The 219,036-nt window shown below is 40.3% G+C and overlaps 2 protein-coding genes and 3 pseudogenes across 9 annotated transcripts; 4 read left to right on the top strand and 1 right to left on the bottom strand.

The window, feature by feature from the left end:
- Positions 1–9,222: 9,222 nt before the first annotated feature.
- On the bottom strand, positions 9,223–208,991 carry LOC111169240 (RE1-silencing transcription factor). 7 transcript variants are annotated; one of them, XM_089911979.1, is made up of 8 exons: positions 208,321–208,991; positions 189,577–189,648; positions 179,332–179,435; positions 179,016–179,203; positions 50,476–50,634; positions 28,234–29,137; positions 21,845–21,928; positions 9,223–14,782 (listed from the first exon to the last, which is right to left on the bottom strand). In XM_089911979.1, the coding sequence occupies exons 6-8, from the start codon at positions 29,126–29,128 to the stop codon at positions 12,831–12,833; spliced, it is 2,931 nt and encodes a 976-aa protein (XP_089768105.1). In that variant the 5' UTR covers positions 29,129–29,137; positions 50,476–50,634; positions 179,016–179,203; positions 179,332–179,435; positions 189,577–189,648; positions 208,321–208,991; the 3' UTR covers positions 9,223–12,830. The 7 variants fall into 7 exon arrangements, with proteins under 7 accessions (XP_089768105.1, XP_089768104.1, XP_089768106.1 ...); XM_089911978.1 differs by lacking the exon at positions 208,321–208,991 and adding an exon at positions 204,006–206,830; XM_089911980.1 differs by lacking the exon at positions 208,321–208,991 and adding an exon at positions 203,463–203,980.
- Positions 119,927–127,342, top strand: LOC149749158 (serine protease inhibitor Kazal-type 2-like). The gene is made up of 3 exons (XM_089911974.1): positions 119,927–120,062; positions 121,688–121,731; positions 126,848–127,342. The coding sequence occupies exons 1-3, from the start codon at positions 120,005–120,007 to the stop codon at positions 126,959–126,961; spliced, it is 216 nt and encodes a 71-aa protein (XP_089768100.1). The 5' UTR covers positions 119,927–120,004; the 3' UTR covers positions 126,962–127,342.
- Positions 133,442–135,398, top strand: LOC149749157 (ragulator complex protein LAMTOR2 pseudogene; annotated as a pseudogene).
- Positions 182,326–184,983, top strand: LOC111169266 (polyadenylate-binding protein 4-like pseudogene; annotated as a pseudogene).
- LOC111169269 (nitric oxide-associated protein 1 pseudogene) lies at positions 203,177–208,991 on the top strand (annotated as a pseudogene). Its single transcript, XR_016393162.1, has 3 exons — positions 203,177–203,622; positions 204,038–205,286; positions 206,004–208,991. The product of XR_016393162.1 is annotated as a nitric oxide-associated protein 1 pseudogene (transcript).
- Positions 208,992–219,036: the final 10,045 nt, after the last annotated feature.

The following is a 219,036-nucleotide window of genomic DNA, read 5'->3' as shown; positions in this document are numbered from 1 at the left end:
GAATACAGAACCCCAAAACTGATGCTGTATTTACCCTGAAAACTTATAATGTATTTTAGAGAGCAGAACATTTCTCCCTCCTTATCTTCTCTCTAGGCTTTTACACCTCTCTACCAGCAAAGATTCCATTTGTAAATGTTCATAACTTATATTCTCAGGTTTCTCTTACCTCTAAAATTCAATGGTTACGTTTTGACCGAGGCGTATCTAAAAAATGTTCCAATGTACCTTGCTAGCAGTTTCAAACAGTACAATTTACTAAGTAAGTTTCAGTTTCCCTGGTTATATCAGTCTCTTTGGGTCATCATTTTCTCATCTATAAAATGAGGGAATTACACTATATATTTCTCAGTCCTAACCTTTTATGATTCTCAGCAAAAACAGGCAGGAAAGCCAGGAAAGAGTGGTTACAATACCTCAGACAGAAAAAAGAAAAGGCCCTCAGCATAAGACAGTGAACTGCTGCTAGAATCTGCTATTAATTTACATTCTGCCAACCTAATGCAGCCCAGGATCACTGCTGGTCTATCCAACTGATCCACAGCGGATTTGCTATAAGAAAGTTCTCTTACTGTGTTGGTTTCTAAGTCAGCTTACTGATACTTTTTTTTTCTTTTTTTTTTGCGGTACGCAGGCCTCTCACTGTTGTGGCCTCTCCCGTTGCGGAGCACAGGCTCCGGACGCGCAGGCTCAGCGGCCATGGCTCACGGGCCCAGCCGCTCCGCGGCACATGGGACCTTCCCGGACCGGGGCACGAACCCGTGTCCCCTGCATCGGCAGGCGGACTCTCAACCACTGCGCCACCAGGGAAGCCCAGCTTACTGACACTTATTAATCCATTGATCTAAGTGCGAAGACTGCCCTTCCATCACTAATCATTTACACTGTGGCAGCATGCAAGAATTAGTAAAGGGTAGAAATTAATGGCAAGGTGTCAGGACAGCCCCCTCCTGTCCACAGGACAGAGGCTGAAGTACCTCCATCTCTCTTCCCACCACCCCTGCCGTCACCTTTAAAACAGCAGCATTTTCTTCAAAGTTACAAAGTGAAGCTTAACACATTTTGTATTTTTTTAATTACCATAAACAGCAAGCCCTACCAATCATCAGGGCTTTACTGTGTAGTTCCCCAGAGTCTAAATGTGTTTATGATACTTGGGACACTTCCCATGACAACCAAGAAGTGGAGCACAAGATGCAATCCTGTGTGCTTGTGTTTCTTGATCACTCAGATGCTTTTTGCAAAATGGAAATCAAGGCTAGTTTCCTGCAGATGACTAACTTGGAGCTCCACCTGTGCCAGACATGGCAGAGCTGTTAATCACTGAGTAGGCACCCAGCACTGAAGCTGAGGCGAGCTGTTTTGTCGATGGCCTCTGACCATTTACCCTGGCTTCCCTCCCACTTGGCTCTGTCTTGTGGAGCAATAGAATCATTTCCATTCTTTCTCAGAATGTTCCATTTTCTCTTGGCGGCTCTCCTCCTCCCCGGGGGATTGTTTTCTTTCAACTGTCAAAGAGTAGTGCTTAAAAAATAAAAAGAAAACTTCAGACTCACGTGAATCCAATAGATAGCACCTCTGCCTGCTCTTAATGTCTCTGTCATGTTGTCTGCCCCACTGATGCCCTGTAGTGGGTGGGAATGGCTAAAGATTAACATTTTAGGGGCTTCCCTGGTGGCGCAGTGGTTGGGAGTCCGCCTGCCAATGCAGGGGACGCGGGTTCGTGCCCCGGTCTGGGAGGATCCCACATGCCACGGAGCGGCCGGGCCCGTGAGCCATGGCCAATGAGCCTGCGCGTCCAGAGCCTGTGCTCCACAATGGGAGAGGCCACAGCATGAGGGGCCCGCATACCGCAAAAAAAAAAAAAAAAAAATTAACGTTTTAACATATAGGAATGATGCCTCACTTTTCCCCTTCATGTCAAAGACCATCGATATTCTCTCATTTAGTACAGGAGTTTCATGATCTGAATATACCTAAGAGCATACTTAATATACCCATGGCTTGGAGCCCCAGGTTCCTGTTTTGCAGAAGCTTCCTTTTGCTTCTCAAACAATTCTCAGAATTTACCTTCTGGCTAATCAACCTCGTGGAAGAATTTGGTCATAATATTCTCACTGGTAGATGCAACAGGTATGATGCTTAATCACAGTCAGTACCTCTGGCTGGGAGCATTGGTAAACCTGAGAAAACTGAGGCCACACAGAGACACATGTGCTAGAGAACACATCATCAGGTAATTTTGGACATGAGAGACTGCCAAGATCCTCTCTAACTTTTCAGTAATTCCCTGGAAAACAGCCAACATTCAGTGCAGGAATGAATGAATTAGAACGAGAGGACTTTTCTATTTGGGGTGTTGTTTTTTGCCTTCCCTGAAAAATAGCAATAGAGCAGACTTAAATTTGCTTAGTAGCACTGACACTTTTCTAGGGTTTCTTCCCGTCCTGCCTAAATGCAATACCTTAAGATAGCTGTATTTGAGACTATTCCTAGCTGCTATGATCACATGATAGCCCATATAGCTTCTTTTAATTCCTTACATTCTTATAATAATACTAGTGGCTAGCCCTTATTTAGCACATACAATGAGCCCGGCACTGTTTTAAGCATTTTATATAGGTTAACTGTATCCTTAGAAAAACCCCATGTAGGAGGTATATACTATTATTACCTGTATTTAGAGATGAAGCTGAGGTAAAAGTAATTGCCCAGGGTCACACAACTAATGAGTGACAGAGCCGTGATTCAAACACAAGCTCCAGTACCCTGTGGGTTTGTTTAATTATACAGTAAAAATGACTTTTTTTTCCCCCTTTCAATGTACAGTTCTATGGATTTTTAATATACATATAGGTTCATTTAACAACCATCATAATCAGGACAGAAAAGTTCCAACAGCACCCAGGTTTTTAACCACCCAACAATACTTCCTGTATTTACTAGAATCCATTACAAATCTAAAAGCGAGAACTTTTCAACCTTAGGAGGGAAATGTGTTATCTTAGAAAAGAAAACCACTTTGAAGACCTCCAAAGAAGGTAATGACACAATTTTCTTGTAAACTCTGTGTTACTGACCCTTCCTAATTTCCTTTGAATCCTCCCATATACAATTCCAGCCTGAGAAGAATATTCCTAAAAACAATTCCTCAGAGTTGGGGTGTGTGTGTGTGTGTGTGTGTGTGTGTGTGTGTGTGCGCGCGCGCGCGCGCGGTGTGCTGCACCCTTGCTGTCTTACTTCAGCAATGCTGCCCAAACCTAAACAAGTGTCCCACTGTGATTTCCATGCTGTCTTACCATCTCAGGCAGCTTTAAAACGAAAGTGCTTTCATAGCTGGCTGGGAATCTTTTCACATTGCTAGTGAGCTTTGCCAAGTACCACGGACAGATCACAGCATGAGTGGAGATCCTAACCCACAATCCTGATTAAGAAAATAGGAGGGCTTCCCTGGTGGTGCAGTGGTTGAGAGTCCACCTGCCGATGCAGGGGATACGAGTTCGTGCCCCGGTCCGGGAAGATCCCACATGCCGCAGAGCGGCTGGGCCCGTGAGCCATGGCCGCTGAGCCTGCGCGTCTGGAGCCTGTGCTCCGCAACGGGAGAGGCCACAACAGTGAGGCCCGCGTACCGCAAAAAAAAAAGAAAAGAAAATAGGAAATTACATACACAGGAAATTTGGAATGCAAACATCCAAAGAATTAGATCACTAAACTATCCTAAAATAGAAACCTATTTAAAATCCTGATCCTATTAGTGACATAGGAGAACTGGTGGTCCATATTTATTCACAAAACCAATAGCTTCAAAAACAAAATTTGGCCCTGAACTTAAGTGGCCTTGTCTTTTGTACTTGTGTAGCACTCATCCTGTTTCCTGTTCCTTTTCACATCTTACTTTCACTAAAAGGGGATCCTGGTTGCCCACTTAAAGGCTTTTTATTAATCTCCAGTTTTCCTCAGCATTTAACATCTGGCCTAAAAAGATTTTTTTCCTTTGACTTTAAACTATGGTTAAATATTCAACAGGAAGGAAAATTAGAAAAATGGGGACGACTGTCCCTTAAAATATCAGATGAAAGATGTATTTTATTGAAGCACTAGCTAAAGAAAATGTGTTTTTCACTGGACAACTAAGGCTATTACATAAAGTAATTCTGAGGAATGTGTTGAAGATCTGCAACACAGGGACTTGGCTAAGACTGTTCAATAAAAGAAAACAATGCTTAGCAGTCCCACTAACCCACCAACTCTACCATTCAGCGTGGCTTCAGTAACTTCTAGGTACAGTTACTCATTTGTCAATTAGAAACGCTTCTTTTTTAACCAGATTGAGGGCATAATTAGGTTTGTATCCACATATGTTGCTGAGCAGCTAACCACCCCAAAACTTAGTGACTTGAAACAGCTTCTATTTGTCTCTTTAGTTGGGCAGTTTAATCTGGGCTCTGCTCAGTGTTTCTTCTGCTCTATGGGGACATGCATTTACAGACCTCAGTCCATGTCAGAAGCTTCAGCTGCGATGGCTGTAATAGGTGAGAAACCTGGACCTTTTTCCATGGGTCCCTCTCTCTACCTAGAATATCATCCTAAAGTAGGCCAGTTCAGGCTTGTTCACAAGGTCATCATGTTCAGAAAAAGCATGAGAGTAGAAGCTGCAAGGCCTCTGGAGGCTGAAACTCAGAAATCACGCAATGTCACTCTTCTGCATTCTACTGGTCAAAGCAAGTCGCAATGGCAGCGCAGACTCAAGCTGATAGGAAGGGCTGCAAAGAATCTGTGGCCACTTTCATCCACCACAAGTTTAAAGCATGTTCATCCCCTTGAGGAAAATGCAGTATAACATGCTATATATTCTAACCTAGGTGAAGAGAATCCACTGTAAATTTATCAAATAAGGAATTTGATGCTAACTTAAATTTACCTCAGGAGTCTGATACATAGAGCAGCTACGTGACTGAGAAAAGGAGGGAACACAAGGCTGTAGGATTTTGATTTCATCATAAATCTTTTAGGAATAGTTTGTTTTTTTAAACTGGGGGTGTATTACTTTCCTAAATTTAAGATGACCAAAAACTCCATTCAGATGCAAATCTAGGCTATCTCCACTCCCTTACCACATCAATGATGAATGTTAAATGAACACGTTATCCATCATTTTGTTATTATAAGCAACACTAAATTAAACATCCTGAATATATACATCTTCTGTGTTAAAACAAACAAAAAAAAACTTGAACGTCAAGAGTGCAAGACATGATTACTATTAGCAAATCTGAAAGTTCTACCTTTTTTTTTTAATTTATTTTTGGCTGCATTGGTTCTTCGTTGCTTGCACACAGGCTTTTTAGTTGCAGCAAGTGGGCATTATTCTTCTTTGCAGTGCGCAGGCCTATCATTGCAGTGGCTTCTCTTGTTGCGGAGCATGGGCTCTAGGCGTGTGGGTTTCAGTAGCTGTGGCTCATGGGCTCTAGAACGCAGGCTCAGTAGTTGTGGCACACGGGCTTAGTTGCTCCGGGGCACGTGGGATCTTCCTGGACCAGGGCTCGAACCCGTGTCCCCCGCAATGGCAGGCGGATTCTTAACCACTGCTCCACCAGGGAAGCCCTGAAAGAAGTTCTATCTTAAGAACACAAGTATAAACATAACTTGTAAGGCTGTAAGATATTATGGGTTCCCTGAATCACTCACTTCACATGGCGTCCACTCTCAAAGTACTTCCAGAGTGTCAACCAATTTTGGCAATAATTAAAGTGATAAAACCAGATATATCCATACAATAAAACATGATGCGATAGTTGTAGAGAATGAAAATAGTCCTAAATACTGACTAAAGATCTCCAAATTCTACGCATTGCAGAGTATCAATAATCTCAGTTATGTAAAATGCATAGAAATCAAGCATTTAACATGCATACACATATGGAGGTAAAGAGTTAATATTAACCATTAATAGTTAATTCTTAAGAAACAAATGAGAGTAAGAAGACTAGTAGGAAGAGAGCTAGTCAAGATAGATTTTAACGTGTTTTGAGTTTTATAAGTATGCAGTTGTACGTGCATTATGTGATCTTTAAAAAGTAATTAGAGCACAAAAAAAAAATGAAATGAAAAGTGTGGTATTTCAAAATCAATATAAGAATTAGGATTCTGTTCTCTAAAATTGCCCCTTCTGGTGGTAGAATCTTGACCACTGGTAAATTTCCACAACTTAATCCTTAAGGCGTTCCATCAAGCTTTCATAAATTTTATAGCACTGTTACAAGATAAGCAGAGAGAAATGTGATAAATCTGAGTTTCAGTCGTTCGTTCAGTGTAATAGTCTCATGAGAGTCTCATTTAGGGAGCCTGAAAGGGCACCCTCCCCCAACCCCACAGGATGAATGGGGGTAAACAAATGACTGTGAGATGACACAGAAACAAGAACCTGGGTCTATGGGGAAAGGGGAAAGAAAGCTCTTTTTGATAGAGAATATCAGTTACCATAAAAGATATAATTGACTCAAGCAAAAAATCAATATACGCTAAAATCACTGGGTTTGTTGAAGATAATTTCACTATATCATCCCACAGAATGTTAATTACAAAGGGAAATAAATAATAACTTAGTGGAGAAATCTGGTAGACAACACATTAACCAAATAGTAAAAATTAACACAACCAATAACGGCATCATGTGCCTTCTGATTTAATACACCAGTACTTACTATTCCTGCCAAGATGCATAACCTGAATTGAGGCATGAAGAAGCAATCAGAATAATCCAAATTAAGGAGCATTCTTTAAACAGCTTCCAACTCTTCATGCTGTGAAGGACGAATGCTAAGGAGTTATTCCAAATTAAAGGAAACTGAAGAGATGTGACAACTAAATACAATGAGGGATTAGGAACAGGGAGATTGTTAAAGATTAGTATTAAGCGATTTGGCACAATTAAAGTCCTGAATTTGATTTTTACAGTATGATTGTACAAGAGAATGCCCTTATCCTTAGGAGATACAAACTGAAGTATTCAGAGATGAAGGGGTATGCCTACAACTTAATTTCTGGGGGTCCACCACATAAGACACACATAATATACAGAAGGCAAAATGTGAGTGGTGGATCCAAATAATGGGTACACAAGATTTCAGGGTACCACTCCTCCAACTTCTCTGTAAGTTTAAACATTTCTGTTTCTTAAAGTCGCTTTCTCAAGACTTGCTATTTCCTGCTACTTGGGTGAACTCTCCTCCTTGCCTTGCTAATGCATCCAGACAATACCGAAGTCTATGAACCAAGATTTCTGTATTACCAGAATTTTTAAGTTACAGTAAAACGATCATTGTATATTAATTAGTTCAAATTAAGGAGAAGCACACCCACAGAAAAACACCACAAACACAGTCCTTGGCCTGGGCAATCAACTATCTGCCCTTCTAAGGGCCAGATATTGTTTTAGGTACTTGAGTAAAGCAGTGAATACAAAAGCATTCTGACTCTAGTGGAGATTACAGTACCATCTGACACAAAAACCCACATACTACCTTAACATTAAAAGCTATTCTGCAAGACATGGAAGAGAAGCAGGTGGCTTATACAACTTAATCGATGCCAAATAGAGGAAGCACTTTATATATTTAAGGATACTTACTTGCTTTGTTATCTAGTGGAAAAGGTCTTAATACTAAAACTATATGCCAAGCACTAGGCTAAGTGCTTAATAAGCACTTAACACTCGGGAATTCCCTGGCGGTCCAGTGGTTCGCACTCGGTGCTTCCAATGCCATTGCCCAGGTTCAATCTCTGATCGGGGAACTAAGATCCCGTAAGCCATGCAGCAGAGACAAAAAAAATATTTAAAAAACCAACAAAAGCATTTAACACTCAAAAGCCACTCTATGGATAGAAGTACCATATGCCCCCATTTTCTGGATGAAGAAACAGGTTCAGTAAAGTTAAAAATGATTTGCCCAATTACAGTAGTAAGAGGCCCATCGTGAACCAGCTCTAACTGCAAGGCCAACCAAGCACTTAGTACAGCAAGCATCAAAATCCTTTAAAAAGGCATTTTGTGACACTGAAACTTCCCGATTACCAGAGATCAGTACATTATCCTTAGCATCTTCACCAACCTGCCCTTATGGAGCTGAGGACGAGGCCTCTGAAGTACTCTTGGAGGGGAGCTCATACTACCGTACCGTTAACTCTGCCTACAAACTAGGGTCAAGCCCTTAGTGAGACATGAGCAGAATACAAGCATGGCCAAAGGGTAAATGTAAAATGGATGACTGAGAAAGGAGTAGCAAAGGACTGGAGAAACACACTTGTAACCAAACACACTTGTAACTTGAGGGTAACAAACCAAGTCACACATCAATAACATTTATATATTCGTGATAAATTCCCCATATATCCTTAGTTAGGCAGAAATTTTCACACTTCTTGTTATCAATTCCACCATGCCAATAAAATAAATGGTGGAAATTCATTTTGCTTTTTGCTGATAAAGTCTTGCTGGAGGGGAAAGAGGGTGAATCACTCATCAATTCAACAAAAAATATGCGTTCTTTCCTGACTCACGATCTTCTAGGTCACCTGCTGCATCAGGACAGAATGCAATCCAGTTGTTCTGATGTTTCTCCAACTCACTCTCCCTTTTCTCTCAAGTCCACAAATACCTAAGCCTTCAACATAAAGCACAACTGTTTATTTCCATTAACAAAGGAAGAACCTTACTACAATATGGCTTATCACTTTCCCTTGGATTTCACTTTCGTCTCAGACTTCCACTAGTAGAGTAAAATCCTTAAAATACTGCCCTAGCATTCAGTGAACATTCAATGTAACTTAATCTTATTTTCCCTTCAACGCATCTTTTTCCAATTACGCGTGAAAATTTACTGATACCAGGCCTGCTACTGAGAATGGACATGTATATTACAACTGTTAAGGGGACCTGTGGTTTGAAAAATATTACCACACAAAACTTCCTATAAAATTGTCTTCAGGTTGTTTCTCCCCTACCTCCACATCCACTTCCCAGAATGCAGATTATAGGAAGAGAGGATTTGGACTACTACCCACTGGATTGTTTACCCCAAATAAAGACTTCCACAACCTTTCTACTTACCTAGGTTATCAGGGGGAAAATATTTTGAGAATTATTAATACACTTGCAGTTCCGGCCAAATAAATTTGGCTTCCTTGACATTTGATGTACCAAAAATAAACAAAGGCATAAAATGCTTTTTAAAACTTTATTTCAACATAACTATGCATACAGAAATACACTCATATGGGTTAATAGAATGCAATTTAACTTATCCTACACAATTTGGACCAAAAACCTGGTACATGGTTTTGCTTCAAAAAAAAAGGATTTGCAATCTGGTTTATTTTTCATCTATTACAAATGTATATATATATAAAAAAGATACTCCATCAAATGCTGCTAAAGCAAACAGCAAGATCCTTGAGAAATTAACCTTTGGTTTGTCTCTGAAAAGTAACAGGTATTGCACTGTAAAACTTTACAAAACTGGTGCAACAAAACATTGTTGTAATGTTTCAATGCCAGTTCACAAAGTTCAATAACTAATGGATGTTGATGAGGGTGAGGAGAGCCTATGTATACATGTGAAAATATAAAAGGTATCCGATCTAGTTAATATTGCATGTAGATCCCGAATCAACTCAAACCAAGATTCAGATAATTTCTTAAATCTGAATTAACACTATCAGTCCAGTTCATCTGCTGAGGTCAAAAGGAAACTCTGCACAGTAGCTGTTTTCCTGATTTGTGCAAAAAAGAAAATTAAGTTTCTTCCCCAGCATTTTAGTCCAGAACTACAGCAAAGTATTTCATCCATTGTCAACATTCATGGGGTGAGAGGCAATGAGGTTACTTAGGCTTAAATCTGAATTAGCACTCAGATGCAAGAGTCCCCAAAGTTAAGGACCACATGACTTTAGAAGTGACTCTAAAAAATAAAATGGCCCTTCCTGGAAGACTAGAGCAAAACATCTAGCAATAGTTATAAGAAGTCTTATCAATAACATGTAGCCCTTTGTGAATTACACCTCAATTTAAAAAAAAAAAAGAGCCCCAAAGCAGCAGCTCTGAAAAGAGGAAAAAAATATAACTTAAAATATCTTGAAAAGCAATGTGAATATAGGTGAAGATAGTTAAAAGAGATCTATTTTTACAAGGCTACCTAGCATTAGGCTTATAATGTATTCTAAGTATTTCAACTTTCACTCTAATACTAAACATCAATTTATAAACAAGATGTTCACTTTTTATTCTGTTATCAAAAGGGAAAAGTCTAGCTTCAATCCTATCCAGTGGAGGGGAAACTGAGAAAACAAAAAGATTCAAACAGTCTCATGCAAATAGCACATTTTTCAAATGGAAGAACTCCCAACTAGACCAGAAGTTCATATTACTAATATACTTTTCAATGAAACAATTTTTAATAAGAACAAATACATGGCATTAAGGTTCAGAACCTAATATAGGCCTGACAATCAAGTCCTTGTTTTCTGGAGGAAAGGCCTCAAGTTCATTCAATTTCCAGTAACAATGTTTTCACAGATCACTTTAATAATAAGAGGTTTTAATTTCCTTCACATTTTTGTTTTTGGAATTCTAGTTTTAAATCTAAATAAGAAAATTAGTCCAATTCCCCAGAAGTCATATTTTTTTCTTTTGAAGTGTCAAAGAATCCACAAAACCTCTTCCCCAAACTGATTCCCAATCTCCAATTTGAACTTAACACAAATATTTTCATATGTACTGTAAAAGGTAACTTTTTAACATAAAATGTATCCATGAATATTAAATCTAGTTGTTAGAAAGGTTTAACTAACTTTATAATTTAAGTTTTAAAACATAAATATTTGCAGATTGATCTGTTTGACAATGATTGTCAGAGCTGAGAATTCACCTACAATTCAACAAAACACACACCAGTAACAAACAACTTACTCATGTCTTGAGAAAATCTTCTGCTTCTTTAAATCTTTGGCCTCCCAGCCAATTCCAAGGTTCAAATGTCTTTTACCTTAAATTTCACTCTCAGGTTAATAAGTTTTCTACCCACACTTTAATACTTTTCCTAATCTTTCATGTTGCATTGCCAAACTCTGAAACCTGCCTCAGAGATCACCAGACAAAAGAAAATAAATGAAATATAAAGTGGTTACTTCAGAATAGAACATGGGAGGATCGGAATCAAAGTTCCCTACTGGGATCATATTTTATTTTACTGTAATGAATAACTTATCAGCAAGGAAAAAAACCTATGTTAGAGTCTTTCATATTCTTTGGTGACTGGCCAAAGAACCTACTAACAAATATGGGGTACATACTCTTTGCCATACAAAGTGGTCCTGTAGGAACACCAGAATAGCTTCTATTCATTTGAGGCCTCACCTGTAGAAAAAGGCTGTCCCGGGAACAGCCAGGACATCCCTGAGAAAGTATGATTTTTTAATCTGGACTGAACTTAACTTTCACCAGGCCTTTTTCATTGAATTCACAGGAAGTAGCAGCTGGTCTACCAGCACTCATACTACCCTTTCTCATCCTAGGTTTTCCACATAATTGCTATGGCTTTGGAATCTCACAAACTGATAATCCTGTATAACTTGAAGGAGTAACTATGCCTCCTAATTCCAGATTTGCAGCTTCCAGATAAAAATTACAGTTCTTTATTCAGCGAGTAGCCATAAAAACACCAACCATCTATGAGAAGAGGTTTTCCTCTAAGATATGATTTAACACCATACATTTAGGAAGTAAATCTACTAAAACAGGCCAAAAGTTTACTTACGGTTGGTACTTGAGATAAAAATCCATTCAGTATGCAGCCTAGTGGTTTATTTATTGTAAAGTTCAAACTGAGAGCTGTGATTCACCACATCAATTTAAAATAAATAACTTATATGAAATACAGATTCTGGCATAGATATAAGATGTTAAAATCAAAATCAATGGACTGAACCGGCATCTTTCATTTGCTCACAAATTTGAACAGACTAATATTCTGCAAAAAAGACAATTGCAGCAGGGGAAAAGAAAACTGCTCTTTTGCAAACAAGACTTAAGCATCCCTCCAAAGAGGTCAAAATAAACATGCATATATAGATATAAAGTGTTACAACACAAATGCTATTTCTAGAAAAAATTTAACTGCATAGGTTAAAAACAACAATGTGCAACATCTTAAGGCATTAAAGCACCGAAAAAAAAAAAAAACCCCACCAAAACCACTTTTTATGACGATTGACATACACAAAACACATATACTGATCAAAACTCAGGAAGTAAATACCTGGACTGATATAACGTCCATTGTTGGGAGAATTTCTCTTCAATTTAAATGTCTCTTCTCATCTCTAAAACAATTTTAAAGTGCTAACTTTATATAAAGCAGGCAAATTCTTCAAGTAATTTGCTATTTAAGTATGCTAATTTTTACAGAGCTAAACAAGGAATTAAGAATAAACTAACGTGAAACAGGAAGATAGACATGAGGAAAAAACTCACAAGTTATAGCTGAACAAATCGATAGAATGCTCTAATACCACCTTGGCCTTCTGGGTTCAATTAAAAGCAAAAGCTAACAGATTTAGATGTCTGCTGGTTTATTACACTAACTCCCTTGGCTTTGCTAAAATGTGTACATCAATAGGTACACGGATTCCTAAGGAAAAGAATGCCACTTAAAAATCAAGATTGGATACTAATTAAAGCAATTTTAAAAACAAAAGGTTGTCTACTACTACAAATGAATACAAAATGTCACAGACCTTACAAACTAAGAACTGAAGCCTTGCCCAAAGTTTATTTACTCCTGCCCTTGAGCTGCCTCTTCAAGGAAGTATACATTAACCAAATGGCGATTGAGGTGTTTGCTGTAATCTTTTTCCTTTCTAAAAGAACGATCACAGAAGATACAAACAAAATCTCCCTCGGCCACTTTGACTGCCAAGGCTTCCTTTCCATTTTTTCTACTAGTCTCTTGTGGAACTGGCCGAGCCCCATTCAATCCAGAGTCATCACTGTCCTCTGACATGTTGTCACTTAGGTCACTTCCATCGTGACTGTGGATGCCTTCGTCTTCATCCATTTCCTGAGACTCATTTACTGCCACGGTGACAGGAGGTGATTCCACAGTAGCTGTGGACACTGCTTCACATTTTTCTAGCGGTAGAGGAAGAAGTGGTGGTGAAGCTGGTTCTTCAACCGCCGAGTCTCTGCCGGGGAGATTCTCTGTTTTCTTCTCATCAGCGTCCATCTTCATTTCACAAAGCATAGCGTCAGCCTGATGTTTACCATCTGAAGTTTCACCCTCTGGCATATTCAAGTTTTGTTCAGAGGATGAAATACTGGCAGATGCCTTGGTAACAGCAGCAAGACCAGCTAGACTCTTATCTGCCTCTTTTGCTTCCACTTTTTGAAGAGGAGCTTCTTTATGTCCTTCCCCTGCAGGGACTAATTTTTGGTCTTCTGACTCTTCCTCTTTTAAGTCTTCCTTTGGCAGAGGTGGTGATGGTGGTAAGAGATCCTGTGCACCGGCACTTTCCTTTAGAAGCTGCCTGTCTTTAACAGGCACTAAGCCAACTTCAATAAGGACTTGCTCCTTCTGCACCATTTCACTCTGCATGTTGGACTTTTCCTTGCCATTATCTTTGTGAGGAGACCTTTTGGGGATCGGCTCCACGGGAGGAGGAGGCTCCGCATGAACAGGCCCCTTCTGAACAACCTCGACCTCAGCATGCCCCCCGGGGGGAAGAGGTGGAGGAGGAGATGGGGGGGGAGGTGGGGGAGGAGGCGGCCGCTCCGTCTGAACCACCTCGACCTCAGCATGCCGCTCGGGGGCAAGGGGAGGAGGAGGAGATGGGGGGGTGGCAGGAGGAGGCTCCGTCTGAACAGGCCCCCCCTCAGCAGACTCCATGGGAGGAGGAGGCTCTATCTGAGTGGGCCTCCTCTGAGCAGGTTTGCCGCTTTTTTTACATGATTTACTTCTCAGAGTTTTCTTCTTTGCACTGTTTTTCATGCAAATACTTTGCTTTTTATTCTCCTCTACTTTGCTGTCACCCTTCGGCACTTCCTGACTATTTCTGGATTTGCTTTCTGCCTTCTTTTTCTTTTTTGTCACAGGTTCCTCATCATTCACAGGTTCTTGTAAGGAACGGGCTTCAGCTTCTGTCTTCCTTTTGCTTTTCTTGCTTTTACAGCTTTTTTCTGCATTATTTCCTGGGTGCACATCCATCTCTTTAGCTTCCAGTGCCGATTTGCGAGTTCTGGTAGTCACTTGGCTTGAGGCATTACTACAAGGCTTTTTCTCTTTTGAAACATTATCTTTTTTCTCCACTTTTACAGACCTCTCGTTTTTCTTCCCAGTCACATCCCCCTTCATTTTTGTCTGCTCTGTTTCTGTTTTCTCATTGGTGATTTTGTTATCAGGCAAGTCAGCCTCTCGCTTTTTGGTTTTCTTTAGCTTCACTTTTGAGACATCCATGGTCTTATTAGGACAAGTAGGATGCTTAGACTTGAAATGATACTGCAGATTACACTTCTTGGAAGCTGCGTAGTCGCATACAGGGCAGTTGAACTGCCGTGGATTAACATGTAGCTCCACGTGTTTTTTGAAGTTACTTCTATCTGCTGTTTTGTAGTCACAGTGTGGGCAGTTAAGAGGTTTAGGCCCATTGTGAACCTGTCTTGCGTGACGGGTTACTTCATGTTGATTAGAGGCCACGTAACTGCACTGGTCACACTTAAAAGGCTTCTCACCTGAAGGTAAGCAAGAGACGTTGCAGAAGGCATACATTAAGAAATGAATTCAAGATTTACTCAAGCATACTTACAAGGAATTGGATATATGTAAAAAAGCAAACAAAAAACCACCAAAACTATTTCTTGAATACTTTATCATGCAAATTACATTTACCATATTTATTTGTATATCCTTCCTCTATCTCTTGACATTGATTCTCATAACAAATGGGAGAATAATTATATCAGTTAATCACCATCTTCAAAAAAGTTCATCAAGCTAGGGCTCTCGAGCACTAATAAAGGACACAGATTCATCAAGAAATACACAATTACTGGAAAAGTGACTTGGGCTCTTGATGTTAATTTTGGGACAAGGGCACTCAAAGAGATAAGATAATTTTAAAGTTTTTATGTTTAGTTAAAACAAATGTATAATGGAATAGAACATAAAAATCCCATACAGTTCAGATAAACCTTGAGTCTTCAAAAGAAATATTATACACTCTAGGCTACACTCCCAGACCTTCCGTGTGAAAGTTTTAAAAGAATGCTTTGGCTTCAGGGAGCAAAAGGATTTTTCTTTAAATTTAACCCTTTTGTGCATCGTGGCAAGAGCTGAGTCAAGTTTCACTTAGCAAACTTTTTCACTGCTGGGGTTTCTATTCTGCAGCAAAAATATAACAAGTCAGAAATCTTTTCTTGATTTTCTCCCACCTTCTTCTAAAGAATGGGCAAAGAAACTAGGTAAATGAAAAGGGGCATACAAATATATATGGTATATAAAATTAGCAAAGAAAGTAATCACACGTACATACAAGACTAGAAGCCCACCCCCAACCCCCAAATTAAAGGCATTAAGATTAACTCATTCTATCTGAATACATACCCATCTAGATCACACTCTAGCAAATATTAGCAAATGGTATCCATACCCCACTGGTCCAATGGAATGCATAGCAGAAAAATGGAAATTGACATTTATGAAAATTCATCTCTCAAACATTCTCAAATTTACATCAAATATTATTTTTTTCATAAAGCAAAACTACTCAGACATGAAGTAAAACCATGTAGATGGTGAGTTTTACATGATTAAAAAATGTCTGATGATAGAATACTCGATCACAAAACAAAAACTTATCCGCCCATGTCAGATTGTAAATGCAGCTAACTGGACAACTCTTTTCCATATTAGTCCACTAACAGATTCATAAATAGAGGTTTCTAACAATACGCTACATTACTCTATACTTCGCCCTATCTTGTCCTCTCCATTGAATGACTTGAATGGAGACATTTACTTAACATATATAGATACAGAATGGGGAAAAGGTATGTGACATAACAGTTAAGAACTTGTCCTACAGTAAAAATACGTGCGGAGATCAAATATGGGCTCTGCAACTTGCTGTGAAGTCTTGAGCAAGATACTGAAAACTCTCTAAGGCTCAATTTCCTCATCTGTAAAGTATTCTTAAGTGTTGTGAACTATAAGTAATCTAATCCACATAGAGCTCTTAGCACAGCACAGATAGCCAAGCAGTCAATACACATTACCTGTAAGTCATCACTTTTGGAATGAACTGGTAAGTTTTAGAATAGGTAAACAAAAGGGAAGATTTCATGTGCCTATCCTGCCTTAGTACATAAATCCTACTTTTGAGTAAACAAACAGCTGATAAATGGAGTTTATCTCTTCAGGAAAATAGTTGTTCTCTTAAAAGAATTATAAAGAAAATGTCATCACTTTATAAGCCCTAATGAATGAGAGTATTTTCACAGCCAGCATCAAACAAGATGCAAGCCCCCACCTGTGAAACGGTCAGAGAATGGGAGTTCCTAGGAGTCTGTATAAAACTGTGACATCATTTATTTGATTCATTCACCCCACCCCCATTTTTGCTTTATTGCCATCAAATCTTTCTTGTATTGGAAAATCAATTCATCAAGTTTAGCTTATTAATACCTAGTTGAATGAAAATTCTTTTGCCCTGTACCAACAGTTTTAACTTAATTCCCTTTTCCAGTTCTGGTAAAATTTACCTGCTTTTCATCTTTATAAATGTCAGATGTCTGTTTAATTCTTCCCAAATGAATTTATAGATGTAAGGCAAATTCAAAAAGGGAGTTTTATAAGCTTTACACATGCTTATCAAGAAGAGCCCAGAAAGAGTAACAAGGGAAATTTTAATTAGTGAGTAACAGGGGCATACTATTCAGCAATAAATTTAGAGTTGGGAAAATACAGCATGAAATCTATCTCAAAAATATTTTACAGAAAGATGTTACATTTTTTAACATAAGTCAGAGTATCAGTTGAGGGGGGACTATGGGAGTACTGACTAGAAAGGGTAAGGAGGGAACTTTTCTGAAGGTGGTAAAACATTTCATGTCTCCACCTAGATGGTGTAGTCAAACAAGAGAAAACATAAAGTCACTGCCCCATATACCTAAGATGCGTGCATTTTCGTATGTGTAAATTAAACCTTAATAAAAATTATTAAAAAATTATTCTAGGGACTTCCCTGGCAGTCCAGTGGTTAAGACTCTGAGCTCCCAATGCAAGGGGCACGGGTTCGATCACTGGTGGAGGAACTAAGATCTTACATGCTGCCTGGAGTGGCCAAAAAAAAAAAAAAACTAAAATTCATAAAAAAGACTCTCAAACCATAAAATGTGTCAAATGACCCAGCTATTAAACAGTGCCTCCACGGAATTCCCTGGTGGTCCAGCAGTTAGGACTCTGCGCTTCCACTGCAGGGGGTACAGGTTCAATCCCTGGTCGGGGAACTAAGATCCTGAAAGATGTGCAGCCAAAAAAAGAAAAGTGCCTCCATAGTAACCATCAAGTATTTGGTGAGAGGAAAATAATTTTTGCTTAAGAAAATATTTTTTTAATCTTAAAAGGAGTAGTCCTGAGAAGATAAATGATAAACCATTAGCCAGACTCATCAAGAAAAAAAGGGAAAAGAATCAAATCAATAGAATTAGAAATGAAAAAGTAACAACTGACACTGCAGAAATACAAAGGATCATGAGAGATTACTACAAGCAACTATATGCCAATAAAATGGACCATCTGGAAGAAACGGACAAATTCTTAGAAAAGCACAACCTTCCAAGACTGAACCAGGAAGAAATAAAAACTATAAACAGACCAATCACAAGCACTGAAATTGAGACTGGGATTAAAAATCTTCCAACAAACAAAGCCCAGGACCAGATGGCTTCACAGGCAAATTCTGTCAAACATTTAGAGAAGAGCTAACACCTATCCTTCTCAAACCCTTCCAAAATATAGCAGAGGGAGGAACACTCCCAAACTCATTCTACAAGGGCACCATCACCCTGATACCAAAACCAGACAAAGATGTCAAAAAGAAAGAAAACTACGTGACAATAGCACTGATGAACAGAGTTGCAAAAATCCTCAACAAAATACTAGCAAACAGAATCCAACAGCATATTAAAAGGATCATACACCATGATCAAGTGGAGTTTATCCCAGGAATGCAAGGATTCTTCAATATACCCAAATTAATCAATGTGATACACTATATTAACAAACTGAAGGAGAAAAACCATATGATCATCTCAATAGATGCAGAAAAACCTTTCGACAAAATTCAACACCCATTTATGATAAAAACCCTCCAGAAAGTAGGCACAGAGGGAACTTACCTCAACATAATAAAGGCTATATATGACAAACCCACAGCCAACATCATTCTCAATGGTGAAAAAATGAAACCATTTCCTCTAACATCAGGAACAAGACAAGGTTCTCCACTCTCACCAGTATTATTCAACATAGTTTTGGAAGTTTCAGCCACAGCAAGCAGAGAAGAAAAAGAAATAAAAGGAATCCAAATTGGAAAAGAAGAAGTAAAGCTGTCATTGTTTGCAGATGACATGATACCACACATAGAGAATCCTAAAGATGCTACCAGAAAACTACTAGAGCTAATCAACGAATTTAGTAAAGTAGCAGGATACAAAATTAATGCACAGAAATCTCTGGCATTCCTATACACTAATGATGAAAAATCTGAAAGAGAAATGAAGGAAACACTCCATTTACCATTGCAACAACAAAAAAATAATACCTAGGAATAAACCTGCCTAAGGAGACAAAAGACCTGTATGCACAAAGCAATAAGACACTGATGAAAGAAATTAAAGAGGATACAAACAGATGGAGAGATATACCATGTTCTTGGATTGTAAGAATCAACACTGTGAAAATGACTATACTACCCAAAGCAATCTACAGATTCAATGCAATCCCTATCAAACTACCACTGGCATTTTTCACAGAACTAGAACAAAAAATTTCACAATTTGTATGGAAACACAAAAGACCCCGAATAGCCAAAGCAATCCTGAGAAAGAAAAACACAGCTGGAGGAATCAGGCTCCCTGACTTCAGACTATACTACAAAGCTACAGTAATCAAGATAGTATGGTACTGGCACAAAAACAGAAATATAGATCAATGCAACAGGATAGAAAGCCCAGAGATAAACCCAAGCACATGTGGTTACCTTATTTTTGATAAAAGAGGCAAGAATATACAATGAAGAAAAGACAGCCTCTTCAATAAGAGGTGCTGGGAAAACTGACAGCTACATGTAAAAGAATGAAATTAGAACACTCCCTAACACCATACTCAAAAATAAACTCAAAATGGATTAAAAACCTAAATGTAAGACCAGACACTATAAAACTCTTATAGGAAAACAGGCAGAACGCCCTATGACATAAATCACAGCAAGATCCTTTTTGACCCACCTCCTAGAGGAATGGAAATAAAAACAAAAATAAACAAATGGGACCTAATGAAACTTAAAAGCTTTTGCATAGCAAAGGAAACCATAAACAAGACCAAAAGACAACCCTCAGAATGGGAGAAAATATTTGCAAACGAAGCAACTGACAAAGGATTAATCGCCAAAATTTACAAGCAGTTCATGCAGCTCAACATCAAAAAAACAAACAAACACCCCAAACCAAAAATGGACAGAAGACCTAAACAGACATTTCTCCAAAGAAGATATACAGATCACCAACAAACATGAAAGGATGCTCAACATCACTAATCCTTAGAGAAATGCAAATCAAAACTACAATTTGGTATCACCTCACAGAATGGCCATCATCAAAAAATCTACAAACGATAAATGCTGGAGAGGGTGTGGAGAAAATGGAACCCTCTTGCACTGTTGGTGGGAATGTAAATTGATACAGCCACTATGGAGAACAGTATGGAGATTCCTTAAAAAACTAAAAATAGGGCTTCCCTGGTGGTGCAGTGGTTAAGAATCTGCCTGCCAATGCAGGGGACAAGGGTTCGAGTCCTGGTCCGGGAAGATCCCACATGCCGCAGAGCAACTAAGTGTGTGCTCCAGAACTACTGAGCCTGCGCTCTAAAGCCCGCAAGCCACAACTACTGAAGCCCGTGTGCCTAGAGCCCATGCTCCACAACAAGGAAGCCACTGCAATGAGAAGCCTGCTCACCGCAACGAAGAGTAACCCCTGCTCACCGCAACTAGAGAAAGCCCACACGCAGCAACAAAGACCCAATGCAGCCAAAAATAAATAAATAAAACAAATAAATTTTTTTTTTAAAAAGTTAAAAAAAAACTAAAAATAAAACTACCATACGACCCAGCAATCCCACTACCGGGAATATACCATGAGAAAACCATAATTCAAAAAGAGTCATGTACCACAATGTTCACTGCAGCTCTATTTACAACAGACAGGACATGGAAGCAACCTAAGTGTCTATCGACAGATGAATGGATAGAGAAGATGTGGCACATACATACAATGGAATATTATTCAGCCACAGAAAGAAATGAAATTGAGTTATTTGTAGTGAGGTGGATGGACCTACAGTCTGTCATACAGAGTGAAATAAGTCAGAAAGAGAATAACAAATACCGTATGCTAACACATATATATGGAATCTAAAAAAAAAAAAAGTTCTGAAGAACCTAGGGGCAGGACAGGAATAAAGACGCAGACATAGAGAATGGACTTGAGGACATGGGGAGGAGGAAGGGTAAGCTGAGACGAAGTGAGAGTGGCATGTTCATATATAGACTACCAAATGTAAAATCAATAGCTAGTGGGAAGCAGCCACATAGCATAGGGAAATCAGCTCAGTGCTTTGTGACCACCTAGAGGGGTGGGATAGGGAGGGTGGGAGGGAGACACAAGACGGAGGAGATATGGGGATATATGTATATGTATGGCTGACTCACTTTGTTATAAAGCAGAAACTAACACACTGTTGTAGAGCAATTACACTCCAATAAAGATGTTAAAAAAAAAAGAGTAGTCTGTGAAAAAACTTAGTAAGATGTCAATTCCCTTTAACAAACATTCACTGTGCTCACAATGGGAAATGAATTCCTATGTTAGCAGGATGGGGGAACTATCCAGTGTGATACCTACAAAAATATTACAAAGGCAAATACAAACTGGATGTATTTCCTCCAGTATGAAATATTTCATGCAAGATGAAATGGTAACATATCTACTGAGAAAAGGAAAGGAAGTTGTGGATCATGTCAATATCTCTAGGATCACCCAAGGGTCAGTGTAGCCAAAATGAAATAATTATCCATTCAAGACCACCTATGCTAATATTGGCTTTTTAACTTTGCCATCTATATACCTTCATAATGGGGACCAATTCTGGATGGTGACAATGATTATTTCAGTTCTAGAGTGGATAAATCTCTCACTTGTTATAGTCCTGTATTTTATTTATTATAGGTTAATAAATTGGGATCCTGGATTATCAATCATTCCTTAAAGTTTGGCTTTTGTTAATCAATCCTCAGAAACCTTATCAACTCTCAAGAGCACAAATCCAAATTTCAGGAAAGCAGCTAAGTAAGAATCCCTGGAACCCAGCAGCCACACACTGAAATTATTAAAAGTATATAAATATCCAAATTATATTAAAAATAAATCATAAATAATGACCCAGTTCCAGGTCTAGAAGAACTTCCTTATAATGGTAGTTTACTAAAAATGATAGAAAAATTCCGATTTCTTACCAACCTGAATGAGTACGCATATGTCTGGTTAGATGAGTTTTCTGAGAACTTGAATAAGGACAAAGCTCACATTTATACGGACGTTCTCCTACAAAAATATAATGATTAATGTTCAAATAATAAAATAAGGCAAATACAATTCTCACTAACAATACATACATTATTCAATACTGAGCAAAAATTTTTTAACCAAGAATTTTTTCTCCCTATTATTGGCAAAATGGCCAGTTTTTATCATTTATTGAAACAGTAAATGATTTAATTCAGAATACACATAACTACATTATTTCTGCTTTGCTGAAGAAAAAGTATCATTGGCTTTCTGAATTACAGCCCTTTTAATTTTCACAGTAATGCTACATGTGTAATAGCAAATATTAAGAACTGAAAAATTATCTTGATCAGGTATCAATCAACTTCTGAAAATCAGAATTATCCTTAAAAAAACCATGTACCCAAATTTTCTGATGCTATGGCTTGGGTAATTTTTTGGATCCTTGTAAATGATAAATCTACCATTTTAAATTGTTAGCTTAAAGCAATAACATTTTTGAGTGGGGAGGCTGTTGTTTTAAGCTAAAAATTTCAAGTGATACTTAGAAGTTTTATAGAAGACTCAGGTCAGTTGTTTTTTTTTTCTTTTTCAAATTTATGTATTTTTTGGCTGCGTTGGGTCTTCGTTGCTGCGTGCGGGCTTTCTCTAGTTGCGGCAAGCAGGAGCTACTACTCTTTGTTGTGGTGCACGGGCTTCTCATTACGGTGGCTTCTCTTGTTGCGGAGCACTGGCTCTAGGCACGCGGGCTTCAGTAGCTGTGGCTCACGGGCTCTAGCACACAGGCTCAGTAGTTGTGGCGCACAGGCTAGTTGCTCTGCGGCATGTGGGATCTTCCCGGACCAGGGCTCATACCCATGTCCCTTGTATTGGCAGGTGGATTCTTAACCACTGCGCCACCAGGGAAGTCCCAGACTCAGGTCAGTTTTAAATTATACTCATAAAGCCACAGGGACAGCGACCAGCTGACAATAACAGACCAGTGATTTACTACTAAAGAATTTAAGATTCAAAGGCAGAACATGTGTGTTTTTTGGACACGGGTTGTCAACCACAAAATATACTGAAAAAAACACCTTGACAATTTGTTTTTGTCTATTTTTTGGCCACAAGATAATAAGTATGACTTCAGGCAAGCCTCCTCATCTATAACAGTAACACTACCTTCATTTTCTAGAATTGTGAGAATTTAAGATAATACCTGTAGAGCATTCAACCCCTGTGCCTGGCACATAAACACCAGTTATTATTTTGTCTATATTATACATTACAGTAATAGATGTATTTAATAACATGAGACAAGGAAAGGAATAGACAGAGTGAAAAATAAAAAGAATGTGGTGATAAGTGTGAAATGTGTTCCTAATAACTGTTCAGCTGTTATTAGCTGGTACTATAGATTAGACATAAATAGCTCATGGTAACAGAATGCCTACTTTAGCCTGGATGAATTTTAAGATAGCTTAAAAAATGTTGAATGTGGGCTTTCCCTGGTGGCGCAGTGGTTGAGAGTCCGCCTGCTGATGCAGGGGACACGGGCTCATGCCCCAGTCTGGGAAGATCCCACATGCCACGGAGCGGCTGGGCCTGTGAGCCATGGCCGCTGAGCCTGTGTGTCCGGAGCCTGTGCTCCGCAACAGGAGAGGCCCATATGCCGCAAAAAAAAAAAAAAAAAAGTTGAATGTATTTTTGTAAAAAAAGATACATAATTGGCCAATAATCACATGAAAAGATGCATAGTATCATTAGCCACGAGAGAAATTAAAACAAAACCACAGTGAGATGAAGATTTCACACCCACCAACATGGCTATAATCAAAAGTAACAGATGTTAACATTTATTTGTTAGGTTGTGGAGAATTTGGAACCCTGATACAGTGCTTGTGAGACTGTAAAACAGTGCAGCCACTCTGGAAAACAGTTTGCCGTTCCCTCAAATGATTAAACACAATTACCATATGGCCTAGCAATTCCACTCCTAGGTGTATATTTACCCAAGAGAAATAAAAACGTATGTCTACACAAAAACTTGTATAAGAATGGTCACAGCAACATTACTCATAATATCCAAAAAGTGGAAATAATCCAAAAATCCATTAACTGATGAACAGATAAACAAAATGTTGCTTATCCATACAAGAGAGTATTATTTGGCAGTAAAAGGAAAACAAGTACTGTACATAGGACATGGATGAACCTTGAAGACATTATACTAAGTGAAAGAAGGTAGCCACTGAGTGCCACATATTATATGATTCCATTGATATGAAATGTTCAGAACAGGCCAATCTACATTGAATTGTATGGTACATCAATTGTGTATCAGTCAAGCTGTTACCAAAAAAAGTTAACAGAAGAAAAATTTGATACCCTTACAGATTAACATGAAGGATCAACTAAGGATAATTTACTTTTAAATTCTTCGTAACGAAACAAATTGCTTCTGCCTGTGCAACTCACCAAAATAGGCGTAAATACTCTAGAAGCGCTAGTAATTTTTCAGTCACACATATAGGCAAAAACATCATCTTTTAAAGTAGAATTTGTGAGGACTTCCCTGGTGGCGCAGTGGTTAAGAATCCACCTGCCAATGCAGGGGACACGGGTTTGAGCCCTGGTCCAGGAAGATCCCACATGCAGCGGAGCAACTAAGCCCGTGCATAACTGCTGAGCCTGCGCTCTAGAGCCCGAGAACCACAACTACTGAAGCCCGCGCGACTAGAGCCCGTGCTCCACAACGAGAAGCCACCACAATGAGAAGCCGACACACCACAACAAAGAGTAGCCCCCACTCGCTGCAACTAGAGAAAGCCAGCACACAGCAACGAACACCCAATGCAGCCAAAATATAAATAAATAAATACATTAAGAAAAAAATGAACGCACTAAAGTAAAATTTGTGAACTGGTTAGATATCAAAACCACAAAATGAAAACTCTTTTGATTGAAGGCTCAAATGGAAATCCTCAGCCCCCTACCATGATGATTACCTATAAAATGAGATTCAGAAGTTTGAATCTTAGTTGTATGTGACCATGGGCACATCACTTTAGGCTATCAAGCCTGAAGTTCTCCCTCAGTAAACACCGTCTTCCTCAGTAAATTGTTCTGAAGATTAGCAGAGAGTAGAAGAAAGCACCTAACACTGAGCACTCAATACAGGAACATAAGACACCCACTAAGTGAACCTGAAAAGTAGGCCACCTAAGGGAGAAATAAGAAACAAGTGATTCCTGTTGATGATCGCTTCTTATCTCCTCTGCTCTTCAGCACTAGATGAATTAATTTTTCCATAAATATCATTTTCAGACCCATGCATTTAATACCACTGATACTCTCAGAATTTACATAATAAATACTATCCTTCTATTTATACACCAACAAATTGTTTTGAAATTTTTTTCTTTTAAAAAACCACAAATTAGGTAATACTGGGGGGAAAAGCTTTTAAAAAGTATTAAGGCAGGGACTTCCCTGGTGGTCCAGTGGTTAAGAATCCACCTTCCAATGCAGGGGACGTGGGTTCGATCCCTGGTCCGGGAACTAAGACCCCACATACCACTGGGCAACTGAGCCTGAGCTCCACCAACTAATGAGCCCGTGTACCACAACTGCAGAGCCCACGCAATCTGAGCCCCACCAACTAAGGAGCCCATGTACCACAACTGCAGAGACCACGCGCTCTGGAGCCCCTGCACCACAACTAGAGAGAAGCCCACACACCGCAACGAAAGATCCCACATGCCACAACTAAGACCCAACACAGCCAAAAATAAAATAAACATTTTTTTAAAAAATGTATTAAGACCAGGACTCCCCTGGTGGTGCAGTGGTTAAGAATCCGGCTGCCAATGCAGGGGATACAGGTTCGATACCTGGTCCAGGAAGATCCCATATGCCATGGAGCAACTGAGCCCGTGCGCCACAAATACTGAGTCTGCGCTCTAGAGCCCGCGAGCCACAACTACTGAGCCCACGTGCTGCAACTACTGAAGTCCGCGCGCCTAGAGCCTGTGCTCCGCAACAAGATAAGCCACCGCAATGAGAAGCCCGCGCACCGCAGTGAAGAGTAGCCCCCGCTCACCGCGACTAAAGAAAGCCCGTGTGCAGCAACCAAGACCCAACGTAGCCAAAAAATTTAATTAATTTAAAAAACACATAAATAAAAAAATTTTTTTAAATAAAAAATGTATTAAGACCAAATAAGTTTAACACTAAAATGAAATATGTACAACCAATGTTAGCTATGTAAGTCATAACCTTATTGTGGAAATAGCAACTTTAATGTGGAGAAAAAGTTAAGTAATGAATGATGACATATATAAAATACAGCCATTAAAACTAGTCACCTAGACAGTAATTAAGTGAAAAGAAACCACTGTAAAATTAAGAAATGGCAAAAAGTAGAGATCCTATTTTTTAAAAAGTATACATAAAAAATTGAAAATATACAACAAAACTGAAATTTTCCCAGTTCTCTCCATTTTCCTTTTTTTTAATTCTAAAAATTTCTTAAATCAACTAATTTAGACTTATTATTGAAAACATTTTTAGATTTTGGGGAAAATTGTTAAACTGTTCAGTGACTCAACAATTTTGAAAGTATCAAAATATAACTGACACCAAAAAATCAAAATTTAATAAGACAAAGACACTGGTCATATTCTTTTTTTTAATACTTTAAAAAAAATATATTTATTTATTTATTCAGTTGGCTGCACTGGATCTTAGTTGCGGCATGCGGGAATCTTTTAGCTGCGGCATGCGGGAATCTTTTAGCTCCCTGACCGGGGATCGAACTCAGGCCCCCTGCATTGGGAGCACAGAGTTTTAACCACTGAGCCACCAGGGAAGTCCCAACACTGGTAATATTCCTTATGCTGACTTGCATGGTGGCTATGAGTATATATATTTGTAAAACTTCATCACTGTCAATAATACCTCAATTTAAAAAAATTCATAAAGGTGTACACATAAAAGTCATGCACTTTTACCATATGTCACAGTTACTACCTGAAAGCTCTACAGATTATGGCCGATTCTAAATTAGGCCCCAAGGTTTTCACAAAACTGTGAAAGGACATAAAGTACTTAGGGCTAAAGAATATATGGTATCTGGGATTTGTTTTATGATATTGCAGGTGAGGTTAGTTTAGTCTAACAGTTTGTTTAATTAAAACTGTTAAGTGATTAATGGTGTAGAATTCCCAAGTAACTCTCATTTCCTATGCCATGTAATTGTGAAGTGTGTGTACTTTTTTACTTTTGTAATAAAATGGTTTTGAAGCCTGGAGACAATCAATCACAGATTATAACAAATTCCAAAGAGATTGCAAATTCTTTTACATAACTAGATTTTAAAGCTTTAAATTACACAGAAGCCATCTACTAGAGCTTAGGAATCTTGCTACACATGGTCTTTCTTATAATGGAATTTCATCTGCAAGTTTTCTTGTTTATGTCTACCACTTAAGCAAAGCAACATCAATTCCTCTCCTCAGTATGACTCACTTCAGCATGGGGTTCAGTCCTGCAGAGTGACAACTACTGCAAAAGGGATCTGATGCAAACAGCATTCCAGAGCCCCTTTTCACTTCTGATACAGAGTAGAGTACTAGGTTACCCTAACCATTTTGTTCAGACCAGTAATCAGTCCTCAAAGGTACCAATTCACATCAGGAAAATGTTAACGTAACTATCAGTAGTTACAAACACTGCTTTTAAAAAATGAGACCCCTTGGGCTTCCCTGGTGGTGCAGTGGTTGGGAGGCTGCCTGCCGGTGCAGGGGATGCAGGTTCACGCCCCGGTCCGGGAGGATCCCACATGCCGCGGAGCGGCTGGGCCCGTGAGCCATGGCCACTGAGCCTGCGCGTCCAGAGCCTGCGCTCTGCAGCGGGAGAGGCCACAGCGGTGAGAGGCCCGTGGACCTCAAAAAAAAAAAATGAGACCCCTTAATGAAAGTCAATTTAAAAGTGAATAATTAAGGGGTGTTGGGGAGAAATGGGGAGCAACCACTGAGAGGGGTTTCCTTTTGGGGTGAAGATGTCCTAAAATTGACTGTGGTGTTGGCTGCACAATTCTGTGAACACACTAAAACCAATGCATTCTAACTTTCAATGGATGAATTGTGTGGGAGTGGAGTACATCTCAATAAAGCTGTTATTTAAAAAATTGAATTGCCAAATATGACAAAATATTAATAACTCTTCAGTATAGCTGATGGGGACCCATGGGTGCAGTGGGGCATTCTCTTTACTTCTGAGATGTTTGAAAGTTTTCATTTTTAAAGTGTTTCATTTGGGGGGTAGTGTACACTTATAAACAAGAAAGGTCCTCTTACCTGTATGAGTTCGAACATGCTGAACATAATTGTTTTTTCTGTCTGAAAAATAGTTGCATTTTCCACATGTGTATACTTTCCTTGGAAAATGGTTTCTCAAGTGTTTCCTCCAGTGATATTCGCTTACTGTGGTGTACGTGCAAATGATGCACTTGTAGACTCGCTCATTGTCCCCGGCTCGGGTGTGGTGTTTCAGGTGAGCAGTATAGTGATCATAGCGATTGGTATTGTAGCCGCAGCGGTCACAGCGAATGGGGCCCTTGGAGAAATCTCCCTCTTCCCCAGTGGAAGAGCCGCATTCCCTGGCTTTGGCTTGCTTCTCTGCACTTTCCTCCACAAAAAATTTCTTGGCACTATGAACTCGGATGTGATGCACAAACTGTTCTTCAGATTCTGCTTCATACTGGCATGGTTTACAGCGAAAGGGCTTGGTCTTCAAGTTCTTGCATTTGTCCTCTGCTACAGGTGTTTCCCGAGGAAGATCTTTATTTGCGCTGTACGGTTCTGAGGCAGCTGACACCTCAAACACAGGCCGCGGTTGCACAACACTGAGTTCCAAACTCTCCAGTTCCATGTTTTCCAGCGCACTGGGCTCGCCTTTGACCTCAGGAGACTCCTCAAGTCCTTCTCCATCACTATCTGAAAAGTTGTTATCCCCAACAGGCATCAATTCTGCCATCTGTCTTTCTTCGCCAACCAGGTAATCACAGCAGCCGCCGTTTACTTCCCCCGTTAAGGCCACATTTGCCAACATGATGAGCTGAGGCGCAGCCAGTTCAGCTCTGGAGAGATCAGGCAAGTCATACATGTCGTTAGGCAAGGCCATGCCCATGGTGCCACTGCCGGTGAACAGACCTCCTCCTCCGGAAGACTGCCCCATTACCTGGGTGGCCATAACGGTGTTCTGCATTCAAAACAAAACAAATAACACGAAAGCACCACTTTAAACACAACTTTTACTGGTCTAAAACCACAACATCACTGTAATTCTCCGTAACTTAAAAAAAATACATTTTCCCATATAATCTTTAAACTCAATCAGCCTCATTAACTACTGAAAATAAGCCTTTACAATATTTTTGTAATTCCAAATTCTCTTTACTGCAGTCATCAAAAATATTTCTATGACCCCCTACAAAAAATTCTATCAAGCGTTTGACACAACTCATCCATCAACTAGGTCTACCACTGGCTTGCCTTCCCTCAAGCACTTTTACTTTTTCTAGTGGAAAAATATAAGTAACCTTCATTTTTAGTGCTAATTAAAATTTTATTTTAAATTCCATATATGAACAGTAAACTGCTGTCCTCTCAATTCCCCCTTCAAAAGTTTACTGGTCTGAATCAGAAAGGGGGAAAATCCAAAAGCTACCTGTGCATTTATTAAGTACAAACAGCCTGAAAAGCAGAGGCCTATAGTTAGTGAATTGAAGTTCATATGAACTCAACTAGCTCCAAAAGAATAAACTACAGTTGACCCTTGAACAAGAGGGTTAGGGGCACCAACCCACAGTGCAGTTAAAAATCTGCATGTAACTTTGGGTTCCATAAAAACTAGACTACCAATAGCCTACTGTTGACCGGAAGCCTTATGGATAACATTAACAATCAGTTAAACATATTTTGCATGTTATGTGCATTATATAATAGTGTACAAGATGAATTGTGCTTGTCAGTATCTTTATCAATATTGTATCATATGATGCAAAATACTGTAGATGTTACACGTATTACTAACATTAGGCATCAAAAGAGAAAAGATAATGTGGAAAAGAAATTCATACTTATTTACAGGTATAACGATTAATGCACTGATAAAGAAGCAGCAACAATGATTGCTTTATGGTAGTCTATTGTGATCAATAGGACTGCTTCACAGTAGCCTAGCCTATATGCAAATGAATTAATCACAAAATTTTTAAGCATATAGTATAAGGCATATTCATAATATAGTATTGGAAATACTGTTTTGTTTTAAAAAACTGCATACATGTGATGATAGGCTGATACGATTTCTCAAATTATAAGAGGCATACTGTATTTTAATGTAAGTATTTAAAAGCAAAGTTATACAGCAGTAGAAAAACTAATACATTATTAACTTCCTATTAAATATCATCTTATACCTTTGTACAAGTCTTGCACACAATGAATACTTAGGTAATGACGATGATGACACAATGTCTCCCAGCTCTTGTTAAACGATTACTAGATTTTCACAAGACACACACACATCCAACAGATAAGTTTATTAACTGAATGGCATGATTATTTACTATTCATTAAGTGGAAGTGGATCATCATAAAGGTCTTCATCTTTCTGTCTTCAGTTGAGTAGGGTGAGGAGGGCGCAGAAGAGGAGGGGTTGGTCTTGCTGAGTTAGGAGTGGCAGAGTGGAAGGAGGTAGAGGAAGTGGAAGGTAAGGAAGAAAGAGGTGCAGAGGCAGAAGAGGTGGAGGAAGTGGAAGGAGGCAGGCACTCTGTGTAACTTGAGGGAAATACATCTTAATTTCTGTCTGACTTTTTTGCTTTTCCACTTCTCTAAAAATGTTTCTATAGGGTACTAATCCTTCTTCAACCACTGGCTTTAGTTTTAGTGTCTGTATCACACAAGGGTCCAAGTCATAAAAGAAGTCAAAAGTAGTCTTCAACAAAAGGAACCCTGCTGCCAGACTGTCTAATGTCAATTTGTTTTCTGGTACTGCTATTTCCATGTCTTTTTCCTCATCATCTGGCACCGGCTCAGAAACACTTAACTCCAAATCGACTTCCGTTAATTCCTCTGGTATGGTGTCTATTAGCTCTTGAATATTCCCAAGATCTGTATCTTGAAGCCCTTCACCGCCCCCCCCCACCTTTTTGCCATACCCACAATCTCTTTCATGACTTCCTTGATTGGCTGTCGTAAATCCTGTGAAGTCATGCACATCTGGACACAGTGTTCTCCAGCAGGAATTTATTGTTTTAGGCTTGCTGGCTTTCACAGCTTTTTCTATCACAATGATGTGATCCTTCCAGACTTTCATGATGTTCTATCGGGGTTGTCTTTCATAGCATTGACAATCCTTTCAAAGAGTACCACAAGTAATGAGCCTTCAAGGTCCTTACAACACCTCGATACAGGCTTCATTCAAAGACGTTGTGTTGGGGGACAAGTATACCACTTTGACACCTTCAATGTTGAACTCATGGTTCTAGGTGGCCAGGGGCATTGTCCAATACCAAAGAACTTTAAAATGCAGTCCCTTACTGCAAGGTACTTCGTGATCAGGGACAAAGCACTGATGGAACCAATCCAGAAAAGTGTTCTCATCGCCGAGGCCTTCTTGTTGTACAACCAAAAGAATAGCAACTGGTATTTATCTTTTTCCCTTTAAGTATATAGTGCGCTTCAGGAGTTCCCTGGAGGCCTAGCGGTTAGGGTTCCAGGCTTCTGCCGTGGCGCAGGTTTAATCCCTAGTCAGGGAACTGTGGCGCAGGTTTAATCCCTAGTCAGGGAACTGAGATCACGCAAACCGTATGGCGTGGCCAAAAAAAAAAAAAGGATAGTGGGCTTAGCAGCTTTATAGATAAGAGCAGTCCTGATCAAAAAATCAATTCGCACAAAACATGTTAGTCTTCAATCAGCCTTAAATCCTGATGCTCACTTCTCTTTCTTACTAATGAATGACCTTTTTGGCAATTTTTTCCAGAGTAGGGCACATTTCTCTGTGTTAAAAACCTGGTTTAGGCAGACAGCCTTTCTCTTCAATGTTCACCGCATCTGGGAACTCAAAGCCGGTTCTGGTATCTTGATATTTTTTTCTAAAATTACCAAACTATCCTCTGCTGGCATTAAATTCTCCAGATTTAGAAACTGCACCTTCCTTTTGCTTTAAGTCGTCATATAACTTCTCTTTTCCTCGAATCATATTAGACTCTATAGGTATGCCTTTCTTATAGTAATACTATACCCACGTAAAAGATGCATTTTCAATATGAGATAGAAAGGCATTTTGCAAAAAGTGCAAGTCTTTCATGTCTGCTGGCAAAAATGCAGAGACAGTTTCCAAATTTCCTTTTCTTTTTTTACAACAATCCTTACACTGGACTCATTGATCTTGAAATGGTGGGTCAGAAACTACAGAACTCAGTTTATGGTTCATATCAAGCAATTCAACTTTTTCTTCTAATGTCATGACTTTACTTCTTGGGAGCATTTCCAGCATCACTAGAACACTTCATATGGGTCCCACGGTGTTATTCAAGGTTTCTGGTATCACACTAAACACGATAAAAAACACTCAGGAACTACGAGAGGTGACTTTTTTTTTTTTACTGCAAACACAATTTACTGGAGAGACCAACTGCTCACCCGGAAATGATTAGGCTCACAAAACGTTTTGAGTGGATACCTGCAACACTTGCACTCACCAAAATAGCAAAAAGAGGTAGCTATGAAATTATTACCGTACTACAGTATGGACTACAGTTAATATTATGCAGTAATGAGTTACTACTGCATCTTTACATTTGTTTACATTTCTCTGAACTGGAACGGTGCCATGGGTGGTCTGTGTTTGTGTAATTTTTGATAAATTTAAACTTTTTATTAGATTTGTATATATTTTATGGTAGCAAATGATAAAATACACTATTATCTACATATATTTTAGGCATTCATGAGGTACCTTTTTCTAAATTTTTTGGATATTTCTAGGCTATGTGTATCATCTGTAAATTTTTTCAAAATGTTGCAAATCTCTAAGAAACTTTCCAATATATTTCCTGAAAAAAAAATCCACATATAAGTGGACCCATACAGCTCAAACTCTTGTTGTTCAAGGGTCCAATGTACTCTGAAAACGTACTTGGTACCATTAAAGTACCACTTAGTTTCTTTTTTTGATGACCTGTTTCAAAGTAAACAAAAGTTATGGACCTTTCTTCCTGTAAAAAGGGAAGTTTGGTGTATTCAAAAATACACAAATGAAAATACAGAAACTTTCAAACCCCCTACTAAAATAACTGGACAACTCATCTCCAAATCAGCAACTTTCTTGCACTGCGCTTGACTTGGCCCACTTGCCTGGTGGAGCCATAACAAGATCACCTTGAAAACATGTTGGGCTTTTTTATAAACTGTCTTAACCATGCTACTTTCCAATCTAAAAGGTGTAATTCTCAAATTAGGTGTTCTCCTGCAAATTAGAAAAAGCAAAATAGGTGGCAAAGGCTAAAAAAGAATGTTAAACCCAAAATACAAAAAGTAATCCTGTCTCACCCAAGTGCATAAACACAAACCGGTTGAGTCATAGGTACCAACAAAAGTTGGAATCAAATGCCATCACACAAAGCAAACGCTGTCCAAGGGTTTAACAGCCCAGACTACTCGGTAATTTCTAATTCTTCCCAAACTCTAACTACCATCCCCAAAGGGGTTTTAACGTTGGTCGGGAAGACTGTCCAAGCACAGTCCGAAAGCCCAACGTGCTACGCGAATTCCTACGTGCTGCTGCCACCAGCGCCTGCCTCGGCGGCGGCATTCCTAACTCAAATAGGCATTCGGCCATTTTCTCAAAATACGTACCAAACACAAAGCAGCTCTTTGCAAACTCGGGAGCTCTCGCTTCCTCTCGGCTCGGCCCGCTCACTGCACCACTGACACACCAGTTGCCGCCACACTCGTCCTGAACCTTTCCCTGGGCTCCCCAACACTAAAGACTGCAAGACGGGCAAACTCGGGGTGCCGCTGGGCCAGGTCAAGTCTTCCCCAGTCCAGGCTGCCCCCTCCTGGCCCGCGCGCCCGAGTCCGGGAAGAGGAAGGAAAGTTACCGCGTCGCCGCCGTCCCGGCTGCTCGCCGGCCCCAGGCTCGCCCTCCGCAGGGGGCCGAGGAGCCGCCGCGAGCGCCCTCCCGAGGCGCCGGGCCCCGAGCGCCGGAGGGGGCCCCCCGCGCCCCGGAAGTTTGCGGGTTCACTCCCCCACGGCGACCCGCGGGACGCGCGCCCCGGCCCCGCCGACGGCGGCGGATAGGTGGCCCCACGCAGAGGGCCCCGGCGGCGGGGCGGCCCGATCGCAGAAATCGCTGTCCAGCCCCATTGGCAGAACCACCCGAGCCCCAGGCTGACTCAACCCTCCCGGCCGCACTCAACGGCGCCTTCCGGCGAAAGGGAGAGGCCGCAGAGGGAGGGGGCGGGAGGACCGCCGGCAGGCAAGGAGCTGCGGCGGGACCTGGAGCAGGAGCACGAGAGGAAGTTTCAGAACTAGGGCCCCAAGCAGCTCCGCTCCGGGCCTCAGGACAAGACTCCCAGGGACGCCCGGGCCCGCGCGGAGGCGGCGGACCGGCCTCAACTGGGGAGGGGGTCCCGGCGCCGCGCCGCCCCCCACCAACGCCCCCGGCCCAGCCCCCGGACCGCGACGGTGTAACCCGATCCCGTTCAGCCGCCAGTCCCCGCCCGACGCGGCCGCCACCGCCGGAGCCACAGTATCTGCAAATCAGCCCTGGACAGCGCCTCGCTCCGCGTCCTTCCGCGCCCTCCCCCTCCCGCGGCCACCGCCGCCACGACCGCCCGGCCGGCCCGCCGCCCCCACCCGACCGTCTCCCAGACCGCGCCACGCTTACCGGTCTTCCTGGGCGAGGAGGGGCGAAGACCCGCGTCGCCGCTCCTTCTCGCACTACTTTTCTTTGTTGCTGGAGTTTCGGGGGAGGGGAGGGAGAGGGCGGAAAAGTTGGACGCTGGGGCAGTCGAGGCCCGCGAAGACCCAGGAGAGGGGCTGCAGAGAATGTTCAGGCCTCCGGCTCTCGCCCTACCGTCCCAGCCGCCGCCGCCTGGGGCCCCGGGCCTCGGCGGCGCTTGCTCTGCTCCTGCGCCGTGAGCTCTCGGGAGCCGCACATTCCAGCACAGAAGGCTGCGCCGCGCACCCGGCCCGCGGCGCCGCCGCCGCCGCAGCCGCCGCCGCCACCCCCGGGACACGCCCCCTCCGCCTCCCGCGCGCGCCCGCGGGACACGCCCTCTCCACCGCCCCCGCGCGTGGCCGCCTGGCGCGCCCCGCCCCTGGATGAAGGAGGTTGCTCTGGGCCCCAGCCGTGCTAGGGGCGCGCCCACGGATAGCTGACCCTAAACTCCTCAGACCCCCAACTCTGACCCTTAGGTCTAAAGAGAAGCGAGGCCGCCTCCCTTTCTTGATTTCCATCATAAACGGAAAAGTTAACTCCCAGCCCTGGCGTGCATGCATGAGAACAGCACTGTTAAAAGAAAAATGTATAAGCTTTGTCACCCTCCCTTTCAAGTCTAAAGTGCTTGAAAATATCTTTAAGAATCTCTTCAAGTCGCCACCCTTAACTAATTAAGCTTCATTTTAAGCTTCTACGTAAAAAATGCCTTCCAAATTTTAAAATGTAAGCCAAAAAAACGCAATCAGTGAGTTGTGAAAAGAAAATGTTTCAGGAAGGTTGTGGATTCAAAATTGTGAGAATGAGGACAGAGGGGACAAGTCCCTAGACGTGGAAGGTCATTGCTGAGCCTTCAAAGCACTATTTCAGTGTAGCAATTACCCTCAGATTACAGAGGGTATAGAGGGTGGTGAGGACATGGAGGCTGCTTCCTGAGCAAGTTTTGGAGAGTAACCTGCTTCCACGTGTATAAAGTGGGGTAACCCATGCATGCTACCTGGTACATAGTAATATGCTAGAGAGAGAGGGAGAGAAAGAGAGAGAGAGAGTGTAGTTTCATGCCCCCTTCCCTTCTTTTTGTACCAGAAATGCCTTAGATGTCTTAAATAACAGCTGTCCTCAGAAATTGAATGGCTCCCTTAAACCCCTTAGTGTGGCATTCGAGATCCTGACTACCCAGATCTAGATAAGTTGGACTATCAGTTTTATAAAAGAAGTAGCAGCAAGTGCTTTGGGGGTTTAGAGGAGGGAGATAGTTTCTAACTAAGAGGATCTAGAAACCTCACAGTAGATGATTATCTGATCTGGCCTTGAGCACTGGGAGAATTTCAACAGGTAGAAAATAAGGGAAGGAACATTATACACAGTGAAAACAGCAAGCTCAAAAACCTACCTGAGACTTCCCTACCTCCTTCTCAGGCTCCCCCAGTTCCTTCTCTTTAAAGTTCCTTCACTTTTTTCTCTTATGGGAGAGCTTCCAGACTCTCTGGTCTACTCCTCAGTAGACTTCTTTTCCTAACTGTTGACAATGTTATTAAGTAATGCAATGTCAGATGCAAAATGGAATGAAGGTCCTATGGTGCTTAACCACAAAAGGTTTTGATACTTAATATCAAATTCAAACTCTCCCCATGAATCAAGAAGTATTCACCTTCATTGATCCCAAAAGAAAAAGAAAAATGCAGAAGGGAACGGTAAAAAAAAAAAAAGAGAATGGGGGGTGGGGGGAGTGTAGAAGGAATGAAAGGAAGGAAGAAAGGAAAGAAGGAAGAAAACCTTTGTAGGCCTGCTAACAAACTTTTTTGTTTTTTTGGCCACACCACATGGCTTGCAGGAATCGAGAGTTCCCTGACCAGGGATGGAACCTGGGCCCCTGGCAGTGAAAACGCCAGGTCCTAAACACTGCACCACCAGGGAATCCCCCAAACGTTTCTACATTTATTCAGTTAAAAAAAAATTTTTTTAACTAAAATCTAAGTTGAGGTTGCATGGGTTTTTTAGATGCTGTAGCCCAGGGAACAATTCTGTCCTCTACAAAGCCCTCAAAAATGTTAACATTCTTTCCCTTTTTCATGTCCAAAAAGGCAACATCTCTTTTTAAACTTACTAGATAAATGTCCTTCATTCCTCAGTCTGACTGCTTACTGGAAATGTTTTATTAATTGGGAATTTATTCCCACATATTGTAATGCAAATAGATGAATGGCAAATCAGCAGCTGCATTCATTTAAAATTAGCGGAGGCCCTTGTTCAAGAGATGGCATATTCAGAGTGACCCAAATTATCATGACATGAAGGCCACAGGTCAAATTCAAAGCCAAGTTACAAATCAATAGAAACTTTCCATGGAGAAGCTGGTTCTATAAACTAATTATTAATTGTTTTCAAGAAGCTCTGTGTTACTTTGCTGCATCCAAAATTTAAGATCTTCTGCAAAATAAAGACTTTAAACTGTCACTGACTTCTGGTTTTTAAAATCTGAGCCCATGGATTCTTTCCCAGAAATTTAATTCATCATTTAAAAATTTTTAATTGTCGTATGTTCTTAGTAATATTTTTCTCTAGAGATTCACTTCATAAGTTTGGTTAAATATTGTTTTTGAGCTTCTATGCTTTTTATTCCTGACCATGATTCGCTTTTTCTTCAGGAAAAGCTCAATTTGACTGAGCTCTTTTTAATGTTACACTGAAGTTCAATAATCCACTTTAAATGTTACATCTTGGTCTTCCCTGGTGGCGCAGTGGTTGAGAGTCCGCCTGCCGATGCAAGGGACACGGGTTCGTGCCCCTGTCCAGGAAGATCCCACATGCCGCGGAGCGGCTGGGCCCGTGAGCCATGGCCGCTGAGCCTGCGCGTCCGGAGCCTGTGCTCCACAATGGGAGATGCCACGGCAGCGAGAGGCCCGCGTACCGCAAAAAAAAAAAAAAAAAAAAATTCGGGTACAACATCTCCATCCTGATGGTGAAACGTTATGGTTCCACTATCACCAGCCAAAGAGGTAACATTAGACGAATACCTGGGGCCTTTCTCCCATTTTCCCTACATTTCCAGTTTGCACCTCCAGGAGTCTCCTCCAGATATAACTGATCCTGTAAGGATTAAAATCTGGCTCTGAAATTTGTGTTCTCTGAGTCAGCACAATTTCCATTTCTCATTTAGTTCACAGTGACTTACAATAACTTAACAATAACTTATAATAACTTAACAATAACTTACAGTAACTTAAAATATTGCTTTGTGCTCTCTACAATCTTATTCTGAAACTTTTGGTGATGGTAACAAAAGTTGTGATAGATTTGAGACAGAAAAGGAAGGGTTCAGGGCACAACAAATAAAAGAATGATATAACCATTAAGAAGATCAGGACATGACAGAAACGGGTTAGAACCTACTAGGCCAAAGATGGCAGAAGATTAGATTTCCAGTAGACTTTGAGCCTCATTATATGCTCATTGTAATACATTAGCATGCTAAATGAAACACACACAGGTGCCATCACAGTTCCAAGGCTGACCATAAAAGGCCAAAAAGTGGGTGGTGCCCCAATTCCTGGAAATCCCTGCCCCTTCTCCAAGATAGTTAGAATATTCCTCCCACTTGTTAGCCTTTGAAATTACCCAGTCCTTAAAAAGTAAACACCTGCACACCCCAGGGCCTCTAGCCTTCTGAGACAGCCCCCAATCCGTCTATGGAATGTGTATCTCTCTAAACAAATTTGCTTTCACTTTACTAGCTCTTGAATTCTTTCCTGCGAGAAGCCAAGGACCCTCACTTGGCGCCCGTCCCACCGGAGACCTGAGACATGACCATCCTCTCCTGCCCCATTTTTCCGGCAACAGATTAGACAGTGCACTGGCCAGATAGGCTAGAGAATGCTTTCTCCTTCCCTATGTTGCTTTGAGAAATCACTGCTCTTGACTTTCTTCTGTAAAATGAAGAGATTGTACTATTGATGGCTAAAATTCTCAGCAGCTTAGTAGTCTAAGGTGCTTTTTCTTTTCAATTAGTTTTTATTGGAATATAGTTGATTTACAATGTTGTGTTAGTTTCTGCTGTACAGCAATAAGGTGCTTTTTATTCTGTTAAAATTTGAATCTTGGGCTTCCCTGGTGGCACAGTGGTTAAGAATCCGCCTGCCAATGCAGGGGACACGGGTTCAAGCCCTGGTCTGGGAAGATCCCACATGCCATGGAGCAACTAAGCCCAGGCACCACAACTACTGCGCCTGTGCTCTAGAGCCCGCGAGCCACAACTACTGAGCCCACGCACCACAACTACTGAAGCCCACCCGCCTACAGCCTGTGCTCCGCAACAACAGAAGCCACCGCAACGAGAAGCCGGGGCACCGCAAGGAAGAGTAGCCCCGCTCGCAGCAGCTAGAGAAAGCCCACACGCAGCAACGAAGACCCAACACAGCCATAAATAAATAAATGAATTTATTTTTAAAAAATTGAATATTGTGCAGGTATTTCCTAGAACATATATATATTATATATAATATATATATTATATATATTAGTTCAATATACCTGGCAGTCCTAGTTTCTTCTTTGTAGCTTCTTTTGACCTCTGTGGGGAGACCCACCAGTAGGTCTTGAGCCACACTGGCTTCAAGAATGATGGTGTCTGAAGACAGGGATTTACGGCCTGATCTAGTGCTGTTGGTGGCAGCTTCATCTCCCCTCGCTGCCAGTTGGGCCCCGACCTTCTGTTCTGGTTCTGGTAACTGGAACACAGTGTCTTATCCATGACAGTATCTGCAGCTTGAGCCACAGAGGTGTTCCCTAAATGCTGAGGGACGGGAAGGAGGTGAGCAAGGGAGCTCCAGAATGAGCCGGGATCCTTCCTGCCTCCTCATGGAGCCCAGACCACATTTTGAACTACTCTCCCCTCGTTCCTCTTCCCTTCACCTCACTGGCCTTGTTGAACCCTGGCTACTCTCCCAACTTGCTGTTCTTTTTCTGAAAGACTATCCAGTACCTCTCTGTCCATTCCGCTCACTCCCTCCCCTCCTGGGTCCGATGTTATCTTCTCAGTGGTCGCACTCTTTAGAATTACAGCCCCATTTCCTTTACACCCAATCCTACTGTCCTTCCCTGCTTTGTTTTTCTTATTAGCATTTATCACTAACAAACATGCCATGTATTTTATTTATTCATTTTATTTACCATTTTATTGTTTATCTTTCCTTACTAGAACCAAGGTGCAGAAGGGCAGAGAAATTAGTCTTTATCTCCAATGCCTGTAACATGGTAGTTACTCAACAAGTGTTCGTTAAGTTTACAGGATCTTAGCTTGGTGTCACAGTCTCTCAAGATGGGGCCCTTCATATCCCCATTGGTACCCCCAGCTCAATACCCATCACAGACTTCCCTCATGCTAAATGCTGGCCTGCCTCTTTGAATGGCCCCTAAAATATCCCCTTTTCAATAGCTATTTGTTGAATGGACAAATAAATGCTCTCAGATCACCGGTCCCTGTGCGCTGCCTTCCTGTCGAAAATCTCCCTTCCTGCTTTTCTGCCTATTGTATTCCTAGCACACTCCTAGTTCCACACACCAGTCTTTCCTTGGATTTTCCTTGGTGAAATTTAAGAGTCCGTTTGGGCCTCAAGGGTCCTTCCACTTGCCCCCGTTTTTTTGGTTTTTGCCTCTATTTTTTTTGGCCATACCACATGGCATGTGGGACTTTCCCTGACCAGGGATCGAACCCGTGCCCCCTGCAGGGAAAGGGCAGAGTCTTACTCACTGGACCGCCAGGGAAGCCCCTGGTTTTTTGTTTTTGGCCACGCCACCACTACCACGTGGCTTGTGGGACCTTAGTTCCCCGACAAGGGATTGAACCCAGGCCCTCCACAGTGAAAGCAAGGAGTCTTAACCACTGGACTGCCAGGGAATTGCCTGCCCCTGTTTAAATACAAGCCACACCCCTCTCCCTGCACAGCCCTGCCCCTCCCCTGCATTCCATCTCTTTGTTCTGGCCTCCTCTATTGTCCTTCTTCCCAGAATCCTTCCTCCATGTCATATGCTGACCACAAAATGTTGCAACTGGAAGAGATCTTAGGGGTCCAAGCTCTTGTTTTATAGATGAAAAGAGACAGGGCTGCAAGCATTTGTCTTGTCCAGGTTTGCACAACTAGTTAGGCCACGGCCAGAACTTGGATCCAGGGACACAGATTCCCAACCGGTCCAGTGCCCTTCCCACGTGCCTTAAATTCTCTTCACTGGCAGCAGTCTGCCCTTACCTAAAACATCTTTTACTCTTTTGGGCCTGGTGAATTATTTTGTTCAATGGCTATACAGATAGCATATATCTGAGGTAAGAAGTCTCTTCAGATCCACATTTCCTTAACTCTTAAGCCTATTTTAAGATTAAGATTACCTTCTGGCAAGGGAAACACTTATTGTCCTCCATTGCTTTTAAAACACTCATGCCCCAGCATTGACCTTTTAACCTACAAAGCTCATTGTCAATTTAGGGGAAATGGGACTTGATTCAAAATACGACTTCTGGCTGTCTTTCCCTTCCTCCCAAAAAGAGGCAAAATCTTCCAGAGTACCATGAGAGGTATACTATTGTACATACTTTTTATACCCTTTCTGACCTGACCATGAGGACCTGAAGAGATAAAGAATTGTGTTGTGTGTTCTCCACATGATCTTATTTCTGACACAGTCAATAAAATCAAACAAAGTATTTATATCAACCCAGCCAAAGCTAAAACCAGGTGGTGGTTTTATAAATAAATGTTTCTTCAATGGACATTTCCTTATTTGTCTTCAAATAATCACTTAACCTACCAGAATGGCTAAAAGTAACATAGCTAACCATATAAGGTGCTGATGGGGAAGCTGAGCAACTAGAGCTCTCATCTATTGATAAGGGAAATGAAAACTGGTACGACTGATAGGGTAGGGAGTCCCCAGAGAAAGAGAACCAGGCATGGCTTTCCCGACATAAGAGAAACTAATTTGGCCTAAGTTTTCTGCATCTAAGACTGGCACCATGCTTGCCTCAGTAATTAAAGATCTTAAGGGAAATTAGGAAAGAAAGGAACAAAGGAAAAACAGTAAGGAAACAATAGTTCAGAGATAAGATGAGTTTAGTTTCTCCTCAAGGGATATAAATAACAATCTGTTACATATCTTTGAGTTCTGCAGGAACCAAGGCCCCTACCCAGGTGGAGGATGCAATGATGATATTGACCTTTTCTGACTTCTATCAACTAAAGCTTGGACTCTGTCAACCTATGTCCCAGTTCTGTGTTGAATTCTCTGCTCTCGCTCCTTCAAGAATATGTACGTACCCTTAGCTTAAAAGTTCCCCAGTTTTGCTGTTTGGGAGACACTGCTTTGGGAAACATCCCAAGTGTTCTCCTTATTTGCTGCAAGTAATAAATCCTCACTTCTCCCAATCTTTGGCTTGCTCCTGTCTTTTGGTTCAACATCCCCCAAAAGAACCATTCTGGAAAATAGTCTTAAAGTTTCTTATAGAGACACGTAGAACACAATCTAGATATGCCATTCCAGGTATCAACTGAGGAGAATTGAAAACTTATGCCATGCAAAAAACCCTATAGTGTCCAAGAACAGAAACAATCCTAAAGCCCAGCTAGCGAATGAATAAAATTTTAATATACAGAAGTGTCTAGGAGTTAAAACTTTTCCCATAGAACTCTCCTACACTATTGGTGAGCATGTTAGTTGGTGCAAACACTATGGAAAACAGTATAGAGGTTCTTCAGAAAACTAAGAATAAAATTACCATATGATGCAGCAATCCCACTCCTGGGCATATATACCAACAAAACTATAACTCAAAAAGATACATGCACCCCTATGTGAATAGCAGCACTATTCACAATAGCCAAGACAGGGAAGCAACCTAAATGTCCACCAACAGATGAATGGATAAAGAAGATATGGTACAGGGGCTTCCCTGGTGGCGCAGTGGTTGAAAGTCCACCTGCCGATGCAGGGGACGCGGGTTCGTGCCCCGGTCCGGGAGGATCCCACGTGCTGTGGAGCGGCTGGGCCCATGAGTCATGGCCACTGAGCCTGCGTGTCCAGAGCCTGCGCTCCACAAGGGGAGAGGCCATGGCAGTGAGAGGCCCACGTACCGCAAAAAAAAAAAAAAGAAAGAAAAGAAGATATGGTACATATATACAATGGAATACCACTCAGCCCTAAAAAAGAATGAAATAATGCCATTGCAGCAATTTGGATGGAGATAGAGATTATCATAGTAAATGAAGTAAGTCAGAAAGAAAAATACCATATGATATCACTTATATGTGGAATCTAAAATGTGACACAGGGACTTCCCTGGTGGCACAGTGGTTAAGAATCTGCCTGCCAATGCAGGGGACACGGGTTCGATCCCTGGTCCAGGAAGATCCCACATGCCACGGAGCAACTAAGCCCATGCACCACAACTACTGAGCCTGCACTCTAGAGCCCGTGAGCCACAACTACTGAAGTCCACGCACCTAGAGCCCGTGCTCCACAATGAGAAGCCCTCACACCAAAATGAAGAGTAGTTCCCGCTCGCTGCAACCAGAGAAAGCCCGCGTGCAACAACGAAGACCCAACGCAGCCAAAAATAAATAAATAAATTTCTTAAAAAAAGTAAAATAAAATATGACACAAATGAACCTATTTAAGAAACAGTAACAGACTCATGGACATAGAGAAAAGACTTGTGGTTGCCAAGGGTGGGCAGGGGTTGGGGGAGGGATGGAGTGGGAGGTTGGAGTTAGCAGATGTAAGGTATTATATATAGAATTGATAGACAACAAATTTCTACTGTATAGCACAGGGAACTTTATTCAATATCCTAAGATAAACCATAATGGAAAAGAATATTAAAAAAAGAATGTAGGGCTTCCCTGGTGGGGCAGTGGTTGAGAGTCCGCCTGCTGATGCAGGGGACGCGGGTTCGTGCCCTGGTCCGGGAAGATCCCACATGCTGCAGAGAGGTTAGGCCCGTGAGCCATGGTCACTGAGCCTGCGCGTCAGGAGCCTGTGCTCCGCAACGGGAGAGGCCACGACAGTGAGAGGCCCGCGTACCACAAAAAAAAAAAAAAAAAAGAATGTATATATATGTATAAGTGAATCATTTTGCTGTACAACAAAAATTAACACAACATTGTATATCAACTATACTTTAATAAAAAAGAAAAAAAGAACAACAACAACAAAAACTTTTCCTGTACTCATTCTTTCTTGATTCAGGTCTTTTGAATTCAACTGACAAAAGACAGATTAACAAAAGATAACATTCAATCACCATATTTTTGTTAAGGTATGTAGAGGGTGCACAGAAAAATGTGACTCAAGGGGCAGTTAGAATTTAGGGCTTATTATATACCATCTTAATGGGGAAGGGGAGGGAGAGAAAGACACTTATGGGGAAACAAATGAGTTCTCAATAAGGGAAAGGGAGGGAGAAAGGGAACTCATGGGAAAACAAATGACTTTCTGGAAAGATAAATTGGCCTCAGGAGAACAGATGGGAGATGGGATAGTTTTGTGACAATGTCTGTTTACATGTGGTGAGGAGACTCTCATGGCTCTTGATAAGAGTCAATCATCCCTGGTGGATCCCAGGGATGGCCTCTAGGGTAGGGGATTTATGACAATTGAGTTCTTAATTCTACTTTTAGGAAGATAAGAGATTTCATAAACTCAAATGCCTTCTGATAAAATAATTTTTATGCCACAGTGAGTGGGTATTACTGACCCTTTCAATAGTGAAACCAAGCAGGACCCTGTGGGGCTTCTGGGCATGGAAGCCTTTCCGTGTCCCTTGATTCTTGTTTGTAGGGAATAGGTTTCAGCCTCCATGACTTTCCCTGAGTTCCAAAGGGCAGGTTCAAACTGTTGCTAATCAGGGAGGGGATGGGATGCAGGGACAAAGGAGGAGCAACCAAGAAACAGTAGTGCAGCCTTGGAACAGGGTCCTGGTTCCCTCTCAAGGAATACACATAACAATGTCTTTAAGCTCTTTATAGAATTAAAAACCCTAAAATGGATTATGTCAGCATTCCTCATACCAGAGAAGACTACCTGAAGTCAGATTAAAGGAAGCAGAGAGGCTCATCAAGATTACCTGAGGGGCTCCCCTGGTGGCACAGTTGTAAAGAATCCACCTGCCAATGCTAGGGGACATGGGTTCAAGCCCTGGTCCGGGAAGATCCCACACACCATGGAGCAACTAAGCCCATGTGCCACAACAACTGAGCCTGCACTTTAGAGCCCGTGAGTCACAACTGCAGTCACAACTGCAGCCCACGCTCCTAGAGCCCATACTTACAACTGCAGTCACAACTGCAGCCCACGCTCCTCGAGCCCATACTCCGTAACAAGAGAAGGCACCACGGTGAGAAGCCAGCGCACCAAAACAAAGAGTAGCTCCTGCTCGCCCCAACTAGAGAAAGCCTGCATGGAGCAACATAGACCCAATGCAGCCAAAATAAATAAATAAAATAAATAAATTAGGGCTTCCCTGGTGGTGCAGTGGTTAAGAATCCACCTGCCAATGCAGGGGACACGGGTTCGAGCCCTGGTCTGGGAAGATCCCACATGCCGTGGAGCAACTAAGCCCGTGCACCACAACTACTGAGCCTGCACTCTAGAGCCCACGAGCCATAACTACTGAGCCCGCGTGCCACAACTATTGAAGTCCGTGTGCCTAGAGCCCGTGCTCTGCAACAGGAGAAGCCACCGCAATGAGAAGCCCGCATGCCACAACTAAGAGAAAGCCGGTGTGCAGCAACGAAGACCCAACACAGCCAAAAATAATAAATAAAAATAAATATATTTTTTAAATTAACTATTTAATTATTTTTAAAAAAAGAAGATTACCTAAGACCAGATTAGAGGAGTGCAGGCCCTGCACACACCCTAATTTTGTCAGCACAACTCCACCCTTGAACTACTGCTATAAAACATCTCACTAAATCCTCCTGTGTTGGGACACATAGTTTTCTTTTTTTTTAAAATATATTTATTATTTATTTATTTTGACTGCATTGGGTCTTCGTTACTGTGCACGGGCTTTCTCTAGTTGCGGTGAGTGGGGGCTACTCTTCATTGCGGTGTGCGGGCTTCTCATTGCGATGGTTTCTCTTGTTGCGGAGCACAGGCTCTAGGCACGTGGGCTTCAGTAGTTGTGGCACGTGGGCTCAGCGGTTGTGGCTCATGGGCTGTAGAGTGCAGGCTCAGTAGTTGTGGCACATGGGCTTAGTTGCTCCATGGCATGTGGGATCTTCCCAGAGCAGGGCTCAAACCCATGTCCCCTGCATTTGCAGGCGGATTCTTAAACACTGCGCCACCAGGGAAGCCCAGAGGACACATAGTTTTCAAGGGCAGAATCCTGCTGTGCCCCCTTTGCCTGGCAAAGCAATAAAGCTCTTCTTTTCTACTTTACCCAAAACTCTGTCTCCAAGATTCAATTCAGCACCGGTGCACAGCGGCGGAGCTTTCGGCATCAACACCGTGAAACCTTAACTGAATCAAGTGTATTGATTTGGATGAAAATGAAATCTAAATTCCGATGTTGTGCTCAGAAGATAGAATGTTTCCATAAGAAGATAGTCTGCATGTAATCTAGAAAAGAGGAAAATGAAGGGGGAAATATTGGCACTGTTTACCTAACAATGTCCGCAGAGCACTGAGACACTGAATCTGACAGAGATGCATAATCTAGGTTTAGGACAAGCATAGTTCACTTGGATTTTTTGGCTCAGAATAGATGTGAAGATTATCTCTCCTGACATTAAGTCCATGCTCACAAAGTCACTTAATAGCTAATAACATATACCATCCATACTTTGATTTCAAGCAACAATTAAGTCATTAAACAACTAGTATTCTAATTTTTGCATCTCCTCCTGCTATTCTCTCCCTAACATCTCCTGCTATATTTCTTTCCTTTTTTTCACTCTCACTCACTGGGCTCCAGCTACACATGCCTAGCATAGTGCTGTCATAAAACCTTTGCACATGTACTTAAATGAAGGATCTTGAAATAAGGAGATCATCCCAGATTATCTGGGTGTGTCCTAAATCCAAAGACAGGTGTCCTTATAAGAGATACACAGAGAAGAAAACAGAGAAGGCAGTGTGAAGACTGAAGCAGAGATTGGAGTGACGTGGCCACAAGCCAAGGAAGCTGGCAACCACCAGAATTTAGAAAAGGCATGGAATGGATCCTACCCTAGAGGCCATTCAGAGGCAGCATGGCTCTGCTGACCTTGATTTTGGACTTCCAGCCTCCAGAACTGTGAGAGAATAAATTTCTCTTTTTAAAGCCCCAGTTTGTGGCAATTTGTTACAGCAGCCCTAGGAAACTAATACAGTGCATGATACCATCTATGTAATGGTCTCAAACTGACAGAATTATAGATATGGAGAAGAGATTAGATGTGACCAGGTATTAAGAATGGAGAGGGGGGTGTGTTTGTGGGGTTGGGGGGATGGGGTGGTGGCTTGTGATTGATTATACAGGGACACCACAAAGGAGATTGTTGTGGTGATGGAATAGCTCTATATGCATGTAAATGTGATAAATCCGAATAGGGTCTGTGGATTGTACCTATATCAATTTTCCTGTTTTGATATTATACCATAATCATATAAGATGTTATAACTGGAGGAAAGTGGACGAAGGAGGACATCAAATCCCTCTGTACTATTTTTGCAACTTCTGTGAATCTATAATTACTTTAAATTGAAAAATTTAAAGAATTAATTTCACTTGTTTCTTTTCACTATTTTCAGTTATGACTGCTAGAAAATTTTCAATTACATATGTGGCTTGCATTATATTTCAATTTCATCAGTGCTGCCCTAGAATGTGATGTTCTCCTTTGGGGTTCTTATATAAGGAGCTGAGTGGCCTCCTGCCCTGAAATCTCAGGCTGACCTTCCACAATTGCAATGAAAACTCTACAAGCCTGGGAAGTAAAGTAGTAATAGGAGGGAAAGTACAAGCTGAATCAGAGAGACCTGGATGGAATCCTGGCTTTGCTACTTAGACCTCAGGCAAATCCTTTAACCTCTCTCAGTCTCCATCTCTTAGTCTGGAAAATCAGAATAATAACACCATCTTGCCAAGTCTAATGTGAGAACAAAGTGAGGTCATAAATGGAGAACTCCCACCAGAGTGCCTGGCACAGTGTTGTGTCAAGTGCTCAGTAAATGTCAGTTCTTTGCCATTCTCTTCTAAGTTTCTCAGGCCACATTAGGCCTGGACAGTTCAAGAAAGAGGAAGAGGAGGGAAGTGATAATTGGGCACCATCTTAGGCACTGTCTTCTGTGCATTGGAAAGTACATTACTGTTTAGAGATGCTTTCAGGACTTGATTTCACTCACTGCTCATGACAATCCTGTGATGTAGATTATTGCTGTCAATCATTAACCTCCCATAAAACCACCAAAAAACTTGTTGACTAAGCAAAGCTAAGTTTAATACTGCAGAAAGAAGGAACAGCACCTTGACAGACTCTTAATAATAAGAGGAGGATGTTTATAGGGTTTCAGGCCCAGGTCAGATGACTTTAAGCTGCTCTGGTAAGGCAGGGAACTGGTCGGGAATGGGCAGAGTTTATAATATAATAGTGTAGCATTGGTGAGCATAGCAAGGTGAGGGTCTTGAAACAAGTATTAATGAGCAACTTGTTAATTTTGATAAGTAATTTTGGTAAGTCCACTTCCCTGGTGTTCCAGTGGTTAAGAATACGCCTGCGGATACAGGGGACACAGGTTCGATCCCTGGTCCGAGAGTATCCCACATGCTGTGGAGCAACTAAGCCCGTGCACCACAGCTACTGAGCCCGCGCTCTGGAGCCTGCATGCCACAACTACTGAGCCAACGTGCCGCAACTACTGAGCCCACGTGCCTCAAATACTGAAGCCCGCACGCCTAGAGCCCGTGGTCCGCAACAAAAGAAGCCACTGCAAGAAGCCCATGCACGTTAACGAAGAGTAGGACCTGCTTGCTGCAACTAGAGAAAGCCCACGCACAGCAATGAAGACCCAGTGCAGCCAAAAATAAATAAATAAATAAATTTAAAATAAATAACATATTTATTTGCTGGTGTTTACATTGCTTTTTCAGTTCCAGTGGGGTAAAAATGTAAAGTAAATAAATTAGTAACCCTCATAAAGAAATCTCTAAGCAGGCTCATACATGGTTAAGTTGCCATGTAAACTCTTGGGAGGGTAATTCGGCTTGGGAGGGTAGACTCTTGAAGACTTCATTGTGCATACACTTTGTCCTAGCAACTCCATTTCTAAGAATTTACTCTACAGAAATAGTTGGGGGAAAAAATATATATACATATATATGTGTGTATGTGTATATATATATATATATATATACACACACACACACACACACACACACACATACACAGAGAGAGAGAGAGATGGTTATTGTGGCACTATTTGCAATCGCAAAAAACTGGAAACAGTCCAAATGTTCATCAGTAGGAGTTGGTTTTGGATGTAATCATAGACATATAGTTTCTAAAAGGGAAAAAATGGGGGGAGGGATAAATTGGGAGATTGGGATTGACATATACACACCACTATATATAAAATAACTAATAAGGACCCACTATACAGCACAGGGAACTCCACTCAATACTCTGTAATAACCTATACGGTAAACGAATTTAAAAAAGAATGGATATATGTATATGTACAACTGATTCATTTTGCTGTACAGCAGAAAGTAGCACAACACTGTAAATCAACTATACTCCAATAAAAATTTTTTTAAAAATAAATGTTTCATATAGATAAATATGGCTTAAATAGTACTGTATATTGGTATAAAAAGATATCTAAGTCACACTGTACAATTTTTAAAAAGCAGATTTCAGAACAGATCATATAGTATGAACCAGTTTTTAATTTTTTAAAAAGAGTATATGGGAATTCCCTGGCAGTCCAGTGGTTAGGACTCTGCACTTTCACTGCCATGGGCCTGGGTTCAATCTCTAGTCAGGGAACTAGGATCCTGCAAGCTGCACGGTGCGGCCAAAAAATAAAAAATAAAAAAATAAAAAGAGTATACATTGGTCTGAAAAAATATCTGGAATAACGTTTCAAACTATTTGTGGTGATTTGGGAAGTAGGATGACAGGAGATTTCTGCTTTCAAATAATAATTTTCTTGCTATTTGAATTTTTTATTATAACAAGAATTACTCTTTCAAAAACTGAAATGTAAATATATGGCCAATCCAGCAAATGCCTTATGTATCAGTTAGCCTAGGTCAGAGTTTCTCAACTTCAGCACTGACATCTTGGGCTGGATAATTCTTCATTTAGGGTCACTGTCCTTGCAGTCTAGGATGTTACCAGCATTCTGGGCTCTACATTCTGGGTGCTAGTAGCACACCTTCCTGCCCAGTTGTGACTCCAGACATTGGAAATGTCTCCTAGTGACATGGTTGCCTTACATAGCAACCCAGTTAAATTTGAATTTCATATAAATAGCAAATAATTTTTGTAAGGTTGTCACATGTAATATTTCTATGTTGTATCCCATAATTTTATTTGATAAATCTGGCAACTTACCTGGGGCACTAGTTGTTCTGGTTGAGGCCCACTGGCCTTAGGTGTTACACTGCTTTGTTGCCTTGACTTTTCTGAAGATCAATCTTGGTACAGAAAACTCCGCTTCTTTGTCCCTCTCTGCACCATGATATAGCCATGGGTTGTAGGCTGATTGGAAGCCTGCAAAAAGCCAAGTCATTTTCCTGTTACATCTCTTGCACTGTCTGCCACCAAACAATCAATAGTATCCCCCAGAAAATTCCCTCATTCAGACTAAGCTCCACAGTATTTTTCTGAAGAATTGCTGGGCCAGATAGTTTTGTGTAGAAAGTATAAATCCTGTCCTTCTGCTCTGGTATGATTCTTTCTAAGCTAGATCAGCCACCTCTACAAGGTCTATGCTCTAAGCTTTGAAAAAGGAATTGTAAGACAAGTTGACAAAGGTTTAATGAAAGATTACAAATACATTATGTCAACTTAATTCATAAATTTAGCATTTACTAAATGTCATTATATATTTTTTAAAACTTACACACTATATTTTCTCACTTCTCAAGAAATCCTGAGTATGCAGAACAGTTATTGAGAAATCATAACTGATAAATTAAATCAGTTACTTACACCCAAGTATTTTTAAGAGAAAAATATTAAATTATTACCATTTTGTATGGGTATATATATATGTATAATATTTGATGTGGCTGCATTTGAAGTTGATTGGTAGGATGTAAGGTAGGGCCTTGAAAAGCAAGAGTGCCTGGGGTCTCGGAGGCCTAGGCAGGTCTCTCCCAGAATTTCTTAGGAGTGACATAGGTTGTTTACATATGCTGGGGGGAAAAAGAAAAAAATAATAAACTAAAATTGATTTTGAGAGGTTAATAATATTGACCATATCATCGTCTAATTCTAAAATGACCCCCAAAATTTGATGGAGGGTAGGAAATACTATGATTTTCTAATTTGTATGTTCCCAAATTGTTCTAATTTTTCTCAAAAGGATGTGTACTTTTATAATATAGAAAATAAGAATTTTTAAAGTAAAATAAAATAATCTTGGAACGTCTTATAAGAGTATTTTGGGGGAGTGAAAAATGTTACAACTTTTTTGGAGAATAACTTGGCACGGCCAAAATAAACACACACACACACACACATAAACACACAAGGCTTCTGACCCAACAAAATCTTCTAGTGTATATAGATATACAAGTATATTCAGTCCAGTGTTTTCAATAAAACTAGTGGTTAAAATATTAACCAGGTTTATTTTGTGGAATGGGCTTATGGGAGGGTACTTTCACTTTCTACAATATGCATTTCTATATTATGCAGCTTATAATGTTATATTTAAGTTATAGGCCTCAAATTTGCTTATAAATTGTTTCATTCATTCAACAATCATTCAGTACTTACAATGTGTCAGGTTTACTCTTTTGAATCTTCCCTCACCAATGCAAATAAGGAGATGACTAATTGAATGTTTTCTGGGTACCAAGGAATCTACATGGTGCAGAAAGACCGGGTAGAAGATAAAATAGAGGGTGCTGGGGCTTCCCTGGTGATGCAGTGGTTAGGAATCCGCCTGCCAATGCAGGGGACATGGGTTCAGGCCCTGGTCCGGGAGGATCTCACATGCCGCGGAGCAACTGGGCCCTTGTGCCACAACTGTTGAGCCTGTGCTCTGGAGTCTGCGAGCCACAGCTACTGAGCCCGCGTGCCTAGAGTCCATGCTCCACAACAAGAGAGGCCACCGCGGTGAGAAGTCCACGCACTGCAACGAGGGGTGGCCCCTGCTCACCGCAACTAGAGAAAACCCATGAGCAGCAACGAAGACCCAATGCAGCCAAAAATAAACAAACAAATTTTTTTAAATTAAAAAAAAAATAGAGGGTGCTATTTGAAGAGTTCCTTGATCACAATCCTAAGGAACACCTGCCACACCAGCCACTTTGGAAAAGAAATTAATAGCTAAAGCTAATTCCTTTAACTGTCAACCACCACCCTCCAAGATCCAGAGGTTTCAGACTGAAAGTCAATCGAATTACCTCACCACTCACTCACCTTCCATATAATTGTTTTAGTGAATATAAACTGTTATCTTTGCTTTCTATATTCGGAAGCTATTAAATGAGTAACAGGCCCCAGCTTAAAACAAACCCGACACTTCTTCAAGTTTATTTTTAACATGTAATATAACTCAAAGAGAGACAACTATGTGGTCACTCTTGGTGGTTTATGCAGACAGCTGTGGTGACACTGATTACTCAACGTCAAGGAACAGTTAAGAAGAAATGACGTTCAGTGATTAGGGAATGTGGGACCAACACAGACTCACTTTGTTCTCACAATATCCCCTGTATAGAAAGTATGGATAAAGATAATTCATGTATGGAGACCCAGAAAATGGAGGCCGCCCCAGCAGCCCGGCCCAGGTCACAAATCTAAACCTGAGTCAGCCTGCACTTCCAGGAAACGCCGCACTCTCAAGGAAACCTAACACACAGAGATCACAGTCCTCTAGCTGAGCTTTAGCTAGCTCACCTTGCCCTGGAAAATAGGACCTACTAGGCTTATAAGGAAATCACGCCCTGTTTCCTGTTGCCTCTTCTAAGTGCTATAAAACTCAATCTGGCCTAAAATCCCTCAGAAAGAGGGATCCACTCTCTGTGAGCAGCATCCCCAATTCATGGATGGTTTTCCCTTCAATACAGTTCATTGAACGCGTTACTAAATTGTATTATCTTTGTCATTTGATAGTATGGACTCCCATTTTACAGAAGATTCAAAGAGAGGTTCCATGTCTTGCCCCAGGGAAGTGCCATGGAGTCCATCAATCTGGCATTATCTATGACTATGGCAATCAGTCCAAATACTACCCAGCTGAGTCTACCAGTCTGGGGCCCAGAGGGTACCATGTGAGTATGGGAGCCCCAGGAAACTCTGGAGTTGTTTCCATTGCTAAACTGACTCAAAGGCCTTGAATTTGTACCTATGCCCCAACAGTTTTAAAGCACTGCTTTATATAGAACTGTTTATTATAGCATTTTCAAACATAAAGTAGAGAGACTGGTGTAATGAAGTTCATATATCCATCATTTAGTAAAGCACTGTATTTTTTAAAATTCAAAAACTTGCTGAGTCATATGAGGAGGTCCATAAAAAAAGGTAGCAAGAGGAAAATGCAATTGGTTTGTAGTCTATCTCTACTATGAATTGGTTTGTAGTCTATCTCTACTATGAATAAGCTATGTAGCATTGGATAATTCATGGTGCCTTGTTAACTGAGACATAAAACCTGGAACCTGGCAGGGATTTGTGGGGACTTTTCAGACCTTATATCCTATACTTTTATTCAAAAGTTCTGTCATTCACTCTATCTACAAGCATTAAGCCACCATTATCTCTTGCCTTAATTAATGTCCCTTTGCCCATTCCTGCTCCTCTAACATTCCATTCTTCATCTAGAGGCCTTAAAAAGTCAACTTTTAAAAATGCAAATCAGATCATCTGATCACATCATTCCTGGGATAAAATCCCCTCAGTGCCTTCACATTTCTTTTAGGGCAATGTTTGAACTGCTTAACAAGTCCAATAAGAAGCTGCCTGACCTGGGCTGCTACCTCTTCTTTCACCAGCTCCACCACATTGGCCATTTCCAGTCTCAGACTATCTCCACGTGCTGTTCCAAGTACCTAAATGGTTCTTCTGGGCCTCAGTACTTACCCCCATTGCAACACAGACCCACTCTGCTTGGGCAGCTTGTTCTCATTTCAGGAATCTGCTTAAATGTCACATCTTCCAGGAAGCCTCCGCCTGAACTACATCAAGTCCTGCTAAGCCTCTATGTGCTCTGTTAGTACCTGGTACTTGGATGTCATGGCCCTAAACACTATTTATTTAATTATGCATGGCAGCCAATCCATGCACCTAACCCAGTCTGGGCCAGGACAGGTTTACTGGAGGAGACACTGACTTTGTAAGCAGGTAGGGTAGGGGGTCCCCAGAGAAAGAGAACCAGGCATGGCTTTCTTGACATAAGAGAAGCCATTTTTGGCCTAAGCCATTTTGTGATCTAAGCCTGGCCACAATGATTGCCCTTGAATGGGTCTCAATAATTAATGATCTTAAGGGAAGTGAGGGAATGGAGGAACAAAAGAAAAGCAGTCGGGAAACAATAGTTCAGCAATAAAACAGAGTCCTAGTTCCCCCTCAAGGGGTATACATCACAATCTGATATTCTGAGTTGTGCAGGAACTGAGGGCCCCACTCAGGTGGAGGACTGAATGATGATGTTGACCTTTTCTGACTTCCATCAACTAAAGCTTGGACTCTGTCGACTTTTGCACCAGTTCTAGCCTGAATTCTCCCTTGCTCAAGCCCCTTCATGAATATGCATATACCACCCAAGCCCCTTCATAAATATGCATGTACCCTTAGCTTAAAAATTCCACATTTTGCTGTTTGGAGAGACACTGCTTTGGGAAAGATCTCTGGTGTTCTCCTTACTTGCTGCAAGTAATAAATCTGTTGATGAAAAATTAATCAGTCGATCTAAGAAAGAAATGGAAAATATTATTCGAGCCAAATTTGAGGATTATAACCCAGGAAGAGCACGTCAGAAAGCTCTGAGAACTGTTCCACCCTTTAGAAGTCAAAGCTTTTTTGAGACAGAGGGCTGGACATCAAATGAGTCATTGTGCTAGGTCATGTGACCTCTTACAAGATCAAGAAGTAATGCTATCTTTTAAGGAGTTGTCTTGCTGATGCTAGAAGTTCCTCTTTAATGTTGAGCAGGTATTCCTCCCCCTCCCAGGGGAAGGTTGGTGATGCATAATGCGGATATACAATGCACAGTGTGGGGAGAGAGGAGTCCAAAGGGCTGAGAAGATTTTTTGTTTAAACTTCTCTTGTCTTGACATAAAAATATGACTTTTATTTCACAAATCATTACTTCTTCCAATCTTTGGCTTGGTTGTATCTTTTGCCCTAACACCCACCAAGAAGCAAACCCAGTTTTCGGGTAACAACTTTGTGGAGGAAATCCATCCAACAAGGCTCCAATAGTCTTATTCTTATATGTGGTAAGTGGTTCACTGAGGGAGGGGAACTCTTTCAGTGATCTTTCAGGAATATTCAGTTACTGACATTCCTGCTTGATATTCTGCCAAACTAACTTAGCCTGTGGTCAGGTACCATCCATCTTTTCCCATTCACAGTGAGCAGAGCAACTATTGGTCAGTACCAAGATGGGCTGGTTAGTAAATCAGCAGGAACTGGGTAAGCCCCCTCCTTTTTTTTTTTAAAGACGGAAGTGGGAATTATAATAAGGAGGTAGACTTTTCCTTAATATAGCTGCAAAACTGAAGCATAACTTTTTTTGTTTTTTAGAATAATCACTGATAATTTGTCAGCAAGTATAGATCATCTTAATCTGGAAGTCCAAATAAAATGGGTCATTTACACCTAGAGAGAAGTTTTAGTCCAATCATTGACTATCATTATTTTACAATAGTCATAATTTAGTTCTATTTTGTTAGTTTCTATAAATATGAATTTAAACACTGAAGTATTATATACTTTATAAGTATTAGATTCTGGAATTTTTTGTGATTCACAACTAATTAGAAACAAACTTGTAAAAAATATCAAACATTCCAGAAGTGTACGATTTGAAAACTAAAATTTTATATATCACTCGTACTCAAGAATAAGTAGTGTCAATAGTTACATGGTTAAGGCTTTTTTCTAACCATATATGACATACATATAAAATACATATTCAAGCTAAAATTATTACATACTGTCCTGAACTTTTTTCCTTTAATAATATATCTTGAACCTGTCATTATATGTAGATTTGTCCAGTTCTTTTTAATAAATTCCCAGAATCCCATGTATTAAAATTTTAAAGCATTCCAAAAACAAAATTAAATATTTGTATACTGAAATTTTCTTTATGTTGCACAAATGAAATTCATTTATTCATCGTTTTTACTGAGTGTGTCTCCTAGAAATATTCCAGTAAAGTGTGCTCAGACCTAAAACCCACCAAATCCAGTTATATATAAAAAGATCAAATTGAATTTCTTGGAGGAATCTCCCCAAAGTAGAGTTGTAGGAGGATAGATAAAGTCAGTATAGAAGAAATAAAGAGGATGTTTCACATACATGTTTACTTGGTGCATTTGTGACATGCAGTTTCAGGAATACAAAGAAAATTATTTTCCCATTTACAGGAGTGAGGTCTTTAACTGAAGACAAGGTTTTGATAGAATAGATAAACTAAAGGACATTGGTTTGCATATGCAGATCACTTCAGAGTGACCTCCAACATTCCTCTGGAATTGGTTTAGTCTGGAGAGGAACTCTACCCCGGACCCCTGCTTTAAATACTATAGAATAGTATTAAATACTGTAAAAACCTGTTAGAAAATAATCAGATTTTCTTTTCAGATTGACATATTTTGCTGAAATTTTTTTAGAGTTTAGTTTCTTTAAGTATTTTAGGAGGTTGGATTCTTGCCTCTCTGAAGGAGAAACAACAGGGGAGGAGAATGACCAGGTCTGTTTGCAAAAGGTCACTTTGGCTAATGCGAGGGAATGGATTATAGGGAAAAGTAGCAGCCTGACTGAGGTTTTATAAATAACGCATGAAGTTTAAGTCATTCCTTGGCTCAAAAGCCTTCATCTCATAGTAAAACCAAAGGCCCTTCAGTGCTCAATCTCTCCAGCACCCGCCACCGATTTTGGGGGTGTTGGGCTGCACCCAGCCGGCCTACAAAGCCTATACTTGCCCAGCTTCAAGATGTTAAGAAAAAGCCTGGAGTCAGCAACAGAGACATCAATGGTTTAATGGATGGGGGTGAATTTAACATGTCTGAAGCAATGTCCTGAAGCGACACCCCACTGTTTGCTGCAGACAGCGGGAGGGATGTGGGAGCAGTCTTTTCTCCTGGCGGGAGGGGAAGATTGCCAGTTACAGGGGGAATTGACATCATGTTGGTTCATGGACTACCAGGGAAACTAGCAGAGGGGCCCGCCCCTCACCCAATCACTAGTTTGGGCCTGGGGCAAGTAGGTAGGAAGGTCAGTCATGTGAGTAGGGTATGTACAGAGAGCAAGAGAACAGCCATCTTGAATGGCCTGACCAAGCAAGGAGCTTCCTAGGGCAGGGGTTTTATTGTTTTGTTCACTGCTATAGGGCCAGTGCTTAGCAGAGCTTCACATAGGCATGCTGATAATACTGGTTCATGAGTAAATGGTTCTTTCATTTGGGGATAAATTAAAAAATTCTTAACCTGGTATCCAAGGCCTATCTGGGGCAGTCACAGCCTCATCTTATCATCTTTGCCCAGGGCTCTTGCTGGGGTCACACTCACTTGCTTTAACTTTCTCAGTCTTAGAATTCCCTGCCTAGAAGGATCTTAATGTTCTCTTTTCTTGTCCAACTCCTTTTCAAACTTCAAGTTTCAGCTTTTATGTGATTTCCCAGGAAGCCTTTTCTTGCCAATTTTAGAGACTCTTAACAACAAACACCAGTTTTTTGCCTTCTTAGTGTTTATCATAAATAATTTTTCTTTTTATCTATAGAAAAAGCATTTTGAAAATTTCTAGACTATTTTTTTAGAATAGTTTTAGAGTTATGGAAGAATACAGCAGATAGTACAGAATTCCCATACACTTTCATTCCCAACATAGTTTACCCTATTATCTTACTTTTAAAACGGCACGTTTGTTATAGTTAATGAACCAGTATGTGTTCATTTCTTTCAACACGTTATTAGTATTAAGTAAAGTCCACAGTTATTCAGATTTCCTTCGTTTTTACCTAATGTCCTTTTTCTGTTCCAGAATCCCATCCAGGATACCATATTATGTTTATTCATTGTCATGTCTCCATAGGCTATGACAGTTTCTCAGACTTCCCTTGTGTGTGTGTGTGTGTGTGTGTGTGTGTGTGTTTTTAATATTTATTTATTTATTTATTTGGCTGCACTGGGTCTTAGTTGTGGCATGTGGGCTCTTAGTTGCAGCATGTGGGATCTAGTTCCCTGACCAGGGATCGAATCCAGCCCCCCTGCATTGGAAGCACGGAGTCTTAACCACTGGACCACCAGGGAAGTCCCAGACTTTCTTTATTTTTGATGACCTTCACAGTTTGAGGAGTACTGGTCAGGTACATTGTCGGATGTTATTTTTTTAAGGAAACTTTTTATTTAAGAATAATTTCTTAATAGTAATTTAATTCTCTTTGAAAAATTAGTACTAGTTTTTCCCAGTACACTATAATCTCCATGAAGTTGGGCCATGTCTGACTTACTCACAGCTGTATCCCAGTGGCTAATACATAGCAGACACTCAATATAAATTGCTAAATGAATAAATTATTGCTCATGAAACAACATTCCTCCAGGAGGTATCATTGGAAATTCCTACTCTTAGGAATTCTCCTCAGGGCTAAGTATGGCCTTCTTAGTATATCATTCCAAATCTTTCTTAGTATATCAGTACAAATCCATTCTCTCTTCTAGTTTAAATTCAGATTCCTTCTGTCCATTATGTTTTTCATATTATTTTACTTTACAATATGTCTCCTTTAACTCAACTTCTTTAGCGTTCATTTTCATGTATATATGGGTTCATTATAGCTAATCCTTACTGAATGTTGTAGAGCATATCCAAGGAGCTGTAATTACAGCAATGTATTTAGAAGGAAAAATTCCTTCTGAGAGGCTTACAGTCTCCTTGAGAAGACTAGATATGTACATAGAAATAAATATCAAAAAATGAAACATTGGGTAACCTTGGAAATGAATGATATAAACCTGAAATACTTACTAGGTCTCTGGGAACAGAAAACTCAATGGGACCCAAGACAGTAGGCTTGAAAAAAATCCATAAACAATGCTCAGCTTTCTGAGAGCACTTGGTTCTGGTGATGGATATTCAGTTGTCAGCCCTAGAACCTGAAAATATTTATAGCATCTAAATAAAAGGTATGTGTCAAAGGAATATGGTGGAAGGAATATAAGCTTTAGAATCAAAATTCCAGCTCTGTCCATTGTAAACTGTGTGCTTAAGAAATAGTGTGTAAAGATTCTGATACGTCTTTAAAAAAATCATCCAAAACATGGAAATAAGGCAAAAAGAAGCATGTGTACCTTTTCAATGTCATGTTTGAGTTCTATCTTAACAGGTCTGCTCAAGGATGATTTAAATCTCTAGGGAAACGACCACTTTTGCTATGCTATTTACTGTTAATCAGGCACAGACTTTGTGAAGTTAATGTTAACTTGTAGATTTTTGTCTGATAGAGAGGAAAACGATTTCTCTCCATCAGAAAAGATATCCCCAAAGGCTATAGTTTTATTGCCCTATAGGACATTAACTAGTTGTGTCTCTCATCTAGCAAATTTTTTTTAGCATGTCTTTCCTGGCAGACTTTGTAAGTCTCTGTTTTCAAATGGTGAGCTTTACCATCTGTCTGTTCCCTTACTGATAAGTTAAACAAATCTTTCACACACACACACACACACACACACACACACACACACATTTCTCTGAGAGCCATATTTTAACTTTGGACAAGTAACTAATAAATATCCTCTTTGTGTTCAGCGTTGTATGGGAAAAGACCTTTTCTTTGGCAAAAGATCTGCCCAGTCTCCACAGGTTACAGGGCTTAGTTTTCCTGCTTATACCTTACAAGCAAATTTAGTTTTGAACATGAGAGGTTTAAGATGCCCATAAAATATGCCGGTGGAGACGTCAAGGAAGTTCTAAACTTAGAGTTCAGGGAAGAGGCCTGGGCTGACAATGTAAGTTTGAGAGTCATTTACATCATTAAGAAGGTATTTACAGTCATGAGTATAAACAGAGAGGGATGAAGGAGTGGGGAAAAGAATGAGAGAAGAAATAAAGACTGATACAGAATTGTTAACATGATACAATACCAAATTGGAACTACAACATTTAGAGACCCACAGAGGATGAAGCGGTAGCAAAGGAGACTGGAGAGGGAACAGACACACCAGAGAATAAAACAGTATAGTGTTAGAAAAACCAGAGGGCTGGGTCAAATGCTGCTGAGAGGCTGTGTCAGATAAGGAGTAGAACACATATATTAGATATGGCAACAAGGAAGACAGCCAGGACTTTAAAAAGGTCACTTAGTGTGGAGTGATGAGGACAGATGCCCGGCTGGATGTGAATGGGTTGAAGGGTAAATGGAAGCTGAAGATGTGGAGAAAGGGCTTCCCTGGTGGCACAGTGGTTAAGAATCCACCTGCCGATGCAGGGGACAGAGGTTCGAGCCCTGGTCCAGGAAGATCCCATATGCCGCAGAGCAACTAAACCTGTGCGCCACAACTACTGAGCCTGTGCTCTAGAGCCCACGAGCCACAACTACTGAGCCTACATGCCACAACTACTGCAGCCCACGCACCTAGAGCCCACGCACTGCAACGAAGAGTAGCCCCTGCTCACCACAACTAGAGAAAGCGCGCGCACAGCAACAAAGACCCAATGCAGCTAAAAATAAATAAATAAAATAAATAAATTTATTTTTTTTTAAAAAAGATGTGGAGACAGTACAAGTAGAAAACTTATACTACAGATGTACCTGAGACTTCTGGAAGAGATTTAGACTCTACAAACAATAATTACGTTCCTAGCAGGATCCTGATGATCGCACCAAAGTGAAATCCAACAAGATTAGATGCCTGGTACACACCACACTGTGCTACGTTATAGAATTCTTGAGAGCAATACTTGAGGAAGCTTCTACTGAAGTGGAATGTGGGTTCTAGACTCTGACTGCCTGGGCTCAAATCCCAGCTGTCTCATTAACTAGCTCAATGACCTTGGCAATTACTACAACTCTGAATCTCAGTTTCTTCCTCTGTAAAATAGGGATAGTTAGTAGCACCTGCTTCATAAGTCGGCTGTAGAGATAATATCTCAAATAAAGACTGTGTTTGTGGGACTTCCCTGGTGGTCCAGTGGTAGAAAATCTGTCTTCCAGTGCAGGGGATGTGGGTTTGATCCCTGGTCAGGGAACTAAGATCCCACATGCCGCAGGGCAACTAAGCCCGCATGCCACAACTACTGAGCTTGCCCGCCACAACTAGAGAGCCCGCGTGCCGCAAACTACAGAGCCCACACGCTCTGGAGCCCGCACACCACAACTAGAGTGAGAAAACCCACACACCACAACTAGAGAGAAGTCCCCATGCCACAGCGAAGAGCCTGTGTGCCGCAACAAGACCTAACACAGCCAAAAAAAAAAAAGACTGTGTCTGTCATCTATGCTTGAAATTTCTCAGCTTGCACTTAACTGCCATGAGGGAGAGAGGGAGGTCGAGACAGAGACAAAGACTTGGCTAGGGCCCTGGTGGTCCGGGGGTTAAGACTCTGCGCCTCCACTTCAGGGGCGCCGGTTTGAGAACTAAGATCCCCTATGCCTCATGGCCAAAAAAAAAAGAAAAAAAGACTTGGCTAGGGAATTGTTGTAGATATCTAGGCACTTCCGCCAGTGGTGCCTTGTGTGTTGTTCTTAGCAAGAAAGGAGTGATAGTAAACCAATCTGACCAACTTCCTCCTTGTTTTAAACCTGTCAGTGCTTCTCCACAGTAAAGCCCTCAAGTCCTGGTTTAAGATAGTTTTTATTCATATGCTTTTCATTCTTAAATGTCCCCTTATAAAAAGTTTTCCTCTATTAATCCATTTAGTCCCTGCTTTTGAGATCTCATTCCACTGAGTTTTAAGAATTCTGTAATCTAAAGTCTTGCTTCACAGAGTGTAAGTCCATCAATCAGCAGCACTGTCATCACCTGAGAGCTTAGTAAAACTGCAGAATCTGAGGCCCCACCCAAATCTACTAATCGGAAATTGCATTTTGACAAGCTGTCCATGCATATTAAAATTTAAGAGTCACTGTTACAAAAGAGGTAAAAGGAACTTGGGAAGACTTCAGGGATCCAAGAATTTTTGCACTGAAGTAGGACAAATTAAAACTAAATCTACCATGGAAATGTTTTCCAAAATCAGATGTACAAGTTCAAAATAGAATTTGTGACATTTTGTATACTCATTAAAGTGACTTGCTACGGTTGAGTATTTAAACTGTTTTTTAAGTATTCAACTTTTTCAGAGAGCTGGCCTTTCATACTCATAAGTAGGACTTAAATAATGACAATGGAAAGGACACATTCTTTATTTTTAGACTCAGCCCTGGGACAAAGTCATCTCCAAGAACACGTGTCAGATAGAAGAGGTCAAATGGTTTCTTTTGCCATATTTTCTTTTTTTCCTTCCAGAATCAATAGTAGCCACTTTTTAAAATCTTCTTTTCCTATTTCTAAAGAACTCATGTTCCACTGCTTGTAGACAACTTAGCATTCTCTATGACAATTTGTTCTTGTATTGTTCCACATAAGAATTTGATAATTTTTAAATGCCCTTTCTGTGAACTTCTTGGTTTCAAGGAATTTTTTGTAACAACATCTACCTACAACTCTATTCATCAGGTTTGCATGTACATTTTATATCATTTATCGGAAACAGTTTGTCAGTTTTAAATAGTTAGGAGTGGGCGCAAAAAGATATTAATAAGTTCATGATGATGAGCATAGCATATACTACTTGGACCTATTTGAAATGTGATTAATTATGGAAGGCATTGGGAGCCCAAAGTACAGCTTTATCCAGTATGGCTGGCATCTTCCTTTATCTTACAGGAAATGGCCAAGAGTGGAAACCTGGAGAGTTAGGATCTGAACAAGAAGCCCCTGGTCCTTGACTGATTGTTGAGGTGTGATGGGCTGGGGGTCAGGACACCTATTAAACTGTTAAAAATTTTATAATTAGGTACTTTCCATAGTCTTAAAATTTCAGTTATTTCCCTCAAATGAGGATGTATTAAAAGTGATCGTTTTGTTCCAGTGTAACTAAAGTAATATATTGGATTAGACTATTTTATGCCCACCCCTGTGAATGCCACTGTCCTGGTATCATTTACTGAGCATACTGCCCCAAACAAGCCAGTAATCTTGAATGCCATTTCCCCATTCTCTCAAAGCTCCTTGTAGTAGAAAGAACATGATTTTAGAGTCTAGAGATCTGAGTTTAGATCCCAAGAGAGCTTCATTTTCTTCTCATCTATAAATTGGGACTCTTAAATGTTCTAGGATTAAGATGGATTTGTACAACTTGTGCCCCGTAATCATGAACCAATAAATGTTAGTTCCTTTCTCTGGCACTGTCTAAAATGTCTTAATCCTTCAAGAAATATTGCTGGGTGTAGAAGGCAGAAATGGTTTATGGAAGACAGCCCCTAGGGCACTGTTATCACCCTAGCAAGGATCTCCTCTTTTCTCTACCTGCCCTTGGAATTCCCCAGCTACAGCCTTGCAATGTTAAGAATCACTTTGCCCACAGCAGAGGCAGCTTGTGAATCCAGTGGAGATCTGAGATGAAAATGCTGCCCCAAGCCATGTGACGATGGTCATACATTTTAGAAAGGAACATTATATAAGCAAACCCCTGGAAGTTCCCTTTGCTCTCAGTATAGCCTTCAGCAGCGCCTGCAGCCTCTGGCACCATGGATACCGCCTTTACTGAGGCAATAGTCTCCATTGTTGTGGGCAGCCTCCCAGAGTAATTGGCAGTGGCAGGGGTTAGGAGAAGGAGGAAGGCCACAGAACAAACATCAAAGGCAATTATCGCAAAACCCAGCTTGTTGTGAATGGAAGCAGTCACTAAGAATGTCATTTTGGAAATAAATTCCTTGGATAGATTAAAAATTTTGATAGTCACCAAAGTAAAAATGTTACCCCAGAGTTTTGACGAAAAGCACACTAGCATCTGCTTCCTGGGGTTGAGTGTTTCCTGATTTGCAAATACACTCCTTCCTGGTACCTAAAAAGCTGTTTTATTATATTTCCAAAGTACTGACATCTGTTTTCCATCCCACAGTAAGTTCATACATTCCTTCCTCCCAGCTTGCAGTAAATAGTCCTGCAGTACCTACTACGAGCAAAGCTTTGCTTCAAGGTAATTTGAAAATTTGATAGAGGTGGGCAAGGGAGCACATTAATTCAAACCAGGGATCTTACACATATAATCACCCTGTCAATTATTTTTGTCAGTAATGGCTCCAGGCCACTAGGAAAAATTCTTCTTCAGGTAGACATAAAATCTGATAGATCTGATGTTTTGAAGGTCCCAGAGAATTCAGCTCCCCTTATTTTCCTTGCTCTTAATATTGGGAAATAGATCCGAAATTCAAATGGTCTTGTTTTTAGTATTTTATATGCTTATATTTTAGTGTATATACTTCTCAACTTCCTTTTTTTAGTACTACTCCTACATATGCTGAAAATTGAGACCCCTACACCTTATTCTTTTGCAACTCCCATTTTTTTTTAACAACATATTCTAAATATCTTTTCATATCAATAAAATTTGTATTTTTTCTTTATATCACGTCACTAGCTAAAATTAAGCTTACTGTTATATTTATATCTATCCTCTCCTTATTTCTATTGATTGTCATGTTCTCCCACCATAATTTAAGCTCTGGAATGCAGAGAATTTGTTTTCTGTTTTCTCCATGTCTGAAACGATGCCTGGCACATAGTCTGAACTTCACAGTTGTTAAATGAATGATTGAATAAATAACAAAAATATCTTACTTTAAGATATAACTACTATTTTGGGACTTCCCTGGTGGTGCAGTGGTTAAGAATCTGCCTGCCAATGCAGGAGACACGGGTTCGAGGCCTGGTCCAGGAAGATCCCACATGCTGTGGAGCAACTAAGCCCATGCACCACAACTAAGGCTCACAACTGAGGCTGCACTCTAGAGCCTGCGAGCCACAACTACTAAGCCTGTGTGCCACAACTAATGAATCCTGTGTGCCTAGAGCCCGTGTTCTTCAACAAGAGAAGCCCTCACTCACTGCAACTAGAGAAAGCCCATGCACAGAAACAAAGACCCAGTGTGGCCAAAAATAAATAAATAAATAAATTTATTTATTTTTTAAAAAACACATAAGTACTATTTTACTTTCCTGAACCTGTGGCTTATTCAATTTTAAAATAAATGTAGGGACTTCCCTCGTGGTCCAGTGGTTAAGACTCCACACTCCCAATTCAGGGGGCCCAGGTTCGATTCCTGGTTGGGGAACTCAGATCCCACATACTGCAGCTGAGCCTGCACACCACAGCTAGAGAGCCCTCGCGCTGCAACTACTGAGCCCACGTGCCCTAGAGCCCACATGCCACAACTAGAGAAGCCTGCGCGCCGCAACAGAGACCCTGCAAAGCCAAAAAAAAAAACCAAACAAAACAACCCCTTAAAAAAATAATAACCATAGAAGAGAAACCATTGAAAACAATGAAAAGACAACCTACTGAATGAGAGAAATATTTGCAAATGACATGACCAATAAGAGATTAATGTCCAAAATATATAAACAGCTCATATAACTTAATATTTAAAAAAAAAAACCTGATCAAAAATGGGCAGAAGACCTAAACAGATATTTTTCCAAAGAAGATATACACAGGGCCTTCCCTGGTGGTGCAGTGGTTAAGAATCCACCTGCCAATGCAGGCGACACAGGTTCGAGCCCTGGTCTGGGAAGATCCCACATGCCATGGAGCAACTAAGCCCATGCGCCACAACTACTGAAACTGCGCTTTAGAGCCCTCATGCACAACTACTGAAGCCCGTATGCCTACAGCCCATGCTGCAACAAGAGAAGCCACCAAAATGAGAAGCCCGTGCACCGCAAGAAAGAGTAGCCCCCGCTCACCGCAACTAGAGGAAGCCCGTGTGCAGCAACGAAAACCAACACAGCCAAAAATAAATAAATTAAATAAATAAATTTAAAAAAAAGAAGATATACACAAACATGATAATAATCACAATTGCATAAGTTCTCCGCAAGTAGTAACGGGTCTGATCCCCACACTGGGCTCCCAATGTGGGGATCAGACCAGGGTCCTGTGTTACAGGACCCCAGTCTAAGTGTCCTATACCAGAAGATGAGCCCCCAGAATACCTGGCTTTGAAGACCTCACAGCTAGCCATACATATTCAAAGTAGTGAAAGGAAAAAAACCCACAACCAAGAATATTCAACTCACAAAGGCTATAATTCAGATCTGAAGGAGCTAAAAAGACTTATAGATGGAGAGATAAGATGGCAGAAGAGTAAGACACGGAGATCACCTTCCTCCCCACAGATACTCCAGAAATACATCTACACGTGGAACAACTCCTACAGAACACCTACTAAATGCTGGCAGAAAACCTCAGACCTCCCAAAAGGCAAGAAACTCCCCCACGTACCTGGGTAGGGCAAAAGAGAAAAGAACAAACAGAGACAAAAGAATAGAGACGGGACCTGCACCAGTGAGAGGGAGCTGTCAAGGAGGAAAGGTTTCCACACACTAGGAAGCTCCTTTCTGGGCGGAGACTGCAGGTGGTGGAGGGGGAAAGCTTCGGAGCCACGGAGGAAAGCGCAGCCACAGGGGTGCGGAGGGCAAAGCGGAGAGATTCCCACACAGAGGATTGGTGCCGACCGGCACTCACCAGTCACCGGGCACGAACGTGCGTCCCCTGCATCGGCAGGCGGACTCCCAACCATTGCGCCACCAGGGAAGCCCTCTTTCTTTCTTTTTTTCCCTTCCTTTCCTCCTTCCTTCCTCCCTCCCTCCCTCCCTCCCTCCTTTCTTACTTTCTTTCTTTCTTTCTTTCCTCTTCTACTAATTCTTTCTTTCTACTTTTTCTCCCTTTTATTCTGAGCCATGTGGATGAAAGGCTCTTGGTGCTGCAGCCAGGAGTCAGTGCTGTGCCTCTGACGTGGGAGAGCCAACTTCAGGACACTGGTCCACGAGAGACCTCCCAGCTCCACACAATATCAAACGGCGAAAATCTCCCAGAGATCTCCATCTCAACACCAGCACCCAGCTTCACTCAACAACCAGCAAGCTACAGTGCTGGACACCCTATGCCAAACAACTAGCAAGAAAGGAACACAACCCCACCCATTAGCAGAGAGGCTGCCTAAAATCATAATAAGTCCACAGACGCCCCAAAACACACCACCAGACGTGGACCTGACCACCAGAAAGACAAGATCCAGCCTCATCCACCAGAACACAGGCACTAGTCCCCTCCACCAGGAAGCCTACACAACCCACTGAAACAACCTTAGCCACTGGGGACAGACACCAAAAATAATGCGAACTACGAACCTGCAGCCTGCAAAAAGGAGACCCCAAACACAGTAAGATAAAAAAGAATGAGAAGACAGAAAAACACACAGCAGATGAAAGAGCAAGATAAAAACCCACCAGACCAAACAAATGAAGAGGAAATAGGCAGTCTACTGAAAAAGAATTCAGAATAATGATAGTAAAGATGATCCAAAATCTTGGAAATAGAATAGACAAAATGCAAGAAACATTTAACAAGGACCTAGAAGAAATAAAGATGAAACAATACACTACTTAATAATGAAGTGATCACTGAAGAAATCAAAGAGGAAGTAAAAAAATACCTAGAAACAAATGACAATGGAGACACCACAACCCAAAACCTATGGGATGCAGCAAAAGCAGTTCTAAGAGGGAAGTTTATAGCAATACAATCCTACCTTAAGAAACAGGAAATATCTCGAATAAACAACCTAACCTTGCACCTAAAGCAATTAGAGAAAGAAGAACAAAAAAACCCCAAAGTTAGCAGAAGGAAAGAAATCATAAAAATCAGATCAGAAATAAATGAAGGACACAATAGCAAAGATCAATAAAACTAAAAGCTGGTTCTTTGAGAAGATAAACAAAATTGATAAACCATTAGCCAGACTCATCAAGAAAAAAAGGGAGAAGACTCAAATCAATAGAATTAGAAATGAAAAAGGAGAAGTAACAACTGACACTGCATAAATACAAAAGATCATGAGAGATTACTACAAGCAACTCTATGCCAATAAAATGGACAACCTGGAAGAAATGGACAAATTCTTAGAAATGCATAACCTGCCAAGACTGAATCAGGAAGAAACAGAAAATATGAACAGACCAATCACAAGCACTGAAATTGAAACTGTGACTAAAAATCTTCCAACAAACAAAAGCTCAGGACCAGATGGCTTCACAGGTGAATTCTATCAAACATTTAGAGAAGAGCTAACACCTATCCTTCTCAAACTCTTCCAAAATATAGCAGAGGGAGGAACACTCTCAAACTCATTCTACAAGGCCACCATCACCCTGATACCAAAACCAGACAAACATGTCAAAAAGAAAGAAAACTACAGGCCAATATCACTGATGAACATAGATGCAAAAATCGTCAACAAAATACTAGCAAACAGAATCCAACAGCACATTAAAAGGATCATATACCATGATCAAGTGGGGTTTATCCCAGGAATGCAAGGATTCTTCAATATACCCAAATCAATCAATGTGATAAACCATATTAACAAACTGAAGGAGAAAAACCATATGATCATCTCAATAGATGCAGACAAAGCTTTCGACAAAATTCAACACCCATTTATGATAAAAACCCTGCAGAAAGTAGGCATAGAGGGAACTTTCCTCAACATAATAAAGGCCATATATGACAAACCCACAGCCAACATCGTCCTCAATGGTGAACAACTGAAAGCATTTCCACTAAGAACAGGAACAAGATAAGGTTGCGCACTCTCACCACTCTTTTTTTTTTGCGGTACGCGGGCCTCTCACTGTTGCAGCCTCTCCCATCCCGGAGCACAGGCTCCGGACGGGCAGGCTCAGCAGCCATGGCTCACAGGCCCAGCTGCTCCGCGGCATGTGGGATCTTCCCGGACCGGGCACGAACCCGTGTTCCCTGCATCGGCAGGTGGACTCTCAACCACTGCGCCACCAGGGAAGCCCTCACCACTCTTATTCAACATAGTTTTGGAAGTTTTAGCCACAGCAATCAGAGAAGAAAAGGAAATAAAAGGAATCCAAATCGGAAAAGAAGAAGTAAAGCTGTCAGATGACATGATACTATACATAGAGAATCCTAAAGATGCTACCAGAAAATTACTAGAGCTAATCAATGAGTTTGGTAAAGTATAAGGATACAAAATTAATGCACAGAAATCTCTGGCATTCTTATACAACTAATGATGAAAAATCTGAAAGTGAAATCAAGAAAACACTCCCATTTACCATTGCAACAAAATGAATAAAATATCTAGGAATAAACCTACCTAAGGAGACAAAAGACCTGTATGCAGAAAATTATAAGACACTGATGAAAGAAATTAAAGATGATACAAATAGATGGAGAGATATACCATGTTCTTGGATTGGAAGAATCAACATTGTGAAAATGACTCTACTACCCAAAGCAATCTACAGATTCAATGCAATCCTTATCAAACTACCACTGGCATTTTTCACAGAACTAAAACAAAAAATTTCACAATTTGTATGGAAACACAAAAGACCCCGAATAGCTAAAGCAATCTTGAGAAAGAAAAACGGAGCTGGAGGAATCAGGCTCCCTGACTTCAGAGTATACTACAAAGCTACTGTAATCAAGAGAGTATGGTACTGGCATAAAAGCAGAAAGATAGATCAATGCAACAGGATAGAAAGCCCAGAGATAAACCCACGCACATATGGTCACCTTATCTTTGAAAAGGAGGCAGGAATGTACAGTGGAGAAAGGACAGCCTTTTCAATAAGTGGTGCTGGGAAAACTGGACAGGTACATGTAAAAGTATGAGATTAGAACACTCCCTAACACCATACACAAAAATAAGCTCAAAATGGATTAAAGACCTAAATGTAAGGCCAGAAACTATCAAATTCTTAGAGGAAAACATAGGCAGAACACTCTATGACATAAATCACAGCAAGATCCTTTTTGACCCACCTCCTACAGAAATGGAAATAAAAACAAAAATAAACAAATGGGACCTAATGAAACTTCAAAGCTTTTGCACAGCAAAGGAAACCATAAACAAGACCAAAAGACAACCCTCAGAATGGGAGAAAATATTTGCAAATGAAGCAACTGACAAAAGATTAATCTCCAAAATTTATAAGCAGCTCATACAGCTCAATAACAAAAAAACAAACAACCCAATCCAAAAATGGGCAGAAGACCTAAACAGAGATTTCTCCAAAGAAGATATACAGACTGACAACAAACACATGAAAGAATGCTCAACATCATTAATCATTAGAGAAATGCAAATCAGAACTACAATGAGATATCATCTCACACCAGTCAGAATGGCCATCATCAAAAAATTTAGAAACAATGCTGGAGAGGGTGTGGAGAAAAGGGAACACTCATGCACTGCTGGTGGGAATGTGAATTGGTACAGCCACTATGGAGAACAGTGTGGAGGTTCCTTAAAAAACTACAAATAGAACTACCATATGACCCAGCAATCCCACTACTGGGCCTATACCCTGAGAAAACCATAATTCAAAAAGAGTCGTGTACCAAAATATTCATTGCAGCTCTATTTACAATAGCCCAGAGATGGAAACAACCTAAGTGTCCATCATCAGATGAATGGATAAAGAAGATGCGGCACATATATACAATGGAATATCACTCAGCCATAAAGAGAAACGAAATTGAGCTATTTGTAATGAGGTGGATAGACCTAGAGTCTGTCATACAGAGTGAAGTAAGTCAGAAAGAGAAAGACAAATACCGTATGCTAACACATATATATGGAATTTAAGGGAAAAAAATGTCACGAAGAACCTACGGGTAAGACAGGAATAAAGACACAGACCTACTAGAGAATAGACTTGAGGATATTGGTGGGGGGGAAGGGTAAGCTGTGACAAAGCGAGAGAGAGGCATGGACATATATACACTACCAAACGTAAGGTAGATAGCTAGTGGGAAGCAGCTGCATAGCACAGGGAGATCAGCTCGGTGCTTTGTGACCGCCTGGAGGGGTGGGATAGGGAGGGAGACGCAAGAGGGAAGAAATATGGGAACATATGTATATATATAACTGATTCACCTTGTTATAAAGCAGAAACTAACACACCATTGTAAAGCAATTATACTCTAATAAAGATGTAAAAAAGAAAAAAAATTATAGACAAGCAAAAGCTAAAAGAGTTCAGCGCCACTAAACGGGCCTTACATGAAATGTTAAAGGGACTTTTCTAAGTGGAAAAGAAAAGACCACAGAAATAAAAATTAAAACTATGAAAGGGAAAAGGCAAATACACAGTAAAGGTAGTAGATCAACCACGTACAAAGATAGTAGGAAGGTTAAAAGACAAAAATAGTAAAGTCATCCATATCCCCAAAAACTAGTTAAGGGATACACAAAACAAAAAGAGGTAAAATATGAAGTCAAAACTATCAAATGTGTGTTGTGGGGGGAGTAAAAATGCAGCATTGTTAGAATGCATCTGAACATAAGAGATCATCAATTTTTATTTATTTTTTGCCCACCATGCAGCTTGCGGGATCTTATTTCTTATTTCCCCAACCAGGGATCAAACCCAGGGCCCTGGCAGTGAGAGCACCAAGTCCTAACCACTGGACTGCCAGGGAATTCCGGAGATCATCAACTTTAAATATATGTATATTTAAAATAAAATATTACCACAAACCAAAAATTTATAATAGATACACACAAAAAAATAAAGGAATCCAAAATAACACTAAAGATAGTCGTCAAAACATAAGAGAAGAGAGCAAAAGAAGAGGAAAAAAACAGGAAGATTGGTTCAAGATGGCAGAGTAGAAGGACATGCTCTCACTCCCTCTTTCGAGAACACCAGAATCACAACTAACTGCTGAACAATCATCGACAGGAAGACACTGGAACTCACCAAGAAAGATAACCCCACATCCAAAGACAAAGGTGAAGCTGCAATGAGATGGTAGGAGGGGCTCTATCACAATAAAATCAAATCCCATAACCGCTGGGTGGGTGACTCACAAACTGAAAAACACTTATACCACAGAAGTCCACCCACTGGAGTGAAGGTTCTGAGCTACACATCAGGCTTCCCAACCTGGGGATCTGGCAACGGGAGGAGGAATTCCTAGAGAATCAGACTTTGAAAGCTAGCAGGATTTGATAGCAGGACTTCAGCAGCACTGGGGGAAACAGAGACTCCACTCTTGGAGGGCACACACAAAGTAGTGTGCGCATCGGAACACAGAGGAAGGAGCAGTGACCCCATAGGAGATGGAACCAGACCTACCTGCTAGTGTTGGAGGGTCTCCTGCAGAGGCGGGGGGCAGCTGTGGCTCATCAAGGGACAAGGACACTGGCAGCAGAAGTTCTGGGAAGTACTCCTTGGTGTAAGCCCTCCCAGAGTCTGCCATTGGCCCCACCAAAGAGCCCGGGTAGGGTCCAGTGTTGGGTTGCCTCAGGCCAAACAACCAACAGGGAGGGAACCCAGCCCCACCCATCAGCAGAAAAGCACATTAAAGTTTTACTGAGCTCTGCCCACCAGAGCAACAGCCAGCTCTACTCACCACCAGTCCCTCCCATCAGGAAACTTGCACAAGCCTCTTAGATAGCCTCATCCACCAGAGGGCAGACAGCAGAAGCAAGAATAACTACAATCTTGCAGCCTGTGGAATGAAACCACATTCACAGAAAGAAAGACAAGATGAAAAGGCAGAGGGCTATGTACCAGATGAAGGAACAAGATAAAACCCCACAAAAACAACTAAATGAAATGGAGATAGGCAACCTTCCAGAAAAAGAATTCAGAATAATGACAGTGAAGATGATCCAGGACCTCAGAAAAAGAATGAAGGCAAAGATCTAGAAGATGCAAGAAATGTTTAAGAAAGATCTAGAAGAATTAAAGAACAAACAGAGATGAATGATACAATAACTGAAATGAATAATACGCGAGAAGGAATCAATAGCAGAATAACTGAGGCAGAAGAACGGATAAGTGACCTGGAAGACAGAATGGTGGAATTCACTGCCGTGGAACAGAATAAAGAAAAAAGAATGAAAAGAAATGAAGACAGCCTAAGAGACCTCTGGGACAACATTAAATGCAACAACATTCGCATTATAGGGGTCCCAGAAGGAGAAAAGAGAGAGGAAGGATCCAAGAAAATATTTGAAGAGATTATAATCAAAAACTTCCCTAACATGGGAAAGGAAATAGCCACCCAAGTCCAGGAAGTGCAGAGAGTCCCATACAGGATAAACCCAAGGAGAAACATGCCGAGACACATAGTAATCAAACTGGCAAAAATTAAAGACAAAGAAAAATTATGGATAGCAGCAAGGGAAAAATGACAAATAACATACAAGGGAATCCCCATAAGGTTAACAGCTGATTTCTCAGCAGAAACTCTACAAGCCAGAAGGGAGTGGCATGATATACTTAAAGTGATGAAAGGGAAGAACCTACAACCAAGATTACTCTACCTGGCAAGGATCTCATTCAGCTTCGATGGAGAAATCAAAAGCTTTACACACAAGCAAAAGCTAAGAGAATTCAGCACCACCAAACCAGCTCTACAACAAATGCTAAAGGAACTTCTCTAAGTAGGAAACAGAAGAGAAGAAAAGGACCTACAAAAACAAACCCAAAACAATTAAGAAAATGGTAATAGGAACATACATATCAATAAGTACCTTGAAAGTGAATGGATTAAATGCTCCAACCAAAAGACACAGGCTCGCTGAATGGATACAAAAACAAGACCCATATATGTGCTCTCTACAAGAGATTCATCTGAGACCTAGGGACACATACAGACCGAAAGTGAGGGGATGGAAAAAGATATTCCATGCAAATGGAAATCAAAAGAAAGCTGGAGTAGCAATACTCATACCAGATAAAATAGACTTTAAAATAAAGAATGTTACAAGAGACAAGGAAGGACACTACATAATGATCAAGGGATCAATTCAACAAGAAGATATAACAATTATAAATATATATGCACCCAACATAGGAGCGCCTCAATGCATAAGGCAAATGCTAACAGCTATAAAAGAGGAAATTGACAGTAACACAATAATAGTGGGGGACTTTAACACCTCACTTACACCAATGGACAGATCAGCCAAATAGAAAATTAATAAGGAAACACAAGCTTCAAATGACACAATAGACCAGATAGATTTAATTGATATTTATAGGACATTCTATCCCAAAACAGCAGATTACACTTTCTTCTCAAGTGTGCACGGAACATTCTCCAGGATAGATCACATCTTGGGTCACAAATCAAGCCTCAGTAAATTTAAGAAAACTGAAATCATATCAAGCATCATTTCTGACCACAACGCTATGAGATTAGAAATCAATTACAGGGAAAAAAACGTAAAATACACAAACACATGGAGGCTAAACAATACATTACTAAATAACCAAGAGATCACTGAAGAAATCAAAGAGGAAATCAAAAAATACCTAGACACAAATGACAATGAAAACATGATGATCCAAAACTATGGGATGCAGCAAAAACAGTTCTAAGAGGGAAGTTTATAGCTATACAAGCCTACCTCAAGAAACAAGAAAAATCTCAAATAAACAATGTAACCTTACACCTACAGGCACTAGAGAAAGAACAAACAACACCCAAAGTTAGTAAAAGGAAAGAAATCAGGAAGATCAGAGCAGAAATAAATGAAATAGAAACAAAGAAAACAATAGCAAAGATCAATAAAACTAAAAGCTGGTTCTTTGAGAAGATAAACAAAACTGATAAACCATTAGCCAGGCTCATCAAGAACAAGAGTGAGAGGACTCAAATCAATAAAATTAGAAATGAAAGAGGAAAAGTTACAACAGACACCACAGAAATACAAAGCATGCTAAGAGACTACTACAAGCAACTCTATGCCAGTAAAATGGACATCCTGGAAGACAAATTCTTAGAAAGGTATAACCTTAAAAGACTGAACCAGGAAGAAATCGAAAACATGAACAGACCAGTCACAACTAATGAAATTGAAACTGTGATTAAAAATCTTCCAACAGGGCTTTCCTGGTGGTGCAGTGGTTGGGAGTCTGCCTGCCGGTGCAGGGGACGCAGGTTTGTGCCCTGGTCTGGGAGGATCCCACGTGCTGCGGAGCGGCTGGGCCTGTGGGCCATGGCCGTTGGCGCTGCGCGTCCGGAGCCTGTGCTCCACGACAGGGGAGGCCACGGCAGTGAGAGGCCTGTGTACCACAAAAAAAAAAAAAAAGAAAGAAAAAAATCTTCCAACAAACAAAAGTCCAGGTCCAGATGGCTTCACAGGTGAATTCTGTCAAACATTTAGAGAAGAGCTAACACCTATCCTTCTCAAACTCTTCCAAAAAGTTGCAGAGGAAGGAACACTCCCAAACTCATTCTATGAGGCCACCATCACCCTGACAGCAAAATCAGACAAACATACTACAAAAAAATAAAATTACAGACCAATATCACTGATGAATATACATGCAAAAATCCTCAACAAAATACTAGCAAACAGAATCCAACAACACATTAAAAGGATCATACACATGATCAAGTGGGATTTATCCAAGAGATGCAAGGATTCTTCAATATACGGAAATCAATCAATGTGATACACCACATTAACAAATTGAAGGAGAAAAACCATATGATTATCTCAATAGATGCAGAAAAAGTGTTTGACAAAATTCAACACCCATTTATGATAAAAACTCTCCAGAAGGTGGGCATAGAGGGAAGCTACTTCAACATAATAAAGGCCATATACGACAAACCCACAGCAAACATCATTCTCAATGGTAAAAAACTGAAAGCATTTCCTTTAAGATCAGGAACAAGACAAGGATGTCCACTCTCACCACTATTATTCAACATAGTTTTGGAAGTCCTAGCCACGTCAATCAGAGAAGAAAAAGAAATAAAGGAATACAAATTGGAAAAGAAGAAGTAAAGCTGTCACTGTTTGCAGATGATATGATACTATACATAGAGAATCCTACAGATGCCACTAGCAAACTACTAGAGCTAATCAATGAATTTGATATTCTTGCAGAATACAAAATTAATATACAGAAATCTCTTGCATTCCTATGCACTAATGATGAAAAATCTGAAAGAGAAATTAAGGAAACACTCCCATTTACCACTGCAACAAAAAGAATAAAATACCTAGGAATAAACCTAACTAGGGAGACAAAAGACCTGTATGCAGAAAACTATAAGACACTGATGAAAGAAATTAAGATGATACCAACAGATGGAGAGATATACCATGTTCTTGGATTGGAAGAATCAATACTGTGAAAATGACTATACTACCCAAAGCAATCTACAGATTCAATGCAATCCCTATCAAATTACCAATGGCATTTTTTTACAGAACTAGAACAAAAAGTCTTAAAATTTGTATGGAGGCACCAATGACCCCAAATAGCCAAAGCAGTCTTGAGGGAAAAAAACAGAGCTGGAAGGATCAGACTCTCTGACTTCAAACTATACTACAAAGCTACAGTAATCAAGACAATATGGTACTGGCACAAAAACAGAAATATAGACCAATGGAACAGGATAGAAAGGCCAGAGATAAACTCACGCACCTTTGGTCAACTAATCTATGACAAAGGAGGCAAGGATACATAATGGAGAAAAGACAGTCTCTTCAATAAGTGGTGCTGGGAAAACTGGACAGCTACATGTAAAAGAATGAAATTAGAACACTCCCTAACACCATACACAAAAATAAACTCAAAATGGATTCGAGACCTAAATGTAAGACCAGTCACTATAATACTCTTAGAGGAAAACATAGGAAGAACACTCTTTGACATAAATCACAGCAAGATCTTTTTTGATCCACCTCCTAGAGTAATGGAAATAAAAACAAAAATAAACAAATGGGACCTAATGAAACTTAAAAGCTTCTGAAAAGCAAAGGAAACCATAAACAAGATGAAAAGACAACCCTCCAAAGGGAGAAAATATTTGCAATGAATCATCGGACAAAGGATTAATCTCCAAAATATATAAACAACTCATGCAGCTCAATATTAAAAAAACAAACAACCCAATCCAAAAATGGGCAGAAGACCTAAATAGACATTTCTCCAAAGAAGACACACAGATGGCCAAGCAGCACATGAAAAGCAGCTCAACATCATTAATTATTAGAGAAATGCAAATCAAAACTACAATGCAGTATCTCCTTACACCAGTCAGAATGGGCATCATCAGAAAATCTACAAACAACAAATCCTGGAGAGGGTGTGGAGAAAAGGGAACCCTCTTGCATTGTTGGTGGGTATGTAAATTGATACAGCCACTATGGAGAACAGTATGGAGGTTCCTTAAAGAGCTAAAAAATAGAATTACCATATGACCCAGCAATCCCACTACTGGGCATATACCCAGAGAAAACCATAATTCAAAAAGACACATGCACCCCAATGTTCACTGCAGCACTATTTACAATAGCCAGGTCATGGAAACAACTTAAATGCCCATCGACAGACGAATAGATAAAGAAGATGTGGTACATATATACAATGGAATATTACTCAGCCATTAAAAGGAACGAAATTGGGTCATTTGTAGAGACGTGGATGGATCCAGAGAACACAAAAAAAGAAAATTACCAGCTAATATCACCAATGAATATAAATGCAAAAATCCTCAACAAAATATTAGCAAACTGAATTCAACAATACATGAAAAGGATCACAGAACATGTTTTTTTAAATTATAGTTGATTTACAATGTTGTGTTAGTTTCTGGTGTACAGCAAAGCAATTCAGTTATATACATATATATATATGTATATATATATATACATATATATATAGACACACACACACACACACATATATATACACACACACACACACACACACACACATTCTTTTTCATATTCTTTTCCATTATGGTTTATTACAGGGTATTGAATATAGTTCCCTGTGCTATAGAGTAGGACCTTGTTTATCTCTTTTATATACAGTAGTTTGTATCTGCTAATCCCAAACTCCTCATTTATCCCTCCACCACCTCCTCTCCCATTTGGTTACCATAAGTTTGTTTTCAATGTCTGTGAGTGTGGTTCTGTTTTGTAAATAATTTCATTTGTGTCATATTTTAGATTCCACATATAAGTGACAGCATATGGTATTTGTCTTTCTCATTCCTACATTGGTACGATTTATCGCAGAGAGTGTTTTGCCTATATTCTCTTCTAGGAGTCTTATGATGTCATGGCTTATATTTAAGTGTTTAAGCCATTTTGAGTTTATTTTTTGTACAGTTTGAGGATTTCTTCTAACTTCATTGATTTACATGCAGCTGTTCAGCTTTCCCAACACCACTTGCTGACAAGACCATCTTTTCTCCATTGTATATGCTTGCTCCTTTGTCGAAGAGCAATTGACCATAGGTGTGTGGGTTTATTTCTGGGCTCTGTATTCTCTTCCATTGATCCATATGTCTGTTTTGGGGCCAATACCACACTGTTATGATTACTGTAGCTTTGTAGTATTGTCTGAAGTCTGGGAGGGTTATGCCTCCAGCTTTTTCTGTTTCCTCAGGATTTCTTTGGCAATTCTGGGTCTTTTATGGTCTGATATAAATTTTAGGATTATCACCTTTTTTTAAAATACAAAAAAGTAAACATATCATTTGAATTGTCAAAAAACTATCAGAATTCATCAATGAATTTAGTAAAGTTGCAGGATACAAAATTAATATATAGAAACTTGTTGCATCTCTATATACTAACAACAAGCTATCAGAAATAGAAATTGAGAAAACAATCCCATTTACTATTGCATCATAAGGAAAAAAGTACCTAGGAATAAATCTACCCACACAGGTAAAGACCTATATTTGGAAAACTATAAAACATTGATGTAAGAAACTGAAGGACTCTCACCTTCTGATATGGCCCATACTCTGTCTGTGAAGTGTGTTTCTCCCAGTGCCACTCTTGTCTTTTGAGATGGACTGTATTCTGTCTATGGAATATGTGTCTCTCTAAATAAATCACTTCTTACCTATCACTTTGCCCCTCACTGACTTCCTTCTGTACTGAGACATAAAGAAGCTGAGCTTCATTAGTCCCTGAGACCAGCTGGTGAGCCACAAAGGGACAGCAATAAGCTAGACCAACTCCTGCTCATCGTTAACACTGTGGGAGACACCTTCTGCAGCATTTCTTTGTGACAACGTTTTGGGCACTAACACCTGGCTGGGAGACTACCTTGGAAGGGATAGCACCTAAAATCGAACTAAGGCCCCCATCCAGGTGGAGGATGGTAACTTCAGGCTGAGCACAAGATTCCTGGAACACTGCCCTTTTACCTCACCACCAACCAATCAGACGAAAGTCATACACTCTGAAGCTCTCATCCCAAATTTTGCCTATTAAAAACTTCTCCCTGAAAACCATTGGGGAGTTCAGGGTTTTTGAGCGTGAGCCACCCGTTCTCCTTGCTTGGCCCTGCAATAAGCCTTTCTCTCCTCCAAAAAAAAAAAAAAAAAAAAAAAAGGAAACTGAAGATGACACAAACAAATGAAAAGATATATCATCCTCATGGACTGGAAGAATTAATATTGTTAAAATGACCGTACTACCCAAGGCAATCTACAGATTCAATGCAATCCCTATGAAAATACTAATGGCATTTTTCCAGAGCTAGATAGAACAACTAATTCTAAAATTTGTATGGAAATACCGAAGACTCCAAATAGTGAAAACAATCTTGAGAAAAAAGAACAAAGCTGGAAGTATTACACTCCCTGAATTCGAACTATACTACAAAGCTTAGTAATCAAAAAGTATGGTACTAGCATGAAAACAGACACATAGATAAATGGAACAGAATACAGAGCCCAGAAATGAACCCACACTTATATGGTCAATTAACCTATGACAAAGGAGCCAAGAATATACAATGGGGAAAAGACAGCCTCCTCAATAAATGGTGTTGTGAAAACTAGACAGCTACATTCAAAAGAATCACAATGGACTACTTTCTCATACCAAATACAAAAATAAACTCAAAATGGATTAAAGACTTAAATGTAAGACCCCAAACCATAAAACTCCTAGAAGAAAACACAGGCAGTTCACTCTTTGACCTTGGTCTCAGCAATAATTTTTTGCTGTGTCTCCTCAGGCAAGGGAATCAAAAGCAAAAACAAACAAACGGAACTACATTCATCTAAAAAGCTTTACATAGCAAAGGAAACTATCAACAAAACAGAAAGGCTGTCTACTGAATGGGAGACGATATTTCCAAACAATATACCTGATAAGGGGTTAATATGCAAAATATACGAAGAACCCATAAAACTCAACATCAAAAAAGCAAACAACCTGATTAAAAATTGGCAGAGGACCTGACTAGATATTTCTCCAAAGACATACAGATTGCCAACAGATACATGAAAACATGCTCAACATCACTAATCATCAGAGAAATGCACATCAAAACCACAATGAGATATCACTTCATACCTGTCAGAATGTCTATTATCAAAAAGACAACAAATAAGTGTTTACTAGGATGAGGAGGAAAGGGAACCCTGGTCCACTGCTGGTAGGATAGTAAATCGGTACAGTCACTATGGAAAATGGTATGGGGAATTCCTAAAAAAAAATTAAAAATAGATCTACCCCACAACCCAGCAATTCTACTTTTGTGTATGTTTCCAAGTAAAACAAAAACACTAATTCAAAAAGATATATGTACCCTTATGGTCATTGCAGCACTACCTGCAATAGCCAAGACATGGAAGTAACCTAAGTTTCCATCAATAGATGAATTGATAAAGAAGATGTGGTATAACAAAATGTAAATTACTCAACAATAAAAAAGCATGAAATTCTGCCATTTGTAACAACGTGGATGGACCTAGAGGGTATTATGCTTAGTGAAATAAATCAGACAAAGACATATTCTACGTTATCACTTATATTGGAATCTATAAAACAAAACAAATGAATAAAAATAACAAAACAGAAACAGATTCATAGATACAGAGAACAAACCGGTAGTTTCCAGGGGCATGTATGTAGGTGGTTCAATGAAATGGGTGAGAGAGATTAAGCGGTACAAACTTCCAATTACAAAATAAATGAGTTATGGGGATGAAATGAAAAGCATGAGGAATATAGTCAATAATATTAAAATAACTTTGTATGGTGACAGATGCTAACCAGACTTGTCATGTTATTCATTTTGCAGTGTATAGAAATATCAAATCACTATGTTGTACACTGGAACTTATAGTGTTGTAGGTCAATTATACTTCAATAAAAAATAACAAAATTTTTATAAAATCCACGTCTTTATTGACATTTATGTTAAGTTTTGAGAAGAATAGATGATATACGTATGATCACTTAGCTATGTTTAATCTTTTTGCTTTTATTATGAGGATAGTTCAATCAACTGAAAATTAAGTACAAGTGTAAGGTTTATAAATTGTATTCAAAATTCAAATCTTTTAAAATATTCTGTTCAATAAAACATAATTAAAATCAAACTAGTAAAAATTTTAAATTTTTTAAATTAAAAAAGAAGTCATGGTAAATCTTCCCATGACTGAAATTCAAGGAATCTTCCTGTTCGGGCAGTTTTCTTCCAAGTAGTGATTCAGGGATCCAGGCTCCTCCCGTATTAAAAATGTGGCTCCCAAGGTTGCCCTGGGAGTCATCTCCCTTCCCGTCAGCTGGGAGGGTTCAAGAGCATAGAGGATAATGCAAGAAGTTTTAATGGGCCAGGCCTGGAAGTGCTACATATCACTTTTGACCACATGCCACTTGGCATACCTAAGTGTAAGGGAGGTGTGGAAATATAGTTCAGGTGTGTGTCTAGGAGGAGAAGAAAGCGGGTTTGGTAAACAACTAGCCAATCTCTGCCACTGTAGTTAAATAAGTCGGTCCCTGTTAGATATCTATAAATAAAGAGTTCAGAGTAAAATCATTCACTCCTGTATATTTGTGTTTATAAAATCTGGAAACTATTTGTTTCAGAGAATTTCCGAAGTCTCCAACTATGACAAAACCATTCCCTATTCTTGTGAGCTGCCTTTTATTTCTCCAAGGAAAGAAAGGAAAAACTTAAACTTGATTTTTATAAAAACCCATTTGTATTTAAACTGCTTTGCAATTTTACCAAACCCACTTCCTTCTTCTCCTAGACACACAACTAATAAAATGTTTGCATAAAAGCTGTAGTTTTGACTTGATTACAAAACCTGCCAGAGTTGCCCCCAAAGGTGTGGATTTCCAAACAGCATGGCTGTCAACACTGCAAAATGCATTTCTGAGGGACTGAAATCTTACCACGTAGAAAGGAATGAATTTTTCAAAATTTCCAAATTCTAAGATAGGCCTAGATGAAGCCTGGTGTTTCCACTCAGATTGTCTTACCATAATGTTTGTTTTCTAATTTAATACTGGTTAAGACTATAAGCTCCAGAAGGAGTTTTAGTCCATTGGTGAGAGGGGTAGAAAGGTGATGATAGGAAAAAAGTAACATTTACTGAGGCTAATTTGTCAGGACTGAGCTAGGCACTGTGCCCATACACTTGACTTCCTTTAATCCTCACATCAACACTGCAAGGAAGGTAGTGTGATCCCAGTTTTGTCGGTGAGGACCCTTTGTCTCTGGGAGGCTAACTAGCTCACCTGTGGTCCCAAGCCAGCAAAGGACAAAGCTTGGATGTGAGCTGAGGTGCATCTGCCACCAAAGCCCACACTCTTGACTAGAGCAGAGTGGGAAAAAGAATGAAAATGAAGAACTTGGGAAATGGGCTAGAGACCAACACTAAGGAGCTTTGGAATTTGATTCCTCAGTCTTTACTTTCCTAAGAAATCCCTGGAGGTGATTAATTCCTTTGTATTTCTGTTAGCCACTAGCTCTGTAGAAAGACTGAAGGCACATGCAAGGTTAGAACTTCAGATCCTAGTACCAGCTCTCTGATATTTCTGGTCACTCACTGAAATCACCTTGCAGGGAGTTTTTCCAAACCAGTTGTCTGCGGAAGCAATCAAGTTCTAACCCAGATCCTGACTGGGAAGGTTTGGCCACTCTGATCACACCTCCATGGGAAAAAATGAAACTGACAGATTAAGGGAGCAATTCCAAGAATAATTTTGGCACTCAAGACTGAAAAACAATTTTCCTTTTTATTTGGGCAGGGAAAATGCCTCAAGGACAGTAAAAGCCTGCAGGAGAAGCCAGCTGAGAGCCCTTTTTTCTCTTCTCCTCTGCCAAGGCTCATGTCTGTAAAACAGATGAACTATTTGCTACCTTCCTGGGTTTTTACTCAGTTGTTTATAGCAGACCTGGCAATATGTGCATCATCAAAGTAAAAAATGAAGCCAAATAGCAAGATTTCAGAGTGGGAGAAATAGCAGTCTTTACAAACACATGAATTAAACTAAAATTCCAACTTCAACTATAAGGTAAGTTTTTTGAACCCTAAGAATTACATTTTACAATATTGAATGTATCATTTTTGCAAAAGCACACCTTTCGAATCTACTTGGGTTAACCCTATTTTCAAATTACCTTTTTCACAGCCATTGCATAGAGTACAAAGGAGATAAAGGAACGACTGTGCTAAAATGTATTCCCTGTAAATTGATACAGTCTCTGTGGAATCTTGGTGAAGGATACATTGACAACATTTATCAAAATTACAAACTTTTTGACTCAGAAATTTCACATCCAGGAATTTATATTGTAGAAATACTTGCATAGGTACTGATATATGAACATGGTTATTCTGCATCATAGTTTATATAAAGGCAAAAGAATGGAAACAACCTAAGTTTCAGTAGAGGACTAACTAAATAAATCACAGTACATGTATACAATGGAATAGTAAGCAGCCACTGGAATGAATAAGGAAACTAACATTTAATGTGCTGATATTTAATGAGATCCAGGATATATTATTAAACAAAAAAAGCCAAATGCAGAACAGTGTGGTAAGTATAGACAAAAGTCAACTTGTATGGGGATAGGGGGATATAGATGTTTTTGCTTTGTATGGAGGAACTATCTCTAGAAAGATAAAGAGAAATCTGTAAAAGTTACTTCAGAGAACTGGTAGCTGGTGAGGAGACTTCTCACTGTATGCTCTTTGTACCTTTGAGTTTTGAACTATATTAGCAATTTAATGGGATAATTCTTTAATAGAAAAGATTGAGAATTTAAAAACACATAACAGGGGCTTCCCTGGTGGCACAGTGGTTGAGAGTCCGCCTGCCGATGCAGGGGACATGGGTTCGTGCCCCGGTCCGGGAAGATCCCACGTGCCGCGGAGCGGCTGGGCCCGTGAGCCATGGCCGCTGGGCCTGCGCGCCCGGAGCCTGTGCTCTGCAAGGGGAGAGGCCACAACAGTGAGAGGCCCACATACCACAAAAAAAAAAAAAAAACAAAAAAAACAAAACATAACAAAGTAAGCATAACCAACAGTTTCTTTAATAGTATGTTTTTTTTTCCTTTAAAGAAAAAATAAATAACAAGATTTGTGAAGTTATACATCACACCCTAACACCTGGACATTTTAAAGCTCTCTTTATCATAACTTAGAATCAAAGAAAAATCCAAGCCCAAACTTCAAAATGTACAGAAGATAAATATAATAAAATTTCTAGATATTTACATGGTGTCAAAGTGACTCTCCCCAGATTTCTTGTTTGATTCCAAGGAGCAAAAGTGTAACTATTCAGTGGAGAAACTAGATAACACCTTGACTGCGTGATCAAAATTAATATCACCAATCAGAGGCAGACAGACCTTGTGACACCATGAAAAAGACACAGGTCACTTATGGGAATGTAAAACCAGAATCTAATCATGAGGCAACCCAAACTGAAGAGCATCCTAATAACTGACCTGTATTCTTTAAAAAATGTCAAAGTGGGAATTCCCTGGTGGTCCAGTGATTAGGACTCCATGCTTTCACTGCCAGGGGCCCAGGTTCAATCTTTGGTTGGGGAACTAAAATCCTACAAGGCCCATGGCACGGCCAAAAAAAAAGGTAATGTTATGAAAGACAAAGAAAAGCTAAGGACTGTTCCACATTAAAAGAGACTAAACAGACATAACTAAATTCAATGTGTCATCCTAGACCAGGTCCTGCACTAATGGGAAAAATAATATTGTAAAGGATATTATTGGGACGTTTCACAAAATTGGTATATGGATTATAGACTGGATAAAAGTAATGTACCGGGCTTCCCTGGTGGCGCAGTGGTCGAGAGTCCGCCTGCCGGTGCAGGGGACACGGGTTCGTGCCCCGATCCGGGAAGATCCCACATGCCGCGGAGCGGCTAGGCCCGTGAGCCATGGCTGCTGAGCCTGCGCGTCCGGAGCCTGTGCTCCGCAACGGAAGAGGCCACAACAGTGAGAGGCCCGCGTACCACAAAAAAAAAAAAAAAAAAAAAAGTAATGTACCAATGGTTATATAGAAATATATTCTAAAGAAGTACCTGTAATTATAGTAAAAGAGTGTGGTGTGTGCAACTTATGAATGGTTCATAAAAATATTATGCATAATCATGTGTGTATAGCTATAAATAGTGAATTATAAAGCAAATATGGCAAAATGTTAAAAGTTGATGGATTCATTGTGCATGTACTGATTGCCACTGATTTGTTCACATTAAGATGGTTAATTTTTATTTAATATTTTATTTATTTATTTATTTGGCTGTACCGGGTCTTAGTTGTGACATGTGGGGTGTAGTTCCCTGACCAGGGATTGAACCCAGGCCTCCTGCATTGGGAGCGCAGTCTTAGCCACTGGACCACCAGGGCAGTCCCAAGACGGTTAATTTTGTATTTTGTGAATTTCACCTCAATGAAAAAACTGATGGATTGAGTAAAGGATATAAAAGTGTGTCCAAGATTTCTCTGTACTATTCTTGCAACTTTTCTATAAGTTTGAAGTTATTTCAAAGAAAGAGTTAAATGAAACCTCTATGCAGTTAGTCTTAGGAAAATGGAAACCATAGTCGTGGTTCAACGTAGAGAATTTAATTTGGAAATTAAATTGGTTAAAGAGATATTAAAGGACTGAAAAAAGCAAAGGGACACTGAGGTAATTCCAAGGTAAAGTCTGCAGATAGCATCTGCCATGTTCTAGGAAGGGCTCCACAGAGCTGAGACTCAGGCCTCTGAGGGGTAGAGTGGGGCTGCTTCAGGGAGCCTGGAAAAGAACCTGGAGGCTGAAACCCATCTGCTGCTGCTGCTGCTGCCACCAGGGTGATGAGGCATGCTTGCCTAAGCTGAGCTTAAGGTCTTCTAAACTTTTCTGGTCCATATGCAGAATAACGGTCCAAACCAGTGCTGTGGTCCCCACTGGGAAGTGGCCCAGTTTCTCTTCATTCATCTTCATAGTGGGTCAGAAGTGGATTCACATGAGAGTAATGGAATACAGTATGGATAGCATTTCCCCCAGGAAAGGGCTTGGACCTGATACGGACTTGGGTGTAGGCAACAAACTTGGGTCTTCCATGATCTCCATGGTGTGGCTTCAGGAAGACGGTCAACATGCTCACTCCCACCTCAGAGAGCCCTCCCAGTCATGGGTACCACTTGACATAGGCCACCTCAGCTGTGGCCCAGAAACCCAGGCCTCAGCTGCCTGCTATTTTCTACCAGGATCCAGCAAGTGCTATTTTAGTGTTGACTTTTATTATTTTATTCATGAGAAAACGATGACCCAGAGAAGTAATTTGCCAGCACTGGAACTCTTATTAAAAACTGGGAAAGGGATATATGCAAAAGGGGACTCATTTTCACCTTTGCCCTTAGGAAACTTGAAGAAAGATAATCAGAAATGGGGAGATGGTGATATTGAAGACAGAGATTCAATGGAGGGGTTCTGAGTAGCAACATCTTGCTTTGCCACCTCTAAGTCATTCAATCTCCCCTACACTGGAGAGGCTTCAGATGCCCAGAGTAGTTTGCTTCTTCAGGGTTGAGCCACTGACACACCTCATGGTGAGAAGTGGGATCAGGGCATCCCCAGGTCTTCCCTGTGGGCTATCCCAAGAAGCCAACGCTCCCTGAGGGCTTATTATGTCACTGGCACTTATCTACCCACACATTTTTTATGCATTAGCTCATCCCAGAAACCCTTTGGGGTGGCTATTATTATCTCTGTTTTACAGATAAGGAAACAGAGGCACAGAGAGGTCAAGTAATTTACCCAAGGTCACACAGCTAATGAGTAGCAGAGCTTTGAATCTGGGCAGTCTGGCTCCAGGATGTGCTCCTAAACACTCTCAGGTGAAGAGGTTCAGTCCTACCAACCTCAACGGGGGCTCAGCTCAAGCACCCAGTAACCACCTCATGTGCTGGTCACTGTCATAGGCTGATATAATGGCCCCCAATGATATCCACAGCCTAATGTCCAGAACCTGTGAATGTCACCTTATATGGCAAAAGGGACTTTGCAGATGTGACTAAATAGAAGACTTTGAAAGGCAGACACTATCCTGCATTATCCAGATGGGTCTGAACATAGTCAGGTGTCTCTATAAGAGGTGGGCAGAAGGGGATTTGAGTACAAAATAGCAAGTAGGAGACCTGAGGATGGAAACAAGGGGTTGGATCGATTTGAGGAGGGAGCCACGAGTCAAGGAATGAAGGCAGCCTCCAGAAATTAGAAAAGTTAGATTCTCCCCTACATCCCTAGAAAGAGCCAGACCTGCTAATACCTTGTGTTGGCTCAGTCAAATTGATTTTGGACATTTGACTTCCAGAAGTGGAAGAGAACAAATGTGTATTGTTTTAAGCATGTGGTCATTTGTTACAGTAGCAATAGGAAACTAATAGTCGCCAACTCTGAGGGGGCCTCACTTCAGGGGTCATGGCATTGGGGCAGGGACCGCAGGCAGTCCTGCCTCCCTCTACCTCTCCCCCCACCCCAACCAGTCACCTGTCAAATCAACTGTCAGCTGCTCTCATTCCTTCATTCACCTATTTATTGAGGGCCTCTTAGGGTCAAGGCGCCACTGTAAGTCCTGGGCTTATAATAAGCAGTAAACAAGACAGAAATGCCATCTCAGGGCTTCCATTCCAATGAAGGAGAAACATACACACACGCATACACAAGTGAAGAAACAAATACTCTGAAGACAGTCATCTGTTGAGCTTAGGCCTCAGTCATCTCTTATCTGGGTAACCTCACAGGCTTCTAGCTGTCTCCTCGTGGAAGAAATACTCGTCTGGTTCCTATTTGGGTCAGATCCCATGTGATGCACCTTCATTCTTGCAGTCCCCTCACCCCAACCAATGCATTCAGCCCACCACAGAGGAATTTTCTTAAATGGCCCACATGCCTGAGGGATCAAGACCAAACTCCTGAACGTGGCTGAAAAGATCCTTCACCCTTTGGACCCTGAGTTCCACTCCAGCCTCATCCCACCCTCCCCTTGCCCTCCAGCCTAGCTGACCCAATGGTGTTCTTAGCTAGGCTAAGACCCCTCTCTAGGCCTTTGCCTGTCTACTTCCTGCCTGGGATGCCCTTCCCCATTCCCTTTCCAGAAAGCCTTTTTAGGGCCCCCAAGTCTGGGATGGTTTTTTTTTGTTTTTTAAATTTTAGGTGTTTATTAGATATTTAAGTATGGAGCTCAAGTAGATAGATAAGTAATCCTTGAGCTCAGAAGAAATGTTTAGACTCTGAAAATATAAATTTGGAAACCACTGGCTTATTTTTAAAATATATAGATTCTTACATTACGTATAGGTGAGAGGAAAAAAATTTTAAGAGTGGATTGAAAAATTCAACAAGATGAGTGCACTAGAATGAATTCCAACAGACCAATACTTGAAGAAAGCACTCTAAAATGATACTTGAGTTCAATATATGAACAATCATAATCAAAAAATCATCTTGTTTCACCTGTAAGCTTTTAGGTGGGCAAAATATTTTTATTCATTTTTTTAATATAAGGTAATAAAAATCTACATAGATGCCTGGGATGGTTTTTCATGGTACTTGGGGAATATCCCAAACATAGCACCTACCATACAGTAATATGTTTACATGTTATTTTCCCTCAGTGATCTTCAAGCTCTGTGGGAATAGGACTGACCACTTTATACATCTTGGAATTGTTAGTGTACCTTAAAAATCTCCAGGCATGCAGTAAGCCTTCATAAATATTTTCTGAATTAGCCACTGTGAGTGTGGATGTTTTACAAAATAACCATAGGAGTGAAGAGAAAGAAGTCATTCATGAGGGCTAGGTGTGCCTTTTGGAGAATGTTGAAATTTCAGACACGCTTCATGGAAGGGCCAGGGCTTGGCAGGGCTTTTACATGCTGGCAAACTGGAGCCTGGTTTTTGGAGATGAAGGTGCACTTAGGAGGCTGGGGAGGAGGCTGAGGGGAGGAAGCTTAACCAGGGTGAGACAGTGGCTTTAAGCAGGAAAGTTTCAAGGAAACAGAAAGGTTTTTTAAAACCACCTTGTTGAGGTGCATTGGCCTTAATTATTAAGGTGTCAGAAAACTGTTGAAGGTACGTAACTGGCTGGGCTTCTTTGGTGTACTGGACAGGTTATTACAGAAGTAGATCATTCTCCAGAAACATGTTAAAAGAGACACTTCAAAATACAATGGCTCTTCCTTTATTTGAACCAGATTGCTTTAAAATGGCTCAGGCTGCCCAGGGGAGGAAGAAGGACCCAGAGAGCTGGCAGAGAAGCGTTGGCCTAGGGCTAGGAGGCAGTTGAGCCCCCAGAAAGCCAAGATGCTGGAGGTGAATAAACAAAGAGCTCCATGATTCTGTGCTCTTGTAGGCCCTCTTAAATTCTGAAGGGGGATGAGCATCTTCATTGTGTGCCTAAAGCTTGTTTACTCCCTGGGGCTGGTTCTTTGATTGCTGTGCTTCAGAATATTTGCTTAAAAATGAGATACAATGGGACAGTATTTACACAGAACCCCAGGTGGGCTGGTGTAAATTCTGGACCAAAACTGGAGGAGGACTGACCTTCAACTCTTCTGGGAATCTCTACAGCAATTTAATGGACTACAGAGCTTATTCAGAAGAGAGACTGGGTGAGACCTGAATATTAGTATTCTCTTTTAACTATTTTTGGGCTGAGAGGGGATAGGGGAGGATGACATTTCTCTTTCGCACTACTAAAGGAAAATAAAAATGGAGTTCTAAGGGAGTTCTCTGAAATGGAGCTGGGAGGCCAGTGAGGAAGTGTGACCTATGCATGTCTCAGCATGGATGGAATCTTAATGCAGGCATCTGAAACATCTGCTCAATATTCTAGAATCTCAAGATAGTTATTAAACCCTTTCCCTAAAACAACTCATGACAGCCTATTCCTTAAGAACAAATATTTCCTTTCCTGCATCAGAGTCAATACTAATTCTTGACAGACAACTTTAACAACCTTGTGGATTTTGCCTTATAAGTTCCCAAATCTCTTCCCTGAATCACTTATTCAGTTTTCCCCGAATCTGTATCTCCTTAATTACAATTCCTAAGACCCCAAGTAAAGTTCTCTGTTCTTTGCAGCCTTGATATTGATTATTGTTTGACATTACATGGTGTCAGAAGTGGGATCCAAAGTGACTCACCTCTACCTCCAGCACTGCTGTGAAGGTGAGCAAGGTGTTTATGGGACTCCCTTGTACTCCGATGTTCTCCTTGGTGGCCTTGGGTCATGGGGGTAACTCCTCTTGGTTCCAAACCTACCGGTTTGTTAGAGGTTCTGAGCCTTTATTTGTGTGTCCTCTGTTGCTGTCTTCATCTAGGAAGGGAATCCTTCATCCTGGTGAGTATTCAGTTATGGGGAGTTTGGTTTCTAAGGGCAGTGCTGACAGGCAGCTGCCATTGGACCTCGGCTCATGTTTAAAACTGAGGGCCCTCCTCTTGAAAATTTCTGTTGTGTTGGACTAAAATCAATCACGACTACTTGAAACTCTGTTGGCCCACATGGGGCTTATTTGAGAGTCCTAAATTAGTTTATTTGCACACTCAATTGGAGAAAAGCGATAGAATAAGACAACAGGAATAGGAAGCACGTTTCGATTGTCATTTTCAGCCTCCAAATATAATACTAAATCCATAATTGCTTTCCTCAGAGAAACTAACACAATTATCTCAAAGGATTTCCAAGTTGGAAAAATCTTCCAAGTCTTCTGAGAACTCTCTCCCTCTGGCTCTCTCTGCTCCTCCCCATTCTTCTGAATGTCTACTGCAGTGCTCTCTTCCTTTATATCTCTGAACTCTTTTTTATATAACAATAAGATTGATGCCCCACAGATGGCTAGCCATACTGCACACACACACACCCCACTCTGTAGTGACAGCTCCTTTTAAAGCCAGGTATAATGTAGTTGGATGGGTGGATCAACCTATCATTTAAGTTAAATCTTAAAAATCTTGGCAAAACTGGAAATGCAGTCCTATAGACAGTTCAAATTCCACCCATTCCTTATCATCAACCCCCAACCCCCCCCCCCATTTATCTCAAAAGGCTTGTAATCTCTCTGGGAACTCCTAATGGAACTCTAGACCATCTCCAATTCCTAAGACTGAGAAAAGAAAAGAGAAAAGAGGCCCTTTTAAACACAAACTGTTAAAAGGACAATTTTGCCCAAACAGCTTCCTTAAAATTTCTTGTCAAGGGCAAATACAGATCATAAAAATCTTTTTCACAAATAATAAAAAACTTTAGCCAACTGAGTGAGTAGATTTAATTTATTCTGTTATTTATAAACTAGTGAGTTTTGTATTGTAGCTAATTTATGACTAAAGTAAAGTGAAAATTATGAGTTCTCTGTGTCTATCTAAGTATGCTATAGTAATGCTATTTTTCTACCTTTGGATGATATTGTCAAAATTAATTTGTAAAAGAGCTCTATTTAATTGGCTTAAACAACAACTACTTATATAAGAGTCTCAGAAATATAATAGAAACTAACCCAAAGAATTTCAGGTTCACGTGATCTGGGAAAATATTTGGTATTAAAGCTAGCTTGTTTGTTGTTTTAATTAATATGGACACATCTTTAGAGTTATCAACATTAAGTATGATACTTTTATTGTACCTAGCCTTACTAAAAGCCAAATAAATTTATTTTATCTCTGTTACAAAATTTTTCAGCAAGAAAAATAACTTGTTAGGATGAAATTTTCATAAGTAAGTTAAATGTAAATGAGATAAGAGTTTTTAGATAAACTCTTTAAGAATAATTATGTTTTATGGTATGTCTACTTAAAATTAGTTTCTTAAATATTTCTGCTAACATGATTCTTTAGAGCTTTGCTAAGTTAAGTTAAATGATGGGAATTCATTGAATGTATAAATCATTTCCAAATAAGATAAAATACTGAAACATTAATTGCTAAACAAGTCTAAGTTTACCTAGTTTTGTCTTATTATAGAAAAACTAAAGATGTTTGGGTTTATTAGAAGCATGTCTTGTACCACATTAAGAAAAAGAATGCTATGAGGAAATGTATGTTTCTAAAAATTATGAAATGTATTCATAAGTTTGCCAATCCAAAAAAAAAAAAAATACTGGTATAACGAACAGTTCACAATTGCTTGCTTCTTAGTTTTCACTAGAAATTAAGGTTTCTCAGGGTTAAGAATTCAAATTAATACAGGTAATTAAAACTACTAAAATTAATAAGGAAAACATCTTTGTACACAAGAAAATTTTTAAAAAGGCATAAGGAATGGACATACATTTAAGGAAAAAGAAAGTGATTTTGTTCTAAAGTTGGTTATTTCTAAATGGGAAAGAAAACAAGGGACAAGTAGAATGGACACAGAAAGTTGTAAAAGGTTTGTGAAAAAAGGAATCTTTAGAAAGGAAGTTTATTTGTGGTCAGGACTAAGATTAGAATGAATTAAGTAAATGAGTTTCAATATCAAAAATAAACTGGTACAAAATTAAAATTTGGTTTATCTCTCTGCTAAACGTACAAAATTTTCTTAGATTATTGTAAACAATGGTTACAATTTCTTTACCTTTAATATAATCTACCTACAAAAACAAAGATTCTATATTTTGTAGCTAAGGGTTTTTACAACTATTTAACTTTCTGTATTCACCTATGTAGTCTTTGTCACTTTGATTAAAATACGGTTTCACAATGACCTACGATCCAATTAGATCAAATGCTTTAACAACTTTTGATATTTTTGACCAACTTCACCCAAATCAAATTCTAAATGAAGCCTTTTTGCCCTGGAAATAACTTTGGGGTTCCCAAAGGGCCCCTCTAACACCTCAAAAGATTTATTTTTTCTCCTTATGAAAGAGAGATATTAAAGTAATTAAGCTTATTTGGTAAATTCAATTACATGGGAAGCACTGTCAAATAAGCAATAATAAACCTTTTAAAGTTATATTGTATGGGTAAATGTTATTAATATAAATATATTAGAAAATGTATGAAATTCCTAAAATTTAGATATATATGTCCTAGTATAATGTTATCACCATAATTCTAGTGATCTTAAAATGATGTGTGTCACAGAGATAACCAAATTTTCTTGTCAATTCCATTATAATGAATCAGAGTTTAATACAAGAATAGTCTTGAATTACATACATGAATTAACTCATTGAATTACTGATGGCTTCCCAAGTTCAGAGATGGCAAATCTGTCTTAAACATAACCCAGGAAAACCTATTCATGCATCTTTGGGACATTTTCCTCTCCCCTGGGGACCCTTTGAGATATGGCAAATGGACTTCATCCAATTGTCTCCCTCTCAAGGGTAAAAATATGTTCTGGTAATGATTTTCATGTTTTCTCACTGGGTAGAAGCGTTTCCTTGTCACAGAGCTATAGCCACAGCAGCCCAACTTGGGGAATTCCTTCTGAAATACAGAGTGACAGGGGCTCCTACTTTCAGGACAAATTTTACAGTCTGTCTGTAATATCTGGCCAGTAATGCAATATTTTCACTGTGCTAAGTATCCTCAGGCTTCTGCATTGGTAGAACATGCTGTTGGAATAATTAGAACTCAGCAAAATTAGTTAAATCATTTAAGCTTCCTTGGCTCAAAGCACTGGCTTTGGTTTTGCTTAATCTCATATCCACTTCCTCAGGAAAAATGTACTTTTACCATTTGAAATTGTTACTGGCAGGCCCATGCAACTAGATGAAGGAATATACGAACCTACGCTGATTAAAGAAGATCTTCTCACCTACTGCCGAGAATTAACTAAAGCCCTTGAAATACATGCAAAGCTCATAGAGCAGTCTTTTCACAGTGCATTCCCAGGAGATGAAGACCTACAACATCATGACCTTCAACTTAGTGACTATATCTACTGGAAATGATATCTTCACAAAGATGCCCTCCAACCTCACTGGAAGTGACCTTGCCAGGCATTGTTAACTAACCTTTGTGCCACTAAACTTAAGGACATTGACTCATGGATTCATGTTTCTCATTTAAAGAAGACACCTAGACTTAACTGGCTAGAGAACTGGAACTAAAATTAACCAGAAAAAGGCGGGGATAATGAAACAGATGACATCTGTTGTGGACAGCTTTCCCAAGATTCAGGACCAGGCCTCTATAATCTTCCTTTTTATATGCCTTTTTCCACATATCAATGCTTTTGATTCAAACGTTTTTTCTCCTATGGGTACAATTCTATGCTAATTTAAAAAGTGAATCCAGGAGTCAAGATGGCAGTGTGGGAAGACACTGAGTTAGCGTCTTCCCACAACTAGGGCGCCTGCCGGCTGCTGGTGGGGGACAGTGATGCCCAAGGAGACAGGAGGAACCCCCAAGTGAACCAGTAGAACGTGGGGGTACAGAGCGGGAAGGAGAAATGGAGGGCAGACAGGATCGGCACCCCTGAGTCCGGGGAGATCAGGAGAGGTAGGCAGGAGGGGCCCTCCGGGAGGAGCAACAGAGGAACAGAGGGAGATCTCCGGGTCCACTCGGCCCCGGGGAGCCTGCTGAGCTCCCAGGCCAGTACCCCACCTCCAAAGACCCCTCCAGGCCATGTGGGTCCTGGGGGCATAGGAGGGAGGTCAGGGATATCAGGAGAGGCAGGCGGGAGGGGCCCTCCTGGAGAAGCGGAGGGTGTTTACTCACCGGCTCAGGCCAGGGAGACTGCTGAGCACCCGGGCCAGTCCTCTGCTCTCCAAGGCCCACCCCACCAGCCACACTGGCCCTGAGGGCATAGGAAGGAGGCCAAGGGGAGAACAGGAGAGGCAGGTGGGAGGGGCCCTCAGGGACAGGAGGAGCAGGAGAGGAGAGGAGGGCATTTGCCCCACCCACTCAAGCCCAGGAAGCCTGCTGGGCTCCCAGGTGAGGTCCCCTGCCCTCTGAGACCAGGGATGGGGGACATGCCTGGGCCCCTTCTGTTCCTTTAACCTAAGCCCCACCCCACACAGACCCCTGGGCCTTTTCCAGCCCTGGGGGTCCTGAGCATAGGCCCTGCCCACCTCCCAAACCTCACCCTTGCTTAGGCCTCGCCCTCCAGAGCCAAGGTCTTTTCCTTTTTTTTCCCCTCTTTTCTCTCCTCTTTTTTTACTGTGGTGGTACTGTTGTACCTTCCAGTTGTTGTTTCACCTATATTTTTATTTTTATATTCTTTCTAACATATCTGTTAGCTTCCTAGTCTAATTTTATTTTTTACTTTGTTATTTTCTCTCTCTCTCTCTTTTTTTTTTTTTTCACCACCCCACACAGCTTGTGGGATCTTGGTTCATGACCCAGGGGGTCGGGCCGAAGCTCCTGCAGTGGGAGCTCCGTGAGAGCTGAGAAACTCAGATTCCAGGGAATATTCATCAGAGTGAGGTCTCATGGAGGTCCTTGTCTCAGCACCAAGACCCAGATCTACCTGTCTACAGACTCCAGTGCTGGAAGCCTCAGGCCAAACAACCAGTAAGACAGGAACACAATCCCACTCATTAAAAAAAAAAAGAAAAAAAAAAGAGACAGCAAAAAAAATATGTCACAGATGAAGGAGCAAGGTAAAAACCTACAAGACCAAATAAATGAAGAGGAAATAGGCAACTTAACTGAAAAAGAATTCAGAGTAATGATAGTAAAGATGATCCAGAATCTGGGAAATAGAATGGAGGCATGGATTGAGAAAATACAAGAAATGTTTAACAAAGATCTAGAAGAACTAAAGAACAAACAAACAGAGGTGAACAACACAATAACTGAAATGAAAAATACACTAGAAGGAATCAATAACAGAATAACTGAGGCAGAAGAACGAATAAGTGAGCTGGAAGACAAAATGGTGGAAATAACTGCTGAGGAGCAGAATAAAGAAAAAAGAATGAAAAGAATTGAAGACAATCTCAGAGACCTCTGGAATAACACTAAACACAACAACATTCGAATTACAGGGGTCCCAGAAGAAGAGAAAAAGAAAGGGACTGAGAAAATATTCAAAGAGATTATAGTGGAAAACTTCCCTAACATGGGAAAGGAAACAGTCACCCAAGTCCAGGAAGCACAGAGAGTCCCAAATAGGATAAACCCTAGGAAAAACACACCAAGACACATATTAATCAAACTAACAAAAATTATATTCAAAGAAAAAATATTAAAAGCAGCAAGGGAAAAACAAAAAATAACATATAAAGGAATCCCCATAAGGTAATCAGCTGATTTTTCAGCAGAAACTCTGCAGGCCAGAAGGGAGTGGCATAATATACTTAAAGTGATGAGAGAGAAAAACCTACAACCAAGATTACTCTACCCAGCAAGGATCTCATTCAGATTCAACAAAGAAATCAAAAGCTTTCCAGATAAGCAAAAGCTAAGAGAATTCAGCATCACCAAACCAGCTTTACAACAAACACTAAAGAAACTTCTCTAGGCGGGAAACACAAGAAAAGAAAAAGACCCACAAAAACAAAGCCAAAACAATTAAGAAAATGGTAATAGGAACATACATATCGATAATAACCTTGAATGTAAATAGATTAAATGCCCCAACCAAAACACACAGGCTGGCTGAATGGATACAAAAATAAGATCCATATATACTGTGTCTACAAGAGACCCACTTTAGACCTAGGGACACATACAGACTGAAGGTGAAGGGATGGAAAAAGATATTGCATGCAAATGGAAATCAAAAGAAAGCTGGAGTAGCAATACTTGTATCAGATAAAATAGACTTTAAAATAAAGACTATTACAAGAGACAAAGAAAGACACTACATAACGATCAAAGGATCAATCCAAGAAGAAGATATAACAATTATAAATGTTTATGCACCCAACATAGGAGCACCTCAATACATAAGGCAATTGCTAAAAACCATGAAAGGAGAAATCGACAGTAACACAGTAATAGTAGGGGACTTTAACACGCCACTTACACCAAGGGACAGATCATCCAAACAGAAAATTAATAAGGAAACACAAGCTTTAAATGACACAATAGACCAGATAGATTTAATTGATATTTACAGAACATTCCACCCAAAAGTGGCAGAATGCACTTTCTTCTCAAGTGCACACGGAACATTCTCCAGGATAGATCACATCTTGGGTCACAAATCAAGCCTCAGAAAATTTAAATCATACAAAGCATCTTTTCTGACCACAACACTATGAGATGGGAAATCAATTATAGGAAAAAAACTGTAAAAAACAGAAATACATGGAGGCTAAACAGTGCACTATTAAATAACCCAGAAATCACTGAAGATCACAGAAGAAATTTTAAAAAATACATAGAAACAAATGACAATGAAAACATGATGATGCAAAACCTATGGATGCAGCAAAAGCAGTTCTAAGAGGGAAGTTTAGAGCAATTCAATCTCATCTCAAGAAACAAGAAAAATCTCAAATAAACAATCTAACCTTATACTTAAAACAACTAGAGAAAGAAGAACAAAGAAAACCCAAAGTCAGTAGAAGGAAAGAAATCATAAAGATCAGAGCAGAAATAAATGAAATAGAAAACAAGCACAAAGTTCAATAAAACTAAAACCTGGTTCTTTGAGAAGATAAACAAAATTGATAAACCCTTAGCCAGACTCATCAAGAAAAAAGGGAGAGGATGCAAATCAATAAAATTAGAAATTAAAAAGGAAAAATCACAACTGACACCACAGAAATACAAAGGATGATAAGAGACTGCTACAAACAACTGTATGACAATAAAATGGACAACCACGAAGAAATGGACAAATTTTTGGAAAGGTACAATTTTCCAAGACTGAACCAGGAAGAATTAGAAAATATAAACAGACCTATCACAAGTAATGAAATTAAAACCATAATTAAAAATCTTCCAACAAACAAAAGTCCAGGACCAGATGGCTTCACAGGCGAATTCTATCAAACATTTAGAGAAGAGCTAACACTGATCTTTCTCAAACTCTTCCAAAAATTGCAGAGGGAGAAACACTCCCAAATTCATTCTACGAGGTCACCATCACCCTGATACCAAAACCAGAAAAAGATATCACACACACACACACACACACACACAATTATAGACCAATATCACTGATGAACATAGATGCAAAAATCCTGAACAAAATACTGGCAAACAGAATCCAACAACACATTAAAAGGATCACATACCATGATCAAGTGGGAATTATCCCAAGTATGCAGGATTCTTCAATATAAGCAAATCAATCAATGTGATACACCACCTTAACAAATTAAGGAATAAAAACCATATGATCATCTCAATAGATGCAAAAAAAGCTTTTGACAAAAACTCTCCAGAAAATGGGCATAGAGAGAACCTATCTCAACATAATAAAGCCATATATGACAAACCCACAGCAAGCATCATACTCAATGGTGAAAAACTGAAAGCATTTCCACTAAGGTCAGGAACAAGACATGGATGTCCACTCTTGCCACTCTTATTCAACACAGTTTTGGAAGTCCTAGCCACAGCCATCAGACAAGAAAAAGAAATAAAAGCAATACAAACTGGAAAAGAAGAAGTAAAACTGTCACTGTATGCAGATGAGATGATAGTATACATAGAAAATCCTAAAGATGCCACCAGAAAACTATTAGAACTAATCAATGAATTTGGTAAGGTTGCAGGATACAAAATTAATGCACAGAAATCTCTGGCATTCTTATACACCAACAACGAAAAATCAGAAAGAGAAATTAAGGAAACAATCCCATTTACCATCGCAACAAAAAGAATAAAATACCAAGGAATAAACCTGCCTAAGGAGGCAAAAGACTTGTACTCAGAAAACTATAAAACACTGATGAAAGAATCAAAGATGACATAAACAGGTGGAGAAATATACCACGTTCTTGGATGGGAAGAATCAATATTGTGAAAAATGACTATACTACCTAAAGCAATCTACAGATTCAATACAATCCCTATCAAACTACGAATGGCATTCTTCACAGAATTGAAACAAAAAATTTTACAATTCGTATGGAAACACAAAAGACCCCGAATAGCCAAACCAATCTTGAGAAAGAAAAATGGAGCTGGAGGAATCAGGTGCCCTAACTTCAAACTATACCACAAAGCTACAGTAATCAAGACAGTATGGTACTGGCTCAAAAACAGAAATATAGATCAATGGTACAGGATAGAAAGCCCAGAGATAAACCCATGCACATGTGGTCACCTAATTTATGACAAGGGAGGCAAGAACATACAATGGAGAAAGGACAGCCTCTTCAATAAGTGGTGCTGGGAAACTGGACAGCTACATGTAAAAGAATGAAATTAGAACACTACCTAACACCATACTCAAAAATGAGCTCCAAATGGATTAAAGACCTAAATGTAAGACCAGACACTATAAAACTGTTAGAGGAAAACATAGGAAAAACACTCTCTGACATAAACTACAGCAAGTAGTTTTTGACCCACCTCCTAGAGTAATGGAAATAAAAACAAAAATAAACAAATGGGACTTAATTAAACTTAAAAGCTTTTGCACAGCAAAGGAAACCATAAACAAGACAAAAAGACATCCCTCAGAATGGGAGAAAATATTTGCAAATGAAACAACAAAGGATTAATCTCCAAAATATACAAACAGCTCATGGAGCTCAATATCAAAAAGACAAACAATCCAATTAAAAAATGGGCGGAAGACCTAAATAGTTCACCAAGGAAGACATACAGATGGCCAAGAGGCACATGAAAAGACGCTCAACATCACTAATTATTAGAAAAATGCAAATCAAGAATACAATGAGGTATCTCCTCATGCCAGTCAGGATGGCTATTATCAAAAAATCTAGAAACAATAAATGCTGGAAAGGGTGTGGTGAAAAGGGAACCCTCCTGCACTGTTGGTGGGAATGTAAATTGATACAACCACTATGGCAAACAGTATGGAGGTTCCTTAAAAAACTAAAAATAGAACTACCATATGACCCAGCAATCTCACTACTGGGCATATACCCTGAGAAAACCATAATTCAAAAAGAGTTATGTACCACAATGTTCACTGCAGCACTATTTACAATAGCCAGGACATGGAAGCAACCTAAGTGCCCATCAACAGATGAATGCATAAAGAAGATGTGGCACATATATACAATGGAATATTACTCAGCCATAAAAAGAAATGAAATTGAGTTATTTGTAGTGAGGTGGATGGACCTAGAGTCTGTCATATAGAGTGAAATAAGTCAGAAAGAGAAAACCAAATACCGTATTCTAATGCATATATATGGAATCTAAAAAAAAAAATGGTACTGATGAACCTAGTTGCAGGGTAGGAATAAAAATGTAGACATAGAGAATGGACTTAAGGACACGGGGTTGGGGAGGAAGCTGGGGCAAAGTGAGAGAAGCATCGACATGTATACACTACCACATGTAAAACAGATAGCTTGTGGGAAGCAGCCACATAGCACAGGGAGATCAGCTCAGTGCTTTGTGATGACCTAGAGCGGTGGGATAGGGAGGGTGGGAGGGAGGCTCAAGAGGGAGGGGATATGAGGACAGATGTATGCATATGGCTGATTCACTCTGGTGTACAACGGAAACTAACACAGTATTGTGGAGCAATTATACTCCAGTAAAGATCTATTTAAAAAAAAGTGAATCCAATTGTTGGATTTGTGGACAACTGCCCTCATCCAGCACTGCTGGGTTAACTGGCAAATATTAGTTAATTGACTACAAGGTTCTGACTTGTTGGCTTTAATAAGTTTCATTTTAAAAGACAGAAACACCAGCAGTACTCTAGAAACCACAGATATCACTAATTGGAACACACATGAATGACCATCAATGAAACCTTAAATGACTCTAGGCATAGGAATTTGTTTTCTCTTAATGCTACCAAGGCCCAAACATGGGAAAGAACTAGACCAGAATTGAAGAATGTCACCTTTCATTTTTTACGGGGTACTGTTCCTCATTTATGGGACAGATTTATATGCTTAACACAGGATTATGAACATCTAGGTACCAAAGCCCCTGTATGTGGGGAATAGCTTAACCATACAAAGATGAACTTACCTAATAATACCCAACATCTATTATGGGCACCACATGATTCTTGTACCGTGACTATCACTTAAAAAGCTAGTGATTGGTATTGGAACTGACTGGAATAGACTGTCCAATATTTATTGGGTAGCCCCAAATGGAACCCAATGGCTTTGTGGAACTAAACCCTGGCCTTGGCTCCCTCCCAAGTGGACATTGTACTTTAGAATTTCCTTGGACTCAAGGGCATATGTGCATAACCCTCAACACGGCCCCTGCAAACTACTCCTTATTAAAAGCAAGATGGGCTAGGTCAGTCTTTCACTGGTATGATCATGTGGCAGCTAATTTTGTTCCCTCACTGAGATTTGAAGATGTCATTACTGATATAGAAGTTTTAACCAAATTTACCCAACAAGCCCTAAATGACAGCCAACAAGATATCAATCTTTTAAATTCTGAAGTATATTTCATAGGAAAGGCAATCTTATAAAACTGGATGACTCTTGACATTACTATAGCCTCTCAAGGCAGTACCTGTGCTATAATACAAACTGAATGCTGTGTTTTATATCAGATAAATCATCTAATGTCACCCACTTAATAAGTTACATGAAAAAAGCAAATGCTGTGAATGACCCAATACCAGTCTTGGAGTAATACTAATAAGAATAATGATAGCTTGATGTCTGGAGATAATTAATCACTCCTATGCGATTCCTCCTAATGAAGGTCTGTGAATTTCTCCTGTTTTGATCACTGCCTAAGACTCACTTCCCAGATGGCCCCTTGTTGCTCAAAGGTGGCTATAAACTCTCTAAAAGCACACCTCTCACACAACTACCTCTTTCCCTCCTCCGTGGGACATGACTCTCTGGGAATGAGTCTTCCCAGTGAGAAGGAATAGACGCTGATGCCAAATAACCAAATGTTTGAATACTGATGCTTTCCAAAAGGAATATCTTCATCAAAAGGGGGGAAATATGAAAGGAAAAAAAAAATGGAGTGGGTACTGCTAAGAGAGTTCTCTAAAACGTAGCCAGGAGGGACTTCACTGGTGGTCGAGTGTCTAAGATTCCACACTCCCAATGCAGGGGGCCCAGGTTTGATCCCTGGTCAGGGAATTAGATCCCACATGCCACAACTAAAGATCCCACATGCCGCAACGAAGACCCCACACATGGCAACAAGATTTGCACGTGGCAAGGAAGATCCCACGTGCCACAACAAAGACCAGGTGCAGCCAAATAAATAAATAAATAAATATTTTAAAAATAAAAATTAAAAATGGAGCCAGGAAACCATTCAGAAAGTAAGACTTATGCACATTTCAGCTCAGATGGAATATTAATGCAGGCATCCAGAACGTCTGCCCAATATTCCAGAAACTCAAGATACTTACTGTACCCTTACCCTAAAATAACACATGTCAGCCTATCCCTAAGGACAAATATTTCCTTCACACATCAAAGTCAATCATAATTTCTGCCAGACAACTTTAAAAACGTAGTGGTTTTTCACTTTATAAGCCCCTCTTTCTCTTCCTTGCAACACTCTTTTGTTTTTACCCAAATATGTGCCTCCTGAATCGCAATTCCTAAAACCCCAAATAAAGCTCTTTGTTTTATGAAGTCTTGATATTGATTATTGTTCAACAGCATCGGCCTCTCTCTTCCCCTCACTCTGGCCCTGCACATTGCCACGTTAGTCTACAACTCCCACCTGCTTCCACTGAAAGGGCAGCCTGCCTCCTCTAGCTGCCACCAAGTGTACAATTTTCCAAGGGGCCAGAGTTTTTGTGGTTGTCCCTGGTCTGTGACTGTATTCTGTTGCCAAATCTCTTCCCTGCCTCTGTGTCTTAATCTCTTCACCAACCCCATATGGTGTCACCTCACTCAACATTTGTTCAAAGACTTGATATTGTCACCAAATACAATACAAATACAAGTTACCAAGGTCACTGCAGTGGGTGCTACTAGTGATGTTTGTGAAATTTTAGCCTGAAAATGAAACCCTCCATTGATGGAGAAATAAGAAATGCTTAAATGTAAGTGTAAGGAAAATTGGGGACCATACTGTTTTTTTGAATTGGGCTTCATTTAGAAAACATAGCTCATCACTAACCCATGCCAGCTTTACTGCCTTCTCAGGGCTTCACGGAAGGGGCACACAGGTCTCTTAGTACTCGAGACTGTGAGATCCTCGAAGCTAGAGGCTGTGTCATATTTATTCCTGGCACGGCCTCACAGCTGACATTCAGTGAGGTCGTTCCTTTACTTAGGAGAGAAGTTGCCCATGTTCTCTGGGCCAACTTCTCCCTCACACCCTTCCCTTTCTGCATAAGTCATAGACTCAGGTCTCCCCCCTGCAAAATCAAACCAAACAAGTGTCCCCATAAGCCATTACACTCCTCATCCCACTTTCTCTCACTTGCCCCTGACATCAGCCTTAGCTACTGTTTTTTCCCTGTCGTTCTAGGAAAAAAGAGAGCGACCAGGTCCACTTGTCCTATTCCCCAACATTCTGACATCTGCTTCCCGTTTTCGTCACTCACGGAAACTGTCCTCGCTGCATTCATCAGTAGCGTCTTCGTCGACAAACCAGCAAGGCCCCGATTAGTCTCTTCACAGGCGTTGCTGTTGATTATTTCGCCTTGACATGCTGCCACCCTGGCCTCCCCAACAACACACCGTCCCGGCTCTGCAAGGACCTTCTCAGGCCACCTCTCCCCTTCCCCGCATCGGAGCCTCCCTTTATTCCCCCAAACACAGGTGTCGCTAAGGGTTCTAATGCTGATCTCCCCTGCCTCCCTCCCATCTAGAGCCTTGCTCCTCAACGTGTTCCACCTGGACCAGCAGCACTGGTATCATTGACAGTGCCTTAGAAACGCAGAATCTTAGGTCCTACCCTGGACTTCCTGCATCAGAATCTGTATTTTTGGGCAGAAGACCTAAATACACATTTCTCCAAAGAAGACATACAGATGGCCAAGAAGCACATGAAAAGCTGCTCAACATCACTAATTATTAGAGAAATGCAAATCAAAACTGCAATGAGGTACCACCTTACACCAGTCAGAATGGCCATCATTAAAAAGTCTGCAGATTAACAAATGCTGGAGAGGGTGTGGAGAAAAGGGAACCCTCCTACACTGTTGGTGGGAATGTAAATTTGTTCAGCCACTACGGAAAACAGTATGAGGTTCCACGAAAAACTAGAAACAGAGTTGCCATATGATCCTGCAAACCCACTCCTGGGCATATATCCGGAGAAAACCATAATTTGAAAAGGTCCATGCACCCTCTTCATTGCAGCACTATTTACAATAGCCAAGACATGGAAACAACCTAAATGTCCATCCAAAGATGAATGGATAAAGAAAATGTGGTACATATATACAATGGAATACTACCACTCAGCCATAAAAAAGAACAAAATAATGTCATTTGCAGCAACATGGACGGACCTAGAGATTAGCATACTAAGTGAAGTCAGAAAGAGAAATACAAATACCATACCGTATAAATGTGGAATCTAAAATATGACAAAAATGAACTTAACTATGAAACAGAAACAGGCTCACAGACACAGAGAACAGACTTGTGGTTGCCAAGTGGGGATGGATTGGGAGTTTGGGATTAGCAGATGCAAACTATTATATATAATGGCTAAACAATAAGGTCCTACTGTATAGCGTAGGGAACTATATTCAATATCCTGTGATAAATCATAATGAAAAAGGATACGAAAAAGAATGTATGTATAGGTACAACTGATTCACTTTGCTGTACAGTAGAAATTAACGCAACATTGTAAATCAACTAAACTTCAATAAAATAAATTTTTAAAAAAGAATCTGCATTTTAATTCAGATTCCCAAGTGACTCATCTGCACACTAAAGTTTAAGAGGTGCTGGTCTATAGCAGCACTAAGCAACAGAAATATAATGTGTACCACAAGTGTAATTTGAAATTTCTAGCAGCCACATTTTAAAAAGTGAAAAGAAACAAGTGAAATTCATTGTCATCGTATCATTCATTTAACTCAATATATCCAAAGTGTTATAATTTCAACGTGTAACCCACATAAAAATTACTGAAATGTTTTACACTCCTTTTTTTGTAGTAAATTTTTGAAATTCAGTGTGTATTTTACCCTTGCAGCACATCTCACTTCACACCAGCCACATTTCAAGTGTTTAATAGCTACATGGCTAGTGGCTACAGTATTGGACAATGCAGCTCTAGAGTTTAGCATGCAGGTGAGAACTTAAGGAATTTTTTTAAAGTGAAAAAAATCACTGTATGAACCTCAATTCAGCAAGTATTAGATTTGTGATCTTCAGCAAATTACCCCTCTCTGGCTTCCTTTCCTCATCACGTGAACAGGGAACAATATTAACTATTTCTCAGGGTCGCAGTGAAGATTAAAGTATGTAAAAGTACACAGCTTTCACTTGCTAAATGGTGACTATTAGTACTCTCCCCTATTTTCTGGGCTTTATCTAATTATATGCAAAATTTGTCTGTTTAATAAGCAACACATTATCATTATTAGTATTTTTTTGCATAAAGGTTTCTTATAATTTAATGGATAAACACTGTCAGTGCTTCTCCATGTGGTTTTCAGTAACTGATTAAAAATATAAACAATTTAGGGACTTCCCTGGTGGCACAGTGGTTAAGACTCTGAGCTTCCAATGCAGGGGGCCCGGGTTCGATCCCTGGTCAGAGAACTAGATCCCACATGCATGCTGCAACTAAGAGTTCGCATGCCACAACTAAGGAGCTGGCGAGCCACAACTAAGACCTGGCACAACCCAATAAATAAATAAATAAATAAAATATTTAAATATATATATATAAACAATTTAAATCCTTGCTTCCACAGTTAGATGATGGCATACACACTGTGGAGGTTCATATCCGAGCTATGTCACTTACCAGCTGTGCCTCTGTTTCCTCATCTAAAATAGGGCTAAAAATACTCTCTATCCTATGGGGTTTGTTGTAAAGATTAAAGGAGTAAATATACAGAAATTCCTTACACCAGTACCTGACCCATAGAAGGCATTACACAAGTTATAATGTTAATAAAGGACCTATTCACGGTAACAATTATGAAGAGTTTGGGGATATTGGAAATGCCTAAGTTAAAATGTTAAATAAAAGAAGCAGAACACAAAATGGTTTTTATAGTATGATCACAACTATATTAAAATCAAAGTAGCTTAGAATTATGGCTAGGAGTAAGACACCAAATATTAATTTTGATTGTGTTTGGGAGACAGAACTTTGTGTGATTTTTTTCTTTCTGCTTTTCTAAATATGTATTAATTTTGTAATTAGGAGGAGCAAATTAACTTTATTTCTTAAATTGATTACTGGTTGAGAGTATGGGGCTCTGGAATAATACTCCCTGGGGTTCCCTTGAGGGCATTATGGTAAGTGAAATAAGTTAGTCAAAGAAAGACAAGTACTGTATGATCTCACTTACATGTGGAATCTAAAAAGAAGTCAAACTCAAAGAAACAGAGAATAGAATGGTGATTTACAGGTGCTGTATGGGTAGTGATAATGGGGAGATGTTGGCCAAAGGGTACAAACTTCCAGTTATAAGATGAACAAGTTCTGGGGAACAGCATGGTGACTACAGAATTAATAATGTTGTATTATATACTTGAAAGTTGCTGAGAGTAGATTTTTAAATGTTCTCATCACACATACATAAAATTTGTGATGGAGGTGATGGATATGTTAATTAACTTTTTTGTGGTAATCATTTCACATACATTATGTGTATCAAATCATCATATTGTATACTTAAACTTGCACAATGTTATATGTCAATGATATCTCAATAAATCTGGAAAACAAGAAATGAGGAAGAAAAGATTCACTTCATAGACTTCAGAGAATCAAATTTTAATTTTATTTAAATTTTTTAAAGTATTAAAACAAAACCCAAGATTCTCTGGGTTCCAATTCTGGCCATGCTTTTCCTAGCTGGTGACCTTGGATAACTTGCTTAACTCCTCTGTGCCTTGATTTCCTCATCTATGAAGTGGGAATAATAATTATACTTAACTCATAAGAGTGGTTGTGAGAATTAAATTATATAATACCTGTAAAGGGCTTAGGAAAATGCCTGGCACATCATCACAATGGTTTGTGATAATGAAGATGCAGATGAGGGAGGAGGAGGGGTGGGGAGGAAGAGAAGGAGGAGAAGGTTTATGTTAGTGATGTGTGCCTCCCCTGAGTTTGAATCCTGATTAAGCTGTTGGAGTTTAGGCATGTTTCTTAAATTCTCTGTCTTAGCTTTCTCATCTGTAAATGGAATAACAGCACAGGCAATATCCACGGATCGCACGAAATTGATACAGGGAATAAGTAAGATCATTCATGTACAGGGCCTGGGTCACAGTAAGCTCATTAATATTAACTAGTTCTAAAAAGTTAAAACAAACTGGAAAACAATGTCTACTTCACAGGTTACCGTTAAGATAAAATGAGCACTTTGAAAACTAAAGTACCATAGAAATCAAGCACTAGTTACAATGTCAATTCATTTCCACTAGATGGCAGTAGGCATCACCAAATACAGCTGAGCTCAACTAAACAAAGAGCTGAGGGAGAACACGAATACAGGACTAATGGGAATTCCTTGGCGGGCCAATGGCTAGGATGCTTTCACTGCCGTGGGCCCAGGTTTGATCCCTGGTCAGGGAACTAAGACCCCATAAGCCATGGGGCAAAAACAAAAACAAAAAAAACAGGCCAGTTTTCATGCAGTTACTTACTAGGCCTAGTCCCACTTCCGTAATTATACTGAAATGGGGCTGGAGGGATATATTATTTCAAATGAATGAACTACCGGCTTGGGCTTAGTTAGGAATCTTTTGTTTGATGCAGATGGTCAGAAATGATTATTTTTATTAGAGAGCCTATTCTAGATCCACATTCATCTTCCTCAGTTTCCCTCTTCAGCTCTGGACATTCTCACATACACCTATGCTCTGGTGTAGCCCCTTGTTACTTAAAGTGTGGTTCATGGCATCAGCTTCACCTGGGAACTTGCAGAAATACAGAACCTTGGGCCTTATCCGAGACTTATTGAATCTAAGTGATTCACACGCATATCAAAGTCTGAGAAGCACAGTTTTAGCCACATTGAACCTCTTGGAATTCTCTAAAGGAGTCATGAAGCTTTTGTACATGCTGGTCTTCCCAAATTGGAAACACTCCCTTCCCCATATGCTAGGCAAACTGGCCTCTTATTTACTCCTCTTATTTAACTCATTAGTGAGGGAACCAGCAGGATGGTAAACCCAGTTCAAGGAGAAGAGAGGAGACTGGTAAATATACAGTCTATGGAAAAAAGAATGTTGGAATAAGAATGAAAATTAAATGGAACACTGCTTTTTGTCGACAGATCAATAAAACAGTAACCTTTGGCATAATCTTTTCTACCTGACAAAGTCATTTATAACATCTACAAATTAAGATCTAACTTTATAGACTCTAGACCATATCAGTAGTAAATAATAAGCCATATAAGATCATAGCTCCTAGAATCTCATGATCCCCTTGCAGGCTTCTTAGACAATGCTCTAGTATGACTTTGCAAAAACACATAGTAATATTTTGCTTTATTTCCACATTTTGGATAATTTTTCTTAAAAATTTAAATTTGATGACAGAGGCAATAAAAGTACGCATGTCAGGTTGCCAAAGCTGACTTAATATAGTAGAATTCTACTTATGTTAGTTTCAGAGGCTGAAGTGAATATCTCCATCACAGAGCTGAATAGAAAGGAAAACAAGATTGAATTAGCTTTCTCTTTTACATCTTCCTGATCTTTTTGGGCTTATTTACTCTAACTATAAAATGGGGATAGCATTTATTTCATTTGGCAATTGATCTCCAATATTTTGGTCTCCAAAATCAAATTTTTATATTTTTAAAAATTATTGAAGATCCTGAAGAGTGTTTCCTGTTGTGTCTATCAATATTTAATACTATTAGAAATTAAAACTAAGAAATTTAGAAAATATTTATTAAGTCATTTAAAATAATAATAAACAATTCATTACTTGTTAACATAAATAACAAATTTTTTGTGAAAAGTAATTGTATATTCCAAAACGCCACAAAGGTTTGGATTTGATTCAGCGGAGCCAGTTAAAGTTTTCCACAGTGACTTTGGTGCTTCTATAACTTCTGTTTAGATGAGATTTGATAACATGCTGGTCCAAGATGGGCTTAGGAGAGACAACATACATGTTTTGGTACTTATACGGCCTGATTTACTACACTGATTACATTTTTTAAAAAATTCTCTGATCCATAGCTCTTGTATAATCAATTAGGAGTAGGTTATACATTGATTGTGACTATATTTGAAGAGTCTTTTGTTGTTGTTTTAACTGGGTTTTTTATCACAGTAATATCACTAGAATGTAAGCTCCTAGAGGGCAGAGATTTTGATTCTGATGTATGTTTTATTCACTGCTAAATCTGATTCTTAGGACTGCATATATAAATATTTTGTAAATATTTGTGGAATGGATGAATGCATGAAATGAGTGTGACGTTTCTAGGATCACTTATCCTTCTGGATAGTAGGGATGGTTTCATTCAAAAGGAATTACTTATCTTAAAAAAATTCTTTTTCTGTAATTTGCAAATTGTGATCATGCAGAGTGCCCACTTTAAAAAAAAGTTGGGGGGGCTTCCCTGGGGGTGTGGTGGTTAAGAATCTGCCTGCCAATGCAGGGGACACGGGTTCAATCCCTGGTCCAGGAAGAACCCACATGCCGCAGAGCAACTAAGCCCCTGCACCACAACTACTGAGCCTGCGCTCCAGAGCCTGCGGGCCACAACTACTGAGCCCACGCACCACAACTACTGAAGCCTGTGCACCTAGAGCCTGTGCTCAGCAACAAGAGAAGCCACCGCAATGAGAAGCCTGCTCACTACAAGGAGGAGTAGCCCCCACTCGCCGCAACTAGAGAAAGCTTGCATGCAGAAACGAAGACCCACACAGCCAAAAATAAAATACATTTATTTTTTTTTTAAAGCGGGGGAAGGGACTCTCAAAGTACCTCTGTGGTAAAAGTCATAAATATTTGAGAATTCTTTCCAAAAATATACAATTTAACTTTACTGATGATTAGTTTTTTTGTTGTTTTTTGTTGTTTTTTTCTTTTTTTGGCTGCTTTGGGTCTTTGTTGCGGCACGCAGGCTTTCTCTAGCTGCAGCGATCAGGGGTTACTCCTTGTCGCAGTGTACGGGCTTCTCATTGCAGTGGCGTCTCTTGTTGGGGAGCACGGGCTCTAGGCGCACAGGCTTCAGTAGCCGTGGCACGTGGGCTCAGTAGCTGTGGCACACAGGCTTAGTTGCTCTGCGGCATGTGGGATCTTTCGGGACCAGAGCTCGAACCTGTGTCCCCTGCATTGGCAGGCAGATTCTTAACCACTGCACCACCAGGGAAGTCCCTGATGATCAGTTTTTTAAAAATTCTGAGAACCATGTATGTAATAAGCTAGCAAAAATGTTTCTGATAAATTCTCAGTTTTGACCGCTATATTTCTCTGTTTTCCAGCTAACTAGAAGCATATATAGCTAACCAGAAACTAACTTAAAAACATCAGAACACATAATGTCACAATACTCTGTGTAAAGCAGGGGAAAAAGTTAAGGTATTTTAGCATTATTTATTTCTAAGTCATACAGTCATTTTGTTTGTGGTGATTGTGTTCTGTAAAATAATCAGGATACACTTTGACAAAAGATTGTTTTCATATGCATTTATGAATCTGTTTAGTTGAAAGTCTTAGAAAAGTCTAAATATTAAGTCACATTAAACATTATATCATATTACTTTATGCTTAACAAACTGCCCTTCCTTATGGAGAATAATAAAATTACGTATCCTCAACACAGAGTTAAAGCCACCACAATTTGCTAGATCAACATTAATTATTCAGGTTAATTTAACTAATGATGATGTTCCTTTACTATTCAGATTCCTCAGACAATTTTTAGAGCTTCACTTCTTTTTATGCTTTATAACTTAAGATAATTATAGATTTGTATGCAGTTGTAAAAAACAATACAGAGAGCTCTCATATACCTTTTGCACAGGTTGCCCCAGTGGTAACATCTTGCATGATTTTGGTACAACTTCGAAACCTGAAACTGACACTAATACAATCCACCAACTTTATTCAGATTTCACCAGTTTTATCCATACCCATTTGCATGTGTGCATTGAATTCTATGCAATTGTATAACATCTTTAGATTCCTGTGACCCATTGAATCTACAGAACAATTCCATCACACGGATCTCTCATGCTACTTTTGAAAGAGCCACAGCCATTTTTCCTACCCCCACCCCCAACCTCAGCTCTTGGCAATCACTAATCTGTTTATCATCTCTTTAGTTTCATCATTTCAAGCATGTTATATATAGTTGACCCTTTAATAACATGGGTTTGAACTACATCGGTCCGCTTATACACAAATTTTTTTCAAACAAGTACTACAGTACTACACAATCTGTGGTTGGTTGAATCTATGGATGCAGAACCATGGATACAAAGGTGGGTAAAGTTATATTTCAACTGTATGGGATGTCAGCACCCCTGAGCTGTTCAAGGGTCAAATGTAAATAATATTCTACAGTAAGTAACTTTTTGAAGCTGGATTTTTAAAATTCAGCATAAAGCCCTTGAGATCCATCCAAATTGTTACCTATATCAGTTGTCAATTCCTTTTGTTGAGTAGTATTCCATGGTATGAATGTACCACAGTTTGTTTAACTATTCACCTGATGAAGGATATTTAGGTTGTTTCCAGTTTTTGGCTATTAGCAATAAAGCTGCTATAAACATTCATGTATAGATTTTTGTGTAAAAATAAGTTTTCACTTCTGTGGGATAAATGCCAAAGAGCGCTATTGCTGGATTGTATGGTACTTGTATGCTTCATTTTTTAAAAACTGCCAAACTATATTTCAGAGTAGCTGTACCAGTTTACTTTCCCACCAACGAGTGATCTGGCTTCTCCACATCCTTGATAACATTTGATGTGACTATTTTAGCTATTCTGATATATAATGACAACTCATTGTGATTTTAAGTTGCATTCTCCTAATGATTAATGATGTTGAACCTCTTTTCATGTGTTTATTTGCCATCTGTATATCCTTTCCAGTGAAATGTCTGTTCATATCTTTTGCCCATTTTCTAATCAGATTGTTCTTTTGCTCTGAAGTTTTGAGATCTCTCTACATATTCTAGATATGAGTCCATTGTTGGATATGTGGTTTGCAAATATTTTCTCCCAATCTGTAGTTTGTCTTTTCATTCTCTTTACAGGGTTTTTTTTGGCAGAACAAAAGTTTTTAATTTTGATGAAGTCCAATTTATCAATTTGTCTTTTTATGAACCATGCTTTTATGTCAAGTCTAAGAACTCCTTGCCTAGGTTCTGAAATTTTTCTCCTATGTTTTTCTCTAAAATCTTATTTATTTATTTATTTATTTATTTATTTTTGGCTGCATTGGGTCTTCGTTACTGTGCACGGGCTGTCTCTAGTTGCGGCGAGTGGGGGCTACTCTTCGTTGTGGTGTGCAGGCTTCTCACTGCGATGGCTTCTCTTGTTGCAGAGCACGGGCTCTAGGCACGCCGGCTTCAGTAGTTGTGGCTCAAGGGCTGTAGAACGCAGGCTCAGTAGTTGTGGCACATGGGCTTAGGTGCTCCATGGCATGTAGAATCTTCCCAGACCAGGGCTCGAACCCATGTCCCCTGCATTGGCAGGTGGATTCTCAACCACTGCACCACTAGGGAAGCCCTTCTCTCAAATTTTAAAGTTTCACGTTTTACATTTAAATCCACATTCCATTTTGAGTTAATTTTAGTGTAACAAGACTTCCTTTTTATGCTTATGGATGCCTTTTAAAAGCCTAGTATCAATAATTAAATATGGACTGGATGATATCCTATGATGGGGTTTGTATGTAAGATTTCTTATTTGGTTGTAGCATTAGAAACAGTAAAAGCACCTTCAGATTGCATAATTTCAAAAGATTCACCAGCACCTGTAATCAGAGGCAGAAGAGCAGCAAGTGACAGACACTAAAGTTAAATGTCACACTTCCTAGAGGCACAATCGACCAGATGATTCAGGATAAAAGAAAAATGATTTTGAATGAAGGGACCATATATAGGGCTGAAAAAAATTTTTATTTTGCCAACATTGCCTAGGTAATTTATCGAATGTTCATTCATTTGGAGCTGTGGAGACCTAAGCAGTAGTGAATACCTAAAGAAGGACTAAAAACAAAGCAACAAGCATTAACCACAGAACTGCAGAACAAATCTCCTAGCTTGCTCTTGGTGTTACTAACATGACAACGGTTGCATTGGCCATTTTTGTTCAGCATATTTGTTCAGGGGTCAGTAAACTATGGTCTACAGTCTAAATATGGCCTGATGCCTGTTTCTGTAAAGTTTTGCTGGAATGCAGCCACGTCCATTTGCTGACTCATACATAATCTGCCTGCTTTTGCACTAGAATGGCAGAAGTGATGAGTTGTGCATGACCCAGAAAGTCTAAAGTACTTACTCTCTGAGCTATTTGTAATGAGATGGATAGACCTAGAGTCTGTCATACAGAGTGAAGTAAGTCAGAAAGAAAAAGACAAATACCGTATGCTAACACATATATATGGAATTTAAGGGGGAAAAAAAAATGTCATGAAGAACCTAGGGGTAAGACAGGAATAAAGACGCAGACCTACTGGAGAACGGACTTGAGGATATGGGGAGGGGGAAGGGTGAGCTTTGACAGGGCGAGAGAGAGTCATGGACATATACACACTAACAAACGTAGTAAGGTAGATAGCTAGGGGGAAGCAGCCGCAAGGCACAGGGATATTAGCTCGGTGCTTTGTGACAGCCTGGAGGGGTGGGATAGGGAGAGTGGGAGGGAGGGAGACGCAAGAGGGAAGACATATGGGAACATATGTATATGTATAACTGATTCACTTTGTTATAAAGCAGAAACTAACACACCATTGTAAAGCAATTATACCCCAATAAAGATGTTTAAAAAAAATAAATAAAAAAAATAAAGTACTTACTCTCAGGCCCTTTACAGAAAATTTTTTGTCAACTCTTATTCTTGGCTGACAAATGCTGACACAACTATGTGAAAAGCACCCTGGTATAAAATATTCCTAAGGTGTGATATCAACTGTTTGGAACAAAATAACATAAAGGCAGCAGCGTCCACCCACATCAATTTATAAGAAATCTACCTTGAGGGGTAAATGGCTTTCTTTTTGAAGCTGAAATTCCTGCTAACACAACTCTAAGTGTTGTTCCTGAGTCTGTGCTCAGATTTCAGTTTGTGTTCCTGAACATCAAATGTGAAGGTGTTTATAAGCAAGTGTCTATGTTATTTGGTAATAGAAATCCCACAAATTTAAGAAAATATCTTTGTATGAAAGTCAGCAAAATAAGTCATCTCCATTTCATGACCATTGTTCAAAGAATTTACATTACGTATCTCAGAAAAGTATTAACATCCATTTCAAATTTACGCTCTGACCTCAATAGGACACTAGCCAGAACTTTAGTTATGCACAGTTCCAGGTAGAGTTTAAAACTGCACATTGTCAGGCTTCCCTGGTGGCACAGTGGTTGAGAGTCCGCCTGCCGATGCAGGGGACACGGGTTCGTGCCCCAGTCCGGGAAGATCCCACATGCCGCGGAGTGGCTAGGCCCGTAAGCCGTGGCCGCTGAGCCTGCACGTCCGGAGCCTGTGCTCCGCAACGGGAGAGGCCACAACAGTGAGAGGCCCGTGTACCGCAAAAACAAAAACAAAACTGCACATTGTCTTCTTGTCCCTGTACCTGAGGTTGCTAAAGTCAAGGGGTAGGACATGTGACAGTGCCAGTCATTAGGTTGTAGTATGTCAGCTCTAAAACCAGCCTTCCAGACTCTGTGATGATAGATTTCTGCAGACCTCCCATCTACTTTGCTAGCTGGCTTCTTCTGCCAATAGGGATGTGTCAGGGGGTGACTGCAAGTCAAGGGGATGGAGGAGGGACTTGCTGTTTCTTTCAGTGGTGCCCCAGCTATGGCCATTGGCAATAGCAGCTGGTTCCAGTCTCCAGCTTTGTCACACATTCTCAAAACTGCCTCATTGGACATCCCTGGTGGAGCAGTGGTTAAGAATCCACCTGCCAATGCAGGGGACACAGGTTCAAGCCCTGGTCTGGGAAGCTCCCACATGCTGTGGAGCAACTAAGCCCGTGCGCTGCAACTACTGAGCCCGTGCACCACAACTATTGAAGCCCACATGCCTAGAACCCATGCTCTACAACAAGAGAAGCCACCACAATGAGAAGCCCGCACACCACAACAAAGAGTAGCCCCTGCTCGCCGCCACAAAGGCCCAATGTAGCCAAAAATAAAGAAATTAAAACAAACAAACAAACTGTCTCATCATGGCCCTTACACCCACCAGCACCAGCCAGGTAGCACCCCGGCTCAGAGGTCTGAGTTCCAGCTTTCCAGGGCCTCTCCTCCAAATTGCTAGGTTCTGCGAATCCCAAATTCTTCCCTTTGTTCCCCCAGACTTAGGGATGATGCCCATATTCTGAAGTTACTATCTCTGTGTGTTACCTCATGGTTCCCTTTCTGCTTTTTTCAGTTCTCCGATTCTAGCCTGGCCAAGTTCTCATATTAAATTCTCTCTGGTGAAATATCTAGTGAGGCTTGTGTTTTCCAGACTAGACCCTGACTGAACCAGGAAGTATGTCACAGATCAACATTGACACATATGCATAAGAGTTGGAAAAGAAACAGATCTATGCACTAACTTGTTGTGCCTCTTTGGCCAAATTATTTCTCTTCCCTAAACTTATTAATATTCGCTGAATAACTACCAAAGTCTGTATTTAGAATAAGTAAATATGTCAATGGGACCTTCTCAAGGGAAAAAAATCAGTAAATAAATATTCTGAAATACTATATGAGGTCCTGTTGGAGAGCATTGATGTATGTGTCTCAGAATAACCTTTCATTATTTGTTAAATTTCTTTTTTTTTCAACTTAATTAATTAATTTGGTTGCGCTGGGTCTTAGTTGTGGCAGGTGGGCTCCTTAGTTGTGGCTCACAGGCTCCTTAGTTGTGGCATGTAGGCTCTTTAGTTGCAGCAGGTGGGCTCCTTAGCTGCGGCTCGCGGACTCCTTAGTTGCAGCATGTGGGCTCCTTAGTTGTGGCATGTGAACTCTTAGTTGTGGCATGCATGTGGGATCTGGTTCCCTGACCAGGGATTGAACCTGGGCGCCCTGCATTGGGAGCGCAGAGTCTTATCCACTGCGCCACCAGGGAAGTCCCCTGTTAAATTTCTTAAATTTTAATTATTTTAATAAAACATGATACATGCCAGAAGGGCTATCATCAAAAACACTACAAATAACAAATGCTGGGGAGGTTGTGGAGAAAAGGAAACCTTCATACACTATTGGTGGGAATGTATATTGGTGCAACCACTGTGGAAAATAGTATGGAGGTTTCCAAAAAACTAAAAACAGAACTACCATATGATCCAGCAATTCCACTCCTGGGTATTTATACAAAAAAAATGAAAACACTAATTCAAAAAGGTACATGCACCCCAATGTTCATAGCAGTATTATTATTTCTTTTTTAATTTACTTACTTTATTCATTTATTTTTGGCTGTGTTGGGTCTTCGTTGCTGCCCGAGGGCTTTCTCTAGTTGTGGCGAACGGGGGCTACTCTTCATTGCGGTGCACGGGCTTCTCACTGCGGTGGCTTCTCTTGCTGCAGAGCATGGGCTCTAGGTGCACAGGCTTCAGTAGTTGTGGTTCGTGGGCTCAGTAGTTGTGGCTCACGGCTCTAGAGCGCAGGCTCAGTAGTTGTGGTGCACGGGCTTAGTTGCTCCACGGCATATGGGATATTCCAGGACCAGGGCTCGAACCTGTGTCCCCTGCATTGGCAGGTGGATTCTTAACCACTGCACCACCAGGGAAGCCCCATAGCAGCATTATTTGCAATTGCCAAGATATGGAAGCAACTTAAATGTCCATCAACAGATGAATGGATAAAGAAGAAGTGGTACATATATAAAATGGAATACTACTCAGCCATAAAAAAGAATAAAAATTTGCCATTTGCGAAAACATGAATGGATTTGTAGGATATTATGCTAAGTGAAATAAGTCAGACAGAGAAAGATGAATACTGTATGATATCACTTAAATGTGGAATCTAAAAGATAAAACAAACTAGTAAATATAACAAAAAAGAAACAGACTCACAGATATGGAGAACAAACTAGTGGTTACCAGTGGAGAGAAGGAGGAGGGAAGAGGCAAGATAGGGTTAGGGGATTAAGAGGTACAAACTACTACATATAAAATGAATAAGTGGGACTTCCCTGGTAGCACAGTGGTTAAGAATCCGCCTGCCAAAGCAGGGGACACAGGTTCAAGCCCTGGTCCGGGAAGATCCCACATGTCGCAGAGCAACTAAGCCCGTGTGCCACAACTACTGAGCCTGCGCTCTAGAGCCTGTGAGCCACAATTACTGAGCCCATATGCCACAACTACTGAAGCCTGTGCTCCTAGAGCCCATGCTCCGCAACAAGAGGAGCCACTGCAGTGAGAAGCCCACTCACCACAACGAAGAGTAGCCCCCGCTCGCCACTAGAGAAAGCCTGCATGCAGCGACAAAGACGCAACACAGCCAAAAAAATTTTTTTAATAAATAAATAAATAAGCTATAAGGATATATCATACCACACAAGTAATATAGCCAATATTTTATAATAACTATAAATGGAGTATAACCTTTAAAAACTGTGACTCACTATGCTGTATACCTGAAACTTATATAACATTGTACATCAACTATACCTCAATTAAAATATTTTTAATGATACATGCATATAATTTTATATTTAATTTTTTTATTGAGGTATATATCCAGCTCCAAATTTGTGATTCCAACTTGGAGGTCTAATAGGCATCCTCTCCAAATGTTCTTCATCACAGAAATGGCATCACCACACATCCACCGGCTCAGGACAAAATCCCAGGAAGCATCCTTGGTTCTTCTCCTCACTCCAGTTGGTTCCACCTCCAAAAGACATCCTGAATCTATTTCTCACCAGTCCCCTATTATCCATTAATTCCAGCTGCCATCATCCCTTACTGTAAAAGCCACCTAATTTGTCCCCCTGCCTCCGCTCTTACCTATCTCCTCTATTCTTCATCCAATCTCTTAAGACGTAAGTCATATCAGGGCCATGCCCCTGCTTAAAATCCTCCACTGGCTTCCCACTGCAACAGGAACAAATCCAAACCCCTTATCATGGCCTACATGACCACACATGTTCATGACCTTGTCCAGATCTCTGCACTTGCTTTTTCTTGAGCCTGGAATATCTGTCCTCAAGGTCTTCACCAGGCTTTCTTCTCATCCTTTAGCTTTCAGCTTAAATGCCACCTCTGAAAGGCCTTTCCTGACCTCCCAATGGAAAGTCTTCTCCTCCCCACTGCCAACTCTCTAGCACCTAATTTTAGAAATTATTGTATTCACTTGTTTTGGAGTTCCCTCTGTTACCTCTGCCCCAACACCTACACTGGAAAGCTTCCAGACAGCAGGGACGCCTTTGTTAAGTTCATCCCCAAAACAGTTCCTGGGATAGAGAAGATGCTGAATAAACTGGGGTTGATTGACAGAGTCCACAAGCTTATCCAGGGCTCTTACAAGGTTTTTGTCTGCTGCAGGGGACATGGTCCCCTTAATTGCTTGCTCCCATTCTCAGTGGAGTAGGGGTGGGACTGGGGCAAGGGTAGGGAGGTTGGAGGCTAGTAACCACCCTCCTCTACCTTTTTCTCCCCACTTCCTCCATACCCCCTCCTCACACCCTTTCCTGCCCCTCCTACCTGCTCCGTTCTTCCTCCTCTTACCCGCCTCTCCTTCACCCCACCCTGTCGCGTGTCCCACCCGAAGGCACTCTCCGTGTCGCACGGGCGCTGGAGCGCAGGGACCCGACCGCCGGCCGCGGAGGGAGGATGGCGCTCGAGGCCCTGCGCTTGGGGCTGTTGCTCCTGGTCTGCTGGGACTCGGCAGGTAACGCTCACCTGTGGGCCTGCTCCGCGGAGGACCGGCCGAGGAGTTACCGAGAGGGGGTCTCGCTGGCGACTGCCCCTGCCCGGGTCCGGACGGCCTTGGCGTCCCTCCGCGCACCCGTTACTGGCGGTTCCAGGCCCGCCCCGCGGTTGTCTAGGGACACGAACTTGGGGGTGTGCGGGGCTGGCGTTGTGAAGCCAGCAACCCTCTTTAGTTCTTGCTTGGGCTTCGTTCCCAGCATCTTCTTAGTGACCCTGCTGTCTGCTCTTTCTCCCTTAAAGCAGATTTCCTGGAGCCCAAGATCGGGAGTTGGGTTTTTATGTACCAGGGGCCCTACAGAGCCTCAGCAGGAGATGTACAGGAATCAGGAATTGTGAACGCCAAGGGCGCCGGGCACTCTGGGGCTCATGAGAAAGGGGCCTTAGTCCAGCCAGACTTGATGCCCATTTAAAATGGAGTTAAAATAGTAACCCCTAGTGTTAAGTTTTGTGTTTATTACGGTGAGACACAGAGGAAAAGAATACCGTGAGTTACTGAATTACTTCTCTGACTTTTGGGGTTTTTTAGCCAGGAAAATCTGACTTTTTATTTCTTAAATACTGTGAAGGAAGAGGGGCAAAATGGTCCCCTGATGATGGAGGGCCATGGAGCAAAGAGTAGGGATCATCAGCAGAGGTCCTGTGGGCATTAGGGAAGCGCGGGGTGCCGTAGTTAGGGTCTTCCTGCAGCGGCTTTTGTATTATCAGCCCGGAGCTTGCATCTCTTGGCAAGACTATCACTGAGGTAGATGTCGCTCAGTGGGGGCTGTGGGTTCACTTTCCGCTGGCTCTGAATGTCCTGCTGGATAATAGGGACCCATTCTGGGGGGACTGCAGCTGCCCAAAGTTCTGTCTCAGCTGAAGCTCCATCATGCTTGTCTCGGGAGCCCCCCTCAAGGAGCAGCAGGTGGACTTTGGGACACGGCCTCTTCTGCTGTTGTTCCAAGGGCTGGGTAAGCATTCTCCAGCTGAGGCTCAGGGGAAGTTCTTTCTGATCTCTGAACTTCCACTGGCTCCTCAGGAATCAGCTGGGGCAAGGGGCGAGGTGGGTGTGACCAACCCTGCAAACATATCTGAGGATGGAATCAGGGCCTCTTCTCTCATTTTTGTTATGTAGCTCCAAATTCCTTTCTCAAGCAAACTTATTAGGGTGGTCAGTTACAGAGCTGGTACCAAATGTTCTCTGTGTGCCTGCTAGGAGAGGTGCCAGAACACAAACGAACATACTTCTTAGGAGTTCTTCAACAGCTGGACGTGGGAGAGAAAAGGAGAAGGTGTGGCCTGTATAAATCACAAGCTGGGGCTTCCCTGGTGGCGCAGGGGTTGAGAGTCCGCCTGCCGATGCAGGAGACACGGCACAGGTTCGTGCCCCGGTCCGGGAGGATCCCACATGCCACGGAGCGGCTGGACCTGTGAGCCATGGCCACTGAGCCTGCGCGTCCGGAGCCTGTGCTCCGCAACGGGAGAGGCTGAGTCAGTGAGAGGCCCGCGTACCGCAAAAAAAAAAAAATCACAAGCTGGATTTAAAAAACCCCTTATGAACTGACCTTAATTACATCCTTTAAAATGTCTGTTTTCTTCTTGCAGCCTCTTTGAATGCTCAATTTGGTCAACATTCAGAATATAGAACAGTAAGTAAGAAACCACTTGTATCATTTCTACTGATATGTGAAGCTGACAACAGTTTGGGTTGGGGGCTGGTTTTCAGGTCTGACCTGCCACTTTCGAAACAGTGCTTCTTTAGAAACCAGATTCTCAGGCAGGCTTTTTGATACGGATCACAATGTACAGGTTGGTTGAAAATAGCTCAGGCCTTGGATACCTCAGGGCTTTGTTTCCTTTAATGTTCCCTTTGATGATTTAGAAGATCCTAAGCCTAATAGTTACACCTTATACTAGGCATTTTATGTATATTAACAAGTTAAATTCTGTGGAAGTAAAGGAAGACCAACCAAATGACTAGCAAAAGCTAGTTATTCAACATGCACCCCAGTACTCATAGCAGCACTATTTATAGTAGCCAAGACATGGAAGCAACCTAAGTGTCCATCGACAGACAAATGGATAAAGAAGACACGGTACTTATATACAATGGAATACTACTACTCAGCTATAAAAAAGAACAAAATAATGCCATTTGCAGCAACATGGACGGACCTGGAGATTATCATACTAACTGAAGTAAGACAGAGAAAGACAAATAATCATATATAACTTAAATGTGGAACCTAAAATATGACACAAATGAACCTACCTATGAAACAGAAACAGACTCAGACAGAGGACAGACTTATGGTTGCCAAGGGGGAGGGGGAGGGAAGGAAAAATTAGGAGTTTGGGATTAACATATGCACAATACTATATATAAAATAGATAAACAACAAGGACCTGCTGTGTAGCATGGGGAACTATATTCAATGTCTTGTAGTGACCTATAATGGAAAAGAATCTGAAAAAGAATATATATATATATATATGTATGTATATATCTGAATCACTTTGCTGTACACCTGAAACTAACACAACATTGTAAATAACTATACTTCACTTTTTTTAAAAGGTTAATAATAATAAAAAGCTAGTTATTCAGAGCTTGATGTAGCAAGTGGTTAGCCATGTCACTTGCGTCATTTTGGCTGAGACTAAAAGGCAGAGAGTGGGAAGGCTTTAAAGTGGGAAAATGGGAAAGCATCAGGTATGCCCTGATTGAGGCTATTGGCATGGCGAAGCTGTAGGTGGGTAACTAGAAGCAGGCATCCTATGTGAATTGTTAGAAGGACATATTTGGCTTTCTCTGACTGGGCCTAAGTTGGAAGCAGGGACAAAATTTAGGAGACTATCAGTTTCCCTAATCAAGTCCTGGCCATTTGGGGCCAATTGTTACAGAGCTTACTGTTTGGCTCCCTGGATGTCACTACAGATAGCTATCTGATTTTTTACCAGTCTGACTCTAGCAGACTGGCTTCCTGGACTGGTTATTCTAAATAATGTGTTGGTTTCCTGGGCAGCTTGCTAAGGTTGTGGGTCAGAGTTCTTAATATCTGGTCTGACACTGTCCATTTGTATACGCAGTCTCTCATTTCTCACAATGACCTTGTAAGATAGATAGATATTATTATTTACATATGGGGATACTGACCTCAGTGGGTTAGGTAACTTTGAGTATTCAATTTAGTACAGACCTTTTCCCGGAAACTTTCCCACCCTGTTTTCTTCCTCCAAAACAGACATACATGGACTTTCTCTGTGCCTCCATTCAAACTACACTGCATTATCATCACCACCATGCTAGTGTAGGGAGGAAAAAAATCTTTCCTCTACGCTTCTAAGTTCTCAGCTGGGGCCCCTATAACAAAGGACAGGTTAACAAGAGAAAAATAAACAAACATTTATTAACAAGTGCATTGTGCATACACATGGGAGCACTCAAGAGATGAGTAATTCAAAGAGGTGGCTTAGAAATCTGCCTTATATAGATAGCATCTTTACCAGAGAGCAATAAGTTTGTAGATAAATGACAGGACAAAGGAAAATGGTTTTAGGCTTCCAAGGGTGGCAAACAGTGGGAAGACAAATAATGGGAGGAAACTAATGGGGTAAGGTTTGTTTGCAGATTCCTCAGGTCCCACCTCTGGACTGATAAGAGTCCAGAGTCATCTCCAGTAAAGGAGAATTTATATCCTGCCCTTAGGCAGAAAAGGGGAAGAGAGAGAGAGAGCTGCATATTAACTGCTTTTAGCTCAAAATAATTTTTATATCAAAGAGCCATATTTTGGGGGTGACATAGCCTGGTTTCCTTCAACAGTGAATGCTTAGATACCAGACAGTGTTCTAAATTCTTTGTATAGAATAACTCACTTAATCCTTTATAGCAGTAAAAGTAGGTACCATTATTATCCCCCTGGTCAAGTTCACATGGAAATGGTGGAACTGTGGTTCCAACCCAGGCATTCTGACTCCAGATCCAGTGCTCTTCACTAGCCCATCAGAGCACTGAATTGTAATTGTCTGTCTCCCTCCAGTAAACTGTATATTTTGTGGTCAAGGATGATGTCTTGTTATTTGGTGCCCAGCCTTCAGCACTTAATGGGTGCCCAATAATACTTTTACTCAGATGACTCAGTTTTCTTGGGTTTGATTTTCTTTCAGAAAAATGGGGATAATAACAGCAAAAACTCACTCTGGCATCTTCCATTTAAGCAACTCACATACGGCCCTCTCCTTTCTCTCTGAACAGTTTCCACAGCAGATCACTCACTCACTGGTTGTAGACAGACCACTGTCTCGTATGACTACTCTCTTGTAAAGTCGAATATTTCCATCAGTGGAGTTGTATTCTCACCAAGACTCAAGTATGTGTGTTCACAGGCCTGTTATGTGAGTCTCCAGTCTTATTTTAATTAAAAATGTAAAAACAGCATAAACATGAGTGTAAAGAGATAAGCCGTTTATATGAGAACTGTGTCAAATGCTTTTGAAAGACTTGCTAAAAGACAAAACGCTAAAAACAAAAAAATTGCTCTTGAATTAGGTGTAGGTAAAACAATGGTAAATAATTGGGGAATTATGTTTTAATTGTATATTACCTTGTTGTAACAGTGTCTTTAAATTCTCACAATATTTAAAATGGGTAGTTTTACCCGCCAGGAGACATTTAGACAGTCATTTTGATTGTCTAACTGGGGAGTTGTTACTGGCATCTAGTGGATAGAGAACAGAGATGCTACTAAACTTCCTCCAATGCACAGGGCAGCCTCACACAACAAAGAATTATCTGGTCCAAAATATGAATGGGGTTGAGAAATCCCATTTTTAAAGAAACCAAAACAGGAAATCGTAGGTGATTTATTATGTGTATGATTTTTGCAGTGATAGTGCACAGAACTCTAATTAGTTGAAACATTCATAGGAAAAGTCTTATGTCTTATGTCAGGTAGGATTAGATTCAGCTGCAAGAAAACAACGACTCAAAATAACAGCTCACAGAGCTGCCATCTTAGGACATGGCCTTTGGCCTCCCGGTCTGTAAGATAAAAAGTGGCGTTCCATGTACCCAGGAGCAGGATGGAGGAATGGACAAAGGAGAATAAGAATTGGGGGAAGCAGAGGACAGGTACCAACTTTCTTTTAAAGGAGGTTCCCAGAAGCTACTATACAATAATTCCACTTGTATCCCATCAGCCTGACCTTGATCATATGGTCATACCTAGCTGCAAGGGAGGTTATCTTAGTGTAGGTAGCATTACAGCTGGCCATGTGCCTTGTCATTGTCTTACATCAAAAGATTGGCATCTGTTTTCTTTTATGTTTTAAGAGATTCTGTTATTGTTTCCCTGTTAATTGACTTTTTCAATTAAGTGAGCAATTACCACTTGTCCCAATCTCATTGGATAAGAGGGCATCTACTCTCCTGTGGAAGCCCTGGAAGGCAACATCTTAATGAAGCTGGGGCAGCAAGAACACATCAGGCTCCTAAATGGAGATAGAGGGCTGAATGGAGGATGGAAAGTGTCAAAAAAGTTCTTTACTTTAGAGTTTGGCCCATGGCCAGCCCTGCTTAGCTCTTTATAAATCCAGATATCAGTAGAAATGTGTAGTTCATTTATTAATAATGCTAAACAGGGTGACTTGCTCTGAAGTGAGGAACGGTAATCACTACTAAAACATACACAAACAGAAATACAGCAGGCCATATATTTAACCTGTTATTAAAGTGGGACACTGCACATCATAGTGTGACCATTGTGACCATTTCTAGTCCTGGCTCTGCTAGAGACTAGTGGCTGTGCACAAGACATGTTACCTATCTGGCCTCAATTCCATGAAATCTGAGGGTTGAGTTCCATGACTCCATATCGGTTTCTTAAGGCTGCCGTAATAAAGCCACAAACTGGATATCTTACACAACAGAAATGAACTGTCTCAGAGTTCTCAAGGCTAGAAGTCCAAACTCAAGGTGTTGGCAGGGTTGCTTCCTTCAGAGGGAGAATCTGTTCTATTCCTCTGTCCTAGTATCTGGTAGCCTCAGGCATTCCTTGGCTAGTTAATGGCATTCTCTTGGTGTCTTCACATGATCTTCCCTCTGTGTGTGACTCTGTTGTCCATATTTCCCTTTTGATAAGGACACCAGTCATATTGGATTAGGGCCAATTCTACTAACCTTAAGTTGATTACCTATATAAAGACCCTATTTCCATATATGGTCACATTCTGAGGTACTGGGGGTTAGGACTTTAACATATCTTTCTGGGTGGACACAATTAAACCCATAACAACCCCTGAGATCTAATTCTGAACCTACTGCTTTCTTTAATGCTGTTGCTTAAATGCCAGTATCTTAAAAGTCCAGACAGGATTCCCGAGTGGTCTGGGCATTATGCACAGGGATTAGGTGGAATATAACAGGACATTCTCATGGAGGTGGTAGTGAAGAGCAAATTATGAAGCTGGAGGATAGTAAAGTAGGTTTGGTGACATATCTTGGACTTTCATTTAAAAATCAGCCAGACAGAACCTTTCTCTGAGGTCCTTTTCTTACATAGCAGGTACTGACCCATTGCTTCAACACTGCATCTGATTTTTGCATTAGAAAAAACTTTTTTTTTTTTTTGTGGAAAATAGAAATCTTTCTGTAGGCTGTTTCTAGGAAATCTAGGAAAATGTGGGTGTTTGGCCTCCTCTCAGCTGTTTTGTGATGAGAAAGTCTCACAGTATTCTCCAATTGCTGTCTTCCTTTCTCTTTTCCAGCCAGATTGCAATCAGTATAAATTACCAGGATGTCCCAGGGACTTTAGCCCTGTGTGTGGAAGCGACATGTCCACTTATCCCAATGAGTGTACTCTGTGTGTGAAAATCAGGTAACAATTTTACAGTATAAACTAGCCAAGTTTTCTTTAGTTCTTCTCATGAATTTTGATTACTTAGGAAGTTGTGACTCTTTTCTTGGACACAAGAATCAAATGTGACATAAGTAGTTCTGTTTTAAGACTGACATTTTAAAAAACACAGAATCCTCCAGTGCATTTTCTAGGCTAAAGTTAGACAATAAGGTGTGTGATTAATCAATTATAGACTGGATAATTAAGTGATGTACTATCAGGGATGGGTAGTTTCCAAAAATTAAGAATATATTTAGGATTGTAGCTGCAGTGCACTTTGCAGCCCCGTTGGTCGAGCCTGTGCTAGGCACTGAGAAAGAAGACCTGGGTCTGCCACCCAGTGTCTAGGGACAGTTCCAGAGTAATGAATCAGTGTGTCTTCAGAGGAATGAAAGAAAACAAGGAAGGGAATGGTAGCTATTTCTGGGTTTTGAGGCAGGTCATGGAGCTGAGGCCCTGCCATGTAGACCCCAGCCCATAAACAACCCTACCCATCCTGGCACAACTTGAAGGGGAACAGGGATGTCCCAGAGCATCAAGTTCCCTAAGAATGAATTGTCCCTCAGGAGACAAGATGGGGGAGTAGAAGGACTTGAGCTCACCTCCTCTCACGAAAACACCAAAATCACAACCAACTGCTGAACAATCATCGACAAAAAAGATGGGAACCTACCAAAAAAGATATTCTACATTGAAAGACAAAGAGGAAGCCAAAACCAGATGGTAGGAGGGGTGCTTTCGCGATATAATCAAATGCTATACCTGCTGGTTGGGCAACCCTCAAACTGGAAAATAATCATATCACAGAGGTTCTCCCACAGGAGTGAGAGTTCTGAGCCCCATGTCAGTCTCCCCAGCCTGCGGTTCTGGCACTGGGAGAAGTCCCCAGAGCATTTGGCTTTGAAGGCCAGCAGGGCTTGAGTGCTGGAGCTCCACAGGACTGAGGGAAATAGAGACTCCACTCTTGGAGGGAGCACACAAGGTTTCATGTGCACTGGTTCCCAGCCAAAGCAGTGATTCCACAGGAGCCTGAGCCAGATGTAACTACAGGTCTTGGAAGGACTCCTGGGGAGGCAGGGGTCGGCTGTGGTTCACTGTGGGGGCAAGGACACTGGTGGCGGAGGCCCCAGGGAATATTCATCGGGCGTGTGCTCTCCTGGAGGTCGCCATCTCAGCACCAAAACCTGGCCCCACCCAACAGCTTGCAGGCTCCAGTGCTGGGACGACTCAGGCCAAACAACCAACACAGCCCCACCCATCAGCAAAGTTGTCTAAAGTTGTCCTGAGCCAACGGCTGCCTATAAACAGACCCCTTGACATGGCCCTGCCCACCAGAAGGACAAGACCCAGCTCCATACACCAGTGGGCAGGCACCAGTCCCTCCCACCAGGAAGCCTGCACAAGCCCCTGAACCAACCTCACCGACCAGGGGACAGACACCAGAACCAAGAACTACAATTCTGCAGCCTGAGGAACAGAGACTGCAAACACAGAAAGTCAGACAAAATGAGATGGCAGAGAAATATGTTCCAGACAAAGGAACCAGACAAAACCCCAGAAGAACAGCTAAGTGAAGTGGAGATAGGCAATCTGCCTGAAAAAGAATTCAGAATAATGATAGTAAAGATGATCCAAGATCTCAGAAAAAGAATGGAGGCACAGGCCAAAAGATATAAGAAATGTTTAACGAAGAGTTAGAAGATTTAAAGAACAAACAGAGGAACTTCCTTCATGGCAAAGTGGTTAAGAATCTGCCTGCCAATACAGGCAACATGGGTTCAATCCCTGGCCTGGGAAGATCCCACATGCTTCAGAGCAACTAAGCCTGCGTGCCACAACTACTGAGCCTGCACTCTAGAGCTTGTGAGCCACAAATACTGAGCCTGTGTACCACAACTACTGAAGCCTGCGAGCCATAGAGCCTGTGCACCGCAACTACTGAGCCCATGCACTGCAACTACTGAAGCCCGCACACACTAGGGCCTGTATGCTGTAGCTACTGAGAACACGTGCTGCAACTACTGAAGCCTGCATGCCTAGAGCCCATGCTCTGCAACAAGAGAAGCCACAATGAGAAGCTGGTGCACTGCAACAAAGAATAGACCCCACTCACTGCAACTAGAGAAAGCCCGCACACAGCAACAAAGACCCACCGCAGCCAATAAATAAATAAAATTTTAAAATAAATCAATAAAGAACAAACAGAGGTGAACAATACAATAACTGAAATTAAGAATACACTAGAAGGAATCAATAGCAGAATAAATGAGGCAGAAGAAAAAATAAGTGAGCTGGAACACAGAATGGTGGAAAACACTGCTAGAGAACAGAATAAAGAAAGAAGAATGAAAAGAAATGAGGATAGTCTAAGAGACATCTGGGACAATATTAAGTGCACCAACATTCACATTTAGGGGTCCCAGAAGGAGAAGAGAGAGAGAAAGGGCCTGAGAAAATATTTGAAGAGATAATAATTGAAAATTTCCCTAACGTGGGAAAGGAAAAACTCACTCAAGTCCAGGAAGCCCTGAGAGTTACATACAGGATAAACCCAAGGAGGAACACTCTGAGATACATATTAATCAAACTGACAAAAATTAAAAACAAAGAGAAAATGTTAAAAGCAACAAGGGAAAAGCAACAAATAACATACAAGGGAATCCCCATAAGGTTATCAGCTGTTTTTTTCACCAGAAATTCTGCAGGCCAGAAGGGAGTGGCATGATACATTTAAAGTGATGAAAGGGAAAAACCTACAACCAAGAATGCTCTACCCAGCAAGGCTCTTGTTCAGATTTGACAGAGAAATCAAAAGCTCTACACGGCTAGAGAGACCGTGTGCTGCAACCACTGAGCCTGTGCACTCTAGAGCCCATGTGCGACAACTAGAGAGAAGCCCACACACCACAATGAAGAGCCCACATGCTGCAACAAAAGATCCTGCATGCCGCAACCAAGATCCCGCATGCCACAATTAAGACCCAACGCAGCCAAATTAAAAAAAAAAAAAAAAGCTTTACAGACAAGCAAAAGCTAAGAGAATCCAGCACCACCAAACCAGCTTTACAACAAATGCTAAAGGTACTTCTCTAGATGAAAAAGAAAAGACCAGAACCAAGAAAATTACCAATGACAAAGCTCACCAGTAAAGACAAACATATAGTAAAGGTAGGAAATCATCCATACACAAATATGAAGTCAAAACCAGGAATCATGAGGAGAGAAGAGTACGAATGCAGGATATTGGAAATGCATTTGCAATTAAGAGACCAGCAACTTAAAGCAATCGTATATATAAATACATATATAGACTGCTATATAAAAACCTCATGATAACCACAGACCAAAAATCTACAATAGATACACATACAAAAAAGAAAAAGCAATCCAAACACAACTCTAAACATAGTCATCAAATCACAAGAGAAAAGAACAAAAGAGAGGGGAAGAAAAAAGACCTACAAAAACAAATCCAAAACAATTAACAAAATGGTAATAAGAACATACATATCAATAATTACCTTAAATGTAATTGGATTAAATGCTCCAACCAAAAGACACCGACTGGCTGAATGGATACAAAAACAAGACCCATATATACCCTGCCTACAAGAGACCCACTTCAGATCTAGGGACACATACAGACTGAAAGTGAGGGGATGGAAAAAAGTATTCCATACAAATGGAAAGCAAAAGAAAGCTGGAGTAGCAATACTCATGTCAGAGAAAATAGACTTTAAAATAAAGACTGTTACAAGAGACAGAAGGGCACTACATAATGATCAAGGAATCAATCCAAGAAGAAGATATAACAATTGTAAATATATATGCACCCAACATAGGAGCACCTCAATATATAAAGCAAATGCTAACAGCCATAAAAGGAGAAATTGACAGTAACACAATAATAGTGGAGACTTTAACACCCCACTTACATCAATGGGCAGATCATCCAGACAAAAAATCAATAAGGAAACACAGGCCTTAAATGACACATTAGACCAAATGGACTTAATTAAAATTTATAGAGCATTCCATCTGAAAGCAGCAGAATACACATTCTTCTCAAGTGCACATGGAACATTCTCCAGGATAGAGCACATGCTGGTCCACAAAGGAAGCCTAAGTAAATTTAAGAAAACTGAAATCATATCAAGCATCTTTTCTGAACACAGTGCTATGAGATCAGAAATCAACTACAATAAAAAGAAACTGTAAAAAACACAAACTCAGGGAAGCTAAACCATATATTACTAAACAACCAATGGATCACTGAAGAAATCAGAGGAAATCAAAAAATACCTACAGATAAAACAAAAACACAAAGATCCAAAACCTGTGGGGCGCAGCAAAAGAAGTTCTAAGAGGGAAATTTATACCAACACAATATTACCTCAGGAAACAAAAAAATCTCAAACAACCTAAACTTACACCTAAAGCAACTAAAGAAAGAACAAACAAAACCCAAAGATAGTAGAAGGAAAGAAATCATAAAGATCAGAGCAGAAATAAATGAAATAGAGACAAAGAAAACAATAGCAAAGATCAATAAAACTAAAAGTTGTTTCTTTGAAAAGATAAACAAAATTGATAAGCCTTTAGCCAGACTCATCAAGAAAAAAAGGGAGAGGGCTCAATAATATTAGAAATGAAAAAGGAGAAGTTACAACTAACACCACATAAATACAAAGGATCATAAGAGACTACTACAAGCAACTACAAGCCAATAAAATTGGCAATCTAGAAGACATGGACAATTTCTTAGAAAGGTATAATCTTCCAAGACTGAACCAGGAAGAAACAGAAAATATGAACAGACCAATCACAAGTACTGAAATTGAAACTGTGATTTAAAAACTTCCAACAAACAAAAGTCCAGGGACCTCCCTGGTGGCGCAGCGGTTAAGAATCCACCTGCCAATGTAGGAGACACAGGTTCAATCCCTGGTCTGGGAAGATCCCACATGCCGTGGAGCAACTAAGCCCATGTGACATAACTACTGAAGCCCACGTGCCCTAGAGGCTGTGAACCACAACTACTGAGCCCATGCACCACAACTACTGAAGCCCACGTACTCTAAAGCCTGCGTGCTGCAACTACTGAGCCTGTGTGCTGCAACTACTGAGCCTGCATGCTCCAACTACTGAAGCCCACATGCCTAGAGCCCGTGTTGTGCAACAAGAGAAGCCACTGCAATGAGAAGCCCACACACTGCAACAAAGAGCAGCCCAAATCTCTAGCTGCAACTAGGGAAAGGCTGTGTGCAGCAACAAAGACCCAATGCAGCACCCCCCCAAAAAAAAGTCCAGGATTATATGGCTCCACAGACGAATTCTCTCAAACATTCAGAGGAGAGTTAACACCTATCCTTCTGAAACTACAGTAAGTCCCCTACATATAAACCTTCAAGTTGCAAACTTTCAAAGATGTGAACATGCGCTCGCATGTCCAATCACATGAGTTAGTTCACGTATCTGGCGTACATTGTCACATGTGTGCATCCTCTACAAGTGGTGTGCTTTTGTGTACTTTACTGTACAGTACTGTATAGAGTACAGTAGTACAGTATCTTTATTTCAAGCCCAGGATGTCCAGAAGCAAGCGTAAAAGCAGCAATGATGTAGCTGGTATTGTACTGTACTTTTTGAGGTACTGTACTGTAAGATTAAAATTGTTTTCTTGGGACTTCCCTTCCACTGCAGAGGTGCAGTGGTTAAGAATATGCCTGCCAATGCAGGGAACATGGATTTGATCCCTGGTCTGGGAAGAACCCACATGCCATGGAGCAACTAAGCCTGTGCGCCACAACTACCGAGCCCGCGCACCACAACTACTGAGCCCATGCTCCGCAACTACTGAAGCCCGCACACTCTAGGGTCTGAGGGCCACAACTACCGAGCCCATGGGCTGCAACCACTGAAGCCTGCGCACCTAGAGCCTGTGCTCTGCAACAAGAGAAGCCACCACAATGAGAAGCCCATGCACTGCGATGAAGACTAGCCCCCACTCACCTCAACTAGAGAAAGCCTGCATGCAGCAACAAAGACCCAACACAGCCAAAAAAAAAATGTATTCTTTATTTTTTGTTTGTTTGTCTTTTATGCATTATTTGTGTGAAAAGTATTATAAACCTATTGCAGTACAGTACTATATAGCCAATTGTGTTAATTGGGTACCTAGTCTAACTGTGTTGGACTTACGAATGAATTGGACTTATGAACGCACTCTCGGAACAGAACTCATTCATATGTAGGGGACTTACTGTATTCCAAAAAACTGAAGAGGAAGGAGTACTCCCAAACTCATTCTATGAGTCCACCATCACCCTGATACCAAACCCAGAGAAAAATACCACAAAAAAAGAAAATTACAGGCCAATATCACTGATGAACATAGAAGCACAAATTCTCAACAAAATACTAGAAAACCAAATCCAAGAATACATTAAAAGGATAATACACCAAAAAAAAAAAAAAAAAACGATCATACACCATGATCAAGTGGGATTTATCTCAAGAATGCAAGGATTTTTCAATATCTGCAAATCAGTGTGATACACCACATTAACAAATTGAAGAATAAAAACCATATGATCATCTCGATACAGAAAAAGCTTTTGACAAAATTCAACACACATTTATGATAAAAACTCTCCAGAAAGTGGGCATAGAGGGAACCTACCTCAACATAATACAGGCCATATATACTAAACCCACAGCTCACATCATACTCAATAGTGAAAAGCTGAAAGCATTTCCTCTAAGATCAGGAACAAGACAAGGTGTCCACTCTCATCACTTTTATTCGACATAGTTTTGGAAGTCCTAGCCATGGCAATCAGAGAAGAAAAAGAAATAAAATGAATCCCAATTGGAAAACAAAAAGTAAAACTGTCACTCTTTGTAGATGACATGATACTATACATAGAAGATCATAAAGATGCTAAGGGCGTTCCGGAGCAGGGCAGCTGGACTATGGGAAGCAGCAGGCAGAGGGCAGCAGTAGGAAACTCAGGGATCTGGGTGCAAAAGCCCAGGGATAGGAGCCGCAGGCATGCTGCGTCCCAAGGCTTTGACCCAGGTGCTAAGCCAGGCCAACACTGGAGGCATCCAGAGCACCCTGCTGCTGAATAACGAGGGATCTCTGTTGGCCTACTCCGGTTACGGGGATACAGACGCCCGGGTCACCGCTGCCATCACCAGTAACATCTGGGCGGCCTACGACCGGAATGGGAACCAGGCGTTTAATGAAGACAATCTCAAATTCATCCTCATGGACTGCATGGAGGGCCAGGTAGCCATCACTCGAGTGGCCAACCTTCTACTGTGCATGTATGCCAAGGAGACTATTGGCTTCGGAATGCTCAAGGCCAAGGCCCAGGCCTTGGTGCAGTACCTGAAGGAGCCTCTCACCCAAGTAGCAGCATCATAATGGGTGTTGGTGGAAGCAGGGGTTCAGAAAAGAGAGATGGCCATTTGGAGGGGCAGGGCCTCCTGGGGAAGCTTTCCTGGATGTGGAGGGTTGGGGGGACTTTGTTCTTCCCAAGAATAAACTTCAACTCCTGTCTTGAAAAAAAAAAAGATGCTAGCAGAAAACTACTAGAGCTCATGAATAAATTCGCTAAAGTTGCAGAATACAAAGTTAATACACAGAAATCTCTTGCATTTCTATACACTAACAATGAAGGATCAGAAACAGAAATTAAGGAAACAATCCCATTTACCATTGCATCAAAAGAATAAAACACCTAGGAATAAACCTGCCTAAGGAGGCAAAAGACCTGTACTCTGAAAGCTATAAGATGCTGATGAAAGAAAGTGAAGGCAACACAAACAGATGGAAAGATATACCATGTTCTTGAATTGGAAGAATTAGTATTGTCAAAATGACTATGCTATCCAAGGCAATCTCCAGATTCAATGCAATCCCTATCAAATTACCAATGGCATTTTTCACAGGACTAGAACAAAAAATTTTACAATTTGTATGGAAACACAAAAGACCCCGAATAGCCAAAGCAATCCTGAGAAAGAAAAATGGAGCTGGAGAAATCAGGCTCCATGGCCTCAGACTATACTACAAAGTTACAGTAATTAAAACAGTATGGTATTGGCACAAAAATAGAAATATAGACTAATAGAACAGGATAGAAAGCCCAGAAATAAACCCATGCACCTATGGTCAGTTAATCTATGACAAAGGAGGCAAGAATATACAATGGAGAAAAGACAGTCTCTTCAATAACGGTGCTGGGAAAACTGGACAGTTACATGAAAAAGAATGAAATTAGAACATTCTCTAACACCATAAACAAAAATAACCTCAAAATGGATTAAAGACCAAAATGTAAGACTGGATACTATAAAACTCTTATAGGAAAACATAGGCAGAACACTCTTTGACATGAAATACAACAATATCTTTTTGGATCCAACTCCTAGAGTAATGAAAATAAAAACAAAATTTTTTTAATGGGACCTAATTAATCTTAAAAGCTTTTGCACAACAGAGGAAGCCATAAACAAAACAAAAAAACAACCCACAGAATGGGAGAAAATATTTGCAAACGAAGCGACCAACTGGGGATTAATCTCCAAAATACACAAACAGATAATGCAGCTCAATATCAAAAAAACAAACAACCCAATCCAAAATGGTCAGAATATCTAAATAGACATTTCTCCAAAGAAGATATACAGATGGCCAAAAAGCCCATGGAAAGGTGCTCAACATCACTAATTACTAAGAGAAATGCAAATCAAAACCTCAATGAGGTATCACCTCACACCAGTTAGAATGGCCATCATCAAAACGTCTATAGGGACTTCCCTGGTGGTCCAGTGGTTAAGACTCTGTGCTCCCAATGCAGGGGGCCTGGGTTCTATCCTTGGTCAGAGAACTAGATCCCGCATGTCTCAACTAAAGATCCCTCATGCCACAACAAAGATCCCGCGTGTCACAGCTAAGACCTGGCTCAGCCAAGTAAATAAATAAATAATTAAAATTTAAAAAAAAGTCTATAAACAATAAATGCTGGAGAGGGGGCTTCCCTGGTGGCGCAGTGGTTGAGAGTCTGCCTGCCGATGCAGGGGACACAGGTTCGTGCCCCGGTCTGGGAGGATCCCACATGCCGCGGTGCAGCTGGGCCCATGAGCCATGGCCGCTGAGTCTGTGGGTCCAGAGCCTGTGCTCCGCAACAGGAGAGGCCACAGCAGTGAGAGGCCCGCGTACCGCAAAAAAAAAAAAAAAAAAAAAAAAATGCTGGAGAGGGTGTGGAGAAAAGGGAACCCTCCTACACTATTGGTGGGAAGGTAAATTGGTACAACTAATATGGAGAACAGTATGGAGGTGCCTTAAAAAAAGAATTACCACATGATCCAGCAATCCCACTCCTGGACATATATCTGAAGAAAACCATAATTTGAAAAGATACATGCACTCCAGTGTTCATTAGAGCACTATTTATAATAGCCAAGACATGGAAGCAACCTAAGTGTCCACCGACAGACGAATGGATAAAGAAGATGTGGTACATATATACAATGGAATATTATTCAGCCATAGAAAAGAACAAAATAATGCCATCTGCAGCAACATGGATGGACCTAGAGATTATCATACTAAGTGAAATAAGTAAGACAGAGAGAGACAAATATCATATGATATTATATGTGGAATCTAAAACAAATGATACAAGTGAACTTATTTACAAAACAGAAACAGACGCACAGACTTCAAAAACAAACTTATGGGGCTTCCCTGGTGGCGCAGTGGTTGAGAATCTGCCTGCCAATGCAGGGGATACGGGTTCGAGCCCTGGTCTAGGAAGATCCCACATGCCGTGGAACAACTGGGCCCGTGAGCCACAACTACTGAGCCTGCGCATCTGGAGCCTGTGCTCCGCAACAAGAGAGGCCACGACAGTGAGAGGCCCACTCACCGCGATGAAGAGCGGCCCCCGCTTGCCACAACTAGAGAAAGCCCTCGCACAGAAACGAAGACCCAACACAGCCAAAAGTAAATAAATAAATAATAAAAAAAAACAAAAGAAAACCCCCAAACTTATGGTTACCAAAGGGGAAAGGTGGGAGAGGGATAAATTAGGAGTTTGGGATTAACATATATACACTACTATATATAAAATGGGTAATCAACAAGGACCTACTGTATAGCACAGGGAACTCTATTCAATACTCTGTAATAAACTATATGGGAAAAGAATCTGAAAAAGAATGGATATATGTAATGTATAATTGAATCATTTTGCTGTACACCTGAGACTAACAGAACATTGTAAATCAACTATACACCAATATAAAATAAAAATTAAACAAAAAAGAATATATTTAGTAGTTAAACTCTGTGGAATATTAAGTGTGGAATATTAAGTGTTCTTTTAAAGTCAGAGGGCATGTTCAGGTAACCTACACACCCTGCACTATTAGCTGGAAAAGAGGTCTTAATAACTGTACCTGGTAGAATGCTCAGTAATAAGTGTATTACACCTGATACCCTTAGCGTAAAACACCTAACCAGCTCATGTGACCATGACTTCTACTCCAGGTATGCTGCTTTGTATTTCAGGGGGCCATTCTCTGACCTCAGTCTTAAGTGATTTACCTAGGTCTTTCTTCTCAGAGTGATTCTTTGGGGATAGTTCCCTGTGCCCTAGGGTTAGGGAAAAAAAAATAGCTGAGTTGGGCTTTCGCCCTCAATTTAGCTTTAAAAATGATTAATTGTCACCCTGTAAAGAATCTAATGTATAATGACATGGGTCTTTTTAATACAAATAGTGGGGCAGTTTCAATACAGCAGGTAGTGTTTCAATATGGCGGCCCAGGGCAGGTCACCCCAAAATGTGCCTCAATGGCATGTTAATTATTGTGAATTAAAGTTGCTTAAGAAAGAGCCAGCAAGAGAGACACTTTGACCCTCCTCTCTGTCTCCCTGAAAGCAGGAAAATAATCTCATATGAAAGATGCACTCCCTGCATCTGAAAGGTAGAAGGGACACTCTTAATCGCCAGAGATGGGGAATTCAGAGCTGAAAAGCCTGTAAAAACAAACCTTGTTACTTCTTTAATTTACTTCCCTAAGCCAAAACTCTGTATAGATTCTTCACTAATTAACTACCCAAAGTCTAAATTTCTTTGTCTTGTCAATTCCTCACAAATGTATTGTTTCTTTATCTAAAAAGAATAAAAGCTGCCTGCTTTGGTTACTTATTAGGTCCCATTTCTATGAGACCTCTGGGCACATAAATAAAAGTTTTTCTTTTTCTCCTGTTAATCTGTCTTGTGTCCATTTTACTATTAGTCCAGCCACAAGAACTCAAGAGGGTAGAGGGGGAAATTTATTCAACCCTGACAGTTGGTGAGCCAGGCAGGAGCCTGGCTGGAACCTGCTTCCTGCCCTGAGGCTACTGCAGATGAGAGATCCTGAGACATCTGATAAAGACCAGCAGAAGGTAAGATTTCTTACCACGTCAGCTTCCTGGATCTCTGTGTGCAAGGTCTGGTGGAAGGGAAAGTGGTGAGAGTTCCTTACTCCCTCTCTAAATTTAGATTAGCAGGAGAAAATATTTTTCAGCTAGTTCCTTGTACTTAGCAACTCTTGGGAATTCTTTTCTTCCCAGAGATGGTCACTGTTTTTCTTCGTCTCTGTCTGTTGTATTGTTTGCCATAAGGAGGAAGAACCATAGGGCAGAATGCAGGCATAGGTCCTTCCTATAAGCCTGCTGTTTGAGCCAGCCTCATAGACTAGTGAGTTAATGTTTCTCACCAGACCTGCATCTACTTAAACAAACTTTGCTGTGGATCTTCCATATAAACCCAGATAAAGTTTGTCCTTCCACCTTGCTTTATGTCCTGAGATCTCAGCTTTGTGTCCAGTGAGAATATTCTCTCTGGTCCCGGCCATTTGGAAGGTGCATCTGGTGGCCAGTTGAATAGTCTTGGGTTTTGAAACAGAAAGTCAGCACTCTGGCCATACCAACTCTCAGGAGAGTTTGTCTTAATGGGCTGTTGTCTCAGCCTTCATTGCCTTACTTTCTTAGACTAACTATGGGAGTGAACTTTCTTGATCATGTGAGGGCTACATACTCTTGTGAGATACTTCTTTCATCTTTGGTTAAGCCATAAAAAAGGCTTATTGGTTTGAGTCTGTATTTGAAATTAATACAAGATCCTACTCATCAATGACCAGAAAAAGGATCCTTTAAGTTGGCTATATTTAAGAGGAAAAAAATTTTGAAAGCTCTCATCATAAATAACTTATATTGATACTTATGGGAGGATCAAATTGAAAGGAAAAAAAAGTATAATGGTGAGCTTTAGGTAGGCCCTTATAAAGATGAAAAAACAGAAATTAGACCTAAAAGTAAGATGCAACATAAATTCCCCTTCTAAAAAAAATCGCCCATCTCCTCTATAATTCCCCAGTGCCTCCTGCAAATAATCAGGAAGTAAATCAGCTGGAAGCCAATATTCAAGGGTTTAATAGAAACAACTTTCTTTGTCTTGCAAAACTGTACAAAATGAGAAATGCAACTGTAGAAACAAGTCAAGTTCCACTTGCCTTTACCAATTCCCACTCCTTACCTATTCCTCTCAAAATGCTTTCTAGATATTATAAAAGATCAGGATATTGGAGCAAAACTGTCCTGTACTTTAAAAATTATTTTAAAATAATTACCCTAAGACTTATAATAAATAAATAAATATATATATATATATATATATATATATATATATATATATAAAATAATAGATAAATATACTCCAGAACTCCTAGGAGAAAACCTAACATTTTCTTTGGCCCTAAAAGCTATAAATCTTATCATGTCTTTGAAATGTAAACACAGCCCACATTGCCTGAGACTGAGCCTGGATTAGCTGAATTGGTAAAACCTGAAACCAAAAAACCAAGGGAAAGAGGCCTTTTAAAACACAAACTGCTAAAAGGATCTCTTGCCCAAACTCTAGTGAATCACATCCCTTCTGCAATTATTTGTCAAGGGCAAATACAGATCTTAAGTCTTCTCCACAAATAATAAAAGATGTTAGCCATCTGAGCAAGTAAACTTAATTTATTTCAACTTTATTTATAAACTAGTGACTTTTCTATTGTACCTGACTCATGACTAAAGTTTTAAAATGAAAACTAAGAGATCTCTGGTTGTGTATATGTCTATATGGGTACATTATAGATATTTTTCTACCTCTAGATGGTATTGCCAAAATTAATTTGTAGAAGAGCTCCACTTAATTGGCCTAAACAAACAAGCACTTACATTAAAATTCTCAAAAATATAATAAGAACCCAAAATTTTTTCAAGTTCTAGGATAACCTTTGATAAATAAAAGCTAATTTTAGGCTTTTTGGTTTAATTAATATAGGTATGTCTTCAGAGTTACAAGCATTAAATATAATGCATATAAAAAATTTTGTTCTACCTAGTTTTGCTAGTCAAATGGGCTTATGCTGTCTCTGTTGCAAATTTTGCCAGCAAAAAAAAACGAAAGAAAACCTTAATGAATAGCTGCTTTAATGACTCATTAAATTTTCATAAGTAAACTAAGTATGATTGTTAAAAACAAATGAATTAAATAGATGTAAATTAGATAAGAATTTTTAGCTGAGGCTTTTAATAATAATTGTTTTATTATGTGTCTATTTTTCTAAATTCTTTGGTAATTTAAGTTACAACCTTAGAGTTTTGCTGAGTTAAATTAAATGATGGGAATTCATTGGGTGTCTATATCATTTCCAAATAAGATAAAATACAGAAACATTAATTGCTAAACAAGTTTAAGTTTACCTACTTTTGATGTGTTATGTTTGGGTCTGTTAGTAGATATAGCTTGTGCTTTATTGAAATACTGTGCTATGAAGTGGCATATATTTCTAGAAATTATGAAATGTATTTACGTTTGCCAAGCCGCAAAATGTTAATACAGTTCACAGTTGTTTACTTCTTTATTTCCCCCCGAAATTAAGATTTTAAAGGATTAAGAATTCTAATTAATATATGTAGTTAAAGGTACCAGAAATAAAAAAAGAAGTATTATGTGTTTTGGGCTAAAAAAAGGTAAAGAGGTGCTTTTGTTAAGGAAAGAGAAAGCGATTTTTTCCTAAAGCTGGCTATTTCTAAATGGGAAAGAAAACAAGGGACAAATAAAATGAACATAGACAATTATAAAAGGTCTATGAAAAAAAGAATCTTTAGGAATTTTATGTGTGATCAGGACTGGCTAAGACTGAAATGAATTTAATTAAGTAAATGAGTTTTAATATCAAAAGTAAACTGGTGCAAAATTAAAATTTGGTATGTATCTCTGTTAAAAAGGACAAAGTTTTCTTAGATTATTGGTCTAGTCTTAATAAGAAATTGTAAGAAAAAGAGTTTTCTTTACCTTTAATCTGTCTAGAAAAACAGATTCTATGTTTTGTCTTTATCAGATTTTTGATCACTTAGAAGACACACACACACACAAATCTAAGTCTTTTCAATATTAAAAGAACTAAGGCTTTTTACAACTATTTAACTTTCTGTATTTGCCAGAGATGTCTTTATCACTTTGATTAAATGGGCAGCTCAGTATTCTTTCACAGTGACCTATGATCCTATTTGACCAAGTGTTTTAAAAACGTTTGATATTTTTGACAAACTGCACGAAAAAACAAATTCTAAATGAAGTCTTATTGAACTGGAAATAATTTTGGGGTTTTCCAGAGGGCCCCTGGAACACCTCAAAAATTTATTTTCTCTCCTTATAAAAGAGATACTAAATTAATTAGGCTTATTTTGTATGTTAAATTACATAGGAAGCATTGTCAAGTAAATGATGATAAACCTTCTTAGGTCATATTGTATGGGTAAATGTTATTAACATAAATGTTCTAGAAAATAACTGAAAATCCTAAGCTTTGGATATGTCCTAGCATGTTAGCCATAATTCTAGTTGTTATCTTAAAATGATATGTGTCTCAGAGATAACTAAATTTCTTTATCAGTTCCATTATAATGAATCAGATCTTCAATAATGGACATTTTAAAGTCTTTTATCATCTACACACAGTTACTGTTTTACTCACATGCTTTTACAAAAGCTTTCTGCAAATGTGTTTTATCTTGAGGGGAATTCATGGAAAGCAATCTAACAAGTATTCTAGAATATAAGTTTCTGATGACTTTCAAATCATACCTGGGTAAGAATTTACAGAACCCTAATGGAGAAACTGATGGCTTCAAAAAATTTCTAACAAAAGATCAAGTGGAGCAAGAATTAATTATGGGACCAAATAAACTGAGGAAGATAATTATAATTTTTTATGATTTATTAAAATTTGAAACATTGCTGATTTAAAAAATTTTTTGTTTCTCCAGATTTAAGGAGACTTTTTTCTCTTTTCTCTTAAGCTGTGACTTAGAACAATTTGGTCCATTATAGGTTTCTAAGCAGCATTGGAACATTTATCTTTTTCTCTCTACTGGATCCCTCCAGAATTCAGAAACTCTCAGTGAGTACTCTTATTTTCTTGGCAATATAGTTATTTGCATAAGTTCAGTAAGAATCTGTTTTTCTTATAACAAAACACAATTGGAAACACTGATTATATAATATTATCACTGCTTTGACTGGAATGCCATATTGGAGAGAGACATGCATAGACTCAGATATGACCAGACAGCTTTGAGAAACTAAGATTGACTTTATGTAGCCAATAAAGCCTGTTGGAAAAACAGCCTAGTACCTTACTTTCAGGTGAAAGTAGCCTTTCAACAGCCTTACCAGGTGAATAGGGAGGGTCATTTCCTGGCAGACCCAGGAAATAGTTTATTTTGAGGACCTCGTGAAGAAAGGAATTCACCCAAATCTATACCTATTGCAGGCAAAGTCTATTGGCGAATGTTCGGCTTGGTTTCTTAGCCTTGAGAGGCTATTAAAAATTCAATCTGAGGGACTTCCTTGGTGGTCCAGTGGTTAAGGCTTTGCCTTCCAATGCAAGGGATGTGGGTTTGATGCCTGGTCAGGGAGCTAAGATCCCACATGCTGCACGGCCAAAAACAAAAAACAAAAACAGAAGCAATATTGTAACAAATTCAATAAAGACTTTAAAAATTGTCCACATCAAAAAAATCTTAAAAAAAAAAAATTCAATCTGAGATTCCTCATAAAAAGTTCCAGCAAAGCAGATTTAAAATAGTCCATATGCTCAATCACTATTCTTGCTGTACTTATGTAAACAACCAGGCCAAGGTTATTGAATCTAGACTTTTTTTTTTTTTTTTTTTTTGCGGTACGTGGGCCTCTCACTGTTGTGGCCTCTCTCATTGCGGAGCACAGGCTCCGGACGCGCAGGCTCAGCGGCCATGGCTCACGGGCCTAGTCGCTCCGCGGCATGTGGGATCTTCCCGGACAGGGGCACGAACCCGTGTCCCCTGCATCGGCAGGCGGACTCTCAACCACTGCGCCACCAGGGAAGCCCTAGACTTATTTTGGAAACAAATTAGTCTAATTTGGCTATCTTTGGTAAAAAACTGGGGGTAATTGTAGAGAGAAAATTATGTTTCAGCAGAAACTATAATACACACTTGTAGACACCAAATTCTAGTTCTGTTCATTGTCTTTGAGGGTTTTGTTATTTACCTGTAAAATAGACTATATCCTGAATTCTTCAAGTTTCCTCCTATATCAGGCTATTACTCTCCAAACTATCCTTTCCAAATTTGTCCTATTATTTTTTTATCTGAAATCACTGAAAACTAAAACTGCCTTTTTATGAAGCCCTACAAACTGAAGCTAGACAATTTGAAATAAACTTCAAAAGCTCATATTTAAACAATCTTTGTGCCTGTTGCTGTATGAGCAACTCAGATAGTTTACCTGAACACCTGATGACATCATCAGAGACATTTCAAATTGCAAAAGATGCTTTGACCCTGACATCTAGAAATCTTAACTGACTGACCCCTGGGCTCAGAAACTGGTTTATAATCTGCTCCAATCATTAACCTCTGTTTTTCCTTTGTTTCCATAGACATGCCTCTTATTTATTTTTTTTAATTAAATTATTTATTTATTTTGGGGCTTTTCTCTAGTTGCAGCAAGCGGGGGCTACTCTTCATTGCAGTGCATGGGCTTCTCACTGCAGTGGCTTCTCTTGTTGCGGATCATGGTCTCTAGGTGCACAGGCTTCAGTAGTTGTGGCACGAGGGCTCAGTAGTTGTGGCTTGTGGGCTTCAGAGTGCAGGCTCAGTAGTTGTTGCACATGGGCTCAGTTGCTCTGCAGCATGTGGAATCTTCCCAGACCAGGGCTCGAACCTGTGTCCCCTGCATTGGCAGGCAGATTCTTAACTACTGCACCATGAGGGAAGTTCCGACATGCCTCTTATTAAATGCCTGATTGCTTGCAGCATAGGCCTAACTTTGGGATGCCACCTGCATCACCTGAAATGAGCTTAACTCATCTGACTTACTGTCAAGTCTGAGAGACTGGTTTAGTGGGATGGAACACTCTATCAGCTTGACTTTTAATATGTGAGACAAGGAAGTTTTAGAAGAGGGAACCGTTGAGGCCCAGGGCAAGCCACCCCAAAATATGCCTCAATGCCATATTAATTATTTTGAATTAAATTTACTTAAGAAAGAGCCGATGCAAGAGTTACACTTTGACCCTTCTCTCTGTCTCCCTGAGAGGAGGAAATAAATCATATGAAAGATGCATTCCCTGCTTCTTGAGGTAGAAGGACACTCTTATCACCAAACATAGGGAATTCAGAGCTGAAAAGCCTGTATAAACAAACCTTGTTACTTCTTTAATTTACTACCCCAAGCCAAAGCTCTCTTTAGATTCTTTACTAATTAAGCTCCCAGAGCCTAAGTTTCTTTGTCAATTCCTCACAAATTTATTGTTTCTTTGTCTAAAATGTATAAAATCTGCCCGCTTTGGTCACTTATTAGGTCCCATTTCTATGAGAACTCCGTGCACAAGAATGAAAACTTCTTTTTCTCCTGTTAATCTGTCTTGTGTCCATTTTATTTTTAGTCCAGCCACAAGAACTCAAGATGGGTACAGGGGGAAATTTAATAATAAATGTTTTTATGGTTGTTCGATTTGCAGGGACGATGGTCATGATATTAAGGTAATCCGAAGTGGACCATGCTGATGGACCAGAAAGGAAATTGGAGAAACCACCTTCAGCTGCACACTACATGACCTTCATTTTTCCCTTTTTCTCTTTTCCTATGTTTCTGTGCATGAGATTTTTTAACCCATATTTTCTGAGATGAGTTGTGTAAGTGGGCAGTGACTGATAAAACAACAACAAAATCCTTGTTTTTTGGCTTTTGTCCCTTGAGTTAAGCTTATTGCCCAGGTGACCTATGTACTGCTTTATTTGGTTGGAATAAAATCAGCATTGTATTCAATTACCACTGTTCCCTGTTGAATATCCATTCTCACTCAGCAGCCTCATGTGGCTCTTTTCTTCTCAGGCAAATGTGAATTTCACTAAGGAAGTGGAGTCATTTTTGAGAGGGCAAGGTTTATTCTCCTTCCCCATTTCCCTAAATCTTGGATATATAATGTATGTGTAACTGGTACAGTGTTCTGCACAGAGCAAATAATGTGTGACACTGGAGCTGAATTTAGCCAGAGCTGGTAAAGTCCAAGAATCATGCAGGTAAAAATACAAGATTCCATGTCTCTTTTCAATACAATTTTACTCCAGGGTTAATGCAGGAATTTGCCTTTTCCCTTCTTTTAGAACACTGATTCTCAACCCTGGGTGATTTTCCCCCAGGGGACATTTGCAACTATGTCTGGAAACATCTTTGGTGTCACAACTTGAAGGGTGGGTGCTCCTGACATATAGCGGGTAGAAGCCAGGGATGCTGCCAAAGACATCCAGCTCCCAACAACCAAGAAATTTTCAGTCCAAAATGTCAGTAGTGCTGAGGTTGAGACATTCTGTCTTAGAGTTTGATGTAACATAAAGAATAGACAGGGGGACTTCCCTAGTGGTCCAGTGGCTAAGACTCTGCGCTCCCAACGCAGGGGGCCCGGATTTGATTCCTGGTCAGGGAACTAGATCCCACATGCTGCAACTGAAAGATCCCGCATGCTGCAACTAAAGATCCTGCATGCCACAACTAAGACCTGGCTCAGCCAAATAAATAAAATATTTAAAAAAAAAAAAAAGAACAGACATAGCAATAACAAAAGTGACCTAAGTTTAATTTAGAAAGATAGTGTTTTCCAGATAGAGGATTTTGAGTCAAGTCCTGGATTTAAGTGCATTCCAGGGCTAGGAATCTGTGAGACCGTGAGGCAAGAGGTGGCTGGGAGAATGTGTAGTGAAAAGAACATGGCTGTGGGGAATGGGCTAAACGTGAATTTGAATTCTGATTCCAAGACTTACTTGAGCTTCTGTTTTCTTATCTGGAAAAGGGGGATAATGCTCAACCCATGGAGCTGCTGTGAGGAAACTGCTCAGCACAGCACTTGGCACATGGAAACCACTGAAATAGTAGCTACTGTTACTTAAGTACCCCTCTTAGGGAGGAAGAAACTGAGGCCTGCAGAGGCAAACCAACTTGCCCAAGGTTATAGAATACATGCAAAACAGTCTGGACTAGAAGCCTGGTCTCCAAATTCCCAGACCTCTGTTCTTAAATGGAATAGAGGCAATGAACTGGGAAGTTGTATAACATAAATGTGCCACAATTACATTATGTCCTGTAGTTATTTTTGGCTTAAAAGTTTTATAAAAGTGATGTCTGATTTTCAGAAAGTTAAAAAAACTACACAGAGGGCAGAGTGCACACAGTGCAGTGGTTAAGACTCCGCCTGCCAATGCAGGGGACACGGGTTTGAGCCCTGGTCTGGGAAGATCCCACATGCTGTGGAGCAGCTAAGCCCGCGTGCCACAGCTTCTCAACCCTGCGAGTCTAGAGCCCATGCTCCGCAACAAGAAAAGCCACTGCAATGAGAAGCCTGCACGCTGCAGTGAAGAGTAGCCCCCGCTCGCCTCAACTAGAGAAAGTCCATGCGCAGCAACGAAGACCCAACGCAGCCAAAAATAAATAAATAAATTTATTTTTTAAAAAATATACAGAAATATATTTAAAAAATGAAAGCCTTTCCCATACTAGCCTCCAGAAGTAACCAATATTAACCTTTTGGAACACAGTCTCCGTAAGTATGTGGTGTATATAAAATCACACACACACAGAAACACACCCCTGCCCTATAAACTTGCTTCTCTCCTTATATTTGTTTTTTACGTCAATATATGTAGTTTGTTCTTTTTAAAAGCTACACTTAAAAGTATTTTATTGTGCCATAAGTTATCCAGCTCTATTGATCTGTATTCAGATATTAGGAGTCTCGTGGCTGAAACTGGAAGAATCCCAATTCAAACTAGCCTTAGGTAAGGAGGAAATTGGCCCATTTAGTCATATTTGCAGAAGAGTGGGGGGACGGGGCGGGGGCGCGTTAGCCTCAGAGGGTGCCTGCGACCAGGGCCTCTAACCCATCAGGACTCCCTGTCTCTTCATGTCTAATCTCTGTTTATTTCAGCATAAACAGCTTCCTTCATAGACTAGCTTTACCTCCTGTGTGGGAGGCAGAATTGGCGGCTCCAGATCGTATCCTAGCAGCTTCCTGACCTGACAGGAGATGACTCTTTTGTAACAGCTCCGGGTGAAAAAGTCTGCCTGAGTCACAGCCCCACTGCCTCACTACCTGAAAAGAAAATGACCCTTTTCTGGGCCAAGACAAATCGGTTCACGCTGGATCACACACCCACCCTTCAGGCCAATTGCTGTAGTCACAGGAAGTAGGGTGATATGTGATTGGTTCAGCTGAGATGAGCACTTGGGTGCAATGTTCCCAGAGGGAAAATTTCAAGAAGACAAAATATCAGTAGATATTAACTATAGGCTGCTTACAGTTTTTAATGATTATAAAACTATTTCAGAGAATATCCTTATAAATACATTCTTGGCACTTGAATGTATATATACACATGATGAAAATAACTTAAAAATATTTAGAAGAAAATTACGCTCATGTAGCATACACTAATCACCTGTTTTGCCCAGCAGCTCTTCCTTCTTTTGCTCCAAAAAAGCACTGTTTCTGCTTCCCACTCTCCTTCTCCACTCCACTCCAGACTTCTGGCTGAATGGAGCTGCCACCTTCTTACAAGATCCTGTATCCCTGACCCTGGTGATAGGCTGAAGGGTGAGCACCTGGTCCAAATTAGACCAGTCATGACCAGTAATAATTCCCCCTACCCTGGTCACAGAGGTTGGTCTGCAGTGGGTTTCTGACCATTCAGAGTCCTCCCTCAGAGAAGAGCCCTTTTCCTTTTAGGTGGTGGGATTGAGAGTCTTTGTCACTGAAAGCTGCTGGAAGCCATGATCCCTCACTACAAAGAAAGGCTGCAGTAGGAGAGCATGAGGCCAATATGCCACGGGGAGCAGAGACCCGAGACCCAGAGAGTCTTGGTGGAGCTCAGCATTCCGGTTCCAGGCCGTAGGGTCCCTGGGGCGCCCCAGTTGTCTACCCTGCCACAGTTTATGCTTAGTTGGTCAGCTTTTCCTTTGATTCTGTGAACTGGCATGCTGTCCATTCAATATCCCCCCCAACACATTTTTTGTTTGTTTTTAGCAGTTTAAGTTGGGTTGTCATCACATAAACTCGGCTACTAATAAATTCAAGCAATTCAGAAATGTGTGAGGTGAAAGAGTTTCCCTGTTCTAGTCCCATTCTCCTCTCCTAAGTAAACAATAATTGCCTACTACAGTGAGCTTGGAAGACTTTTATGCTCAGGAAAAAACTGATAAAATGGTATTTCAAAATGAAACTCATATGTGTAAACTTGTATTATAAGGATTTTATTGCAGTACTGCTTTTATGACACTGAACTATCAATACTTCTGTGTTTTCTGTACAAACTTTTATTATAAAACATATACACAATCTACAGATTCAATGCAATCCCTATCAAACTACCACTGGCATTTTTCACAGAACTAGAACAAAAAGTTTCACAATCTGTATGGAAACACAAAAGACCCCGAATAGCCAAAGCAACCTTCAGGACAAAAAACAGAGCTGGAGGAATCAGGCTCCCTGACTTCAGACTATACTACAAAGCTACAGTAATCAAGACAGTATGGTACTGGCACAAAAACAGAAATATAGATCAATGGAATAGGATAGAAAGCCCAGAGATTAACCCACACACATATGGTCACCTTATCTTTGATAAAGGAGGCAGGAATGTACAGGGGAGAAAGGACAGCCTCTTCAATAAGTGGTGCTGGGAAAACTGGACAGGTACATGTAAAAGTATGAAATTAGATCACTCCCTAATACCATACACAAAAATAAGCTCAAAATGGATTAAAGACCTAAATGTAAGACCAGAAACTATCAAACTCTTAGAGGAAAACATAGGAAGAACACTCTATGACATAGATCACAGCAAGATCCTTTTTGACCCACCTCCTAGAGAAATGGAAATAAAAACAAAAATAAACAAATGGGACCTAATGAAACTTCAAAGCTTTTGCACAGCAAAGGAAACCATAAACAAGACCAAAAGACAACCCTCAGAATGGGAGAAAATATTTGCAAATGAAGCAATTGACAAAAGATTAATCTCCAAAATTTATAAGCAGCTCATACAGCTCAATAACAAAGAAACAAACAACCCAATCCAAAAATGGGCAGAAGACCTAAATAGACATTTCTCCAAAGAAGATATACAGACTGACAGCAAACACATGAAAGAATGCTCAACATCATTAATCATTAGAGAAATGCAAATCAGAACTACAATGAGATATCATCTCACACCAGTCAGAATGGCCATCATCAAAAAATCTAGAAACAATAAATGCTGGAGAGGGTGTGGAGCAAAGGGAACACTCTTGCACTGCTGGTGGGAATGTGAATTGGTACAGCCACTATGGAAAACAGTATGGAGGTTCCTTAAAAATCTACAAATAGAACTACCATATGACCCAGCAATCCCACTACTGGGCCTATACCCTGAGAAAACCATAATTCAAAAAGAGTCATGTACCAAAATATTCATTGAAGCTCTACTTACAATAGCCCAGAGATGGAAACAACCTAAGTGTCCATCATTGGATGAATGGATAAAGAAGATGTGGCACATATATACAATGGAATATTACTCAGCCATAAAAAGAAACGAAATTGAGCTATTTGTAATGAGGTGGATAGACCTAGAGTCTGTCATACAGAGTGAAGTAAGTCAGAAAGAGAAAGACAAATACCATATGCTAACACATATATATGGAATTTAAGAAAAAAAAATGTCATGAAGAACCTTGGGGTAAGACAGGAATAAAGACACAGACCTACTAGAGAATGGACTTGAGAATATGGGGAGGGGGAAGGGTAAGCTGTGACAAAGCGAGAGAGAGGCATGGACATAAATACACTACCAAATGTAAGGTAGATAGCTAGTGGGAAGCAGCCGCATAGCACAGGGAGATCAGCTCGGTGCTTTGTGACCGCCTGGAGGGGTGGGATAGGCAGGGTGGGAGGGAGGGAGACGCAAGAGGGAAGAGATATGGGAACATATGTATATGTATAACTGATTCACTTTGTTATAAAGCAGAAACCAACACACCATTGTAAAGCAATTATACTCCAATAAAGATGTAAATAAAATATATATATATATACACATACATATTCTGTAAACTTGTTCTCCTTTGTTTGTTTTCATGTTAATATATGTAGCTTTCTCCTTTTAAGAGCTACATAGCATTTCATTATATTATTGTGTCATAATTTATCTAGTTTTTATTGATCTATATTTGGATTGTTTATGAGAACTCCCTTGGTTGAAAGTTGAAAATCCCAACTGAAACTAGTCTAAGCTAAAGAGAGAATTGGGTAATTGGATCCTGGATATAGCAGAGTGACTAAGCACATGAGCTCAAAGTCAGGTATCTGTGTTCATTAAGCAAGTTACAATTTGACACAGTTTCCTCACCTGGAAAGTGAGGATGATAATAGTAGTTATTTCATAGGGTTGTTGTGAGATGTAAATAAGATATATGTAAGGAGCTCAGAACACCTGAAATGTTGGCTATATTATACAAAACTATACTTTTAAGAAAAAACCCCACTGCTTTTTGGCCTTATCCCTGATCCTATAACAATATATCATGATATTTTCCCAAGTCTGTACTTCATTTTATTTATTTTTATTTATTTATTTATTTGCAGTACGCGGGTCTCTTACTGTTGTGGCCTCTCCCGTTGCGGAGCACAGGCTCCGGATGCGCAGGCTCAGCGGCCATGGCTCACGGGCCCAGCCGCTCTGCGGGATGTGGGATCTTGCCGGACCAGGGCACGAACCTGTGTCCCCTGCATCGGCAGGCGGACTCTCAACCACTGCGCCACCAGGGAAATACTTCATTTTAAAGAGAACAGTATTGTATTCTATTATATGGACATACAATTACCTATTTATGCAATACTCTAGTGATGGACATTTCAGTTACTTTTCATTTTCCACCATCACAGATAATGTTGCACATATATGTGTATATATATATATATATATATATATATATATATATATATATCCTTTTTTATTTGTGCAAGCAGTCTGTAGGATAAATTCAAAAGACTGGAATCAGTTAGAAGATAAAAAAATTTTATTTAAAGAAACTGCAAAATTTCTTTCTGAAAAGGTTGTGCCTAATTACATACTCCCTGTGGTGAACTAGTGCCTAGTCTTTTCATTTTGTGCAATGGAAGCAGTGCTGCCCAAATATGCTCACTCAGAGTTGTACTGAAAACTCAGATTTATATCCATACTTTGTTGAAGAAGTCTCTTTTTTTACCCTCTTAAAAATGCCCTCATTATAAAAGTGGTATGTAATCATTAGAGTCATCCAAAGTAAGTGGAGAAAAGAATAGCCCACCAGTCCATGGAGAATTCTGAAATAGAAGATCCCAAAGGACAGAGTTCTCGCCAGTCCTGCTCATCATGGTTTCTTCAGTGCCTGGGACAATGACTAGCACAGTGCATATTTGTTGATTAAAGGAAGAAAAAAATAGCCCAGGAGGCTTCACAAAATAATAACAAAACCACTAACCTCCCTGAATTCCTTCCTTCCCCCGCAAGCTGGCAAACAAATACACAACCCACACACCACAAAGGAAACAAGGTTCTGACTCTCGGTCAACAGTGAACTGCAATTTTTTCCTTCATTACTCTGAAAAAGGGAATGAGACTGAATGTCCAGATGATCTTGAACAAACTCTTGGAGCATATCTCAAACTTGGTTTAGGTCTTTTGTTAAGTATCCAGTTTATATCTGATTATTCCCTCAATTATGCCATGAACATTTGTGGATATCTATTATGTACTGAGCACTGGGTCTACAGTGAGGAATGAAACATAGCCCTGTTCATGCAGAGCCTATAGGATCATATTCTTAAGTTTCTCTGAAAAGCAAACAACTCTCACTTCTGGAAACTAAAAACCTGATGTCTGCTATAAACTATAAATTCCATGAGGCTAGAACACTTACCTGTCATCTTCTCTACTATATTCCTAGCTTGACATACAGCAGGTGTTTAATATCTATTTGTGGGCTGGCTAGCTTAAGTCAGTTCTGTTGGCTTCTGTATTCTATGGCCAGATTTAGGAAGGTAAGAGTATTCTGAACAGCAGGAGAGTCTGAAATTCAGGCGGTAAAGCAGGTTGCAACAGTCAGAAAGAAATCTCTCTCATTCAACCTCCAGGGACAGCCACTTCCTCACCAGGTGCGGGACGTGGCTCACCTGGCCATGAATCTTGACATTAAGCGATCTACATCCTAGTTTATTGGAATATTTGATCAACAGTATTTATTTTTAAGAAAGCACTGTTTATTTATCTTTTTTTTAAGGTATAAAGTTATTTTGACACACTGGATTTTGTTTTGTTTTTCTTGGCTAAACCAAACACTTTTTCTGTCTGTGAAGCCCAAGTATGAAATACATATTCCTAGAGTTTGAACTAGTACAGACTGAAGTATAACTGGACCAATGTCCTTTACAGATGAGTAAACTGAGGAGCAACTGGGTTGAGAGTTGCCCAAAATGGCATTGTCTCTCTGGATCTGATCAGTAGACATCAAGTTGGTAATTACCGCTAATCACTGGTTCGGCATTAGCTTTCAGTTTTGTAATTTCCTCTTCTCCCTTTAGAAATTGGCAAGGATGGCAGAAAGCTGGAGTAGATAGATGAGAGGTAAAACTAACAAATTTCCTTGGAGCATGAGGAATTCTTTCCAATAGTCTCTGTCACAGTGAAGGTGTTCAACTGAGATGGTAAGAGAAACCACAGGACAGAAGGATTAGAGCTGTGAACCTGACACAGGTACTTGTGGCCTTGGTTGGCCTTCTGCATCCTCAGCTCTGATGAACTGCAGCTTGAGAAACGTGGGCCCCATCTTTTGCTCTGCCTTCACATGCCCTAGAGTAGAGCACCCTATGTTACTACTTTTATAAAAAGCTGGTGAAGTAGATCTCTCTGGACCCTTCAGATCATCTCCATAGATGAGTCTAAAATGCAAATCCCACTAAAATATATGGGATAAATATTTTCCAACATGAATTAGATTTGAATATTACATATTTCAAAGAATAAAAGTAGATTTAAAACGTAGAGCACCAAAAATAGGGCACAGATTAATCATGTTAACATATAGAAATGTATAATAACAGTGATCAGAGGCCTTGAGGTATTATACTTATTTAATATTCAGCAGACTTTTTTGTGAAATTAAGTTTATACAGTATTAATTTGTATGTATGCATAGTAATGGCCATTTGCAATCACCAATAACTGGGTCATTTAAATGACCAAAGTACATAATTCCCCATAATTCTGTAAAGGCTGTCTTTACATAAGGAAGTTCTGTTTTTTTCTGTGTTGAAAGTGGTAATATGTTAATATACATTTTTTTAAAGTGATACACAAGAAGTAGGTGGACTGTGGAATTTTTTCCTATAGAAAAAAGTTAAAGTGATCTGTGGATCAAAAAGATTGAGAACTCTTGTTACAGGGCTCCTTTCCCCTGTTGCTCCCCAAACCCCCAATCGGGATTGATCCTGACCCACACTGAAATATTCTCTTAGTCACAGGGTCTCAAAGGAAAATAAAGGATCAGATAAAGAAGCTAAAGATATGTTTAACTTCCTCCCAGCTCATTCCTGTTCTTGTCCACAGACTGTCTCTGACACCATCGCCCATATTTATATTATATTGTATACACAACTAGATGACACAGAGAAGATATAGAAGGAAAGCAATTTAGAGACACAGACGACTCATTCTTATCTCCTCCTATAATGCCCAGATCCAAGCCTTTGTTTCTACATTCTCCATAGTTGGGGGAAGCAACATATCTACATGACATTTAGAAATATGACCAATCACATTTGAAAGCACATCTGAAATCACATCTGAAGCATTTGCCAATGACTGGATCATTTACACTGCTAAATTACCATAACTCTCACAGGCTATCTTTAGAGCAAGGAGTTTCATTCTTCTGTCTTGAAATTGAGATAATATTCAATTTAATGTGTCTAATAATTGCATTCACTATAGTATTCTTAATCCATAGAACTGAAATTACAGGCAAAGTTTATGAAGTTCTATGATCTAAAATGCCACCCTTTACATTTTAAATTTTGTGAGGAAAAAAGGCAACTGTTTCTTAGTACTCTAGCATATTCAAAAGTTGATTTTCTTATTGTAGAGAAGAGATCATGTTTATACATTTATGATAAAATTAGATTCCATAGTTCTGTGGCTTTTTTTTCTGTCTCCAAGTAAAATCAGGTTTCCTTATATGGAGAAATAAAAAAATTAAGGAGGGAATACATCAAAAATTAACAAAATTAAATAATTTTACACAAATTTTTCTTCAAGGAGTATATACTACTTTTATAATTATGATAAAATATGCCTTTTAAAAATTCGCTTTCTTAAAAGAAGGAAGAAATATTACATATTAAAAAGCCATGAGATGAAAGGAAATTTTATTTGAACCAACAAATCTAAGGGCCAGAAAGAGCCCACCAATAATCTTTTACAGACTTTTGCCAAGTGTTCTCCCCGTCACGGAATAATTCCTGGCCACTGCTGAGCCACAAGGGGGCAGCGGCTCCCTGGGAACTGGCACTTGCCAGCAAATCATGCAGCTCAACCTGAAACCAACTCAGTCATGTGTCTCTAGTGCATTGCCACTGGCCTGGGAGAGTCACATTTCACTTGCAAACTGCTTTTAAAGACTCCTGCTTTGATTCTTTGAAGACACTGTTTCTATGAATAACACCGAATGAATGGTCCAGTTGGAGCTCATGCGGGGTCAAGGACCTAGGTGAAATGCTGACAAACAGTTTTACCCTCTGGAGTAGGGGTCAGGCAAATGCTCTCAGATTGTGGCTGGAAAGGGTGGAATTTGAAAAGCTGCCAGAGGAGGATGGTGAAAGCTTAGGTGACCTGAGCAAAAAGCTCTGGCCCGACAGGCCTAAAAGAAGACTGTTCTTCCGTGGTGGGCAGGTTTATGAAGAAGCTTCCAACCTTTCTTCTCTAGGTTTTCTGCCTCCTGTCCCTCTCTGGTTCAACGTCTTTCATGCTGACAAAAACTTCTGCCCTGGTAACCATATCCATTAATTCAGAAAATCCGTAATATCCAATATTAGCTTGGCTATTTACAGTTTCCAAAGTCTTTCCTACTTTATAAACCACTTTCATGTATGTTTATCACCCACTATTTGAAATGCTTTGACTTTTGACCCTGACTTAAATTAACTTTTTTTTTTTTTTTTGCGGTACGCGGGCCTCTCACAGTTGTGGCCTCTCCCGTTGCGGAGCACAGGCTCTGGATGCGCAGGCTCAGCAGCCCCGGCTCACGGGCCCAGCCACTCCGCGGCATGTGGGATCTTCCCGGACCGGGGCACGAACCCATGTTCCCTGCATCAGCAGGCGGACTCTCAACCACTGCGCCACCAGGGAAGCCCAAATTAACTTTTTTTTAAACTGGAAATAGAGTCCATATACTGACCAAAGGTAATATAAAAAAAACCAGTGAAAGGTTGGGGACCAAGTGCTAAGGACATTGAATTGGCCTGGCAACACAGACCAAGCTGCAGGGTAAACAGTGGGATGTGGGCAGAATGGAAGTGTTAGATTCTGGGGTATGGAGCTCAGGAACGCATTCCTTTCTGAAAAGGAAGGGCAAGGTGGCACTGTAGAAACATTTGCCACTCAAAGACTTTCACAGGCATCCATGCACGTGAAATTGACAATGAATACTTGTGAGACAGACGACCCTAACTTGCAATGTCATATGTTAGCCTTTGGAGGAGTGAAGAAATCCTTTGTTTGCCATAAGGTTGATTTATTAGGAAAATAAATCATAAGTTGCAACGTCTAGGCCATGGAGAAGAATATCACAAAAGAAGCATGTGTTAGTTTTTAGGGCTGTGTTGTTTTACATCTCTGCCTTGGCAGAGATGATGGGAAGACTGGGACCTCCATCTGTTGGTACATGACCTCTCCCTCCATGTGGTCTCTTCAGTAGGGTAGCCTGACTTATGTGGTGACTCAGGGCTTCCAAAAGTTCAAACATAGAAGATTCCAGGCCTTCTTTAGCCTTAGCTGCAACTTTCTGTGAATCTATTTAAAATTCTATCAAGTGGATTACATATTGGAATTTCAAGCTGTGATCAGCAGTATGGAAGACAGATCCATGGCAGAGTTAGGAGTAGGAAGAAAGTTTTGTTTGTTTGTTTGTTTTGCTTTTCGGTACGCGGGCCTCTCACAGTTGTGGCCTCTCCCGTGTCCCCTGCATCGGCAGGCGAACTCTCAACCACTGCGCCACCAGGGAAGCCCGGAAGAAAGTTTTTTTATACACAGTATCACTTATCAGCTAGCCTATCTCATATGACTCATTTTTAAAAATGAAATTGAAATGCAATCTATACATGCAAAATCTAGTGTAGAGCTTGAATTTACACACATACACGCACACACACACACACACCCATCTTCTTTACCACCTGAAGGTATTCATCATTCTGACTGCTATCACTTAGATTTTGTTGACTGGCTCATTTTTATTTATATTCATCAGCACTTTCAGTGCTAGCTTGGGAAAGAAAAAGAAAACAACTCTATTGATATTGCTGCTTGTGAGAACTCTCAAAACAAGAAAGAAATCAACCTAAGCAGTGGCACTCTTTCTAAAAGGAATCAGGTCTTCTTGCTACGGAAGACCTGCTTTCAGTGAGGCTGAGTGAACAGTGAAGCAGCTCTGATGGCCCAAGCCCTGCACCAGGCTTTCACATGCAGTATTTGATTCCATTGCTGGCTGGTGACCACTATGTCTATGCCACATTAAATTTACCGCTCAGCTTTTTTTTTTTTTTTAATGCACCAGTGTAAAAGGCTGATTGTACAGCTTCCTCTCACTGTGTCACTGTAGGATAAGTCCAGAATTAGGATGGGCTCCAGTAACCGTGTTGATCAGCTTCTCAATGACGTCCTCAAGAACTGAGGCTCTTTCCACTCCACCACTCCATTGTCCTTAGCTTCACCTAAGGTCGATTTTCCTTAGAGTTGTAGGTTACCTGCCTAAGTTATCAGGGCTACAGTGCTTCCTTGTTGAGGCATACCTGGAGACAGAGGTGGTACAAAAGGGGGTTGAGGATGTCCTGGAAGCCATTAGGTATGAGACACCAAGTTAAAGGTACAGGAGGATGCAGATGGTACCTCAGTGAGCACAGCAAGGTCCCTTGATCTTTTGATATCGCCTGTCATCTTCACAGCTGCAGAGATACAGAGCATCTTGTCTGGGGCCTGAAACGTCTGCTCTTCCCAGTACTTTGGAACAAGGAAGAAAGCTTAATAGTAACACAATTGCTGGGGCTGTATTTATTTGAGCTAACTAGGGGCTTTCCACTCATTGTTTTTTTTATTTTATTTAATTGAAGTATAGTTGATTTACAATGTTGTGTTAATTTCTGCCGTACAGCAAAGTGATTCAGTTATATATATACACACACACATTTTTAATATTCTTTTCCAGTATGAGTTACCTCAGGATACTGAATATAGTTCCCTGTGCTGTACAGTAGGAACTTGTTGTTTATCCGTTCTATATGTAATAGTTTGCATCTAAGCTAACTATGCTTCTCATTCTTGAATATTTTAAATCCAAAGGGGCAGAAATGATGCTAATGGGAATCCTCCATTCTTTAAACTTCCTGCAGCTCACTCATTCACAGGTGCACCTGACTGTGCACAGGATCTATAGCCAGGAAATGCCAGGCAGGGCTGCTTTATTCTCTAACGGGAAAGGTAACTGCCAGAGTCAAGGGTCCTGAGGCCGGGACTGTGCCCCACCTTTGCTGGGTGATAGGCACCTACGACTGACATCAGCCAGGGTCCTGCCACAGACAGATGCCACACCAACAGAGGTCAATGGAGGAAGAGGGTTTAATATAAGGCTATTTACAAGGTGTAGGTAGGGTTAAGGAAACAAATGAGGAATGCTGAGACCCCTCAGGGCTAGAACACCCCCTACCCCAGGTCTAAAGAGACAGGGGGAGGGAGTAGTTACAAAGCTCAGAGACAACAACTGAGAAGAAGGACTGAACAGCTGGGTCCTTCAGTGGAGGAATGCAGCCAATCTGAAGCCCAGCTGGAAGGGAGCCAGGGCACTAAATACCCCAACCCTTCTCTTCTCCCTCCTCTATCTTCTGCTGTTGCCTCCCATTTTCCTAACCCAACTCAAAGAGAGAGCACCAGGGATCCTTGTTGAGAAAGTGGATCTGGTGGGAAAAAATGGAAAATACCCAGCACACAACCCTTTCATTCATCATTGCACAATTGGTGTCTGCCCAAGGAGGGGACTTTCTACCCACTGGGCGAAAGGAAACAAAGAAAAAATTAAGTACCAGTGGTACCTCTTGAGAATGCCAACCCAGGCTCCCACATACGGTCAAAGTGGATTTAACCTATTTTCTTTTCTGCCTCTGAACCCCCCTGGGTCCCAGCACTGTTCATCACATAGTAGTCGTGCATGCAGGTTTCACAAAACAATTCTATTCTATTTCTGGGGGTTACTAGGGTGCCACTGATCATCATCACCGTTGCCCAGCCCATATGTCTAATTGTGAGGACCATTTTAGATTTCAGCTGAAAGTCTATCTCGGGGAAGCTTTCAAGTTAACCCAGGCAACACTGATAAAGATCTTAAGAAAAGGTGGTGAACACTCCCACCCAGTCACTGAATACACAAGCCATGATTAAGGTGTTTACCTATAGTGCAGACAAAAGAAATGGTGTCACTTTGAGCAAAGTGGTGAATAAGGGCATATGAGGCCTGTTACCTACAAATTTCTCTCCATCCCTCCATCATGAAGAAGCGGACTTACCCTCCCTTGAAGCAATTGCTGGTGCTTGAAATCTCAGACTGGAAAAGATCCTGTCCTCAGAAATGCACAGACCCTGTCTTCATTTAAAATTTTAATAATTTGTTCATCATGAATTTTTTGCATTAATTTTGATTTGTTAGATTAGTAACATATTATTCATCTTGATTGCTGAGTTTTTTGGCCACCACTTACTTGCCTCACTCTAATTCTGGCCCTGCAAGGGCCTTGCTTTATGAAACTTTCTGGTGAAGTTTCTTTGGAGAGCTTACCTATTGCATTGTGACTAGGAATTGGTTTAGAAATTTTTCATATAACTTTTCAGGAATATAGCTAGTTTATAACAGAAGTTACAATTCTTTTTTTTTTTTTCTTGGTGTTTTGGAGCCCGTAGGTGCAACCAAATACCTCCAGTACCACAGGGTGGGTCTCCAACTCCAGGGCTATCACTGCTTCTCCCCCAGCTCTAAAATTTTGCCCAAGCCAATGGGCATTCTTTATACTGACCAGAACTTTGTTTAACCCTGGGTGGGAATTAAATTAAAGTTATGTAAAAACAAAAAACATTTTAAAGTCTCCCTATTTTACTTTCATCCTGGCCTTTGGTTATTCAAAGTGCCTTTTTAACAAACTCTGACAGAAATTGATACTGCAGTAAGCTAAAGCCGAAAACAAACAACCATATAGGAGAAAAAAAAAGAGCACCTAGGTTCAGCCAGAGCAGAATGAACAGACTCCCAGGAAGTAAAACCCAGTTCTTTGCACTAAACTCACCCACCTCCACATCTTATCACTGAAAGTCAAATCATGGCAGTTAGCCCTTGAACCCCTGTCCCAGGCTTTCCATTGTTAACGGTCTCTCCTAATTCAGTGCCAAACCCAAGGCTCCAGAGATGCCAGATTTCATCCTGTGTCCCTCCCCCTTGACAGCCTGAGTAGGGGCTTCACACTAACAGGGCAGAACAGAAGGTTGGGGGCCAGGACACTCCCCAGCTACTTGAGTATTTGTGGGAGATGCACTGGATTCTCTCAAGCAACAGATCAGTAGGCAGGCCAGCGGGAAAAAGACAATAACATAATTTGTACTTGTACTTTCTTAAAAGAAAAACAAAAGGGACTTCCCTGGTGGCACAGTGGATAAGACTCTGCGCTACCAATGCAGGGGACCAAGGTTCAATCCCTGGTCAGGAAACTAGATCCCACATGCATGCCGCAAGTAAGAGTTCGCATGCCACAACCAAGGAGCCCGCCAGCCACAACTAAGGAGCCCGCCTGCCTCAACTAAGGAGCCTGCCTGCTTCAACTAAGAAGCCCACATGCTTCAATTAAGGAGCCGGTGAGCCACAACTAAGGAGGCTGCAAGCCACAACTAAGGAGCCCGCAAGCTGCAACTAAGACCCAGTGCAACCAAATAAATAGTGTTTAACAATGTCTAGCCTATCCAGCCCTACCAGCATACCCTAGCTGCCCGTAGCTCTCAGATTGTTTGATACGCTGGTGCTGCCTGCAAGGCCTGGGTATGGAGGACCCCACTGCACTATGTCTGAGTATTTTCCCACTGCATAAGCCCACAAACTGCCAGCATTTTGCCTCTGGCCTGGTGTACACCCTGGATCTTTGGCCATTTCCATCTTACATCTCCCAGAGCCCAAGCTGGTTTGAGATGGCACAGGGGTGACCTTTGAAACTGGCCCAGGCTGGGCCTGGAACACACCATCCAGACCCAGAATCAGCCTGAAGGACCAAGCTGCCTGGGGTCGGGCAGTGAAGCCTTGACAAGTACCAAGCTGGCTATTCCCCCAGAGGCAGAGCACGCTGCAGCCCTAGAGGCCAGGAGTTGAGTCCCTTGGAACAGGCCGACCTGTCGGATTAACAGCTGCAAACTAGGGGGTGCAGGGAGCCTCTTCTGGACCTCCTCCAAGCCAGCCACAGGCTTTGTGTACTGGTCTTGTTACAAACTGTTCAAATAGTAAAGTCTTAGGGTGTTCTTGCCTCTCCTGCTAATGCAGGATCCCAGCCCCCTGCAAAATTCTCCCCACTCCTCACTTTAAATAATTCTGGATGCCCACAGGGACCTTCTCTTGGGTCCTTAGGATTAAATCAGCTGAGTTACAATGTTATGTCCCTGGGCTCTGCTGCCAGCATCCTGCACTGTCCCCCTGCACTACTGAGGTGCAGGGCAAAGCAGGGGGACAGCACCTCATTCCCCATTTAAAATTTTACTGTTATTAGGGTATTTAAGAGTCACGTAGTAAGCCAAAAAATAGCCCCCAAAAGATATCCACATCAAATCCCTGGAATCTGTTAAGTTCTTTGCCAATGTGATTACATTACCAATCTTGAGAGGAGGTGCTTATCCTAGTGGGCCCTAAATGCAACCATCTGTATCCTTATAAGATAAATACACAGAGAAGAGCCAGACATACAGAGGAGAAGGTAACATGAAGAGAGATTTGGAATGATGAGGCCACAAGCCCAGAAATGCTAAGGCAGCCATCAGAAGATGGAAGAGGCAGGAATGGATTGTTCCCTAGGGTCTCCAGTGGGAGTACAGTCCTGCTGACATCTTGATTTCCGATTTCTGGACTCCAGAATTGTGCCACAATAAATTTCTGTCATGTTCATCTACCCAGTAATGGTAATTTTTTACAGCAGCCTCAGGAAATGAATACAAATAGTGTTGCTTATGTTCTCTCACTGTCTGACAGAGGTTTTTGTTTTAATTGAGTGAGTGTTCTTTAACTGAAAGCTCTTTTAGTTGTTGCTCCCAGCACTCAGACGTGAATATATGGGGATCCTGGGATGAGACACCAAGCTGATTAAAAATTCCTACATGGAAAAATACCTTTAATACACTAAAAGACCCTAGAAAAATACTTAAAACAATTGTGACAGACAAAATGCTAATTTTCTTCACATAAGAACTCTTACAAAACGATAAGAAAAATACCAACAGAAAAAGAAACAGAATGGATGAAGGCTATGATTAGGCAGTTCACAGAAAAAGCTTTTAAACATGGGAAGACATGCTCAAATTCATCCATCATTAAAGAAGTGCAAATAAAACCAAAGTATCATTTTTTCACCCATCACATTGGCTAAGAGTTGTACTGCTTGATTTTTTTACTGCATCTATATTTCTCTGTCAATAAAATACTTTAAGCAAACCTACATGTTAAAAATAACATATAACAATAGATTCTGAAACCAGAAACCTGGTTTCAAATCAAGACAAATTTTCTCATTTATTCAAAATTTACCTAAAATCTTGCTTTATTTCAACCCTTCTGAGATCCTTAGGTAAATAAACTCTTCCTGCTATAAGAAGTCCATGAGTATTACACAGAATATGCTTTAAGAGAGGCAAAGCGCCCCCTCCATCATCTTTCTCCTCTTCCCTGTGCTGCCATCAAGAAGAAAGTTGGCATGGATTGTTCAAATTCTAGGACTCTTATTGGGTCAAGTTTACTAGCAATTAATGTAGGTTAAAATGTCACTCATTTTGGGTGTGGGAAGACTGAAACTCTTTCAGCATTCTCTTCTCTCCATGCTGAAAAACTGGAAGGTGTCAGGGCCCATTCCCAGCTGTGTGTGTGTGTGCGCGCGAGCCCCAGGTTGCAAAATAGTGAATGGACATAGGGTCTGCTTCTCCCAACACTACCCAAGGCCAGCCCAGCCATCCTTTGTCTCTCCTCTTCCTTCAATCACTGACAGGCCAGAGTCTGTTCTCCTTCCTGCTTCCCTTTTGCACAGACACACACAGTGCTCACTACCCCAGCAGTAGTCTAAGCCAGTTCAGTAGTAGGCAGTGAAAACAAGTACCTTCTATCTTGCTGCCTGTGTGCTTCTTTCTGAACACTCTCTGTGCCTTGCTGGATGTGTCAGATTGGCTTTTTGCCTGAAGGTTCTTAGTTCTAACCAGACTGGCCAAAAAGGACTGATGCATGCATTTCAGTTCAAATCACCCAAGTTCTTCTTACTGAGTTCCAGGTCCAAGCCCAGTCAGGAACAAAGGCACACCAGCTACTCCTGGGTGTAAAGCATCAATGCAACTTCCAGACCCTACTTGCTAAATGGGGAGGGGACTTGCTTAGACATGGCTAAATGCTCAAGAGCAGCTGGCCTGCAGCTGAGGGGACTGAGGAACACAGAAGTGGACTTGGACTTGATTTAACCCACTGCCAGGGCATAGCAGGGGCTCAATAAATGTGGACTGAGGTGATGACTGAAGTTGGAAAGACAAAAGAAACACATAGTGAATACTGTTTTTCACAATATAAGAACATGTCATCAAATACTACATTATGAGACGCAGCCGAATTTATTAGGAGATTGTACTAGTTAGGATAGAGATTATGCTACTGCAACAAAAACATCCACAGATCTGACTGGAAGAGGACAGAAGTTTATTTCTCTCTGGTATAATAACAACCATTTAGTCTAGGCTACCGAAACAGCGCTACTCTGTGTGATCATTCAGAATCAGTGCTTCTTCCACCACTGCTTAGGGCTACAGTTCCCAAGTTGTCCCAAAGTGCCTCAGTGAGCTCACAAGAGCACCATGGGATGTGTCAAATTTTTGAGAAAAACACAGTAATCCTCAATATCTGATATATACCACATAAACTACTAGCTTGAGGTAGTTCAGTTTCAACATCAGATAGCACTGCTTTCCTTTTGATGACATGAGATATTTCTGAATCTAGGTTTTTGGTGGTTGCTGTGATAAAAAGCAAGCCCTCTAAGAAAATCAATGTGGAACAGGGAATGGGGTAGTGGTGTCCAATCTGAATCCAAGGTTTGAGGAGTTGTGCAGTGCCCCATAGGTATATACATTCCATCACCAAGTGACTGCAGTTGTTTAATGTAAAATATTTTTCTTTCAGTTTATGCATATTACTTGTTACAAATGTCTACTAAATGTTGGGAGACAATTCTCCATGGATCTCTCATGGTTTTGCACATGTTGTAAGCAGAGGCAATGACTGCCTTTGATCCAGGCTATCTTTTCAAGGATGCTTGTACAGGTGGCTCTCGAACAACATGGGGGTTAGGGGTGCCAACACCAGTGCAGTCAAACATCCATATATAATTTTTGACTCCCCCGCACCTTAACAACCAATAGCCTACTGTTGACCACCTTACCGATAATATAGTCAATTAACACATATTTTATGTTACTTGTATCAATATTATATGCTACACATACACTATTATACAACAGTACTACTATATGATAATAGTACCATTATACAAAATACATGATACTATATATAATATTATTGTACTCTTACAATATACTAGAGACTATATCAATACAAGTTAATGTCATCTGTTTATGAGATTATCTGTCAGTACCTAACAACCATATTATTGTATATGATATGAAACACTGTAGATACTATGTGAATTACTAACTCTAGACATCACAAATGAAAAGATAATGTGTAAAAACAAATTCATATTTATATACAGATATATTTATATACATATATAATAATACAAAAGCAGCAATATGATTACTTCATGGTAAGCTTAGTGTAATTGATACAATTGCTTCACAGTAGCTTAGCTCATACAGTGAATGAATCCTTATAAAAATGTTATGGCATACAGTCATATTCATAATACAGTGTTGGAAACACTTACATTTTAAAAAGTCCACTTACCTATGGTGACATCGTGATACACAGCTTTCTCCAATTAGGAGGGAAGACAGAGGCATACTGCATGGTAATGTATATAACTTTGAAAGCAAAGTTACAGAACAGTAGGAAAACTAATACATTATTAATTTTATATTAAGTATCACCTTATTCCTATATAAGGTAGGCTAGCCCCTTCAATACAAGTCTTGAACATGATGTTCTACATGATGATATTTAGGCAATGATGATGATGGTGGTGATGACACAAGGTCTCATGGTTCTTGCAGTAGTTATTAGATTTTCATAGAAAGACACACACATACATAACAAATAAGTTTATTAACTGTAGCACATGATGACTGTCTACTATTCATTAAGTAGAAGTGGATCATCACAAAGGTCTTCATCCTAGTAGTCTTTTTGCTTTTTTTTTTTTTTTTTTTTTTGCGGTACGTGGGCCTCTCACTGCTGTCGTCTCTCCCGTTGCGGAGCACAGGCTCCGAACACGCAGGCTCAGCGGGCATGGCTCACGGGCCCAGCCGCTCCGCAGCATGTGGGATCTTCCCAGACCGGGGCACGAACCTGCGTCCCCTGCATCGGCAGGCGGACTCTCAACCACTGCGCCACCAGGGAAGCCCCATCCTAGTAGTCTTGATTCACATTGAGTAGGCTGAGGAGGAAGAGAAAGAGGAAGGGTTGGTCTTGCTGTCTCAGGTGTGGAAGAGGTGGAGGAGGTTGGAGGGGAGGCAGGAGAGGTACACACACAGGGTGTAACTTGACAAAAATACATCCTAATTTCTTTTTTTTTAATGTAGTATAGAGGAGCTATTTATTTATTTATTTTATTTATTTATTTTTGGCTGCGTTGGGTCTTCGTTGCTGTGCGCAGGCTTTCTCTAGTTGCGGCGAGCGGGGGCTACTCCGTTGCGGTGCATGGGCTTCTCATTGTAGTGGCTTCTCTTGTTGCGGAGCACGAGATCCAGGTGCATGGGCTTCAGTAGTTGTGGCACGTGGGCTTAGTAGCTGTGGCTTGCAGGCTCTAGAGCACAGGCTCAGTAGTTGTGGCACACAGGCTTAGTTGCTCTGCAGCATGTGGGATCTTCCCAGACCAGGGCTGAAACCTGTGTCCCCTGCATTGGCAGGCGGATTCTTAACCACTGTGCCACCAGGGAAGTCCTTACATCCTCATTTCTATCTGACTTTTTTGCTTTTATATTTTTCTAAAAATGTTTCTATAAAGTATTAATCCTTCGGCCACTGTGTGCTTTAGTTTCAGCACCAGTATCATAGAATGGTCCATGGTGTAAAAGAAGTCAAAAGCAGTTTTTAATTATCAGAACCCTTCTGCCAGAGTGTCTAAAGTCAATTTGTTTTCTGGCACTACTTCTCCCATGTCTTTTTCCTCATTGTCTGGCACTGGTTCAGAAGCACTCCTGTCCAAGTCATCTCTTGTTAAATCCTCTGGTATGGTGTCTATTAGCTCTTTTTTTTTTTTTTTTTAAGATTTATTTATTATTTATTTTATTTATTTTTGGCCGCACTGGGTCTTAGTTGCGGCATGCCGGCTCTTTATTGCGGCGCGTGGGCTCTTTGTTGTGGTGTGTGGGCTTCTCTCTAGTTGTGGTGTGCGGGTTTTCTCTTCTCTAGTTGTAGCGCACAGGCTCCAGGGCACGTGGGCTCTGTAGTTGTGTTGCGGGGGTTCCAGAGTGCATGGGCTCTGTAGTTCGTGGCACACGGGCTCTAGCTGAGGCACGTGACCTCATTAGTTGTGGCACGCGGGCTTAGTTGCCCTGCTGCATGTGGGATCTTAGTTCCCTGACCAGGGATTGAACCCTGCATTGTAAGGCGGATTCTTTACCACTGGACCACCAGGGAAGTCTTGTCTATTAGCTCTTGAATTTCTCTAAGATCCCTATCTTGAAACCCTTCACCGCCAACCTTTTTTGCCATATCTGCAATCTCTTTCCTGATTTCCTTGATTGGTTCTGTCCTAAATCCTGTGAAGTCGCGCACATCTGGACAGTTTTCTCCAGCAGGAATTTATTGTTTGGGGCTTGATGGTCTTCACAGCTTTTCCTATAATAACACAGCATCTTCAGTGGTATAATCCTGCCAGACTTCCATGATCTTTCTCTACCATAGCACTGACAATTTTTTCCATGGAGTACCATGTGTAATGAGCCATCAAGGTCCCTAAGATCCCCTGATCTACAGAATGAATTAGATGTGTTTGGAGGCAAGAAGACCACTTCAGTGCCTTCAGTGTTGAACTCATGGGGTTCTGGGTGGCCAGGGAAGTACTGTCCAAATCAAATAAATTTTAAAAGGCAGTCCTTTACTGGCAATGTAATTCCTGACTTCAAGGACAAAGCATGGACGGAACCAATCTAGAAAAAGGGTTCTCAATGTCCAAGCTTCCTTGCTGTAGTACAACCAAAAGACTGGCATCTGCTGTTTATCTTTCCCCTCAAGGCTCGGGGGGTTAGCAGCTTTATAGATAAGGGCAGTCCTGATCCTAAACCCCGCTGCATTTGTGCAAAACAGGAGAGTTAGCCTATCCCTTTCTGTCTTAAATCCTAGTATTCACTTCCCTTCCTTACTAGTAAATGTCCTTTGTGGCATTTTTTTTTTCCCAGAATAGGGCACTCTTGTCTACATTAAAAACCTGTTCAGCCTGCTATTGTTTCTCCTCAATGGTTTTTTTAATTGTGCCTGGGAACTGGTCTGCTCCCTCTTGGTCATCCTCCTGTTATTTGACATTTTTTTTAAAGCCAAAACTCTTTCTAAAATTATCAAACCAACCTTTGCTGGCATTAAATTCTCCAGCTTTAGATCCTTCACCTTCCTTTTGCTTGAAGTCATCATATAATGACTGCTTTTTCTCAAATCATATTAGTAGGTATGCCTTTCTTATAGCAATCCTATACCTACAAAAAAGCTACATTTTCAATATAAAATAAAAAGTTATTTCACAAAAAGTACATTTTCATGTATACTGGCATAGGTGTAGTGATGCTTTCACGTATTTCCTTTTCTTTTCTTTTCTTTTTTTTTTACAATGGTCTTTATGCTGGATTCATTTATCCTCAAATGTCTGGCAACCGCAGCTACAGATCTCAGTCTACAGTATACATCAAGCAATTCAGCTTTTTCTTGAAATGTCAAGACTTTTCTCTGCTTCCTGGGGGCACTTCCAGCAACACTAGTGGCACTTCTAATGAGTCCCATGGGGTTATTCAAGGTTTACAGTATTGCACTAAACACGAAGAAAAATATGCAAGAACTGTAAGACATCACTTTTTACTGTGATAAGCAGTTTAGTGGAAAGATGAAGTGCTCACGTGGAGACGATTAGTGTCACATGGCATTTTAAGTGGATACCCACAAAACTTGAGCTCACCACAATATTAAAAGGAGGTTAACTATTATAATAGTACAATATGCACTATAGTTAATTTTATGCAGTTTATGATTCAATACTGCATATTTATGCTTGTTTATATCTCTCTCAACTGCAAAAGGGCCATGTACTATCTATAAGTCTTTGCACAAGTTTTGATAAATTTTAACTCTTGTTAATAGATTTGTGTATATTTTATGGTAGAAAATGATGAAATAGACTAGTATCTATACATATTTTATACATTCATGACATATCTTTTTATTATTATTTTCAATATTTCTAGGCTACATGGTTAGTCTGTGAATTTTTCAAATTGTTGCAAATCTCCAAATAATTTTCCAAAATGTTTATTGAAAATAATCCACATATAAGTGGAACTATGCAGTTCAAACCTGTGTTGTTTAAGGGTCAATTGTATCTGATAATTTCTTATTTTGCCTCTCTGATAATTATACATACTTCACTCTGTAACCTTTCAGTATCCAGTCCTATATCACTCTGCCTTGATCAGGCTTTCCCAGTTATAAGCCTGACTTCTCACAATTGCCTATCAGACAAATGGCTTCTAGCCTAGCTGTCTAATACAGCAGTAACTAGCCACATGTCACTACTGAGCACCTGAAATATGGCCATTCTGAAATGAGATATGTTGTTAGTATAAACTACACACTGGACTTCAAAGACAATATCTCACACACACAAAAATATAAAATTCTCATTAATAATTTTTACGTTGATTATATGTTGAAATAACATTTTGGATGTATCAGGTCAAATAAAAAATATTATTAAAATTACTTTCATCTATTTCCTTTTTTTAAATATAAATTTATTTATTTATTTTTGGCTGCATTGGGTTTTCGTTGCTGCGTGCAGGCTTTCTCTAGTTGTGGTGCAAGGGCTTACCACTGCAGTGGCTTCTCTTGTTGCAGAGCACGGGCTCTAGGCACACGGGCTTCAACAGTTGTGTCACATGGGCTCTAGAGCGCAGGCTCAGTAGTTGTGGCTCATGGGCTTAGTTGCTCTGCGGCATGTGGGATCTTCCTGGGCCAGGGATTGAACCTGTGTCCCCTGCATTGGCAGGCGGATTCTTAACAACTGCACCACAAGGGAAGTCCCATCTATTTCCTTTTTACCTTAATATGGTGTCTAGAAAATTTTTAATTGCATATGTAATTCACATTATATTTCTACTGGATAGCACTAGAAAATATATTCCGTGAAAATATCAAAAATATTTTGGGAAAATATGCAATATAGGACATAATAATTATTAAAAGCATTTCAGGTTTTGAGGTGCCTATATATAAAGGTATAAGTCAAAAAGTAAATTAAGGATTTCCAGTGAATTATCTATATCTAATGTATAATCGTGGAAGTCAACTAAGAAGTGAATTGCCAGTTAGTTGGGAAATGGAAAAATAGATTGGTATTTCTCCACAAAAGTTCTTTAAAAAAGTAAAATCACATCTGGACACTTTTATTTTTAAAAAGATCAGGTTTATTTAAGAAAGGAAAAGCTTTGGCTTATTACTCAGTTTAAAAACAACAGTAAATCATAAAAGGTTGATCAGAAACATCAAGTTCTCCCAAAGAGTCAGAAGTCAAGAAACAGAAAATGCCCCACATTCTTAGCCCACTTCCTGTCCTTAGAAAACAATCTAAGATGATACACTGTTTGTGAGCAAAAACAGCATGAGTGACATTTTCAAATGCTTGCCTTCAATCCTTAGAGAATTCCTAATAGAATATAGAATATTATATTACAATATAGCTAATAGAATATAGCTCTATTGTCTTAACAGGAAGACATAAACTGAGCTGTGTCTCCTCAAAGGCCAAATAGTATCTTGTGTTCCAAAGGAAACAGGGGTTCTTTAGTAGGTCTAGAGAGGACTACTGACAGGAAACCCTACCAGAAACAGGCAAAATGAGGACCTCTGGTTATCAGAAAATATGAAGTAAAAGAAAACTACTAGACTCCTGAAAAATACAATTTTCCCACTCATAAAATCCCAACAACACTCCCCAATAGAAGATTAAAGAGCCTGGTCCAAGGACACAGGATCCACTTATAGGTTCAACAAACACACACTCGGTGTCAGACACTGCATGTCAGGCACCATTCTCAGAGCTGAAAATACAAAGTCATATTAAGACATGTTCCCTGCCTCTGAAAACTGAATAGTGTAGTGAGTGAGGTAGGCATATAAATCAACAGTTACTATCTGGTATACACATTCTGTCAGAAGTTATTTAAGGAAAATATGCCATATATAGTCACAAGGATAGATCTAAATCAGGGGCTCAGCGAACAACCTGCAGGCCAAATCTGCCCTCATCTGCCATCTGCTTTTGTAAATAAAGTTTTATTGGTTTACGTATTGTCTATGGCTGCTTTTCACTACACAACAGAGTTCAACACACAACAGGTAAGGTAAACAAAGACTAAAATATTTAATATCTGACCCTTCAGAGAAAATGTTTGCCAACCTCTGGTCTAAATCAAATTGAGGGGTCAGGTAAGGTATCCTGAAGGAGATGAGAGTTAATATAAGTTTTGCAGAATAAGTGAGATTTACTTGAAAAAAGTAATAAGCACCCTTTTCCCTATTACCCATTTTTGAGGAGGCATGGGTGACAGGGCATTCCAGGTTGAGGGAATGGACCCATGGAAAGGTAAAGAGGCCTAAAACAGCATAAAGAACTCAATTTTATCCTAGAGAACACAGAAAAGCTGAAGGCAGCTCTCAGCAGAAACACATGGCATTAACAATGAGTTCTCAATCATAAAAAACACAGCCAGTGTTGGTTCTTAGGCTTTCTCTTAGCCCTGCCTGCCCTCAGGTGAAGCATGCTGTTCCTGACTTCAAGGTAGGAATACACCCGAGTCAAAACCCAGGGTCTGCCTGCTTTGGAGCAGCCAAACCTCGATTCTCTGCTTTGCTACGTAGACAGGAGGCCAGCTCTGGGTGAAGTGTGTTACAGTTTCTCTCCAAACCTACTTTCACCTAGACAGACCCCAAGGTGTATATCTGAGAGAATCAAAAGCCTGAGCCCTATCCCTCAATAGAGTACACTAAAAGCAAAAGCCCTATTTTCAGGGAGTATTAGAACTCATACTCTATTTTAATGATTAAAAAAAATTCGTCCTAATCCCAGAGTTCTTCAACAGCCTCTAAACATAAGAAGATCTAATAGAGGTGTATCACATTTCATGAATGAATCTCTGGAATCAGACAAAGGAGAAATCAGAGTACTTTTTAAAAGTACTGTTGTCAGGGGCTTCCCTGGTGGTGCAGTGGTTGAGAGTCCGCCTGCCGATGCAGGGGACACGGGTTCGTGCCCCGGTCCGGGAAGATCCCACATGCCACGGAGCGGCTGGGCCCGTGAGCCATGGCCGCTGAGCCTGCGCGTCTGGAGCCTGTGCTCCGCAACGGGAGAGGCCACAGCAGTGAGAGGCCCGCGTACGGCAAAAAAAAAAAAAGTACTGTTGTCAGCTTTACAAAAAGATTCTCAATGCATATAGATGTATATATCTAAGGCATTAAAGCAAGGAATACCTTATAATTAAATTTAGCTCAAAACATCAACGATAATTTTGACAATATACTTTACAATTCAAAGGAAACCAGTTCAAGAAAGATACCAATGCAAAGATAACTTTCACTAGTCTTATACCTCATTTGGAAATCTCACAGATCACATGGTCTTAGTTAATTAAAGACTCTAATTTCAGACACAGTGATGTCCACCTGATGCCACAATTTCCATAGAGTGTTCATAAGTTGTTCAGGATCTTTATGTATTCCAACCCAGCAGCCATTAACAAAAATCTTGGTTGCACTAAAATGCAACACCAAAAGCATTTTGTACTTAGTAACCCTATAATAAGCTATAACTAAAGATTAACAATAGTTTTTTGCATCTATACACACTCAGCAACAGCTGCAGGAGAAATTTCTTCTAAACTTCCATACTCCATTCTTCTAAAAATACCAGAATTGGAGAAGGTTGAGATCCAACTGAAATATAAGCCATCAGAGCTAAATTCTTCACAAGTCCTACAGCATGGCCCTTGGAATAAATAAAGTTCATATTACTCATACTGATTTAACATGCCTATCGAAATTCTTTTCCAAAAATATTTTTCCTTCAATTTGACCTCAGGATGTACTCTTACTTCCTAAGAACAAAATTATAAATAATATCTTAGTTCTAAACTACACTACACAATTAAATAAAAATTTGCTTCTAAAAATAATTATACCCTACATAATTACTGTCAGACTTTTTATCCTGAACATAAATTCTAATGCATTACTTCTGGAGTCTCAGTAGGACACACCATTCCCCACAATGTATTATGCAACTGTCTCGGTTTTGCTAGCTTGCCATCTCTACCAATGGAAGGATTTAAACAACACAGGTGAGAAAGAGTAGATGCAAAAGTCAGGCAGTTTAAATACCTAGAAAACAATAGCAAATCTTTAAAGTTTGGGCATTTCTGTTACTCACACTATCATGTTTTTGGCAAATACTAGAATGAAGCAAAGTCATATTTTTACATATAATCCACTCAGTGTTCAACTGTCCCCATCCCTCCTTTCTCCATCCTGCCCTGGATAATCTTATTCACCCCTGTAACTTAACTGACCCTTATAGCAGGGATGGCAAATACATGACATATAGTTCTAACATACCACGTAAATGTTTTGTTTATGGTCTATCTCCAACCACTAGGATGTTAGTTCCACAAGGGTGGGGAATTTTATTTGTTTGTTTCATTCTCTGTTGGATTTAAAGAATCCATTTGGGTCATGTAACCATATCAATAAATACTCTAATAACTAAAATATACTCCACTTTCTAACTCTGTGACTAGTGTTTGGTCTACATTACCTTACTTCTCTGTGGTCTTAAAGACTCTGGACAATTCAGGACAACTTTAAGAATATCAATTACTCCTGAGACAAGGATCATCAATGGAAAAAATTGATAAGGAAATGCATATTTATCTAGACTCAACAAACCTTTCCACAAAAATAGTAACTTCACAGTGGAAGAATCTAACAGATGCCACTGTGAAGTTAATATTACCAATAATGGGACAAAATGACACCCTGTGACTCCTGATGTGATGCCCTGGGAAGTACACAATATGATCTCTGTATTTGTCCTGCCAAAAAATGCATAAATTGAATCTAATCATAAGGAAATATTGGAAAAGCCCAAATTGAGGATATTCTACAAAATAAATGGCCTATCCTTTTCAAAAATTTCAGTGTTCTGGAACACTGAGGATAAATACAAGGGAAGATAGGGACTTACCTGGTGGCGCAGTGGTTAAGAATCTGCCTGCCAATGCAGGGGACACGGGTTTGAGCCCTGGTCTGGGAAGATTCCACACACCGCGGAGCAACTAAGCCCGTGCACCACAACTACTGAGCCTGCACTCTAGAGCCCGCGAGCCACAACTACTGAGGCTGCATGCCACAACTACTGAATCTCACGCCCCTAGAGCCCGTGCTCTGCAACGAGAAGCCATTGCAACAAGAAGCCCATGCACCGTAACGAAGAGTAGCCCCCGCTCGCTGCAACTAGAGAAAGCCCGCGTGCAGCAACAAAGACCCAAAGCAGCCAAAAATAAATAAATAAATAAAGACAAGGGAAGCTAAAAAGAGACTAAAGAGACATAAAAACAACATGCAATACATGATCGTGGACTAGATTTCTGAACCAGAAAAAAAAATGCCATTAAGGACATGATCAGCACAACTGGCAAAAACCTGAATAAGATGGCGAAGCTAACAGTGTTGTACCAAAGTTAAATGTCCTGATTTGGATAATTATACTACAGTTGGGTAAGTGAATGTCCTGGTTCTTAGGAAATATACACTGAAGTATTTAGGGTTAAAGGGGCATGAATGCCTGAAACTTACTCTCAAGCGGTCCAGAAAAAAATAAAACGTATATATAGATAATAGAATCCTAAAGTAAATGAGGCAAAGGTAACAACTGGTGATTCTGGGTGCAGAGTATAGGAGGGTTATCTGCAACTTTCCTATAAATTAGAAATGATTTCAAAGTAAAAGGTTTAAAAAAAAAAAATGTATCAACTACTCTTTTTCCCTTTATACTAAATAGCGCCAGACTAGTATGCTTTTATGGTTTTCCTTACTACTCTTTCTTCTTGTTGATGTCAGTGAACTCTGGCTGCCTCTAGGTTTCATGTCTGTTTTACAGAGAATTGTCAGGAGAGAAGGCAAGGCAGGGCTGAAGGCTTGCACTACACAGTAAATAGCATGGGGTTTGCAACAGCTAAACTGATCTTCAGAGCAGCTTTGTACTGTGTTTTAGGATTAGCAACAGTCAATAACTTTAAATCTCATGAAAATACTATGAATACATTTTGCTTGTGCAATACCATTTCCATCATCTCTGGATCTTCAAAATCATAAATAATATGCTCTGAAATATCTCTGTCAGACACAAAATCTAACGCTCTAAAAAAATTAATGATGAAAATGTCTGGGTTAATATATGGTAGGGTTGCCACAATGTGCTGAACAATAGCACTCTTTTTGCACCCTAGGAAAAAAAAACATCATTAGAATATGAGGACACAGAGATCGTAGCCATATATAAACATCATAAGAACCGTTTTATATACATGTTCATTATATGTATTTCAAAAGAAGCATGCCTCTCATATTTTAAGGAATGTCCTATGGCTGCTTTTCAAACCAATGGAACAGGTTTACTCATTTGATGGACAGACTGGTCATTTGGACCTAAGAGAACTTGCATTATCTACTCTCTCTGTCTGCCAAGATCCTCTAGAATTCCCCAAGGCTGGATTTGGAAATGACCTTTGGCTGCAAAACACAGACCCCCAAGTCCTTTCCCCCAACCAAAAAAATTTAAAACTTTGGAAGAAAGAAAGAAATGAGGGCAAAATAAGAGAGAATATGGATAGACAAATGTGGGAAAAGCTAAGCACAAAATGAAAAACAAATATTAACTCTTAGTTGGTCTGTGAGGTATCTCCACATACGAACAATGTTTCAAAATTAACAAACAGCCTCTCTCATATAAGCTTCTCTTTTCCAATTTTTCCCCCTTTAACTGCAACACAGACAGAAATGAAATAAAAGTTACTAGCTTACACTGCATTACACAACACCTGGTTTCTCAGTTTTAATCAAATTTCTTTCCTTCAACATCAAATTCTATCTTCTCTTGGCCTCATAACCCTACATTATCATGGTCCATCTAATAAAAGTTTCTGTTGTCTTCCTCCTCCTACTTCAGGCCTCCTTCCTTGGAAACCTTATCCCATCTCACGGATGTTCAGTAACAACTTCACATAAAGGATATGCAAATCTTCATCTTGATCTTTTTCCTGTACCGTCAACCCTCATGTCTCTGATTGCTATTTCATTCTTTCAACTTAGATACCAATTATTCCATTCAGTCTATTATTTGTTTCATCAAAAAAAATTTTCTGAATAAGCAAAACATTAAAGCAGAATGCCTACATCATGCACCACCCAAAATCTTTTGTCTAAAAATGAACTCACTAGGTTCTCTCTAAAAACCAATTCTTGGGAGTTCTCTATTTTATCTAGGACCTCAGAGTAAGAACCATACAATCTTAATTGATTCATTCTCATATTATATCAAATTTATCACTATATCTGGATGATTTTCCTTTCTCTGCCACTAATTAATTCAGTTTGCCCATAGCTGCCATGATAATCTCTCTAACGTACTGGGTTCTTACTTTTGCCCTCCATAATCCAGGCCAATGCTTATCAAAAAAAAATGCACATCACAGTCACCTGGGGATCTTTTCCAAACTCTTGTGCTTGGGCCCCGTTCTACCCCCATTCACAAGTAAAAACCATTTTAATTCTTTAAAACACCTATTCTACACGGGATTTTAACTTCAGGCACTTAAACATCTCTGATGTTCAAGACTCCTTCTTTATAAAACTTATAAAAGTGATACTAGACTCTGCAGAACTGTTTGTAAGAGCACAAGACTGGAAACCTAAATGTCCATCAAAAAAGAAATGGTTAAAAAAATTATGCTACATCTACACATGGAATATCACAGCTCAAAAACAATGATCAATTGCTGATCTAAATATATTTTTAAAGGATACCAGCAACCTTCAAACAGTGCATATGTTATGCTCCCATTTATAATTTTGTGTTAAGACTATTTCTGGATGGATTCATGAGAAATTATCAAAAACAGCTACCACAGGACTTCCTTGGTGGCGCAGTGGTTAAGAATCTGCCTGCCAATGCAGGGGACACGGGTTCGAGCCCTGGTCTGGGAAGATCCCACATGCTGCGAAGCAACTAAGCCCATGAGCCACAGCTACTGAGCCTGTGGTCTAAAGCCCACGAGCCACAACTACTGAAGCCTGCGCACCTAGAAGCCTGTGCTCTGCAACAAAAGAAGTCACAGCAATGAGAAGCCCACGCATTGCAACCAAGAGTAGCCCTGGTTCACCGCAACTAGAGAAACCCTGCGCACAGCAACGAAGACCCAACACAGCCATAAATAAACAAACAACTACCGCTGGGGAAGAAATCTGGGGATCAAAGGAAGACTACTTTTTATAGTGTACCCTTTTTTGTAATTTTTTGAACTATTTTAATGTGCACATGTGCCTTATTCAAAACAATAAAAAATGTACATGAAATTAAATAAGAGTTGATTACAACAAATTTCCAATACAGTTGTAAAGATTAAATCAAGCAAACTGAGTAACATAATTGGCACATAGCAAATATTCAAGAAATGCTAGCTGTTATTATATTACATTATTATAAGCAACATGCCTAGGGTAGGCAGCTACTAAGATAGTGCTCGATGATCCCTGCCTACTATTACTGCCTTGTATAATCCCCTCCCTTGAGTATGGACTGGATGTGCTGACTTGCATCTAATAAATAGAACTTGGCAAAAATGATAGGATGTTGCTTCCAAGATTAAGGTATAAAAAGATGGTGATTTCTAAGAATTCCCTGGCAATCCAGTGGTTAGGACTCGGCGCTTTCACTGCCAGGGCCTGGGTTCAATCCTTGGTTGGGGAACTAAGACCCTGCAAGTCTCGAGGCGCAGCCAAAAAAAAGAAAAACAAAAAAAAGGTGACTACCATCCTGCCCTTATGCTCTACAAATTTTCTGAATTACGCTCTCTGCCAAAGTGAGCTGCCATGTTATCAGTTGCTGTATGGAGGGGAGCCAAGCGGCAAGGAACTGATTCCTGCCAACAACCATGCAAACGAGCCTTAAGATGATGACTGCAGCCCAGACAAATAACTTGACTGAAGGCTTGTGAGAGATACTTAGCTAAAGGACCCAACTAAGCCACATCCAGAAACTGTAAGATGATAAATGTTGCTACTGGAGTGATTTATTACACAGTAGTAAGTATATAATAAAATACCTAGCATATAACACTGATAATATGCTCCAGAAAAACTTTTTGACTAAATATGTAGTCTGGTAACTTACAAAACTAGACCAACAGGAATAAACCCAAACAATATCATGTAATAGTCCATACCTGTCCTCCTCTTGCCAGCATGCTAACCCAGGTAGTGGGTCAAAAGAATTCTCCAGACATGATCTACACTCTCCTGTGTAGGCATACTTAGAATCCTTTTTGGCAAACACAAAGGTTGTGTTTGTTGCCATTTTCTCTTGACCAATCAGAACCTATATGGACAATAAAAGTTACAGCCATAAAACCCACAAGGTCCTTGAAGTAGAAAGAAGCGTGAAATCTGCATCTTAATTTAATCTCATCATACAGGCTCACTGAAACATCAATTCTTGAACTTTACAAACTCCATTTTGCAAAAATGCTCCATAGAAACATACAAGTTTGAACAACTGACCAAATTTCTAGTGCGTATTATATACAGCTAAATAAAACTTTGGTTTATATAAATTCAGCTGTCACCCCCCTAAATAATTCAACTACCACTTTCAGATTATTCTATAGAAAAGCTTACTTTTTAATTTCAACTTTCATAATTTAAATCTTAATGATAATTGTGTAATTTAAAAAAAATAATGCTACTAGCGCTTTCCTGGTGGTGCAGTGGTTAAGAATCCACCTGCCAATGCAGGGGACATGGGATCGAGCCCTGGCCCGGGAAGATACCACATGCCGCGGAGCAACTAAGCCTGTGCGCCACAACTACTGACCCTGCGCTCTAGAGCCCACGAGCCACAACTAATGAGCCCACACGCCACATCTACTGAAGCCCGCGCACTTCAGAGCCTGTGCTCCGCAACAAGAGAAGCCACTGCAACGAGAAGCCCGCGCACCGCAACGAAGAGTAGCCCCCGCTCGCCGCAACTAGAGAAAGCCTGTGCACAGCAACGAAGACCCAACACAGCCAAAAATAATAATCAAATAAAATAAATTTATAAAAATAACGCTACTATACCTTTTCTGATCCATTAATAACGAAGTAGCCATCAGGATCCAAGAGGCATCCATGTAACTCACAAAGATCATGATCTGCTAAGCCATTTAGTAGACAGTAAATTGAATGCAACATAACTGGAACTTTACCAATAAAGGTTTTCTGATGCTGCATCTGAAGTTGTTCTTCACCTTCTTTAATGACTGTTTCTGTTATAAAGTGGAGCAGAAAATAAAAGCAGATCACAAGTTAATAGTAAGGTAATTGTTAAAACCCTCAACTGGTTAAAACTGCATTTTCTAAACTGTATTTCAATATCAGCTGCTGGATTTCTTACGTGAGATTTCTTAATCTGGCTTCACGTGGCAACACTGGTGAAGCAGCATCATCTCTTATGGGCTTGGAGAGGTAAAGCTGTTCAAACTTCAGCAAATATCTTGGCTAAAATGAAACCAAAAAACATGAAGAGGGTGAATAATTTTTTTCCATAAAACTTTCAATGATTCCATTTAAACCACCATTAACATTTTGAGTAGAAGAAACTCTATAAACCGACTAAATCAATCCACTTTAATATGGGTACTCTCCAAAGTCAACAGCCATATTCCACAGACATAAAGTTTTATGCTTCATCACTTTCTTAAGGTGTAAGACAAAAAGCAACATTTATCAAGAGTTAATATATCGCAAGTAAGTAAGACTATACACGTATCATACGCTCTGAATTTATATGAAACAATTAAAATGGATTTGCACTAATGATCTACACAGCCGTTTCATGTGCCGTCTCCTTCATTCAGGTCAGAAGTACAGTTACCAGAAAAAAAAGAAAAGATAAATTTGGACAATTAGAAGTACACTCTAATCTCATCAATAGAACATAGAAAAACTAAACCTAACTCTTCAATTAAATATACAGAAAATCCTAATTACTACTCTACATAAAGGACTGAATACTTCTAGCCCTGGCTGACTATAGCTCAGCCCTTAGCAGAAAAAAAAAGTTTTCAGTAACATATCTATTTGCTGCCCAATAAAACAAGACCCACGAAAACTTTCCAATTATAAATGGATAGTGTATTTCTCTCTAGATCAATTCTCAGAGGAGGAGAAGATGAGAGTAAGCAGACCATTAAAGGTAAATTGTTGACACCCAAGCTTCCCAAACTGGAGTAGGAAAAAAGCATAGAGAACTGGTGGTGATAATGAGTCAAGTGGAAGCCAGCCATCCAACTACTCATTTCTACTATCACCCTAGTATAGGACATTATTATCTGAAACCCAAGCTATACCAAGATTTTAATCTGACTCCAGCCTCTCCACGCCAAGTAAACATGATCTCCAAAGTAACCTTTCTAAAATAATGCTTCATGCACATTCTTTGACAATCTTTCCACAATTCCCCTTGACATCCAAAGGCTGTGACAATCTGGTTTCATCTTATCTTCTACTAATACCTATCAAAAACAAATCAAACCAAAAATCATATACTGTTATAGACCCTAAAATCTATCCCCAAGCCAAATATTGATATACCAAGTATTTATTTGCTGAAATGATTAAGTATCTTTTCTCTACTAAGACAAGTCCTACCCTGCCCTTCAGAGTTAAAGTCCCTCCCATCTCTTCCTGTAGGCTCTGATATACCAGCTTGAGAGATCTCTTCCTCCATAAGTACTTACGACACTGGCACTTTGAAAATGCTACATTATAATATTGTTGTCTCTCTTGTTTTGCAAAGACCATGAAGAGAAAATGCTCTAAGTATAAAAAAGGCATTTTATGCCCATTTTCCAACACAGTGCCAGAAGTGCCAATTATTTTTGTTCTTAACAGCAGAATTCTGTGCAGCATCTCCAGCCAGAATGAGAATAATACATCAGCCCTTACAAGATAAGCTACAGAAAAGAGGGACTGAACTGGCCGGAAGTAATATTCTCTCCTTCTGTCTAATTCTATTTCTGGGGCTCTCCCTACTTCCCCTTGTTTTTCAGTTTTCCCTGTCCCTCAAGGCCCATCATGCTGCCTCTCTACTCAAAAACTAGGGTCAGTCATTATTATTCATGTAAAACTAGATTCTAAAATTATAGCCTTGGGACTTCCCTGTTGGTGCAGTGGTTAAGAATCTGCCTGCCAATGCAGGGGACATGGGTTTGATCCCTGGTCCGGGAAGATCCCACATGCTGTGGAGCAACGAAGCCCATGAGCCACAACTACTGAGCCTGTGCTCTAGAGCCTGTGAGCCACAACTACTGAGCCCACGTGCCACAACTACAGAAGCCCGCATGCCTAGAGCCTGTGCTCTGCAACAAGAGAAGCCATCTGAATGAGAAGCCCGTGCACCGTAACGAAGAGTAGCCCCTGCTGACTGCAACTAGAGAAAGCCCCCGCGCAGCAAAAAAGACCCAATGCAGCCAAAAATAAATAAAGTTATATAAAAAATAAGTTAAATAAAATTATAGCCTTGCTATGATTTTAACAATGCTAAAAAAACATGCATGTGAAAACAAAGACTACAATGAACTTAGAAAAATTAAAACAGCTAATATGATTGATGGTTTTCCTTTATTATATCTTCTATTGTTATGATAATGTTATTTCATGCAACAAATAATCAAGGGAAAAAGTCCTTCACATACTTTTTCTTTTATGATTCCTTACACTGTAAAAGAAAAAAGTGAGGTTTTTCTGAAGCAATATAACTATTTCTGGCTTGCTTCTCTTAGTAGTCTATCATATCTCTGAGTTCTGTCTTACTGGCTATTAAATACTTACTATCTGAATACGGATTAGGGTTTTACATTACTTGCAAAAATGCATCTCTCCATTAGTAAGAATAAATCAGGAGCTGATTGATGATACTAGAAGAACACTACTAAAAACACCTACAGACCCTCTTCTTTTTTTTTTTTTTTAACTGTTAGGCCAGGTGAGTTAAGGACTGAAATTTCAAATCAATCCTCTTATTTATGTTACTTTATTAGAATAACCATTTTACTGGTTCTTCAACTTCTCTACTAGCATGCTGTTTCCGCTTATAGGTCTATAGGTGGAGCATCTTCCACAATTCTTCGAATAGACATCTGAATAAACTCATCAAAAGCATCCAGCTGTTGTCTGACCAAGGCTTTCTTGTCAAAATGGGAACTGGAAAAACAGCTGAGTTCATAATCAGTTACAACTCAGTGATGCTTTCTAGCATATTTCCCCATTTCCATTATTATTAAATTCAGTAAATACTAATCATTAAATACCAACCACTCTATACAAATCATTACAAAAAATACTATGTGGTATCCAAAAAAGGAATAAATCTAAGAACGCTTTCTCTGTAGAGCTTAGTTAAATTTGGGGGAAAGAGACATACTGGTAAAATAATTCAAACAGAACTTAAGAACTATAAGAAAGCCCTAATTTACAAATGTCCTTTACATATCAATTTCATCCAATATGTTTGAAACATTTCTTGAAAAATGTGTCTGAAGATAAAAACTAAACAAAATGCACAAAGATAAAAATAAGTATGACAACATGAATGGACCTTTAGATAATTATGCTAAGTCAGATGGAGGACAAATACCATATGATTTCACTCATATGTGGAATCTAAAAAAAAAACCCAAAACCAAACCAACAAACAAACAAAAGAAAAGAAAAACAAACTCACAGATATAGGACAGATTAATGGTTACCAGAGGGGAAGGGAGTTGAGGGGTAGTTGAAATGGGTGAATGGGATCAACTGTACGATGATGGATGGTAACTAGACTACGGTGGTGATCACTCTGTTGTATATACAGATGTTGAACTATAATGCTGTATTCCTGAAACTTATATAATTTTTAAAAAGGATTTAAAAAAGATAAAATAAGAACTCTAGGCGGGGTCTACAGGGAGGAGAGCAGCCGGGGTTGGTCAGGGCGCATGCGGCCGGCGGCGCCTGCACGACCCGGTCCCGGTCGGTTCGAGGCTCCGGGGCCCCCGCACCCGCCGCCCGCGCGCCGCGTCCCGGGCCGCCGCCGCCTCAGATGCCACTTGTGGAATTCTTTTCCCCGGCGGCTGTAACTTTAAACCGGCCTGAGCGAGGCCTATTTTTAGTCAGAAACCAGCCACCGGAGAATGGCTGCGGAGAACGCTGAGATGGAGGGCCAGCCCGCCACTTGAAGATTCCTCACCAAGTGGCCGGGAAGGACCGGCTTGACCTAGGAATCCTTCTTTGAGATTTCAAGGTTCTGTCGCCCGCTTCCAGGGTTGGCCGGACTGGTTGCTGAGGGGCTTTTGACTGAGGGTGCTGCCCGAGCTTGGGGAGCTGTACATGAATGAACCGCATCGCCGGGCCTCAGAGCGCTGACTCTGAGGCCACCACGCATGAGCCCGGGCCACCCTCCTGCAGAAGTCACAACAGGAGCTCCTTAGGGACCGGCTTGTGGTGGTGAGGAGCCAGGAGATGCATGTAGCTGCCAAGTACCGCCAGGCCTCCCTGTACGTGGGTGACCTCCACGCGGATGTCACCGAGGACCTGCTGCTTAAGAAGTTCAGCGCTGTGAGGCCCGTGCTGTCTATCCGCATCTGCAGGGACCTGGTCACCTGCCGCTCTCTGGGCTATGCCTATGTGAACTTTCTGCAGCTGGCAGATGCCCAGAAGGCCCTGGACACCACGAACTTTGACCCTATAAAGGGCAAATCCATCCGTCTCATGTGGTCTCAGCGTGACGCCTACTTGAGGAAATCTGGAATTGGGAACGTGTTCATCAAGAATCTGGACAAATCCACTGATAACAAAACCCTTTATGAACACTTTTCATCTTTTGGGAAGATCCTGTCCTCCAAGATGATGAGTGATGATCATGGCTCCAGGTGCTATGTGTTCGTGCACTTTCAGAACCAGATTGCCACCGACAGGGCCATCCAGGAGATGAATGGCGCACTGCTTAAGGACTGCAGGCTGTTTGTTGGCAGATTCAAAAGCCGCAAAGATCGGGAAGCCGAGCTCCAAAACAAAGCCAGTGAGTTCACCAATGTTTACATCAAAAACTTCGGAGATGACATGGATGATGAGAGACTGAGGGAAGTTTTCAGCAAATATGGGAAAACACTGAGTGTTAAGGTGATGACAGATTCCAGTGGGAAATCCAAAGGCTTTTTGGCTTTGTGAGTTTTGATAGCCATGAGGCTGCCAAAAAGGCTGCTGAAGAAATGAATGGAAAGGACATAAATGGACAACTGCTTTTTGTAGGCCGGGCACAAAAGAAAGCAGAGCGACAGGCTGAGTTAAAGCAAATGTCTGAGCAGCTGAAACAGGAACGATTTCGGCAGTGCCGGGGGGCAAAACTCTATATTAAGAACCTGGATGAGACCACTGATGATGAAAAGCTACGGAGGGAATTTTCTTCATTTGGATCAATTAGCAGAGTTAAGGCAATGCAGGAAGAAGGGTGAAGCAAAGGGTTTGGCTTGATCTGCTTCTCCTCTCCTGAGGAGGCCACTAAAGCAATGACTGAGATGAATGGCCGCATCTTGGGCTCCAAGCCGCTCAACATCGCCCTGGCCCAGAGCCTGTAGGAGAGGAAAACTTAATGCACCAGCCAGTGTTTGTAGCAGCTTGGGGGATGTTAGTGGTCTCTGCCTGAATCGTCCTCAGTAAATTTCAAATCCCAACTGATGGGTGCTTAGTTTAGTAAACATTAGGATCGAAGGTTTTGTATACAAAGCTATTTATTTTTCTTTGGAGGAAAAATAAGTGAATCTTAGAACCTCGGTTCTTTTTATAGAGGCACACCACCTAATTATAATATGGTATATTTTTCTGATTTTGATGTAGTGCTAATAGCAATAAGTATAATTAGATATATTTTAACTGCATTTTGAACCAACTGAAGTGTGGTAATTATTTGCATTTATTGCATACTTTTTCTTATTTTAATAATATTGCTAGCTTTAATTTCTTCCATGAAAATATGCCCAAAGTAGTTCTTATACCCAAGGATTGCAAAGTAATTTATTTTTACAAACAGAAATCTTCTAATTTCTCATCTATTTTTTTAAAGAAACCAAAGTTTAAAAATTGCTACTACAAACTCAATATCTAATTTCATTTTGAATTAATGTTTAAAATACTAGGAAATAGTTGAATTTCCTTTCAATTTATATCCTGAAATGGTGTTTTTCTGATGGCTGAAATTAATGATGGAGTTTTTTAATGTTGCCTACAAACCTGCTTTATAGGATATTTTACTGTTCTTTCCATTGGTTGACATAATCCAGGTGCTTGCTGGTTATCAAAATTGTGACTTGAATAGTAAAACCTTAACTTCCACATTTCTTAAGTTATAAGCCTGTATCATTTCAGGTCAAAAAGTAGGCCTAGGGGCTTCCCTGGTGGCGCAGTGGTTGAGAGTCTGCCTGCCGATGCAGGGAACACGGGTTCGTGCCCCGGTCCGGGAGGATCCCACATGCCGCGGAGCGGCTGGGCCCGTGAGCCATGGCCGCTGGGCCTGCACATCCCGGAGCCTGTGCTCCGCGATGGGAGGGGCCACAACAGTGAGAGGCCCGCGTACTGCTAAAAAAAAAAAAAAAAAAAAAAAGTTGGCCTACTCTTAATTCTCTTCATACATATACAGCATAAAATTATGCTTTAAGTTTTGAACCAGGTACCAACATTACAAAAGTCATATATAGAAAACACAGACATTCTGTTTAACAACTGTGTTTTCTAATCTCTGTTATATGTTGTAACATGTAGTGATATTGTCTCAGGGTTCAGAACAGTAAAAGTTTATGAACTCCACGTCTCCTGTTATTAGACCTTAAGAGCTATGTAACCTATGAAGGCTCACTTTTAGCCTTGATTGATCAGAAGTTCGCTAATTGATTTTCTGATAAATTGAAGTTGTATCACTTAGGCTGCTTTCCAGCATGATTTTTATTTCAGTCCCATTCCCAGATCTTTTATTCTCTTCTGCCTTTCCTCTATATTACTCAGCTCCTCTATACTTTTTAAAAAGGGTTTTATTATAGTGACTTTTACTGTGTGCTGTTTGAAATCCACTTCGGAAATAGATGCAAGAGTTATTTATTTACATTTAAGTAATTACTTTTAAAATTCTGATTCTCTCATACCAAAGGTGTCTAGAAAATAGTTTTGTTGTTGTTGTTTTTTTTTTTACTCTGCTTTGTTGTTTCCTGTAACCATATATTCAAGTCTTCTGTTTCATATATTACCAGTACAAAAGAAATATTAAAATATTTCCGTGGCAATACTTTAGCTATGAAAGAATGAGAAAATCTGTTTGTTTTTTTTGTATGAACTATATGTATATTCACTGTACATTTTCTAAATTTAAAATCTCTTTAGACAATGAAAAAATTATGGACAATGAAAAAATTATGGCAACACATAATCCTATTATGCAGACAGATCTGTTAAAATTTCTTGCATCTCCTCCCAAATTTCTCTATATTTATACACATGATTTAACAAAAATGGAATCATGCTATAAACCTTGTTTGAAACTGCTTTCTTAATTTGACAATACGCCATAGTCAACTTCCATGACCACAAATAATTATTTGCACTATAATTTTAATGACTTTTATCTTTCCTTTAATGTTCGTACCATAATATAACAATTTCCTCTTGATAAACGTATAGGTTGCTAGATTGTTTCCTCCCTTTTTTTTCCTCTATCATAAACAACTTGGAGATAAACACCCTTTGCAAATTCTTAAAAGCTGATGTATATAATTATTTTCTTCAGAAAATGTATGATTCATTGGAATTAATGTTTAATATTTAAATTGCCCAAATGCTCTTCAGAGATTTGTGCCACTTAATATTTCTGCTATGAGTATGGAGGATTGCTCATTTCCATATACTCTAAGAACAAACGATTTTGTTTAAGTTGTTGTCTGATTCAACATGACATGTAAAAACAAAATATTTCATTGTTATTTTACTTTTTTATCACCTCAAAAGTTAAACAGCGTTTCTTGTAAAAAAAAACACAAAAAACAAAAAAACCCTCTAATTTGAATGACCGTGAAGATGATGATATCAATGACTGAAATATGGAATGGGTAAGAATTTCAACTTTAGGTTAAAATTATTCTATTTTGAGTATGTTAAAGGTAAGATGAGAATAAGTCACTGAAGTGAAAATATTCAGCAAATGACTGATGATAACAAATGGAGCAAGAGTGAGAGATCAGAATTAGTAGTGTAGATAGAGAGAAATCACAGAATGATGCCTTAAAGAAGAACAAAGAATCTAAAAGAGTAGATGTACTGTTTATAAGGAATAGACACTTGTTCATGTCAGGGATGGGGAAGGTGATATACAATGAAGATACAAGTAGATATAAGTGCAAGAGGAATCTCTCCCCTCACCACCACACAGGAAGAGCTGCATAGCTGGACTTAGCTTCTAGCCTCCTTTCCTTAGTAACTAACTCCCCCATCCTCAGATTAATTTTCTGAAACAACATGTGTAGCCCAACTGATCATCAGCCTCCCATTTTGACATCATCAGATCACCACACAGGTTACTGGCCAGCCTACAGATTGGCTGGCTTTGGGTCAAAGTCCCACCCTGATTCAATCCACCAATATTAGAAGTCAGATCCTATGGTAGAGAACACAGTACACAATCATCCCTGTACAAGGTATGGCCTCAAGAATGGTGGGGGCCATTTCCTTCAGTAGAGACTGTGAGCTGACAGGAAAGAAAAATTTCTCACAATGATCTGGGTTAGCCATTGATATGTAAGACGCACCTAGAAGGCACTGTCCGTAAGATAAATAGCAATGGTTTTTATGGACAATTTACAATGAAAAATCTTTACAAAACTATGAACAAGTTTCAGTCCCCCACGGAGCTGAACCATAGTTAGTTTCCCCCAAATCATTAGAACAGTAGTACTTCATTCAAATGCTATTCTTTAAACACCTAAACTCTATGAGTAGTTCATATTTATGCTATCTACCATCATAATTGTACAAGAAATCATCTTATTGAAAGCATTGGTGATATTAAGTAATATCACATTCACAATGCTTGGGACAGATCACTTGATGTTAAATAGTGAAAAAACAAAATGTCATCTCACAATAGCCAAAGCACCTATAATCAATTCAAGTATAAGCATCTAATAATTTATTTTGTAACAAATGTTAAATGCAATGACTGGTCAAATAGAGTATTTTATCCTTGAGCAACCTGTCACATACATTGAAAACAATTCTCTTTTGGCCAAGATCAAAATATTCTTTCTCCCTAGAGATTACAGAATATAGGCATAGCCTACAGAATATAGGCATTTACTAATAAAATGTCTCTTGGTGTTTAATACTCAAACATCATAGAAAATACAAAATATCTCAGTAAGAAGTTTTTATAGTCATGTTTAATAGGGAAAATAGACATGTATTTACACACCAAAAACTCAATAGATTTTTAACAAAACAATGTTCAAGACAGGTTCACTTATCCTCCAAATACAACTAGTAGAATGTCAGAAGCATGTGTTCTTTGAAAAAGGAGAAAGGGTCAATCGAGAGGATGTGCCTCTTGGAGATGGCAAGGCTCAAAGAGGCATCATAATGTTACTAGATACAAAGCAACTGTCAGTTTGGTAAGAGAGGAGAGTTTTTACATTTTACATCCTGTAGCAGGATGTTACTTTATTTAGTTAAAAGTTACTCTTCTTACCTATATGTAAGGTTTCTTACTGACTTTTACTACAGTTAATTATACTCAGAATTGAATGGGAATTTGGGTTGAAATACTACCACCTACTGTAACTTCATCCATTTAAAATAATGAGAAAACAAAGGAATCAAATTAATAGCACCTAATAGGCATCATGTGCCTCCTGATATAATGCACTAAGAGCAGAAAATTCACTGTTTCCAAAAGTAATCATCTGAATCCAATTATGAGGAAACCCAAACTGAGGGGCATTCTAAAAAGTAACTGGTCTGTATTCTTCAAAAATGTCAAGGTAAGGAAAAACAGAAAAAGAGTGAGAAACTGTTGTAGATTATGGGAGACAAAAAAATAAGGCATGAAAACTAACTGCACTATGTGCTCTTATGTTGGATCCAGGATCAAAAAAATTTTTATTTTGTTATAAACAACATTAGTTGGACAACTGGCAGAATTTGGATATGGTTTCTAAATTAAATAAGATAACTGTATTCATATTTAATTTCCTGATTTTGATGAGTTCTATTATGAGTATGTAAAAGAATGTTCTTATGTAACCAAATTACTCTCAAATGTTTCAGAAAAAAAATACATGTAGAGAGAGAGAAAAAGGAAAAGACAAAGAAAATGTAATATAAGGTTAACATTTATGGAATCTGGGTGAAGTACATACATGATTCCTTTGTGTAACTTTTGTGTAGGTCGGAAATACTTCAAAAGTTAAAGTTAAATATTTAAATAAATAAATAAAATGAGAAACCAGCTCTCATGTAGCATATTCATATAGAACATTTAATTTTCAAAAACAGAATTAGCAGGAAATCCCTGTATAGGTTATAGTGCTTTTTCAAGTTGATTCAGTTTGGTCTAAAAAGTTACCTGATTACAATCTAGCATGCCTCTTGCCACAAATATGGGAGATTTCATCCTCCTCCTCCTCATACTGCATACCTACAAAAAACAAAAATATTCTCACTTTCAGTAAAATGCAACCAGTTAACATCTTGCTCCTATGATATGATGTAGCAGAAACATATAACTATCTCCTAAGTAAAAAACAATCCTTTTACCCCACTTTTCTAAAATTTCAACTACATTAACTAAATTGTAATGAAATAATATTCATAGGTCTATGTATACATATGTCTATGTCACACAGGTATTCTCCCAACACACTAAGAGGCTTCATGACAAAGGTTCAGTGTAAATTGTGTGAATTTTAAGTATTCCATCTTCTCCAGAAAGTCCATGTAATTCTCATTAATAGCTAACTATTGATAACTAGGAACAAGGTCATAGTCCTGTGACCAACAGGCTCCTTGGAGACATTTGGGTAAGAGGGTACAGCCAGCAAAGGACTCCAACAGCTAGGCAATACCTTAAGGTGGGCTGTCTATTACAGCAACATTTCATACATGGACAGGGATAACAGGCTGTGTTTTCCAAAGATGATCACAACCGTATCGTCCATTTCACATGCTCCTTTATAATAATAAAAGTCGTATTGACACTCCTACTACGAAGATATGAGAGTCTATCTTTTCTTCCCTTGAATGTGAGTGGATTTTTCACTCTCGTATAACCAAGAGAATACAGCTAAAACAATGCTACATAACTTTACAAGCTAGGTCAGGAAAGGCAATGTGGTTCCACCTTGTTTGCTGAGACACTTTCTTCTGGAGCCTGAGCTGCCATTAAGAAGTTCTACTACTCTAAGCCTGGTATACTTGGGTGAGGAAGCCCAAACCATATGGAGAGGCCACTTACAGATGCTCTAGTCAGCAATCCTAGTCCTTGAGTTTTCCTAGGCTGGATGCCAGACATGTGAGTAAACACTCTAGGATCACCCAACCCCCAGCTGTCAACACTCAGCCTTTGAGACTTCTCAGTTCAACCACTGACGTCAGGCAGCAGACGAGCCATTCCTACTATGCTCTGTCCAAATTCCTGACCCACTGAATCCATGAACATATTAAATTAATTTTTACACAGCCACATTTTGGGGTAGTTATGCAATAATAGGTACTTAAACAACAGGGCATTGTAAAAATTAGTGTGCACTGGTCCTAATATTAGTCTCATCTTCTTATGTAAAAGAATAAGTGTGTTGTGGAGATAAGGACGAGATGGGGGAGTAGAAGGACTTGAGCTCAACTCCTCTCATGAAAACACCAAAATCACAACTAACTGCTGAACAACCACTAACAAAAAAGATGGAAACCTACCAAAAAAGATATTCTACATCCAAAGAAAAAGAAGCCACAATGAGATGGTAGGAGGGGCGCTTTCACGATATAATCAATCCCACACCTGCCAGGCAGGCAACCCACAAACTGGAAAATGATTATATCACAGAGGTTCTCCCATAGGAGTGAGAGTTCTGAGCCCCACGTCAGGCTCCCCAGCGGGGGACTGGCAACAGGAGGAGGAGCCCCCAGAGCATTTGACTTTGAAGGTCAGCAGGGATTGAGTGCAGGAGCTCCAGAGGACTGGGGGAAATACAGACTCCACTCTTGGAGGGAGCACTCAAGTTTTCACATGCACTGGGACCCAGGGCAAAGCAGTGACTCCATAGGAGTCTGGGCCAGATGTACCTGCAGGTCTTGGGGTGTCTCCCGGGCAGGAGGGGGTTGGCTGTGGCTCACACCAGGGGCAAGGCCACTGGTGGTAGAGGTCCCAGAGTGAGCTCTCCCAAGGTTGCCACTTTGGCACCAAGACCTGCCCCACCTGAAAGCCTGCAGGCTCCAGTGTTGGGACGTCTCAGGCCAAACAACCAACAGGGTGGGAACACAGCCCTACCCATCAGCAGACAGGCTGCCTAAAGTTGTCCTGAACCAACAGCTGCTTATAAACACACCACTGCCCACCAGAAGGATAAGACCCAGCTCCACACACCAGTGGGCAGGCACCAGTCCCTCCCACCAGGAAGCCTGCACAAGCCCCTGAACCAACCTCACCCACCGGGGGCACACGCCAGAAGCAAAAGGAACTACAATCCTGCAGCCTGAGGAACAGAGACCACAAACACAGAAAGTTAGACAAAATGAGATGGCAGAGAAATATGTTCCAGACAAAGAAACCAGACAAAACCCAAAAAGAACTAAGTGAAGTGGAGATAGTCAATCTACCTGGAAAACATTTCAGAGTGATGATAGTAAAGATGATCCAAAATCTCAGAAAAAGAATGGAGGCACAGACTGAGAGGATACAAGAAATGTTTAATAAAGAGCTAGAAGATTTAGGGCTTCCCTGGTGATGCAGTGGTTGAGAGTCCGCCTGCTGATGCAGGGGACACGGGTTCGTGCCCCAGTCTGGGAAGATCCCACATGCCGCGGAGCAGCTGGGCCCGTGAGCCATGGCCGCTGAGCCTGCGCGTCCAGAGCCTGTGCTCCGCAACGGGAGAGGCCACAACAGTGAGAGGCCCGCGTACCGCAAAAAAAAAAAAAAAAAAGAGCTAGAAAATTTAAAAAACAAAGACATAGAGATGAGCAATACTATAGCTGAAATTAAAAATACACCAGAAGGAATCAATTGCAGAATAAATGAGACTAGAAGACGGATGGTGGAAATCACTGTTGCGGAACAGAATAAAGAAAGAAGAATGGAAAGAAATGAGGACAGTCTAAGAGATCTCTGGGACACAGTAAATGCACCAACATGCGCATTATAGGGGTCCCAGAAGGAGAAGAGAGAGAAAAAGGGCCTGAGAAAATATTTGAAGAGATAATAGCCGAAAATTTCCCTAACACAGGAAAGGAAACAATCACTCAAGTCCAGGAAGTACAGAGAGTTCCATACAAGATAAACCCAAGGAGGAACACTCTGAGACACATATTAATCAAACTGATAAAAATTAAAAACAAAGAGAAAATGTTAAAAGCAACAAGGGAAAAGCAACAAATAACATACAAGGGAATCCCCATAAGGCTATCAGCTGTTTTTTCCCCCAGAAACTCTGCAGGCCAGAACGGAGTGCCACGATATATTTAAAGTGATCAAAGGGGAAAACCTACAACCAAGAATGCTCTACCTAGCAAGGCTCTTGTTCAGATTTGACAGAGAAATCAAAAGCTTTACAGACAAGCAAAAGCTAAAAGAATTCAGCACCACCAAACCAGCTTTACAACAAATGCTAAAGGAACTTCTCTAGATGGGAAAGAAAAGGCCACAACTAGAAAAAAGAAAATTACCAATGACAAAGCTCACCAGTAAAGATAAACATACAGTAAAGGTAGGAAATCATCTACACACAAATATGAAGTCAAAACCAGCAATCATGAGAAGAGAAGAGTACAAATGCAAGATAACGGAAATGCATTTGCAATTAAGAGACCAGCAACTTAAAGCAATCACACATATAAAAATATAGAGAGAGACTGCTATATAAAAACCTCACGATAACCACAAACCAAAAATCTACAAAAAAGAAAAAGCTATAAAACACAACTCTAAACATAGTCATGGGACTTCCCTGGTGGTGCAGTGGTTAAGAATCCACCTGCCACTGCAGGGGAAACGAGTTTGAGCCCTGGTCTGGGAAGATCCCACATGCTGTGGAGCAACTAAGACCATGCGCCACAACTACTGAGCCTGTGCTCTAGAGCCCACAAGACACAACTACAGAGCCTGTGAGCCACAACTACTGAAGCCTGCACACCTACAGCCCGTGCTCCACCACAAGAGAAGCCACCGCAATGAGAAGCCTGTGCACCACAACAAAGAGCAGCCCCAGTGTGCAGCAACAAAGACCCAATGCAGCCAAAAATAAATAAATAAATAAATAAATTTGTATATTTAAAAAAAAAACACGTAGTTATCAAATCACAAGAGAAAAGAACAAAAGAAAATGGGAAGAAAAAAGACCTACAAAAACAAATCCAAAACAATTAACAAAATGGTAATAAGAACATACATATCAATAATTACCTTAAATGTAATTGGATTAAATGCTCCAACCAAAAGACACCAACTGGCTGAATGGATACAAATACAAGACCTATATATATGCTGTCTACAAGAGGCTCACTTCAGATCTAAGGACACATACAGACTGAAAGTGAGGGGATGGAAAAAGGTATTCCATGCAAATGGAAATCAAAAGAAAGCTGGAGTAGCAATACTCATATCAGACAAAACAGACTTTAAAATAAAGACTGTTACAAGAAACAAAGAAGAACACTACATAATGATCAAGGGATCAATACAAGAAGGAGATATTGCAATTGTAAATATATATGCACCCAACATACGAGCACCTCAATCACACCCATCCTTCTGAGACTATTCCAAAAAACTGCAGAGGAAGAAACACTCCCAAACTCCTTCTATAAGACCACCATCACCTGATACCAAAACTGGACAAAGATATCACAAAAAAAGAAACTTACAGGCCAATATCACTGATGAACATGGATGCAAAAATCTCAGCAAACCGAATCCAACAATACATTAAAAGGATCATACACCATGATCAAGTGGGATTTATCCCAGGGATGCAAGGATTTTTCAATGTCCACAAATCAATCAGTGTGATACACCATATTACAAATTGTACAATAAAAACCATACAATCATCTCAATAGATGAAGAAAAAGCTTCTAACAAAATTCAACACACATTTTTGATAAAAACCTTCAGAAAGTGGGCATAGAGGGAACCTACCTCAAAATAATAAAGCCATATATAACAAACCCACAGCTAACATCACACTCAATGGTGAAAACCTGAAAGCACTTCCTCTAAGATCAGGAACAAGACAAGGATGTCCACTCTCGCCACTTTTATTCAACATAGTTTTGGAAGTCCTAGCCACCATAATCAGGGTAGAAAAAGAAATAAAATGAATCCAAATTGGAAAAGAAGAAGTAAAACTGTCACTGTTTGCAGATGACATGATACTATACATAGAAAATCATAAAGATGCTACCAGTAAACTACTAGAGCTCAAGAATGAATTCCGCTACACCAGTCCCTCCCATCAGGAAACTTGCTCAAGCCTCTTAGATAGCCTCATCCACCAAAGGGCAGAGAGCAGAAGCAAGAAGAACTACAATCCTGCAGCCTGTGGAACAAAAACCACATTCACATTAAGACAGACAAGATGAAAAGGCAGAGGGCTATGTACCAGATGAAGGAACAAGATAAAACCCCACAAAAGCAACTAAATGAAGTGGAGATAGGAAACCTTCCAGAAAAAGAATTCAGAATAATGATAGTGAAGATGACCCAGGACCTCGGAAAAAGAATGAGGCAAAGATCGAGAAGATGCAAGAAATATTTAACAAAGACCTAGAAGAATTAAAGAACAAACAAACAGAGATGAACAATACAATAACTGAAATGAAAAATACACTAGAAGAAATCAACAGCAGAATAACTGAGGCAGAAGAACGGATAAGTGACCTGGAAGACAGAATGGTGGAATTCACTGCTGCAGAACAGAATAAAGAAAAAAGAATGAAAAGAAATGAAGACAGCCTAAGAGACCTCTGGGACAACATTAAATGCAACAACATTTGCATTACAGGGGTCCCAGAAGGAGAAGAGAGAGAGAAAGAACCTGAGAGAAAATATCTGAAGAGATTACACTCAAAAACTTCCCTAACATGGGAAAGGAAACAGCCACCCAAGTCCAGGAAGCGCAGAGAGTCCCATACAGGATAAACCCAAGGAGAAACACGCCAAGACATATAGCAATCAAATTGGCAAAAATTAAAAACAAAGAAAAATTACTGAAAGCAGCAAGGGAAAAACGACAAATGACATACAAGGGAACTCCCATAAGGTTAACAGCTGATTTCTCAGCAGAAACTCTATAAGCCAGAAGGGAGTGGCATGACATACTTAAAGTGATGAAAGGGAAGAACCTAAAACCAAGATTACTCTACCTGGCAAGGATCTCATTCAGATTCGATGGAGAAATCGAAAGCTTTACAGATAAGCAAAAGCTAAGAGCATTCAGCACCACCAAACCAGCTTTACAACAAATGCTAAAGGAACTTTTCTAAGTAGGAAACAGAAGAGAAGAAAAGGACCTACAAAAACAAACCCAAAACAGTTAACAAAATGGTAATAGAAACATACATATCGATAATTACCTTAAACATGAATGGATTAAATGCTCCAACCAAAAGACACCGACTGGCTGAATGGATACAAATACGAGACCCATCTATATGCTGTCTATAAGAAACCCACTTCAGACCTAGGGACACATACAGACTGAAAGTGAGGGGACGGAAAAAGATATTCCATGCAAATGGAAATCAAAAGAAAGCTGGAGTAGCAATACTCATATCAGATAAAATAGACTTTAAAATAAAGAATGTTACAAGAGACAAAGAAAGACACTACATAATGATCAAGAGATCAATCTAAGAAGAAGATATAACAATTATAAATATATATGCACCCAACACAGGAGCACCTCAATACATAAGGCAACTGCTAACAGCTATAAAAGAGGAAATCGACACTAACACAGTAATAGTGGGGGACTTTAACATTTCACTTACACCAATGGACAGATCATTCAAACAGAAAATTAATATGGAAACACAAGCTTTAAATAGACACAAAAGACCAGAAAGATTTGACATTTATAGGACATTCCATTCAAAAACACCAGATTACACTTTCTTCTCTAGTGCACAAGGAACATTCTCCAGGATAGATCACATCTTGGGTCACAAATCAAGCCTCAGTAAACTTAAGAAAATTGAAATCATATCAAGCATCATTTCTGACCACAACGCTATGAGATTAGAAATCAATTACAGGGAAGAAAACTTAAAATACACAAACACATGGAGGCTAAACAATACGTTACCAAATAACCAAGAGGTCACTGAAGAAATCAAAGAGGAAATCAAAATATACCTAGAGACAAATGACAGTGAAAACACGATGATCCAAAACTATGGGATGCAGCAAAAGCAGTTCTAAGAGGGAAGTTTATAGCTATACAAGCCTACCTCAAGAAACAAGAAAAATCTCAAATAAACAATGTAACCTTACACCTACAGGAACTAGAGAAAGAAGAACAAACAAAACCCAAAGTTAGCAGAAGGAAAGAAATCATAAACATCAGAGCAGAAATAAATGAAATAGAAACAAAGAAAACAATAGCAAAGATCAACAAAACTAAAAGCTGGTTCTTTGAGAAGATAAACAAAATTGATAAACCATTAGCCAGACTCATCAAGAACAAGAGGGAGAGGACCCAAATCAATAAAATTAGAAATGAAAAAGGAGAAGTTACAACAGACACCACAGAAATACAAAGCATCCTAAGAAACTACTACAAGCAACTCTATGCCAATAAAATGGACAACCTGGAAGAAATGGACAAATTCTTAGAAAGGTATAGCCTTCCAAGACTGAACCAGGAAGAAATAGAAAATATGAACAGACAAATCACAAGTAATGAAATTGACACTGTGATTAAAAATCTTCCAACAGGGGGCTTCCCTGGTGGCGCAGTGGTTGAGAGCCTGCCTGCCAGTGCAGAGGACACGGGTTCAAGCCCTGGTCTGGGAAGATCCCACATGCTGTGGAGCAACTGGGCCCGTGAGCCACAATTACTGAGCCCGTGCATCTGGAGCCTGTGCTCCACAACAAGAGAGGCCGCGATAGTGAGAGGCCCGCGCACCGCGATGAAGAGTGGCCCCCACTTGCCGCAACTAGAGAAAGCCCTCGCACAGAAATGAAGACCCAACACAGCAATCAATCAATCAATCAATAAATATTAAAAAAAAATCTTCCAACAAACAAAAGTCAAGGACCAGAATGGCTTCATCAAACATTTAGAGAAGAGCTAACACCCATTCTTGTCAAACTCTTCCAAAAATTGCAGAGGAAGAAACATTCCCAAGATCATTCTATGAGGCCACCAACACCCTGACAGCAAAACCAGACAAAAGTACTACAAAAAAAGAAAATTACAGACCAGTATCACTGATGAATATAGATGCAAAAATCCTCAACAAAATACTAGCAAACAGAATCCAACAACACGTTAAAAGGATCATACACCGTGAAGTGGCATTTATCCCAGAGATGCAAGGATTCTTCAATATACGCAAATCAATCAATGTGAACACTATATTAACAAACTGAAGAAGAAAAATCATATCATCTCAATAGATGCAGAAAAAGCTTTTGACAAAGTTCAACACCCATTTATGATAAAAACTCTCCAGAATGTGGGCACAGAGGAAACCAACCTCAACATAATAAAGGCCATATATGACAAACCCTCAGCAAACATCATTCTCAATGGTGAAAAACTGAAAGCATCTCCTCTATGATCAGGAAGAAGGCAAGGATGTCCACTCTCACCACTATTATTCAACATAGTTTTGGAAGTCCTAGCCACAGCAATCAGAGAAGAAAAAGAAATAAAAGGAATACAAATTGGAAAAGAACTAAAACTGTCACTGTTTGCAGATGACATGATACTATACATAGAGAATCCTAAAGATGCCACCAGAAAACTACTAGAGCTAATCAATGAATCTGGTAAAGTTACAGGATATAAAATTAATGCACAGAAATCTCTTGAATTCCTATACACTAATGATGACAAATCTAAAAGAGAAATTAAGGAAATACTCCCATTTACCATTGCAACAAAAAGGATAAAATACCTAGGAATAAACCTACCTAGAGAGACAAAAAATCCGTAGGCAGAAATCTATAAGACACTGATAAAAGAAATTAAAGATGATACAAACAGATGGAGAGATATACCATGTTCTTGGATTGGAAGAATCAATACTGTGAAAATGACTATACTACCCAAAGCAATCTACAGATTCAGTGCAATCCCTATCAAATTACCAATGGCATTTTTTACAGAACTAAAACAAAAAATCTTAAAATTTGTATGGAGACACAAAAGACCCCGAATAGCCAATGAGGCCTTGAGGGAAGAAAACAGAGCTGGAGGGATCAGACTCCCTGACTTCAAACTATACTACAAAGCTATAGTAACCAAGACAATATGGCACTGGCAGAAAAACAGAAATATAGATCAATGGAACAGGATAGAAAGTCCAGACATAAACCCACGCACCTGTGGTCAAGTAATCTATGACAAAGGAGGCAAGGTTATACAATGGAGAAAAGACAGTCTCTTCAATAAGTGGTGCTGGGAAAACTGGACAGCTACATGTAAAAGAATGAAATTAGAACCCTCCCTAACACCATACACAAAAATAAACTCAAAATGGATTAGAGACCTAAATGTAAGACCGGACACTATAAAACTCTTAGAGCAAAACACAGAAAGAACACTCTTTGACATAAATCACACCAAAATCTTTTTTGATCCACTTCCTAGAGTAATGAAAATAAAAATAAACAAATGGGATCTAATGAAAGTTAAAAGCTTTTGCACAGCAAAGGAAACTACAAACAAGACGAAAAGACAACCCGCAGAATGGGAGAAAATATTTGCAAACGAATCAACAGACAAAGGAGTAATCTCCAAAATATATAAACAGCTCATGCAGCTCAGCATTAAAAAAACAAATAACCCCCCCCAAAAAAACCCAAACAACCCAATCCAAAAATGGGCAGAAGACCTAAATAGACATTTCTCCAAAGAAGACATACAGATGGCCAAGAAGCACATGAAAAGCTGCTCAACATCACTAATTATTAGAGAAATGCAAATCAAAACTACCATGAGATATCACCTCACATCAGTTAGAATGGGGCATCATCAGAAAATCTACAAACAAGAAATGCTGGAGAGGGTGTGGAGGAAAAGGAACCCTCTTGCACTGTTGGTGGGAATGTAAATTGATACAGCCACTATGGAGAACAGTATGGAGGTTCCTTAAAAAACTAAAAATAGAATTACCCTATGACCCAGCAACCCCACTACTGGGCCTATACCCAGAGAAAACCATAATTCAAAAAGACACATGCACCCCAATGTTCACTGTAGCACTATTTACAATAGCCAGGACATGTAAGCAACCTAAATGCCCATCAACAGATGAATGGATAAAGAAGATGTGGTGCATATATACAATGGAATATTACTCAACCATAAAAAGGAATGAAATTGGGTTATTTGTAGAGACGTGGATGGATCTAGAGACTACAGAGTGAAGTAAGTCAGAAAGAGAAAAACAAATATTGTATATTAATGCATATATGTAGAACCTAGAAAAATGCTACAGATGAACTGGTTTGCAGGGCAGAAATTGAGACAGAGATGTAGAGAACAAACGTATGGACACCAAGGGGAAAAAGTGGTGGGGGGGAAGTGGTGGTGGTCTGATGAATTGGGAGACTGGACTGACATATATACACTAATATGTATAAAATAAATAACTAATAAGAACCTGCTGTATAAAAATAAAATTGAAAAATTAAAAAAAAGAATTAATTCTGCTAAAGTTGCAGAATATAAAATTTATACATAGAAATCTCTTGCATTTCTATACACTAACAATGAAAGATTAGAAAGAAAAGTTAAGGAAACAATCCCATTTAACATCACATTCAAAGAATAAAATAACTAGGAATAAACCTACCTAAGGAAGCAAAAGATCTGTACTCCAAAAACTTTAAGACACTAATGAAAGAAATGGAAGAAGACACAAACAGATGTAAAGATATATCCTGTTCTTGGATTGGAAGAATCAATATTGTCAAAATGAGTATACTATCCAAGGAAATTTACAGATTCAGTGCAATCCCCATCAAATTACACATTTTTACACATTTTTCACAAAATTAGAACAAAATTTTTTTAAATTTGTATGGTAACAACGAAGACCCCGAATAGCCAAAGGAATTCTCAGAAAGAAAAATGCCACTGGAGGAGTCAGGCTCCCTGACTTCAGACTATGCTAGAAAGCTACAGTAATCAAAACAGTATGGTACTGGCACAAAAACAAATACAGATCAATTGAACAAGACAGAAAGCCTGTTGGGCATATAAAAGTTATGTTTATACTACACCATAGTCTATTAATTATGCAATAGCACTATGTCTAAAAAATTATGTATATACCTTAATTAAAAAATACTTTTCGTGAAAAATTGCTAACCATCATCTGATCTTTCAGAGACTCACTGTAGTAAAATCAAAGATCACTGATCACAGGTCACCATAACAAATATAATAATGAAAAAGTCTGAAATATTGCAAGAATTAGCAAAATCTGATACAGAGACATGAAGTGAACAAATGCTGTTTAAAAATGGCATCAACAGACTTGCTCAATCCAGGGTTGCCATAAACCTAAATTTGTAAAGAACAGTAATGTGAAGCACAAAAAGAGGTGCAAAATAAAACAAGGCATACCTATAAATAGTTGTCAGCTCAAGGCAAATTCAAGTTTTCCTTCCTGGCACTGTATTCCCAAATATTTTCCATCTGAGGTTAAATTCCCAGATGCAGAACCTACTGATATGGAGGACTGACTGTACTCAGAAGTCATCCACGTATGGAAACTGAAGCCATGGAGAAGGGATGAAATCATCCAGGGATAATGTGAATAGCAGAAGAGAAAGAGAAAAAAAGCCACAAAGGTAAGAAGAATTAAGTGAGAGTGATGTTGCAGATAGAAGGAATGACTTTCCATGAGAAAGTCATCAACAGTGTTGACTGCCACAGGGTTTAGATAAGGTTTAAAAAATGTCCATCTGATTTATCAATTGAGAAGTCACTCGTTTTCTCAAAATATTGGAAGAAAAAGGAAATAAACCATTCAACTTGCTTTCTTGAGGACAAGAGAGATCTAGTATTTCACACAGAAAGAAGCCAGCTGAAGAAAGAGTGTCTAAAAACTGATGAGGGCATATCAAATAATGATCAAAGGACACAAGCAGGACTGGAATTGAGACTCAATGCTGGAGCAAACTTGATAACTGAGATAACGTTAACTGTTTTCCCACAGGATTATTATACATTGTTAAGAGAATACTAATTAGCATAATCACTACAGTGGTCACTTGGCACCATTTAGCAAAATGTTAATATTTTGTGTAACATGTATACATTATCTGACCTGACAATTCTACACCTAAAAATTTATCCTACAGATATATTTGTATTGGACAAAATGATACGTACAAGATTACTCATTACAGCATTGTTTGAAGCAGGAAAAGACTGGAAATAACCCAACTATCCATCAAGACACAACTTTAGTTATGGTATATCCAGACAAACTAAGTAGCTGTGAAAAAAAATTAGGATGTTCTCTATGTACTGATATGAAAATCTCCTGGATATAGTAGATAAAGCAAAAAATAAAAGTGCAGAAAAATGTGAAGTTACTTTTTGTCTGTAAAAAGGGGGAAAACAGAATACTATATTCGTAGGGACTTCCATGGTGGCACAGTGGTTAAGAATCCACCTGCCAATGCAGGAGACACGGGTTCGATCCATGGTCTGGGAAGATCCCACATGCCGTGGAGCAACAAAGCCCGTGTGCCACAACTACTGAAGCCCGTGCGCCTAGAGCTCGTGCTCCTCAACAACAGAAGCCAACGCAATGAGAAGCCCACACACCTCAACAAAGAGTAGCCCCTGCTCGCCACAACTAGACAAAGCATGTGCAATGCACCCAAAAATAAATAAATAAACTTGTAAAAAGAAAAAAAGAATACTATACTTGTATTTCCTTGAATATAAATAAAGCATCTGGAGAGCTAAGAATCTAAGAACAGTGGTTACTTATGACTCTAAAGAACAGTGGTTACTTATGATGGAGAGGGCTCACACAGGAGAGATGGCCGACAAGAATAAGACCTTACACTTTACATTTTCATGGCTTGTGAGCCATGAGAATATATTACCTACTCAAAAATAAAGCTAAAAAAACTTTCACTTTTTTTCCAACACAGAAGTTAAGAGAATGTAAAAAAAAAAAGAGAGAGAGAATATAATAACGATGCTAATAGACTCAAGATTAAAAGTGACAGAAGTTTAAACAGTAGAGTTTAAGCTTCTTCTATTTTCTCCACGAAGCAGCTGAGAAAATAAGGATAAATGTGAGGGGTGAACACGGTATAAGGAGCTAGAAGAAAACGACATAGAAATAGAAGCTGTAGAGAATGGAATTGGGAGCTTTAAAAATACATAATGAAAATACACTAGACATGACTAAGAATTCTACATATAGAAAGGAAAAAAAAGATATATTGGTCCCTGTTCAGTGAAACACACGGCACCTAGAACTGTGTCATCTTGTGGAAAGAGGAAATGGAAAAGTCATCTTTTAAGATAATTTACTTAGGCACGTGACAGCATGAAGGAACGCCAAAACAGACTAATCCCTGCTCCCCTCCTCTCAATACTCTTTGTCCCCGGAGTATTTCCAGAGCCTAGCACAATGCCTGGCACAGGCTGACGCTCAAAAATTCAACTATTCATAAATTCATTAACTCTGGCCTTAAGGAAAATCAGGAAAGGAGTCCTTTGCTTCAAAGTCGGAACAACGGAACCTGTCGCATGGTTCTGCGCGCTATTTTCAGCACGGGAAGGGAGTGTCAGACTCACCCAGGGGCAGACAGAGGAGAGAACAAGAGTCACCCTGACCGAGATGATAAAGGCTACGTTCCCTGCACCCTCCACCTCTCAAAATCCCGGATTCGTTCCCGGCCTCGGGAGTGTAGGGAAACGACTGGGGCCATGGTGCGACGGGCCGGGGAGGAGGCCGCAAATCCTCAATTCGTCCAGCTACCCACGTTTCCCCCCTTAGATGGGTCGCCGCGGAGTGTTCTGAGTGGTCACCTACCCTCGTGTGCGTCACACATATTGACAAACGGTTCACGAGAAGCTAACTCTCAAAGCCACAGAGAGAAAAGCCAAGCGCCCACAGGCCTACGCAGCGTCGAAAGAAAACATTTCCGTGTCGGGCGTTCCCAGAATACTCTGCGTCTCACGGCGCGGGAGGGGCAGGGGGAGCGGAAAAAAAAGGCCCAATATTAATTCTGCGCCTGGGCAAAGTGTAGGTTAAGCTTTGCTGACGGCTAGAACTGCACATGCGCAAGTTGTGGGCTGAAGCTTCAAGTGGTTGAAGCAGGGGCTGCTTCTACACTCTCAAGCTTTGGATCTAGCCAATGAAAGTTTTTGCTTTTTAATGCTGTTGCACAAATGACACATGGAAAAAGAGCCAAGAAGATGTATTAATGAAAGGTTTTTACCATTGTAAAGCAATTATACTCTAATATAAAGATGTTTTAAAATTGTGGCCATATGTCTGCGGCATTCGATTTTCTATTTTTTTCCAGTTCCAAAGACAAAAAAACACGAAGATTTTAAAAATGTGATTTCTTACCAGAAGATGGTGCCAGCGGCGGCGCGTTGAAGAAGCCTGAAAGTGAACAAACCCTCACTCGCTAGCCTATTCGACCAACCCACCGTAGTCTTAAGCCCCCGGTGCCTTTATCTCGGTTTCAACTGGGCTCTCAGGCCACAGAGCCTTCCTCGCGAGAACTACGAGATCAGACGCGAGAGGAGGAGCCGAAGTGCGACCCTGACAAATGACAGCTCTCAGGTAGTCTCTACTGTTATACGCACATCTGGGGCCACAGAGCACGTGAGAAAAGGTGGCTCAGCCCCTTTTGCCCACGCCCTCGTTTCTCATGCTGCCCACGGGCCTCACTCAGGCTGCTATGCAGCTTCCTGCGGGGATCCACTCCCACGATAGCGCGCCATGGCCTCCGGGAGACGCTCCTCGAGAGGAGATGTGAGGCCAACTCCTCCTCCCTGTACCCATCCTGCCTGGGATGTGGGCTTCCCCGTGGCGCGACAGCGACTGGGGATAACCAAGGAAGGGCTGACATGGAGGAGAGTTTTCTGTTCCCCGAGTACGTCCCGGATTCGGAGCCCGCAGTGACCCTCTAGGACCAGCTGCGGGAGCTGCAGCAGCGGCAGGAAGAGGAGGAGCGACGGTACTACAGCGGCGGGAGGAGCGGCAGCAGCAGGAACTACGGAACTCCCGGCAGATGCACCCGGACCGTGTGCCAGCGCTGCTGACTGCTGGTGTTTCACCGGCGCGCCCTGCACCTGCAGGTGAGCCGCGAGCAGTACCTGGAGCTGGTGACCGCCGCGCTGCGGAGGCCCAAGCTCGCCCTGGTACTGTACGTGATGGACCTGCTTGATCTGCCCGACGCCCTGCTGCCGCACCTGCCCGCGCCGGTGGGCCCCAAGCAGCTGATCTTGCTGGGAAACAAGGTGAACCTACTGCCCCTGGATACTCCCGGCTACCGACAGCGGCTCCAGGAGCGACTGTGGAACGACTGTGCCCGCGCCGGGCTCCTGCCGCCCCCTGGCTACCGAAGGCCACAACACCCCAGCGGGGACCGGCCACGGGACGAGCAGGAGAAAGCGAATCCTTCGCCCAAGTCCAGCACGATGCTCAGAGACGTACGGCTCATCAGCTTCAAGACTGGCTATGGAGTCGAAGAGTTTGATCTCCGCGCTCCAGCGTTCCTGACGCTACCGCGGCGACGTCTATGTGGTTGGCGCCACCAACGCTGGCAAGTGCACTCTCTTCTACACGCTTCTGGAGTCCGATTACTGCATCGCCAAGGGCGCCGAAGCTATAGACCAGATGGTGAGCCTTAGGGCGCCAGTCCCCATCGTTTTCTGAGACGCTGGGAGTCTGATCGTGGTTCAGGCACCTAATCCTATATCTTTCATTAATGTCCACCAGGGGCTGGCTGGAGCCTTCACTTTAAAAATTATCTACCTACTTTGGTCACATTTCTCTTCTGTGTCAGTTTAGTGCTTGGAAATTCAGTATATGTTGTAGTAACTTTCCAACATAAATAATTAGAGTACTTCTATGTACCAGTCCCTCTTCTAGGCACTGTATGTGAACCAGATGACAAAGTAGTTTCTGTTATCTTGGAGGTTTCCCTCATAGCTTTAGTTCTTTGTATATTTCTCCGGAAAATCCTTCTTTCACTTTCTACACCTAGCTTCACCCCTCACTTTCTCTTCATATCTTGAGTTTACTCATGAGATTACTATACAGATTTAACATTTGAATAATTAACTAATGCAATATGATGTGTGGCTTCGCTGAGATGAAATGTCAAATATGTGGCTTTAAGAAACGTCTGTGGTAACTGCAGAATGGGTGCTTCTATGGCCCTGTTTGCCATAGAAGGCAAAACTAAATACTTCATTTGTTCCTTTGTAACCAGTATTTAACTTTGAAAAGCTGTTTTCCTCTGTAGAGAACTTTAGTTGACTTATACACACAGCAGTTTTATACTGGTTGGTAGTTTTTCATTGTATAAAATAAGTTCCTTCTTCCTTTCTTAAGGAAAATCAGTGAACGTGGCTTACAGTTGTGGCTTCCAACTTCCTTCCCGTTCACATTACTTCATTGGACAAGGCGGACACTGTATATGAGAAGCACGGGGGTCATACGTTACTCAAGGTGAGGCAACATGCTTTGATGGTTGTATAGTTAGGTTAACACACCCTGTAATAGTCCCACGGCCCTGCTAAAAAAGACTTTGTTGGACAGAACCAACTTTGTTACACCATCAGCTACCTCTCCCCGACCTTGTTCACCTTGAGGATTTTGGCTATAAATTGAGGTGGGCTCTTATAGAAAAGTGATGTTGGATTGGACTGATCCTAGAATAGTGACAGAGCTGGGTTTTCTCTAGGTGACACTGTCCAATATTGTAGCACCATGCGCCTATTTAAATAAGTTAATTAAAATGAAATAAACTTTAAAATTTAGTTCTTCCCTTGCACTAGCCACTTTTCACCTGCCCAACGGTCACATCATTGCAGAAAGTTATACTGGATAATGTGAGTGAAGAGCTCTAAGTTACAGATTTTCTCACAACTGGGTGATGCTACTGGCATCTAGTGGGTGGAAGCCAGAGATGATGCTAAACATAATGCAATGCACAAGACAGTACCTCACAACACAGAATTATCTGGTCCAAAATATGAGTAGTGCTGAGTTGAGAAGCCCTTGTATGAGTGGAAAAGCTCTCCTCCGAGGTTCTTAATCCCAGGCACTTAGAGGTTATCGTACCTCTTCTCTCCTGCTTTACTTGCTCCTTCCTTTCACCTGTTAAGGAGTGTGTTAAAATTTCTCTGACCTTTAAAAAAACAAAACTCAGTGTCCCACTCGTTCCACCTCTTTACAATCAAGCTTACTCCTCACATCCCATGCTCTGCAGTCCCTGTTGTGCCCTTTCTATGCCACTGAAATTGTTCCAAGTTCACCAGAGACTGAATGGGGCCTGTTTACAGATCTTTTAACCAGACATGGGTACACACTGGTGGCTGGTGTGTAATGTATGATAGTTAAGATCTCTGGAGCCAGGCTGGGTCCAAATCCTGCTCTGCTCCACCACTTAACGAAGCTGTGTGACTTTAGGTAAGTTTCCTTTACCTCTCTCTGTTGTACCTACACCACAAGGTTGTGAAGAAGATCAAGTGCAAGGGGACTGTTGTCACTGCTACGTAAGTATTTGTGGTGATGAAGGTTATGGGACATACCTACTGCAAAAATAGCAGGTACGTCCAACGCAGAGGTGATTTACCATTAATTAATGCTCATACAATTGAAAATAAGTCAAAACACAAAATACACACCCACCCTTCAACAAGGATAAAACCAACCTGACTTGGGAAGTAAATGCTTCTTTCTCTCTGGATTTCCTAAGAAAGCCAGAGTGAAATTAAAACTCCATCGAAATAACTGCCCTAAAGTTAATACTCCAGACATGTGGGATTTTCAGGGTAGGGCTCCACCCCCATGCATCTGTGTAGTCTTCAGAGTAGACTCACTGATAATTCTCAAAACAATACTGAGGCTTCTCTCCCGGTGTAATACAAATGGTTTCTTGGGCTGCTCTGTGGCTTATCCTTGCCTTCTTGCTTTCTTACTCACCTCCCAAGTCAAAGTCAATCCTGCCTCCTAATTATCACTGAGTCCAGCCTCATAGTCCAAACTGTAATCTACTTTCTTTAGGCTGTTTTGAGATCCTGTTTTGAGGTATTTTCCCAGCTCCCAGTTTTACTGCCTTCTGCCCACCCTCACCCCACAACAGCTGTAGTTCTCAACCAGGGTTGACTCTTACCTCAAGGGAACATTTGACAAAGACTGGAGGCGTTTTTGGTTTTCACAACTTGGTGGATGCTGAGTAGAGGCTGCTAAAAATTGTGCAATGCACAGGACAGCCTCCCGAGACAAAGAATTATTTGGCCCAAAAGGTCAACAGTGCTGAGGTTGAGAAACCCTGCACTACGCAGATTTTTCCAAAATACAAAGCAGGCCACAGTATTCTTTTTTGATTCTTTTCTCTTTCCTGCTTATAATTCCACATTACTGAGAGAAGTCTAAACTGATAGCCTCATCACTAATGCACACACACACATAACATACTCTGCACAGTTAAACTACAGTTCTCTGAACTCATTATCCTTTTTCCAATTTCTGTGTCTGTACATGATACTAACCCAGGATACCTTCCCAAAATTAACTTCCCAAAAATAACTTTAATCTATTTTTCAAATTCTGTTCTTCATTAATGTTTTCCTTGACCAAACCACGTTCATTACTTCCTTCACAATCACAGTACTTAGTAGATGCCTCTCATCACGTTTCTTACCTTGTAATTTATTTACTTGCTGTTTCCACCTTCTCATCTCCTCGGGGGTAGGGACCATACAGAACATACTGTAATAGCTATCTTTGTGTCCTTAGTGCTAAACACAGAGAGATCTGTTAATAAACAGGTAAATTATTATCCAGTTACTTCCAATTCATGGAAACACCTGTAAACATAGAAGCTGAATCTTACCCGTTATCCATGTACCCTTGAGAGGTGATGAGGCAGGGATTAATCTCTGTGTCCAGCCAGGCCTGTAAGAACTAAGGTATTTGGAAGGATGTTGCTTTAATTGCCCAAAATTATCGTGTCTAAAGCTTTATGGAGGACTGTAGAAACTGTAAGCTAATAAAGCAAGATTCTGGTGTCTGGAGGTTACCACCAGATGGATGCCCACATGGGGCCCTTGTCACTGGGATCTATAGGCTTCATCCATCACAGAGCTCCCGGGCTTTTCATTTGACCTAGAAGTGTGATTTGGGTTTTTTTCAACAGTTGAATGTTTAAAAGGATTTTATTCTTGATACCTGTACAGTATTATCTTATCAGTGCCTTACTTAATATTAGAGTTATCAGGGGTTTAATTTGAACCTCCAAATATCTTCATCTCCTCCCAATGTGGAAGGTTCCAATGGGTGGAGAAGAAAGAATGGCAGGATTTCCTCCTCTTGTGGCTGAAGACATCACATTAGATGAAGGACTTGGGGAATCTGAAGCAGTGGCTGACATCAAGTTCTCCTCTGCAGGTAATTTTACACCAAGCACTTTTTTTTCTTTTTTAATTTGGCCGCACCACGTGGCATGTGGGATCTTAGCTCCCTGACCAGGGATCGAACCCGCACCCCCTGTAATAGAAGCACGGAGTCTTATCGACTGGACTGCCAGGGAGGTCCCTACACCAAGCACTTTTTAAAAGGTGAATAAAGTAGCCTTACTGACCTTTAGTCAGATATGCCTTAACTGACATAAGCTGAATATTTTAAGAAATACATACTAGGTTATTCATAAGAGGTAACCTACTCTGAAAATAAACTTGTACCTTTTCACAAATGCATTGTATGCTTTTAAAAAATAGAGTGAAAGACGGCAGTAGCCTCCCTTGGGTTTCCATTTTGAGCTGTGTTTGGTGTTTTTAATAAGATAGTTGCTAACACCACCTGTGTTCTGCGTGTTCTTGCATAGGCTGGGTAGCAGTAACGCCAGAGTTTAAGGACAAACTGCACCTCCGAGGCTACACACCTCAAGGAACAGTTCTGACGGTCCGGCGCCCATTCTTGCCACATGTAGTTAACATCAAAGGAGAGCGCGTCCGGAGAAGCGTGGCCTATAAAACCAAAAGGCCTCCTGCCCTTGTGTACAATCTGCAGAAAAAGAAAAAAAGATAAATATATGAAGCTGACCTGTTCACATTGAAGATTAACGATATACAACATACTGTATACATTACATTGCATTAAATATTGCTATAATAAAACCTTCCGCCACCCTTTTTAAGCTACCAAGGACCGTGCCAGTTTTTAATGAATTGAGTTTGTAAACAGAAGTTATTTTTTGCTGGGTACAAATATGTGTGTATCTGTGATTCAGATATACCTAAAAAGGAGTTCTGTTGAATTCAGGTTTCTCCCACTACTATTTTTTGAAACCAGATGGCATTTCTAATTTGGAGTCTAGTTGAGAGAGCAGCTTAGCAGTTGGCATATGAAAAAATGGCAGAAAATCAGTGTCTCCAAAATACATGGGCTGAAATGAGATAGAAGCGAGTAAGTGGCTTTGCTCCACAGAGTCATCCAGGGACCCCACCGGGGGAACATGCCGCAGCTTCCATCTCTGGGTCTAAGGTGGTTGCTCAAGTTGTCATCCTTTCGCAATGGCAAAAAGAGAAGAGAGTGAAGAACATGCAGCTCCCCTACTGAAAAGAAGGGGAAAGTACTGGAAGTTGCTCACATCACAGCGTCCATTGGTCAACACTTACATGGCCACACCCCCCATGGGGAAGCTGGAAGATGTAGAGGGAAATGGGGATTTCGGACTTGTATTACTTAAGGGAAGAAGGGGAGAATGGAAACTGGAAAACAAGTAGAAGTTTCCCTTACATAATCTAAAAGGGCCTGAAAATCTTAGAAAAGAATTCATGTTATGTTTTTCTGGCATTCAGTTTCTTCTGCAAGGATCAGAGCACTTTAACCATTTTATCAACATTTGCCTGTAAACACTGTATAACATTACATCAGTCAGAAGTCTTTACCTTTATGTATTCCTAAATGAGTAAGTGGCACTAGAGCTGTGGACAATGCACTGGCCAGTCAAGTCCCAGATCCCAATGTTGAGATAAAAGCTTGTGGTGTAAGCTGGCCTGAAACACAGATCCATGAGCTTCCTATGGACTCAGGTTTAGCATGAACATTTTTAAAAAATAAATTTATTTTATTTATCTTTGGCTGCACTGGGTCTTCGTTGCTGCGTGTGGGCTTTCTCTAGTTGGGGCGAGCGGGGGCTACTCTTCATTGCGGTGCACAGGCTTCTCATTGCGGTGGCTCCTCTTGTTGCGGAGCACGGGCTCTAGGCACACAGGCTTCAGTAGTTGTGGCACGTGGGTTCAGTAGTTGTAGCTCGCAGGCTCTAGAGCGCAGGCTCAGTAGTTGTGGCGCATGGGCTTAGTTGCTCCGTGGCATGTGGGATCTTCCTGGACCAGGGCTCGAACCCGGGTTCCCTGCACTGGCAGGCGTATTTTTAACCACTGAGACACCAGGGAAGCCCTAGCATGAACTTCTTAATAGTCCCATGTTCTCTGTCAACGTGTACACTCTAGCTCCCTTCTCACTAAGTAAGGATAAACGGTCAGTGTTTTAACATGCAACTTGTCAAAACTTTGTAGATCTCACTCTCATTGGGTTTCAAAGTGAATACTATTGACATCTTGGGAAAGGTAGTTCTTTATGTGCATCCTTCATTCCCAGATATGAAAGGCCAGGAGCAACTTCCCAGCCCCATTCCTCATCGTGATAGTTGAGAAGTACCCCTGACGTTTCCAGACCCACCCTCTAGAGGGCGGTAGCTTCCCAAGTTGAGAAAATGGTAGTCGATTTCTAGTTTATTTTGGAGTGAAATAGTTAATTTTACAAGTTAAAATTGTGACCATTATATTTCTATCTACTGTTTATAGTTTGGAGCTAGGCCTGAATCTTTAGATAAAATGAAGAAAATATGGTAAACTTAGCATCTGTGGAAAAATACAGAATCCAAAAACTGATACTGTATTTACCCTGAAAACTTATAATGTATTTTAGAGAGCAGAATATTTCCCCCTCCTTATCTTCTCTCTAGGCTTTTAGACCTCTCAACCAGCAAAGATTCCATTTTTAAATGTTCATAACTTATATTCTCAGGTTTTTCTTACCTGTAAAATTCAATGGTTATGTTTTGACTGAGGCATATCTAAAAATGTTCCAAGGTACTTTGCTAGCAATTTCAAACAGTGCAATTTACTAAGTAAGTTTCAGTCTCCCTGGTTGTATTTAGTCTCTTTGGGTCATCATTTTCTCATTTGTAAAATGGGGGAATGACAGCAGATATTTCAGTCCTAACATTTTATGATTCTCAGCAAAAACAGGCAGGAAAGCCAGGAAACGGTGTTTACACAATACCTCAGACAGAAAAGGCCCTCAGCCCTCAGACAACTGTGCCTAGACAGTTGAGAACTGGTGCTAGGATCTGCTATTAATTTACACCACATTCTGCCAACCTAATGCAGCCCAGGATCACTGCTGTTCTATCCAATTGACCCACAATGGATTTTGGTTTAAGAAAGTTCTCTTACCGTGTTGGTTTCTGAGCATACGTCAGCTTACTGATACTCCTTAATCCATTGATCTTAGTGTGAAGAGTGCCCTCCCATCATTAATCATTTACACTATGACAGCAAGCAGGAATTAGTAAAGAGTAGAAATTAATGGCAAGGTGTCAGTACAGCCCCCTCATGTCCACAGAACAGAAGTTGTTTTGAGGGGCTAGAAAATGATTTAGTAACTTTATACCAGTTGGTTCTGCAGCCTTGTTGTGTTCAGCATGTCACCCCTTTTGTATTCATGACACCTTAAAAGGAAGAAAATATGTGCCATCAAAGAGTTTTTGACTTCTATGTGATATTAAATATGCATTTTTATTTTTTAAAGTTCCATCATATCTTTCTTACCCTGTTTAAAACAGGAGCATTTCCTTCAAAGTTACTGAGACAAAGTGAAGTTTAAACATTTTGCATTTTTAATCACCATAAACAGCAAGCCCTACTAATCATTAGGTCTTTACTGTGTAGTTCCGCAGAGTCTAAATTTGTTTATGTTACTTGCAACAATTCCCATGACAACCAAGGAAAAGTGGAGCACAGATGCAATCCTGTGTGCTTGTGTTTCTTGATCACTCAGACACTTTTTGCAAAATGGAAATCAAGGCTAGTTTCCTGCAGATGACTAACTTGGAGCTCCACCTGTGCCAGACATGGCAGAGCTATTAATCACTGAGTAGGCACCCAGCACTGAAGCTGAGGCGAGCTGTTTTGTCGATGGCCTCTGACCATTTACCCTGGCATCCCTCCCACTTGGCTCTGTCTTGTGGAGCAGTAGAATCATTTCCATTCTTTCTCAGAATGTTCCATTTTCTCTTGGCTGCTCTTCTCCTCCCCGGGGGATTGTTTTCTTTCAACTGTCAAGGAGTAGTGCTTAAACAATAAAAAAACAAAACTTCAGACTCACGTGAATCCAATAGATAGCACCTCTGCCTGCTCTTAATGTCTCTGTCATGTTGTCTGCCCCATTGATGCCCTGTAGTGGGTGGGAATGGCTAAAGATTAACATTTTAACATCATGTAGGAATGATGCCTCACTTTTCCCCTTCATGTCAAAGACCATCGATATTCTCTCATTTAATACAGGAGTTTCATGATCTGATTATTAAGTCTAGACCATCCTTAAAACACTGTTTTGCAGAAGCTTCCTTTTGCTTCTCAAACAATTATCAGAATTTACCTTCTGGCTAATCAACCTAGTGGAAGAATTTGGTTATAATATTCTCACTAGTAGGTGCAATAGGTATGATGCTTAATCACAGTCAGTCAGTACCTCTGGCCAGTAACTGTGGTAAATCTGAGAAAACTGAGGCCACACACACACACACACACACACACACACACACACAAAGACACACATGCTAGAGAACACATCATCAGATGATTTTGGACATGAGAGACTGCCAAGATCCTTTCTAATTTTTCAGTAAGTCCCTCGAAAATAGCCAGCATTCAATGCATGAATGAATGAATTAGGAGGAAGAGGGGACTTTTTTGTTTTGGGAGCTGGTTTTTGCCTTCCCTGAAAAATAGCAATAGAGCAGACTTAAATTTGCTTAGTAACTTGACATTTTTCTAGGGTTTCTTCCTGTACTGCCTAAAGACAGTACCTCAGGACAGTTGTATGTGAGACTTCGCAGCTGCTATGATCATGATAGCCCATATAGCTTCTTTTTATTCCTTTACATTCTTATAATAGTAATAATAGCTAACTCTTATTTAAGCAAGCACAATGAGCCTGGCTCTTTTAAGCACTTTACATGATTAACTGAATCCTTACAACAATCCCATGCAGGTGGTACTGTTATTACCTGCATTTGGAGATGAGGAAGCTAGGGAACACGTAACCAGCCCAGGGTCACACAATGAAGGAGTGATGGATCTCTGATTCAAACAAACCCCAGCAGCCTAGCCACAGCACCCTGTGGGTTTGTTTAATTATACAGTAAAACTGACTATTTTTCCCCCTTTCGATGTACAGTTCTATGGAGTTTTAATATATGTACAAGTTAATTAACAACCACCATAATCAGGATACAAAACAGTTCCACCAGCACCCACGTTTTAACCACCACATAATACTTCCTCTATATACTAGAACCCATTACAAGGCTAAAGGCGAGAAGGCAAGAACTTTTCAACCTTAAGAGGTAAACGTGTTATCTTAGAAAAGAAAAGCAACCCACGTTGAAGACCTCAAAGGTTATGACACAATTTCCTTGGAAACCCTGTGTTACTGCCACTTAGTTCTCTTTCTGTCTTCCTTTGAACCCTCCCATATACAACTCCAGCCTGAGAACATTCCTCAGAGCTAGGGTGTGTGACGTGCTGCACCCTTGCTGTCTGACTTCAGCACTGCTGCCCAATCCTAAAGTGTCTCACTGTGATTTCCATGCTGTCTTACCCTCTCAGGTAGTTTTAAATTGAAAGTGCTTTCATGGCTGGCTGGGAATCTTTTCACATTGCTAGTGAGCTTTGTCAAGTACCACGGACAGATCACAGCATGAGTGGAGATCCTGACCCACAATCCTGATGAAGAAAATAGGAAATTACAAATACAGGAAATTTGGAATGCAAACATCCAAAGAAACACACCAGTAAAGTATCCTAAAAAACAAAAACTGATATAAAGTCCTGATCCTGATGCTTTAAACAGTGGAGTCATCTGCAGTTACAGAGCCAGAAGAGAGGTCAGCAGGCAGCAGCTTGACTTCTACATTTGTGCCTATAGCTGTGCTGGAAAATACGTTCTACTCAGAATTTACCACTTCTCGTGAAGGTCTGTACTTGATCTAAGAACAAAACCATCGATGCAGCTCTACCCACCACCAGTCCCTCCCATCAGGAAACTTACACAAGCCTCTTAGATAGCCTCATCCACCAAAGGGCAGACAGCAGAAACAAGAAGAACTACAATCCTGCAGCCTGTGGAACAAAAACCACATTCACAGAAAGACAGACAAGATGAAAAGGCAGAGGGCTATGTACCAGATGAAGGAACAAGATAAAACCCCACAAAAACTAAATGAAGTGGAGATAGGCAACCTGCCCGAAAAAGAATTCAAAATAATGATAGTGAAGATGATCCAGGACCTCGGAAAAAGAATGGAGGCAAAGATCGAGAAGATGCAAGAAATGTTTAAGAAAGATCTAGAAGAATTAAAGAACAAACAGAGATGAATGATACAATAACTGAAATGAATAATACGCGAGAAGGAATCAATAGCAGAATAACTGAGGCAGAAGAACGGATAAGTGACCTGGAACACAGAATGGTGGAATTCACTGCTGCGGAACAGAATAAAGAAAAAAGAATGAAAAGAAATGAAGACAGCCTAAGAGACCTCTGGGACAACATTAAACACAACAACATTCACATTATAGGGGTCCCAGAAGAAGAAGAAGAGAGAGAAAGGACCAGAGAAAATATTTGAAGAGATAATAGCTGAAAACTTCCCAAACATGGGAAAGGAAATAGCCACCCAAGTCCAGGAAGCACAGCGAGTCCCATACAGGATAATCCCAAGGAGAAACATGCCGAGACACATAGTACTCAAATTGGCAAAACTTAAAAACAAAGAAAAATTACTGAAAGCAGCAAGGGAAAAACGACAAATAACATACAAGGGAACTCCCATAAGGTTAACAGCTGATTTCTCAGCAGAAAGTCTACAAGCCAGAAGGGAATGGCATGATATACTTAAAGTGATGAAAGGGAAGAACCTAAAACCAAGATTACTCTACCTGGCAAGGATCTCATTCAGATTCGATGGAGAAATCAAAAGCTGTACAGATAAGCAAAAGCTAAGAGAATTCAGCACCACCAAACCAGCTCTACAACAAAGGCTAAAGGAACTTCTCTAAGTGGGAAACACAGAAGAAGAAAAGGACCTACAAAAACAAACCCAAAACAATTAAGAAAATGATAACAGGAACATACATATCGATAATTACCTTAAAAGTAAATGGACTAAATGCTCCAACCAAAAGACACAGGCTTGCTGAATGGATACAAAAGCAAGACCCATCTATATGCTGTCCACAAGAGACCCACTTCAGACCTAGGGACACATACAGACTGAAAGTTAGGAGATGGAAAAAGATATTCCATGCAAATGGAAATCAAAAGAAAGCTGGAGTAGCAATATTCATATCAGATAAAATAGACTTTAAAATAAAGAATGTTACAAGAGACAAAGAAAGACATGACATAATGATCAAGGGATCAATCCAAGAAGAAGATATAACAAATATAAATATATATGCACCCAACATAGGAGCACCTCAATACAAAAGGCAACTGCTAACAGCTATAAAATAGGAAATCGACACTAACACAGTAATAGTGGGGGACTTTAACACCTCACTTACACCAATGGACAGATCATTCAAACAGAAAGTTAATATGGAAACACAAGCTTTAAATAGACACAAGAGACCAGATAGATTTAATTGATATTTATAGGACATTCCATCCAAAAACAGCTGACTACACTTTATTATCAAGTGCGCACGGAACATTCTCTAGGATAGATCACATCTTGGGTCACAAATCAAGCATCAGTAAATTTAAGAAAATTGAAATCATATCAAGCGTCTTTTCTGACCACAACGCTATGACATTAGAAATCAATTACAGGGGAAAAAACATAAAAAACACAAACATACGGAGGCTAAACAATACGGTACTAAATAACCAAGAGGTCACTGAAGAAATCAAAGAGGAAATCAAAAAATACCTAGAGACAAATGACAGTGAAAACACGACAATCCAAAACTATGGGATGCAGCAAAAGCAGTTCTAAGAGGGAAGTTTATAGCTATACAAGCCTACCTCAAGAAACAAGAAAAATCTCAAATAAAAAATCTAACCTTACACCTAAAGGAACTAGAGAAAGAAGAACAAACAAACCCAAAGTTAGCAGAAGAAATCAGGAAGATCAGAGCAGAAATAAATGAAATAGAAACAAAGAAAACAATAGCAAAGATCAATAAAACTAAAAAGCTGGTTCTTTGAGAAGATAAACAAAATTGATAAACCATTAGCCAGACTCATCAAGAAAAAGAGGGAGAGGACTCAAATCAATAAAATTAGAAATGAAAAAGGAGAAGTTACAACAGACACTGCAGAAATACAAAGCATCCTAAGAGACTACTACAAGCAACTCTATGCCAATAAAATGGACAACCTGGAAGAAATGGACAAATTCTTAGAAACGTATAGCCTTCCAAGACTGAACCAGGAAGAAACAGAAAATATGAACAGACCAATCACAAGTAATGAAATTGAAACTGTGATTAAAAATCTTCCAATAAACAAAAGTGCAGGACCAGATGGCTTCACAGGTGAATTCTATTAAACATTTAGAGAAGAGCTAACAGCCATCCTTCTCAAACTCCTCCAAAAAATTGCAGAGAAAGGAACGCTCCCAAACTCATTCTATGAGGCCACCATCACCCTGATACCAAAACCAGACAAAGATACTACAAAAAAAGAAAATTACAGACCAATATCACTGATGAATATAGATGCAAAAATCCTCAACAAAATACTAGCAAACAGAATCCAACAACATTAAAAGGATCATACACCATCATCAGGTGGGATTTATCCCAGGGATGCAAGGATTCTTCAATATATGCAAATCAATGTGATACACCATATTAACAAACTGAAGAATAAAAACCATATGATCATCTCAATAGATGCAGAAAAAGCTTCTGACAAAATTCAACACCGATTTATGATAAAAACTCTCCAGAATGTGGGCACAGAGGGAACCTACCTCAACATAATAAAGGCCATATATGACAAACCCAAAGCAAACATCATTCTCAATGGTGAAAAACTGAAAGCATTTCCTCTAAGATCAGGGACAAGACAAGGATGTCCACTCTCACCACTATTATTCAACATAGTTTTGGAAGTCCTAGCCACAACAATCAGAGAAGAAAAAGAAATAAAGGGAATACAAATTGGAAAAGAAGAAGTAAAACTGTCACTGTTTGCAGATGACATGATACTATACATAGAGAATCCTAAAGATGCCACCAGATAACTACTAGAGCTAATCAATGAATCTGGTAAAGTTGCAGGATATAAAATTAATGCACAGAAATCTCTTGCATTACTACACAATAACAATGAAAGATCAGAAAGAGAAATTAAGGAAACTCTCCCATTTACCACTGCAACAAAAAGAATAAAATACCTAGAAATAAACCTACCTAGGGATACTAAAGACCTGTATGCAGAAAACTATAAGACACTGATGAAAGAAATTAAAGATGATACTAACAGATGGAGAGATATACCATGTTCTTGGATTGGAAGAATCAATACTGTGAAAATGACTATACTACCCAAAGCAATCTACAGATTCAGTGCAATCCCTATCAAATTACCAATGGCATTTTTTACAGAACTAAAACAAAAAATCTTAAAATTTGTATGGAGACACAAAAGACCCCGAATAGCCAAAGAGGTCTTGAGGGAAAAAAATAGAGCTGGAGGGATCAGACTCCCTGACTTCAGACTATACTACAAAGCTACAGTAATCAAGACAATATGGTACTGGAACAAAAACAGAAACATATATCAATGGAACAAGATAGAAAGCCCAGAGGTAAACCCACGCACTTACGGTCAACTAATCTATGACAAAGGAGGCAAGGATATACAATGGAGAAAAGACAGTCTCTTCAATAAGTGGTGCTGGGAAAACTGGACAGCAACATGTAAAAGAATGAAATTAGAATCCTCGTTAACACCATACACAAAAATAAACTCAAAATGGATTCGAGACCTAAATGTAAGACCGGACACTATAAAACTCTTAGAGGAAAACATAGGAAGAACACTCTTTGACATA

The sequence above is a fragment of the Delphinapterus leucas genome, chromosome 5, assembly GCF_059928025.1.
Source record: "Delphinapterus leucas isolate spDelLeu-1000000601 "Yukka" chromosome 5, BTC_Dleu_Yukka2, whole genome shotgun sequence".
In the NCBI taxonomy this organism is placed as follows: Eukaryota; Metazoa; Chordata; class Mammalia; order Artiodactyla; family Monodontidae; genus Delphinapterus; species Delphinapterus leucas.
Note: the sequence above shows the minus strand (reverse complement) of the source record. Positions and strands in the feature narration are given on the sequence as shown.

Bases quoted from the DNA above. Each gene is read 5' to 3' on its own strand.
- LOC111169240 (XM_089911977.1), bottom strand. From the start codon at position 35,107: ATGTGCGGCTCCCGAGAGCTCACGGCGCAGGAGCAGAGCAAGCGCCGC. The intron at 21,929-28,233 runs GTAAGAGGACCT...ATATTTTTGTAG, and splicing joins GCATGTTCGAACTCATACAG to GAGAACGTCCGTATAAATGT. The intron at 14,783-21,844 runs GTTGGTAAGAAA...GCTTACCTTCAG, and splicing joins ACATATGCGTACTCATTCAG to GTGAGAAGCCTTTTAAGTGT.
- LOC149749158 (XM_089911974.1), top strand. From the start codon at position 120,005: ATGGCGCTCGAGGCCCTGCGCTTGGGGCTGTTGCTCCTGGTCTGCTGG. The intron at 120,063-121,687 runs GTAACGCTCACC...TTCTTCTTGCAG, and splicing joins GGTCTGCTGGGACTCGGCAG to CCTCTTTGAATGCTCAATTT. The intron at 121,732-126,847 runs GTAAGTAAGAAA...TCTCTTTTCCAG, and splicing joins AACATTCAGAATATAGAACA to CCAGATTGCAATCAGTATAA.